Below are 230,936 nucleotides of genomic sequence, written 5' to 3' on the forward strand. Positions count from 1 at the left end.
TTCAAAGGAATCCTAAATAATACTGACTAATATGTGATTAAACTTAAGAATTCAACTATCTAAATTAAAACAATACTTCAGTACTTCAAAACCATTATTATGCACATCTAGTGAAACAAAAAGCTGGTTAGACGTTGACATAGTGTGACAATAATGTAATAAATAAAACTGAAATGTTCTGTACATTATTCCTGAAAATACAACAAATAAATATGTTTATAGACAATTAATTAAAAAGAGAAAAAAAAAAAAAAAAGACGAGAACAAAAATGTACATTAAAAAACCTTGAAAAAATTGTGATGGATCTTGTGGCTAAAATAAAATTTAAAAAACAAAACAAAACAAAACAAAACAAAAAAAACAATTTTGTGAAATATTAAAAATGTGAAAGTGTAGTTTTAACGGACAATATTTGATGCTTTTATTGTGAAGTGAAGATCACCACATATCCGGTACTACTCTTTGTTTTTGACTGGATGAGGTCATGAGCAGAGCACAGGGGAGGTAAACCGCTGCTGAAGGGGTTTGATGTTTTCATTGTGCAACATAACCAAAGTTACAGGCTTTATCAAATAATAAAAAACACATTTTAACTTCTTAAGGGGCTTGGATTAAACAAAGGAAATTTCTCCATCAGGCTTTTTAATCAAAATCATATGTGTTGGGATGTGAACAATGTGGGGTTAAAACACCACAGGTTAAAGGTGAAGCACCTCTAACTTATTTAATATTTAATGCAGATTCTGCCAATATTTTTTCTACGTGCATATTGAGAAAGTAAGGAATAGAAATACAAAAAGTTGGCGGTGATGGGAGACATCTAGTGGCTAAAGCAAAACAAGAAACCACACATGAAGTAATGCGATCAATAAATGGTGCCATAAATAAATGTGTTCCCATGTACTTCATTTAGAAACATAAAAAGTATGTTTTCCATAATGAAAAATGTACTTTAAAAACATTATTATGGTAATCTAGAGGCTAAAATCAAAACAACAAACAGTGAAAGTAAAATAATGTGACAATAAAATATATATATGTTCATAGATATTCAACCTATGAACATATATATTTCAATCAAAGTACATATATGTATTCAATCAAAAGAAAATGTAAAGTTTCCACAAAGAAAAATGTATTTTAAAAATCAAACCTGATCAAAAACTAAAATCAAAACAAGAGACCACAAAATTTTGTGATATAGTGTGACAACAATGTAATACGTAAATAAATCTGAAATGTTCTTTCAAAACATTACAATGGACACCTTGGGGCTAATATCGAAAAGAGTCCATAAAATGTTATGAAATAATGTGACAGTAATATGATTAACAAATAAATATGTTTATAGATGATTAATAAACAAAAAGATGAAAAAGTACATTTTCCATATAGAAAAATGTACCTTTACATTATAATGGACATCTAGTATCTTAAATAAAAAAAAAAAAAAAAAAAAATCTAGTGAAATGATGTGGTAATAATGTAATAACTAAGTATGGCCACAGATAATTACTTAAATTTACGTAAATTTCTCACAAAGAATGTATACTTTAAATGTATAATGGAATTTATAAATCAAAATAATATATTGATGTGTTGCCTACTCACCATTTTTATTTGTATATATATATTACCACGTCATTCAGCTATAAAACTAAATAGTTAGAGCTAGAGTTAAGAGTAAAGAAAAAACCAAAGACAATATGTAGGCGTACTGTTTTACTTTGTCTGCATTAAATTCAAGCAGAAACGCTTGCTATTTCACCAAATGAAAAAGCACATTATAACCACGACCTAGGAATAAAATGTTCATATTTAAATCATGTTAATTTTACTTTGTCAAAGCCAGACAAGGTGACAGTAACTGAGATTCTTACAAGCATGTTGACAGGATTTATCCTAAAATCTTCATAATTTAGTCAATGATCTCATTTCAAGAACCATCTTCTTCACATGCTCAGGTTTTAAAATCATCCATCCTGACTTAGTTCCCTCTTCCCTACATTTGCTTTTGGTGTTTAGGACATGAAGTCTCTTCTTTGGCAACTCTCAGTGGTAGGTTTTAAAAGAACAACACACACAAACATCCTCAAAAGTTTTATTTCTGTAGTCTGATGCATTTAAAACAAAAGCATGACTCAAAAAAAAAGACATTTTCTAACCATATTAAATTACTAACAGTATAACTTATTGGCCTAACCCAAATAACATAACACAGAATATAAAACTAAAAACAAATGATTATTGTAGTTACTGATTTGTTTTATGAAGCATAAGCAGTTACAGGTCAAACACTTAAAAACACTAATTAAATGTTTCATTAGTAAAGATAACCACTTAATATAACATAATAAATGATAACAGATTTTTACTTCAGTGTCAGATGAAATGATTTGTTAGCTGTCACTCCCAACCTCTACAATGACAAATTTATTCAACCTACACTTTAGTTAAATTGTTTTTAATTGGTTTGTGTAATCCTACATATTGTAGGAGTTTAGATTAATCTCACAAAGCTTGAGCAGTATAAGTTTTCTTCACATGACAAATATTGACTGAATATATACTGCAGTGACAATATTGTGAGGAAAAGTATGAGATGAAAGGAATTTTAACTCAAAGTGCTCACAATAAGAAATCAAAACTTAATATTGGAAATATATCGTTAAATAATGGCCACTTAGAAATGTAATAATAATCATATTAAACATAAAGCGAGTTTACAGCTCCTTAGCACCAAGGTTTCCTAATCTCAATTGTGTTTTTTTTTTTTGTATTAACAAAAGAGCAGCATGTTTGTGCAGTGATGGAAATGGGAACTATGTCTATCAATATGGATTCAAAAATCAGGGGAATGGAGGAAGAAACTTCAAACGTCACATAAAAATAATTACTGCTAAGTAGCTTTAAATGTACATGCAACGTTCCCTGACAACCTTCCTCCGATGACCATCACAGACATTTGCAAAAGATGTTAAACATGGAACATGAAACACGGAACGCAGTAGCCACTAGAATATCACTCAGAATTACAGTATATTCTGCCAAATGGTGTTGAGGCTCAGTTATTACAAACACGAACAAGGAGAACTCACTTCTTATGTCTGTGATAGTATTACTGTCCTGAAATGAGAATTTTAGACTTTTCAGTTTTTCTTTGACTTTAAACAGAAGCAGTGCTCTCTATGGAATCCCAAATGTGACTGTTGACTTAATATAGCATTAAGTTATGGAGAAGTTGTAAAATGTGTTTATTTTGGTGTCGTAGGTTACAGTCTCCATCTCTTGAAGCCCATCACCATACTGCAACCATAACAGAGTGTCACCACAAATGCAAATATCTGAAAGACAAGTCAAGAGAAGAAAAAATATTAGATTTCAGATCCATGCAAATACTTACAATGACACTTGATCAGCAACAAACAGTGGAAGTTGGAACATCTACATGTTGGCCAAGTTTATATTTTGGTTCAGCACAGGGACTTGGATACTCAGCAGTGTTTCCGCTACCTAAAAGAAAACTGTTACCTTCTATTTTTATCAGGCTTTTTATTGCCAGAGTTGTAGCTGATAGCAGAACAATACATTCACACACACACACTTCTGTTTAAAGTGGCAGCAAGGACACATTTTTACATGTTATCCATGAGCAAAGGTTTAACCCTTAAAGGCCTAGATCTACAGGGTGTCCCATAAGTCTCCATACATAGGAGACATAATACATATGGTTCTAACATGTATTTCTTTATATTTCTTCTTTATAGTTCTTCAGCTGTGGAGGACATGCATTGAAATGTGTTCCCGACAAAATGGCAGTCATATAGAGCATATTATATAAATACAAATGGTTTATGTCAAGAAACGTTTATTTTTCCTATGTATGGAGACTTAATGGGACACCCTGTACTTTTGTGGAGCCTTCTAAATATTTTTTTGGGGGTATTTTCCTACATTTCATTTACTGACCATGTAGATGTTTATAAAACCTAAGTTAATTCAAATGTTATCAGAGAGAAACTGAGGAAAAAGTGACTTTTTAAGCAAATATATCGTAAGTGAACAAAAAAAGTGTCTATAACCATGAGTTTCATTGATGAATCAATATAACAGAAGGTGTCACTGTTTCCACATTAGTGATTCAAAAGCTGTTAGAACACAAGATCAGTAAATGTTTTCCGTTGCCGGTGGCTGTTCAGTCTTCCAGAAGGAAGGTTACTTTGTTCATGCAAATACGTGACTGAGCTTCTACTATGACAGGGATGAAAACTGACTTGGAGTAGTGAAGTTATACCTCGTATTAGATGGGCACGATGTGTGTGTAGGTTCTCATTTGCCCAGGTCGTCATTATTCTTGGTAGTTCTCAGTTCAACTAAACCAGTCCAGTTAAACCAAGAAGAATTACCAAGAATTAGATGGGCACCTTTAAGTCTAATAATTCACTATATGGACAAAAATATTGGGACTTATCACACCTACAACTTGTAGGATTTGCCATTCCTGTTTATTTGAAATACTGTAATGATTCCTTCACTCTGGATAATGTGTGCTGTGTACAAAGTGATTAACTACATTGTGGAACTCTTTAATTTTTTTTGTTTCTTTCTTTTTGTTGTTTTGTAGCGTCTTATACCTTTGTTTTATGTCTCAGTGTTTGTCTTACTTTTTCTGTATGTTTGAAAGACTTAATAAAAAAAAATACATTGATTAAAAAAATTATATATATTGTAATGATAAAAAGTTGTTGTCAGTACAGGACAAATCACTATTTTTAATGTTTGACAGCTAATTTTTCTTGCTGAGTGAGAACTGATGAAACCAAAAGGTCTGTGAGTTAAAATGGTTATTTATCATCAGAACATGAACATTTCAGAGATGTGTCAGCGTTGAGTAAAATTATGTAATAACAAGCTGATGCATTTTGTCACTTATTTTAGATAACAATGTAAACAACAAAACTAACCCTTAAAATGAAATAAAATGATTAAGACATTGATATTTTTTTGCAATTTAAAGTCATATGATAACATTTGGTTTTTACTCCTCGACCAACTTTTGGCCGGAAGGGTATTGTAATCATTTTGTCGTCTGTCTGTCTGTCTGTCTGTCTGTCTGTCTGTCCATTCAATGACATAATAACATTATCTGAAGAATGCATTGAGATATCTGCACCAAATTTATACTGTGGATACATCTTGGCATGGAGCAGAAGCCTACTGAAAATTGGTCACCATGACCTACTTTTTCCAGGTCCAATGGCCTTGTGCCTTGTGCAGTTACAGTATCTGAGTATAATCACATATAAATATGTAGCCTATGTAATAAATTTTACACAAAGACAATCGAATCTAAATTACAGGGCAGTGACTTTCAACAGAATCTTACACTATATTTGGTATTAAAAGTGTGGAGCACATTATGTTATTATTTTGTAACCCATTCCTGTTAGCCATGGAACACTTTGAATTCAGTGCATCCCAATGCTTTTGTCCTTAGAGTGTCTAAACTCTACTGAAGATGACTGTCCCTACCTTTGATTTTGACTTATTATAGTCATAAGATTAACTGTTATTTTACATGAAAAGGCTGAGGACCCCTTTAACCAGACAGAATTGTGCTATGTGGTATTATTTACATCCATCTATCCATTTTCTGAAGAGCTTAGTCCTTGTGAATGCTGGGGTATCGGAGCCTATCCCAGCTACCTATGAGTAAAAGTGTGGGTACAACCTGGATGTGTCGCCAGTTCATTGCAGGGCTGACATATACAGACAAACAACCACTCACATCTACAGGCCATTTAGATTGACCAAAACCATATTTTATGCATGCAAATATGAAAAATTACCAATTATAAGTGACATATTCAATACTCACCGTAGCTGCCACATTAATACTGTATTGATTTCCACTCAGGACAGTGAAAATGTTGCCCCGAGGATGCGTAATACACAACATAGTGTCAGTGCTGTTCGGCAGCGGCTTGAACATGGCGTGAGCTCCTCCATTCGCTGCTGTAGTTGCTGCCTCTAACACAAAGGCACCAAAGTAGAAGAGCAAAGCTACGAAATGGTAAACCACATCCTGAGAGAAAGAACAGACAATGCATTGGAAATTAATTTGCAGAAGAGTTTCACATTTCAGGTGAATTACAAACAAAAGCAATGTGAAAGTTTTCTGGTGACAATGACTGATCAGCATGAGTTTCATTCTGCATCCACTGCAGCACTTTACACAATACAAACAATTGTGTTTTTGCATTTAAACAAAGCATTTTAGCAGCTTGGCCAGCGAAGAATTACCCTTTTTAAAAATCATTGTGCAGTATAACATGATAGATATCAAGATAGCAAATTAAAGAACAAAAGAGATTTTTGTGAGATGGTGAAGAAAACAGCAGGCTAGAGAAGAAGGCCGAAAATACAGAGAAACAGAAGACAGAAGGCGTGTCAGAGAGTAAAGAAGGTTAATGAGAGTTTGTATTGTTGACTCTGTGAGCTAGGCGGGACTACAGGCAGGCCTTTGTTGTGTTTCGGTGTGAGCTCATCATCCATGTCACTCATTGTTCAGCCGATAACAAACAACCCCACATGCCTGACTACTCCTGGGAGCAGAACATGGAGCCTGGGGAAAGGCTGTCTCTGTCTGAGAGCCCAGACCTGACACAGTACCCTCTACAATGACATAACACAAGGACATGGCATCACTTTAAAAGCCCTTTAAGGATGATTTCACAGAGTGGTATATAGGTACTGTTAAACACATATGTCATAGTAGCAACTTATTACAACACGTAGATATAAATGCTTATCCTCAAATGGGCCAACTAACTCTTTTTGATATACCATTTTCCCAAAAAAAAAGTATGCAGTGATCCAACATTTATAGTTCTTATTTGAAGTGTATTCAGGTCATAACACAACTTGTACTGCAATCCCAGTACTGCTACAAGACCAATCTGCAGTTTTGCCACACAACTAGATCTCTGACCTTAACACACCCAACAACATTAGCTGCCATGACGATTCCCAAACACTCATGGCTGTTTTAGATTTATGTCTGTTTGAACAGTGTGGTTTTTTCCTGCATATAAAAATCTCTTGTTTCACAGTCCCATATAACACAATATTACAGTCACATCTTCCTTATATTCAAGAGTTTCATTTCATTTCTTTTCCTTATTCTAAAAGCTGTCTTCCAGTTTAATTATGTATATATTTTACATCACTTTGCCTTTTTCTTTCCACTCTTGTCATCTCCTATTGCATTTAATATTATATCCTCCTGAGACCCAGCAATGCATTTTTGTCAGTTTCACAGATTTTCTTGAACAAAAAAAACAAAAATCCTGTACACTGCAAAAGAAATTCCATTAAAAAAATTGTAAAAACTGTAGCATCATGCTAATTCCAATCAAGGCAATTATTTAATACAAAAACCAAAACTTTTACTTTCATGGGTCTGAGGAGGATATTATATATTCTGTATTAAATCCACAATGCCTTAATAATTCCATGTCACGTTTAATCTCAAATTGACTTTCCAAGTAAATATTACAAGTGAGTGAAACTAAAACAAGTGGTGCCAGGCACAACAAACCCCACCCCTTGCATGTATTTCTCCCATTATAAGTAAATGGGAAGATTAAAAAAAAAAATGTAATGAGATCTAGTCTGGGTCACTGGCAATACACTACTACAGACATTTGAAATTTCGTCCATTATAAGTAAATGGGGGAAAATGTTGTTGATTTTTTTTCAATTTATAAAGAATTGCAACTTTGACCTACTTTTCCCAAAATGTAATCAGATCAGTTTTGCTGCTAAAATGTTAACAAACAACCAAACAAACCAAACCGAACCAAAAATAATACGCCTTGCCTCCCCTTCGGAGAGCAGGGTAATAACTTGTATAATGTTGCCTCCAGAGTTAGATGGATAAAATGCGGCATAGATTAGGAAAAATGACAAAAAGATGGAGGCGTTGAGTAATTTATCATGACATTTATCTGGGGCTTACCAAGGCGTTCCAGTCGGTGTTGATACGATCAGCCAGGCCAGTGATGAGGAGCGTGAGGTAGGCAGAGGACAGAAAGAAGGTGGTGAGGGAGACAAACATCACCCAGCCCTGCAGCAAAGGCACTGGCACGTTGGAGGAAGCCACCAGGATCCATACTAAACCACCAAATATCTGAGGAAACAAACAAACAAACACTCAGGTCACCTTGAATTCACCTGTTAGGATCCATTTACCCACTAATTACTTTTCAAGTGTGTACATTTGTGCAGTTACAAATCCTAAATCACAGTCGGTATACTCCCACACATGAAACTCATCTGGTATGATAATGTAAGCAAACACTAGACTGGGTATTAGCGTGGTATTAAAAACCAGTTACTAGTCTGACTTGACTGCATTTCTTTAGATGTCAACAAAACAAATCTGATCAGTTACATCTGGCTAATTCTCTACTCACTTAGAACCGAAATATCAACCCCTACATTGGTTAGTTTTAGAAGATTTGTGCATCCTTACACGCACAATAAATGCATTTTTGCATTATTTTAAAATGCCACTTAAAGTATACCCTTAACCTTTTCGATTCCTTTTCGACCATGCAAAATTCAGAGTTGCACGTACTTGAAGACAGATTCAGTTCATTTAAATGTTATTTTGTTTTTGTCTTATTTTGCTTTAGTTTTATTTGTTTCTTTGCATGTTCAAAATAAATAAATAAACCTGTTGCTTTTTATCCTCATAGCTAAGCTGGACACTATGAGGTTAGACTTTACAAGATAACAGAGTGTTCGGTTACATTATGCAAAGTCAGAGTAACAAATGATTTACTGATAGCATCTCGGCTTGTTTTGGAAAAATTTAGAACTTTTCATGAAAATGCACTATTCTCTTTTTAATTTTTTCAAAACTCAACACTACACCTAATATACTAGTCAACATTTGCTAGGGATCAGTTTTATATTTGCACAATAATTGATGTTGTATAATATTTTGGGTGACTTCATATATTATGTGTGTACTTTGGCTAGTCATGTAAAGAAAAATGGACCAAAAGGTAAAAAAAAACCTAAATTTTTTATTGCACTTTCAGGCAAAAGGGTGATACAACCCTAGAAATTAGAGTTCACAACAATTACTCTTCCAATTTTGTTTTCACTGAAACCACTCAGAATGTTCTGAAACACATACAGTGTGATGTCAATAATGTGTGTGGCCACCATCCGCATCCGCAGGCTGTACTTCACTGGGAAAATAAACTGTCAAGTTTCCAGAATTACACCCCCAAATATAGCAAAGTTATAGTCCTGATCCCTAGCAAATGTTGACTAGTGTATAAGACAAGTCCTGTATATGCTGGTAATAAATAAACAAACATCTAACCTTTAATTTCAGGCCTGTAGATAAATAATAAAACACAAACAGACTTTAACACATATGGCAGGTGGATTAACTGTATTGTAGAGGTCACCTTGTAGGGCTAAAGGTTACAGAAAATAAGAGTATAAAGGTGGAATGCAACAGCTCAAACCAAAATGACATTAAATGGTAGTGAAAATGTCCCTTGAGGCCACATTTCCAAGCTTTGGCTGTCAAACACAGAGTCTATGGTAACCAATGAGTCTGTGAGTGGGTTGGTAATGTTTAGCACAGATCCCACAGCTGTGTTTTTGCATAAGCTGTAAAATAAAGAGTAACTGGACTGGACTGGGCAAATCAGTTATTAACACAGAAATAGACACTCCGAAACAGGCAACGTAAGGCATTTTCACATAAACGAGGTCAAGAAGGAGAAAAATATATGAGACAGCCTTGTAACCCCCATAATAACCATCTGTAAATACTTACTATCTCTAAACAGACCAGGGCTCCTGAGTAAGTCCGTAATACTTCGAGTCCCAAAGGTAAAGAAATAGTTGGAGCTGGGAACGAGGTGGCAGCGGGATTAGTGGCTGGTTCCGACATCTCTCTGTCTCCCTCTGTCTTCTGTCTTTCTCCCCCCTCTCCTCTGACTCTCTCCCTCTGTCCTCCGCCGACAAGACTCCCGTTAAACAAAGGACGACAGGAGAAGGCGAAATTCCTACGGAGTCATGTGTCCCCCAAACAGGTCGGACAGGTGCACCGGCCACTCCCTGGAAGCCGATGAGACGTTCACGGACCACCGCTCAGCTCAGATATCCAAAAACACAGGAATTGTTTTGGAAATAAAGAAAGAGAAGAAAAAGAGAGGAAAGATAGAGAAATGACAGTCTTAAAAAGCACAAGATAAAATAGTTTAGACTGGTTATAATAAAATATGTTAGTGCGTGTAATGCAGTTCCATGTAATTTTAACCCTTTCATGCATGAATTATAAGAACCTTAATCAAGATTTTTTTTACCTGAGTATTTTTATTCCTCTTTAGGCATGAAAAAAACAATGTGATTGACAATTTTTTATGAACCTATTTTTCATGGAGTTACAAAAATATCCACTCAGCTGGATATCATGCATTTAATTTTTGAAGCAAAAAACCAAAACAAAACAAAACAAAACAAAACAAAAAACAAAAAACATGCATTTACTGGCGTACGGTGTGAAAACTTTGACATAAAACATTTTTAATGTGTTTTTTCACATTTTAACATACTATAATACTAGTTATTTGTCAGATAGTATGAAAAAAACGTTCTTGTAAAAACAACAACAACAACAACAACAAACTGTTAATTACAGTGTAATAACAATTAGCATTTGATTTACACTCAAATATGTTAGTGCAGATCAGACTTATCAAGAGCAGTAAAGTTACAGTAATGGTATGAATGTCAGTGTATGAATGATGCACCTCACTGCAAAATCTAAATCTTACCAAGTGTATTTTTTCTCATTTCTAGTCAAAATATCTTATCACACTTAAAATAAGATATAATCACCTAAAGAGTAACTTTTCAGTGAGATATAAGAACTTATTTTTAGACAACAGATCTTGAAAATGTTATTTCAAGAACTCTTACCAGGATAATTTTCACTTGTTCCATTGGCAGATTTTTTTTGTCTGAACTAAGCAAAAAAAATCTTGAATTAAGTAAAAAAAATAAATAAATAAAAATAAAAAAAAAATTTGCCAATGGAACAAGTGAAACAGATTTGAATAATTGTAGTGACCACTATGCACGAAAAGGTTAAATATTGTAATGTTTTAGTATTGTTATCTTTGCCGTGCAGTAAGCAAACCGACTCCAGACAAACAGATTAAATACAACTCATAATCTAACATCAATCACTTTTTAAAAAAAAATTTTTTTTGGAATTCTTAAAAAAAAAAATACAAATCACAATATTTGTTGAAGAGTAAAATACACGAGTCATGTTGTTGACCTTGCGATGAATTTATTGGGTAAAAGTTACAGAGTACAACAGATAAGCCTAAAGCTATTTACCATAAATAACAAGTGAGTGCATTTATTCATGTGAGCCCAGGCAAACCATGCACATGATCAATGGTCATGGCAGGCTAATAAATACAGTTTTCCAAGGCTAAGTCTACTTTTATGGCTTGATATTAGTCAGGTAGTATAAAGTATGTAATAAATAGTTTGACAGATTGTGTGTGCATTGATGAAATGGGACACTGCTTACTACTTATGGTTGTTATTGTGCCTTACATAGTCCCCACACCTTGCCTGTTATATTTCCAGTTGCAACAGCAGCTAAAGGCAATGCATTTACAAGCAATCTTTTGAAGCGTTTGATGAATTGTGTCGATAGCAAACAGCTCAACCCACTGCTCAGTGACAGTAGTGCTGGGAGAATTAAACATCAGATATCACTGATTTCTTACACAGTTATCAAAGAAACGAGGTTGAAGAAACAATGGTGCGTACTGACTAACCTTCACTGTGTAGGAGCAAAGACACTAGATAAATATTTGTTTAAACCTGTGAACAGAGGCACTGATTTCCCATCTGATTTCAAACTATGTACAGCAGTACGTAGGTAGTAAAACATGGGACAGAAGCGTTAGCATTTAAGGGTATTTTTGTAAAACAACTGTGCAAGAAGTAATTTATTTTACTGTCAGTTTAGAGCAGCAGTGTCCTGTGTCACCACTGGCACAGTTAATATTTAGCTGGTTTTGGGTTAAGTGAACCAATGTTTACTTGACCTCAGTTTAGTGTGGCCAGTTGTTAAAATCAATAAAAGGCTCATAAAAACTGGAGTCCTATCATTATGCCATTGTTCATAAGACTAGCTGCTGAAATGTAAATCATTCCTCACTGGTGATGTTCAGTCATTAAGAAAATGGTCGATAAAGGCATATGTAAAACGTATATATTTGACTTTGCTCATTGCATCTAGAGAGACCTTTAACCTAGTTTGCCTCTGGAGATTTCATTTCTATCCAAAGTGTACAGAATCGAGCAGATGAGAAACCCTTCTTTAGAGCAAACTGCATTCTTGAACTTTATAATTTAGTAAAGTTCTAAATTCAGGATTTAAATCTTGAAAGTGCGAAATAAACAAATCACTTAGTTGCTGACTCTTCTATATTTATTGTCTTTTTTAGAAAAACAGGACACACAAACTTTAACAATGCTGGCTGTAGTTTATTTGGGTATCAAATACATTTTGACTAATGTAACTCCATAAAAGAAGGGACACAATGTAGTTTGTGTTAAATTACATTGGACACAAAGATGTTTATATGTAATTATGAGACCTTTTCAAATATAAATCAGACAAAACTTGCATGTTATTTTGTTCCAACAGCTTGCAACCAAATATCAACATTGATTAAGTAGCTGAAAATTTGAAAGATGCTATCTGGAAATTAAGTCTGACAAACATATGACAAAGCCAGGGTACAGTCATTGTCATTCCAACCTGCTGGATCATTGCCTGATTTATGTGTGTGTGCACAGTCTTCTTTATTACCAGCATTATTAGGTTCTCCCTTCGTCCAAAATCCATTACCTTGCAGGTCAGTCCCATCCACCCACTTCCATCTGCCCTCTCGCACACTGTCAGACAAACCGATCCATCTATTTACATTAAAATTGGATATAAAGTCCAGTACTTGTTTTGTGGTCACAATTGCCAGGTGACCTCCTCTTCCTATACAGTCTTGCTTGCTGTTTTGCCAGGATTTCTCCTCTCCTTTAGCAGAGAAGTAGTAGCATTTGCTGTCGAATCGTACCCATTGCTGTTTGCAGAGTTGAAGCTGAAGTTGAACTAAAGAAAGTACAGAGAGTATTTTAGTTAATATGATCCTGAAAACATTAAGTTATTACTATCACGTGAGTGTCAACTAATTTAAAAGACCAGCTTTTGGCTTGGCCAGCAGATATACAGAATAATAAAATGTTTGGAGTAAATCTTTCATGAACCAAGCAACAAGTCGGCTAAGGGATATGCTATTTTGAATATAAAATTTTTTGATGTCTGTTTATTAGAAGTTCTGTGTAATACTAAACAGAAGGTAAAACAGTACAAGATTTAACAGAGCAGTGCATCAATAACTGTAAGTTGTACACGAACCTTCGACATCACACCTCCCATAACAAATAAGTAAAATAAAATGAAAAACAAGAGTTGAAATTATATTAAACCCTTATTAAAATGTATTTTATGATCAATTCTCTTTGAAGATGAGCATTTAACTTGACACGGGTTATTCAGTTTCAATATGAATGCTTCTATGAAACTGGGTTCATTCTAGTACCTGGCACTTTGCCAGCCTTTTTAGATCCAATAATGAAAGAGAAATTTAGACATATTTCCCCCCAAGATGTACCTAATGATGATCTCAGATAAATGCAAAAAAAAATTTTTACTCTTGCTCTGAGCCATCCCAAAATTAATGACTTTTTGATAAAAATATTGGGGCCAAAAATAGGACCAAAATTGGGACATAAAAAAACTACCGAGGTGTCAGTGCATTTGATCTGGAAAACAAGGCTTGAAATGGTCTTATATACCGCTATAAATAAAGACACTGTTAAATTTGATGATCCTAGTGGTTTTTCTAATACAGATGTGGGTTTTTCATGAATTGACAGTCTCATTCCAGGTTTTGTGCGTAACCCATTGTGTCCACTTGTGTTACATGCAGAACCTGCCCATTTAAACACATATAAATCGTGAGTCATTTTGCAACAGTGGTCATTTTTATGAAACACTGCCTTGCATAAATTAGTTCGATTCCCAAAATGTACCTATGAGAGAATAAAAAGATATTTAAAAAAAAATAGTAGCATGTAATTTTTGTGTCCTTTTTACTGTGTTACATGCAGATTTTTGTATACAAAATAACATAAAAAAAAAAAAAAAAAAAAAATATATATATATATATATATATATATAAAATGTATTTTATCTGAAAAATTGTTTCTCTTTTATCTCAGTAAATATTTCTTTTTAAATAGACCCAAAGTGCTTCCAAACTTGCTTCATAACATTAGTCTACATCTGGTTTGAATTTTTAGCCCCCATGTCCTGTTTTTAGGGACTAGTTTCATAGAAGCACCCATATATAATTCTGCACAAATACAAATGTAAGTAAATGTCTTACCACTTCTCTTGAGTTCAGTGACTTCACTCTGTAATGCATCGCGAGCTGCAGCCACACTGTCGTACTGGCTCTGCAGCAGCTTCATTTCTTCAGACACGTTGCCAGCAGTGATTTTCAGTTGCTCTGTCTCATTTCTAAGAGCATCTCTTTGTTCGGTCATAAAGTTTAACTCTGTCTCTAACTGGCCTCTGCTTTCTGACATGTTGTCAGCAGTAATCTTTAGTTGCATGGTCTGATTTCTGAGGGCATCTCTTTCTTTAGTCAAAGAGCTGTAATTGGTCTGTAACTGGTCTCTGGATTCTGAAAGGTTATTGACATTAATCTTAAGTTGCTCTGTTTGATTTCTAAGGGCATCTCTTTCTTTACTCAAAGAGTTGAAGTTGGTCTGTAAGTGGTCTCTGGTTTCTGTGAGGTTGGTGACATTAATTTGAAGTTGCTCTGTTTGATTTCTAAGGGTGTCTCTTTCTTTAGTCAGGAAGTTGAACTTGTTCTCTAACTGGTTTCTGCTTTCTAACAGGTTGTTGAAGTTTGTCTGTAACTGGATCCATTGAGAGGACAGGTTTTCACTATTGAGCCGACTCATATGCAGTTGGTCCCAATAACTCCTGGCACGGAGACCTACAACCACACCATTACAATCCATTAAAAGACCTTGACATCATCAAAACTACACCAGACTTAATTAGATTATTTACATATTTAGTAATGATTACTTATAGTTACTGTTGGATATGTACTTAAAAACTCTGATTAGGATGACATATGCAGTATAAAAAGTAATCCCAGTACTCTTATCCTATACTGTACATAGCACTGCACTCACTCTGGGCAATCAAAGTAAAGGTCAGAACCAGTAGAAGACACAGCATCCCAAGAAACACAGCCCCAGCTTTAGTCCTCCACGCTGAAATCACACATTACCACAAGACATTAAAGACAAACTGACATTATCAAGTTAAAGCTGGGTTTGAATCTGGCCCTTCTGCACCTCTTCTCCTCAGTGTGAGAGAAAAAAAAAAAGCCTAAATGCTGAAAAATGAAGTCAGTACAGATGTTAAATTGTTGTCAGATGATGTAGTTTTTTGTAGTACTTTGCATTTCTTTTTAAATGTCAAACTGTTTATAATAACTGCAAGGTTTGTTATTAAAAATGATTATGTAGTTGTGTGGATATGGTTTTGCATGCATTCTTACCAGAAGTTTGAAATGTCCCACCGCATTTTGGTTTATCGTCAGCGTGGATCAGATCTAAAGTACTTCCCTTAACCTCTTCTGACTTGCTGTTGAATGTCACTGACATGTCTCAGATTAGTGATCAGAGTTCCTGTTCTCTGTCGTCTTGAGCTATCCAGGAACTGAATCTCCACATGGTGTTAAGACCTTTCTTATAAAGGCTCGATGACTTGCTGACACAGCACAAACATTGGCTGTGAAATGAATCTGAAACTTTTAGAATTTCCTAGTTTTCTGGTCATTTGGTCTGGTCATAATCAAGTTACAAATAAATACAGTGCTATTGATACAACCTCGTAGAACATAGGTAAGATATAACTTTATGTGCTTGTATACTGTGGGTATTTGGTAATTTTTTTGTTTTATATAGAGTTTATTTTGCAGTTTTCAATTACAAAAACACAAAAACAAAGGCTCAGATGTGTATAACCACTTATTACTTGGTTAACTAGCCAGTCCTTACTTAAAGAAAGAGGGGCAGAGGTGGAGGACAGTCACTGGTTGTATTTGATTACTGAACCTGGTTTTCAGCATTAACAGGTCATCAAATATGACATTGATTAAATTCACAAACATGTACACAATGTTCTTTAACTGATAACACATGAACTATTCTAACCTTTCAAATCTTCACTGAACACAGCCATTTTACCATGTCTGAAAAATGACGTATATGAACCTTTGGCGCCTGAAATTCCTTTTGTAGAAATAAGGAAGGAACCACAACATTCAGGATGAACTTTATTTACTTTATTGACAGAATCACTTTGGCTCAGCAATAACCTTGAGATGCCTGGTGTAAATGGGTGACTTGAGATCATTCCACAGTTTCTTTCTTAAAAGTAAAAGAGTCGGAAATTATTGGTTCGATCGAGTAGTGAAGTTCCAGACTACAACTACAACCTGGGAATCACCTTTAAATGCATGAGGCATAACACCTGGAGTCCTGTCATTATGCCATTGTCCATAAGACTAGCTGCTGAAATGTAAATCATTCCTCACTGGTGATGTTCAGTCATTAAGAAAATGGTCGATAAAGGCATATGTAAAACGGATATATTTGACTTTGCTCATTGTATCTAGAGAGACCTTTAACCTAGTTTGCCTCTGGAGATTTCATTTCTGTCCAAAGTGTACAGAATAGAGCAGATGAGAAACCCTTCTTTAGAGCAAACTGGATTCCTGAACTTTATAACTTTTTAAAGTTCTAAATTCAGGATTTAAATCTTGAAAGTGTGAAATAAACAAATCACTTAGTTACTGACTTCTATATTTATTGTCTTTTTCAGAAAAACAGGACACACAAACTTTAACAGTGCTGGCTGTAGTTTATTTGGGTATCAAATACATTTTGACTAATGTAACTCTCCATCAAAAAGGGACACAATGCAGTTTTTGTTAAATTACATTGGACACAAAGATGTTTATATGTAATTATGACACCTTATCAAATATAAATCAGAAAAAGCATGCATGTAATTTTGTTCCAACAGCTTGCAACCAAATATCAACATTGATTAAGTTGCTGAAAATTTGAAAGATGCTATCTGGAAATTAAGTCTGACAAACATATGACAAAGCCAGGTTACAGTTATTGTCATTCCAACCTGCTGGACCATTGCCTGATTTATGTGTGTGTGCACAGTCTTCTTGATTACCAGCATTATTAGGTTCTCCCTCCATCCAAAATCCATTACCTTGCAAGTCAGTCCCATCCACCCACTTCCATCTGCCCTCTCGCACACTGTCAGACAGACCGATCCATCTATTTACATTAAAATTGGATATAAAGTCCAGTACTTGTTTTGTGGTCACAATTGCCAGGTGACCTCCTCTTCCTATACAGTCTTGCTTGCTGTTTTGCCAGGATTTCTCCTCTCCTTTAGCAGAGAAATAGTAGCATTTGTTGTTGAATCCTATCCATCGCTGTTTGCACACTGTAAAATAAGTTTGTAAAATTTACAGCAGAATGTTGTAAAATCATGACATTAAAAACCTGTAAATTAAAAAACAATGAAGCAATGTTCACTCAACAGCAATATTTGGTAAAATCCAAAACCAAATACAACTGTTATTTTAAATGTAGAAATATGTAAAAATAATCCTATTTCTTTGTTGGATTCACAGATTACTGCCGTTTAATCAGATAAATCATAAAAAAACAGTACAATACTGTTAAAATTTAAATAGGACAGTATTAAAATAACAGGCATCTTTTGTCAGTTCGGTCATTTTAACTTAACAGCACTCACACTGTGCACAAATAATTAATAATTAGTGATCCTTTGTATAAGAGCATTTTACCCAAATGAAACTGCATACACTATTATCTCACTTTTTATAAATTGTTTGAAAAATTGATCAGTATATCAGCCCTAGTTCAAAATAAACAGGTGGTACATCTGTTTTGAAAAGAGTAAGAAGTAAAATTGTAGTAAATTTAAAAAATCATGAACTACACTCTCCATATTAAAATAACTCTTAATAGCTAGTGGTTGAAAACACTGGAGTGTTACATTAAAATGTTCCTGATCTGTGTATTTCTTTTCATTCCCCATAAATAAACGCCTGTATTTGAATTTCAAACTACATGAGCTCAGCCTCATCCAATCAGTGAACAGCAGAGTTTGCTGCAGCTGTTTCATTGGATCACGGACTTAACGCGAGAGAGCGGAAGCGGCTCTGCGAAGCTCACGTGACATGTCCGCGCGCTCTCTCATGTGTGCGAAGTCTGCTACTGTTAGGAAGTGTTGACAACGCTGTTCTGTGGAGGAATATGAGTGGGGTAGTGCTGGTAAGCTAACAGTTTCCTACAAAGTTTGAAATGCATGACAGTGTGTCTCTGCTGTACATGTTATGTTTTTTTTCCGTTCGGTTTTGCTAGCTTTGTTCGCTAAAACCTGTCACCTGCCACCTGTGCAGTCAAACATGCTAGCGACACTGAGGGTTTTTTCAGGTGACTGCAGCAGCATTTTGTTGAGCTTCTGAGTTTGTCAGTGCTGTGAATGGGGTGGTTATTTGAGAAAAAAATGAGAAAGAAACTTTTAACACGTTGGTGTTTGTTGAAGTTGCTGCCTTTCTGCAGCAAAAGCTAGAGAAGTTGAGTTTTTTTCTACCTAAATGTGTTGGCGCCACTTCAAGCAGTCATTTTTCCAGGTACCATAAGTCCAGGTGGTTTGATAGCTTAGTCTGCTAAAAATGATTACCTGCCGCTTTTGCAACAAAATACTAGATCGGCTAAAATATGCTTAGAGGTCTTATTTATGTCTTTGTGCAAAAGAAATCAATATAAGTGAATCTCCAAAGGAACTTTGTGTTGGTAAATGCAAGTTATGCAAATTTACAGGATTTCAGTTCTGTTCAACATGTTGATGGTCATATGAACTATGTTTTCAGGTCAAAAATGTCCAATTTCATCACAATTAATGCTATGTTTTCATGTCACAAATGGCCAAGTTATATTTGAACTGAATTTACCTGAAAAACAAATATTCTATTCTTTTTGATTCCCCAATTTTTCTTACAAGATTATATACCACATATCACATGTTTTATTTTTACAGGTTGCAATATGAAGTATGGTGCTGATCCATCCTGCTTATGTTACACCAATATATACATTAAGAATGTCACACGTCACTTTTTAAATCAACAGTTTTCTAATAATAAGCATTTTTACAAAGAAATAACAATTCTATATTGTTATTTACTCTTTAGTATGATGATAAACTATACAATGAATAATTATGATAGTAGTTTTTGCACAGCGGTCATTTCTGGAAACGGTGACATGGCTGCCGAGCATCAGTATGATGGGATCCGTAACAACCATGTCACATCCATCCACTGCCACATTTTGTGTTTTTGTTAAGCTGTTATTGTTTTAGATCCACAATACTAACTATGAATAAGAGGGTAATTAGCAATAGTAAGTATATAAGTTTATTACTAATAAAGTACTGGTATTGACCAGATCATCATGGGTAATATCACGTCCGTCCACCAGCAAAAGTTTTCACATGCATGTGCTATTCAAAATCCAATATTTCTGAAAATAAGTAATAAATAAAATTAATAAAATTAATAAGATGCGCATGAACCTTCGACATCACACCTCCCATAACAAATAAGTAAAATAAAATGAAAGACCTAAGTTGAAATTATATTAAATCCTTATTAAAATGTATTTTATGATCAGTCCTCTTTGAAGATGAGCATTTAACTTGACATGGCTTATTCAGTCTCAATATAAATGCTTCTATGAAACTGGGTTCATTCTAGTACCTGGCACTTTGCCAGCTTTTTAAGACCCAATAATAAAAGAGAAATTTAGACATATTTCCCCCAAGATGTACCTAATGATGATCTCAGATAAATGCAAAAAAAATATTTTACTCTTGCTCTGAGCCATCCCAAAATTAATGACTTTTTGATAAAATATTGGGGCCAAAAATAGGACCAAAATTGGGACATAAAAAACTACCTAGGTGCATTTGATCTGGAAAACAAGGCTTGAAATGGTCTTATATACCGCTATAAATAAAGACACTGTTAAATTTGATGATCCTAGTGGTTTTTCTAATACAGATGTGGGTTTTTCATGAATTGGCAGTCTCATTCCAGGTTTCGTGTGTAACCCATTGTGTCCACTCATGTTACATGCAGAACCTGCCCATTTTAACACATATAAATCGTGAGTCATTTTGCAACAGTGGTCATTTTTGTGAAACATTCTGCCTTGCATAAATTAGTTCGATTCCCAAAATGTATCTGTGAGAGAATAAAAAGATATTCAAATAATAGTAGCATGTAATTTTTGTGTCCATTTTACCATGTTACATGCAGATTTTTGTATACAAAATAACATAAAAAAAAATATAAAAATGTATTTTATCTGAAAAACAGTTTCTCTTTTATCTCAGTATTTTTTTTTTTTAAATAGACCCAAAGTGCTTCCAAACTTGCTTCATAACTTTAGTCTACATCTGGTTTGAATTTTTAGCCCCCATGTCCTGTTTTTAGGGACTAGTTTCATAGAAGCACCCATGTATAATTCTGCACAAATACAAATGTAAGTAAATGTCTTACCGCTTCTCTTGAGTTCAGTGACTTCACTCTGTAATGCATCGCGAGCTGCAGCCACACTGTTGTACTGGCTCTGCAGCAGCTTCATTTCTTCAGACACATTGCCAGCAGTGATTTTCAGTTGCTCTGTCTCATTTCTAAGAGCATCTCTTTGTTCGGTCATAGAGTTTAACTCTGTCTCTAACTGGCCTCTGCTTTCTGACATGTTGTCAGCAGTAATCTTTAGTTGCATGGTCTGATTTCTGAGGGCATCTCTTTCTTTGGTCAAAGAGCTGTAATTGGTCTGTAACTGGTCTCTGGATTCTGAAAGGTTATTGACATTAATCTTAAGTTGCTCTGTTTGATTTCTAAGGGCATCTCTTTCTTTACTCAAAGAGTTGAAGTTGGTCTGTAACTGGTCTCTGCTGTCTAACAGGCTGTTGGCATTGATCTTCATTTGCTTTGTCTCATTTCTGAGGGCATCTCTTTCTTCAGTCAGGGACTTAAACTTAGTCTCTAAGTGGTTTCTGCTTTCTAACAGGTTGTTGAAGTTCGTCTGTAACTGGATCCATTGAGAGGACAGGTTTTCACTATTGAGCCGACTCATATGCAGTTGGTCCCAATAGCTCCTGGCACGGAGACCTACAACCACACCATTAAAATCCATTAAAAGACCTTGACATCATCAAAACTACACCAGACTTAATTAGATTATTTACATATTCAGTAATGATTACTTATAGTTACTGTTGGATATGTACTTAAAAACTCTGATTAGGATGACATATGCAGTATAAAAAGTAATCCCAGTACTCTTATCCTATACTGTACATAGCACTGCACTCACTCTGGGCAATCAAAGTAAAGGTCAGAACCAGTAGAAGACACAGCATCCCAAGAAACACAGCCCCAGCTTTAGTCCTCCACGCTGAAATCACACATTACCACAAGATGTTAAAGACAAATTGGCGTTATATTTCAAGTTAAAGCTGGGTTTGAATCTGGCCCTTCTGCACTTCTTCTCCTCAGTGTGAGAGAAAAAAAACCCTAAATGCTGAAAAAAGAAGTCAGTACAGATTAGGGCTGTGCAATTAATCGAAATTCAATTATGATTTCGATTATTACACACAACGATTACAAAAATTATGTAATCGAGAAAAAAGATTATTAATTTTGAGTTGTTTTAATTCACGCGCACGCAAGCTACCATGAGCTGCTCTGCCCCGCCCTCCTCTAAGCTACAGCTGCCTGCTAGCCGGCAGGTCCACCCCAAGAGGAAAGTTGTACCTAGTGGTCTGGAAAAATGGCAGGAGAATCACAGCAGAAGTGCTTGGTAAACAAAAAAGGCAAGTCAAATTCAATTGTATGGAATCACTTGGGGTTTGATGAAGAGCAAAAACCCATTATGTGCAAAAAGTGTTTCGTAGTTGTGTCCGCACCGACTGGTAACACAGCAAACCTTTTTAACCATCTAAAGTTTAACCACCGCGACCTTTATCATAATCTTATGAAAAACTAAAACACATAAAAAAAACTCTGTCTACAACTTCGTCCGCAATGCAATCTTCAGTCTCCGAATCTCTTTACGCTGCAACTTCCATATTAACCTAACTGAAACCTCATGGCACGCCACTGAATTTACTGTGTTTCATACTACATTGAACATACTTGAATTTATAATTTGCACTTTACGTGAGTTTTTTTTTATTGCTCCAGTTCTATGGCAAGTCTAGAGCAGTTTAATTCCAGTGCACTATTTGTTTACAAAAGGAAACATACTTGAATTTACAGTATACTTATTTGCATTCAAAGATTTTTTTGTTTCGTACAAAAGTGAACATACTTTGTTTTAATGGTTAAAAGCTTTATTTATATTTAAAGAGTATATCTTACATTGTTTTGCAAGAAAAAAATAAACAACTTTAAGGTTAACAAATAATCGTTTTTAATAATCGTGATTTCAATTATTGCTAAAATAATCGTGATTATTTTTTTTTCTATAATGGAGCAGCCCTAGTACAGATGTTAAATTGTTGTCAGATGATGTAGTTTTTTGTAGTACTTTGCATTTCTTTTTAAATGTCAAACTGTTTATAATAACTGCAAGGTTTGTTATTAAAAATGGTTATGTAGTTGTGTGGATATGGTTTTGCATGCATTCTTACCAGAAGTTTGAAATGTCCCACCGCATTTTGGTTTATCGTCAGCGTGGATCAGATCTAAAGTACTTCCCTTAACCTCTTCTGACTTGCTGTTGAATGTCACTGACATGTCTCAGATTAGTGATCAGAGTTCCTGTTCTCTGTGGTCTTGAGCTATCCAGGAACTGAATCTCCACATGGTGTTAAGACCTTTCTTATAAAGGCTCGATGACTTGCTGATACAGCACATACATTGGCTGTGAAATGAATCTGAAACTTTTAGAATTTCCTGGTTTTCTGGTCATTTGGTCTGGTCATATTCAGGTTACAAATAAATACAGTGCTACTGATACAACCTCTTAGAACAGGGGTCACCAATCCTGGTCCTCGAGGGCCGGTATCCTGCATGTTTTAGATGTTTCCCTCTTCCAGCACACCTGACGGTCATTATCAGGCTTCTGCAGAGCTTGATGATAGGCTTATCATTTGAATCAGGTGTGTTGGAAGAGGGATACATCTAAAACATGCAGGATTCCAGCCCTCGAGGACCAGGATTGGTGACCCCTGTCTTAGAACATAGGTAAGATATAACTTTATACGCTTGTATACTATGTGTATTTGGTCATTTTTTGTTTTATATATTGTTTATTTTGCAGTTTTCAATAACAAAAACACAAAAACAAAGGCTCAGATGTGTATAACCACTTATTACTTGGTTAACTAGCCAGTCCTTACTTAAAGAAAGAGGGGCAGAGGTGGAGGACAGTCACTGGTTGTATTTGATTACCAAACCTGGTTTTCAGCATTAACAGGTCATCAAATATGACATTGATTAAAGTCACAAACATGTACACAATGTTCTTTAACTGATAACACATGAACTATTCTAACCTTTCAGATCTTCACTGAACACAGCCATTTTACCATGTCTGAAAAATGACGTATATGAACCTTTGGCGCCTGAAATTCCTTTTGTAGAAATAAGGAAGGAACCACAACATTCAGGATGAACTTTATTTACTTTATTGACAGAATCACTTTGGCTCAGCAATAACCTTGAGATGCCTGGTGTAAATGAGTCACTTGAGATCATTCCACAGTTTCTTTCTTAAAAGTAAAAGAGTCGGAAATTATTGGTTCGATCGAGCAGTGAAGTTCCAGACTACAACTACAACCTGGGAATCACCTTCAATCACCTTTGCCAGTCTTCTTAAGTATGTGTGAGCTTGTGGGTTTGCATATATATGTGTGTGTGTATGTGTGTGTGCGGGTGAGTGGGTGGGTGTGGGTAGGGGGCGGTACTGATTTTTAAACTGATATGTAAAGCACTTTGTGCTACAGTTTTTAATGTATGAAAAGTGCTATATAAATAAAGATTATTATTATTATTATTATTATTATTATTATTAAATGCATGAGGCATAACAACTGGAGTCCTATCATCGTGCCATTGTTCATAAGACTAGCTGCTGAAATGTAAATCATTCCTCACTGGTGATGTTCAGTCATTAAGAAAATGGTCGATAAAGGCATATGTAAAACGCATATATTTGACTTTGCTCATTGTATCTAGAGAGACCTTTAACCTAGTTTGCCTCTGGAGATTTCATTTCTGTCCAAAGTGTACAGAATAGAGCAGATGAGAAACCCTTCTTTAGAGCAAACTGGATTCCTGAACTTTATAACTTTTTAAAGTTCTAAATTCAGGATTTAAATCTTGAAAGTGTGAAATAAACAAATCACTTAGTTACTGACTCTTCTATATTTATTGTCTTTTTCAGAAAAACAGGACACACAAACTTTAACAATGGTGGCTGTAGTTTATTTGGGTATCAAATACATTTTGACTAATGTAACTCTCCATAAAAAAGGGACACAATGCAGTTTTTGTTAAATTACATTGGACACAAAGATGTTTATATGTAATTATGACACCTTATCAAATATAAATCAGAAAAAGCATGCATGTAATTTTGTTCCAACAGCTTGCAACCAAATATCAACATTGATTAAGTAGCTGAAAATTTGAAAGATGCTATCTGGAAATTAAGTCTGACAAACATATGACAAAGCCAGGTTACAGTTATTGTCATTCCAACCTGCTGGACCATTGCCTGATTTATGTGTGTGTGCACAGTCTTCTTGATTACCAAAATTATTAGGTTCTCCCTCCATCCAAAATCCATTACCTTGCAGGTCAGTCCCATCCACCCACTTCCATCTGCCCTCTCGCACACTGTCAGACAGACCGATCCAACTATTTTCATTAAAATTGGATATAAAGTCCAGTACTTATTTTGTGGTCACAATTGCCAGGTGACCTCCTCTTCCTATACAGTCTTGCTTGCTGTTTTGCCAGGATTTCTCCTCTCCTTTAGCAGAGAAATAGTAGCATTTGTTGTTGAATCCTATCCATCGCTGTTTGCACACTGTAAAATAAGTTTGTAAAATTTACAGCAGAATGTTGTAAAATCATGACATTAAAAACCTGTAAATTAAAAAACAATGAAGCAATGTTCACTTAACAGCAATATTTGGTAAAATCCAAAACCAAATACAACTGTTATTTTAAATGTAGAAATATGTAAAAAATAATCCTATTTCTTTGTTGGATTCACAGATTACTGCCGTTTAATCAGATAAATCATAAAAAAACAGTACAATACTGTTAAAATTTAAATAGGACAGTGTTAAAATAACAGGCATCTTTTGTCAGTTCGGTCATTTTAACTTAACAGCACTCACACTGTGCACAAATAATTAATAATTAGTAATCCTTTGTATAAGAGCATTTTACCCAAATGAAACTGCATACACTATTATCTCACTTTTTACAAACTGTTTGAAAAATTGATCAGTATATCAGCCCTAGTTCAAAATAAACAGGTGGTACATCTGTTTTGAAAAGAGTAAAAAGTAAAATTGTAGTAAATTTAAAAAATCATGAACTACACTCTCCATATTAAAATAACTCTTAATAGCTAGTGGTTGAAAACACTGGAGTGTTACATTAAAATGTTCCTGATCTGTGTATTTCTTTTCATTCCCCCATAAATAAACGCCTGTATTTGAATTTCAAACTACATGAGCTCAGCCTCATCCAATCAGTGAACAGCAGAGTTTGCTGCAGCTGTTTCATTGGATCACGGACTTAACGCGAGAGAGCGGAAGCAGTTCTGCGAAGCTCACGTGACATGTCTGCGCGCTCTCTCATGTGTGCGAAGTCTGCTACTGTTAGGAAGTGTTGACAACGCTGTTCTGTGGAGGAATATGAGTGGGGTAGTGCTGGTAAGCTAACAGTTTCCTTCAAAGTTTGAAATGCATGACAGTGTGTCTCTGCTGTACATGTTATGTTTTTTTTCCGTTCGGTTTTGCTAGCTTTGTTCGCGAAAACCTGTCACCTGCCACCTGTGCAGTCAAACATGCTAGCGACACTGAGGGTTTTTTCAGGTGACTGCAACAGCATTTTGTTGAGCTTCTGAGTTTGTCAGTGCTGTGAATGGGGTGGTTATTTGAGAAAAAAATGAGAAAGAAACTTTTAACACGTTGGTGTTTGTTGAAGTTGCTGCCTTTCTGCAGCAAAAACTAGAGAAGTTGAGTTTTTTTCTTCCTAAATGTGTTGGCGCCACTTCAAGTAGTCATTTTTCCAGGTACCATAAGTCCAGGTGGTTTGATAGCTTAGTCTGCTAAAAATGATTACCTGCCGCTTTTGCAACAAAATACTAGATCGGCTAAAACTTGCTAAGAGGTCTTATTTATGTCTTTGTGCAAAAGAAATCAATATCAATGAATCCCCAAAGGAACTTTGTGTTGGTAAATGCAAGTTATGCAAATTTACAGGATTTCAGTTTTTTTGCAACATGTTGATGGTCATATGAACTATGTTTTCAGGTCAAAAATGTCCAATTTCATCACAATTAATGCTATATTTTTATGTCACAAATGGCCAAGTTATATTTTAACTGAATTTACCTGAAAAACAAAAGAAATATTCTATTCTTTTAGATTCCCCAATTTTTCTAACAAGGTTATATACCACATATCACGTTTTATTTTAACAGGTTGCAATATGGAGTATTGTGCTGATCCATCCTGTTTATGTTACGCAAATACATACATTAAGAATGTCACACGTCACTTTTTAAATCAACAGTTTTCTAATAATAAGCGTTTTTATAAAGAAATAACAATTTTATATTGTTATTTACTCTTTAGTATGATGATAAACTATACAATAAATAATTCTGATACTAGTTTTTGCACGGGGATCATTTGTGGAAACGGTGACATGGCTGCGAAGCATTAGTATGATGGGATCCGTAACAACCATGTCACATCCATCCACTGCCACATTTTGTGTTTTTTGTTAAGCTGTTATTGTTTTAGATCCACAATACTAACATTTATGAATAAGAGGATAATTAGCAATAGTAAGTACATAAGTTTGTTACTAATAAAGTACTGGTATTGACCAGATCATCATGGGTAATGTCACGTCCGTCCACCAGTAAAAGTTTTCACATACACGTACTATTCAAAATCCCATATTTCTGAAAATAAGTAATAAATAATAAATAAAATAAAATTAGTAAGTTGTACACGAACCTTCGACATCACACCTCCCATAACAAATAAGGAGAATAAAATGAAAAACAAGAGTTAAAATTATATTAAATCCTTATTAAAATGTATTTTATGATCAATCCTCTTTGAAGATGGGCATTTAACTTGACATGGCTTATTCAGTTTCAATATGAATGCTTCTATGAAACTGGGTTCATTTTGGTACCTGGCACTTTGCCAGCTTTTTTAGATCCAATAATGAAAGAGAAATTTAGACATATTTCCCTAAAGATGTACCTAATGATGATCTCAGATAAATGCAAAAAAAAAAATTTTTACTCTTGCTCTGAGCCATCCCAAAATTAATGACTTTTTGATAAAAATATTGGGGCCAAAAATAGGACCAAAATTGGGACATAAAAACTACCAAGGTGTCAGTGCATTTGATCTGGAAAACAAGGCTTGAAATGGTCTTATATACCGCTATAAATAAAGACACTGTTAAATTTGATGATCCTAGTGGTTTTTCTTATCCAGACGTAGGTTTTTCATGAATTGGTAGTCTCATTCCAGGTTTCATGCGTAACCCATTGTGTCCACTCATGTTACATGCAGAACCTGCCCATTTAAACACATATAAATCTTGAGTCATTTTGCAACAGTGGTCATTTTTGTGAAATACTCTGCCTTGCATATATTAGTTCGATTCCCAACATGTACCTGTGGGAGAATGAAGAGATATTCAAAAAATAGTAGCATGTAATTTTTGTGTCCTTTTTACTGTTACATGCAGATTTTTGTATACAAAATAACATTAAAAAATATATAAAAATGTATTTTATCTGAAAAATTGTTTCTCTTTTATCTCAGTAAATTATTATTATTATTATTATTATTATTATTATTATTATTACCTCCGCCAAGGAGGTTATGTTTTTGCCAGGGTTTGTTTTTTTTGTTTGTCTGTCTGTTTGTTTGTCTGTTCGTTAGTGTGCAACATAACTCAAAAAGTTGTGGACAGATTTGGATGAAATTTTCAGGGTTTGTTGGAAATGGGATAAGGAAGAAATGATTAAATTTTGGTGGTGATCGGGGGGGGGGGGGGGGGGGGGTGCACTGATCGTTACTGTGCAACATAACTCAAAAAGTTATGGACAGATTTGGATGAAATTTTCAGGGTTTGTTGGAAATGGGATAAGGAAGAAATGATTAAATTTTGGTGGTGATCGGGGGTGGGGGGGCCCATGGGGGGGGGGCATTGATCGTTAGTGTGCAACATAACTCAAAAAGTTATGGACAGATTTGGGTGAAATTTTCAGGGTTTGTTGGAAATGGGATAAGGAAGAAATGATTAAATTTTGGTGGTGATCGGGGGGGGCACTGATCAGCCTTGGCGGAGGTCTGCGCTCTCCGAGTGCTTCTAGTTATTATTATTATTATTATTTTTTTTAAATAGACCCAACGTGCTTCCAAACTTGTTTCATAACATTAGTCTACATCTGGTTTGAATTTTTAGCCCCCATGTCCTGTTTTTAGGGACTAGTTTCATAGAAGCACCCATATATAATTCTGCACAAATACAGATGTAAGTAAATGTCTTACCACTTCTCTTGAGTTCAGTGACTTCACTCTGTAATGCATCACGAGCTGCAGCCACACTGTTGTACTTGCTCTGCAGCAACTTCATTTCTTCAGACACACTGCCGGCAGTGATTTTCAGTTGCTCTATCTCATTTCTAAGAGCATCTCTTTCTTTGGTCATAGAGTTTAACTCTGTCTCTAACTGGCCTCTGCTTTCTGACATGTTGTCAGCAGTAATCTTTAGTTGCATGGTCTGATTTCTGAGGGCATCTCTTTCTTTAGTTAAAGAGCTGTAATTGGTCTGTAACTGGTCTCTGGATTCTGAAAGGTTATTGACATTAATCTTAAGTTGCTCTGTTTGATTTCTAAGGGTATCTCTTTCTTTACTCAAAGAGTTGAAGTTGGTCTGTAACTGGTCTCTGGTTTCTGTGAGGTTGTTGACATTAATTTTAAGTTGCTCTGTTTGATTTCTAAGGGTATCTCTTTCTTTACTCAAAGAGTTGAAGTTGGTCTGTAACTGGTCTCTGGTTCCTGTGAGGTTGTTGACATTAATTTTAAGTTGCTCTGTTTGATTTCTAAGGGTATCTCTTTCTTTACTCAAAGAGTTGAAGTTGGTCTGTAACCGGTCTCTGCTGTCTAACATGTTGTTGGCATTAATCTTCATTTGCTTTGTCTCATTTCTGAGGGCATCTCTTTCTTCAGTCAGAGACTTAAACTCTTTCTCTAACTGGTTTCTGCTTTCTGACAGGTTGTTGAAGTTCATCTGTAACTGGATCCATTGAGAGGACAGGTTTTCACTATTGAGCCGACTCATATGCAGTTGGTCCCAATAACTGCTGGCATGGAGACCTGCAACCACACCATTACAATCCATTAAAAGACCTTGACATCATCAAAACTACACCAGACTTAATTAAATTATTTACATATTTGGAGATTATTACTTATAGTTACTGTTGGATATGAACTATAAACTCTGATTAGGGTGACATATGCAGTATAAAAAGTAATCCCAGTACTCTTATCCTCTGCTGTACATAGCACTGCACTCACTCTGGGCAATCAAGGTAAAGGTCAGAACCAGTAGAAGACACAGCATCCCAAGAAACACAGCCCCAGCTTTAGTCCTCCACGCTGAAATCACACATTACCACAAGACATTAAAGACAAACTGACATTATCAAGTTAAAGCTGGGTTTGAATCTGGCCCTTCTGCACCTCTTCTCCTCAGTGTGGGAGAAAAAAAAAGCCAAATGCTGAAAAATGAAGTCAGTACAGATGTTAAATTGCTGCCAGATTATTTAGTTTTTTGTAGTACTTTGCATTTCTTTTTAAATGTCAAACTGTTTATAATAACTGCAAGGTTTGTTATTAAAATGGTTATATAGTTGAGTGGATATGGTTTTGCATGCATTCTTACCAGAAGTTTGAAATGTCCCACCGCATTTTGGTTTATCATCATCGTTGATCAGATCTAAAGTACTTCCCCAAACCTCTTCTGACTTGCAGTTGAATGTCACTGGCATGTCTCAGATTGGTAATCAGTGTTCCCGTTCTCTGTGGTCTTGAGCTATCCAGCAACTGAATTTCCACATAGTGTTAAGACCTTTCTTATAAAGGCTCGATGACTTGCTGACACAGCACATACATGGGCTGTGAAATTAATCTGAAACGTTTAGAATTTCCTGGTTTTCTGGTCATGTGGTCTGGTCATAATCAAGTTACAAATAAATACAGTACTACTGATACAACCTCTTAGGGTGTATTCACACCTGCCTTGTTTGGTTCGTTTAAAGCGAACCCGAGTTCGTTTGTTTGGTTCGGACCTTTTGGGCTGGTGTGAATAAAAACCACCAATCTCTGTTCTGGACCAAACAAGCGAACCGAGACCCAGCTGAGGAGGTGGTCTCGGCGCGGTACCATACAAACCCTGGTGTGATTTGTTTGAGGTGTGAAAGCAGCCCGGACCCGATCCGACACAGTTGGTTTTTTTTTATGATTCTGGAAAAAAAAAAAGTACAGCTAGCTAGGTTCGATTAGTCACTGCTAACTTCTGTTTAGCTTAGCTGCAAAAGTGTATATAGGACAAGTGCTAAGCTCTGCGTTGCTTCAAGCTAGAGAGGTTGCAAAAAAATAAAATAAATATGTGGAAATATGAAGTGGACCCGCTGGATTTCAGAGCATCGTGCTGAGAGAAGCCCTTCTTCAGTGATGTAAAGATTGAACTCCTGCCACTTTTCTCCAGTGAGAGCAGTGAGAGTTTCTCCTGTTGGTCGTGACAATATGATGTGGCTGTGAGGGTGATGGTGGCAGGGACCAGTGGTGACTGTGTGATTATGTCTAAGGCCTTCCTGCTGTTGGACTTTCTGCCAGCTACTGTACAGGCAGATTACTCTGCAGTAAAGGAGAAAACTGCTAGATGCTTTTAGACAAAGACATTATTTACACTGTTTCAGAGCTAACCTTGCTGCTCACCGTAGTGCCCCAGGTGAAAGCCTTCATGTCTATGTAGCTGATGTAAGAAAGGTAGTACGAGGGGCTTTCCCCAGCTATGGTGAAGCAGCTCAGAGTGAAGAAAAATTTCACAGATTCCTAGCTGGACTTGATCCCTGCCTCAGAGCCAAATGTTAGGAACAGGGGTGACTGATTTGGAAGAAGCCCTAGTTATTGCAGGCTGCTGTGACATGGCTCATGAGACCCTAAGAAGTGACTATACCTACCCTGTCAGCTCTGGTCAAATAAGTCAAACCACCCATGTGCACTCTATCTCGGAGGATGCTGGCTGGCAATGTGTGATGGACAGGCTGTCAGAGGAATAAAGGAAATGACTATTCTTCTACTCTTACACTGCCCTCACTGAGTGAGGTGCTGGTACTGGTGGGTGTTTCCCCCTCCGGGCCTGCAGACCATCTCCCCGAGTTTGCTGGTTACCTGGAGCCCAACCCTCAAAGTAAGAGTGAGTGTGTGGTACCTCACACGCTCACATCAGTGAAGAATTGTATGACAACAGTTAGGCTTCTTAACCCTCCCTGGTGACTGAGCTCCTCACTCTTTCTCTAAGGGTGCGCCCAGCCACCCTATGGAGGAAACTCATTTTGACCGCTTGTATCTGAGATCTTGTATTTTCGGTCATGACCCAAAGCTCATAACCAAAGGTGAGAGTAGGAATGTAGATTCACCGGTAAATGGAGAGCTTCACCTTTCGACTCAGCTCCTTCTTCACCACGACAGACCGACACAACAACCACATCACTGCAGACGCTGCACCGATCCGCCTGTCAATCTCACGTTCCATCCTTCCTTCACTCGTGAACAAGACCCCGAGATACTTGAACTCCTCCAATTGGGGCGAGGACTCCCCACAGACCTAGAGAGGACAGGCCACCTTTTTTCGGTCGAGAATCATGGACTCGGATTTAGGAGTGCTGATCCTCCTCCCACTCGCTTCACACTTGGCAGCAAATGACCCCAGTGCATGGTGAAGGTCCAGGTTTGATAAGGCCAACAAGACAACATCATCTGCGAAAAGCAGAGATGAAATCCTGTGGTCCCCAAACTGGACCCCCTCCAGCCCCTGGCTGCGCCTAGAAATTCTCTCCATAAAGATTATGAACAGAACTGGTGACAAAGGGCAGCTACTTAATTTTATTTGACTATTATTTATGTTTTATTGATTATGTTGTAATTGTAATTGTGTGTTTTTAACTTGACTCTTTTCCATTTTTGTAAAGCACTGTGAATTGCCCTGTGCATGAATTGTGCTATACAAATAAATTTGCCTGGACTTGCCTTGCCAGCTCAGGAATGGGAACTGACATTACATGACATTATTACAGGGCAGTCAGCAAAATTGGTTCCTTCTTTTGCAGAATAATCGAATGCCAAGACGTGTTTATTACGAAACATGTTAAGAAACTCTTTTCGGGAAGCTGCCATGTCATTCACCACACAGCTGCTTACATTACAGACTTTTGGGTGCAACTGTAGCAGGGTATAATAACCATATACAATAGCAATAGCATTAATATCCTGATATCCTTTAACCTTAACAGATTTTTTTCCACTCTGGCATCCATTTGAGTTCATTTGAGTCACTCAGTAACAATTGGTTGCCATCGTGTGGCAGAGGGACATAGATCAGTACATCCACAGGTAATGGTGAATCAGAACATCTGCTGATGTACTCACCTGCCTGGAGTATTCCTTAGGTATTTTTCTGACCAGAGCCAGGGCCTGTTTATATACTCATCTGTAAGCAGATCTATCTGAGTTCTGGTTCAGTGTTGGTTCTTTACCACAAAATGTTTGAAACACTCAGTTTGTTCAGAGGCAATTCACCATTATAGTTTTTGTCATTTGCAAGAAAATATTCTTTCATTTCAAATTTACACCTTCAAAACAGTTCACACATATGATTGACAAAAGTCTTTGTTTGCAAAATGCTCCATTGACACGGTTCAACTCTTATTTGTGCTATCTGTCTGTTCCCTTTGTTATTGTTATTGATTGTGCCAAAAATGGCAACAAATCACATCACAGTATGAACTGGATTCTACTTTTACAGGCACTGTAAAATGAGTCTTGTATTGCTGTGCTCAGATTGTTTCATGTTGTTCTTTTTGTCTGGTCCTAGTCTTATTTGTTTCAATACAAGCCCCTTAAATCCATATTTATGAATAATTAAGACAGTGGTGTTATGTTTTATGAATGGATAAGGACTGATGTCTGATTACAGAGCTGTTTAAAGGAATGCCTCACAGGCACTTAATGGATTCATAAAAATTATGCAAAAAAGATGCAAAAAATTCTCTGCTGAGAAGGTGATGATGATCAAGTGGTTTCCTTGTTTCTTGTTTTCTTGTTAACTATTCCTGTTATAAGGATGTGGATGTGTAGAATGTTATAACATTGTACAATAGTAGAATGATAACTGCATAGATTTGGGTTGCTTCATTTCTTTGCATCAGGATTGCTTGGATTGGCTTTTAAAAATGACAGGCAGTCAGCAAAACTGGGAAAAGGGAAGCAAAGCAAAAGTTTGTACATGGTAAGACATGTATTGTGCTGCAGTTTGGAGAAAGTTAATCTGAGATCAATTTGTATAAGTATCTTATATTTAATATGAAAAATTTACCTTAAAAAAATGCACTGTTTTGCAGTCTTAATGTCTAAGTGCCACGAAGTGTTGACCTTCTTATGATGTTAGTATTGACGTGATTGCCCCATAGACCCTCACTCAGAATAAATGTCCTTAGCAGCCACTTGTCATCATGTCTTTAGTGCCACCCTTAAAAAGAAAGGAAAACTGTTTTCTGTCACTATGTTCCTACTCACTGGATAGATGATTTTCGTTTTGTTTCATTTTGTGTTTTTGTGTGAGTGTGTGTTCTCTACATTTTGCCCATCCTAGTACACTAGAGCAGTGGGCTGCCATTAAAAACATCCAGGGACCAGGAGATCTAAACCAGTACCTTGACATGGCTGATGAACCTACATGTTTTTAATGACAGGAGAAACAAGAGGACCCGCAGGAAGCCTATGAACAAGGGATTATATCCTCCTGCCATATAACTTTCATTTTATGTTTTGTTATTGTTATAGAAATAATGACAATTTTCCTAATTTAACCAGTAATTATTTTCATATTTTTTATACAGTGGCAGATGTAACACTCATAAGCATGATGCAGGGCTGTTGTTTAACACTTAAGAAAGACAGCATCGTCTTATGTGCACACAATTTATTGTTTCATGTCAGTTATATTTCACCTTGCAAATGAGCCACATGCAAAATGTTACATAACAAAAATTGTCAAAACCATACTAAAAATGTGTAAATATGGTGTAAATAGAGTCTAAATACTGTTGCATACATGTGTCATTGACTCATGATACCATAGATGATGACCCTCTTGCTCCTCCTCCACTCTTTGGGAACTCACAGATAAAAAACATCGTGGCCTCGCAGTCTACTTGACCCCATGTTCCTGAGCTGAGCAGCTCCACGCAGCTTGAGTTTGTGGAGGGAGAATTTAGCGCCTCCTCTTGACTCCAAGCTGCAAACCCCTGTAAAGGGCTGGAGTCTGCATAAATATACCCGCTTGTTCCATCCTAAGAACAAACAAAATAATGAGAAAATTATGAGCATTTTTCTGAAAATAAACACCTCAACAGTTAAACAGATGATCATTTTTACAACAGACCACTTACTGTGTCCATGCTTTGAGCCTTCACCCCTATGTAGACTCTAGTTAGACCTGCCTGGCTGATGTAGTCTGACATGACACGGTTGGTGTCAGTGGTCTTCGGCATGGCCAGGGTACCCCCTCTTAGCTTGCAGTTCATTGACGCTTCTCTGAACATCTTAGGCTCTTTTACAAGAAGATAATACCTCTCCTCTGTTTCTCTGAGGCCCAAGATAACTGGATAAGACAGGGTAAGAATGTAAAGGTCAGGATCCTTGAGATTAAAAAAAAAAAAAAAGAAGAAGAAGAAGAAGAAGGAAAACAACACAACTAAATCAACCTTCTTGCATACAATGAAAGAAGAATCAATTCTAAAAATGAGTCTTAACTTTTTGTAACAACAGTGTATTTTTTTTACAGATACTTTAACACAATCTAGGACTCACTGTTTTTCAAGAACTTGACAGCATTCCTCAGTTTGCCGACATTTATATCCAGTTGTCCAACCACTTTCCTGTACCGGCCACAGTCACATGTTGTGCCTGATAGAGTTAAAATTAAGATTTAACAGCACATTCAAGATTCAAGAGTCTTTATTGTCATTGTATAAACATATAACAAGATTCAGATGTACTGTGCTCAATACATATAATTTAAAAAGTAGACAAATGTATCAAAGTAGAATTATATTAAAAGAAGCAGCAAAAAATAATACACATTCATACCCACATACTCTCACACAGATACATTACACTGCCATCGTGTGCATCAGGGTCAGTATGTTAATGTGCAAAAGTACATAATAATGTACAGTATGTTATTGCATGTGAGTGTGTTGTGTTTGGTGTGTTTTGAGAACACCGCTCAGGATGGTGATGGCTTGAGTGTAAAAACTGTTCATTGAATATCTCCTCTGTTTCAGTAAAGCTAGACCAAACCATTTGGTTCAGATTGTAAAATGGCCTGGTGTATTCCGTAAACTGTCTCACCTGGTTTTCCTTTTAAACCAGAGGGGCCGCCCATGCCTGCATCACCTTTATCACCTGCAGAACAATAGAAACCACATATTAGCTCTTAATTTTGACATCTATGTGACTGGAAAATTTCTTTGTATGACTTACTTTGTTGATTTAGGAATAAGAACAGCTCTGTACCTTTTTTTGTCTCAACTTTATTTACACAATGCCGTATACAAAATAGATCCACAGCAGTCAACAACAGGTAATGCATAACGCTCGAGGCAAGGCAGGGAGAAAGTAATATAAATACATAAATAAGTAAATTAAGTAAATAACATAAGTTAAAGAATAAACAAGAAAAGAAGAGGTAAACTAATAGAAAAATTACAGTTCAAATTCATTACATGAGGCGTTAGTTTTCACAGCTTTAGAGTTTGTGCAAAATTTAAGACTGTCCAAGTAGGAATTTAAGTAGGATTTAAAGACCACAAGGTTGGGTTTCTGATTGGCAAATTTACTAGCATGTATATGAAATTTTGCCAGTAATGAGATGGGATTAATAATAAACAATTTCTTAACAGGCAAATCATTAACACAGAAATCAAATAAAATATATTCAATTTTGAAGTTTAGAGTAATATGCAGTTTTTTATTTAAAAAAAGACTGTCACACCAAAAATTTAGAACAGCTCTGCACTTATTTCTATCAATAAGTACTTTTTGACGACATACAATATGTTTTGTATTTACTAAAACATTCCACTAGATGGCAGTACTATTTAAATATATAAAACATGTCAAACTACAATAGTGACTGAGGTTGTGGGTTTTCAGACCCTCCTCCAGAATCATTTCAGTCTCTTCATTAGTCAGGTCATCAGTCAGTTCATCATCATATCTCTGCAATTTTCTGATTATTTTTTTTTATAGTCCTTTGGTCATTTATGTGGAAATGCTGATGTTCTCAGAAAAAAAAATATCATCAATGCTGTATTTAGTTTCACTGTGGAAATTAGCTCAACTGTCAGTTGCACATTTTGGGGAAGTGCGCTTCAGGACAAACATCACAATAACGTGGATTCATATGAGGAACCAGAATAGATACAATGGTAAATATCATAGTCTGACCCAGTTGTTTCTGAGTTTAAAGCAGTGACCTTTAACTGAGACTTTAACCTCAGTGACAAAAAGAGAATACATTTATGTGCATATCAGAGTCAGTCTCACCATCCAAATAAGTGAAACTTCTTGATTTCAGATTTACAGCAGCTTGTTGTTCAGGATAATAGCTCAGAGGGCTATTAAATAAGGCACTGGCAGATAAACAACATCCAGGAGAGCATACTTTACATTACCCGCAAACAGTCCTGCTGCAGTTTGTTGGTTGTTTTTCCACATGACATCATTTGTTACACATAGTTTTACCATTTAAAGCTTCAGATAGTTTCCCTTTAGCACCAACCAAATCAAAACTGTATCTTGACGTATGCATAGATGTCACGTGACCCACAACTTGAAGAGAAACCTTATACAGACTTACTTTTTCCTAAATTTGACAATGCCCTAGAAGTGCTATCCTCCCCCCTTTTTTCAGGTGCGTTATGAGCTGTGAGCTGAAGGATCAAGGAAAATCCAAATGAGTTACATCATCAGACTGCTTTGCCTGAGATGGCAGATACACAGCTACTTTCCTGTAAGCGCATTAAACATAATGAATACTGTGAATGTTTCATGTTAACAGAGACAGGGAACATGGCTGCTCATAAAAATAAAAAAAAGATACAAATACTTTCAGCCACCTTGGGCAAAACATGGCATGATATCAGAGGATTATATTTTATTATTTCTTTAGATCCACTACATTAAGACGCAGAATAAATGAGAGAATGTGAATCTTTATTTGGCTTAAAACCTCTTAATGGCAAGTTTTAAAGCAATTTCTTCTTTAATGTTTCAGTCGTGGGACTGATTAAGTGTGGTGATTTGTGTAGCAATGTCCATTCTACTTATTTTAATGTTTTGGATTTACGGTCACGGAATAACTGTCCCAGCTTAGTAGGGGTTCAGGAAACTATATTTCTCTTTAGTCAATTAAAAGTAGAAACCTTCCAGCTATTTTTTGCCATTTTTGTTCAATGTTATTGACAGCTGTTTGCGATTTTCTGCATGTTTAAAAAGATTCTTGGTACAGGAACAAGGACACATTTGTACATGAGACTGGAAAGTTCATCATTGACATAAAAATAAAGGAGAAAAAGGAAAAGATTCAAAGGGGTTTTTTGTTTTACCTTTGTCTCCAGGAGGCCCCATCTTTCCTGTGTGGCCAATGTCTCCATTAAGCCCTGGTTCTCCTGGTGCTCCTAAGAGGAAGAGAAAGAAAGGCCAAGGACAAATAAAAGTGGAAAGAAATATCACCATCTCATTTCCAATTACATGCAATGTGTCAGTGTAAAAGGAAAGACGGCATAATATTATACATGCATAGGCTCCATATTTTAACGACTATAAATGGTTAAAAAAAAGCAAATCCAATAAAATGCAACCAGAATTGATTATACAAATGTTTATGTGTGTGTGCTTTTGTGGTGTATAGTCAGGCACCATTGCAAAATTGAACAAAATCCTCTTCCAATTAGATGTCCAGTATCAAATGTGTATATAAGGGTAAACTTTCCTCCAATAGAGCATTAAAGTACTGTAACTAACTAACGAACGAACGAATGAACGAACATAGATAGATAGATAGATAGATAGATAGATAGATAGATAGATAATGTACTTTATTTATCCCAAACTGGGAAATTACAATGTAGCAGCAGCATGACACACGTTCAGCAACAATATAGTACCACAGCAAAGATGAGTAAAAAGAAATATAACACAAAAACAAACACTGTACACTATGAGTAAAAAACAATCTGGGTAGAATCTGGATAATAACTGTAATGTGTGGAAAAATAACTAATGTGCTGAAATGGAACTGTAAGGTGCAAAACAAGTTGAACTAGAAGCACTCGGAGAGCGCAGACCTCCACCAAGGCAGATCAGTGCCCTGGATTTGGATGAAAATTTCAGGAAATGTTGATACTGGCAAAAGGAACAAATTATTAAATTTTGGTGGTGATCGGGGGTGGGGGGGCCACTGATCTGCCTTGGCGGAGGTCTGCGCTCTACAAGTGCTTTTCTAGAAAAGACAGCGCAGACCTCCGCCAAGGGAAATCAGTAGCCCCCCCCACCCCTGATCACCATCAAAATGTAATCATTTGTTTCTTGTGCCAGTATCAACATTTCCTGAAATTTTCATCCAAATCCTTGCATAAATTTTTGAGTTATCTTGCACACAGACAGACAGACAGACAGACAGACAGACAGACGCAGACAAAAACATAACCTCCTTGGCAGAGGTAAATATTCCAACCAGGAATGTGCAAAAAGACATTTAAATGCAAATGGATTTATGAGTAGAGACCTCAGACAGAGGTGAGTTTATTGTACAGTGTAACAGTGCTTCCAAAAGAGCAATCTCCATAAGGTGCAATGAAGATATGTTTGATAGGTGCAATATTTTATCTTTGCATTAGCTGAAATGAGATAAACCAAAAATGATAAGGCCAAAGTCATCCAATAATTTCGAGTCAATAGTGTCACCTTTATGACTCACAACAGACAGCAGCCTCTTAACCTGATCTTAACCTTTTAATCCATGGCAAATTGTCCCAGATTAACCAATTTACATGGATCACAACCCTTAACCTTGAACCTGCCGCATATTCTTAATAGAATATCGATGAGTCCAATAAGGACTCTCCAGCACCAAAAGGCTTTGTGTTTTAGCTAACTGTCTTGAAGGTAGACCCAAGACAATCTAAAGACAGACTGGCGATCAGTTTGTTTCACTTGTGCAACATGAAGTGAACACACAAACATCTTCACTGTGAATTCATAATGCAGCTCTACGGTCTCCATGACCAGTATGTCAAGTTCTGTTTAGCATCAATCATTTAGTCAGAGATCCAAAGGCTTCTAGTTGACATTTGTGTTCATTTTCCTCTCCTCTGATATCTTCCACTTGGAACCACACCCAAGATTGTTGTGATTTGTTCATGACATAACACAACACACATTGGTAAAACCCAAGGTAGAAATGGCAGTTTAACCATCTCCCTCAAGATAGCCATCTACTAAGTCCTCTCCACTCTTTGGTATAATAAAATTAGTGGTGCCTCTCAGTCTGGTTTCCAAGTGCCAGTGGCCCTGGTCAGAGGAGTCGAGTTCAGAGCTGACTGATGGAGTCATTCAGGTCAGATGGGGTTCAGGTGAAGTTTGAATATTAAAAATGTTTAAGGGTACAAAATATTTTACAAAGTTTAGTTTTTGCTACATTCATGATTTTGGTGGCATTTCACATTACAGGTTGGTAATAGCATGGGGTAATAGCTTGGTAATAACTTGGTAAGCATATAGTAATAGTATGTATAAAACGTGTGTGTGCAATAACTGTCCTCTCTCTTGGTGTTTAATTTAGTTTAATATTACAATAAAAAATACAAAAAAAAAAAACCCATCAGATTTTGCATTTTGCTGCCCTGATTTATGGTTATGCACAGAAACTAAAGCTAACATTTCCAGTTCAAGTCACACCATTAAACATGTTACATCTACAGCTTTACCTGTAAACAAAATGGAATGTTTGTAATACAAGGGAAGATTAATTTCAGGATTGTATAATGGAATCTGCCATGTTTTACTTCCAAAAAATTCCCTTTGGCAAGTTTGCATTTCTTCATTATTAATTATGTACTACCAAACTAACTTCCCTCTACTACCATGTTATTACTGAGCTATAATGTATACTGCCAGTAAGGTGTTTAAGAAAATCCAAAACATACCAAATGATGAATGTTGTGCTCTGTAAAGTTTTATGAGTGATGTTAATATTGGCCACTGTTTTAGGAAAATGTTTCATTTCTCCTCGGAGGCTAATAACATAAAGTGTGCATATTATCTCTGCAAGCCCTAGGTTGTTTTTCTCTCAACCATTTTCTACATACTATTGTAGAAATGCAAGTGTCAAAGAATTAAGTGCCACACAAGCCTAAGACCATGTTTTATGTGGGTAATTACAGTATTCTCTGGCAACTTTTAAATGCAGAAACAGTGTGTATATAAATAATTATACATGTTTTTCTAAATCTTACTAAGGCTATCAGTTTAGCTTATACATGAGAACTGAGGAGGCGAACGGTAAGTATTACAGTGAAAGTATAGGACAGGGAATATCACACTGAAAAAAGTGAGATTGTGTGTATGTCTTTGTGTGTGTGTGGGAAACTGCAGGGTAAAGAAACTGAGGCTTACTGCCAGGACTCGAATGAGTATTTCCTCAGGAAACTATTCAACTTGAAATTGATGGCATTTAAAATACTAAGTGACGCATTGGAGAGGCCTATTGCTATTAGAGGGATTTGACACACATACACATACACCTACACACACACATGCAGCTATTCCCTGCTATTTCCCATTTCCCACTTTCTCATGTTGATTTTTGACTTGATGATTTGTGAGAAGCTTTGGCGAAAGGTTTGGGTCTTATGGATTGTGTGAGGTCTGGTATACTGTACTCTGTAAGCCTCTGCCTTTCAGAAATGTCATTATTTCAATCTAATTTGTCTGTAATTTTTTGCATAGTTCTGTGTGCCTGAGACCACAATTACAAAGTAAACATTTTGACTTCACTGACCTGAGAAATGATGGCGAGAAATGATTAAATTTGTTTGTTTTTAGCTAAATGAACCAATTTAATCTGTTGGCCTCTTGTTATTCCTTCTGTGTCTATAAAAGCTGATTAATGTTGTTTTTGCAGTGCTAAGGCTTGCCAGTTAAACCGTCTATCTAGACTTTCAGATAACAGTCCTTCCTATCATTGCAGTAACTCTTTATAATGGCCAACCCCTCCAACTGGTCTAACGTCTGGATTCTCCAGCTGCCAGAGTGTAAAGGCGGTGAAGGACACATTTTTCATTCTAATCATAGAGTGTGAGACACATTTACACAAACTTAAGCTTGTTAAAAAGCTCACACTGGCTGAATGTGAATACATGTTATTTAAGGCTTAATATAAAAATGATAGATTTAAAAGCTTTAGGGCATTGATTTCACATTGTTTAATCATACAAGCAAAGGTAATTACAAGTATTTCTGCTTCCTTGAGCTTAGTGGACGGAGGAAGTCCTGGATCAAATAAACAAAGGCCTTGAGCCTTATTTTCCATTTGTTGTACATATGTTTCATCGTCGACTGTCCCAACAGGTTCTTCATAAGGATTAATATTGTTATATCAAAGTCTGCTGTACGCAACAATGAAATTTCCACCTCAGATATTACAGCTGTTTTCAGTAAGACATAACGAACATATGTAAGAAGTCCAACCCAGCTGTTTGTTGACATTTATGAACTTGGAGTACCGTATTGTATTATCGCCCCCTCATAGACATGTACTCGTTTTTGTTCTAAGATTCCAAAATTAAGCAACTGCTTCCTGTAAAATGTCCTAAATTGAGAGGGGGAATACATGCGTCATCTCCTGAGCTGCTGACATACTGCAGCTACAAGTCATCAAACCTGAACTCATTCATACAGTAATCATAAAAAACCATAATGATCGGGTTTGCCATACTGTTGAAAAATCCAGAGTTGAAAAGTTGAACAGAGATCATGTACGGTATAGTATGCATATATTTTTTTGTTCTTTCTACTATTTTGGAAGTGACTCAAGTGGTCCTGGCATTTGTCTTTTGCACAGACTGAGAAGTGTGTCTGATGTGTGTCTTTGTGATTTTATATGTACTGTATGAAGACCTCAGTGTGAAATTATTGTATAAAACAAACATCCGCAGAGAGCAAAAGGGCAGTCAGGACCAGTGGGTTTTGGAAACTGTGTGCCTGTCCATACAATTATACATTGTGTGTTTGCAGTATCTATAACCTAGTATGTCTCTGGCTGCACAATGTAGCCTTTACTGTAAGTATGCCTCAGTGGAAGTGTATATGCAAACATCTATGTATATTATATGCATGGTTGGTTGGCGTGCTAATCCACCAGCCCAGTTGGAGCACATATGGCTAAGCGGGACGCCACCGCTTTCCTCAGTAGCAATTAACACGTCTGCTTCCTCCACAGAAACATAGCAATGCATCACTGTCTGTGTGCCTGTCAAAGAGTAAAGCAGGGCTCAGTATGTACGACACAGCAAAGGGAAGCGAGCTGTCCAAAGTTAAAAAATATAAAAGTAGCTGTCAGGGCAAAGCGAGCCAGGCTTATTATGATGAAATGCTTACGAGACAAAAAGTAACACGATTGTTTGTTCATGTCATTTTACACCTGCAGTGTAAATAATATTTTTGAACACGAGAACCATGAAGTCAGACTTTACATTTCTGTGTAAATATACAGTAAAAGACAGGTATGGCCTCCCAGTCCTTCATCCACTTGATTAATACACAGTATGAAGGCTAGGATTTTTTTTTTTTTTTTTTTAGCAAAAATAATAAAAAGTTTAAATGGTTTCCAAACTGAGAACGGAGAAGGATATAATATGCTGCACTGACATTTTAAAGTCTGAAAATGACTAGGCTTGTGTACTTATATTATTATCTTATTCTGAGAAATCCATATATTCATTAAATACAACAGTCTTTTTTAACCCTTTCATACATAGTGGTCACTGCTGTGGACAGTTGTTCAAAACTTGTATATTCATGGGTTTTGTTGTTTTAGTTCTATATCAGCCAACACAGTGGACACTTATGCACCATTTCATACACTGCAATGCATACCATTACTATAACTTTGCTGTTCTTGATAAACCTGATTTACTCTAACATGTTTAAGTGAGAATCAATTGTTAATTGTTAAACTTTTTTTTTTGCATATTATCTCCATGATGTGAGTAATAACTAACATTAGAATATGTTAAAATGTGAGAAAACATCAGATTAGCTGCATTAAAAATGTTTTTATTTAATTCTTTTCGTATCACTTTCTGATATTGGTATTTAAACATGTTTCTTTACTTCAAAAATGTATTGCACAGACATTTTCGTAACTCAATGAAAAAAAAAAAATTGATTGCATTGGTTTTTTCATGCCCAAGGAGGAATAAAAACACTCAAAAAAGCATTTCTGACTAAGGTCCTTATAATCCATGCATGAAAGGGTTAATAATGGTTTCCTCTCAATAGCCTCGTATCCCAGTTACAAACTTGCACACTTAGTTGCAGCTGTTTCTTTAGAATGAGATTAAATAAAAGGAACTGAATTATAACTAACAAAACTTAATATGTTATTTAATCTTTAAATACCATGTCTGCCTGAGATTTATAACAGTAAAGGTGGTAAAAACGACAATTCCCATGATCCCACCTACTTAACCACATTATTAAACTATGTCTTTTTAATTGTTTAGAGGAGGCATCTGTGGCCTCGAAGGTTGAAGAACAGTCACCAGTTCAATTCCCCAGACCAGCAGTGAGTTGGCTGAGGCATTTAACCCCTTATGTACGTCTAAGGTACCTGACATGGCAGCCCACCGCTCCTAGTCTGCAGTGTGTGGTGTGTTCATGAGTTCAGTGCAGAGGTTCAGCTTTCAGTGTTGCACATATAATATACTGACAATTAAACCTTCTTCTTCTTCTAGTGTGAATAAAACTTGGATATATCACTTCCTCTTTACATATAATTTTTGTTACACAAGAAATTTTAAACAGTAAAGCTGATGAAAACAACAACTCCCATGATCCCACACTACATCACCATGTCATCAAATTGTCTTTTTTTATTACTTAGACAGAAAGACTCCTTGAAACTCTCTCGACTTTTAATCAAAGCTATGAGATCTTTTGTACTGTGCAGCTTTTACTACATCTAATATTTGCAAAAAAAATTCTAGTAAGTACTCATTATTTTGTTGTGAATATTATATATTGCTGTTAATTCTTATTAACAGCAGATGGCTTTAAACTGAGGATAAATATTTGGTACTGCAACAATTTTAACAAACTTTGATTTACTGAGATTAGACAAATTCATTTCATTTAGCTACAGCCACAGTCTGAAAATACACCGCAAGTACATTTACATATACATTTATGCTTTTGGCAGATGCTTTTTTCCAAAGCGACTTACTGGGGAAAAACCAAAAATAAAAGAAAAATACCAGAATAGATTAAAGACACAAAACAGCTGTACAATTAAAACAGTGTTGTACAGAAGAATAAAACAGCAAAATGATAGAATAAAATACAAGAATAGATTACAAAGACATAAAAACAGCTGTACAATTAATGAAGTGAAATAAAAATACCAAGTAAAACAACAATAAACATAATAATACATTTAAAATGGAATGTTTGGAAGTGCTCGAACAGGAGGTGCTCTCTGAAGAGCAGGGTCTTCAAGAGCTTCTTGAAGATAGGCAGGGTATGTCTTGTTTTCATGAGAATTGCTATCTATCCTGATAAAATATTGAAGAAACTTCTTTTTCACCAGATGGATGCAGTACATACCTGGAAGTCCAGGTGGTCCATTCTTCCCCACTCTTCCTTCATCTCCCTCATCTCCAACCACACCTTGATCTCCTTCACATACAAAAACACAAATTCTTCAGCGAAATGACCTTTGTTCAATACTTGCCAATTATAAATATAGTCAGACTTGCCGTATTAATATGTTTATAGCAGCCACAGCCTCATTGCCAATAACCAAAATCTCTATAAAAAAGTATTAATGACATGGAGCTGAAAGCACAAATGAGGTGTAAGAGAAATGTCTGTGGTTGGTTCACTACTCAAAGAGCACTTGGAAACAAATAGTGAGAGGTTTCTGAATGTCTTGAGCTGTAATTTCGTCCCAGTTGTTGATGCCAAGAGCACTTTATATCTTGTTAAGTGCTAGACTTTGAAATGAAGGTTTGCAACAATCCCCATCCATTGCTCTGGAGGAGTACTTAGGAAAACTGATTATTCCATTATTCAGCCTGTTTAGACATATTCATGAAACTCAGATCGTTGCCACATGAAAACGTTCTTTTTAGACCCCTGAATTAAAATGATTTAAAGTAAAACAAAAATTACGACGTCAAATTATGTATGAGATCATGCCACACATTGATAAGAAATAAAACCGCTTTTAAAAATATATGTGAAATAAAAGTGCAAATTCATCTTGTAGTCTCACAAGTCTCAATAAAAAAATGTCAGTAAATCTACAATAAATACTGGTGTCAAAGTACCAGTAAATGTTAAAAAAAAAAAAAAAAAACTGTTCGTTGAATGATTTTTGGGGATTTTAAAGCGTAGAAAAATACACGTCCAACACCCACTCAAATATGCAGACGTGAATATGTACACAATCAGAGGTTGGCTCTGTGGTCACTACTATCTTGGATGAGTCTTGTATAAATAATCAGTTCAGTTTAGAGGCAGCTGTCTAAATATACACGGTCACAATGGGACTTTCTTACTAGTACATAAAATTCAGTAGAACGCTGACAAAATCTCCAGAGCGGTTCACACACACACACACACACACACACACACACACACACACACACACACACACACACACACACACACACACACACACACACACACACACACACATATATTCCCTTCTTACTCTTGACTCATTCCAAAATATCTATACCCACACTTCTGGGCTTCATTGTTGACTAACGGGTATTGTAAAACGGTTTTCTGTCCGTACGAATGTTTCAGAACTGTAAAATTCAGATTAGAGGCCTTATTTATGCTGCGTGATTTTGCTTTGGAAAATGTTTGCATTTTTATTTAACAGGCCTCCAGAGCTCCTGTATGATGTAACTCCCTAAGGAACATCCTTCTGGATTTGTTGTGAGCCAAAACTAAAAGCCGTGTTTTTCAGTAATGCTTAGTTTACTGTGTATTTTATAAGGTCTGTCTGTCTGAATCAGCAGGGGAAACAAGCTACTGGATGTCATAAAACAGTAAACACGCTGCTTTGGAGGCATTCCCTCCAAAGACGGTGGGGTAGCAGACTCATTGCTAGTAAACTCCAGGACATTACATGCTTGGTACGTCCATCATTAGCTCTATAAACCCAAACTATTATATAGGTGTTTCCTCAGAATTTTCCATTCAGGCTGTGCATTCTGTATATGTTCACTATACATGGACATTCATTTAAAACAGAGACACATGCATTTACCTTTAGCTCCAGGTACAAAGGAATTGGTGCATACTTCAATGGAAGCAGAGAGGCGGATGCACACAAATGCACAAATGCAGATCCCCAGGAGTCCCATACTTTGTCTTCTTGCCATCATCGACCAGTCATCACTAACCACAGAGGATCGCTCTGTAGTGTTGATAAAAACTAAAACTTTTTCTATGACAATTAACAAATGTTCTTCACTTATAATAGCACAAATATAGCTGTAAAACCTGTGGATCAGTGCAGGACTAATGAGCACACATCCCACAGAGGGTCAGAACAAAAACATACAACACATCCACATGTTTACAGAGGCTTATCAGTGACTTGTCATAATGTTAAACAACACTTACCAGAGGACTGCATTCCTCTGTATCTCTTACCCCCTTTTAGAGTGTTACTGCGTCTAATTAAAGTATGTGTTGAGACAGACTAATCAGTAGCAAAATAAAAATGGATTTAAATATGTGATATTTTTGTAATATTTTATTGCAAGATGTAAAATATTGTTCTTATGAAATTCCTAAAAGGTATTTCCAATCACAGCTGTTGCGCTGGAAATATCCTCCTAATGTTTTCTGTGTAAATTCTCATATGTCCAGGTCATTGTTCATTCTTAGGTTGTTTTCAGAGTTTGGACTTAAAGTCGCATAGATTTCAAGAACATTTTAAGAACAAAATACAGTCCAGTTAAACTTCAACCTTAGGATCTCAGAGTGTTATGTGGTATTTACTGTATGCAGTGTGTTGCAAAATCACCTAAATCACTTAATCACCTGATTTTAACATAACATGAGCATTATGTAATTTCCCAGTTTGGGATAAATAAAGTCCATCCATCCATCCATCCATCCATCCATCCATCCATCCATCCATCCATCCATCCATCCATCCATCCATCCATCCATCCATCCATCCATCCATCCATCCATCCATCCCTCCCTCTACTATAAATAGTAGTCATAACAATTTTCTGAAGACTTTGTTTTCCCTGTGACAGTGTGGGTTCTCTTCGGGTCATCCAGCTTCCTCCCACCATTTAATGGTGCAGTGGTGTGGTTCTGGGTTCAATTCGAACGATTCTGACCACGGTCCTGATGAGGATCTGGAGTCGGTCCTTGAAGGTCTTCAATTGCGGATGAGTGTTCCTAAAATGTGCTAATGCTAAAGCTAGGTACTATGTGATTATTATGAGTAAAATGTAGAGACCAAAGTTTTCTAAAGGGACTGTAACCTTTAACCTAGTTTCATTTGTCAATTTAAATTGTCCAAAGGTTGTGAATGTGAGTGAATGATTGTATGTACATACCAGCTCTGTGATGACCTGCCGATACATCCAGGGAAGGTTCCAGGGATAGGCTCCAGCATTTATGCAGTTTGGAAAATGAATGAATGAATAAATGAATGAATGAGTGGTTAGTGATGGGACACCACAGTAAGACTGGAAATGTATTTTTCTGGTGCTTTAATCAGGTGGCATCATTATCCTGTGATTTTTTTCAGTCTGAGATTTTGCTAGAGCCGTACTGACGAACATTTGTTTAGTTGCGGTACCATTCAAACCAACATGATTTTCATTTTATGCACCATGGCTTGTTATCCTGATGAGGTTAAAGCATGTAGTGCCAGATCCCTGAAAAATGGAGCTGTTTTCTAATCAAGAACAAGGGAGTAGTACATCTCATCATCATATCCTGCTTTGCTCATGTTTTACACTTCCTCCCACCCTTTTGGACCACAAAACCATTGAGGAAATATGGAGACGTGCACATGCTCGTATATGCATTCAAACACACACACATACGCTACGGATTCTTGCATAATTGCATCTTCTGGTTTGTCACTATGTGATGAAAACATACAGGGTTTAGAGAGTTTGGAGGCCTCGGAGGGACTGAGAAAAAGTCGGGAGGGTGGGTGGCAGTAAAGTAGAAAAGACACAGAAAGACACAGAGAGAGATAAAGAGAAAGAATGAGACATAATTACTGAAGAAGACAAATTAAGACAAGAGACAGAGCAAAGACCAAACAGGAATGGAAGTACAGAGGAGAATGCGGTCAGAGCCACATGTCTTGGCTCTAGGAGGGCTTTCCTTTAGAGTTATGCTTCCTGGGATGTCTTAAGTCCTCCATCAGAAAGACAAGTCATCAGGGGCGTTAATGTGCTTTGCTCTTTGAAGTACAGGGAGGGGCTAATGTTAGCGAGAAACTATTAATTGGAAAAACAGATTCATCTTAATCAGACTCGAGCTGTTCCCTGAGGGAGAAAGCTGGCTTGTCATCACTTTGAAAATCAGCCATATTAGAGGAGATAAATGTTTTGTTGCATTTATTGTGGTTGGCCTGTCCTAATGTTATTGGTATACATAGAAAAAAAGTCTTCCAGTTCTCTTATTGTCATCTGGGAAATAATGCCACATTTTTCTACTTACAGTAAAGTTACAACTTACTTTAACTGTTATTGTTTTGGCCTTTGTTGGTGAGTTGCAGTCATTAATCACCCCCTTCTTGCCGACTGTAGTGTTTGTTTTGTGAGTATCTAACATCCCATGCCTTGTACATTGACTTGAAATCATTCAAAGTCTGATAAAAGTTTCTTTTGGCTGCGAACACTGTTTGCACCAAGCTTCAAAGTTTATATCATTCCTGCTCAGGAATTTGTAGATGTTGAGAGTTGTGTGTTTTGTTACAAGAGATTTTTTATGGTTCTGGCTTTTAAGGTTATTGACAATAACTGGCTAGAACTAGTGTGGCTTGAAACAATTACTGTAACTCATGACAATAGCGCTCTGCTTGTCTATTACCCCTCATGATAAGAGGTTGTAGTTTTGATGTATGCTGATAAAAACAGCTCTGATGAACTTGTTGAACTTGTTTGACTGATGACCATTTTTTCCATTAAAGATGCATAAATATTACCAGAGATTTACTGTCTATGTGAGACAAAATAACAGATTTGCTTTTAAACACATTATACCGTATATGTGGGAAAATAGTTCCCAAAAGGATGTGAAAAGTCTGTGATTAAATGGTTTGCAAAAATAATTAATCTATGCCTCAATGGAGCTTTAATTAGCTTGATATTGATGTAATATTGGCTTGATATAAAAGCTAGTGAGCACAAAGGTTCTTCCACTTGACAGGGGCTAGTTTATTGTTTTCTCATGTTAAATTGAAATAGTAACTCATAGAAATTGTAGAAAAATGACTGTAATGGTATTTGGCATTAGAGACAGGCTGCACCCTCATACATTTTGACATGCCTCCTGAGAAACTGAGAGCTTTAACTACACAGAAGCTACACTGCCTGCAAAAGACATCCCCACCTGGATTTAACTAGGTAAACCTTTTATTGGATAATTACTGCAATGATTGATATGTTTCAGTAGGAAACCTGTTATTTAACCCTTTCATTGATACAGTCTCATTTCTGAAACAGCCAAGTCAATTTCATAGAGAGTATAAAGAATGTGTTACAATGGAAAAAGGTTTGGACTGACCCTATTTCAGAGGTGGATGAAGTGATTACCCACCATCTTTAGTTATTATAGTACAAGCCTGTGGGGGCAGTGTTTGATCTGGGGTTGATTCAGTTGGTCAGGTCTCGGTTCAGCAACATAATGTGCCCATAAAATAAGGTCAGCTGAACAATGACGTACATTGGAATAACAGTGGATTTTCTCTCCTCTGATGCTACAAACATATTCCAAGATGAGATTACTAGGATTCATCAAGATCAAATTGTAAAAGAGTGGTTCAGAAAGCATAAAGTATAAGTTTCACACATAGATTGACCACTAGAGTCCAGACCTCTACCCTATTGATAATCTTTGGGACGTGTCAGAGAAGCCTTCCTTTTCTCTCATCATCAATACAAGATCTTGACAAAAATTAACATAACTCTGGAGTGAAATAGATTACAAAAACATTGCATGGCAGTCCAGCAAAATATTATGTTTGACTTTTTTTTTTTTTTTTTTCTGGCTGGGCAGTATGTAGACAATGCAGGTTATGCGGATGAGGGCAGCAGCAAAAATGTATTTTAGCCACTCAAAAAGGCCTGACAGCGTAGTCTATATTTAGAAGAATTATCATCATTTGACCCTCAGTCGGCCTTTCTTAATGGGGAAATGAAACTGTGAAGTGCTCATTATAAAACTCTTGTGTCATTCGTTAATTCAGTTTCTGAACCTGCTTTATCCTCACTAGGGTCACAGAGGTCATTGGAGCCTATTCCCGCTACTTATGGGTGAAGGCGGGGTACACCCTGGACATGTCACCAGTTCATCGCAGGGCTGATATATGGAGACAAACAATCACTCTATGGGCAATTTAGACTGACCGATTAACCCAGGGGTGTCAAACTTATTATAGTTCAGGGGCCACATTCAGCTAAATCTGATCTGCAGTGGGCCGGACCAGTAAAATAGTTACATAATAATATATAAATAATGTCAACTCCAAACTTTTCTCTGTTTTAGAGTGAAAAGAGTAAATTTACATTATGAGATGGTTTACATCTACTAACTATCCTTTCAAACAATGTGAATAATATGAACAAACTGAAAAAATAGGTGTAATTTTAACAATATTCTGCCTCAGTTTATCATTTACACATGTACATTGTAACTTAAAGATCACAGTGGATCTACAAACACACAAAACATTTAGTAACAGGCAGAATCTTGTTAAAATTGTACTTAATTCTCCTAAGACATTTCAGGTTGTTCATATTTGTTCAGGTTATTCACATTTTTTGCAAAATTAAACTTTGTTTTAGTGTAAATACATTAAAATATTTACGTTTACAAAGAGAAAAATTTGGAGTTGTCATTATTTATATGTTATTATGATAGTATTTGACTGGTCCTGCCAACTTGAGACTTGCCTGCCAACTTGAATTGGTCTGAATGTGGAACCTGAAATGAAAGGATTGTTAATATCTTCGTGTAATTTTTGCATTTCACAAATTCATCCCAAAGGCCGGACTGGACCCTTTGGTGGGCCGGATTTGGCCACTGGGCTGCATGTTTGACACCTGTGGATTAACCTATCAGTGCATGTCTTTGGCTGGTGGGAGGAAGCCAGAGTACCCGGAGAGAACCCACACAGACACGGGGAGAACATGCAAACTCCACACAGAAAGGTCCCACCCCCATCCACCAGTGTTGGAATCAAACCTACGACCTTCTTGCTGTGAGATATGAGTGCTATCCACTGCACCACCCGTTATGATTAAAGTGAAGGTATATTAGATTTAGGACTAAATTATTAAACTGGACACATTCAAAACAGATAAGAGACAGGGCTACATACCAGTAGATAAACAGGGTGTGTACTGTGTGTCTGTGTGTAAGTGTTAACATGTGTGTATACTGTCAGTTTTTAATCATTCTTTCAATTTGCGTGGACTCCTCTGACACACTTTTTGGCTAAGGTCTGGGAAAGTGCAGCATTCCTACGCTGACTGCGCACTACACACACACATACACATATGTATACACACAGCCGTGCTATCCTGAAGGCTAATTGTTTACATGTGGTTTAGATTGTATTCTCTAATTAAAAATGTGATTCACACTCCTGGATTGAGGGTTGACTCCATAGCGGTAACCACACTACAAAACAGCCCTGTTTTCTGTGCTGCTTAAAAGCTCATTTACAACACTGGAAGTACCACTTGGATTTGAAAACCCCAAAAGTAGTGTAAAGTGCCCACATGTGTGTCAGTGACAAATCTGTCTGGAGTAATTTCAGCATATAACATATTTACCTAACCTCTGCTCTCAACCACACTAATTTACTGCTGAGCATGCGTGTCATGATTGGCCCAGTAACTGCTGTGAAAGTGAGTGCATGGCCTGTATTTCCTGGTTTTTACTGGGAATTTGGGCACGAAGGCATAATTCAGCAGCGAAGCACGCAACAATCTGTGATGACAGTCATACACTGTGTGATGTGTCCCTTTGTTTTTTATGATTTCACTTTCTGAGGAAGTGAGTCAGATCATTTTCGCCATCGCTGAATAATCATCACCAGGAATCAATTACAATCGTGTTTCAGTTCCCTTCAGCTCTTTGTCTTCTGTGTGCCCTGTGGGCATCCAGACAAGTTCCCAGGAAAACACTGGTGGTCATGGTGTTCAGAAATGATGTGACTGAAGACAATTTAGATGGCAAAGACTGAGTTGTTGGGCAGCCAAAGCTCAGATCAATTCCTGGATTTGACTCCTGATCAGTTCCTCCACAGTAGATATCAAGGTTAGGTTGAACTTACTGATAACAGAGGGAACTAGAAAAGCACTCGGAGAGCGCAGACCTCCGCCAAGGCAGATCAGTGGGCCCCTGTGGCCCCCCAACCCTCGATCACCACCAAAATTTAATCATTTGTTCCTTGTGCCAGTATCATTTCCTGAAATTTTCGTCCAAATCCATCCATAACTTTTTGAGTTATCTTGCACACACACACACGCACGCACGCACGCACGCACGCACACACACACACACACACACACACACACACACACAGACAGACAAACCAATGCTGGCAAAAACATAACCTCCTTGGTGGAGGTAATAAATATACAACAAGTGGTGCCAGGCACAACAAACCCTGCCCCTTGCATGTATTGTAGCTCACTTTGTTATCGATCCAGCTGATGTCATCATGTCTATGTGTGTACTGATGTCAGCATAGACATAGAAAGCGTAGATACATTTTGCCCATTATAAGTAAATGGAAAGGAAAAAATAAGATTTAAAAAAAATCTTTAAAAATTTGAACTTTGACCTACTTTTCCCAAAATGTAATCACATCTATTCTGGGTCACTTGCAATCTATAAACCCAATTTGGTATGAATTCAACCAATAGTTTTGCTTCTACAGATGTGTGAAATTTTGGCCAATTTAAGTGAAGGGAGGAAAAAAAAGATTTGGTGGTGTAATAATCTTAAAATAAAAATGGTTGTCCTGTGCCGTTTTAAAAGTAAATAATCTCATAATTGATGTTAAAAATGTACAGTATTATTAATGAGGATATAGACAGATAAAGTCCCGCCCCATGAAACCTCTTCACAAAAAAATTAGGAATCGTGATTAAATCCAATAAACAGAACAAATACTTTTTGAATTATGCCTTTAAAATATAATTTCATATGTCACGAAAGTCACATTTTATTGTAAAGATAGTAAACTAACATCTAGTTTTGCGTGAAACAGCTCAGAGGACAGCATCACCAACATTAAACTGACTGTTAAATCAACATATTTCATCAACATATTTTACCTCATTATTCTAGAGAGATATGAGACATGATGAAAAGAAATGAAAATCAGAACATGCTGAAACATCTTCACTGACTCTGAACTGATCACAGAGAGACAGGTTTGGGTGCATCACCTCCACAACTTTGAAGTGTAGTCTTTATGCATTTTCAAAGTCTTACAGTTCAAGTTTGACAACAAACTGCAACTTTCTTCATTTGTAAATGTATCTTTTAAACTGGCATATATTATGACCCATTTGGACGTTCAAAGGCTCTGTAGTGAACATGGAAACACTGTCATCTTCTACAACATTGATTCACCAGTAAAACCCATGGAGTTTGATTAATGACAACAGATGGACACACTTGGTTTTACATTCAGTTATTGATATCTTTACCGTAAAAGTCACTTTTTTGTCAGTTTTCTCTGTTTCTGATAACCCTTAACTTTAATCTGAGCTTTTAATGAAAATATACATGATCAGTACATTCAATATGGGAAAATACATGGTTTTCACTGAAAAAACACAAAATACAGACAATAATATTATATTAAATGATGATAAATTAATTAAGAAGAGGTAAAAAGAGAAAAAAAATTCATTTAGGGACTATCACAAAATGAACACCGGGTCTTTATGGGTTAATCTCTCAGTGTATACCTGTATCAACTGCATTTAACATGTCCACAATAAAACCCCATCCTATTCATATTTGTACTCCTTTTATTCCTAAATTTCTTCCAATGTGTCTAAACTTTCATATCTCAGTCACCAGTGGAAAGACCCTCTTTTGTCAAGACATCACATCCACTTCCCATCATAAACTGTTACACATCATCTCTGCCCATGACATGGCATAGAACACTTTTCCCACAGGATGATTCCCACTTTTTCCTCATTGTCATTCCTCTAGAAGACAAAAGAAATCCCTCTCAGACAAGCCACAGATTACATGAGGCTACACACACAGATGATTCAATTTCTCTGGTCATGTTTTGAGAAAATAGGGTGAGCTTATATATTGTCTATGGAAAAAATAAAGTTCTGGTGGGGGGGTGAACATATTCCAGAGGATAACAGAATAAACTGAGCTGCGAGGAAACAAATGGATCCAGTATCACATATATATTGACTTTTTTATGTATGTGAGTATACTTCTAGTAGTGTGCAACCTTACCCAAATGCAAATAAATATGGAAAAAGTGTTCAAGAGATCTTCCAAGATGTTTTTTTCCCACGTTTTGAATTTCTTGAAAAAGAATCATGATCAGTTACAGAATTTGAAAATAATCTCTGCGACTACTCCCTGACAAATCCATACCACCCACAAAGTAACTCCATCCCGGGGCTTAATTGTACATTACTGCAAATGCCTGTCAGAAAAACATGTAAGTCGACTGAAAAGGAGGACTTCCACATGGCATGGTGTGTGCTTACAGCTCATCAGATTATTTGCTGTTCTTCCCGGTCTACAAAGATGTTTGGACTCAAATGCTTCAGACAAAAGCCAGAAGTCTTCTGCATAAATGAAACAAATGTTGTGATAGATTTACCACAAGGACAATTATAGAGACCTATGAACAAGATCCAAGACTGTGTTTCACAGGTACAGAGGTACTTGTCTGCTCCAGACCCCCATACGTTATGCAAATGAATTGTTTTGATTCCACACTTAAAAGACAGGAGAGTGTATTAACCTATAAAGACCCAGTGCTAATTTTGTGGTAGTTCCCAAATGTTTTTTTTTTCTCTATTTTACCTTTTTTAACTGTATTTTGCAATTATCACTGTAAATCATGTATTTTCTTATATTTAATTTCCTTGTGCGGAATTTAGATGCTCATGGAAACTCAGAGTAAATTCAAAGGTTATTACATCAAACAGAGAAAACTGAAGCAAAAGGACTTTTTCAACAAATATATCAATAACAGAACATAAAACAAGTCTGTCCATCCACTGTCATTAATCAAACTCCATGGGTTTTACTGGTGAATTAATGTTGTAGAAGATGATGGTATTTCCGCGTTTACTACAGAGTCTGTGAACGTCCAAATGGGTCATATCTGATGACCATGAAATGATAACAAACTGCATTTTACACCAATTATTTACATGTATTGATAGGATTAGTTGAGGTATTAAACAGTTTACATCAGTAGATGCTTTTGGTCCCCAGTGGATGTTTGGGTCTTTATGGGTTAAATGCTAAAATAAGCTTGACATTCAGGTCTACAACCTCTTTATGTTGAAGTTCCAGGAGCTGTTTTACATCCAAAATCTTGCAAGATCAGAAAAAAAGAACTTTGTTTTTCCTCAGAAGATTTGATCATAGGCTTTGTGAAGGCAGGTCGCCAAAGTCAATACTTAGAGAACATGATATCTAAAACATAAAAACAATTAACTGTTACCAAAAACAAATTTTAGTTTGATTTCACTTTGGCTTTATGTTGACCGCTTTTTGACATACAGAATGTTGGTCCAGGCTCCCATTTCATTGATTCAGCATCAGTGCAGACGAGCTTGGACGTCTGAAATCTTCAGATACAAAGTCTGCGAAAGCAAGCGGGTCATACCTGCATGGATGCTGAGAGGCCCATTTCTCCTCCACATGAACAGATCATGTTTTCTCAACAAAATCAGCCATTTGTTTGACATGGAAGCAGTAAGATGGAATGTAATGGTGTTGTGGTTGGGGTGATGGATGGGTGTTTACATCTGCCTTCAACTCTGCTGACTTTGGTTCAATATCCAGCTCTTCCACAAATAACTTCACTGAGTTAAGATTTCATTTTTAGGCAAAAGTTTGTCGTTTTTAACCATGACCAATGGCTTTCCTCAATCTTAAACAAACTGTTTGGTTGATAATCCTCAGCAAAAACTTTATTGCTTTAACCTACTTCAACCTTTTCCAAAGTTGGCTTTGTTTTTTCATTATTTTATCACTTGATTTTCACCTATTTGTCAAATAGATGACAGATGAAAATTGAGTAGTGTGTTGAGCGCAATGGAAAAATGATAAATTGTGTGAAGATTTCTTTGTGGACTCACAGACAGACACAGACTCACTTCAGTATATTAAATGTCACTTTTGCCATAATAGTAAAATTTTAACCTGCTATTCAAATTAAGGGACAAAAAAAACAGTGGCTGTTTGCTTTAATGTGAAATCTAAAAATAGGGCACTTACACCACACTGCATAAACCTTTCCACAGACCTTTTCATTAACCTTACCAGTGGATATAAAATATTGTGGCTATTTTGTTGTAATTGCAAAACAAGCTTTGTTTTCTTAACAAGATGTTTATATCCATCTTGCTGTCTGCATTTCTCTGCTGTATTTTACTCCATGGCATTCGATCAAACCAAGTATCTGGAGCAAATTTTACCCTCTGGACAAAACATTTACACTGAAGGAAAATTATAAACAGCAGCAGCAGCAGCAGCAGCAGCAGTATTTACGCTTTGTCAGAGAATATTCAGGTTGTTTTTGTTTAATCTTATGTTCACTTCCCTTCATATGCTACTTATTTCTTTACCAAACATAGAAATAGAAAGTAAACACTCTAATTACTGATATTTTGTCACATCTAATATTAAGAGCTGTACATGTTCACGCTTGTAAATTTGTATTATTTTTATAATTTAACTCATGAAAGTGATTCTTATGCTGCTCCCAACAGCAACTCTAAGTTTAGATCAAAGTTCAGGCAGTATCAGCAAATGTCACATGTGTGCATGTTTGCATCTGCTTTTGCATCGACTATCCATGCAGGTATGTAAGGGTGATGTTAAAATCATTGGTGCATGCCAGCTGATGTGAGGTTTGGCTGTCGTTTGCATAGCTTCATCCACAGGGGACTCCACATCCACTTCCCTCTGAAATTATTGCAGGTAAAGCTCTATTTGCACAGGAATAGTATTTACAGGTGACCTCTGGTGATTATACAGGGTGTCCCATAAGTCTCCATACATAGGAGACATAATACATTCCATACATATATGGTTCTAACATGTATTTTTTTTATATTTCAGATAACCCAAAGAATGCATTTGAATAAAGAGCAACGAATTGAAATCATCCTGATGGCCGGTTCAGCAAGCAGTCATATGGTTGCAAGCGCATTTAACAGAAAACATGGGACGAGTATCACACACGACACTGTGGCAAAACTTATTGTCAAGTTCAAAAAAACAGGAAGTGTTTTGGATCAATTTGTTCCCGACAAAATGGCAGTCATATAGAGCATATTAAATAAATAAAAATGGTTTATGTCAAGAAACGTTTATTTTTCCTATGTATGGAAACTTATGGGACACCCTGTAGTTGTAATAATTGGAGAGTTCATCTGTGATCTTAGTCATATGTGAATGTGCCATGTTTGCATTTTGTAAATTAACATTTTCAGTAAATTACTACGTCCTGGGATAATATTAGTCTTTATATTTATGCTGCGATTTAGTGGGAGTTTTTGTTTCCTATTTGTATTTATTCAATGTACTCCCTGGTCAAGAACTATGGAGGCTGCGCTGGTGATGATAAATTAAAGTTTGAAAAGCAAATTCAGGAGGCTTGTGTCACAACATGGCATTGATATTCACTGAAAAAGGAAACTTCAGTCCTTCAAAAGAGCCACATCTGAAATGAAGAGTTTTATTTTTATTTATTTACTTAATTAATTTTCACATAGTAAAAAACATACACATAAATACATGTTGGTTAAAAATTATAATTGATGGTTACCAAAAACCCTCAAGGGGATTAACAAGTGGCACCCTCCAGATTTCAAATGTTATTTACAACCGCAATTAAAAATATAGAAAAATACTTGCAAGCTGCACAAAAGTACATTTTCAACAAATAAAATTCCATATATAATATACCAAGCTGCATGTGTTCCATGTGTGTTTTCTGTCTGAGGTAAACCTTCAGATATCATCAGAAATTATGTCACTGAATTTGGGTAAAAATGGATTGTGCTTATCTCCAGAGGTCCACAGGTTCTACTTGTGCTAGGTCTACAGTCCATGTTTAGATAAGAGTTGGTAAGAAAGCAGGAATGAAGAGAAATGTTAGTTCAAGCATGTGAAAGAGTGCAGACGTTAGATCATTTACACCACAATGAATTACTCCAATGTGTTCTGAGTAAATTAAAAGAAATATACAATGTATGTTATAAATCAAGTCCTTGATCCTTAAATCATGCTCCCAGGAACTAGATTCATGTTTCTATAATCAAGTATTTCTGCTTTGGGTGGAGTGGATACAATTTCTGGGTTAGTGTGTAGTATGAACAAGTTTAACCCATAAGGACCCACTGTGACTTTTGTGGCAGTTCCCAAATGATTTTTTCTCTTTATTTAACCTTTCCTTAGTGATTTATCACTATTTATTATAATATTATCCTCTGAATTTTACATTTTTTACAGTGAAAATAATCTTTTTTCCTGTTTAGTTGACTGATTATATAGATGTTCATAAAAGCTCAGAGTAAAGTCAAAGGTTATTGTATCAAAACAGAAAAAATTGAAGACAAGGCGACTTTTTCAGTCCAATATAGCATTAACTGAACATAAACCAAGTGTCTCCACCCACTGTCATTGATAAACTCCATGGGTTTTACTGGGGAATCAATGTTGTAGAAGATGATGGTATTTCCACATTTACTACAGAGCCTGTTAATGTCCAAATGGGTCATATCTGATGACCATGAAATGATGACAAACTGCATTTTACACCAGTTATTTACATGGGTTGACAGGATTAGTGGATCAGAAGTTTAGATCAGTACATGCTTTTGGTCGACGGTGGATGTTTGGGTCTTTATGGGTTAATATGAAAACGAATGAATGAAAAACAAGCAAAAAAACCCCCCAAAAACCAAAAAATAAATCTGAACTTACAACATTCAAAGCATTTTCAGGAAAACCAATCAAATATGGCAGATTTAGAAAATGAAATGTAAACATACTCTCAGCTCTGGATCATCTCCTGGATCTGCAAAAAATGGATCATATCCGCAGATATTATCATGTAGTATATATACGTGTGTGTGTGTGTTTTTCCAGAGCAATACGTACTTTTATTTCTGAAAAAATAACCAAATGTTCCAAAAGTGCATAACTTGTATAGAATTTTTAAGATGGGAAGTGTTGTAGGCTTTGAGTTAAAGTTAGAGACAGACAAACAGACCACAAAACAAACAGACATTCAGATGCAGACAGACAGACAGACAGACATACTGGGGGCAGACATTCAAAAGATAAACACTGTTTCTGTCTAGAGGTGCCAGAGCACGTGCGGCGCTGAATGATGTACTTAAACCATCATCATTATTAAATCTGAGCTAGTAGACCTGGCACTGAAATCCCTGGCCCTGTTTACACTGGCCTTGCTGCAGTTGTTCTAAAACTGTTTTTATAATAAGTCTTTAACAATAATCGTAATCCAGCATCATCAGTGTGTGCTAATTCTCTGTAGATTCTTAATGTTAAAACTGTTCAATAATACAAACTGTCCAATATGATTTGGATAAAAATTCATTTTGAAGGCACAGTGAGAACGTTGCCAACATAAGAACCTATTCCAGTAACAAATCAAACATATCTAATAATTTTATCCTGTGTGTGGCAATGCTGTCTAATACTATAAACACACAGAGACACGAACTACTACACATATCCTTGTAAGAAATGTGGAAATCTTTTAATCAAATACTGATCTCACTGAGATTAAACCCCTCCTGTAATGGATTTAAGGCACTATTTAGAATGAGCATGAATTGTGCAAGGGTCTTTATCTCACTCTCGATGAAATGCTGGATTAGATAGGGAGCTGTGAACCACGAATTGTTAAATGCAAGTAGCCGACAATATTAAATAATGTGAGTCAGATGGGTGTTGAGAAAACCACCTCTAGTCCTCAGCGTTTCTCACGACTCCACCTTACAGCTTTGGATGTCACAGTATTTTTATAGTATACCTCATCCAGACCTGTGGTTGTACTTTAATATTAAAAATCCTTCCTGTTCTCTGTGACTGACTTAAGCCTAAATTCTTCTGTGTGTCTGAACTACACCTAAAAGTTTGGAAATAACCTCTGCATAAGCCCGAGTAACAACACGGACATCGACAAAAAAACACATATTATATCCTCAGGGAAATTAAGGTTCCAGTATCTTATCTTATCTTATCTTATCTTATCTTATCTTATCTTATCTTATCTTATCTTATCTTATCTTATCTTATCAGAAAGACATTAAATTACAACATTACATGCATTTTACATATAAAAATGTGTGTGAATGAGAATGGAAATCATGGAAGTTTACAAACATGCAACAAAAATACAATTGATAAAACTCTCTACTTTTAAAAGGAGAAGGGTTTCAGTTGTTTTTTTATTTTTCTCTTCCCGTTGATGTAATCCTAGGTGGATATATATATATATATATATATATATATATACACACACACACACACACACACACACACACACACACACACACACACACACACACACATATATATATATATATATGATTGTAAATAATAACTGTAATATGTAGGTCTAAATGTGGACAATGTAGGAGTATGTATGATAGGAATGTACATTTATACATTTATCTTTACACCGTAATCCTGAGGAATGTACATTTATACAAATGGAAGATGTACACATGAAAGGCTGCATTTTGTTTTGGTTGTTTCTGTTTTTTTCCTCTTATTATTGTATGATAAAATCTCATACATACATTTATGTAAGGTATGTAAGGTGAAAGCTACTCTCAAGGCAATCTTCTTATGTACTGTTAATTACCTGTCTTTTGTTGATAATGGCATTAAAGTTAAAAAAAAAAAAATAGAAATGTTGTTCAAGGTCAACACAAGGTCAGATTTAGTTTTCTTTAGTTTACAGTGAGTAGGTCAAAAACAAATGTCACTCATGGTATTGTCATATCTGAGCCATATTTGTACATAATGCATAACAACGTACTTATATAACATCTTTCTTTTGTTTTTGCTGCACCATAGTGTCTTCTGTTGAGCTGTTTTTACCTATTCATTTAAATGTTTTTTGTGGTTTGCTTAATTAGTCACTCTGGTCATTTTAACAGTCTGTGAAACACCACCCATATGTATATATAGAGTTTTAAGGAATAAACACGAAATACGTTGATGGAAAACCTTAGACGGTGCTTTCATGTGACTATGTACAAATTAGTCTTTTGGAGAATTCCCCTCGCTGCCTTGAAGACATTGTGAAAGTGGTTTGGTCGCTGTTTTAAAGCTTCCCGGTCTTCTACATCAGTCTCTTGGCAGCCTGGGCTGTTTGTCTCACACTGAGTCTTTGGAGGGTGACTGAATGACTGATTTCAACATCAGGCTCGAACACACATACACACATGCACAGTATGAACTATTCTGCCAGATGACCTCAGCTCACCTTTGCATTAATCTCCTCTGTGAACTAGAGTGAAGAAGAGAAAAGAAGAAAAACAGCGAGCATATCCAATACAGTGAATTTTCTTTGCAGAGATTTAAGTTATACAAGCTGTTTTTGAAAAATGCACCTGCCTTAAGAGACTATATGGCAAATTAATTTGTTATATTTCATGAAAACATAGTGCATGTGCGATCCATTGAGGTTTAAATGAAATGCTGTGCTTCTTGAGGCACACCACAATACTACAGTTTGTCTTTGCCAGAGTTAGCTGTAAAAGTGGATTTTTACCCTCACTTTTATGTTTTACTCCTTTTGCTGCATGATGAATGAGGTTTTAACTCACCATCCCAGCTGGATTCAGCTTTAAGGTTATGTCACAGCTGTAACAAACTATAACAATAAGACCCAACTTCTAAAAGGTCTTTAAACTGTTTTTTTTCTCCATATATATAAGACAGATGAAATAAAAACACTTCTGAATGTTCAGTGACTCTGATTTCTCAGAATTACAAAAGAAGTTTTAGTAAATACTACTAGAAGTCCTTGGACTTAAACAGAGATCTTTATTTTTACGGCTTTTTCTTCACGGCATAAATCACTGACACAGAAAATTTAATTTGTGGTGGATGACTTATGGAATGACAACAGACGGCTGGAGCGGCGTTTGAAGACTGTGGTTGGAGCCACTAGTGTTGCTTTAGGCACGGCTCGTCCTGCGTGTGTTGAAGTGTGTGTAGGTGTGTGTTCCCCAGCGTGGATTTGATATCCTCTGTCTGGATTCAGACTCAAGTTACAATCACAGTTGTAATCTGTCGCTTTAGGTTATGCAGTACTGATTTGTTCTGCTCACTCCTGTGTAAATACTCCTGTAGACATGGCATGGAGTTAACTGTACCAAAATGTGCTATATGTCGGCTGACGGAACAGGCAGCAGACTGTGTTACAGTTAAAGTTTGTGTCATGATGTGTGGGCTGAGATCACGATGTGTGGTTTAAAGGCTGCTTGAAATATGGGTCCATGTTGGCGACAGTTTGAGAGAGAGACCTGTTCTGCTCAGTGCTCTCCCACTCACCCCATAAATCTCACCAATGGGTGAACTGTTAAACTGCGACAGGAGGAAGGGTGGAGGGACACATATTTGCTAGTGTGTAGCCGAGAAGCATTGATTCCAATCATGAATTGTTCTTAAAAAATGAGGAAGTTTCTGAGGCACATCAGTCATACAGATATGAGAATGTGTATGGATAAAAATAGTGATAGTGTAGAACAGGGGATGGCAACCTTTATAATCTCAAGACCCATTTAACCCTTTCATGCATGAATTATGAGAACCTTGGTTGAGTTTTTTTCCTGAGTGTTTTTTTCCTGTTTAGGCATGAAAAAAACAATGCGATTAAAATTTTTTTATGAACCTATTTTTCATGGAGTTACAAAAATGTCCACTCAGCTGGACACCATGCATTTGATTTTTGAAGCAAAAAAACATGTACTGTAGTTAAAACCCATCATCAGAAAGTGATATAATGTGTGAAAACTATGAAATATAAACATTTTTCATGCAGCTAATCTGATGTTTTCTCACATTTTAACATACTCTAGTACTAGTTATTACTAACTTCATGCAAATAATATGCAAAAAAAAACAAACAACTTTTTTGATAAAGAAAACTGTTAATTACAGTCTAATACCAATTAGCAATTGATTTAACACATGTTCCTGCAGATCAGGTTTATTAAGGACAGCAAAGTTACAGTAATGGTATGAATTGCGGTGTTTGGGATGATGCGTAAGTGTCCACTGTGTTGGCTGATTTGGAACTAAAACAACAAAATCCATGAATCTACAAGAGAACAGCTGTAGAATAACTGTCCACTGTAGTGACCAGAATGCATGAAAGGGTTAAAGCAGTGTTTTTCAACCTTGGGGTTGGGACCCCACATGGGGTCGCCTGGAATTCAAATGGGGCCGCCTGAAGTTATCTTTCAAATGTTCATTGTGGTCAGTTTCAGATGCTGCAGCTCTTTCATAATTCATAGTTTGAGTTATTGTTTGTTCAGTGTTAATTGTCAGCCTTGTAAATACAAACTGAACTGACTGTACATATCTTGACCAAGGAAAATAAAATTCTCACTTTGTGCAGTAATCTACACCTGGCTTTTCTGCCTCCTTCCATAATAGTATACATTATTTAGCCTAAATGTCATCTAAAATGAACGTTTATTTGCAACATAGTGTAGCAAACTATTACATGATCAAAAACCAAAATGTCTCCGTTTTGAATGTCTGGGGTCACCAGAAATTTGTGATGTTAAAAATGGGGTCACGAACCAAAAAAAGTTGGGAACCACTGGGTTAAAGACATGAAAAAAAGACAGGTATGAAAAAATATGTAACCCCTCTATGTTTTCCAAGTGAATAATCTGTGGTAACCTATTTTGAATTATTTGATATTTCAACTTTGTGTGGTGCATTTGGGAAATTACAATGAGATTTGAATTATTTTATAGATTATTCAGTAATAATAAAAGACCCCAATGTAGCGTGTGATGCACATGTGGTTGAAAATAAATCTGTTTTTCTGTTTTTGACGATAAACAAGAAAAGAATGAATGGCTTTAGGCCAATAGCAATGATGGCAAAAAGTTGAAATTCTCCAAAATATTATGTTTTATGTCATTTGTTTCAGAAAATTCCTTATATTTTTTGAGAAAGCACAGGAACACACTGGAGACAGGCTAAAGAGCCAAATCTGGGTCAGGAGTCATGGGTTCCGCTGGAATGAATGTTTTTATGTAGCTGCACGTTCTTTATACATGATGTAATTTTAAGATTTCATCCATTCTTCTGCTCTGTCTTCCTCTTTGATACTCATCATCCATAACACAAGTTTCTCCAGAAATAATCTTAGTTAGCATTATAGTTGTAGGCTAATGCTAAAATACGTAGAGAAAGGAGGTAAAAGCAGAAATAAGTCTGTCATTGTGTGTGGATATGGGTTTGTTTTCAATCATGATTAAAAAGTTCTTTAAGAATAATTTTCCTAGAGCAGAAATACAGTTTTTTTTTGTCAGCAACACTGCTTTAAATGACATTACTTTCAAAATGGACAAAGAATTACATTAATAAGAGTACAACTATTCATATTGTCAGTACAGGCCCATATTGGATTTATGAATTTAATTTGTAAAACCAAAAATTCTCAAAGTGAAGAATTGTCTCCGACTCACCTGTCAGACAAAAACATTTATTGTGTTTTCCTTCTGTGTGAAAGATTTCCTGTAGCTGAAAAAAAAAAAAGAAGTCATTTTAAAGCCTTGGTTCTGGTCTGCTTCATTTCCTGACAGAAGAAAGATGTTTGGATTAAATAAAATCCTTTTTTGTATTAGATAACACAAATATAGTTTCACATCCTCCTTCTGCTATTGATCCAAATATTAGTTTTTCCTTTACCTAATATGGCTTTCTCTCTGTTTTTCCCTTGCTCTTCTCTTCCTTGTTCACCCTTCATTGAGGTGGGGAGGCTCTCTCTTGGCTTTTGAGAGAAAAATAGCATAAATCAGCAGTAAGTTGTCCCATGTGGCAGAAAAGCCTTGGGCGATTATGTATGAGAACATATAAGGACAGATTTGTAAGAGCTTTATGTATGTGTGGATCAGGAGAGAGCGGAATGAAGTTAATGGGTACTTTAAGGTTATTTTTACCTCAATATAAATGACATTACTGGCGATTTATTCAGGTGCTTCAAACTTTTCTAGAAGTTATTTATATTACCGTTAAAACAGCAATAGCTCAGTTAAACTAAAGTAGGTACTTTAAAGACATAACAGTCACCATCCATAGACATATAATGAATGTCTTCTAATTCATCTTGTTTTTTTTTTTTCCTTTTTCTTCTCTTTTCCTTAAGTATCTTTCCTGTTTCTTGTCTCCTGAAATTTCATGAAATCAATTTAATGACCAAAATTTCAAATAGAGGCTTCATTCATGTGAAGTGAGAAACACAACATTCCCAACCACTTAAGGATTATGTGAAGCAGGCACAAGTAGAAACAGCTGCAGTTTGACACTGAAATGGTGCGATGGAAATTATAAGTGTGTGCGTATAAATTCATCTTCATCTCTGACGTGGATTTACTGCCAAAGTCACGCTATGGAGTTCCTCACTGCTGCGGATAAATGTTTACTTTTTAATTGAAGTGCTTCTCATCTAATCATGACCAAAGCCTTTCCCAGCCTCAATCAAAGATGTTTTCATTTTGCTAACCTTTTCATATGAGAAGAGAGAAAATTGCACGTCCAGTTTTTCTGTTAAGGGTGATGGGGGAATTATTATTCACCTCATTTAGGCTCTTTTTGTAACAGTTTTCTGATCAGTTTTTCAATCTTGTCATGAGAATTCTTTCTTTCTTTCTTTCTTTCTTTCTTTCTTTCTTTCTTTCTTTCTTTCTTTCTTTCTTTCTTTCTTTCTTCTTCCTTTCTTCCTTCCTTCCTTCCTTCCTTTCAGGGTGTGCACAGAGGTCCCTTGTCCCTGGCTGAGGGATGTGCTGATGAATCAACATTTCTCCAGAGATTTTCTTCTTAGGTCACATTCATCTTGGATAATTATACTGATGTGCTCATCTCATCTGTGCTCTTCTCTGTCTTCTTCCCATCATCCTCGTGGTTTAAATTTCCACTCCAGCACTCTTGCCTGTGATCATCTTTGCCTTCAGTGTTAGTGTCAAAGTGTTTGACCCCAACACAGGAAGGCCAGTTCTTTCCAGATCCTGTTGTATCCACTCACATTCACCTTAAATCAGAGAGTAACTACAATTACAGAATGTCTCAGAAGCAGTTATTCGAAATCCTGGAATACACTGTGCAATTACGATGAGAAAATGTAGTGAAATTTTTGGTTGTGACGAAAAATGAGAGTGATTTAGCAATGACTGTTTTTTTTTTTTTAGAGAAGTGGGGAGAATCATATCCAACAAAGGGTTGGGGTCAGGAAGTGAACCCAAGTTCCTGCAGTAATTCCTTGGGTCATGTGGGATATACTATACTATACTATACTATACTATACTATACTAGGTCAGCACCCCTCAAACTATGGCAGAGATTTAGGTACAACTGTTTCGCGATGAGACCTGCATTATTTACCCTTTCATGCATGAATTATTAGCACATTCGTCAACATTTTTTTCTTGAGTGTTTTTATTCCTCTTTAGGCATGAAAAAAACAATGCAATTTAAATTTTTTAATGACACTGTTTTTTATGGAGTTACAAAAATGTCCACTCAGCTGGACACTGTTATTATTATTATTATTATTATTATTATTATTAAAGGCGTCATATTTTGCTAAACCCACTTTTTATTAGTCTTTGGTTCACTTATTTCTGTATTTGGACCCTAATAGTTCAAAAAGTTTGAATTTGAACCCTCCAGGTGCTTCAAAGCTATGTTTATATTCATTTTAGCAAAAAATTGAGTGGATTTCTACAACCTGTTTTAATTCCTGCTTAATTTCACTGCAAAAATCAAAATCTTACCAAGTGTATTTTTCTCATTTTTAGTCAAAATATCTCATCACACTTAAAATAAGACATAATCACCTAAAAGTGAGATATAAGAACTTGAAAGATCTTGAAAATCTTATTTCAAGAAATCTTTTTTATTTTTTTTAATTATTATTTTTTTAAATTATACATTTACATAAACTTGTACTTAGACATAAGGAACCAAACAGACACAATACAAAAAACCCCCAAAAAAACAAAAAAAACCAAAACTATGCAACAAACCTACAGACCTATTAAACACAAAAAAAGAGAAAAAAACAACAAAAAAACCCCAACAACAACAAAATAAATAATATTATCAACTCCTCTTTACAATGCTCAGGGCTGATTAAGAGTTTAATTTTTGAAGCAAAGAAACCTTTAAAACCCATCATCAGAAAGTGATATATTGTGTGAAAACTATGACATAAAAACATTTTTAGTGCTGCTAATGCTCACATTTTAACATACTCTAATACTAGTTATTGCTCACTTCACGGAGATATATGAAAAAAAAAACCTTTTTGTTTAAGAAAACTCTTAATTACAGTAATAACATTTAGCAATTGATTTACACTGAAACAGGTTACTGCAGATCACGTTTATCAAGAACAGCAAAGATACAGTAATGGTATGAATGTCAGTGTATGGGATGATGCATAAGCGTCCACTGTGTTGGCTGATATGGAACTAAAACAACAAAACACATGAATATACAAGAGAACAGCTGTAGAATAACTGTCCACTGGAGTGACCAGTATGCATGAAAGGGTGAACAAATAAGGAAATCTAGCTCCCGCAGTTTCAGGCCCCGTCTTACGTCTAGAACTGGTTTCTAGTGTTGGTTCTAAATCTGGATAAATGGAGAGGGTTCTGGCAGGAAGAGCATCCGATGTCAACCTTCCTATAAACTAAACATGGAAATCACAAACATGACTTCCATAGCAGGTGTCTTCTGTACCGCCGCTGGTGCTGTTGATGAACAGGGTGCCGGCAGAAAATGTTGGTCGAGGAAAGAGAGGAGGTAGAAGAAGATGACAGGGTCAGATGGAATCAGATGATTTGCTGTGGGCAGACAAAAGTAGTAGAGGTAGTAACAGGAAGACATCAGGTATGTTTCTCATATGGGATGGTTAGCACTTCTGCCTCACAGGAGTTTACCTGTTCTTCTCCAGGTTCTCTGATTTCTCCTGCCATTAAAATCAGGTACATATAGGTTAATTCTCCTGTTGGTGTTCCTGACCATGGTGCTGATGACACCAGATGGCAGCTCACTACTGCTAATGTGTGCTAATGCTAATGTAAGGTGCTGTTTGTATAATCAAATGGAGAAAATACGGAGGCTGAATTTACCTACAGGGATTCTGTGGTAAGTTAACAACCGTTAACCTTTTACTTGTTTGCTAAAGATACTAACCCAGTGGTTCCCAACCTTTTTTTGGCTCGTGACCCAATTTTGACATCACAAATTTCCCAGACATTCAAAACAGAGACTTTTTTTGGGCTAAAATGAATTTGTTTTTGATCATGTAATAGTTTGCTATACTATGTTGCAAATAAATGTTAATTTTAGTCAATATTTTGTCTATATAATGTATATTATTATGGACGGAGGCAGAAAAGCCAGTTGTAGATTACTGCACAAAGTGAGAATTTTATTTTCCTTGGTCAGGATATGTACAGTCAGTCCAGCTTGTATTTACAAGGCTGACAATTAATACTGAACAAACAATAACTCAAACTATGAATTATGAAAGAGCTGCAGCATCTGAAACCGACCACAATGAACATTTGAAAGATAAACAGAACCACAGTGCTTCAGTTTCAGCTTCAGTTTGTCATGTCTTTTATGGATTGGGATTGTCTCTCTCAACTCACCATACATTTTTTTTTTATTAGTAAGTTAGTAGTAAGTTAAGTACTTACTACTACTTAAGTTAAGTAGTAGAAAGTTAGTAGTAAGTTAATTTTATTAGTAAGTTTTATTTTTACCTTGCCTCACAGCAAGAAGGTCCTGGGTTCGATTCCAACACCAGTTGATGGGGGGTGGGACCTTTCTGTGTGGAGTTTGCATGTTCTCCCTGTGTCTGTGTGGGTTCTCTCCGGGTACTCCGGCTTCCTCCCACTATCCAAAGACATACACTGATAAGTTAATTGGTTAATCTAAATTGCCCATAGGTGTGAATATGAGAGTGATTGTTTGTCTCTATATGTCAGCCCTGCGATGAACTGGCGACTTGTCCAGGGTGTACCCCGCCTTCGCCCCTACGTAGCTGGGATAGGCTCCAAGCGACCCCCAGGACCCTAGTGAGGATAAAGCGGGTTCAGAAAATGAATGAATGAATGAAAGAATGAATGAAGTTTTATTTTTATCAATTACTAGAAATTTCAGGCAACCCCATTTGAATTCCAGGCGACCCCACATGGGGTCCCGACCTCAAGGCTGAAAAACACTGATCTAACCTCCAGCTTTCTTTGGTTTGGTTCCTCTTGCTCTTCACAGCCACACTCCCTTTTTTCCCCATGACTTGGATTTTTTTCCCCCATTGGCATATATACAGTATAATACCCCAATTATTATTTTTAGCTTAGTAGACAATGACAGTGCACTGATGAAATGTAATTCTTGTATCATGTGTCATTCAGTAGATTTTATCATCAAACTGTCTGCATATGTGTTTTACTAATGTTTAGCCCTCACAGACCTAAACAGTTGCTGGTGACCAAAAATATCTACTGATCTGAAATGTTCAATATCTTCTGAATCACTAGTCCTATCAATGCATGGAAATAATTCAGGTAAAATGCAGTTTTGTCAGCTTTTCATGGTCATCAGATATGACCCATTTGGACATTCAGAGGCTCAGTAGTGAAAATCATCATCTGCAACACTGATTCACTAGTAAAACCCATGTAGTTTGACAAATAACAGTATTATAGACATTTGTTTTTATGTTCACTTAATCATATATTTAGCTGAAAAAGTCACTTTCTCATAATTTTGTCAGTTTTGTATCTTTAAATTTATCTGAGTTTCTGTGAATGTCTACATGGTCTGTAAATTTAATGTAAAAAAAAATACATAAGATAATATTATAACAAATAGTGATAAATCCCTTTGATGTGGAGAAGAATTCATTTGGAAATCACCACAAAAATAGTGCTTGATCTTTAAAGGTTAATACAGAGCTTCTGGTCTGGAGAAGCTGCTGGAACACACCTGTCACGAGTGATGATTTGTACCTTTAAAAAGAACAAACTGTGAATTTTACCCACACCAAAACATTCTCATCTGTGCGTCTGGTCTTTTTTTTCCCACCCAGAGGTGACATCTCCGACCACAGTTCATTTCAACACTTTACTGTCTCTATCTTTCTATCTTTCCTCCTCCTTCTTCTCCCTCCACCCAAACAGTGATGACAGCCTGTCATGTGCAGATGAAAGTTTACGTATATCCTCAGCCCCTAGGGCATATGGTGGAACATATGATACAGCAAATGGCAGGAAGGGAGGAGCAGGAAAGACGAAAACGGGATTGGGATGGATGATTGATCGCCAGGAACATTGGAGGAGTCATATAAACGTTCATTCGTGCTGTCGTCTCTGGATTTGGGATTATACTGCTGTCCATTAGCATCCTGGATGGGATTTACCACCGCAGAAAAAAAAAAAAGAAAAAAAAAAAGAACAACCTGTCTCGGTCAAAATGATGATTAAAATCCACATATTGGTCAGTAGGTTGGATTACAAATTGGATAACTATTTTAAGTAGAAATCAAGACCTGGGAGGGAGAGTCAGGATGTGTAATCTGACTAAAAAGAGTGTTTCTTTGAGGAAATATGGTCAAAAACTATAAATAACTGTGGTGAGGATACAGTGTAACAGTTAAAGATTTTCATATTCTCAGATGTCACATTTTACACATAGGCGTGTGATGTTTGACGCAGAAACATCTTGAGGTACTTTTCACCACAACATGTGGTAATGCGATTGCTGCATATAAATCTTTGTCACATGCTGTGCTGAAAGTTCTCACCACCTGAACAGACTCGGTCCAGTATGAATAGCTGAGCCAAGTCCGACTTTGGCTGTGTCTTTGAAAATGTTCCACACGATTGATCTTTGTTGAGATTAAATTTACATTATAATATGTTAGACTGTTTCCCAGCGAGCTTCTCTTTGTCCACTGAAGGTAACTTATGGATGTGTTGAAATCTTGATGAATATTTGGGTGAAAGGCAGTGATGGAGGTCAGAGTGTTAACTGCTTGCAGTAGCCAAGCTTTTAAGGTCTTTTAAGTCCATTTGATTGACTGTATTTTTCACCATAATGCCGGTGTTTTCCCAAAATCCTATATTAGATCAATTAATTTTGCTTTAATTTTTTTTCACTTCTTTTTGACTTTTCTTACAGTTGTCACCACTTGCTATAAAAAAACATAGAAATCTGTCGCAATTTTTAGTTATTTTGCACTTCTAACCCCAAAAACTATTGCTCATCTTAATTTGTTTGGGCTCTGACTGGGATCCAGTGACTTCATCTCCACAGCCTTAACAACACACACACACACACACACACACACACACACACACACACACACACACACACACACACACACACACACACACACAGTGGTTGTTCAGCCCATTTGCAGTGACAAAAGACTGTTTAGTTTCTCTGAAAGTGGCCAAATTAGAGCTGCAGGAGCTATACCAACTTTCTGCTTCCATCCATTTGAAGCTTTTTTATCGCTTTACCATTTTTCCACTCTGTCAGTGTCACATATGGGCTTATTTTCATTTCTCTTGTCTTTCATTCCGTCTGTCTCCTTGTCTGATGGGCTAAATCTGTCACTGTCCTGTTAGAGAAATAAACAGACAGCCAAACTAAAAGCAGGAGTACAGAGAGCGACTGTGTTCTGGTCTCACTGGTTCTGATGAGAGGAGCAGACAGAGAGCTGGCAGCGCTACAGTTAGGTCGTCTGGGAGAAAGGGACCGTTAGGAAGAAAACATTACGTAGTTAAAGTCGACCAGAAAGGTCACTCAAGATGCACCCGGGATGCTCAGGGACAAATAGAGCCTGGCTCAAATAAAAAGACAAAAACAGAGGGTTTAAACATTGCTTCAAATAATACCAAAACATGAAAGTTGTCCATCTGAGGAAAGTTTAATCCTGTCCTCTTTAGCTCTGTTCCTCCTCTTGACATCTGACATTTATTTTGTTCAGCTCTGCTTCATCAAGTCATACTTTGTGGAGTCTTTTTCTGTGGCAGTATTCATTAAAGCAGTACAAACAAACACTAAAATAAAGTTCGATTTAAAATAAACCTTTGACCATTTCCAGTATTTAGGGAATAACTGTTTCTGCATGACCCTCCAAATATAAAGGACATGGCTCAGTGACCACTTTCATGTGCAGTAAATTAATGAAGTCTATCTGGCTATAGTTCTGGAATAAATTAAGTCCTGCAGCATAACAAGTGAACCTGGTTTTGGTCACTGGTGCAAGGATCAAAGTCTGCCCTCAAACAGATTCATGGTCTTCATTTAGAATGGGGATCATCGCCTCGGGATAGAATTCACTGTGGTATTATTTAGCCCCGATACATCATATTTGACTGGGGTTTAAGGGTTTCTGCCTGTCTTAGCTTGTTAATATTGGTAGCCACAGTAGCTTGGAGCCCCGTTGATATTTAGTCATGGTCGCGTGTCTGGAGGCTGAGTGTATTGCCACTTGCCGGGCGGTGTGAGTCACCAAATGGCCCGGTGGTGATGTGCTGGGTCAGAAATGATCCATGGCATGACAGGAGCAGCGACGTCTGGCAGGTGAAATAACAAGAACCAGTGAATCACACAGTTCACAAGAAATGAGTGTGGGTTCTATACTGGTACAACTTCCAGCATGGATCATGTTGTACGTGTGTGTTTTGGTGTTTGCTGATGTGGATGCTGCAGTGACGAGAGAAAGGATCAGTATTTTGTGGGGGAGAATATTTTGCATTGATGAGAAAACGAGTGTGCAAATGTTACAGTTGACCACATTCACACACATACACACACACACACGGACACACAGTGACCCATTCATAAGGATCTGTGGAGTCTGGAAACTCCCTTGTCACAGCCAAACACACACACATACGCTTGCAGAGTATAAACTGAAACACTGAGAAACACATAAACAGCTGGCTTGGAGAATCTGTCAGTCACATTTTATACTTAAAGAAATCTGCAACTTCAATAAATCCGCTATGTTTTCCTTGTTTGACATGCAAAGCTTCATATAATATTATGAGTCTGTTTCCACGCCATCTAAATCACTGTAGCCTGGGATTGCTTTTGGCTAATTGTCATGGTGTATGTTTTTGTATTTTTGGCTGAAATGGACTTATTCATGGGTGTGGCAGACTTTTCACTTTGCAAAAACTATTAAAGGGAAAAAGTTATTAAAAAAAGGGCCTAAGTCAGAAACTGGTGGAAGCAAGAATCCATCGCCGCTAACGGACTGAAAACAGATTTTGTTTTTGTTTTTAATAGTTTCAAGTAGTCTCATGACAGCACGACAGGAAAAAAAAGTTATTTATGTAAGTGTCCTATAAATATACATAAAACTGGAATGTAATTTTGATGCTAAAGTAGTGCAGCCACGGTTTCAGTTTTTGGAAGTTGGAAGCATGACATCCTAGTAGCGAGGAATAAAGAAACGTGACATAACTTAAATAAATCTTAAAAACTTGGAGCTGCATTGATGTGCGGATTTTTCTTCAAGTCCAGTCCTGGAAGTGAGAACATCCAGCCTCTGTGCATGTTTCTATTAAGGCCAAAGCCGCAACAATAATCTGAATAGAACACAACATAATGATAATATAAACACAAATGGAAATCATTGTAAAAAGAATAAATTGCATTTGCCTTTAAGGTGTGGATATAGCTTTTATACTGTGCTACAAGCTGTTTTGTTTTGCAAACCGCAGAAATAAAGAAGAAAATGGAGAACAATCATTATCATCATCATGCAGTATCATCATCATCATTGTATTATTATCATAATCATGGGAACTCAAGCGTGTTGTAGACATTTTTCCTCCCTCTCAAAGCAATTTGTAGCCACTGAATGAGACAAGAAATATTATCCCAGTGTCCTAGGTTTACTTAAGCAATGACTCGCCAATAAGGACACCTTTATACGCTTTTAGATGTTAATGTGAAGGTCATTCATAGAACAGCATGGACTGGAATTTTCTCTAAAAAAAAAAAAAAAACAACAAAAAACTATAACTGTCTTCAGAAAAACAACTGCACTGTATTTCCGAAACTGACCAAATGAAACCGGGCCGGTGGTATGATTAGAGCTCCGACTTTAGACGTCTAATTTGGCGGCTCCTTGAAGTGATGGCAGAATGAAGGAGAGGAGAAAAGAGGAGAAAAGATGAGAGGAGAGGAGGACAAGAAGTGAAGAGGAGGAAATTGGAACAGTGTGTGACCACAGAAAGGCCATAGACGGTTTTAATATGCCCCACTAAAAAGAAGGGGAAAGCCAGAAAAACAAAAGGGGGTTTTGGCAGCACCTCTTTCGCAAGCGACCTGGCCAGCTGCTCAGGCAGGGTGCAGGGTGGGTGGGGTGTGTCACACACATGGAGGCTCCAGGAATGTAATTTCCCGCTCACTTTCTGGTTTCATGCACTTAATCGACTTTCAGAGTCTGTCTCTCGTTCTGTTGTTATCTTATCCTAGAGTCTCTTCTTTTGGAATTTTAAGAATGCCTTTCACTTATTGTACATTTTTTTTCGGTAAAAGCTCTCGGCTGTTAGCTCGCAGGTCCGGCGCATACAGTATAAACTACAAAAGCTTAAATATCGCAATGCCTTGAGGGAAGTTGTTCATGCAATTTGTCACACAGTGAGAGTTTCTTACTAATATGACCATGCTACTGGACGGTAAACCCACATCAACTGTCTTAACTTCCGAGAATACCCACACAGGCCAGAGTAAATTAAGAAAATAGTCCCGTCTTTCTAGTTATTTCAATCACATTACATCGCCTCAGAGGAATAGGCCTACACTCTATTACTAAAACAGAAAGAGCTGGAAAGAAATTACCCAGTGGCAAGAATCAGGGACATCTAAACCACAATTTTAGGAGGGACAGGGATCTAGTGCAAAGCAGATACACAAATGTACAGCACAGATAGACACATATAGAGACAGACAAGCAGAAACGCATATGCAGACCATAAACCCTGAAAAAACTCTCAGTGTCTGCATGTCATGCATATGGGCCATATCCACATGTATGTCCACATGGGCATTGGTTTCACATGTTCCAGGATGTGTGTGTTTGACATTTACCAGAAACTGCATTAACAATAAGATCGCTAACAAGATGATTATATGATTATTACTGTCTTGACCAGAGGGAGAGGATTTAAATTAAAGAAAGGGCAGTGGCGGTCAGGAGGAAAATGACTCGAAAAAATCAGGGAGGAGAACTGGCCGAACTTGAAGGGTTTTTAAATATTTCTTTGTACTTTAAGGATTTTCAGTTCTTTAAAGAGAGTCCTGACCTTAAATGTGACACACGCACATGGTTCTACGACGTACTACAAAGCTCTCCAGGAAAAAAAAAAAAAAAAAAAGCAAATATGTTTACAACTGAAAAAGTGGCTCATAAGAAAACACTAGCCCTTTTAACCAAACCGCTCAGTTCTATAGAACAACCATATGACTGTTGTTTATCAGTATTATTCTTTTGCATCTACATATAAGCTTTGATTTAATCCCAGAGAAGGTTGTGTTACATAAAGGCAATTGATAGAAGCTTAAATAAATCATTTGGGCCACAAGGGTATGACTTTCCTTTTATTATGTTTCCACAATAAAACAGTGCTTTCTTTTTTTGTTTGCTTAACATATCCATAATGTGCGCTTTTAGTGACCATATTTTGAATACACTTAACAATTTTCATCACAATACAATAAACATCTTTTTAGGCCTTTCATCCTGCACCATCCTCCATCGACCAAAACATGGAAGCTGCAAAGTTTGCTTAGTGTTCTTTAGGGAACAATCTCACCCTGTTGCGAAATTCTGGCAGATCTTTACCATTCCGACTTTTATTTAGCTCAAAAGCGAAATAAAAAGCACTTTTCTGTTTAAATTTCACTAAACTCTACCTCTGAACAATAGGATTCACAGATGATTTAAGAGCATCGTTGACCATTTGAACCTACATCCACACGTCGACCTGTTTTCCAGATGTTCATTGATAAACTATGGACCCTTTTTTGGCCAATCCACTCATGTTGGACCACAATACTCAACCATCTGAATGGGAGCATGACAGAGTGGCCTTCTCCGTAAACCTCACCGCTGCTTTGAACCTCCAGAAGGTTTAGAGTGAGACTTAGGAGCTCAGCTCATAATATGGTTACTGGTTAGCCACTAGCGACCACACTCCCCTCTCTGATGTTGCCTTCAGAGGCTCAGTGCAGCTGGCTGATGGTGGAGGCTTGGCTGAGCAAGGCTCTTTGTAGTGTGGCAGGTTGCAAAAGCTGAGTGGTACAAAAGCAGGGAATGCCCCGGTGTAACTGGATTCCTACTCTCCAAAAGCTTGTTTCTAATCAATAAATGAAAGACAGTGAAATATACAGATGAAACAAGATCCTGTAAATTAAACATTAAATTATCATTATAGGGTAGTATTGCATGGAAAAAGATTCATGAAACACAGGTGTTACCGTGTGTTTATTTACATTGGGATAAACTGAAAAACTATACTGACTGATATCCAGGCCTTTTCCACTTCAATGCATTTTCCCACTCCACTCTGACCTAAACTGACAAATGAAACTCAGTGAACCAACTCAGGGGGAAAAGTTCAATATTTCGAAAAATACGCCTCCTCAGATATTCACTGTAAAACGAGTTGCCAAATATGTATTAAAATGTGCTCTTCGGTGAATTTCTGATTTTTGGATACAGTTGCTTCCCCCCCGCCTCTTTTGCTAGCTAAGATAACCGCCCTGTGGTTTATGCTAGAAGCCACAGACGAAAGAACTCAGAGATATAAAGATGGATGATGAAGCTCCATTTTGGGTTGCTATGGAGGGGCGATGCCAAAATAACATGGGTAGGTGAGCTGCCACGTTGCTTCTGTGGGAGCACAAGAATCATGTGTCTGATGGTTCTTGACAGTGATTGGTCATTACAGTCGTCAGTCATATTCATAGGCCTGAGAAGAAAGGCTAAAATTTGTAAAAATAGAACAAAGAGAAGCTTACGGCCCAGCAACGGCAAAATGAGAGTCATGACAGTAGAGAATGGTGACAATATTCTCAAATAAACGCTTAGAAGAAACGACATTTTTGTCTAAGTGGAAAGTTTATATACACCTTTTATGAATTCAGTTTAAGCTGATCTGCAGCTCAGCAGGTTTATCCACAATAGCATCTGTAAAATATAACAGGAACAGGCATAAGGCCATATTACAGCATGAAAAAGTTAAACCACTGACAAGCCCCTGATTCACCCAATAAATACACCGTTTTTCGATCCACTCATACAGTAAGGATATCCTGCCTGGGTTTCTACATGTACACAAAAGCTGGGACACAGTTTCTGTCAGTGAATCATTTCTTGGTCAGTTTGTACTTTTGTATTTTTTGTGTATTTTTTGGGCTTTCACACCCTGCAGGAACCACACCCTAACACACACACACACACACACTGCTGGCTAAGCTGTATCATGTTGGTGAAGACTGACACTCCCTTTCACTTCGTAATCTTCATTAAATATTTCACTGGTGACTCGTGTCTTTGTCACAGCAGTGATGGTCTTGTTAAAGTGTGGTGAATTAAAAATAACCTTCACATGCTTGTGTTCCCTTTGGGGTTGCCGAAAAATGACAGATATCCTCCCTTAGTGAAAGCTTAGATGAAAGTTGAAAACCTTATTAATCTTTTGTCACTGTTTTAGCTTTCTATTACACGGTACATTTAAATTACATACAGGCTCTTCCCTAAAATGTGAGCTGGTCCCTGGTTGAATAAAGACTGCATGAGAAAAGAAAAACTATCAAAACATGTTGTCATCTGTATCGTTGTCACTTCTGATCAAATTTAGCATTTCACTGCCTCGCCACACTGCCAATATTAACTAATACCACCATTCATTTTGTTCAATGTTTAAACTTTGCTAAAAATACTCATGGTTTCTCCCATTTGCCTCACACTTTTAATTCTGTTGGTTACTGCCGGAGGCTCTGGCGTCCTGTCGTAAATGCTTCTTTAGGGAGCCAAAGCAGTATTAATTCAACTTTCCCACCTAGATTTTCATACTTTAGGCTGAGATTAGATCTGTTGGCTTTGCTGTCAGTTTAGAGGTTTAGCTACCCTAAACTCTCTTCTCCAAGCCATCTGTCTACCATTAATATAATTATGCAAAGTCAAACCTCAGTTTTATCAAACCAAAGTCTGCAGACTTCTTGAGAAAAAGAAAGCTGCAGAAAACAGTTCAAACCCTCAGGCAGCCACTGTTTGAGAAAGCCTGGGTACAAACGAACGCTCTGTGGTGTCATTTTATTGGTTCGTACTGGATAATGAACGCACCATCTATTATATGATTCAGGCCACACAGCTCTACCACCTTTTTAGTAGCCTGTTTAACCACCTATTACTCAAGCTTTCTCTGCTACTGTTAACAGAGGTTATGAGCTACTGTTACTGTGATAGCCAGTGCCCACACTGTGCTTTACTGGCCCACTCTGAACTACCTATGAGGCATGATTACTTTTTTCTGTGTGCATCAGCAAGACATGCAACTTATTTTGCATCTAATAATAATCTGCTAATGCTTATAACAAGTGTCTATTTGCACCCAGACGAGGATAACACATAGTGTCTATCTGGTTATTTAAACCCACAAACCCACAAACACAAAGATACAGATATATTTTTAGATTTTTTCCAATTTTCTGTCTGCGTTCAGCTAGGTTTAGTCACAAAACGCTTTGGTTATGATTAGGAAAAGTTGTGGTTTGTGCTAAAAATCTACCCTTTCACAAAGTTGAATAATTCCACTGCAGTGAATACACTTAGACATAAATAGATCAGCTCCTAGACCTTTAAAACATTCTCAGAGGATGTGGATTTTGGAGTTATTTGGGTGGAGTGGATGTGATTTCATTGTCAATAGTATTATCAAATGGCAAAGAACAGATCTAATAGAAAAAGGAAATGAATGAGTTAGTGTAAATATCAAATCTGAAGCTACTATGTTCAAAGAAGGAAAATCCATTAAATATGGTGGATTTAGAAATGAAATGAAAAATGCTCTGTAAGTTCGGGATTGTTTTCTGGATCAGTGAGAAACTGACGTTGATAGATCTTGTTGTGCAGCAACTATGTTTTTGTTCAAGAAAATAACTGCCTTCATTTCAGAGAACAATATTAAAATGTCAAATTGTGTTCTCTCTCTCCCAATGGTGAATAATTCTGGCAGAATTCAATAATATTTACTTGTTGGAAAGCTTTTCTGCCAGAGGACTTTGCACTCATAATCAAATATCATTCAGCTGTACACAACAGCCAGGTGTAAATAACATGGTTGGCAACGGAAACATGGGTTAAAATTTTTTCTTCCATTACACACAAAATGTAAATACCTACACGGGATGTTCCACTGTGGGCGTAAATAGAACAGTTGGCTTTGGACATCTGTGTGTGAATAGCATCTGCCTAAAAACAGATACAGACGGACACATTTAGTTGAGCGTTCGGAGCAATTTGGCTGAAAATAATAAGAAAATAGCACTATTCGTTGGCTTTGGTGTCACATGAATCCGCTAATAAAGGTGATTGTATGTGTGAGAATGTCTGCCAACCATTACAGCGGCAGACCTCACTGTTTATTCACCCCTGACACATAAGTGCTCTCCTCCACTCTACCACCCATTGCTTACCATTACCAGCAGAGGCACTGGCTGGCCCACACACCAATTCATGACCAGTCTGCTCTCCTGGCTGGCCCACACTGCCTTCCCAGCACTGAGCCACTGTGTGATTCCACTAGGGAACATTCATTTATGTTTCCTCTTGCCTTTGAATGTGGAAATAAATAGTTTCCGACCAGACAGGGATCGCTAAACTGTTTTTAGAGGCATCACCAGAGCGTTGCTGATTATGGCTTCCAAGGCTGCATTTACAAAGGAGCAAAAAATTACATTTTTAACTGTTTATAATACTGATGCCTTTTACTGTATGGCTTAATATAATAAATCTTGAAAAAAATACTAATTTTCTTGTCTCACTCCGGTCTGGACATCACCTCTGGGCAACAGAGAGAAAAACAAAATAGTTAATCCATCCACAAACCCTAAGCTCAAACAGTAAAATGATGACAAATGCAAAGAGGAACTTTATTACTGGCTCATATTACATATATACATAATAAAATGTATTTTCCCAGAGTCATTCGTATTCTGTTTGTGGTTTAAGGAGATGACAGGATAGATTGCAAAACAATAAGATTATACTGATTCTCCACCAAAGGAATGCTAGTGTAACTTTTGAGCAAACAATTGTGAGACAAGTTTTGGGAAATACCCCCCAAAATGGTGACTCAAAACTTTGATATTAATCTAAAGTTGTTACGTGGATGTAGGAAATGATTTATTTAGGTTTTTATCTTGATTTAACCAGCATATTAAATTAAAATGAATATGAAGTTCAACAAAAAAATATACTGAGGACTGTATGTTTAAGACTTGTGGTTGCCAATATGACCTCTGCCAGTAACTATCAATAAGTAAGGAAGTATGAATTATCTGATATTGAATACATATTCTTTAACTGTTATTTGGAATAGATATTGAGGTGAAGGCCTCATTCAAGACAAATACAACATGAACAATAAAATAGAAAAAAAAAACCCTGTATCAACTAAAACAGAAACAACTACAAAAAAAAGAAGAGTTTAGTATTTCAGTGACCAAAACTTGACTTTTCAGTCTCAATAAAAAAGCCAGTACCTGCAATATAACCCATATTAACCTCCTGAGACCCAGGAAATGTCAGCAAAGTACCAGCTTTTTTGTTTTTTTTATTAAATAAGTGCCTATATTGGAAACATCATGATGCAACAGTTTTTTCAGATGCAATTTTTAAAATTTTTTATGGAATGTCCTTTGTGGTGGACAGTTGTCTTTTCTTTTTTTTTTGTATAAAGTTGTGAAACTCTTGTCCACAAATGTGGACAGAAAACCCATAGCTGGCTCTTAGGAGGTTAACAGTCAGGGCTGAAGTCATACAACAAGACAAGACATTAAATAAATAAAACATTATCACACTTTGGTGTGCCACAGAGCTTTAACATTCAACTGACAATGTTAAATATTATAATTTTTTATCGGTAATAAATTTCAGTGCAGTGTTAAACAGTGTCCAAGGATATGAGAGCAAATGAAGCATGTAAGTATAAGATATATTTCAAAATGACTGGGAATGTTGCCTTGAAAATCATCTTACACTAACAATCATCGTACACTTTTTCTCCGGTTCTGATATAATAACCCTCAACTTTACACTAAGCTTATATGAACATCTATATGATCAGGGAATTAAATATTTGAAAAAATATGATTCACACCAAAAAATAGAAAGTACAGGTGATAATATTATAATAAATGGGGATAAATCACTTAAGAAAGGTTAAATAGAGAGAGAAATTCATTTGGGAACTTCCACAAAAGTAACACTGGGTCTTTACGGGTTAAGATGGTAGTTTAGTAGTTTTTAGTTTTTTGTTTGGTTTTTTTTGCAAGACAAGATCATTTAGAGATAGGTTTATAATCGCTGAGGTCATTCGTTCCAATGCCATTATATCAAGTGGTTACATAAGCAGTTCTCCAAGTCTTTGGAACTGTTCCACTTAAAATTAAAAGGTTAAAATGAATGTCATGTAGCTAACTACAATTGCAGCGGCAAGCTTTAAAAGCTGGATAAAGTTTATCTTTGCCAAGCAAGTTCTGTAAATCTACAGCTAGTAATGCATTGGTCACATCACTAAAGCAGTACAGCTGTAATTTAAAAGGAGTCTTTGGCATAACTTGGACATTGGGATCCATTAGTTTTGTCAAACAGATTAACAGCAGAAGCAAAATCTTCATTTAATGCCTCACAAATCTATGGTGTGATTTTCTAAACTCACCAAAGGAAGAGAGGAGGAAATGAAAGGGAAGGTTTCCAAACTTTTTCTGGGTTTGAATACAGTTCAGGAAATAGAAGTAAATAATTAGATTTTGCCTTTTGTATTGAAGATGGATATTTGTTTCTGTTACTATCAAATATTACATTTCGTAGAAACACCAGGGGCGGCCATGGCTCAGGAGGTAGAGCGGGTAGTCCAATAACTGAAGGGTTGGCAGTTCAAATCCCACTATGTCCCAGTCATGTGCTGTTGTGTCCTTGGGCAAGACACTTCACCCAACTTTCCTCCAGTGTCACTCACACTGATGTATAAATGTTTGGTGGTGGTCGGAGGGGGCCATTAAATGTGAATTGGCAGCCCCGCCTCCATCAGCCTGTCCCAGGGCAGCTGTGGCCACAAATGTAGTTTATCACCACCAGAGAATGAATAGTGGATCTATAATGTGACGTGCTTTGGGTGCCTTAAAATGCGCTATAGAAATCTTATCTATTATTAAATTAAAATGTTGGTCAAGACTGAATTTCTGCAATATACTGAATACGATCATTAAGAAGTGTGTTAAAGAAGGCTTCCTTAACAGTAGGGTTGGTCATAAGACACCATATAGGAACACAACTGCTTCACACTGGGGAGATATTGGATAATGGTTACCAGAGCCAAGCTCAAATACTGCAGAGTTAGACTTTTTTTGTTATTGTTGAAATGAATTTCATCATTGATGACTTAGAGGGTTCTTTTAATAATTCTGGGTCAGCAGGGTCAGTAGTATTGCTGTATTGACTTCTATATTGACTTCTGAAAAATTAGTCAGGTATTCAATTTCAGCACTTATTTTCAATCAAAACAAGTGGTGCCAGGCACAACAAACCCCACCCCCTTGCACATATTGTAGCTCATTTTGGCATTGATCCAGCTGATGTCATCATATCAGTTGCCTCTATATATGTGCAAAGATTGAAGTAAATTGAAACGAAATTGCTGTTTTTATAGACATTTGAAATTTCACCCATTATAAGTAAATTGGAGAAAAAAAAACAAACAAACATAAAAAATGTGAACTTTGACCTACTTTTCCCAAAATGTAATCACATCTATTCTGGGTCAGTGGCAATCTATAAGCTCAATTTGGTATGAATTCTACCAATAGTTTTGCTGCTACAGACATTTGAAGTTTTGCCCATTATAAGTAAATGGGGGAAAAAAAAAAGATTTAAAAAATTCGTCAAAAATTTTTAACTTTGACCTACTTTTCCAAAAATGTAATTAAATCTATTCTGGGTCACTGGTAATCTATAGACCAATTTGGTATGAATTTAGCCTATAGTTTTGCTGCTAGAATGTTAACAAACAAAAAAAAATACCCCTATCTCCCCTTTGGTGGGTGGGGTAATAAGAAATCATGTCACTGCATGTGTGTGGGTGGAAATATCAGTAATACCACATTCATTGATAAAATGACATAAGGGATGGAAAGGGGGGATGGCAGTTATAGAAGGGGGATGATTTTGACTGTTTATATGTCCATAGGGATGTCATCCCCCTCAACTTGAGCACTGAATATATAACATTATATCTCTTCATTTTAAATGCTCTAGTTATAACTTAAAGTATTTTTTTTATACTTGAAAGTAGAAAAGTGACATAACCCCTTTAAATCACATCACAAACATCAAACATATCTCCTGTACCAGACAAATGTTACCTTAGCAGACAAAATTTCATCAAAGTGTTTCATGTAGAAAGTGTTGTTCGACTTCTGTTCTTCTCGCCCTCAAGTTTGGCGTGAGTGGCTTTTTTTCCCCACTATTTCCTCACTGATATCTGAATAAAAACAGGTGGTGTCTACATCTGCTCTCAATTAAAACAATTAGCAATAGCACTCGCATTAATTAAAACACTTTGCGTGACAAGTGAGATGCATGATGGTGTGCATTCCGTTCTCTCAGCCTGTGTCTCTTTCACACTTTGCAGACACGGTGTGATCCTATTCCTGGCAGACAGCTGTTCTGGTGATGAATTCCATCCCGATTCTTATTTGCTGGAGTAAGAGGTCATTTCTCTTCTGAGGATATGTGTGAGTGTCTGTAAATGTTTCCTGCCTGTCTGCCCTGCTGACATGCTCACAGGTCCTCCTCTTCTTTTAACAGAACAATTTGGTATTCCCTCTTTCCTTTCTTTCATGTGGTCACCATGCCGCTTCCAAGAAAGTCGAGCAGCCCGAGAGCTTGGCCGCGGTGTGACCGTCAGTGGACCACTGCTGTGGTCAAAGAGGGAGACCTTGAAGAAAACCTCCCATGGATGGACTGGGCACAGCTTAACATAATTCTCCTCCTGACAACCTCTGTTAAACAAACACAGCATGGTGTGGTGAAGACCCAGAGGAATGCATACAGCGATATTTATTTATCCCCCGTCTCCAACAATCTCTTTTTCCTTATTTGTCATCTTTGAGTTTAGATCTACATATCAGATTAGCTTCTGTGTTATTTATTTTCCTCCGATTTCTTCTCTGTCTCTTCCTCTTCTCCCATTTTTGTGGCATTTTTCCATTGGTGCACCTATCAATTTCTCTCTCCTGAAGGATTCAAGGGTTTCCTCTGTGCCGTTTCCAGTCAGTCAGACCCCAGCTCAGACAAATATAGTTTTCAACGCCCTTTTACTGGCAGTGAACCCATCAGTGGATTTAGCTCACACTCTTTGCTGGCAGATAGTTTTAGCAGGTTAAAAAAAAAAAAGAAATCTGTATGTTAAGTCTGTCCGTACTGTACAGTGTAGTAGTGTTCTTTCTTCATACTGCAGCAGGTCATGATCTATATAAAATGAGTCCGGCCAAGTAAATCTCATTAGAAAACTAAATATAATTGGCTGTAAATGAAGTAGTCCTGTGAGATCCTGGGCCCCATAATTATACTGAGCAGGAATAAGTAAAAGAAATCAGGACGGCACTGTTTTTTATTTTTTTAGAGTTGACTTTTATTTATCAGTTACGATAATCTTTTACTCACCAAATTATACAGATTATGCAATTAGCTGAAGGTGATGACATTGCAAGAAGAGTCCAATGATACACGCAACAGAAGAAGTCCGACACTTAAACAGGCTGTAAAAAACCCCTGTTGTTACTTGTTTTGGAGAGAAAACATAGCTAAATGTTTCCCCTGGTTGCCTACTGTGGTTAAATTATGTCATTAGGAACTACACAAATATAAATCCCAGACATAAAACTGTTTTCATTTATAATATAGCCTTCCTGAGTTAGTCTTCGTGTAAACTAATGTCCATCTCAACTAAATAAGAAGTTTAGCATCAGGACGTTTAAATGCAACAGTTGAACATCAACCATTAAAAAAGGAAATGTTTAAGATGAACGCTTTTGTTTTTACAAATCTTTAAAACGCTTATTAATATTGTTGGTCACTGTACAAAAAAACATACTCTCTTCACTATACCTATTAAAACAAACTTTAAAAACATCTTTAATAACCAAGATAAACATTTTGGCCAGTTTGGGGCGCTAATAAGAGTCTGCTGATTTCGTGTGAGGTCAACAGGATGACTAAAAGTCATTATGTTTTTATTAGGGGGGTGAGTCAGTTAAATGAAACTGTGCATGTATTGTTTTGCCCCTGTTGGAATTACTGTTGCAATATCTGCCACTTCATTTTTCCATTAAATATCTCATGTTGTCAGCGTAGAAATGACTGGCTGCATTGTCTGTCCATTGTTAGGATAAATTTACCAGGTAACTGTTCCATAACATCATATTTGTAAATACTTATTTGTCATGCATTTATATTTATACCTTACTTTATACAGTAAAACAGATCTCTTTGGAGTTTTTGGATGGAAAATAAAAATCCCTTATATTGAATCTGCCAACATGAAATTGAAGTATGGATACCATTTCCATCTCATCCGCTGACATAACCCTAATCATATAATCATATGATATTAGTCCTGACAGTGTATGGCACATTGCCATTATATGGTATTTTTCATTCAGGGATCATATGGCTCTTGATTCCAGAAATATAGCCCATCTCAGTGACCCGTGGCTTATATTATTCTGCATTTATGGGTTTTATTTTTCGAAGGAAGTGAAGGGAACAAACAAACAAAAAACAAGTTGTGTAGTGAAGCTGTCATCTGTTATGGATCAGCAATGAGGAGACAGGATATAAGTATCAAAAAGGCGTGTTTTAATTAACCCAACAATGCAAAGCCAAAATCTAATAACTAGGCCTATTAAAGAGGTCGACACAATAAAGCAGTTCTCAAAATAACAGCAACAAAACAAGAAAGTATTAATGGAACTAACGTAATGACATAAGAGGGAGCCTATTATGTAGTGGCTTGTCCAAACAATTTGACACACAAGGAGGAAACAAGATAGATGGTACATATACTTAAAAATACAAAGCAACTCCCCCATTATGTTACAGTCAAGTTGGTGCCAGGCTTTAACAGTCTTCATCCCTCATCTTCATCTTTTGTTGGGTCAAGAGGGCACCTCCCTTTAACCACACAAAGAAGACAAAGAAACTGAAGATTAATGTAACCGATTATTCATAACTTACTCTGCAGTATTAAGTGTGATAATTCTAACTCTACACAGCAGTGGGAAACCCCCAGAACACATGTACAGTTACCAAAGCCACCAACAACTCAATGCTATGTATCCACAGACTGTATCAGTTACTGAATAAAATATAAAGCTCACTGTTTTAACACATCTGTATTATGGTATCATCATGTTGTCTTCTTTAAACAGTAACTCACAGCTGGTTATTTTGATGGTCGATCAAACTAAAACTGTATCTAATAATCATCACTTGCAACATCAGCTGATAGTTTACATCATAGCTCTGTTATCTTAGCTCTGTTTTAAGACTGAAAACATATCAGCCACAGTAAAACCACAAATCACCTCTGTTTTGTGTTGTGTAAATGACAACAGTTAAGTCTGAACCATGGATCAACAAACAGCAGACTTAGCAAACATAATAATATCACATAAATTTATACATTTAGAAGTGTCAAATTTGCTGTTATTTTAGCATCCAACTCCATTCTTTTCATTTCAAGTTGCATGCACTGGTGAAAACAGCAGTGCTTCTAGCCTTTATCACTTGGTCACTGTGCAGTTTTAAGGCCATGTCCTCACAAAACGGCATCTTTTCCTATCTGATCTTTTTCTTTGTTGCTTTCAAAAATATCTGCGTCCACACAAAACCACTGAAAACCACTGAAAACGATGCAGTATAAATGCCAGGCCTGTATGTGGCGTTGTAATGCTCTTGCAAAAACACAGAAGAAGACATGGAGCATGCACATAAAGCTTACGTGGTTCTACCTGGTCTGATCCAATATTTCCTTCTGGTTGCCCCTCTTTGTTAGCTATGGTTGTTTGTTGCTAACTGTAAAGAAAGAGTAGCCGAAGATTTTGATTCAATATTTCCAACCAGTTCAATAGCTGCTGTAGCACGAGTACTACTCTGTAGTCTGCCAATGTTGTTGCTGTTGTGAAGTGGTGTCTAGCTTCTGGGATGAAAGGTTATAGAGGTGGGGCTATGACATCATTGTTTTACACAAATTGCACTTTGGTCGTACAGACAAAGACATGAAACCAGCGTTTTCAAATGTATCCACTCTGGGTTTCAAAAAGTTGTGGTTTCAGTGACTGAAAACATCGGATGAAAGGCCTGTACGATACAAAACTTTTGTGGATACGACCAAAGCCGTCTTCATATGGACAGGGCCTGAAAGTTGTCTCTCAGTGGGTCAAAGGTCCCAGTATTGATACTTTTAGGTAATTTTTTCATATTAGGAGGCAAAAATTCAACATACAGCCTCATTAAAATAAATAAATAAATAAATACCAATTCAAGTTGTCTCACTAATATAAAATGTTCAGTTGCGGTTTGCTGGAGCTGAATGTGAAAAAACTAAGTGACTGCACAGGAAATAACCCTTTTGCTTTAACAAACTAATAACTAATAATAGGAGGGCATGCATCATCGTCACCATGTCATCTCTCTGAATATCATCACATACACAAAAAGTGAGCAGTAGAACTCCTCACACATGCATGCACACTTCTTTTATAACTGTCTTTTATCACACACATGGATATCCCCATTAGTAACCAACTGTATGTACAACGCACACACCCTCCGTCCCACCCACACACTCCCTCCACATGCATCCACACAGGCAGGCCTTTCCTCAGAGCAGAGCCCAGTGCTGGGAAAGCCTGGTGGCCTGCATGCCAGTGGCATCCTGTTGAGAGAGCAGGAAAACATGCTGCTGTTTCAGAGGCTCCTGGCCTGTTTGTCATCTTTTCCAAGGTAACTAGAGACTGCAAGAGATTAAGCCCAGTGGAAAATACTCACAGAGATAATGATGGAAAAAGACAACAAAGCGAAAATGTACTACTGAAGTGGAAACCCCGTTGTCAAGTCTTGATTATGGCATTTTTCAATAAGTATACTTAACATTAATTTTAAAATAATGGGCTGACAGTTGGTCTGAGATAGCAAGAAAAAGAAAGCACAGCAAAAATGTAGAGTTGGAGGAGTGGAAACCTAGTGTAGAAATGATTTTTAGAAAGCACTGGCTGGAGATTTTATTTATAGAGACAGAGGACAGTAACTTTAAAGCATGGAGAGTGAAAAGAGATGAATAGTATTGAAATTATTATTGAATAATTTAAAATGACTGGCAAATATCTCAGGGCAGCAATAATTTTATAGCAGTGATATACAGCAACCGTGGTTCTTTTAAAGTTCTTACAGTACAGCACACTAAACATCCATTCGTCTGTTTTTTTATTCAAACTGGTAACTTAGAGGATTCATTTATGAGCCACTGTGGACGCCAGGCAAGTTAAAATCTTCAAAAACTCTTTATGTTTGGTAATTTTTCAAACCTTTGGGTGTTGAAACAGAAATATCCCAAAATTACGTATCAGTCAAGAGATCTGAAGCCAAAATCTACTTCCTCTTTTTTCATGTGATGTGTTTTATTTTTGCTCTGGTTATTTTATGGAGGTGTAAGTGAGGTCGCCAGGGGTGAGGGCTTGTAGCGTACAGTGTAAGTACAGTAGTTTCAGTGAGGCCATCTTTACTTTGGGTCTGCGCCACTGTAGATTGTGGCTAGTGAGTAAGAACTTCTTTGCTACACGCTCATTTTGGACAGTAAACATCAGGCACAAACACGCACATTCAGCACTTTCCTTATGAAATGAATTAGACAAACAAGAGCGCAGGCTGCTGCCTCTTGTCTGTTGACTTTCCCTGGCCGTCACTTTTCCCATGTTTGTGACAAAATAATTAAAACGCTGTCAAACACATCCTTGTAATTCAAGTGTGAATCTATTTTTACTTTTCACAGGATCCGGCGGTTTCCCAGCAAAGAAGTTGTAATTGCAAAATGGCTCATTCATTCCTATAAATAAATAAACTGTTGTCCTCTCTCATACTGTCCGGGTCTTGTAATACAGTGCACCTGCTTTCATGGACCTCGTACAGTAAATATGACTAGTGAGTTGGATTTGGTTTTAAGATAAATTCCTATTGCTGCATAGTTCATGGTCTAGTTCACAGCAAAGTTTATCATGGCCATGAGATGAAATATCACATTTCCTATTCAAAACAATATGTGGGTTGTTGCAGCAACATTAGCTTTAATTACGCAATCTCTAACTGTCTGTCTCTGTGCCTCTTTTGTCTGATAAGACTCAAGCCTGAAACCCATTGCTATCACTCAAATTGGATAATGCATCGCACTACACTGCCAGGAAGATCACATTAACCCATCAACTAGTGTCAGGAATGTGAAATATTTCTTATGTGTATTACTTAAGTAGGGCAGTTCATGCCAGGGAATGTCAAGGTCAAGTGGAAACAGGAGGAACTAAAGTCCATTCATTTGACTATACAGTACACATGGAGCTTTTAGTGGGAAGCCACTGTGAAAGAGTAGGTGTGCTGAAAATAGAAAAAAGAGGTAGTTAACACACGTGTGGGAGTTTTCCTTGTAGCAGATGTATCCTAAAACAGACATGTTGTAATGTGTTGTAACTTGCAAATCAGGTGCTTTTTGAATGTATTCCTTTATTTTGGTGTCAAGAAGTGTTGCATGTATACTCTTAATTTTTGCCCTTTTTTTAATGTGTGTGTGTATATATATATATATATATATCTTTTAAAGTAGCCCAGAAAAATGCCGTTTTAGAAACAGTTTTACAAACATAGGATAACATTAGCCTTTCATAATGTTAGCCTACTCACATAGTAGAACTATTGGCAACATCTCGTCTCTAAATGTGCAGTCATATGACCAGTAGTTTAAAACAGTGACTCATTCTGAAACCACCTTAAAACTTACTTCAGAATTATGTATTCCATGAAAGTAGGTTCTCTCGATATGTGTCACTCATTTGAAAGACATTTATTCTGCCTTTCTTGTTCGCATTTCAAATAATCGCACACCTTTCAACAAGACATGCAGTGACCTGTCAATCAACTGGGGTGGCACTGGCACCTGAGGTGGCCAATCAGGTTCTAGAGGTGGCCAGCACAAAGCAGAGCCCTGGTTCCATTTTGCTCTACATTACCCACCCTACTCTCCCTCTGATTGGCTCATCAGTCGTCATGTGTAAAATTAACCAATCTAATCAGTAAAGGTACCAAGTACTAGCCAATTAGAGGCCGAGTAGGGCGGGTCATGGCTTCACCATCCTGGGGGAAAACATGGGCAATTTGGCTCAGATACTATTGAATGGTGCACATTAGGGGGGTTTAGAAGTGGGTATACGCAATGCTGACTGAAAAATAAGTAGGTATACTCTGTATACTGCCATATACCCTGGACTACACCACTGCTACCTTCCTCAAGTAACACATCATAGGGGCTCGGAACCATGTTACTGTGGAAATAACACATACAGTATAATGCATGTGTTTACTGTCTGAAGTAGCTAGCGGCTTTGGCTTCATGTCATGCCTGCCGGCAGACATTAGTCTGGTTTTGTCTGTCTTGTGTGTTTGTCTGTCATTTCCTGTTTTATTTTGTTAAGTTCTCCTCTTGTGTCATGTCTGGTGTCTGTGCTTCCTCTCCCTAATCTGTGTCACCTGTGTGATTACCTGTCCCCGCCCTGATTTGTTCCACCTGTGTCTCATTGTCTTCCCTCCCTTTTGTGTATTTAAGCCCTGTGTTTTCCCCTGTTCGTTGCCAGTTCGTATTTTCCCTGTGAGATACTTACCAGTGTTTTTTGGATCCTGTCTGCCTGTGTATGACCCGGTTTGCCATCTCTGTTTTTCGCCTGTTTGCCTTATCCCTGTCTGTGCTTCTGCCTCCAACTGACTACGTGTGTTCGACCTTATCGCCTGTTTTACGGTACGTGAGCTAGCCTGATCCTTATGTCCTGTTGCCTTTCCGTCTGCCTGCCCGTGTATGACCTGGTTCTGCCACTGACCTCCCTCTGCTTTTCCCTAATTGGATTCCCGACGTGCTCTATCGATCCGGACTGTGGGTTTTCGTCTCCGGTCCGGTTTACTAACCCAGAGAAGAACCCGGAACTCATTGTTCTCAAGATTTTGTTCATATTCATTATCAGTGAACTGTCAGTGAGCTTGGTGTTTAATAAACACTGTGAACTTTTACATCTGTCTCTGGGTCGTGCATGTGGGTTCAGGTTACGTACTCATTACTGTGCATTACACTTCATGAAGGCTACTTACAATAAAAAGACAAGAAATCCACAAAGTCTCACCTACAAGACTAAATAACACCTAAAAAGTTCAATATATACAATTTGTGTATATGTGAAGTTTGTGTTGGAGTCTGTTTTAGGAGCCAATCTCCATTTTTAAGCTAAAGACTTAGGGCCACTTACATTCATGATAACAGCATGTTCACTGTTTTTTATGTAGAGATATAAATGCAACACTTGCTCCTGGTTTCTTCAGTACCTCTATTCACCTCTAAAGAATCAACAATATTAGGTGACATTAACTTCAACGTCAACAAACTGCCTCCCACTAAAGCACAGATTCCAACACAAACTTTACATTAGCACATGCAAGTCTTGCACATTGAAAGATTAGACTGCACTTGTATGACTCAAAATCAAGCAGTAATCTCACCTTGAGTAGTGTTTATCTGTGTAATGAACACATGCACGCCGTCACTGCTTTATCATTTTTGACTTTAGAGATCCAGAAGTGTTAAAACAGACGCTTCTTAATCGAACATCTCCTGAGAAGGAGCCTTGTTGCATGCGTCACTCTCAACACCACGCAGTTCATAAGCTTAGCAGAGTTTCCCCTAAATCATTTTCAGAAACCTCACAAGAGAAAACAAGGTGACCACATGAGCTACTGTGGAAGTCCTGGGATCCCTCTGCTGTTATTTCTTCTCTCAAGGTCACATGTGACTCACTGCTTTGACTGGCAAGACTTCCAACACTGGGCACAAGGTCTGCTGGAACCCTCATCCTTCTTTCATGCCTGTCTCTCTCTGCTGCTGCTTTGCTTCTTTCACACTCCTTCAGTATCTGGCTCCTAGGCCTTCATCAAATAAACAGCTTCACTACTCTCAATCTTCTCTCCGCCTTCCGCCTTCCCTCCACACTTCTGGATTTTCTCTGTATTATCTGTGCCCCATATTGATAATTTCAGTATCCTGTTGAGGCTTATTCATCAGTTAGTAAAATAAAGACTTGTCCACTGTGATTTCCATCTGAGGGGCCTGGGCAATGAGAGATATAAAGTATACTGAAACAAGAACTCTGAGGTGGACCGCAGGAAGGCGGAGAGGAGAATATGAGAAGGTCAAGAACCTCAACAAGGCAACATGGTTGTTCTCTGTCAGTACAACAACACAGATTAAACGGTGTGGCCTGGGCTTTCTGAAAACCTTTTGCTCTAAGGTCACCCTACCTCATTGACTTAACGGGGAAATAAACTGACCTTAAGTGAGGAAGTGCATGAAGCAGAGAGTTATTTCTGTTGACGTCTGTTCCACGTCTGAACACCCCCAGTTCAAAGTTGCCACAGACGTCACTTTAACCAACGTTCACCTTCAATTAGCAGCCCTGACTGTCACTTTGTGAGTTCAGTATAACTGAATAATTGCTGTATTTCAGAATGCAGTGATTATTTCTACATGTGTTATATGTGCAGGACTGCTGCTTCCATTACACATATCACACACTATGCATAGGGCACCGAAATAACGAATGATCATCATAATTATGATATTATGTAACTTTAAGATGATGGGCAACTGCAATAGGCATGATATAGGGAGTATATGAGACACAGAGACACATGATGTAGAATACAGTAGTGCAGAAAAGTCTTATCTATGTTGTTTTTACCGTTAATAGCATTATTAACATGCTAATACACAGTGCTAATACATGGCTACACTACACACTTATGGCGCATGACTGGGACAAAGCAAGATTCCAACCACCAACCTTTTGGTTACCGGATGACCCGCCCTACCTTCTGAGCCACGGTCGCTAAATTAGATACAGATAAAGCATAACTAACTATGTAATAACCATTTTTTATCTTGTACATGTGTATTTATTTTTAACATGAATTATGGCAAATGAATTAGCACTTATTTATAACAAAATTATATTATTATTATTATTATTATTATTATTATTATTATTATTGTTATTATTTTATTTATTATTATTATTACATTTGAAGCCTTTTTTAACCAAACAGATATTCCATTTTACTGAGGACAGAACGTTTTTGGTCAATAAAAATTTGGAAAATAAAGCTAATAAGAAAATAAATACATTCTGGCATAAGTTTGAAAAACAATGTGATAGGAACAAAAGACAAAAAGAAGAACTAAAAAGATTAAACAGTGATTGTGTCATATGCAAATCAGTATCACTAACATGCTGCTACATTAAACACTCACGGTACATGACTGGGACAGAGCAGGATTCCAACCACCTATCGATTACTGAACAAGCCGCCCTACCTTCTGAGCCACGGTCAAATGATATTAAAACCAAATACATCCTGGAGTCAGTTTGAAAAATAAACAATGTGATAGGAAGGAAAGATGCTGACAGATGTGACATCTAACAAGAGAAAGATGAAGGAACTAGAAGACAACCTTCTCTACCAACTGACCAGCACACAGGTAAAGAAACAACATGTCAGGCTGTGATATAGAAGAAAAGTGTTACATGGTCTGTAAGTAAGTCAGAGATTTGTGTATGTTTTTGATAACTGTCAGTGATGGGAGAATACCGTATTGTATTTGTTGACAGATCTCTGCAGTTTTATAAATTATTTGATGAGCGAATTCTGGTGTTTCCCTTTATTGGAATTTACTGAAAAAGCACAAAAAATATTCAATGCCTTTCATTTTAAAATATTCATATACTTTGCAATACCAGGTATTGGGTTTGTTTCATAAATAGAAAATCAGGACCAAGAATCATAACAACTTCATTACCATTTTTTTTTTTTGCATGTTTATTTTTGTATTTTCGTATTTTGTAGGGATCGCTAGTGGATGATGAGAGCCTGATTACAGTCCTTGGCAACACTAAACGCACAGCTGATGAGGTCACACACAAACTACAGATCGCCGCTGAAACCGAGGTCCAGATAAATGCTGCCAGAGAGGAGTACTGACCAGGTGGGTCATTGTGATTTTCCCTCCAGATGTAAGTAATGACAAACATACTGCAATTAGTTCATAATAAAATACCCAGGATTCCTTTGGTACTGCATAATTTTTAGAGTTTGCAGACATTTTTTTATCACTTTGGGGTGAAGGAGTGATGTTACAGGGTTTCTGCAGATCATTAAAAAGCACTAAAAGTCATTAAATAGGTTTTGTGAAAATTAAATGACATTAAAAAGCATTAAATTTGATGTCCAGAGGAATTAAAAAATTAAATACATGATCGAAAAAAAAGCATTGTTATTCACGATTTATTTTGATTATATAAACATTTATTAAGTTTGATCGGAAGTATAGTGCGATGATTGACAGGCAGAACTCTTTAATTGGCTATTGTTTATGGCAGATACATGAAGTCACAACACCGGATGCTTGGAATGCAATGTGCTGTGAGCGTGTTCATGCCGTGGCAAAAGAGCAGCGGGAATATAAGCAAATGTTGGAAAAATGGGAAAATGCAAGTTTCAGCAGAAGTGATTGGAGGAGGAACTTTTCAGAACCTGGTTAAAGCCTGTCGACGTCATAAAAGTATATATAAAACTGTATCTGCAGTTGGACATGGGCATTAAATTAGTTTAAAGTGGCATTAAAAAGCATTAAATTAGATTTGCTGATACCTGCGTTAGGATTTATAAACCATTCAATTTAAGGAACTGTTAGTGTCAGATTTGCATTGCACAGTAAAACTTTTCAACAGATGTCGTGGTGAAATCGTTTAGTGCCTTATCCAGAGCTTCAAATAAAATGAAAATATAAAGCAGTTACAACATGTAGCTATGATCGATGACCTGCCAAGACCCACTTACTACACACACAGCTTTTACAGCTTTGTTTTATGCACAACGTTGTTCACAGTTCAATAACAAATATAGAAGTGATAGAAATATTCAGCTGTTTTAACCCTTTCATGCATACTGGTCACCACAGTGGACAGTTATTTTACATCTGTTTTCTTGTATATTCATGGGTTTTGTTGTTTTAGTTCCATATCAGCCGACACAGTGGACGCTTATGCACCATCCCATCCACTGTAATTCATACCATTAATGTGTGTGACGGACCGCAGTGGGATGAATAAGAGTGAATGGTTGGATGTGATTGAATATTTTATATAGATGGAGTTATAGAAATGCTTTTTTTTTTTTTTTTTTTACTGTTTTTTTAATGTTTTAGTTTTTATTAATGTCTGTTTTTTTAATGAACATCAGCCTGTTCAGGGACTACAGGTGGAAATGAGCACTAGTGCTATAACCTGGCGCACTACAGCTCTCCTTTTTAAGGTTAATGTGTATTGTGCATTGTCCTTGTCTGAATAAATAAATGAAATGGGAAAAAATAACTTTGCTGTTCTTGATAAACCTGCAGTAATATGTTTTAGTGTAAATCAATTGCAAATTGTCATTAGACTGTTATTAACAGTTTTCTTAATCAAAAGTTGATTTTTTTTTTGCATATTATCTCCATGAATTGAGTAACAACTAGTATTAGAGTATGATTAAATGTGATAAAACGGCATTAGTGGCTTTAAAAATGTTTTTATTTCATGGTTTTCACACCGTTTATCACTTTCTGAAAATGTGTTTTAAATACATGTTTCTTTGCTTCAAAAATCAAATGCATGGTGTCCAGCTGAGTGGGCATTTTTGTAACTTCATGAAAAATAGGGTCATAAAAAATTTCAGTTGCATTGTTTTTTTCATGCTGAAAGAGGAATAAAAACACTCAAGAAAAAAATATTGACTAAGGTTCTCATAATTCATGCATGAAAGGGTTAAGATGTCAAGGATAAATGGATCAGCAAATCCTTCCTGTTTGTTTCCAGTGGCCACCAGAGGCAGCATCCTGTACTTCCTCATCACAGAGATGAGTATGGTGAACATGTCTGAGACAGTTCCTGGGACTGTTTGATCTTTCTTTGGCTAGGTAAGAATATTTTGGGACTAATGGTTTTATTCTCTATTAAAGAACAGCTTCTACACATGCACCGGCTCATCTAAAAATTTCATTTTTTGTTGAAACTTTAGGGATTTTTAAATTTTATTACAGCCTTTAATTATACTGTAGAAAAACCAATACACACATTTTCCTTTGTGATTCGTATAAGATTCATGATTCGGATTCAAAGGGAGTAATGGGATTATAGGTTATAGCCTTTATAGTCAACTGATTTAAATAAGCACGGAAAAATATTTGCAGCTTTTTCACAAAAATAATCGTTAAAAAGTTGCACATAACTTATATATTGCAATTTAACTGTTTTAATTGAAACAGTCTGGTGTCAGAAATCCAGTATCTACTTAATCTTTTGTCCATTTTCTTCTTTCTTGTGTCTTTTCACATAGCTCTGTTCAGTTTACTATTGAATTAAACCAGCATTATTTTTCCGTGTAAATAATTGATGTAAGATGCAGTTTGTCATATTTTCATCGTTATCAGATATGACACATATAGACCTTTCAGATGCTCCATAGTGAACATGGAAACACTGTCATCTTCTACAACACTGATTCACCAATAAAACCCATAGAGTTGGATCAATGGCAGTGGATGGAGACACTTAGTTTATGTTCAGTTAATGATAGATTATACTGAAAAAGTCACTTTTTTTTTTTTTTTACAATAACCCTCAACTTTACTCTGGTACTTTAATGAACATATACATGACCAGTGAATTAAATATATGAATTTTCATGATTTTCACTGAAAAAAAATGCAAAATATAGAGGTTAATATTATAATAAATGGTGATAAATCATTTAAGAAAGGTTAAATCCAGAGAAAAAAAAAATCTATCAGGAACTGCCACTAAATTACCACTGGGTCTTTATGGGTTAAAGGGTTGTGATGATAATTTAGATGTATTTCTCAGTGTATTTATTAAGATACAAGAAGATACAGGAAATAAGTACACAGTGTTAAAAACACATGAAAAAAATTACTCTTAAAAGGCGTCTACAGGCAAAAGTCTTTAAAGAATTTAGTGTACCGTCTGTTCCCTTGTCAAAAAGCAGCCAAAACAAAAGGAAACATTTGACATGTGTTGAATGAAACCTGCTGTAAAGCACCAGAAGATTAATGTAGTGAATCTCATATCGTCTGAACACAAGAGTTCAAGACAAGTGCAGAAGGAGGCCACACTAAATACTCTACACTTCAGTCCATGGAAATTGTTTTTCTCTGCGTTTTTGTTTTAGTGCTATTTAAATATTTCCTGTGTATTCCCAGCTGTGTCTTGATACAAAGATGGAGAAATCTAGATGGATGACCATCATAACTTGGCTACAACAATAAACCTAATGGAGACTTGATACTTCTGTACAGAACTTGTTTAATTTCATATATAATGTGAATCTCTGTGCCCTCAGCAGAGTTGTAGTGGACATACTGTGGGATCTTTGTGTGAAAGACCATTTCCTACACTGTAAAAAATGACTGTAGAATTAACACCAAAAAGTTGTAAAATTGCAACATAAAAAAAACTGTAAGTGACAATACAATGCAAAGTCGTTTATCTGAAACGATTTTTGTGTTAACGATTCAATCAAATACAGCTGTAGTTTTTACAGGAAGAGTATGTGAAAAAAAACAGACTTGTATTTAGAAATGATGTATTTGTATTGTTTTTAGAAAATAAAACCGTAAATTGAAAAACAATGTGGTACCGTTTAAATTGCAAGACCATAATGTTGAAATAACGGCCTATTTGCTTTTATTTTTAATAAAAAAAAAAAGTTATAAAAAAGTAAACATTTACAATTTAACATTTTAAGTTAGTAAATTAATGGGTTGGTAGAGTTGGTAGAGCGGCTCATCCAATAACCAAAGGGTTGGTGGTTCAAATCCTGGCTCCGACTGTCCGTATGTCCATGGAAGACACTGAACCTTAAATTGCTCCCAGTTGGACCTGGTGGATTTGGAAAGTGCTTTGGACACCATGAAGGTGGATAAAACAAATAAATGCAGTCCACTTACCCTTTAAATCCAAATCTAGATGTTTAAAATGTTAAATCTACTGTACATGTTACTCCGTAAATATGTTTACAGATGGATGTGTTTTTTACAGTATTGTTCTGGTAACCACAGCTGCCAGTTTTTTCCATAAAAACAACAGGATTATTATTATTATTATTATTATTATTATTATTATTTTTTTTTTTTTTTTTTTTTTTTTTTTTTTTTACTGTGTATCAGTACTGTGTTGTCATAGTTTTCTCCTATCCTATCATTAGTATATTGGATAATATAGTATATTCCTGCTTTTCTCATTTGTGTTATTCATAATGAAAATACATTTCTTTGGTTTAAGGAACACTGTGCTTCCAAATGGAGTTTGTTTTTTAAGGCGCCACAAAACATTTTTTTCCTCAGGCACCAAAATGGCCAACCGCCCTGAGTGTGTGTGAATAAAATGGTTCAAACTGCATGTTCACAAAATTCTAAAGGAGGAAAATATAATGACTAATATACTTTAAGCTACATATTTTTTGGATACAAACTCTACTGACATCTCTACAGTTAAACTTAAATATACATACTGTGTTTTTGCATAATCAGACTTTATTAAAAAAAAAAAAAAAAAAAGGTAAAAGGAAAAAAGTACAACATATAAATGTGGTGATATATGTAAAAACATTTAAAAACCTTAATCACTCTGAATCTGCATAAATTAAATTTACTTCTATCATTAAATTATTCCACCTTTCCATTTTTATCAATTTTAACAGTTTCACCTCTGCACACTAAAAGAGATGCTGATCCACACCTGTATCTACTTGGAATATCTAACTCAGTTTCCTTATATGTGAGGTTTTTTTTTCTCATTTTACTGTGTAAAATACGACAAATAATATATATTTATATTCATAATAACTGAATAACATGAGATTTACATGTGCATTCTGAATCATTACAGGCAGAGTGTCTGCATAGTAGACTGTAGTGGGATTTAAACATTCTGAGCTTTGACCTTTTGACCCCAACATTTATGGCCGTCAGGGGCAGGTTCTGATGAAAATCACTGCTGAGTTTGATCATCTTAACTGTGTTTGTTTTCCAGTTACAAGTGCAAATATAATCACAAACCAACACACAGACAGACATTAATAGTTGCCTTAACCACCGGCCAACAGCATGAAAAGTGCTGAAAATTGTGACATTTACAACAGTGACACACGGAGACCTAACAGCGGCTGTAAAAATGACAATGTAGTTTTATATTTTAATGGAAAAAGTATCTCTTTTCAGTTTGGATGCTCATATTGTCTTTACAGTTCATTCCTTTGGCAAACCTGTCAAAAAGATATTTTGATGTGTTTGTTTTCTGTCTATCTGTAATCCAAATACAAATGCTCTTTATTTGCATGAATGTGCTACACCCGTTGTTGCAAAAGTTGTGCACTGTCTTTCACCTTTTTGTGTCCCCATCACCATAACAGCATTTATCAGTTCCCTTTTCCATTTATTCGTTATTGTGATCTGTTAGGAAAATCAGTAACACTTGGCTGGCTGCAGTCCAGGCCGACACACAGATAAAAGTGAATATTCTACTCTGAACAATAACAGACTATAATAGTGTGGCATGCACTAGCACTATCTGCTTAGTATGCAAACAAGATAACAAGAGCCCTACAACCAACTAATCTGAAGATCTATGTCGAATTTAGATCAGGAATTAATAATCACATGGTTACACACATAAAGTCCCTTATGAGCCATTTATCTGACCTGTTTTTTTTGTTTGTTTGTGTTTCAAATGGATACATTGTCGTTATTGTTGTAAAATTTGTTGCTACAGCGTGTGCATTTGTTTAACCTCACCAAAAAATCTCATGTGCATACTCATGTTTAAATCCACATAATTTCATGGCCTATTGTGTTCTTCTGCTACAGCAAAGGAAAAGCGGAGAAGATATTTTAAAGCAATCAAAACGTTGCATTATTGTTAGAAGGCCAAAACCAGGCAATAATTTATGGACACATGGTAAGTCAGCAATTTGCTTATGTTGATATATTTGCCAGCCTGTGTGCATGTGTGTGTGTTTGCCCACGTGTGTGGAGAAGGGTCATTGCAGCATCTGGTTCACCTCACGTCGCCCACGTTTACCCAGTTCGTACGCTAGAGACCTCATCGCCAACTCACAGTAGAACTTGTCGTTTATGCGTGTGAGTGTGTGTGCGTGCATGTGCAGTACATGTGTATGAAAGGATAAATGTCCAGTTTCCGTTCTACCATTGTTGTGGTAAACCTTGACCTTGATGCTGAAAGATGTGTGCTTTTCTGTTCTGGTATTTGTTTCAGTGTGTGTTCAGTCATCCTGTGGTGAGCTGTGACCTCACCACTGCGATCTCCCTTGCATGCTTCATAGACTCGTACGTGGGTGAATGTGTATTTTCTCTGATGACGTTGTCGTCTTGTGCTTTCGTCTGCTCACGTCAGCTGTCGGTGACATTTTATCACATCTCATCATTGCATGGGCTGCATTGTAAGTATTAACAGAAAGACAAATAGAAAAGCAGATTTTTGTTGGTGCCTTTGACATCAGCTGCCTTTTACAAACATCATGTATTTAGATCATTGTGTGGGCTGTGCCCTTTATGGTTTTCTTTTGTCTGCGATAAATCTGGCATTCACGGGGTCATTCATCTGCAAGTTCTTAAGGCTTAAAAACTTAGACAAAGTGGAAAGCTGAAGTGTGAACATGTGTGAACTGGATTTGCCTGTAGATACTACATGTATTAAATCTTTTTGTAATCTTTTGATTATACCTGACTTCAGTAATACGTCATATAACTGATAACTGCGTACAGAACAAAGCCATTTGATAAGACGTGATTATCTATTGAGTAAAGTCATTAAGCTATTAAGTTTAATTGGAGGTTATTATTTATTTATTTATTTTGTTGAGGTGGCATAACCTTCTTTCTCTTCATTTTCTCAAAGTAGTGATAGAAAGCTAAAATGCACTTTTTTTTTTTTTTTTTTTTTTGCATATATTAGTTATATCAAAAGTACAAGCAGTGCTCAGATGACACTATAGTGTAGTGTTTTTCAATCTTGGGGTCGGGACCCCACGTAGGGTCGCCTGGAATTCAAATGGGGTCACCTGAAATTTCTAGTAATTGATAAAAATAAAACTTACTAATAAAAAAATGTATGGTGAGTTGAGAGAGACAATCCCAATCCATAAAAGACATGGCAAACTGAAGCTGAAACTGAAGCACTGTGGTTCTGTTTATCTTTCAAATGTTCATTGTGGTCAGTTTCAGATGCTGCAGCTCTTTCATAATTCATAGTTTGTGTGTTTGTTTGTTCAGTATTAATTATCAGCCTTGTAAATCCAAGCTGGACTGACTGTACATATTCTGACCAAGGAAAATAAAATTCTCACTTTGTGCAGTAATCTACACCTGGCTTTTCTACCTCTGTCCATAATAATATACATTATATAGACTAAAATTTGTCTAAAATGAACGTTTATTATCAAAATGTTTGCACACACACACAAAAAAAGTCTCTCTTTTGATTGTCTGGGGTCGCCAGAAATGTGTGATGTTAAAAGGGGGTCACGAGCCAAAAAAGGTTGGGTACTACTGCTATGGTCACTGCAGTCACATAAGATATCGCTTACATTTGGTTACAGAGGATGATTTATATCCAAGCCTGAGATGCATGTCACAGGAATATAACAGAAAAATGACAAACACAGTCCTACGGCAGAATAAACTGCAGTCATAGCTTCACCGTGCAGCTTCACTAGAGCAGTGAGCGGTGATGGCTCACAGTTCTTTGCTCTGTATGTGCACTCTATTGTCTATCCACTCTGAAACAACATTACTAAGGTCCTTCAGCTCAAATAAGCAGAACCAGGTTCTCTAAATGAGTTCTGGCTCATTCAAATAAGCAGACGTCAGTGCAGGCTGTCAAACTGGGACCAGTGGGTCAGACAGAAACATTTATCCTGGCAAATGTTTCTTCATTTACACTGATTACAGCTACAGTCTGACACACAGTGTGTTACAGATGATTCCTAAACGCACTAGGAGAGACATGTTCAACACTTTAAAATAAGCATATGGAGATAGTTACTCTGGAGTATTACTTCATCACTTTATTAGTCAGCCATAATGCTTCAGTAGTTAGAAAATTTTAAGCAAAAATAAGTTATGTGATTTATTATTAACCCTTTCATGCATGAATTATGAGAACCTTAATCAAGATTTTTTTTTTCCTGAGTGTTTTTATTCCTCTTTAGGCATGAAAAAAAAGTGACTGAAATATTTTTATGAACCTGTTTTTCATGGAGTTACAAAAATATCCACTTAGCTGGACACCATTCGCTTAATTTTTGAAGCAAAGAAACATGTATTTACTGTCATACTGTGTGAAAACTATGAAATATATATATATTTTAATGCTCCTAATCTGATGTTTTCTCACATTTTAACAAACAGTAATACTAGCTACTACTCAGATAATATGCAAAAAAAAAAAACAACTTTTTGTTTTAAAAGAAACTGTTCTTTACAGTCTAATAACAATTAGCAACTGATTTACACTCAGATATGTCACTGCAGATCAGGTTTATCAAGAAGAATAATGTAAAGTTACAGAGATGGTATGAATTGCAGTGTATGGGATGATACATAAGCGTCCACTGTGTTGGTTGATATGGAAGTTAAACAACAAAATCCATGAATATACAAGAGAACAGCTGTAGAATAGCTGTCCACTGGAGTGACCAGTATTCATGAAAGGGTTAATGGATAAAGTGTAACTAATTCATACTTTATCATTTTCCCTGTTCATAGGTGATTATGATTTAGTGATTTATTCCGAACATGCAATGAAATTTAACATATATGCCCTTGCAAAACATACATAATAATACAAATATCAAGAATCATAACAATCTTAGTCAGAAGAAAAGCACAATAATTCCATTTACGTGCCCGAAAAGGGGTGGGAAGAAGTATAACTTATTTAATTCCACCCCCTCTCCCTACAATATTATTAATAATATATGTCCTTCTTCCTTTTACATTACTCTTCTATATTTATATATCTATTCACACACAAGCACACACACACATTCATCCATACACACATATATACGTTTATACATATACACACATAAGAATACACATATAATCTTTTACCAATGCCTTTCTTAGTTGTGCTAGCGAATAAATAAACAAATAATAACAAACTCAAGGAAGGAAATATATACATAAACAACAGTGAACATATGGTGACAATTAATAACCCTCTTCCCTATATCTTGTGAAAAACATGTTCTTATAAGTGTTTCTGAATTGTCTTATGTTTGAACATTCCTTGTGCTCCTCCCTCAGTCTATTCCATACTTTAACACCACACACACACACATATGCTCAAACATTTCCTAGTAGTGCGCACCCTCTGAATTTTGAAATTAAATCTACCCCTTAAATTATAACTCCCTTCCCTTTCAGTAAATCATTTCTGTATGTTTCCTGGTAGTAGATTATTTTTGGCGTTGAATATGATTTGTGTTGTTTGTAGTTCTATGATGTCTTTAAGTTTTAGTAACTTTGACTGTAAAAATAATGCATTTGTGTGATCTGTGTAACCTGCGTTGGTTGTAGGTGATTATGATGTGTATAAATGGGAATAAAAAGAGGAATGTATCTGAAAACAAAATTATTCAAACAGCAGGGAGAACTAAAAAAAAAAAAAAAAAGACTCATGTTACCATCACACTTTCCCATATATCAGAGATCACTGTCATGGTAGTGGATTTATATTTTGTTTGCAAAAATCATGCCTCCAAAAAAAAATAAAAATAAAAATCCATGTACGTTTTCATTATTTTTAAGCGTGTTATCTGGGTTATGACCTCCCAGGTTTCTTTTGTCGACGTCTGGATGCTTCCTTCAGTCCTCACTTTGTGTCCTCACATGTATCCTATGACCTTCACTACTGTGCGTAATCGTAACGCAACTCGTGAGGATGCGAAGGATTATTTTTAGGAGCGAGGGAAGAGAGTGACACAGACAGACAGATAGAAAGGGAGGCTGTGCTTTGGAAGGATTGCGTGGTGGGTGGGCACATACTCCCTCTCTCTCTCTCCCTCTCTCTCCCTGTGCTGTATAAGTACTGATCTGTGATGGAGACCCAATCACAGTTCACTTTTACGCAGTGGAGATGAGCGCTCGGATAGCGAAATCCAACCCGGCCATGAAATTGATTGTGGTGAGTAACCAGCGTTTGTGCAGCGAGTCTCTTCAGATCCTTTTCTCTGCAGCTGAGGGATATTTTTTTTTTTTTTTTTTTTTTTTTTAAACCAATGGAGTGTTGTTGTTTTTTTTTTTCTTTTATCTAATTTATTACAGAGGGACTGGGATGGAATTGTTGGAATACGCGGTTCAAGATATTTTACAGTGGATTTCACTTTTACTTTTGTCTCTGTCCAGATGTAGAGAAATAGGGCCAGAGAATGCGTAGTTGGCGACGCGTAAATCTCAGTTTACGCACCCGCTGCACAGCACGGGTTCATGCAGGTATCACAGGGGCCAAATGATCATGTGGGCTTCAGGTTCACGATGAAAGATTACACTTTGATATTGACTGATATTAATATTTGTCATGTGTATATCATCATTTTTATGATAGGCACAGATAGGCAAACATTTATATTTATCCTCTCATATTCAATATAACTTGTACCTACATGTGTCATATGTTTAATATACAGTAAAATACAACAAAACAAAACAAAAAAAAACCTCACAGCATCAGGTAAAAGGATTTCTGCTTCTGGTTTTCTGCTGTGAAATACCAGCTGGCGATGAAGGTGAAAAACACCTAAATCCAGTTTCCAGTTACAGTGAACAGGGTGTGTACAAAATAACAGTAACACCTGGCAATAGAATTCATCCCATACAGCCCTACATAATAAAACTGTATTGCTGTATTAATACTACAGTGTTATTTAGGCTGTTTCTGAGAGATGTACAGTCAATATTTAGCTGCTGAGTCTATAATTTTGTAATGCTTCTGTATTGTAGAATGCTTATTTTAAAGTGTTGTTTCTGTGGATTTGGACTGTAGTAAACAATGTTTAGTGAGGGAGTTGTGATGACAAGATATTTCAAAGGGGAAGAGAAAGACTTGTTTCAACTATGAACAGTTGAAATCAGTGGAACTTTACACACTCAAAATAGAATACGGCATGCAGCCAGCAGATGGTATCTAACATGGGACTGTCATTGCACTAATTTGTACAATGCCATTCAATGCATGTCCCTGAGTGACCAGCAGTTGTTTTCCTTGGTGTATTTTGCATGCTGTGATGCGTGGGACTTTTGCAGTTTTTGCATATGTTCGGGTACAGATGCATATCTGGGCAGAGACACGTCACCGTAGATACAAAACACTGGACCTTCTATCTGTTCTCATGGCCAATGTGAGTATTTGTATGCGTGTGTCAGAGAACGGCTGTGATAGATCCTGCTTTATGCTTTATGCAGCTGGAAAATTTTGTGTGTAAGATGAGTTGCATCTTTGTGTGTAAAGCAGGTTTGCAGACAGTGGAATAGAATGTCGAGTGCATCTGTTTGTCTACTTTAAAATACCATTTAATATGAGATCATCAGTGCAAAATAGTTCCTTCAACTCAGTAGTACTTGCCTTAAATAGTCATATGTTATTTCTTTCTTTCTTTTTTTTTTTCTTCTTTAATAGCAAGTTTGACATAGTATTCTCTGGTTTATTCATCATTAAGCTCTGCTAGTCATTTACAAACATTAAGCCAACTAATGACTCAGTCGTCAAACCACTGTCAGTCTGGCCTGTCAGTATCCAGCCACTAAGTCAATCTGCCTTCCTCTGAATCACGTTTGTGCCTCTGTTTATCCACTAATCATTCCGTCGGTCTGTCAGTGAGACAACTTTACATCAAAGGGGATTAGTGCAGTTTATGTGAATCATTGTTTTGGCCCAGATCTCCAACAGACTACACCTGTGGCGTTTCCTGTTCCTCTGCATGCTTCTGACACATGTGGTTGCAGTCAATTGTCTGAAAAGACACAATTTTTCTTTGGGATCTTGCCCGGGATGATGTCAGTGGAACAAACATTAGACATATAGTTGTGAGGCTTTTTGTTTTTGTCGAGGCATAAGTGTTTCCAAATATAAACAGCAATCTTTGGTGGAAAGTTGAGGTTTTGTCATATCTGCTGTTCTTATCTGTACATAATCAGACTGCAACCTTGCCTGGTATCCATCCATTCATCCATTCATCCATGCAACTATTAAGCCAGCCACTAATCCCCTACTGTACTACAACCTTTCAGTTATTATCTACTATCTGCGATCTCTTTATCTTTACGCCTCCTCTCCGTTACTCTCTGCTGTAGCCGTTGGGATTCGCATCACCAACTTCCCTAAACCTTGCTGTAGCTTCACACGCAGACAGGAGGAAACAAAGGTGGTCACTGGGGCAGAGAGACTCCACATGTTTTTTTTGTTTTTTTTTTCTGGGCAAACACTGGAGTAAAGGTGAGGAAGTGTGCGGCAGGGGGAGGGAAACATAAAGAGGGTGTGTGAGGGGACGGGATCAACATGTTTTAAACAAACAAGTACAAACGTTTATTCAGAAAAACACGATTACCTCTGGAAGCTGCTTCCGCACACTTACTTCCCTTTTTCCATCAACAGTAGCACTGATAGCAGAAGTGTGTGTGAGGGGGTGTTCATGTGGACTCATTGATCCTGTGTATGTACAGAGATTAAGACACACAAAGCAGAAAGAAAGTCTGCAAAAAAAACAAACTGTGCACCTTTGTTCCATGTTGTTGTTGAACGAGTCACATTAAAACCACATGCAAATTTTATCTTGCAAGTTTATTTTTATGCTTTTTTGAGAAAAGAACTCAGACATATTCAGCTACTGTTTTTCCCCATGCCCTTTTCAGTTTTAAGATATTTTCATAGAGCACATGCTGCAAAATCTAGCTAGTGTTGTTTCATTTCTGTATCGTTAGGTCATGAGAACATAGCTAACAAGTCTTTTCCCCTTTTAAAACTTGGCATGACATAAACATGGGGCGAAAATATAATTGAAAACTGTCAACAAATTCTGCTTGGTTTATAGTTCATGTGCAGACTGTCTGGGCTCAGTTAATTGACCATAAAGCATTAAAATCTTACCAGGGGTTTGTATGTTAAACACATGCTCACACACACACACACACACACACAAATAGGTTGGTTGTTAAATTTTATCTTAAATTTTTAATATTGAATATTAATCTTGAATATAATTAGGCCTGTTGCATTTCTGGAGATGCTTTTAAATCCGATTATGAAGCTTTCAGGGATGCACGTTCATAACCTTTTGCTCTGTCTTTGCATAGGACAAAAAACAAAGACAAATTTCATATTACAGGAACACACACACATACACACATATACACACATGCACACATATTTCCAGGAGCTGGAATCCCCCCGCAGACCACCTGCGTTCTACAGTTAACTGAAGCCATGTGCCTGGTGGATAAGCCATGGTGTAGTGTGGTTTGGTCCCTTTGTGTCATGGCTCTTCTCCTCATGCCATGAATTTAAAGCTGACCTCAGGCAACCCAAACGCTGACTCTCCTCTTTCTTTGCATTTTAAGATACACCACAGTCAGTGTATCCAATATTGGGAGTTATTTAAATACAGGCACTAATTTGTTCTGGTAGGATTTTTTCTAGTAACACTACAAGAAAGGTCTGCTACTACAAATTTTACTAGTGCTGTGTGTTTAGAGAGCCTGGTTTTGGGCCTAGCTGCTGTTTATTTATTTAATTTAATATATAGTAGTAGTATTGCATGAAAATAAATGTGTACTTGTGAACAGTAGGAGGGTCATGTGATCAAACTGCCTGATTTTATGCTGCATCCTTTAATAAAAGCTCTAATTTATTTATTTATTTATTTTTATTAATTTGCTCAATATGCTTGGATCTGCATTAATATATCTAACAAACCCATTACCCGCTCACTAGTCTGTGGATGTTGCTCTTAATACAAGCTCATATAGAAAGCATGTCTAAGTTTTAAGGCTATTTCTGTCAGGTGTGTGAACTCTGTAGTTATGCTATTACAGCCCATCTGTCAGTGCAGTTCATTCTGTTCAACCAAAGCTCCCTGTCATCATTTCATATTACTCTGGATATTATTTTGACAAAAGGCACGTCCTTGGGGGGAAAAGAGCAAGGTTTGTGAGTCTTAAAATCCATTTGAGCCAGAGGAGAGGCCCTACTGTACTTCATAAAATATCAAAGATGATGAATGTGTGCCAAGTCCTAGCGTATTAAAGGAGTGATAAGTGGGCTGATATTCTGGGAGCAAAGATCAAGAAAAAGCCTGAACAACTGCAACTGCACTTCCTAAATATCACCATCACCAGTAAACATCTGGATTTTTCACTTTGTCTTTCTTGTGTTGCTGGTTGAGGCCAATGTGGTCTGTTTTCCTGAACCAGCAGCTTGTGTATCACTACTCTTACTGATGGGCATGTGTTTGCGCTGCTGTTTATTTCAGTGATGATGATAACATCTGTTAAATAACACATGTTTTCTGTTATAAAATTGGTAAAGATCATCTGTGTTCCACATAAGTACAAGTTCTTCTCTCAGCTTGCTTCAGATGGGATTTACTGGCATAGATTACATAAGCAAATGCTATCAGATGAGCTTGCTTTAACCAGTATAAATATATGGTGCTTTTATCTAAACCATTATGTTTTTACTGAGAGGTGAAGTTTAGGGAAGCTTCAGTGCTGTCAGTGATTTAGTCCGTTTGATCTCAAAATGGGTAACTTCTCTATTTTATGAATTGGCACATTGCATTCGTTTCTCTACACACCCATCTCTTTCTCCTCCAGTACCTTGCCTACTCATACCTTCATCAGTCCTTCTCTTTTTTTCTGGCTTAGCTCCAAGTAGGATATGCCTCTCACTGCGCGTTTCTCTGATGATGCTAACAGTGTAATTATGGCTGTCAGTGGCCCCTAGCTGCTGTATAATTTGGGTTTCCAGTGGTCATCCATGATGTCGTCAGATGGTAGCTTCTAAGGCAAGACGAAGGGTGAAAAGTTCACTATCTCTTTTAACTGCTGATAGATGGATTAGACACACCACAGGGAGTTAATTTTCTTAAAAACTTGACAGTTTTTCTCTTGTTCAGCACCAGAGAGCTACTGTTGGCTGGTTTTGGAACGTGTGGTTCTGTCACAAGTGTTAGATGTGTCAATATTTCACTTGAGTGCTACATTTGCTTTTTATGCAAGTTTAATGACACATGAAATTAAAGATGAATAAGATGCAGCAGAGGTTGTGTACTGGACATATTGTGTGATGTGTGAACAATAAAAAACAGCATATACTGGTATGCATGGGCTGTCATTTTATTTAGCTTCTATGTTGTTACATTTATTCCTTAAATGTTGTGTCATATACTGTATGTTGTTGATGGATTGTATCAAAGCTACTGTACTCCACCGCATTTGAAAATAATATCCACTTCTACATGCGGTCGGGATCGTCAACTGATGATAGTCCTATCGTGCCAGTAAACTTGACCAAAGATTAAAGTCAAAGCAACAAGTGTAACTGTACCCAGATTTGTCAAACCAGGTGACCCTCGGTCAGTCCCTCAGTGTGCTCCACCCTTCTGATGTCTTAAAATTGATTGGATGTGGTCTCATGGCTTAATAGTGTGTATATACACTTCTTAATTTGAAGACCTAGACTATGATTATGGGTTTGATTCCCACTGGGGCCACCCAAGCTACAAACAAACACATGCAGTCATGGTACTGCTCAATCTGGATGAAAGCCTTCTACCAAATGTTGTGCTCAGAAGTCGATAGGTTTTGCCGGGAAAACCGCTGCACTCGCCAGGCGTTTGAAGCTTAGGTTTCTATTATGGTGTGTAAGAAACCCATTCATCTATTTTTACTATCTTTTTCAGTGACCTTCATCATTAAAGGAAAGGAAGTAGAAGAATGCAAAATAAAACTACATTCCTTTTTTTCATTTCTATGAAGTGCATCATATTATGTTGACAAATCTAGAAAACTGAGGAGGGCATATGCCAAATATAATCAAATATTAATGAGGACACAAATATGGCAGATGAGAAAGACACAGCTGTGCTGCACACACCCTAAATTAAACACACATACATCTTTGATAATATGATTTCTGTGGCTAAATATTTTGCAGCACAATAGGGAAAGGGAGATGATTAGGCACACATGCACATGAACACACACTGAAAACAATACCCTTTATCTCCTTTTCTTTGTGTTGCACACATGCATTGTACAGACTGGGCTTTGTAGTGGCCAGTTATGTATTTTAAGGTAAATGGGATAAGTACAAATACACACACTCAGGAAGGAGATCAATGGTGTTGGTGGGTAAACTGTAAAGTAGAGTGGGTGAGTGTTTTGTATTCTGGTGGCGATGGGGAAAGCCCAGTAACCTCCAACAGTTCTCTTTGTGAACAGCAGCCAGGAGAAGAGACCGCAGTGCACACAGAGCAACACTGAGGGTACAGTAATTGGACATGAACACTGGCAAAAATGCACACATGCAGCTACACACATTCCTGCCTGTGTGCACTCCTGCACGCACATGAATGAATGTTTTGTAGTTGGTTATGGTATAAATCCATTCAGCTCTAAAGATGCACACAAAAACACGGTGGAAGGCAGAAAACCACATACAGTCACACACACACACACACACAATGCAAAGACAGCCTATTGTTAGTTTGTCCAAGCAGTGAGGATGAATCCAGGCCAACGGGAAAGTCCACAGAGCCAATGGCTGAGGGCCTTCAGGGTGGAAGGAGCCTGTTGTGTGACATCTGGTCTGCATGTGGCCTCCACCAGCTGCATGGCTGCATGTCAAACATGCTCTGCAACTGATATCTTAGATTTTAGGTTTGGCCAAAGTATTTCAGTTCCTGCTTTGCAATGATACATGGGCTTGTTTTTGAGGCAATAGCTACATATGTCCGTCAGAGATGATCGCTAACGGCCACCCACTTCACACTGTGTCCATATGGACTGGTTGCTTTTAGGGGGGACAAAGATATATGGGTGTGGTGCGCTGTTACTTCAGGGCGGTAATGCTGTAGATCACCCAGCATCACGTCAGATGCTTTTCAGCCGCAGGGCAGCCTATCTTAGAGAACCGTTAACATGGTCCAGAGTAAACAGGGCTGCACAAATTACTGTCTATAATGGGTCATCCACTTTATTTTAATGTAATATCTGCAGAATACGGTCATGACTGGAGCATCTACATCTAATTTAATGTTTAGACTTCACGGAAAATGCTTAATATTTTGAGGAATACATGGTAAAAATGAAATAAAATACATCTGATTCTCTGTCATGATGAAATCTTTATCATAGCTTTTATAAAAAAAAAAAAATCACATAATTTGAGGCCATATTGTGAAATACATGTGCATTGTCTCATTGCGTCCATTGGTTTGAATTTAACAAGTATACAGGGATGAAAAATGCAGTTGTGTACCATTATTACAGTCCGTGAATGACGTCCATGTGTATTAATGTCCATGAAATTGGTGTTGAATTTTCACCACACAATAAAACAAAGGAAATCACTTTAAGACTGTATGTTCCTCCAGGAGCTTCAACTTTACAGCTCTGACCTTTCTTTCAACTCTTTCTTTACTGGAAAGGTTCGGTTGGCGAGTGCACCCAAAAACTATTCGACCATCTTGCCAAAAAGGAGCCGTTCTCCTGATGGGTTTCATTACACTAGATTTGTCACTGCTGTTGACCAAAACGTTAACCTACTTTCTCTCTCTCTTGCAGCTCTTCACAGCTTCTCTTTCCTGGGCCTTCCAGCAGCAGGCTGTGCCGCCAAAGTACCAGTACCGTGACCCCGTTACATCTGATCTCCTACTGTGTGACCAGTGTCCTCCTGGAACGGCCGTAAAGCAACACTGCACTGCCGACAAACCCACAGAGTGCCATCCCTGCCCTGAGAGGCATTTTGCTGAGAACTGGCACTGGGGCGATACGTGCCAATACTGCACATCAGTATGTATTGGGCCAAAACATTTAGTCTTCTGTTTTATCTTACTTGTCATTTTTTCTTCCTAGATGTTGCATGTTTGCTTCAGGCATGTCTTCCTCCTTTGTTTTTCTGCAAAAATCCATGCAACCTATAATTCTAGTGAAGTTCTGTGTTGTTGCACTGTTTTTAACCTCTTCAGCGTGCCATAATATTCCTTTTATGTGGTTTCTTTAGCGGTGATATCTTTCCCGTAGATGTAACAGTGTGTATTACAATCCTATTTGTTTACATTTTGACATCTGTCATCTTTGGAATCCACTGTTTCCACTTTGTATCCCATCTTCCTCTGATGTTTAGACATTTTCCTCTTTTTCAGTGTAGATAGATTATGTAAAATCAGCATACATACATATTGTTAACATATCCTTCTTTCATTGTCTTTTGAAGCTTGTAAAGCAACAGCATGAAAATCACTGTGAATCTGTTTTGTATTAAAATCAGGACTTTTCATAATGTTTTACATGAATATAAATCCTACCCTTTTCTGTGCAGTGGCACTACTCAGAGTTCCAGTAGCCCTGTGCTTGACTGTGCTCTTTTGTGTTTGTTGTGTTTAGGTGTGTAAAGAGCGACAACTAGTGAAGCAGCGGTGTAATAGCACACACGACCAGTTGTGTGAATGTGCTCCAGGATTCCACCTAGTGGTAGAGTTCTGCATCACACACAGTACCTGTCAACCTGGCAATGGAGTAGCAGCTTTAGGTAAGAACATGACTAATAGTTCAAAGACTGCTAAAAATAAAGACTGTTATTTTCACTCTATTTGTTTAGCCGCTTTGATTTGTTTAGAATAGAAGAATAAATTGTATTGATCTTCTTTATGTTACTGCATGCACATATGGTCGCAAATCAATAATGACAAACACAAAGAAAAAACACTCAGTCACACAGTCAGTCCGTTGTTGCAGTGTGAAAATAAAAGGACACAAGTTGTTATAAGATCAGATGTGTTATGTAATCAACCCCTGAATAAAAGCAGTGAGAATAAAAATAAAAATAAGAATAATACTAGAAAAGCACTCGGAGAGCGCAGACCTCTGCTAAAATTTTAGAATTTGTTCCTTGTTCCTTGTGCCAGTATTTTTTTTTTTCCAACCTTTGTTTATTTGGAGTTTTATAGAAATTGGGCAATACAAACATTGCATCATACGTGACATCAGTTAAAAATAAATTGTTGCACAATTTCCTTTTTTTTTTTGTTTGCATGCAAACAAACCCAAGAACAAGAACAAGTACACCAACCTTCTCCATTAACGAAAACAAACAAACACAACAAACAAAAAAACAAAAACAAAAAAATCCCCCCCCAAAAACTAAACAAACCAAAAAAAGGTCTTGAAAGGTTCACATTTAGAATATCTATGCGGTATGTGTTACACAAGGTGCATTACTGAATAGAAACAACAAAAAAGAGGACCAGGCAGAAAAATTATCATAAAGGTCAATCTGGAACAAAGGGGAAATTTGTTTTCCTGACTAGCTGAAAAAAAAGGATTCCAGATTTTTGTAAATTTATCAGCAGAGGCATAAAGTGTCATTCAAATTTTTTTCCAATTTGAGCCAATGAATAAAGGAAGGGGGCTGTGGTGATTTCCTTGTGCCAGTATGAACATTTCGTGAAAATTTAATCAAAATCCGTCCATAACTTTTTGAGTTATCTTGCTAACAGACAAACAAACAGACAAATCCTGATGAAAATATAACCTCCGCCATCCTTGGTGGAGGTAATAATCAATAATACATGAACTGTAGAAACGAGTAAACAAACATAAGAATAATGACTACATAAAAAAAAAAGTTAAAATAGTAAGAAATATGGTGGTTACACTTTAGCAAACAAAGAAAAGTTAAAAACTTTAGAATAAGGGTCTACTGGACCCAGTTTAAGTTTGTCTGAGGTGAACTTTGGAAATGATTTTCGTTGGTTAAGAAAGGGTTTTCTTGGAAAAAAAAAAAAAAAAAACACCTAATGAGAGTTTTAGATAAAGCCTAAAGTAGCTAAATTATAGTGTCAGTCCACAGATGTTGCAAACTGTTTTTGTTTTTACCTCAAATGTGGTATAAACAAAAAACTTGAGATGCAAGATTCCTTCTGGATATGGTCTGGATGTATATCAAACTTAAATCAGAGGACCAATGAATAATAGTAGGCATCCGAAATAAATCAAATTTAAATCAGAGGACCAATTCATAACAGTAGGTATCCATATCAAAACCAGAGAAAATTAGAAATTCACTTTGTGCAAAACCAAAAGTAAACACTGTCTGGGTCCAGAAAATAAAGTTCCCATTGTCTAAAACACAGAACATGTTTGTGTTTATGTTGATGGAGATGTGAAGTCAGTGCAAAGGTGTGTGTGTGTGTGTGATTTAGTGGCCATGTGCTGTCAGCTTTAACCTTTTCATCTGTTCATCATGTTTTACTATTCAGCTGTCTGGCTTTATGCCAAATCATTTTATATTAAATGTCCTTTCAGATGTGCTGTCCAGGCATATCAGGGAGGAACCTTTATGCTGCCAAAGCAGAAAAGCACATCAGTTACAGATAAACATTTTCACATTGAGAACTTCTCTTTCTTTTATCACTGGAAGCCTTTCTGTCTTTTCTTTCTTCTTGTCTTCTGTGAATCAGATCCGTTCCAGATGCCTCTTTTCGTAGAACTCATTGTATATGAGCTCTCTTTCTTGGTAACTATCTTGATGAGGCTCCACAGTTATTTTCAGAGTTAAGATGCTCGAATGTGGCCTGTGTTCTACGTTGCATGTCGTTCCTCTTCTCTCTTGCCCTGGTTTCTTTCATTTCTTTGACTATCAAGATCCAACTAAGATAAGAACATAAATATTGTCTGAAAAATGTTACAAGAAGACTATACTTTAAAGATAAACAGGTACTTAGATATACAGAGCAGACACTGTGCTGTAGATTGTGCTCAAATATTTCATTTGTATGTGTCTTTTCTGTGTTCGTTTGAGGTCTTTGATGAACATTCGTCATCTGTGACTCCAGATACATGTTCATCCAAGTGTTTTTCTGTTGCACTTCCATGCCTGGCCTGCACTGATTTCTCTGCCATGCCATCTGCGGCTATTGTTCATACTTCTCACACATTAGACATTACGAATAAAAGCCACAGATTATTAAAAACAGATTGTAGTTCTGGCATTTTTAATTCAATCAACTAAAGACTGTTTCTACTAATCATCTATAGCTCTGTGTCTTTTTCCCCACACACAGTCTCACCAAGCAGAAGAGGTTGAACTGGTTTTTCTATCAATTTAACACTTACTGCCATCTGAACTGGTACTGGAAATGACTCAGAGATGGGTGAATTCAGTTGAAATGATTCAAGGATTCAATGAGCTCTTACTGGTGTAATGTTACACTAGGTTTCTTAAAGACTCATGCTGATGTAGTCTCATTTCTAGTGTGTATTTTTTGAGAAGTAGGGTGTGATGAAGCTGTTTTGGAAATTGCTCTGTTCATATTTTTGGTGAGTTTCCATGAGCTTCATAACTTGGAAAACTCTAGTTCATTTACCAACATCACATGGGGAACATGTATGAACAAAGCATCATCTAATTCCGTTGAGGTATGACTTCTTTTAAGTGTAATCGCAGTGTGATGATTATTTGCCTCAACAAGTGGCCCAGCCACTTGTTTTATATTCCATGTTGTCATGGTTTCACTTTTTTCATCTGTGTGCAATGTGTGTTACATGAACAGAGGGAATTCTTTTGGTTTGTTGCTACATTTATGACTGTAACATAATTAGAAGCTGCACTTCCTGTGAGTACATTGTTTCATCATTCAGCTTTATGTTGATGAAGTTGTCTAGTGCTTATTTTAGGGGATTTCGTTCATTACAGGAGCTGTAAATCATGTTTAAATCATCACACACACACACACACACACACACACACATATATATATATATATATATATATATATATATATATATATATATATATATATATATATATATATATATATATATATATATATATATATACAGCCACAGAATAAATTATTAGACCATCAAAAGTCATCAAAAGCAATGGTCATGCAATCACGTATCATGTGACTAAGACAGACAGAAAAGAAAACATGGAATGTCTAAAACAGTGGTTCTTAACCTGGGTTCGATCGAACCCTAGGGGTTCGATGACTCAGTCTCAGGGGTTCGGCGGCGGTCAAGACACACGCTCGACTCATCAGTCGGGTGTGTGTGTCGGGCTAGGTCCGTGTATGTAAACAAACGGCTTTGGAGACTCTTTCTCTGATTGACATCCAATATACGTGGTGTATTGTTGTTGCTTATAGCACTACAACACATCCGGAAGTGTTTATAATCTCTTCCACTCGTCTGACGATGAATTATTTTCCACATCGTTGTTATGACTTTTGCTACTTCCTGTTAACCACGGAGGCAGACATGTGTAGCGTTTGTTTACATTTTCAGTCACCGCACTGGTCAGTTACAATCATGTGACAACCGACGCACCGTTGCCAAGGTGAAGCCACGCATTTCTGAACTGGTCTCTCAAAGACAACAGCAGAAGTCCCACTGATTTGCAGTAAATATTCCTTATTATTGTAGCCTGATGGAAATTAGGTGATGGGTGTGTGTTAAAATGTTAAAAATGATAAATAGCATAAATACAATAAGTTCATTATTGGAATACATAAGGTTAAAAATTAAAACCATTTCAGTGTGGTAGTACTAAAAAAGGTCATGTCTTTGTGAAAAGGTATGTAATTTGTTGTGAGTTCATGCACTGTATTGGTTTTGTTCTTTGAACACAGTGATGTTAATGCACGGTTCATTTTGTGCACCAGTAAAACATATACCTGTGTCTTGAATTTGAAAAAAATCATATTTTATTTTTTAATAAAGAAGGGTTCGGTGAATGCGCATATGAAACTGGTGGGGTTCTGTACCTCCAACAAGGTTAAGAACCACTGGTCTAAAAGCACTGTTTTTGGCAGTACAATGCTATAGATGTTGATGTAAGAACTTTTTGATTTTGGTTATTATCAAGAAAAGCATGGAAAATGTCTAGATATCAGCTCTGAAATTAAACTCTTATGAGCTATTTTTGTTGTTATCATTATATTTGTCCAAACAAATGTACCTTTAATTGTAAGAAATTGTTGAAAACAAGGGTGGTCTAAAAATTTTTCCTGTGACTATATATATATATATATATATATATATATATATATATATATATATATATATATATATATATATATATATATATATATATATACACACACACACACACACACACACACACACATATGTGTATATATATATATATATATATATATATATATATATATATATATATATATATATATATATATATATATATATATATATATATATGTATATATATATATGTATATACACAAACTGCCCTTAGGAATTTTCTGTTACACAACAATTAATTCTAATTTTCTGTTAAATATGATAACTTGTTCCGCTTCGTACGTATTTCTGCTGTTCTTACAACATAATTACAGAGGAAACATTCAATAACTACATCTGTTTGTTTTGTCTCAATAAATGTCATGACCTTTCCCCTGCTTTCCTGGAGCTTTGCTTCCTCTTAACATTCAATGGAGGCACAGTTTCAGACACACACAGTGTGCCATAAAGGTTTGCATGTTAATACATCAACAGTTAACCTCCATAAATGCCCCAGACAAGGGCTGAACTGTTTTTTGTTTTTTTTTTAAATATGAGTCTGGAAGCTGTCTGTAATTGCATGTGGTGCATTTCCATTAGTTATGTCTCACAGAAATTACATTCATATGCATCTAAACTTCAATTTCATTTTGTAATAAATATAACAAAGACTGTTCAACACTGTAGTTAAAGGCATATGTATACTTCTAATCACCTTGAAACTAATTATGTTCCAAAGTAATTAACCCTCGAAGACCTAGAACTATTTGTGATGACTCCCAAATGAACATTTCTGTACATTTAACATTCCCTGGGGTATCAATTGCAGTTTATTCATTCATTCATTCATTCATTCATTCATTCATTCATTCAGTATCTGAACCCACTTTATCCTCACTAGGGTTGCTGGAGTCCACATTCACTGCAGAGCCTCTGAACATCCAAATGGGTCATATCGATACTTCCAAAAACCAGAGACACTGCATTTTACCTGAATTATATAAATGTATTGATATTTTAGATTAGTAGATGCTTTTGGTCACCAGTGGCTGCTTAGGTCTTTAAAGGCAAAATATTTATTTTATTTTATTTTATTTTATTTTATTTTATATTGAGACATTGTCATAAATGTAATGCGAGTCATTTGCAGACAAGACACTTTCGTCACATTCTGCTCTTTATTACATGCATTCTCGACAAATTATTCAGCCACGTCTGAGTTTATCTGTTCGACCTGATACTGTGAATGCGTCAACACAGATTATGGGAACAATTCCGTGAACGGTAACTGATATTACTACTACAAAAGTGCCAACTGGTGTGACACATTTCCTGACTTCATCTTTATTCTGAGACCACACAACAGTTACTGCAGGGATGAGGTAACATTTTCCACAGATCCCTTGTGCACTCTGGGTTATTATGAGACCCCTGCAGAGCTGACACTGCTTTAAGACGAGACGTTTTCCATAAATTCCTTGTAGATGGATGGTTCCCTGTACTTAAAAGGCTAATGAAGCTCTGCAGACATGAGACAGCATTTCAGGGGATTCCCCTCCCTGAAGCTGAAGGACTTTGTTATGTAATGCCTCAAACTTGGGGTTGGATTTCTAAACCACAAGATGCTAGAAAGCCAGTTGAGTCTCCCAACAACACATGCCTTTTATGGCATATTTTATTTGTCCACCCTTGATCTCCTGATTTGTCTGTTTCTACTCTACCTCTTTCAGAATCAGAGGGGTTGTGTTTCTAGTTGCTTTTACAGTTAAAAAAGGAACACATTTATGAATTAACCCTTAAAGACAAAGAACTAGTTTTGTAGTGACTCTACATTTAACTTTTCCTTAGAGATTTATCACTATTTATTATAATTTTGTCCTCTGCATTTTTCATTTTTCAGTCAAAATCAAATATTTTCCTATGTTTAATTCACTGATCATGTAGATGTTCAGAGTAAATTCATAAGTTATTCAATAAGAACACAGAAAACTGAAAACAAAATGACTTTTTCAGCAAAATATATCATTAACTGAATGTTAAACCAACCCCTGTCTGTTGTCAGACTACATGAGTTTTATTGGTAAGTCAATGTTGCAGAAAATGAAGGTGTTCTATGTTCACTACGGAGCCTCTGAACGTCCAAACGGCTCAAATCTGATGACCATGAAAAGATGAGAAACTGTATTCTACCCGAATTATTAAAATGTGTTGATCAAAAGTTAGATTAGTAGATGTTTTTGTTCACTGGCGGCTGTTTAGGACATGAAAGGTTAAACGATGGATGTACTATCCTCTTTTATATTCAGGCATTAATCTGGTGATTACTTTGGATTCTTTTATTAACAATGTTTGGTTTGTTCTGAGAAATTCTACGTAATTGTAAAAACACAAATTGCTTGCACTTGATTTATTTTAATTTTATTCTACACTTTACTAAATTTAGATTTTTATTGTACTACTTCTTTGTTCCTTTTGTGATTACAATTACTCCTTCCTATCTTCCTTCCTTCCTTTCCTCCTTTCTCCGTTACTTCCTTCCTTCATTATGCAAACATTATGATCTTCTTTGGATTAAACTACAACCTATACATAAAGTAGTTCAGTAGAGTTACTAGTTTAACAGTAAAATTTAACATAAATATTAAAACAGCAGTGAAATGAATCCAAAACATCATATCATTTACTTTTCATACCACAAGTGTATTTCATTGATAATATCTATGTACATTTACGTAAGTAACGGCTTGAGGTTAACTTACTTAATAGTGAAAACAAAAGTCTGATGTGAACCACATTCAGAGCTTTTTCTCTGAAACGTATGTGCAAACATGCTCATTTTGCAGAGACTGTGAATCTGAATAAATTCTGAGAAAAAAAAATCCTGTCATCATATGAAACCATTTTACATTTACAGTTACTCTGACATGTTCTGGAGCACGTACTAAGTATATGTGCTTTGTCATCAGTGTTGCAGGAAATATCTGCACTCGCTGTCAGATCACGGTTTCATGTTTGAAGACTGAATTCATTGTCAAGACATATTTTAACATGACAGTGGGAAACTGATGAAAGGTTAAGACTGATATAAAGACGGCGCTGCCTCCCACATACTTCCACTTCTGTGCTCTTGTAAAAAAAGAAATGAGGATGTGATCACTGCACTGGCTCATGTCACTGTCATATATGCTGCAGCTCGTAAATCGTAAGGTGTTTACTGTAATGTTGACATGGAAACTGCTAAATAATGGTCTGAACATACAATATGGAAAAAACCATGTTAGAAATTGTGATTAATAACAGGATTAAATTAAACTAAACTTTTCACATTAAACAGGCTAATTATTTTGAAGGGAAGAAAAATAATACAACGCGAGGCTTAGAATGGTTTTATTATATTAGCAGCTCATATGATGTCTTGTTCATGCTAATTTGAGACATAAACATCAATATTAATAATCAATGTGATATTTATCACAATATAAAACTATATAACGACATTTGTCATATTATTTTGTAGGCCAGACCCCTGTTAGAAAAGAAACACCTGAATTCAACATATTGTCCATATTGTGTATGATTTAGGCAATTCTGCTATGAGGCTAACGAGATTATTAATCCAATTAGGTTATTAATATAATAGTATTGTAACTGAGTTATTCCTTTTAACAGCCTATATTAATGTTTATTTGCTATATCATGTAGGACATCAGTTGAAAATCAGTGTCATGTAACAATCAGAGGGTTTCACTGATCTAAGTCCTAGATGTAGTATTTTCCTCGTCATCATTTTACTTATATTGTGTTTTGTGGTAATTCCCATGCAAGAAACTAAGAATGAGATGTAATGACTAAGACGGATGTGAGTCATTTGCAAACCGACAGTCATCTGTCACTCTGGTGAACTGTCACATGTCACTGAGGTTTGAATTCTTGGAACATATTCACTGTCTTTTGTGTTTGATCAGCTACTTACATGATTCGAGTGCGGTGTAGATGGTCTTGATAAATAATGAAACGTGAGTTTAAAGGAAAAAAATGTGTTTTTCACATTTTTTTTCACTTTGAGGCCTAAAGGAAAAAAATCCCCAGGACCCAGATTAATACATAATGAGCTGCTCAAACAGCATTATTTTTACTGACTTCGCAAAGTTGAATAACTGCTTTTTGCTGCCTAATCCATATTAGAACACGTGTGATTTTGGGGCAAAATGTCATGGGTAACAAGATAATGTCAGCAATTGCTTCCAACACTTATTGACTTTAAAAAAAAACCAAAACCAAAAAACAGTTACCATCTAGTTTTTTTTTTAATTTAACCTTTATTTAACCAGGAAAACCTCATCGAGATTAAAAATCTCTTTTCTAAGGGTGTCCTGGCCAAGACGGGCAGCAGTACATTAAATAGTTACAGACACAAATTTTCATACATAAAACGAAAACAAGTTTTCAATACTTAAAAACACATAGTCAAGTCAAACCTTTCAAAGTCAACTTTGCAAAAAGTGCCCATGAGATGAAGACAAAGAGCGTCAGGCAAAACATCTGCAGCCAGATGGCTCCCTCTCTAAGTCGTACAACATCCTCTAAAAAGTGTCCAACGAAACCAGATCCTTAAGTTTCAGGTCTTTTTGTAGTTCATTCCAGGTGAATGGGGCCGCAAACCTGAAGGCCTTTTTCCCCTGTTCAGTTCTAACTTTAGGAACAGACAACAAGAAAAGATCCTGAGAATGAAGATTATAAGTGTCTGTGGTTCTCCGACTGATGTAGGTCAGAAGGTAGGATGGGAGCAGACCTAGAATAGACTTATAAATTAAAATACACCAGTGACTAAGTCTGCAAGCTAATAGACACAAAACAAACAATTCACACACTGACCTACATTTGGGCAGTGACATAAATTGTGTAATTTCACCACTGTACAACACCACAATAGATTTAACTTGAAACAGTCAATATGTCATTGAACTGTGGACTTCCAACTTTAATTCAATAGATTAACACACATATTGCATTCATCTCTTCATTAGAGCCTTGAATTTGGATGACAAGCAGCTTGGAGAATGTATATTAACCTCCACAAATATATGATTGACTTACTTTTGTGCCATCAGAAGTTTTTTTCTTTGAACAGTAAAGATTCTGTCGATACAGAGAATAAAATATAGATAATAGAGTAGATGTAGCTTCATTTGGATATTTCCATTCAGTTTGTTCATTTTGATGCTTTCATTACTGAGCATTAGGACATAAAACAAACTAAAAATCAAAACACTAAAAAACATTGTATTTTAATTAAGAAAATCAATTCACAATCCACATTATAATGACATAGTTTGCCTTTTAAAAAATGGGTTCATGCTGTATAAATTACTGTCTTACACTGCTATGAAGACAATATGTAGTTCATATTTTTGAATATTTGTGTCTTCCAGGTACACCGGTCAGTGACACCGTGTGTGAGCGTTGTCCCCCCGGTCATTTCTCTGCTGAAAGCTCGTCCACAGAACCCTGTCAACCCCACAGAAACTGCTCCGACTTGGGGCTGAAGACACTGAGATGGGGAACGTCCACTTCAGACAGCCTCTGTGGAAATCAGGACAAGACGGCAACGCTGGACTGCTCTCACCAGCACACTTTGTGCCACACTGGTGAGATCATTTACACTGAATAAGTCGCTGCAGTGGTGTTTGGTGTAAATATACATCCTTCCATCCATTGAATTCCTCTGAAAGGAACTGAATGGAAGGATTTAATGGAGTGGGATCTGTGTCGAGATCAGTTGTACAGTATAAACACAGCTTACACACATATGTGATGGTGTTTTTTATGCAAACCTCAATTGTCAACAACTTAAAATCAGCTAAAACCAAATTATTTTAGACATGTGGTCATTTTCATTCCTCCAGGCAGGGGATTTCCTCGGTCAGGTTCGTTGTCCAGATTCCTTTCTTTTCCACATTCTTGCGTGTCTTAAAACCAAAACGAGAGAGAATCACAGAGTAAACGGTTGAATGGGATGTTTATGGCACTGCTTTCATAATGACCCATGATGGATCAATTACTCTTTTAACTGTCACATCCTCGATCTACAATAACAGAGGAAACTGAGTCAAGAAAACACAAGATGAGATGAGATGGTTGGTCTTTGTTACTCAGACTTTGACTATGGCAGATGCTGACAATTAATCTGAGAGGAGAAGCCTGAGAAGCTGAGAAGCCTCAAATATGACATTGAATTCCAAGAGTCTGAGAAACCGCAGGCACTGGAGAACACACACATGTTGTAGAGACCCTGGCAGTTTGTGTTTGTGTCCCTCAGGGAGCATGATGCTCCCCTCAAACATTCATTCACAAATTGTCTTCCTGTGAACTACACGACCGCAGATGTCTGCAGCAAATTCTGCAACCATTTAGTCATTTTTTTAAACAAAATATGCAAAATTAAAACCAGTTGGGAATCCCATAGCTTTAACGTCATTTGGAGAAACCAGAGTCAGGGTCAATTATACACCAAACCTAATATCCTCTTCACATTAAACCCTGTCATCCTACACTGACATTTGTTTTACTAAACTTGTAAATGTCTCTCACTTAGAGCCACAGCTCCGCAAGTTGTTTAGGAAACAGAACCGTATATAAACATGAAAAACATGAGTCAATATTACATGGCTTTCATATTTAATTCAGTTCCGCTTCGTCTCTAGCTCTGAATGTTTTGGGTAATTTGCATTCTTAGTGAGAACAGGTTTTCTCAGGCTTTTCACAAACACTCACCTTTTTCCTTAATAAGGAGGCTCAGGGTATTCCACAGAAATCTTAGATCTGCATAAATATAAAATGTGAATGATAATGTGACAGTACAAATGGAAATAGTGTGGGTGTGGGTGTGGGTGGGTGTGCATGGGTGTGCATGCTGTGCACTGCACTGTACAGTGACTCAGCAGAGATGTGCAATGTAACTTAACTTCGGATCACAGTGCATCTTAGTTTATTCAGTTCAGTTTCTCTGAACTGACAGAGAGGAAGGGAAACAAAGAGAAAATCCCTGTGTTTGCTGTGGTCAAATCACACGGTAACACTCTAGATACATACAGTAAACTCAGGTATACACTGACGTAGAAACTTAACTTCCAGTCTGAGAACAGAACATTTGTTACTGGATCTAGTCTACATGTCATATGTACTGTAAACAAAGCCTTTTGATCAGATCCACTTACTCTGTATGTATGTATGTAATAATAGACTGTGCACAGTGTTCTGCTCTGGTGGGTTTGCTGCAGCTCTGTGGTTTCTCGATTTATGAATGCAGAAGAGTAAATCTACATTTAAATACTAAGCTCAACAAACTTTACCAAATCGTCATTTGAGAATCAGCTGGTTCTTTGTCCACTTTTCCTCATTTTGAGAAAACAGAGTTTGAAAATTTCACCTGTCTGATCTCTGATATTTGGAGAGTTATCGATCATCTTTTGTGTGGAATAGTGTTGACTGTGGAAGGTACCTAAACATATTGTTAACATGTTCTAAATCTCCATAGGCTTAGAGATATAAGAAGTTAAAAATGGACATAGAACTTTCTGATTCCAAGGTATGGAAGTTGCCTGGTACCTTTACAGGTGTCACCTGTGATCGAAATCAGGAAGTTCTATGTCCACCAGAGTTGTTTTTAAAAAGGTTATGAACAAACTAAGAACGTTTTAGTCAGTGATTACATGTATGTTATACTGATGTCACAAAATGCAACAATAAAAACCATCCTTTGCTAGTGTTTTCCAATCCACATTTATTTAAGGTTGACCACTAAAATGAGCACATCTATCCTTTTTCATTAAAGGTAGAATGGTGAATAAACGTGTTAGGACACCTGGAGTACCTGAGTAAATTGTGTTCACTCAGTTTTCATGGCAAACAACCATTTTCCAGCCATACTTCAATCCTCAAAGGCAGGAGAATTAGTTGTGAAATGTAGGCAAATGATGTGTAACACCATGAACGACCTTTTTAAGACTGAGGATTGATGAGTATTGAACATTCTTCGTACACTCATAGATAAAAGTCGATGAAGGAACTGCATTCTCCATTGAACCTGACACCGGACAACATTGCCCACTTGACCAGAATCTATAACATAAAAAATTTAAATTAGAAAAAAAGTGTATAAAATGCAAAAATTGCATCAAAATTAAATATACATTCACAGATAAAACGATTATATCAAATCAATGACAAATCTGTAAATGAGCTAAATTCTCATTTGAACCTGAGGCCGGGACAATATTGGCCCCTTGACCAAAATCTAGCATGAAAGAATGAAAGTATGAAAAGAAAAGGTATCCAGAAATGCCAAATTTTGCATCAAAATGCCTCATACACTCAAATATAAAATGACTATCAAATACACAAGTTTATCTATGAGCCACCTTCTCAGACCTGACTCTGGGACAGCCTTGCCCATCTAAAAATGCCAAATTTGAACACTGAACTAATTTGAACAAACATTAAACAAAACTATTTATATGATAGCCCTGTTCAGACCAATCATTTAAAACTTTTACCAGTATCAGGAGTTCTCATTTCGTGCTTTACATGTACTCCATGGCTATTTTGAGTGAAGGTCACATGATCCAGGTATGGCCCCTGATTGGGTCCTCCTTGGACATAGAACTACCTGATTTGAAATGAGCACCACTCAGGACATAGAACTAAATGCTTCTAAGTGTGAGTGTGTGTAGATGTTTAGCTTGGAGCTAAGCACTTTGAGACATAAATGATTTTAGACTGTCCTGATATGCTTAACTCCATGTCTGCAAAAAGTGGACATAGAAGCAACTGATTCTCAAGGGACGAAATGTACTAATGACACTACCTTATTTGCATTTTCAAAGCAGAATAGTTAATGGATTTGTTGGCTGAGGCCATTTCATCAAACTACGTGACAATTTATTAACAGCAAAAACAAAAGGTCAGGTGGTTAATTGGAATGAGCAGATGTGTCACAACTACTGTGTAAAATTGTGCAAAATTGTGAATCATAGTGTCAGTAACGAAGACTCACTGCTTTAGTCAATACAGTAATGTCCTCAAAGTCATCAGAATGTGTTCTACATAATTGCATTCATTTTTATTTGATATATTTGATATTTTTTTCCTCCTTCTCATAATGTCTGATGAACAGTATGTATAAGTGTATGATCTGTTTGATGGTAGATGTGACCCTGTGTGAGGAGGCGGTCTTCCAGTCTCTGGCCTCTCTGCGACTGTCCTCTGTGCCTTTGGAGCGGCTACTGGAGAGTCTTCCAGGACGGAGGGTGGACCGGAAGAGTCTGGAAAGGCTGAAGAAGGCCTGTTCTCCACAGCAGCAGGTCCTACAGCTGCTGCGACTGTGGAGGGAACAGAACAAAGACCAGGACAAGTTGTCTGGAATCATACAAGGTAAAAATACAGAAGGGATCCACGCTTTACAGGGAGTTATTAATTCAGCAAGAGAGTCTCAGAATTAATGATCACTAAATGAGTCTAAGTCTGTGATCCACTTTGTGAACAGTGAACACACATTGCCACCATTAAAGAGGACTTACAGTGGTGGAAATAAGTTTTTGGACATGTCGTCGTTTGTTTCACAAAGACAAGGTGAAACCAGTGGATCGTCTCAAAGAAGAGGAATTTATTTGGCACATACATGGTAAACAGGCATACTGACAGCATATCGGCATCCGAATACAAGTTGCATTTAGTAACCGGTGTTTTTCAAGGTTTCCTCCGAGTTGTTACACGTATGTGTTTATGTAAATTGTAGATAAGTCCATGACTCAGCTGGCGCCACAGTATCCTTGGAAGGCCCTGGCACACTAAGATTGTTTCTAACAGCTTGTATGAACTTTATACAGAGTAAAAGTGTCCGAAGTTCACATATAGTATAATATGACTGAATAATGACATAATAAAAGTAAAAGTAAAGATCCACAGACACCCCATGCATTTGTGATATATCTCATTAAGAATGACTATTATGTCATTGAACTCTGCACAATATTATTCCATTCTCCAAACCCACATCCTCCCTTCTGCATGTGCTCTGTTCCATCGCGATCAAAATAGATGTTTCAGCAAAATATTGAAACACAGCTAGGGTATGACATGATGAAACTGTCAAGAATTTGGTTTTGTTATTTTATCTTGTTAACAATAAATAAAGAAAAAATATTCATTTGTGTCTGCCTGATGCAGCCACAGCTGTTGAAACACAAAAAAACAGTTTTTGGCAAATATTTCACAATAATACTTGAGATTGTGATGATCAATTATCAGATGATCATCTTAATGATCTTAGAATGTAGTATTGGTAAATGCTAATGCTAAAGTTAAATGATGAAGACTACAATTATATATGGAAATTAATGCATCCAATTTCGGATGGATGGATGGATAGATAGATAGATAGATAGATAGATAGATAGATAGATAGATAGATAGATAGATAGATAGATAGATAGATAGATAGATAGATAGATAGATAGATAGATAGATAGATAGATAGATAGATAGATAGACAGACAGACAGACAGACAGACAGACAGACAGACAGACAGACAGACAGATAATCAATACCAATATGACAATGCTGTGTTATATATTTAATTTTCTTTCTAAATTCAGCTTCTTTAAAATCTAACAGATGTATTTGTGCATTAATGTGATCATCCTGTCCTTCCAGGTGTGAACCACTGTGAGAGGAAAGTGTCCCGCTGCAACGGCCTCAAGAACCTGACCCTGGATGACCTCCTGCAGGTCACAGACAGCCTGCCAGGGGTCAAAGTTCGACAGGAGGACGTCCGAGCCGTGGCCTCCACCTGTCTGCCCAGGCAGTACATCCTACAGCTTCTTCACCTGTGGAAAACGGCTAACTACGATCTGGATCTGGCCAAAGGTCTGTCCCACAGTCTGAGGGTGCTGCGAAGTCAGGGGGCGCCGCGCTACCTACTGAAAGGCTTGAAGAAAATCAGCCGCATCATAGGAACGACCTCTGCACATAAGATGTACGAGAAGATGTTTGTCAGTATGCTTCAGGATGAGTCATGTTTTAAGCCTCATAAGCCTTTAAATGAATAAGAAATATGGATTACAACAGGAATATATGCAGTTTTAAGCATAAGCAGACACTAATGTGTTGTCCAAAAGTGAACACACATATGTAATGAGAAGGGGGTAAGTTAATGTCAAAGAGTAACAGACATGGGTCACATGATAAGGTCAGGTCATTGATTAACATATCACCAACGGATATAAAGCTATAGATTTGAGTACATAAAGTACCTAAAAGTGTTTTTATCTGTAACACTGAGGCAGAATGTCTCTGATTACATTCAAACCCTTTTGAAAAATATAAGTTTGTTTTGATTATTTATGGTGCCAATAATTTCGTACCCACCCTCAGTCTGGACTTTGTTTGCTGAAATGATTTTTTTTTTAACAAAATCTAAAAAGGAAGAAAAAAACTACTACATTTCTGTGTATTTCAGACAGACCTAAACAAAAAGTTATGAAAATGTTTTCTGGGAACATTTGACCAGAGTCTGTGAAAAACGAAAAACTATTTAAGATGTAAATAGCACACTATTTTATGGAAGACTGGCTGGCAGGTGTTGTGTTTTTATTATTGCTTTCTCACTGTTCTAAGAGAAAGGATTTGGTTTCATAATGAAATACATGTATTTTCCACATTTTCGCTTTGTTTGTTGGTTTGTTCTGGACTGCTGGCAAGTAAAGCTCATCTATTTTTTTTTTTAAATTGTCAGCTTTATGAATGTACAAAGGAGTGCAATTGTTTTCTATTTAAAATAATTTTACTTTCTGAATATGTAAAGGCTTGTTTTTAATACTTTATCAGAAATACTGGATTCCAAATGCTGCAAGTTCATGAAGTGATATTTGTTTTAGATTTTGTTTTATCACTTTTTATATAATTAAATGTATGACCTTTATTGTATATATGCCTTACTGGTCTTCTCTAAGCTTTTGTAACTTGTGAACACTAATGTCAAATGATTGGATTAAAATTACTTTGTAAAAATGTTTTGTTCCTTCATAAATTACCAAAAAATATATCTTTTATTAAGTATCAGGTGGATTACCACAAACTACTGGTTAAAATACACTGAAAAAAGTCACACATGCAATATTTGACTGCACCACCTTTGGTTTTGATTACAGGAGACATTCACTGTTACTTCTTTTTTTGCCACATAATGCTTATGAGATGTCACAACAAGGTTCATAGTATTTTTTATATCCATAGTTGCATTAATTTTTGATTATTGATGATGGAGAATCAGACCGGTGCATCAAGTCCTCATCACATCCCAAATTAGAGTCTGGACTTTATGGAGGCTAATCCATGTGTCAAAATGATGCCCCATTCTATCTGATCCATTCTGTCACAGTTCAGTTACAGTTAAATAACCTGTTCCAGCTGAAACATTATTCACCACTGCAGTACTTACTCATGGAAGGATCTGAACTCTTTGCTTAGTTAAATCCAGTGAATGTCTCCTGTAATCAAAACCAAAGGTGGTGCAGTCAAATATTGCATGTGCAACGTTTTTTTCAGCCGGGCAGTGTATCTGCCAAAGAGGTATGTTTTTGCTACCGTTTGTTAGTAACTTGGTGGAAAAGTTGGGTGATGGGTCATGATTCTAAATTTTAGAAAAAATTCTTCAAAAGCAGGAGATCCTGGAAATTTTTTCACTTTTTCTAACACCATGAGATTCGGTCTTTGAATTGAAGGATTCTTACAAGATGTAATTCATACCGATCACATGAAATGTGATCTTGGTTCATTTTTATCTACTTTACTAAATGGAAAACTACATCTTCAGTTTTAACGCACATGTTGGTTGTTCAGGTGTGGTTTGAAACAGGTGGTGGTTCAGTTAATATTGCTAGTTGTAGTGTTCTGTGGAAAAACACATACGTATTTGACTCATTTCAGCCCTACACATTGGCTCAATCAGCAGATTGTGATACTGTATGTACCACTCGGTGACTCAATGACACTTTTTTTTTTTTTTAAGGAAAACGCTGACATATTTTAGATATTTTCATAACCAGTGAGTGGAAGATTATTTCTGTTTTTTTTTTTTTTTGTATGAAATATCATCTATGACATAAGCAACACAGAAAAGGAAATTTTAGAATTACTGCTGCTGTGGGTTGTGCAAAAGCAGAAGTTTTTAATGAAGCACATTAAATAGATATGCAGTTGGTATGGAAACTGTAAAATGTATTTTATTTCAGTGCACAATATTTAACTTTTTTTTTTTGCAATTTTTATTCTTTCATAAAGCACAACCTGGACACAACACAAAACTGCACACATTTGTAGCTGTTGTATTTTGAATTAATTTACCTCCACAGAGCTTCACTTCACCTTTCAGCATTATATAACTAAAATATTGAATGAGGTACACTGTATTACATTTCATGAGCAGAAGGAAACATATGAAGTGAAATATGAGAAAATTTGTTACAGACTTTATTTTGTACCGATTTTGGTTTCCCTAGCCCTCCAAGCTGACATTTAGGAAGGAAAATATTCATGTCTTAGTATCAGAAACTGTCAGTCTGACTTAACTGCTGTAATATCATCCTAATACTTCCTTTGTTTTTTTTTGTTTTTTTTTTAAACCATTTAATCATTGTGTTTACTTATCACGTCAAAACAGACTTCTCTGTGGAAGTTTGATTGACCTTTTACTATTCATCATCAGCCAACCACGAGAAACGCCTACGCAAACAGTTGTTCCTTACTTTAGAGTATAAAATGGACCTGATTCTACAGTGAAATCAACCGTGAAAGAGAAGACAACATCCACACCACTATGGTAAGTAATCTGTAACTGAATTTAAACTCTGTGCAGGTTTAGAATCACAAAATGCAGCACAAATAGAGGACATTATAGGATCAGTATCAAGTGTGGTAAAGATAATCAAAATGATTTTATTAAGACAACGTAATGTCATAGTTTTATTTTATTTTATTTTATTTTATCAGTTTTCACAAAAGAGTTGGGAAAAGTTTTGCTTCAATGTCAGTGATGTAATAATTGTGGCTTTTGATTAAATTAAACTTAATGAACAATCTAAAATCTCACCAGAAAGTTCTTTTAAGGTATCCTATATTTGCCTCAAGTGATGCCAACATTTAACTTAGAAGCAATTCATTTTACATTAACAGTATATATTTGAACATGTATTAAAGAGAAAATTGAGCTGCAAATGACTACAAACATGTGATAACAGGTGATACTAAAAATGTAGTGTTCTGGTATGTGGATAGTGTGTTTAGTGAATCACAAGGAAGCTGAATGCACTCACTGAAGAGCATCTGCACAGTTTGTAAAGTTGTGCAGTAGCAACATCAGATGGAACAAATGGAGCTACTGATGCTCCAGAGGCATCACAGTCAAATGTAAACATGAAAATACTTACATCAAATATTCATTCCTTGTCAGTTTAGCACATAAATAAAAAACATAATGACCCTAAAATGACTAAATGTTAATTTAATTCTGACTCTGCTTATCCTGATCTGCTCCACAGCTGTCTGTGTCGGTTCTGTTCCTACTCTCTGCTGCTCTCCTCCACGCTGCCTTGGCGGAGGAACCCGTGCCCACATATAAACACCGTGACCCCGTAACAGGGCGGACTCTCAACTGCACCATGTGTCCACCGGGGACGCACATGACCGCGCATTGCACCGCGTCCACGACCACTCAGTGCGAGGCGTGCAGCGATGACCACTACACCGAGCTGTGGAACTACCTGCCCAGGTGTCTCTACTGTGGTAACTTCTGCTTTGGGAACCTGGAGGTGGAGACAGAGTGTACAAACAAAAGCAACAGGGTCTGTCGGTGCAAACAGGGCTTCTATTTGACCAGTGACTACTGTGCCAGACACTCTGAGTGTGGCCCAGGGTACGGAGTCCAAAGCATAGGTAAGATTTTATTAAATGGATTTTCTTTACGCAAACATTACAGATATTACTCATAATCATATAACAACAACAACAACAACAACAACAACAACAACAACAACAATAATAATAATAATAATAATAATAATAATAATAATAATAATAATAATAATAAACACTGCACCAGTCAACGCAGAAATCCACGAAGCGCGCGAGAACTCAACAGAACTACGCACTCCATCTTCAGAATATACAAATAACTTCAAATATTTCATTTTCTTTTTTTAGGTACACCACTCACCAACACAGTGTGTGAAGAGTGCTCCGATGGCTACTTCTCCAGCTCGTCTTCAGCCTTGGATTCGTGCGTAAAACACCAAGAATGCGCAAATGGGAAGGCTGCGCTCCTCCCCGGCTCCATTTACCAAGACACAGTGTGTGGCTCCTGTGAGGATCTTACCAGTGGAAGTGAGTGTATTTGACTGTACTCAGGTTCATACAAACTCCACTCCATCACTCATTTTACACTTTCTTTCATCATTTTTTTAAAATGTATTTATTTATTTACAAAAACTACTGTGTGTATAATCTTTGAGGGAAATAACTGGATACTTTAATGATTTCCCCAAGAAAAATAATGTGCCTTTTCACCGTTCCTCCTTAGGTGAGACGTATAAGGCATTCCTTTCAGGACTGTTGAGTGTGCACAAGACACGCATGGGAAAGATGAGGAAATTTGCAGCCAGGTGAGCCTAAATATGTTCTATATCCTGTAAACTGTCATCGTCAATGCGCATTTAATTCCCAGGTTCTCGTTTTGCTCTCACTAACAGGCACGTGCATAACTAGGGCCCAAAGGGGGCTTGAGCCCCTGCCCTTTTTACTTTTAAAAGAAAACGGCTGTATGAAAACGCCACGGTTATCTACCGTACACATTTCCTTGTAATAGTGCGTCATGGTATTGGACGTGTGTTGAGTCTGATGTCACTTCTCTGTCCGCTGTCTCTGACTGAGGGGCGGGGCTTCCCTATGCTGCACGCTCATGCATGTACGGAGAGAGAGAGAGAGAGAGAGAGAGAGAGAGAGAGAGAGAGAGAGAGAGAGAGAGAGAGAGAGAGAGAGAGTAGTACAAGCCTTGGTCACATCTCCACTGTGTAGTTCCTGCACAGATGAGAAGGGACAGTGGACTGACTTCAACCTTTGTGGCTTATCAAGCCCCCCCCTAAAATGACTTGAATGTATTGAATCACAGCAGAAACAGGAGGAATCATTCACTCCACTTGATTTTACTGACAATTTACATTTGTTTCCAGATATTGAGTTTCTTGTGCCTTTGCTGCTGTGAATGTTTCTCCAGTAGGAACAGAAAACTCCAACAGCAGTCACAGTAGGACTGGTTTATGTGCAGCCTGTACTATTTTTTTTTAGGTGAAAGCTGCATTAATGTGGACCTTGGGAAAAATATCATATTAGCCTTAGCTTACCAGTTTGGAAGTTATGACTCGGTTTTGGGGAGTCGGGCATTTGTTGTAGTTTATTGTGTAGCTCATCTCAGGTTTCAGACTATGTTAGCTATGCTACATCAACAACAAATCATGTAGATCAACATGTTGACTACAGTCCTTTAGGTATGCAGGCTGAACTACCGACTAAACAGGACTGTTTTTCTAGTATTTATTTCTATATTTTTGTCAGTGTTCAATGTTTCATAGTTGAATGTTCATTTGTTACAATCTTTATCTTCAACAATATATAGCCTGATAGTAAGCCAATGTTTTATTGGTTTTTAGAATTGCAGCTGAATCGCATCTCCTCCAAACCTCAGTATTATGATACATTTTGACAATACTTTGATGACACAAGAGAAACAGCAATTGCATCACTCACAGCTACACAATATACACAGCTATGTTGTTGTTGTTATCTATGGCTACTTTATTAATTTTACATTAAGCCACATATTGTGTTATTAAGGCCTGAAAAAAATTTGGTGCACACATACTGCCCTTTTGTGACTTTGAGCCCCTGCCCCTCTATAATCCCATGCACATCCCTGCTCACTAAACTTGTATCATCATTAAAAGCAGGACACATATGAACTCTTTTTTCCTCCCATTAGGTACATCACGAAGTCTGGGACTGAGAGGCGCGTAAGCCGGATGGCTCTTCCCAGCCAGAGAGGTCCTCTCCTGGATCAGATCATAGAAGGTCTGGCCAAGACTCCGGAGTGGCTCCCACAACTACCGGAGATGCTGAGGAGTTCACAGCTCAACTCTCTGGCAGACAAGGTGGAGACCAGACTCAAGGAGATCAAGGAACAATCTCCAAGTTGTAACTTCACACAATGATACCATCGAAATACTTTTAAATCCATAGTATACGTAGGAAAACAATATTCTACCTCTGGATTTATGTAGATGTTTTATTATCTGGGAGAAAATAAACAGACCTCAGGTTGTATTTCATTAAAAAACATCCACAGTTATGTTTAGTCGCTTCTTTATTGTGTATAAAACTGAGCAGGACGTGTTGAACAAATGTTTTTGTCGATGCTTAGTTGTACAAAGTATTTACCTCAGGGATGTAAAGTTTATGTAGTCTTTTGATCAGACTGTTATAAAGAAAATGCATATGTGAAATATCATAGTTCCGACAGTGAAATGTATTAACTTATAAAATGGTGTGTTAAATTTAAATCCGTTATTTCTGGGTGCAACTAAGGTACATTTTGTAATTTAATAGGCTGTAAAATGTCTGTAAAATATCCATCACAAATAAAAGATAGTGGCTGCAATGTGACAAAATGACCACAAGATGTCCCTCTCGTTCTTTTAAGACAAAAACTCATCGACATCATTTAAAACGGTCTGCGATTCTATTCTATTCTATTCTATTCTATTCTATTCTATTCTATTCTATTCTATTCTATTCTATTCGATTCTAAAGGAAGCTTTTTTCCTTCCCTTTCTTGCCTTAGGTTTATAAAGTACTTTGAGATAATCATGTAGGCCTGTTATATTTGGTACTGTACAAAAAAATGAAGTTGAATTCTATTCTATTCTATTCTATTCTATTCTATTCTATTCTAGTCTAGTCTATTCTAGTCTAGTCTAAAGGAAGCTTTTTTCCTCCCCATTGTTGCCATAGGTTTATAAAATACATTGAGATAATCATGTAGGCCTGTTATGTTTGACACTACATAAAAAATGAACTTGAATTCTATTCTATTCTATTCTATTCTATTCTATTCTATTCTATTCTATTCTATTCTACACTGGCTATACTGTTAACGTCTTTCAGAATCACAGACTTTAGAGAAGATAAAGTGCAAAACAATAGCCATATGTATCATAATATAATATAATACAATACACAGAGCAATAACTTCACAGAATAAATAACTGTTAATAAAGAGGAGGCAGATTGGGAAATCGTTACCATGTTATTATTTGTTCTCTGGAGTCCAGAAATGTGAGAGAACATTTTAATTTATCTTAAATTTTACAATGTTTTGAAGTTTGTTTTTGGTTTTTTTCATTTACAAACAGATATCTTTATTTCCCAGTCTTTCCCAGTGCACATCCAAATTCCCTGTAGCCTTTGTGCATTACATATATTATGTCTTTTTACTGTATTTATGTATATTCATTTATTAGTTATGATTTTATAGACTACATTAATGTTATGGGGAATGTTTTGGGAATAGTGACTGTAATAAATTTCAGTTCCCCTCCAGGCTTTTCCTCTGGTTACTGTCTACAATATAAATGGTGGAGTGTGGAAATGACCCCTGTGGAGTCCCCCCAGAGCCACTAGAGGGCCCCTGTTCCTTTTGCTTGGGAACCTCTATGTTGGAGCCTGCTCATTAATATCAGTCTGACACCAGCAGCCCCACCACCTCCTCCTCCCCTCCCCTCCCCTCCCCTCCCCTCCCTGCCACGCCACACCGCCCCGGCATCGCATCGGCTCCCCGGCTGTCGCATCACGGAGCGGGGAGGGGCCCTGGTCTCCACTATTGGCTGGCACTGGATTACCGACAGCTTTACGCGAGGGCCAGGGCCAGGGGAGGATGTTCCAGAGCGGTGGTCTTTTCATGCGTTCTGGAGCTCCGTGCGTACTGGCTTTCAAGATGATTTTAAGGAGGCACTAGGGTTTATTTTCTTCCTCCTTTCTTTTTAAAAAAAAATCCAACTGGAACCTTCCGACACCTCTGCGTTTACTTGGATTGAAAAGAGATGCGCACACGTTCACGAGGCTACATTGTCCGGACACCGCGAGAGGAGGAGAGGAGCATGTAACCGGGAGAGAGACGCACCGGCGGCGGCACCACCACCACCACCACCACCTGACACTTTCCTCACCCTCTCATTATCTGAGCCTCCTCGGTGTGTTGACTCGACCCAATCCTGTTGTTTTTTTTGGATTTAACCTGCAGCAAAAATGACCGAGGAAGTGTCAGAGGTCCCAAAAGAGCTCCTTGGTAAGAACAAGACGCGGAGGTTTTTGTGGCCATGTGTCCACACTGCAACAATCATGCGCTTTCTCATAGTCTTTCTATGAACTCAGAGTGTGCATGTGCTCCTATACTCATCCTGCTGCACTCTCATACAAAGAAATACATTCCATTCATAAAATCCAGCCATGCGCAATGTGCCTGACAAGTAATAGTAATGCATTGTATCCAGGCGTGTGCAGGATTTGTATGTGTGAATGCAACCTTCCTATAATAGTATCATTTTCCAAGATATGCCTCATGAGAAGGAATAAAAAAAAAAAAAAACAAGCAGAACTGTATAGCCTAGAGCATAAACAAAACAGGCTGTACATTTCACCATTACTTGTACTGTAAATGTTGGAGCAGTAATGTTGAAGGTGTTTACACATGCAGTACTGATGTTCTGGATCTAAGTGCCTGCACTGTAAATGTAACACAGACTGGAGTCTATATTAGGAAGAAAAGCCAAATAGTTTAGAGCAGAGTGGTCAGTCTGTCATACCCCTTGTGCACATAACTCAGAGGATTATTGGCCCACAGTAACCATGATCCACTCTCACATCTCCAGCCTGGACTTTTAACTCTTCTCATAGCCCAGGAGTCCAGGGGTGTCAAACTCATTTTAGTTCAGGGGCCACATTCACCCTGATATGATCTCCAGTGGGCCAGACCAGTAAAATCATAATGGTGAAAAAAGTAAAATTATGTTATGATAATGTTTACATCTACAAAGTTTCCTTAGAAATCTGAATAACATGAACAACTTGAAATGTATTCAGAGTAACAAGTGCGATTTTAACAATACTCTGCCTCAGTTTGTGAAACGTTACAATTACACAAAACATTTAGTAACAGGCATAATATTGGTAAAACTGCACTTACTTCTCTTAAGACATTTCAGATTGTTCGTATTTGTTCAGGTTATTCAATTTTTTTGTCAAAGGATAGTTTGTTAATGTAAACATTTTCATGTAATTTTACAAAGAAAATTTGCAGTTGTCATTATTTCTAGATTCTGATCCACTTGAAATCTAATTGATCTGTATGTGGAACCTGAATTAAAATGGTTTTGAGATAATTGATTGTTAATATCTTCAGTGTAATTTTTTTCATTTTCAATTCATCCCACGGGCCAAATTTGACCCTTTGGCGGGCTGGATTTGGCCCCCGGCCCGCATGTTTGACACCTGTGTCATAGTCTGTCAGGTCTTATTTGTACTCATTGTGGACATACCTGTAGCCTGTTTGGCTCAAATTCAGGGTCTCTTTGTTTGGCAAAGTAGCTCAGTTTTTGACACCTGAGTGCAATATTGGACAAACTTTTTCTGTCCGTCCTGTTTCTTTGCCCTGTTCAGCAGAGACTGTGTCTTAACGGTTATTCATTCAGACACTGAAACATGAGGTCATTTGTTCAAGTATGCGTTTACCAGCTGAGTCACAGAATATTTCAGTCTGCCAGCCACGTATGTTAGTTACTCTGTTAGTGCGTCTACGGTATCGCCCTTGTTCTCACATGCCCTTATGTTCTTTCAGACCACTCATGTTCTGGTTGGTGACCTGCTGTTGCTTGTAACAGGAAGCAAATAAGACAAAGCAGGACAGAAGTATATTCGTCTGGTCAGTTTGATGTGGGAATTCTTCCTCCTTATGACAGGGTAGCATAGGATTATCTTTCATGTGGTCAGCCCTCCTCTGTCACAGACTAAAATACATTCTTTTTTCCCCCCAATATTGTACTTTTCATTAATAATGCTTCCAGATGCTTTATCACACTTTCATAACGGATGGTTTCTAATTTGCTTGAGATGAAACATGTTGTGTTTTTTTTCTCCCCTAAAACACATCAACACATTTGTCTGTTTTCCTATAGATTCTAGTCGACTAAATGACTCAACGGTGAACATATACCTTAAGTAATGTCATATGATGTTGTCTGGATGAGCATAACTAACCATTGTTTTAAATGTTCCCCAGTGCCGGTGATTCAGCGTCATGCATCATGCTCTTACACGTGGAAATTCGGCATAATCATTAAGACTGAACCACCTGTGAAAATACTTCCAAGTAGTTTAAAAATGATTAGTTTTGGAGTGGCTGACTATGCTGAAAACATAAGTTACTGAAACTTTATGTAATGTTTCTCCATCCGGCTTCAGCTCGGGGCAGTCAGTGGTGTCATGCTGTGTCAAAGCAGAGAAAACAGGGTTGCAGTCTTGTAGAGTCTGAATAGAAATATTGTTCTGTGTGTGTGCTAACAATGTTCCCAGCACATGCTCTGCAAAGTGTAGGTGTTTATTACTGCCTGTAAACTGGGTTCTGTCTGTAAAAGAGATCTGCTTAGAAAAGCTAGGAGAACATTTAGAAAAAGATTGATATAATATTATATTAAATAATTTTTTTTAAAAAAGTACTGCAAAAATCAAAACCTTACCAAGTGTATTTTTATCATTTCTGGGCAAAATATCTCATCACACTTAAAATAAGACATAATTGCCTAAAGAGTAACTTTTCAGTGAGATATAAGAACTTATTTTCAGACAATAGATCTTGAAAATCTTATTTCAAAAAATCTTACCAAGATAATTTTCACTTGTTCCATTGGCAGATTTTTTTTTTTGCCTGAATTAAGCAGAAAAAAAAAAAAAAAAAAAAAATCTAGAATTAAGCAAAAAAAAAAAAAATCTGCCAGTGGAACACGTGAAAATTCTTAGTAAGACTTCTTGAAATACGATTTTCAAGATCTATTGTCTGAAAATAAGTTCTTATATCTCACTTGCAAGTTACTCTTTAGGTGATTATGTCTTATTTTAGTTGTGATGAGATATTTTGACTAGAAATGAAAAAAATACACTTGGTAAGATTTTGAGTTTTGCAGTGAGACAAAGGAAAGCAGTGCTGACAAAGGGGAACAACTTGGGGTTCTTCTCCCTCATTTTGTGATTGCTTATCAGTAGAGTTTATCAGGAGCTGTTAAATGAGTTCTTGAAGGCAAAGTATGCATCATTTTCCTTAAAAAACACTACATAAGCTCATGTATTTCCTTTATTTTATGGATGCATAACGTTGCTAAATCTAGTGCGGATCAACTGAGGCGACCCCAGACCATAAAACTGCCCCCACAGGCCTGTATTGTAGGCACTAGGCATGATGGGTAATCAGTTCATCTGCCTCTTCTATCACCCTGATGTGCCTATCCCTATGGAACAAGGTCAATCTGGACTCATCAAACCACATGACCTTTGTCCATTGAAACTCAGTCCAGTCTTTATGCTCTCTATCAAACTGATGGTTATAGAATTGAGAAGCTACTCTCTGTATCATTTAAGGTTAAATAACTTGTTTCAGTTGAAACATCACTGCAGTAATAAACCACTGGCTTTGTTTGGCCAGGTAGTGTGTAATAGTACACTGCCCTGTACTTGTATTTTCTATTTTTGTGTATTTATTTATTTATTGCGAATTTGCATTAAAACCAAACAACAAAAGGATTATATAAAGGAAAGTCCAGTATTTGAAAAGGAGTGGGAGGAAGTTTAATTTATAATCTCCTACCCCCTTACCCCATCCTTCAACCTACCGTAAATTCCTACACAAAACACAAAATTGCTATATATATATCAAGGATAGATTGTCCATTTTGCAGCAGCATTTCATATTAAAGTAAACTCTGTCCTTTTCGTAGCAGTGATAGTGCACATATAAATTTTTTCCATATTTTTCTCTTGTTTTGCTGTTTTGTGACCATTGACAGCATCATACACAGTGTTCCTGTGAGGTTTTGAAAACTCTTTAAAGTCTTGAATTTCCAAATCTGCATTTAATACCTTAAAAAAGTCTTTAAAATGTATTAAGTTTGAGATGGTAGGTCTTAAGTTATGTTGCCATAAACTTGTCGGCTGTGTTGTGTTTAAATGTGTCCAAGCTGCCAAGAAAGTAACATTAGTTTACTCAGTTCCACCTGTTCCAACCTGACAATTTATATTGAAATTAGGAACTAATTATTGTGAACTTTGCAGCCCCTGGTGAGAAATGACCTGGAACTGTGGGAATCAAGGCGTTGGTGTAAAATAAATGTTCCTAAATTCTAGGAGTCACAAATTTTTGCCATTATGGCCATGACATAGGCATTAAGTTTTGTTCTAAGTAGTCTTAAAGAAGGTCTGAAAAAGTCTTAAATTTAACTTGTAGAAACCTGCAGGAACCCTCCATACAGCATGCACAGACAGAGTGTGTAAAGAAAGTGACTCAGGTTTTATTGCTCTCTTCTCTGTGTGCTGTTTTTATTTACTGCACAGTTCTGCCTGAGAAACAAATCTCAAAGCACATAAACACACAAACCTTTTAGATGACTAACAGTAGAAATGAGGAAACGTGTGCTTTTGGCTGTGTATTTCCTCTACAACTTTCCCACAGAGTCCTATGAAGGTGTGGGAGTGTTTATTTGTGTTTTTAGAATTTAACCCCTCTGACAGAATCAGGAAGTTAAGTTTGATTTTTGTATTTCATAGCTTGTTTTCTTGCTATGTCACTCACTCTCTCCATTCAGTCTATTGCTCGCTTGACCACTGTTCTCGTTCCCTTGTTTGCTGAATGGATAGGAGACCACTGTCTACAAACAAAAACAGTAATGTTACATACTTTGCCTTTAAATTACTTTCTGGATTATGAGAGGAAAATCATGAGACCTTATTGGGATGGGCTAAACTGGAAACTGAGAGTTTGTAACACATCTCAACTGGCTTAGAGGTCAGTAAATGTAAAACTCACTTTATGGGGCTGTTAATTTTAATTGTTTGTTTGAGTTTTACAAGGTCACAAGTCTTCCATTTCACCCCACTGTGTGAATCCCAGCTGAAATTCAACCTAGTGAGACCCATAGTGCAGATTCCACAGGGTAGATGGTCAGTAAAAGCACCACCACTGCCTCAGTTTTAATGAAACACCACCTAATTACTGCAGCACTGGGGAGGAGTATAAATGATATATGAAGAAAGATTCTGCCAAAAGCATTTAGTGTCCAGCACAAGAGGTGCCCAGCCATATTAGTTCTCATGTTTTAGGAATGCTTTTTGGACCTTTCTGTGATATTTTGGTTGTGTAAGATATAGTTACCTCCGCCAAGAACAGAGGTTTTCATCGGGGTTTGTTTGTCTGTCTGTCTGTCTGCTAGCAAGATAACTCCATAAAAAGTTATGGACAAATTTTGATGAAATTTTCAGAAAATGTGATACTGGCACAAGGCACAAATGATTACATTTTGGTGGTAATCGAGGCGGGGGGGGATTTACCTCTGCCAAGGAGGTTATGTTTTTGTCAGCGTTGGTCTGTCTGTCTGTCTGTCTGTCTGTCTGTCTGTGTGCAAGATAACTCAAAAAGTTACGGACGGATTTGGATGAAAATTTCAGGAAATGTTGATACTGGCACAAGGAACAAATGATTACATTTTGGTGGTGATTGGGGGTGGTGGGGCCACTGATCTGCCTTGGCGGAGGTCTGCATTGTCTTTTCTAGAAAAGCACTCGAAGAGCGCAGACCTCCGCCAAGGCAGATCAGTGGCCTCCCCACCTCTGTTCACCACCAAAATTTAATCATTTGTTCCTTGTGCCAGTATCAACATTTCCTGAAATTTTCATCCAAATCCGGGGCACTGATCTGCCTTGGCGGAGGTCTAGGCTCTCCGAGTGCTTCTAGTTTTGTTTGTTTGTCTGTCTGTTAGCAAGATAACTCAAAAAGTTATGGAAGGATTTTGATGAAATTTTCAGGAAATGTTGATACTGGCACAAGGAACAGATGATTCAGTTTTGGTGGGGATCGGGGGAGGGGGGGCACACGACACACTGATCTGCCTTGGCGGAGGTCTGCGCTCTCCATATGCTTTTCTAGTTTTAGAAATGCAACAGTTGATGTTCTGCACATTCGCAGTGTTTTTCTTTTTTTTTCTCAATCAGTTCAAGTCTGGCAAATAAGTAATGTTACACTCTGCCCTGTTATTTGTTTCACTTTGATCTAATGATGACTTGAGGAAGCCTGTGGGCAATGGTACATGCATGCTGGCAGAGATGCACAACCACACACACACAATCTGTCTCCGTCTCAGGCACATGTGCACTCAGAGTATCAGCTGCTGTGTAGAGAGTGAATGAGGAGCGTGGAGAGGCGGCTGACCCAGTTCTGCTCTGTAAGCCAGTTCTCTGTCTATGGAGGTTTCTACTAGGTGTGAACAATCAATCTGAACAGCAGAACGCTCAGCGTGTGGCTATATATGTGTGTTAGTGTTTAAATCTATTTGTGGCTACAACTATTTATGGATCTGGGTTGTAAATATGTAACGTCATTGCACTGAAATGTGCTGGAGCCAGAAAATTTTTTCATATGTGAATACAATAAATTTCAAAATCTAATGAAATAAAGTGAACAATGCTTAATTGATTGTAACTTTTTAGTGTCAGTGCACATTTGTTGGTGATAGTCACCTTTCTACACTCATTCTGGTGTACAGGATACATTTTTCATCAAATATATACGCCTTTCTGTATTTTTAATCTTCTAATAAGATGATATGAGAATTATTTTCCCTCTGGTAGAACTGGATTTGAAAATGTAATTCTGACTCAACTCGAGCTTTTCATTTAGATGAGCTCCAAGGGGAAATGGAGACAAAGTAAAGGAATATCTTCTGTGATACCTGACAAACCAGTGCTTTCTTATCTTTCCTACTTCAGGGTTTTGTTTATTTTTTATTATCCTGCTTTGAAAGAAGAGTCTAAACCCCTCCTTTTGCCTTTTCCTCCTCATTTCTGAGCAGAGAGTGTGCGGGATGCAGTGGGGAGGAAGGTGAAGCTGTCGCTGAGGAGGAGAGTCAAACTGGAGATAAAAGGAGACAAGACGGAGAACAGAGTCCTGGTGAGTCAAGTACTGCTGCTTCTAACCCACTTCATTAAAGATAATCATGAGACTGTACAGTTTTCACTTGGCAACTTCCAGATCTTCCTTCTGTCTTTGGCATGTGAAGGGTTTTCTTTTATTCTTTTCCCAAATGTCATCACCCTGTTGTGTTGTCAGACTGCTTTTTAAGCTCAGATAGATTACTTCAGGAATCAGTTGTTGAAAATCCAAGTTCTGCAGGTTGTACAAAACATCTTTTGTCTTACTGAGTTTCAGGAGGATTTGGGTCAACTGTGGTTTGGAGTTTCATGGGAAGCAGCAATAACTTGACACTGAAATAGGGCAGTACATCTTTCTTTCTTTCTTTCTTTCTTTCTTTCTTTCTTTCTTTCTTTCTTTCTTTCTTTCTTTCTTTCTTTCTTTCTTTCTTTCTGCCATTAAAGTAAAACATACAAGAGACAATGACACGATATACATATAAGACAAAAAACTAAAAAAGACTTGTAATGGCACCAACACTCCCTTACTCATAAAAAAAAAAATTAGTGCTTACATCTTTCCTAGTGTTAAAAAAAATCCAGTCTTCTTTGCTGGAGAATACTTTTCTCCCCTCCTGACTCCACCAAACTACCTTCCACTGGATGGTACCATTTCCAAAAAGTTTTGAAAAAAAAATATTTGAAAATTCAGAATGTCTAGCCTTGGAAATAAAACTGTCCTTCAGTGGACTAATTATATTAAATAGAGAATTATGTTCTTATGCAACAAAACCCAGAAAACTCAACTCATAATACAATTTCCTTGTAACTAACAAAAGCTGCAACAATATGGCAACACCAAAATAAATGATTAATAAATTATCAATATATAGTACTTTTATGGAAGTCTTCGACCAATACAAATGTAGCTCAAACTTCAGTACTGGAAAATATATTGCCATTTTATAAAAATGTCCTGGAAGAAGCACCACAGGGTATTCCCCAACAGCAGAATAGTGACAAATTTATTGCAGGCTGATAAACAGATTTATTTGTTGCCGAAAACATGTAAGCATTAACAGCAGTAGAAAAAAAGTTTTCATACATCTCATGTATTTGTGGTATATTGCATTAAGAATCACTAAGTCACTGAACTCTGCCAAGTATTGTTCCATTTATTAAACCCACATGCTTACTTCTGCACATGCAGCATTCCATCAAGGTCAAAACTGGATGTTTCATTAAGATAATGCCCCTTGAAAGACATCCAGAACATGACATGCTGAAACTGTCGAAAATGTAATTTTGTTAAATTTATCCCTGCCCCCCCCGAAGGGGAGGCAAGGGGTATTGTTTTCTGTTTGTTTGATAACACTCTAGCAGCAAAACTATAGATTGAATTCATACCAAATTGGGTTCATAGATTGCCAGTGACCCAGAATAGATCAGATTACATTTTGGGAAAAGTAGGTCAAAGTTAAAATTTTTTATGATTTTTTAAAATCTTTTTTTCCCCATTTACTTATAATGGGCAAAATTTCAAATGTCTATAGCAGCAAAACTATTGATTGAATTCATACCAAATTGGGTTTATAGACTTCCAGTGACCCAGAAAAGATCTGATTACATTTTGGGAAAAGTAGGTCAGAGTGAAAACTTTTTATGAATTTTTAAAATATTTTTTTCCCCCATTTACTTGTAATGGGCGAAATTTCAAATGTCTATAAAAACATCAAATTTGTTTCAATTTACTTCAATCTTGCCACATATATAGAGACAATTGATATGCTGACATCAGCACATGCATACACATGATGACATCAGCTGGATTGATGCCAAAATAAGCTACAGTACGTGTGAGGGGCGGGGTTTGTTGTGCCTGGCATCACTTGTATTTTTTTTTTGCTTGTTAACGATAAACAAAAAAATAATTTTCATTTGTTTGTGTCGGTCTGATGCAGTCACATCTTTTAAAACGCACAAAAAAAACATTTTTCCTCAAATATTTCATGGTAATATTTGAGATTATGTAAAATGTTAAGGGTGTCCGAAAACTTTTTTCCACTACTGTAGTTGTTTCACAGGTCTTTATTTAGTCTGAGTATATGCCAGAAGCTGTACAGAAATGAAATCACTGTGACCCCAGACTGAGGTTATTGATACATTTATCAAATCCCACCTCTGACTAGTTTCATCAGCAGAAATAGCAGCTCAGACTATTAACGGTAAATCCACTGAATGTTAAATAATTCATACCTGTCGAGTCATTAAAAATGCACATCGACTTTTTCAAGGCTGAGAGGCTAAAGATAGTTAAGACGGAACAGCACCTGTAGTAAATCACTGTCTGAACAGAGTAAGTAAAATTTAATGGTTAAATCACAAACCTTTGATTGGCTGTGAATGTGTCTGCAGAATGTTTGAGATGTGTGACTGGGTGGAAAATGCAGATGCCTGTTAGTTATGCAGTTCTCAGTGGAGCGAGAAGCTTTTAGTGTCACAGCTCAGGGTGGAAATTAGGATGAAGAGGAAGTTTTAAAGGCTTTGTGAACAGGCCTGTGTAGTCATGTTATCCCCTTCAGGGTGTAATAGCGTCACTTATTAACAGAACTATCAACCTGGCCCTGACTAAAATGACAACTTTCTTTGAAGTTTTGATGTGTGCACATTTATAACTATATTACAGGGCTTTAAATAAAGTCATTTAAGGACACATGGCAGAGACGTGGTAAGCTGGTGAATGGTCTGGGAGCAGGTGGAGGTGGGAAGTGACAGGATGAGCAAGAAAATTGCCCATGCCACTTTGTCTTATGTAATCATTAGTTGGAGACGCATCATTACTGCTGAATCTAAAGCTGTCAGCGAGAAATATAGACATAGAGTAATGAGGTTCATTTGAAGCTCTGTGTAACGAGTCTTTTTTTTTTTTTGCACAGACTATACTTTATACTTTCTGTGACTTCTAATGTGTTTACATCTTTAATAAAATTTTAATTAGGGATGGGCATATAAAAAAATACTAATTGTTTTTTTTTTTTCTCTTATGCATTTTTTAAATTATGTGTGTGTGGTATGTTTTAGATAGTACATTTATAAATGGTACACTATATGGTATGGGTTATTCTAGTATTCACGTCACTATTGATCTTTTATTTTTATTTACACATGCTTTTAAGCAATGTAAGTGTAGTGTTTAATCTTTTACTTCTGTTTTTAGGGTGACACAGAACAATCTGTTCAGGGACAGATTGGAAGACGTAAAAAAAAAAGTCTTTTGGCTCATTCTGGCACATTTACAAGAATGATGATGAACGCGAAGTATCCCTGTCAAATAAACCGATAAAAATAGAAAAGTAAAATTGGTTGCAGCTGCTTGAATATTGGGGAGTAATTTCCATTGGCTAATTTATCAGCTGACATCGCAGTTATATAATAAAGATTTTTGACAGCTAAATTGCTAACTGATAATTGGTAAGCTGTGCGAAAACACAGATAAGGAGTCAGTGAAGTCATTTGTAGTAGGTAGTATAGAGCACATCTTGGGTGCTGATAAGGGGGGGGTAAACATGATAAATTCATGGGGCCCAGCATTTGTGGGGGGACCCATAGAGCAGTGGAGGGGGTCCAGTGGATACAGGCTAGAACTTGTGAAAATTTTATGAAAGATCCATTTTTAGAGGCACAGAAGTCGGGAATCGGACGTTGAAAGTATGTAAAGTTTCAGTTTCATTTTCACTCTAGTGTAAGTGATGCTGTGTATGGACCACACCCCCACATTCATACATAACCCCCCCGACAGATCGATAAGACACTGAATTTTATGAAAGGGTCCACAACGTTTACCTTTCATGGTGCTCACAGTTGGAAGTGGAGCACATACAGGAGTGGATAGGGCAGAGGTGGAACAGGCTGAAAATAGTGGACAGTGACTGAGTGTTTACCTCCCTGACTACAGCCTGTGTGACTGACAGAGACTAGCACGACTAATCTTTACCTGTGATGGTGCAGATTCTTCTTCCCCTTTACATTAAATCTGCAGGACTAAAAACTGCTTTTCTGGCTGAAAACAAAGCTGGAAACTGCAAAAACTGATGCATTTATTTATTTATTTAGAACATGCAAAGAAACAAAATAAAACAAAGGAAGCAAATTAAGACAAAAACAAAATACCATTTAAATGAACAGAATCTATCTTCAAGTACGTGCAAGTCTGAATTTTGCATGGTCGAAAAGGAGTAGGAAGAAGTATAAACTTATTTAATCCTACCCCTCAAGTGCTTTTACACCTTTATCACTAACTTAATGTAACAATCAAACAATACATTTTTCCTAATTTTAGCATTCAACCACAACTAATACATAATAAGGTAATTGAATTATATACAACAATATGTTCATGGCAGTACGGTCATACAAACAGACTCATATTTATCAATACAACATCATCCATAAACAAACAGCCCTCACTGTCATTATTAAATACTGTACCTCTCAAGAATAAATTTTTTATATATTTTTTTAAACTGAATTATGTTTGATATGTGTTTTATCTCCACATGCTACTTTTTTTACATAACCATGCACAGTACAGGAAGAACATGCATCTGTGTGGTGTTTACATGTTCTCCCTGTACCCTGCTAGTTTCCTCTGGGTCCTCTAAGTTGCCCAGCTATCAGAAACATCTATGCTAGGTTAATTCTCCTATCAGTCCCCTTGACCAAGCCATAAATCTGGAGTTGTTCCCCTGGCTCTTTCGGCGGTATGCCACTGTACCTTGTATGTACTAAGATGGGTCAAATACAGAGGTTGAATTTACTTCAGGGACAATAACAGTGGACTTTAATCAACTTCATTTTTGTCCGGCAGTGAGTCTAGTCCTGAGTCATGTAAACGTTACATTCTTGCCTTATGACAAACACACAGGACCTCACAAAGATGTCTTCACTATGCCTGATGGACCTGATTTTTCACTGTACACAGACACACAGCACTATACAAAAAATGATATAACACAAACCCATACAACAAAATAGGGAGGGAAAAGGATAAAAAGGGAAAAATAAATTAAACTAGAAGCACTCGGAGAGCGCAGACCTCCGCCAAGGCTGATCAGTGGGCCCCCCCGTGGGCCCCCCCGCCCCCGAATACCACCAAAATTTAATCATTTCTTCCTTATCCCATTTCCAACAAACCCTGAAAATTTCATCCAAATCTGTCCATAACTTTTTGAGTTATGTTGCACACTAACGATCAGTGGCCCCCCCTGTGGGCCCCCCCACCCCCGATCACCACCAAAATTTAATCATTTCTTCCTTATCCCATTTCCAACAAACCCTGAAAATTTCATCCAAATCTGTCCATAACTTTTTGAGTTATGTTGCACACTAACGGACAGACAAACAAACAGACAGACAGACAAACAAACAAACAAACAAACAAACAAACAAACCCTGGCAAAAACATAACCTCCTTGGCGGAGGTAATAATTCCCTAAACATCAGCACAATGAGCATAATCTTTTATCTAATGTTACACAGTATGATGAAGTTTCTCATATGTGTACCATACAGTTCTGCCACATCTCACTTGTTTTATTCTAGACAATGTTCACCCATGCATTGAGCTTTTCATAAGAACCAGTCTCTGTCATAAGTTTAAGCCACTCTGTCATCTGTGGTCTGTGTGGACTCTGATTGCATAGAATAAGTCTGGCTGCTACAATAAAACCAGTCACTGCCATCCCAAACTCTGCTTTAGAAAATCCTGGTGGTTTCAGAGATTTATCACCCAGCAGACACAGTTGAGGAGACTCTGGTCGGAGTTGTTTTATCCAATCCCTCAGCTTTTTAATCATATCCTTCCAAAAAGGCAACAGCACAGGACAACCCCATAGATCACAGGTGGCTTGTGGGCCCAAACCAGTCATGCCAAAGGGTCCAATCTGGCCTGTGGGATGAAATTGTGAAATGCAAAATTACACAGGAGATTTTAACAATCATTTTAGTTTAGGGGCTACATTCAGACCAATATGGTCTAAAGTGGGTCGGACCAGTAAAATACTACCATAATAACGTATAAATAATGACAACTCCATATTTTTCTCTTTGTTTTAATGTAAAAAAGTAAAATTTCATGAAAATGTTTACATTTACAAACTATTCTCTCACAAAAAATTGGGAATTACCTGAACAAATATGACCAACCTGAAATGTTTTAAGAGAAAGTGCAATTATAACAATATTCTGCCTGTTATTAAATGTGTTGTGTATTTGTAGATCCACTGTGGTCTGTAAGCGTGTCAATGAGAAGCCAAGGCAAAGTATTGCAAACTAGAAAAGCACTCGGACGGCACAGACCTCCGCCAAGGCAGATCAGCCCCCCCCCAATCACCACCAAAATGTAATAATTTGTTCCTTGTGCCAGTATCAACATTGCCTGAAAATTTCATCAAAATCTGTCTGTAACTTTTTGAGTTATCTTGCTAACAGTCAGACAAACAAACCCCAATGAAAACATAAAAATGGCAATTTTATATTAAGACATTTCAGGTTGTTTATTTTTTCCACATTTTTAAGAAAGCCTTGTAGATTGTAAACATTTTCACAATGTAATTTGACTTTTCATTGTAATTATTTTTTTGATCCGGCCCACTTCAGATTATATTAGGCTGTATGTGGCCCCTGAACTAAAATAGTTTGACCCCCCTGTCATAGATCATGTCCATAGGTGACCGCTTCCCCATTACACTTCTACCATGTAGTGTTCCTACCATGGGTTAGAAAATAGAAAACCATCCCATTTACAGTCTAGTCTTATACAGACTTTGGTTCGGGGGTAACTCTTTGACGCGACTGTGATAAAACTATGTCATCATGTGGGAGATGGGAACGGAGGCTAGTAGTGTGCACACACAAACACACACATACATAGTAAAACAATGCAAAGATGTGGGAGTCAGTACTGGGAAGTGAGGAATTCCAGTAGAGTGGCTCTGGTATTTCATCCAGTCGCAGAGAATGAGAATGACATGGTGAGTTTGTATCAACGCACTCCTTGACCGCATTGAACAAATAAACCACTGTTAGCTGTTGTGCAGAAAACAGCATTTGAGAAACTGATTACGGAGGAAATGGCTGAGTGAAAAAACAAACATGTCATGGAACAATATCTACAGTTGGATGCAATGAAATACTCTATTTTATGAGGATGTTGTGAAATCAGAAATTGTGATGCAATGCCAGTTTTTTTTTTTTTTTTAATGTTCTGGTCTGCAGTGATGATGGTTTGAGATCTTTCATTGTAGCCAAACAAAGGCGATCAAATAAGAATATAAGACTAGAAATGCTGAGAAGAAATAGGCCAGCAGCCATAGAAGCATAAAGGGAATTAAAATAAAGCAGCTCAGAAATATCAGTATAAAAGAAATAGAAGACATGAACCCAATATAAAAATGGTAGCACATGTCTGAGGGGAGAAAGAGACAGTTCTGCCTTTTTTCTCAACATAAAGACAAAATGAACTGTATTCAAGCTCCAGTTTGTCATTTTTTTTGTATTCTCCATGAGAATATTAAAGATTTCACCTAACTGCAGAAGAAACAGTGAGCATCAGTTCACAAACATGCCTGATATGTAAGCTATACTCAGTATTTCCACGTATAAATCACCTGAAACGTCAAACACACAGTCAATCTGTCTCCCACTCAGACACATCCCACAGATTTCATGTTTTTCATTGACATTTATTGAACGTCTCCTGCCACTTTACTGCACCCACATACTAGGAGACGCTTGATTTACTTCAGAGAGGCCAGAGCATCTATCAACAGTGTAAACTATAGGAGGAATATTGTTATTTTCAGTTGTTTTGATTGTTTGTCTCACACACTCACTCACATAAGGCTTTCCCCTTTTTCCCACCATGCCTTTCTCAGACTGGGAGTGGAAGACTACAGTGCCCTAGGCGTCTCTTAAGCATACTAAAGCTTGATAGATACAGTCATCTCCGTGCTTTGAAGACAGAGGGATGAAGGAGGTTGAGATAATAACATCAGTCCATCAAACACACCCCAGGGAAGAGGGGAGGAGAGAGCGTTGGATGGGAGAAGGAGGGGGATGAAAATAAGCAGAGTGAGGAAGGAAAAGGAGTAGAATCATAATTAAAAATGTGTGTATACTTTAAAACTCCTGCTGTGTGACAGACATAAATTAACAGGAACAAAGTGGGAAGCTGGACAGGGATCACAGCAAACATTTTGTAATAGGGAGGAAAAAAAAGATGATGTAAATATTGTCACAATATAGATGTGACAGCAGCAGTTCAGTATCTATACAAAGTACGCCAGCAATTACTTTAGCTCAACTTTTAACCCTTTAACAACAGCAATCTCTCCAGTGCTGCATTTTGGACTTTACAGCATTCAAATTACTGTAACTCCTCAACCATTTGTGCTATCCATAAAATTCTAATGGCATTGGAAAGCTGAGACCATGAGCTTTCCAGCACTATACAACACTTTATGGCAGCAATGTGGGACTCTGTTACAAGTATAAAAGAACTCTTTCAGAGACTTCCACACAGAAAAAAAAAAAAAACTGGAAATAATTAAAAGTATGAAGCCAAAATATGGATACTGAATATTCAAGACCAAGAAGCATGTTTGAGCAGATGTAAAATAGTTTATAAAGTTTATTTCTGCAATCTCAAAACATTTCGTTCTGGACATTTACAGGTATTTCTGATAATAAATATGCTAAAAAATTCAAGTTAGTTTCTTTTTTTACTAAAACTCACTGTTTTAAGCATTTATAATAATAATTGATTACATTTTTATAGCGCTTTTCACCCAAAGCACTTTACATTATTAATTCATTATTCATTCGCTCTCACACTCTGGTGGTGGTACACTACATGGCTGCCAATTTGCGTGAAATGGCCCCTCTGACCACCACCCAACATTCATACATAGGAGTGTAAGAAAATATCAGTTCTGCATTATATTGCGATATTTCATTTCACAATACTGTATTGATATTAAAAAGTACTGTATCAATATTTTTAGGTATTTATTCAAATGCAGATATTGTCGAGGTTCATTTTTTTTGTTTTGTTTTTGTTTTTTGTTTATATTTTATTTATTATTATTTAACACTCTTTTATTAAATAATGTTTGTTCCTCTTTTGGGATTGAACTAAAATAATGTTCTGATGTTAGTTTTGAACAAATAGAATATGAACATTTGAACAGGATCTTAAACTGTAATGTCTGTAAAATATAATTTAAGTTTGAACACAGGAACATTTTGTGAGATAGCATTAGATCCTGTTGTGATCAAATAAAAATGTGTTTAGCATTTGTGCATATTTCTGGTGTAATTCAATTCTTCAAGGAACAATCTTTTAAAAAAAGAAACAAAAAATTGCCTTTTTAACAGTATCATGATATATCGTGATATATCGTATCATGATCCTAGTATTGTGATTTGTATCGTATCGCCACATTCTTGCCAATACACACCCCTATTCATACACCAGTGTGAGTGGCACTGGAGGCAAGATGGGTGAGGTGTCTAGGGCGATTCGAACCGCCAGCCCTTCGGTTGTTGGATGACCCACTCTACCTCCTGATCCACGGCTGCCCCACAAGATAAGAATAATAACAATAATTAATGGCCAGATCTTGTAAGTTAAGTTCTTCCTGAAAATGAAGATGCAAAAGAATTGGCAAAAATGATGTTTTCTAACACTTTTATTGCAAAGAAAACATGAGTCAGGGCAGAAATTTGTCCTCTTACTAGCAGTAACTGTTATCTTCCTTAGACGTTAAGTGTCCAGTTGCCCACCTCGGCTATAAAATAGTTGCCATAAAGTTATACAAGATTATAAAAATGATTGAACTCTGTATTGCGTGTGAGTGTATCCTGAGTTTAATGAGGCATTGCACACTTCGGCTGTAAAATGGACATTATGACTGTACTCTGATGCTGCTGGTGATGGTGTTAATATTGACATTTTTACTATATCCTAAAAACAGGATTTTATGGGTGGAATGTGTTTCAACATCTACTGTTTTAATTAATATTTGTGGTTGGAGAGGCCAGGATATAGGGAGTGTGTTATTGTCACCTCCTCTGGCTGCCAATACAGACTGAATTGCTGGAGTTTAGTTATTTTTTTATTTCTGATTTCAGTTGGAATCCTCATCAGCTCTCATCGTTTGCCTTTGTCAAGTAGAGTCTAGGCTCAGGGCACCTCAGTAGAACAGGCACTAAAGAGGGAATATGCTATCCAGAATAAAAATAGTGATTTTGTATAACATTTACTAACATTGCGGTTAAGTTGATTCACTAAAATGTTGATTTAAAGGGATTTAGCCAGTTGCTAAACCCACTTTTATTAGTCTCTGGTACATTTATTTGAGTATTTGGACCCTAATAGTTCAAAAAGTTTGAATTTGAACCCTCCAGGTGCTGCAAAGCTACCTTTATATTCATTTAGGCAAAAACTGAGTGGATTTCTACAACCTGTTTTAGTTCCTGTCTGTTTTGTTACATCTATAACTAGTTACGCCACGACATTTGCACATATAAGGTCAAGACTTCCGACGAACATTTCTTCGAGTATGCCATAATTGTTTGCCAGCAGTAGCGGTTGTAGTCCATACTGAAAATATGTCCAAACTTCGAGTCGATTACCTAAAATGTTCATTTGTTGGTTGAACAGGACAGAGCAGCACAGCCAACAACCTGAAGGAGGTGGGGCATGAAGCGGCTCATATGCATTTAAAGGGCCAGCTCTCAAAATGACCTTTCTGGTGTCATTACTCAGAAATAGGGTTGAAGATGGACCTGTGGAGTTGAATTAATGAAGAATTCAGACCCAAGCATAGCATTTACAGTTTATGTAGACCACAGGGAAATGTTTTAAAAGGCATAATACCATTTTTAAAAAGCAAACTATCATACCTTTAAACACTTTTACTGGTGATTATGTTGAATAAATGCAAATGAGAAGATTTCAGTATTCAGAAAAATGTTGTTTTTCCACTGAAATTACAAAAAAAATTGTTAGTTTTTGTTTTTAAATGGGGTTGTATAATGTATCCAAAGTCAGGCGAAATTATTTTGGCGAACTGTCCATCAGTTACCATCTTGTTTATTCGTTTGGTCTGGAGCTCCGTCTCCTCTTTACGTCAAGTGTTAACTCAGCAGTGCATGCTTAGGAATGAGGCAGCAGGATTTGTACTCTGCCTGCTCTTCCCAGCAGCTTGGCTTTCATGACTGTCTGACCTAATGATTATAACAGTTTGTACTATCCATTAGTCATGTACTACATACACTGGAGCGTTGGCTGTTGTTGAAAGTTATGATAGCAGAGGTTTGGCGTAGTTCCTCTTGAACTCCTGTCGTAAATAATGGAAAGTGTAATAGTGTGTGTCTGTGTGTTTGTCCCAGCCAGAGACTGTCACCAATAGTTAACAGCTTTATTGCATCTCATTGTTTGCTTTGTACGTAGGAGTGGCACGGCGTGAAACAAAGCTGCTACACAGTAATACAATTAAATATCCAGTAACACAGATTGAACCTTTTAAACAAAAACAGCGCTGTGCCGTACCATGACACAGCAGTTGCATCTCAAGCCTCTGATGAGAGAAGATGGGCTAATTGTACACTTTAAAGTTGATGCAGAGAGTTGTTTCACATACTGTCACGCTGACACCAGGATGTTGGAACTCCTGAAATTACTGGTTGTAAATCTGAATGGCTCCAACAAGTACCCTTAAATGACGATGACAAAATAAACACTAAAATGTTGTGGCTTGTTTAAACTTTACCAGCATAATAAAACAGTTAAACAGAGCTTCATCATTAGCAGAGTTTAGTGCTGTCTGTATTTCTGTGGTTTTATCAGAAAGCCCCTCATCTTTAGAGTTACACAATATTCTGGCGTGTGGTTTTAACTTTTTAACCACAGGAAGTTGGGCTTAGATTCAGTCCCTCCACAAGCTACGAGCACCACTTTTTCTCGCCTCATTCCTCTCGCTAGTTTTCTCTAGATTTTGACTTTAGTTATTGATGTGTTTGGATAAATTTAAGACTTCAGTCACCACACATTTCCTGTAGTTTTATGTCTCATCATTTCACATATTTATCTCTGTAACCAACAGTCTACCACATGAGTTGGTAAAAGAAAGATGACTAGCCTGCTACTGTTGTGATGTTATGATGTTTCTGCATTAGATTCTTTGACTTATAGGAGCTTCTTTCCAGCTTGTCCTAACATGACTCTGCTGATTACAACCCAGAGGCTCCTTAGTGAAATGGGGTCTTCATGTTCCAGCTTAATAAGACAGCACAAAGGGCTCTGAGGCTGACAGGATGACAGCAACAAAGCTCTGGAAAATGACACAGACTACATCTTATTAACTCATATCATCACAGTCATAACACCCCCCCCACCCCAAAAAAAAAAAAAAATCCTGAGAGAACATCCTAAATTGTTAGAGAACCCAAAGCTAAGACTCTTGTCATTCCCTGCCACCTCTCTGTCCTGTTTAACTTCAGGGTCTGTGATTAGGGACAGTGAGAAAATGGTTGTGACCCAGTTCTTTAGTCCCATGTGATCACCTGTAATGGGAACCTGCAGGCCACCAGTAGCTTTTGTTGGTACCACTAAAGCCTGTGCTGCAAGGCTGCACAGCAAGGAACCTCCACTATTTATATGTATCTGAAAATGCATCATGGACAGGAGACATGACAACATTTTCTCTGAGTACACTGTCTTTCTTGGTTATGTAGGAGACATATTTTTGTTGTTTCTGAGATCACAAAACAGCAACTGATGTATATTTAAAATTCACACTAGTAATGAAATCTATAGAAATTGTGTGTTGAATAGAGACAATGCTGTACTATATGTAAACCCATTCTTGGAATGGTGATTAAGTTGCTAAACATTTTTAGTGTATATTCATTAAAGTGGTTATATGTTGATCTGACATTCCAAACTCTCACATACAAGGGGAAGCCACATACCAGGACACACCCACAGCTAGGGCTGGGCAATATGGAGAAAAAATTACACCATGATAATTTTTTTCATATCAGACAATATGGATATGCATCACGATATAAATCAAATCACTATTTTTTGTCAAGTTTAAATTTTCCGTTAGTTGTGAAGACATTAGTCCCTCCCTCCGCTGTTATGTATTATTCTCCCTGTTTCATTCATCTCCCCCACCCCCCCATCTTAACATTTATTGACCCCCGTCTCATAAGTGTCTTAAATTTCATTTTCAGTCTTACGGCCATATGGTTTGCGTGTATTATTGTGGTAAGCACGGACTGCAACCCCCCCCCCCCGAATTCTATCAAAATTGTATCAGGCACATCTTATATCTCTATCAAGGCAAAGTTATTCCGCGATATATATCATTATCATTTTATTGCCCAGCCCTACCCACAGCTACCAAAAACACCAGTGAATCAATTCAGTATGTCCACAGACTGTATCACACTGAATAAATTATAAAGCTCACTGTTTACACACATCTATATTATGGTATCATCAAGTTTTGTTCTTCAAACTAAAACTCATAGCTGACTATTTTGACAGTCAGTCAAAAATAACAGTGTCTTAAAATCATCATGTGCTGCATTAGGTGATAGTTTACATTATAGCTCTGTTAGCTTAGCTCTGATTTTAGACAGACAGTGTTTTTGGATAGTACAACCATAAATCACCTCCGATTTCTCAACAGTTTGTGTTGTCAATAGCTGCACTAAAGATCTATTTGTAATCATCCAAACAAGGTCAGAACTGTCACAGTTCAGTTTGGACCGTGGATCAACAAACAGCGAAATTAGCAAAAATAACAGCATCATCATCTATATTATACATACCAAGTGGCTTCTGTGTGCGTGCATGTGTGTGTGTCTGAGGATTCACACAAAACCTGGAAAGAGCTGACTGCTGCAGTTTGGTATACTTCTGTATTTTTGGTCAAGGAAGACAGTAGTGAAAACGACAAGTTGATAGGACCAATATTTTGGAAGATATTAGTAATTTTGGAATACAATAGCCTTACGATCATGTTGCTGTAGCTAGAATGCTTTGGCGGTGACTGCTGGACAAATGCGGTACAGCATGCACAAATACACAGCAGCATAAAAACTACCACATCTAGAATTCATGGATCCTCACAGGTCAACGCTCTAGTATAACTTCATAAGCCTCATAGTAAAACTCACCCATGTAGAAGAAACTTGGCCATTTCAGCATCAAACTCCATTGTTTTCATTTAGAGCCATGTCCAACATTAACGGTGCTTCAGCTTTTACCACTGTGTGATTTTCTTTGACACTAGAAGTTGTTTCTCAGTGGTTCTCATCCCATCTCATTACTTTCTGATGCTTTGGTCAAAGGCCCAGAGGCATTAGTTTTCAACTCCCTGAAAGACCAGCAGATTTATGAGTACTCACTCCAGTGGTCACATAAATTAATCGGACTGCAGGTATGAGTATAGTCAGTTCATATCTCTACAATCCGACACACTGGCATCTTTGGCTTAACTTCAAGACTCTTCATTCTCAACACTCTAATGATACTTATAAGTCATATTTCAATATTTTCAAATAGAAATCCTGCATATAGCTCCTTTTAAATGTGGTTTTTATTGTTTGTTCTCCCACCCTACCATAAATGTATGTAATATTGTAATGAGCCTAAATCTGATTTCTTACTGGGGTTCATTATCATTTCCTCTTTCAGTCAAAACCAGATGTACTGTAGTAACTTTACAGACAACTTCACATGTGATCTCATGATGAAATGGGCTTTTTTCAGTCCTTATTCTGTGGGTGTTTTGTATTTTAAGATCTGTGGTTAGAATGGAGACGTGACAGAAACCACGGTGACTTTACTGGGGTCTTCCCCACTTAAATAAATCTATTTTTAGCTTTGCTTTCATTTTTGCGGTCAGGGATCATTTTGTAAACAGTCTCGGTGATGTATGAACCATTGCTTGGTTGACTGGCCATAGACACAGAAATACTGTTCCTTGTATTTTTTTTGTTTTTAACCAAGATTGAGCTTGAGTTCAGACATTGATGTGATCAGGCACTTAATATTTTTTGTCTGTTACACAGTTAATTCTGCTGCACGGTCCTCTGTGTTTCCTATAATAATGTTACGCTGATTATTACCATAATTGGGGTGACATTCAGAGCTAACCAGGCAGAACAAATATGTCAAACAGGTCACTGTGTCCCTGCTGAGTTTACAGTATATTGCAGTGACTATATAGACCGTTACCGTTTATTCAATTAATGATTCATGCTTAGTCAAATGGAAAAAGAAATCTGCATTTACAGTCAACTGCTTTCAAAATAAAAAATGCAGTCCACATGCTGTCTTGGAAATATCTAATATATATTTTGCAGTATGGCATGAAAAAGGAGTTCATATCAGTCAGTATTGATGATCATAAATACGTCAGGTTATTATTTTTCCCTATTACCAATATAAAAACAAATGTCACTCTATGTCCTAGACCTTTCAGTTGCAGCTTTTTGTAATTACATGCTTGCACAGACTCACGATTCAGTGAATTGTATAGCCCTATTTTTTCTAAACTCACCTTTATGTTCAAGTTATGTACCAAGGAGCAGAACATTTTACTTTGTTGAACATTCAAAGCAACAATCTTTTTTTTAGTGTCTAAATGTACAGGAGTAAACATAAGAAAAACAGCAAAAATTTGACGTAACTGTTAAAGATACAAAAATGGCATTACTTTAGCAGTAGTTACAGCAATAATCATAGTGTTTAAGGTCAATAGAAAGTTATCATAATATATGTTATTTTCTGATATTGTCTGATATTATAATAATTATTGGTTCAACAGTATGCTGCAACAAATTCCTATTTTTGTTATTGAAGCAGATACTCCAGTTGAAATAGGAATCATCAAATGATTTTGTTGTTAATAGTTATTTCATTGTAATAAAATCTCATAAAGAGGATGAGAGGTTTACTGGGGGGTGTACCAAACAGTGTGTTGATTTATGTCTGCAAAATGTGATTTGTGAGCCAGGGGGTCTGTAGTACCACAGTGCTTTGTATTTAATAGTAGATTGTCACATATTTTACCTCTATCAAACAAATGGCAGGATATTGAACTCAGAGATATTGTGGTTTGATAGTATTTGATTGAACAGATTTACAGTAGTTCCCTGCAGGGTATATGTTTATGCATTATTCTTATATATATTTTTATTTAATGTGTGCAGCTTTTTGAAAAATGTGTTTTTCCATTGTAACCATTCCGTATAAGTGGAGAAGCTGAACATTCTTTTGTGTCTTTAGTCCTCTCACTTTTCACTTAATTCATTGGATAAAAATACACAGTAACAAATTTCTGCAATTTCTACAGTAAAAAAAATACAGTAGCTTCTTGTTCTAACAGTTTACAAGGTGTAACTGTATATTGCTGTGCATTATGGGTAAAAAATATTGACAGTAACTTCAGCATTCGTTCACAGTATCACATTGTAAAATTTCTGTAAATGACACAAATTAGAATTACACACTGTTAGTATTAGAAGGCAGGAAAGAAGATATGAAGTCAGACATGGGGGAGCGAACCCCACATCCATCTACTTGATAAAGTGTAAGTAAGACATTATTAGTCCAAAAAATTTAAATGTGATTCAAATAGTAACTTCATGCTGTGTAATTTGACCGTGTAGACATCTATTTTAACTTGGCGTGTAATGTAGGTGTGTCAAAACCAGCATTTTAGTAAAAATTATGTTTCTTTATTTGTGTGACTGTATTTCACATTATTTTATTTATCTTAGTTGTGTTTCGTACGGAATATATGAGGTGTAGGACTCAGAGTGCACTGTTTTTGCAAATGTTAGCAAGCGAAAAACTGTTTAAGTTAAGCTAACGCTAGCTTAATTTAAACAGCATTAGCCTTAGCATTAGCCCAGTTTGAAAATGCCTTTGATAGTTCAGGCTCTGTTAGCGCCGTTAGCATGTCTACAGTTGAACTGGAGCAGTCAAAACTAAAAAAAAACTATTAATGGTTGTTTCCAACATAAAACAACAATACATTGCTGTAATTTATATACAGCAAAAACCTGTAAAAAGTATCCAGTGATATAATATTTTTACAGTAATTAGCAAACATTTATACAGCACTTTATTGGCAACTTTTTAGCCTGGTATTTACTGTGAATTCTAAAGGAAATTTGTTCCAGTGTATGCCTGTTATTACTCTCCAAGCTGAATAAGGATTTTGTGATAGCACGTTTCAAACCCCCAGTGTCCTACCAAACCTCCCTGGAGATAGATTAACCAGCCACAGGGCCTGGCCCCACACAGACCCCACCCCTGGTCATTCATCTTCATTATCTTATAGGTCAGGGTCATTGTCACCAGACACTCGTAGTAATATAATTGTTTTGTGGATAGGTGTGGTTTCTATAATCCCACAATATGAGTCTATGTTGGACCAAATGAAGTCCTGTTATATGTAGGACATTACGCTGCACATTCTAACTCCATATGACTGAACTGGTTTCACTGAGTCGGTCTCCAGCTTGACCACACTGTGGGCAGAGCTGTTGTTGGATGTAATAATGGTATGTCCTGCTTGGCACTCGGTCAGTCTGCTCTCATTGTGCGTAATTGAAAGAGGTTTGTAGGTCACAGCAACAGTCCGCATTGATTGGCTGATAATGACATTTGTGCTTCATGTCATGTTAAACAGACACAAAACAATCAAACCGAATCAATGCGATGTTCGATGTCAAAACACTCGAGTCCGAGCGACGAAAAGAAGTCAACCTGCATAATAGGTCTCTTTTTTTTTGTCATTTTGTCTGCATGTATGAGGGCAATTCATTTGTAAACCTATTTTATGATAATATTCAGGCCATGAAACTCACAGCAGAGAGGACTGGAAACACGTGTGCTGGACAGCCTGTACTTTCTGCCTTCAAGGATACTATCACAGACATTCGCTGGCACACAAATGGCTATTCCTCAGCAAAATGACTGCAGTGGCATCTCGAGTGTGGCTGTCATATGCTTTTGCTGCATGGCTGGTTTTTATGTTGTCCTTGCAGTTGATGGTGCATTACTGCTGTTCATCATTACCTTAGACAAAACGCTAACCTTCTTACATTTTGATGCTGTTTGCGTGTTTGATGCTCATGGTTGCATTTTTTTTTTTTTTCTGCCGTTGCTATGTATTACACAGGCTGTGGATCCTTATATCTGTTATGTATTTGCTATTTATTAGACTAGATGAAGTGGGGGTTTTCATTTGCATGTCTGCTTTTGGGTCTTATTCACAGTGCACTGAGGATACTGGTGTCAGATCCCACGTTGTAGACAGTGTAGAGGAAATACCCACCCCTGTGTTCGCCCTGGTCACTTTGTTGTGGTTTCTGTGTGCAGTCATGTGTGTCTGTGTTTCTGCGGTGGCTGTGCTTATCAGATCATGATTTTGACAGATCAGCAGTACTGTATGTTTCACTGGATATTGATGTTTTACACTCTGAACTCTGCAATATTACAGTTATTTAATACCACCTTGGTCAGCTATTTTTTTCTTTTCAAACTAAGACGATGTCCTCTTTTAATGTTTATTGTAAAATTACTTTACCCTATTTTTTTTTCTTTTTTCCCTTTCAAACCTATGTAGTTCCATTAGCACATTTTCTGGAAACTTCAACTAAATCTTACATCATCTACATCTTTTCATCATTTTTGGTGTGATTCTATAAATCTTATTAGGTCAAATGTTACCATAATCCCAACCACACAAACTGTGCTTTTATCATTCACATTAATGTTGAGCAGTGCATTTGTGTTATTAGTACAGACTGATAATATCTGCCTGTTTCAGAGGGAAGCCGTGGGTAATGCCAACACCAGCCCAGAACAAAATTCCCCTCCCTCCCTCCGTTCCTCCCTCCCTCCTCCCCTCCTTGTCCTGCTCTGCCTTTGTCTCTGTCATTCCTTTCTTCTCCCTCTCTTTCCCACTGTCATACCTGTGAATGTCTCTCTCTGTCTCTTTGACAAATCAATAAACTCCAGTTTGAGGAGGTCCCACTTTGGTTTTCTTTGTTATTTGAGTAATTTCCACAGCTCCTTTCTCCATCTCTCTCTTTCTTTTTGGTTTTCCCTCCATATTTTTTTTGCTCTCTGTGGTCTGCAGTGATATCCTATTTACCCAGAAACCTTGGCTCACCATCACATAACTACACACACACACACACACACACACACACACACACACACACACACACACACACACACACACACCTCCTCACCATTGTGTCTGGCTGGCATGCTGATGAATGAATGAACCCCATTCCTTATCCATGCGAGATAAACACATGGGGTTTTTAGAGGACACCCTTCAGGCTGACGCTGTTTTAAGAGGAACCCCCTCCATCAGCCCTGACGGTGCACAGAACCTAAATTCCTGATACGTATCCAGTGTTAGAGGGGGGGTCTTGCCAACATGGGCTATAATCTTAATCTGAAAGCACCATCATTTAATCCTTCTGCCCTTTCTTTCAGCCCTTTGAAGCCAACCTCAGTTGTGCAGTTGTAAAACAGGTTTGGAGGTTGACTACTGAATATTTTATGACTCTTGGTAAGTGATGTAAAGGCAGTGATATACAGGCAGCACATAGAAATAATGTATGTGGAAACATGCCTTGAGTTATTGTTTTTGTCTCCAGTTTAGTTTCTTCGTCATTATTCCCATATGTTCTCATTTCTCCAGTTTTCCTTGTTTTTGACTAATTTATTATTCAGAACATTGACTACATTTTGACATAAACACTGACGGTTTGCCTTCTGACTAAAAAACAAACCAACAGGAATTAAAACTAAATGATGAAATGTAGCATAATTACCCACCACATTCATTCGTGCCACCCCTCGCTGCAGCTGTGGTCTGATGAGACCAACCAATCAAATCTGTTCAGGAAGTACCACTGTCAGCTGCCTTTGTTCTTCACCATGCTCATCTCCTCAGCAGTAAAACACATAATGATGAGCATGGCAGTGATAAAAGAAAATTGATGTCTCTCTGTTAATGCTCTCCTTGGTGGCTGGCACAGTGTAGGGAGGAGACTCACAGCAGAAAATGGTTTTAGTCCTAAATGAGATATTTCTAATGGGAAAGAAGTCGATTGTATCTTTACAAAGTGTTCAATGGTTTATCTATCAGAAGATGCTTCATTAGAAATATTTTGAAGCACATTTTTATTTATTTGTGTTTATAACTAGTGTTCTTGGTGATTCCAGGGCATGTAATGTGTTTAATATGTGGACTGCACTGTTGTTGGATGTTGCACTTTAGATTTATTGCATCCTGTTAGCTGGTCCCTCACTGAACCAGGCTCTACCATGTAGTACTACATGCTCACATTGTGCTGCGGTTTTTGCGCAGTGTGTGTCTGCAGACATCACAGAACTAGACCTCAGCTGCACTGTCAGCAGCTTGTCTTGGCAGTGGAGAATCAATTTATTGTAAAACAAATTATTTCCTTGCCTGGGTGTAGTACAGCGGTTAGGGGGCTCTTTTAGGGAAACAGATTAAGTTCAAGTCAGTGTCAGAGTGGATCCACCACGGTCATCTTTTTGTGTCAGCTATGCTTAGCATTCCTGCGTTGTATTCACATTCTATGAGATAAGTGTTTATCTTTGGCTTCAGAGGTAATTCCCACTGTAGACGTTTGGCAAAGACATACGTGTGTCTGTAAGAATCAGACGTGCTGACCAATAATTCTTATTTTCATCATTATCATGATATGAACATATGTAATTGATTGCATATGTTCACTGCAAAAGGCTGCCTGAATTATGATTAATTAGAAAAATAATTTTATTTATAAATTCCATGCATTCACACATATCAGATGGCGCACTGGATATATATGAACCAACCATTTGGCCAGTCAGATGAAGCCTCAGATTAATTAGTGTCAATGTAGTGGCAACTGTGAGGTTCAGTGGTATCACCATCTCAGTATTTAACAGTGTTATCTAATATTTCCTTTTGTTCCCTCATATTGTGCAGGCCTAATCGGGGGAATTTAACCAGATTTAGGTGATGTACTCTGGGATATTGTGACAAATCTGTCTGTTAGGTACAAAGCAGTGAGGTTCAAGGTTTATTATTCCTGCAGGGAAACTTGACTGGGGTAATAATGCTACATCTGTTTGCTATAGCATGAATGCAAACATCATAAATATTATATGAAGCAACCAGACAGTAGAGAAAAAAGGCATACCCCCGAGAAACACGCATACACATGCATGGGGATGAGAAATAAAAACCTGTAGAACTAAACATCCCCCAGGTCAGACTCAAGTTGGTCATTGAGTAGTGCCATAGAAGTAGGAAGAAAAGAAAACTTAGACTAGTTATCTTTGCATTTCATATCCAGATATTTTACATCACAAACACCCTAAACTTTAATAGCTCAATAACGACTTCTAAAAGGACTAAAGGACTGTCAGTGCCTTTTAAATAAAGCTTTCCAGTGCTTTTGCAGTGTGTCATTAGTACTCTATGTCAGCACATTGAACAGCAGCCTGGGGAGTCTTACTCTTCTCTTGCGCCGAGTTACACCATCCATGATTATTCAAAGATAAAAGCCGAGTGGTGTGGGTTTGAGTATTGTCTGTGCACGCTCACCCACACACCATACATGCACACATAGCACATGCAACTTGTAAATGTTCATAAGGGAGTACAGAGTAATACTTATACTAATACTAATACGGAGAGTAATATTTTTTCATCTGTTTGTGTGTTTTCTGTGCTGTGAAATATGCATTATTTTCTTTTCCACCTGATGTCCAATTTAAGATTAGAAATACAGAGAGAGCAAAGATCCAAGAGGGAAAATAAACATTGCGCATTAATTCTGTCTAGCGAAATTATGCACAAATCACGTTCCATAATGTAGTTTATTTTTCATTGTATGAAACCTTCCCAGTGATAAAGTAATAAACTGTCAGGGTGTGTTAGCAGCTGTATAAAATGCAGGTAAAGGCGAGAGCTAAAGGATGAGGACGAGGACATTAAGAGATTAAGGAGGAGAAAAAAAAAAGCTGGAGGAAAAAGCAAAGAAATGTGAGATAATAGGAGGGAAAAAGGCGATTCTAGGTTGAGGAAGCCCTGATTAATTCACTGTATTAAAAGCAAAGATAGGGTCATCTTAGCTGTGCTGGTTTAGACAAAGATGAAACGCCTTTTAAACACTTCCCTTCATTAAATATCTTCCCCTCTGATTGAATTTAAACCCCGGCCTCTTATCAGCAAAACAGCACTTAGAATCTATTAAGTCATTTCACTTGGCTTTCCCTTCCGCCTCCACTGCGTCACTCACATCTCTCTAGCGTCCACTCTCTGTGTCCCGTTGACCGCTACCTCTTTCTCTTTATCCTTCACTTTGTCTTTTTCAGTCTCTCCAGATCTCTCTCAATTTAGATATAATTTTTTTTCTTCATACCCTAAAAATAATCTCATTTGCACTGTGCTGCGTTTGCCACTTTGCCGCCAGTGCATCATGACTCATTAATGTTACGAACAGAAACCCATGCATGTGCAGTTTAGGCTGACACTACTTATGCAATAAAGACTCAGTGTCAGCAATGTAATGGGCAAATGAATGTAGAGCGGAGCCCTTTGCTTAATTGATTAGTCGATCAACTGTTTGCATTATAAATAAGCACTTCTAAAGCAATAAAATGCAAGACATTTAGGAGAATTTGTGACTTGTTTGTGTCACACATAATTATAAACTATCAGACTGTTACAGATTTATATGTGAGGAATTTATTTTTCAAGAGTTTTCATAATTAGTCAAACTAGCAATCTGACAGAAAACACAGCAGATGTTAACATTTTGGGTTGACAGAACCAGAGACTGATTTTTACTTTTTATTATTACATTTCCAGCAATCATCTTCTGTGGTTATTTTCTATTTGCTCTTACTCTCTAAGGCACACTGAAAGACTGAAGCAGATGCAAACTAATGTGAGTGATGGATACCATAGAGGGGTGAATGCACCCCAACGGGCAGTTGAATAAAGTAGTTTTGGGGGTTTAGATTTCCTGTGGCTGGTGCTGTCACAGTTGAATGACTTGAGATGAAACAGCGCTTTGTACTGTAGAAATCCAGAATAACTGTAGACCATCATGAGTGTTGTTTAGGGGATGAAAACTCATTGACATTCTCAGACAAGGCTTGGCGCTGCAGTGTGCTACTTTCATGTGAGAGTGAATGTCTATCTGTGTATGCGCGTGTGTTGGCAAATGTGTATGTGCAGCGTGGACTCTCTGTTGCCATGGTAACACCTTGAGTGTGTGTGAATTTGGGCGCACATGTGGTTAGGGTAAAAAGGAGGGAAAGGGGGTAGATGGGGTTTGACAGTTTGACAGGGAAAATATAATCTTCAGATGGTGATGCTGTGAGTAGACTGCACTCACACACACCTCACAGATCTTTGTATCTATTACTGACCCTTTAATGGAGTTGAAGACCTTGTCAACTTACTCTCATTGTGTGTTTGTGTCTGGATCAGAATGTACGGGCAGCATTAGTACATTCAGTTAGATATGAAACGGAATGCATCAAAGAAGTCGGTATTAAATAAAGATAGACCAATATTTCACAAGCCTTCAGTTTCAGTAGAACTCATTAATATCAGCATTCTCAACTGGAATTTCTGGGTTTGAACAGAAATAATAGCCACAAAAAATCACACCCACACAAGAAATTTGTGAGTAAAATTTACTCAAATTGAAGAAAATGTTACTTTATTCAGATAACATTTGGTCCCTCTCTCAAAAAAGTAATAGTTACTCTTTGGGTAGAGCTCTCCAAACTCAATATAGAGCCAAATTTACTCAATACAGAGCCAAATTTACTCAATATAGAGCCAAATTTACTCTTTTTGAGGAAAATACTTTTGATTCAGGAAAAAATGCTCAGTATTTTTTTCCTGTGCTCTAGCTTTAATTATGTTTTTATGTTCAGTGATTCAGATTTATTCCTCTGGGTCAAAGGTAGTTTATCTGTAACATGGTTACATGGGTTATCGGCTATCAATTCATTAGCTTTGGCTTTGTCCTGCTCCAAACCACTGCTGTTATTGGCATTAAATAAACAACAATCAGCCAACTTCTTGCATAAAAATTTGTAATAAAAAGATTTCCATAAGAAAACCATATTTATGTATGTACTCATGTATTTTATGTATTAAGGATATAAATCTTGGTACACCGTGGACACAAAATGTAGCTCTCCATAACGTAAATCATGGAATTCAAGGTGTGTGTGTGTGTGTGTGTGTGTGGCTTGTGTTGAAAGCCAGGAAAATAATGCTTCACTGCTGCTGCCATCTGGTTGGCTGAGTACCGCTGAGGGCGGGATAGTGATCGGTGTGAAATCATTGGCTGACGGGAAAGCTGCAGGCTTGAAGTCCACTTAAGACAGAGGGCAGGGAGAGGAAGGCAGCGGGGCAGTTACAGAAAGGAGGGGCGCAGGTCATGAAGGGTAGTGGTGGTGGGGGGTGTTATGGCTTTGTCCACTCAAAAAGGCAGATGGAGAGGGCACCAGAGCAGTCATGCATTTACAGGAGGAAAACCTAAAGGAAAATCCAAGAGGCGGTGGTGCTGGTGCTGGTCGTAGAGTTACTGTTGTTTGTCAGAGTTTGTCCAAAACTGCTTAAATAACTCAAAAAAAGGTTCCAGAGTCAGCTGTTCCAGTATCCGGCTACTTATCAGTGTGCATTCAGATAAGCTATAGATATTCTTCTGCCTCTCTGTTAAGATGATGAAAAAACAATGAAACCTCATTGGCCATGTATACATTATCATGCTTTATTTTCTCTCCTTGACTAAACAACAGAAGTCATTATATAAGAATATTTTTGCCATGTATTACTGCAATATATAGTGCAGTGGATAAGCCTTAGGCCACTACAAATTGTTGGATTTGCAGGGTTGTAATGAACATGAATATATTTGTCAGTCTCTTTATTAAACTGTAACAAGATACTGCAAGAAATGTGCTAATAGTAGGTAGACACTAAATAAATCAGGACTAAATGGCCTCTACAGGTAAAAGTCACTATTTAAAATCGCCTGCAGTTTTGGATTTAGTACATCTTAACTCTTTTGAATTGACCCTGGGAGTTTTCTTTAAAAAAATTTATATTAAACCAAGCTTCATGCAGAACATCATAGACTTATTCTTTACACTGTTGTTTATAATTTTCTCTATATAGCTTCCATAATGTTTTTTGTAACGCTGTTTAAGAATTGTATTTCTTCCTGTTGATATATAGACTGAAAAATCCTTAAGTGTGGTTATTATACCTTTTGCTAAAAGAATAAATCTAATGGCAGCCTAAGACCTGTACTTACTGGCACAGCACTGTAGAAGATGACCTCCATGCATTTTTAATGTTCAGTTTTTCATAAACACAGTGATCATAGTAAACTGAAGTTCTCCAGTGTAATTGCTGGATGTTAATGTTCGTCAATAAAACTGTACTGTATATATGTCTGATCTCGTAATGTCTCATTATGTTGTAATTCTAGCTCCCTAGCTGGAAAATATGGTTTGGGCGTCACTGCTTGGGCCTATTGCTTTATTTTGACAGTATTTTGTCATCTTTTTAACAAATTTGTGCACTTTATATATTGCACAGTGTATTTGCGTGTATTTGTATCCGTTAAACTTAATACCCATAACACCTGAGATTATTAAATGAATAAAAATTCTTATCTGTAATTGATAGTTTTGTTTTGTTTTTTTTTAACTCAAGTGTTTTATGTGAGGCAGTTGTTTGTGGAGATTCCAGGAAAAAAAGCAGAAAACGATTTAATGTGATGAGAATATGATGTAAAGTAAGGTATGGCTATTTACTGTATCATGATTATTCTACTTTAATATAAATACATATACCATGATAGAAGATTATGGTCATATTGCCTTTAAGATGTTTCTAACTAAAATTAAGTAATAATACCTTCTTTTTACTACACTGGAAAAAATCTAAATCTTACCAAGTGTATTTTTCTCATTTCTTGTCAGAATATCTCATCACACTTAAATAAAATATAATCACCTAAAGAGTAACTTTTCGGTGAGATAGAAGAACTTATTTTTAGACAATAGGTCTTGAAAATCTTATTTCAAGGAATCTTATGAAGATAATTTTCACTTGTGCCATTGGGACATTTTTTTTTGCGTAATTCAAGCAAAAAATATCTTGTATAAAAAATTTTTAAACTTGTTTTTAGAGGGGCCTTTTTTCCAGTGTAGTTTTCTTTGTTTATAATCTTTGTCTGTCAGTTTATCGGTGGAGGCAATAACTCAAGCAGCCAATTTCACTTCCCACCGTACATTTTACTTTGGTCGATGCTTTGCTCTCAACATGTTGTTACAGTCTGGACTAATGCCCATCGGCTGCCACGTAGCATGTAGCACTGTCCTTTGTGCGTGGTCATACCGAACAAATAAGACTAAATTACTCACTTTTTCTGATCTAATGTAGACAACAACATACCTGCACACCCCCTGTTAATACGAATTTTATTTTGAATCTCCCTTATAGAAGACAGAACGAGACAAACAGCGGGGGGGAGCTGCATGTATCCGTGGTGGTTGGTGCTCTTTAGTAGAGGTTATCTTTGGCCACCCAGGTCTGCCTGTCTGTCTCCATCACATCACACCACATAGACCCTGCCTGTGGAGCCGAGCCACATACAGCTGGGAGATACTGTCATCCTTTTCCCCTTCGTCTCTCATCCCTCTGTTCCTCTTTTCCATGTCTTTCAAAGAAGACGGTGACAGTTTTAGACTTTCCTTATCTGGTTCTCTCCTTTCACCTCCTGTCCTGCTTTCCCTGCTTTCTACCCTGGATGCCAGCAGTTGTTTATCTGGGTCTTGTTAGTATGCTGGACTCTTTCCCTTCTTGTCTGTCTTTATTTGTCCTCAGTTACACAGTTTTCAAATTTCCCCTTCTCCAATTTGTTTTCTCGTTCCCCTCCTCTGCTAAATTTAAGACGGATTTAAGCTACAATGATAAGGGCAGTCTTTGTCTGTGGTGACCACTGTACATAGCACTGTTTCTTAATGATTTTAAAGGTCAGCTTTGTGTGTGTTAGTGTTGACAGATATCCAGTGGCACATGTAGGCAGACGAGGACACATGATCCTTCATCATTCACACCATACACTCTTTTATATAAGAGATTGGACTAGTTTTAAAGCTACACTACACTACATCTCATCTATGTTTTAAGTAAAGAGAATTAGAAATAAGACGAGCTATGCGATTCCACTTTGAACAAGTCAAAGCAGAATGTCATGGTTAAGGGAGCTGCCGTGTTGCTTCTTTGATGAGCCAAATAGTTTGTGAAGTTGAGATGAAGTTGGTGGATTATTGATAGCAATCAGTCAATCAGATCAGTCAGATAACAATTTTACTGTCCTCCCTCACTAAAAAGACCTTATATTGGCCACAGTTGTCCATCATGGACAAGGTGTTCTGACAAAAGAGCCAAGAGGAGTTGCAGAAGTTTAGTTTCCTCTCAATGATCTTGAATTACAATATACTGAACATTATTATGGCAAAGAAGACTGCCTACTGCAGCTTTACAGTAACATATTTCAGTATTGACCTTTGAATTTTTAATTAAAGTTCCAGCTGTTAAACACACTCGGCTTCAAAATGTTCTCTACAAATAAAGGTTTGTTCATGATTATTTTTTTCTGTGTCACATTACTTGTGCAAATCTCTCTAACAGTATTACATTCTGTGTGAGCCCTCTTGGTAAACTAACCAAATGACCTTTCGGGGCCGCTCGTCTAGATAGGAATGTCAAGTTTTTGCATTCCACTAATGCCTCCTCGATCCTTGATTTTTCTCTGAGCAACAACAAAAGTGGTGAATGTACGTCGGCACCATGTGCTCTAATAAACAGTGGCAGTAGGTGTTCAGAGTGCTGAGCAAGCAAAATAATACTAATGGGAAATCACAGACGCACGATGTTACAACTACAACAAAGGCCTCATGGCTGCAGACAGAGACCTCAGAGGCTATGTCGCAGCAAACAGTTTATGTACTTAATACTTGCAAAAAATGATTAGATACAGGGGTTGGACAAAATAATGGAAACACCTTCACCTCAAGATGATAATGCCCCAATCCATACAGCTAGAACTGTTAAAGAATGGCATGAGGAACATTCTAATGAAGTTGAGCATCTTGTATGGTCGGCACAGTCCCCAGACCTCAACATTATTGAGCATTTAGGGTCAGTTTTAGAGATTCAAGTAAGACGTCGATTTCCACCGCCATCGTCTCTAAAAGAGTTGGAGGGTATTCTAACTGAAGAATGGCTTAAAATTCCTTTGGAAACAATTCACAAGTTGTATGAATCAATACCTCGGAGAATTGAGGCTGTAATTACCACAAAAGGCGGACCTACACCATATTAAATTATATTTTGTTGATTTTTTAAGGTGTTTCCATTATTTTGTCCAACCCCTGTAGAGATATATATACATATATATATATATATATATAGATATAGATATATATAGATATAGATATAGATATATAGATATAGATATAGATAGATAGATAGATAGATAGAGTCATGGAAAAATTATTAGACCACCCCTTGTTTTCTTCAATATCTTGTTCATTTTAATGCCTGGTGCAACTAAAGGTACATTTGTTTGGACAAATATAATGATAACAACAAAAACAGCTCATAAGAGTTTAATTTCAGAGCTGATATCTATCCATTTTCCATTGTTTTCTTGATAATAACCAAAATCACTTCAGTTCTTACATCAGTATCTATGGCATTGTACTGCCAAAAACAGTACTTTTAGGCATTCCATGTTTTCTTTTCTGTCTGTTTTAGTCACATGATACACACAGGAGTTAGTACTTGATTGCATCATCATTGTTTTTGATGACTTTTGATGGTCTAATTTTGATGGATGGATGGATAGATAGATTCTAGCCCCTCTGTTAAAGATTCGATGTACATTTTCCTGTTTCTTCTCAAACAGACAGGTTTTTTTTTCCCTCGTCATGTTTCTTTTTTGTTCTTTTTTTATTTTCTGAGGTGTTTCAGAGTCACAAGCCTTTTTATGTTGATGAGTCAGCAGGAAAGCGCTCTGTGTCCTTTGTTATTTCCTTGTTCTTTTTTGTTCGCAGTGTATATTTACTGCTGCAAAGTGTATATTTACGGCTACATGCTCATTATTCTCTCCGTTCTTCTCAGGCGCTTGCTTCGCATCGAGCATACCTTTTGACAGCGCGCATTCCAGCCAAGGTAAGAACTGTAACTTCATGTATAGTCGTTTTTTTCAGTTTTCTGCTATCATCTTCTGCTTCTTCTCCAAATGAGTGTGTATAACATGTGTAGAAGTTATGTTTGGTCTATTTCTGTGATGAATGGACAATATAAGAGTCAATGTAGACCTATAAAGTAGCAGCTTTGTGTTCCTGGTTACAGTAAAATTATACAGCATATCTACAGCTGTTTTTTTCCTTAACATGAAACACCAGTGTCATAATGTAGTACAGATGGCAACTGTTAGCACCATCACCAGCAATGAAACATCTGTCATCAGCTTTACCAGCACTATTGTCACTATAGCCACATAAAAACCAGCAGAGCAGTAACACAGTACAGATGTGCACTAAAACGACCAGCCCACGAACTATTGCTATCACTAATGCTATCATTAAACTTCACATAAAAAGTGATAGAAGTGCTTACACTGAGTACATCAACAAGTACTGACTGGTGATTGGTGTAAAATGAATCGCAAAGTTTTCAGCAAGACAAGAAGTTTGCAGGATGTTCAGAAGATCAATAATAAGTGGCTATGGGTGATGTGTTTTGCAGCTATGGGCATTTCTTGCATAAAAATGATGCAAAAATTGGCCCTTTTTCACACTATAACAGGGTATGGAAATAATTTATCTGGACTCATGGCATCTCTTCGTCTTAGGGAAGAGCACTGAACAGAATTTTCCTCTAGTCCTGAGTGAACATAGCATCATGTTTTGTCGTCAGTCCAGGAAATAAACAGTTGCCCTTCAAAGAGCCATATATTTCCAGTCAATAAGGTGTCTCTAGGGAAGGTTTAGGTGATTGATTGGTATGCTCAAAAAGTGATTTATGGATTTATTGGAGGGTAGAAGAGGCCATAAAGAGGATCCAGCTGACCCTGTTTCAAGTGATGTCATATGTTCCCAGTGTTTTGATCCAGAGGCTGAGGATTTGTTTATTTAGCTGGCTTTGGATGGACGTGTTCTTTTTTTTTAAAAGCTTGATGCTTCCTGACCTGCAGAGATTAGACACCTGCGCTATGAACCACAACTCCCAACAACCTGCATCTGTACTGCTTTAGGTTTTAGATCCTTCATCTCTTTGAAGTTGTCTTTCTCTGTTTTGTCTGTCTTTTTTTTTTTTTCCTCCAAGTGTTTTTTTGGAATTTTCCCATATTTATACAGAGGATGTTGTAAGTTATACAACTGTAAATGCTGTAAGTTTGTGATTTGAGATGCAGCAAGGCTGACTTGGTTGATTTAAAATCAGAATAATCTTTACTTGCCAAGTACATAAACACAGAAAAGGAATTCTTTGCGGATATATTGGGGCAGCTGTGGCTCAGTTGGTGGAGCGGATCGTCCAATGACCGAAGGGTCGGTGGTTCGAATCCTGGCTCCAACTGTCCACATGTCGAAGTGTCCTTGGGCAAGACACTGAACCCTAAATTGCTCCCAGTAGGGCCAGGCAGCGCCTTGCATGGCAGCAGTCGCCTGCTGGTGTATGAATGTGTGTGTGAATGGGTGAATATGAGGAATTGTAAAGCACTTTGGGCACCGTGAAGGTGTAGAAAATGTGCTATATAAGTTCAGTCCATCTACCATATATGTTGTCTTTCTAATACATTATGAATACAAGATATAACAAGAAATGTAAGGAAAGTAAAATAAGAAAAAAGAAACTCTATATACATAGACACACTATCAGTAGATGACAAGTAGTAACAATAGATTAGAAAAGAAAACCATTAGCAGATCAATCGGCCAATATCAAGTCACCTCCCTCCATCCTGAAAAACATTCAACACTGCCAGAAGTAGGGCTAAGTTGTCTTAAAGACTCAGTAACTGTTGCACTGAATGCCAAATTGCCATAAAAAATTAAGAAGGGGCTGATTTTTTTTAAAATTTATTTTTGAGATACTGTTTTTTGATAATTTGCATATATAGATAAGCCTCTATGGGAACCAAATACTACTGATGCCACTAGTTTTTACAGTATAATCATTGATTTATTGGCAAAATCAATGAATCATCTCTAATTTGACCACATATTATAACTATCCCTCCCCGTTTACCTCCGTTTACACTCTTGCTTGTTTTTGTGTTTCACTCTTCTGATCAGTTCATGAACAGTTCATGGAACCTTCTAAAATTGCTGTAAATGAGTTTTGGTGAAAACCAGATGCTGCTGTGAAGTCTTAAATCATACATGATAAGTGTCTGTCTGTCCGTCTGTCCAAGTGTTTGTCTGTCTCAGCCATGATTTTTCCACACAGCAGAATCTTTCCTCTGTCATAGGAAATAAATTTCTATCTCCTTCTCCTGTGTCTGTACTGAGCCAGATTACAACCACAAAGCACCCTTGCTCTCTTCTTCTTCTTACCTTTAAGCCATTCGTTCAGCTTTCACACTCTCATCCACTTTTTCCTGCAATCCAGATTACCTCACACTTAACCTCCTTTTTCCTTTCCTTAAATTCCTCCCCTTCTCCTCTGTGTCTCTGCTTCCATCCCTCACTAATGTGCCATAATCTAAAAATTATCCCAAAAAATGGTTAAAGTACCCGTCAACATTAAGGTAAACATCTTAAAGAAAAAGTGTTCAATTCACAATTTTCTTAAGTGAAACAAAACAGAAAAGCAGAGAAGTTGGGAATAAATTAATCATTTTTTCTTAATTAAAAATGCAAGTGATTAATCTTATGTTGCTGCTAATTACATTTTTATCAGTTGACTGGTCAGGAGGATTAAATTTATAACTAATTACTATAGTAATGTACAAAAAAATAGGTTTCTGGCCTACCTGACCCATGTTCATTATGAGTTATTATTTGCTCATTTATTGACAGTAGTTGCCTTTCCATTGACCCTCAAATTGTGCAAATATAACTTGCCCATAAAAATTTACCTAATGGAAAAGCCTCAATTTCACCAAAACTGTCTTGATGAACTTTTCTCGATGAAAAGTTTTTGTGCTAGCAAGAGGTCATTTTTCGGGCGTAGCATAATTGGTGTATCACGCAAATCCGCAATGGAAAAACCTTTATCCGCAACTAGAGTCACGTGAATGAAAAAAAAAAGGATGTTGACAGATGTTACAAGTGAAGAAGAGTTATAAAAGAAACATGGCGCGGTATGTATGGACGCACCAGGAAACTGAAGCATTTTTTAATTTAGAACGAGATAGAGGGGTAATATATAATAATAATGTATATATCTGTAAGTCAACATGATATTTACGATTGTCGCCATGTCTGTGGAATGACGTCTCATGTCATCTTGCGATGATAAATAAACAAATCAATGCATTTGTGATTTAACGAAAAAAATGACATTATGCACTTCTGTTTTTTTTGACATTTAGCAAATATCTGTAAAGTTTTGCACTGATGTCCAATGGAAAAGCCACTTATGACAATAATAACTATAATGGTTTAATTAATTGCTTATTGTCCATATTAGTAAATGATTGATGTTGTTCAAGAGTGCACGTGCAACTGCATTGAATACTAAAATATGAAACCTTACAACATCCGTCTACAATGAGCTGTTATCATCATTCCTCTTTGTATTGATTTTTTGGATGTTAAATCTATATTACAGAAGAGATGAGTCAACAGCAAATGAGGATTAGCTTCTGTTCACTGTTCCAACATAAGAACTATTGACTGCATTGTGCAAGTTTACTGGAGAAAGTATGTTTTTTTAATCAAAGGTCAGATGGTTGTGTTTCTGCTTTTGGAGATAAGATAAGGTAAGATTTTATTGATCCCACCATGGGATAATTTCACAGATTTAGGCCTATCATACATGTGTGAGAGACATGCAGTGCTCTGTAGGTGAGGATAATGTCTTTATAGCCCAAGGTTTTAATATTGAAGTATTATATTGCAGTAGTAGTAAACCTTGAGTTAAACACTCACTCTTCTCTTTTCTCAGCTGTGTTAGAAATCCCCCTCCAGCTCTTACACTCACCTCTCAGTGGGTTTCTTTCTGTGTTTCTTACCAATTGATGCTTTGGCTCCTTTTGAGAAGCTGCAGCCTGTCCATAATACACATATTTTCATTCATCTCGCTCCTTTTTGTTTTGTTTGTAGCCTCCTCTCGCAATACATTTCACATTTTTTTAAACTTTCCTCATTAAAAGTCGGCAGATTTATTTAACAAAATCTGACACATATTTCAATTTATACATCTATATGCTGCTTATTACATTCCATGAATCAAATAATCTGAGCTGCATGACCCTTCAAAATAAGGTAGAATACGGGATGGCAGCAGTCAAAGTGACAGACGGACACTGAATGACTGAGTGAACGAAGCAGTCATTCAGACATTTGGTTCGTCCTCACACCTCCCAGCGTGATGCTTTCACATTGGCTAGAGTTCATGTTTGTCAGCTTACTCCTCTGTGGCTGGTGCTCAGTTCGGTTACCATGCCATGTACTTGCTGTGTCAATGCATAATGCACTGACTGACCTCATTAAAGTAAAATACACATTTACAGTGCACAGATTAAGACTATCTGCTCGCACATAGGTAGTAGAAGTAACTGCACACTCTAAACACTACTGATATTAATGCGTCAACATAAAAATAAAGTGTCAAACCTTTGTATATAAATAGAGAAATAATTAATGTGCATTCACTTTAAGCTTGTAGACTGAACTAAAGTGTGCTGCCGCAGACAGTGCTAAAACACACATATAAACACACACACACCCTGCATACTCTAGTCAGACAGTAGACAGACAGTCTGCTTATCCTCTCCCTCCTCTCATCTCCGAGCCAAGCCTCAGGAACACAGCGCCCACCTGGAATAGTCTGGCCTCGCTCCCTGGCCTGCCCCGAGGCGCTCTGCAGTGTGTGAGCAGGAAGACTCCGCTCACTGTACAGTAGTAAGCATTTGTATGCACAGATCCCCCCCTCTCCCATAAAGGAATCTCTTTCTCTATCCTTTTTAGGTATGGAAAGGCAGACCACTGCTTTTCTTTGTTTTCTTTGTCCTGGAATATCCTCTTGAAACCAAAATAGAAAATGTGGATGCAGGCAGTTCGGGTTGTTTTTCTCACTCAGTAGTTTGAAAAGCCTGCCTCGAGTGAATACACTAGATAAATGAGGATGAGGTCTTTTTCAGTGTATATTCCATCTTCTTTCAAATCTGTACTTGACCACCTCGTATTAACTCAAACAACTCAGAAAGCAGTAATTTGAGTCTTTATTTACATCTTATGCTTTCTTTAGGAGAAGATGCATGAGAAATGCGTCACCGGTTCAGTGACTAAATTATGGGTTACATGAGATTATTAGATTAATCAGGTTCAGTGGTTGAGTTAATGCATCTCATCGCCTCAGTTTTTAATTATAACCATGCACATACTGTACTTATCTAACACTATCCTGAATAAACATGAAAACAAGGATGAGTCAGTGAAATTGTCTGCACAGAAAGAGACAAGAAATCACTACATCCCAGCCTATTAATTATAAAACAGACATATTTTACACAGCATTGCTCAGATAGTCACAACATTACACCACTTTGTTTTAAATCTCATTCAGCACATTAATTTCCAATTTTATATTATATTAATATAAATTTTATATTAGATTAATCAGGTTCAGTGGTTAAATTAATGCATCTTATTGCGTCAGTTTTTAATAATTTGCATGCACATACTGTACTTATCTAACACTATCCTGAATAAACATGAAAACAAGAGATGAGTCAGTGAAATTGTGTGCACAGAAAGAGACAAGAAATCACTACATCCCAACCTATTAATTATAAAACAGACATATTTTTTACACAGAATTGCTCAGATAGTCACAACATTACACCACTTTGTTTTAAAAGCTTATTCGGCACATTAATTTCCAATTTTATGGTATGATTTCTATCACTTGTATGCAGGGTGCTTCTAGTTATAAACAGCAGGTTAAGTAATCACAGAATATTATTTTATCTTTCTTCTTTTAATCCTTTAGGATACGCCTTTATATGAAGCACACTTTTAATGCTGCTTTCTTTTTCAGGTGGAACACTCCTTGAATTATCTGGAGATCCAGGGGATTGCTTGCAACAAGCCGACACAGGTACAGAACAACATGCAACAATATTTCCCTTTTGTGCATTTTAAGAACAAGAAGATTAAACACTTTATCAAGCTTGTCTGGACACGCAGTATCTTATAGGTGTAAAGTCGTACAGTCGCGGAAAAAATTATTAGACCATCAAAAGTCGTCAAAAACAATGGTTATGCAATCAAATACTAGCTCCTTTGTGTATCATGTGGCTGAGACAGACAGAAAAGAAGACATGGAATGCCTAAAAGCACTGTTTTTGGCAGTACAATACCATAGCTATTAATGTAAGAACTGAAGTGATTTTGGTTATTATCAAGAAAACATGAAAAATGGTTAGATATCAGCTCTGAAATTAAACTCTTATGAGCTATTTTTGTTGTTATCATTATATCTGTCCAAACAAATGTACCTTTAGTTGTAGTCGGTGTTAAAATGAACCAGATATTGAAGAAAACAAGGGTGGTCTAATAATTTTTTCCACAACTGTATAAAGATATGTTCTTTTAATGACACTATAGAATGCAGTTCCTGTATAAACACTTACTGTACTAAGTAGGAGACAAATCAAAATGACAAGATGGCAGGCAACATTTCTCTTATGATATTTAGAGCCTTAAATGAATAATCCCTACTTTCCCATCTGGACACTGCATCAATTTGGCTTTTTGACCAGCGCTGGGGAGCTGCCATTCACCATGATGTAACTGTAAAATATGATAATCCGTCACTAACTACACTGTTCCTGCAGCTGAACCTCTCTCCCACTCATCTCAAGAGATGTCAGTCCACTTAATATCATGACTGATAGTCTCCAGTCTTTAATAAGTAGCAGCTGGGATTATGTTAATTTTGGCCTATAGAGATGGCACATATCTCATTACATCAGCATTTGCATAATTGTGTTCGATGCTGATACATTTAGCCTCGCCTTTGTAAATGCCATTAAATCTTTACATTTACTTAAAGGCAAAGACGGGATTGGTGTGAGTTTGTAGATTTCCTGGATGATTTTAGAATTACGTATGTTGTGTGAGCAGTAAAAAAAAATAGGCAGAAAAGATATAGACATTTGATAACTTTCTCTGGTATCCTTTCATTATGCAGTAGGAATTCTGAACTAACATTGGTGTTTAACATTACAATTCGACCTGTAGCTGTTTCCAGTGTTAATGTTTATTGAGTTATTTATTCTAAAGTAAGTGAAATGTTTTAAAGTCTTCCAGCCCTGCGTTACATAATACTTATAGAACAACCTTTAATTTAACACACCACATCCCTTTGTGTGCACAGCTTCTTATTTAGTCAGACTAAATCAGTTGATGAATGAAAAGAGAAATACATGGATGGCCTTGGATAGATGAGTTAAAATACTATATTTCTCCTTCATTGAGCTGTATTTAATTCCTTACCTCTATAGATTCTGTTTTGGTTTTTTTTGTCTCTATACTGTCATCTGTCTTAAAAGGAATGAATGAATTTATTTTTGGTTTGTACATTAATCATTGCACCCAGCACAATGATCACACCAAACACAAAAAACAAAAAAGGAATAATCTAAAAGCAAAAGCTCATTCTTTTGCTTATCCTTTTCACCTGATACACTGCTTATATTAAATTAAATGTGTACAGCATCGAGCATTCACACCATGAAAAAAAAAAAAAAATCAACAACAAAAACATATCTACCATCTCATTTCAATATGCCTAAATGATTTTAAACTTAAGGCATGTTTTTTTTTTAACTTTGTCAAAGGAGTGAATAACTGGAATTCATCAACAGGTCCATTTCATAATTTCACACCTGCAGCCCCAGTCCATCTAGACTTCACATTTGTTCTTACTTTAGTCCATTCCCAAATATAAAGATCTCTTAATTCAAAGAAATCACGAAACCCTCATCTTCCATATACCTATTTAGAAATAATTTTTTATACCTCTTTTATATTTATGTTTGTTCTTTCCTTTATCTCATGCTCCAGACTGTTCCACAAAGTCACCCCACAGCTTGTTATGCACATACTTTAACCTCCTAAGACCCAGCTATGGGTTTTCTGTCCACATTCGTGGACAAGAGTTTCACAAATTTATACAAAAAAAAGAAAAGAAAACTGTCCACCACAAAGGACATTCCATAAAAATTTTAAAAACTGCATCTGAAAAAACTGTTGCATCATGATGTTTCCAATATAGGCACTTATTTACTAAAAAACAAAAAAAAGCTTGTACTTTGCTGACATTTCCTGGGTCTCAGGAGGTTAAAATCACAACAGAACCAGGAGTGTTTCTTCCTGAAGCAGCTAAATAATTAACAAATGTCTTCTTTTAGCTGTCCATAGAGTATGAGCGCGGCTCCTTTTCTCTAAAGCTGCTCTCCACAGACGAGGTCAATGAGGTGGTCGCTCACGTCGGAAACTGTCTGCAGAGGATATGTCCGGGTCTACCACCTGGGTAAATTCAACGAAACAGACTCACAAACAATCCTGTCTTGATCTTTGGTGTCCAGATATGAGTCAGTCTTTCTAAAACGTGGCCTAGAGGTTAAAATACTAACCTACTGAAACTTCAGTGGTTTGTATCTGACCTTTACTTCATGTCATTTCTCATGTCTTTTGCCTCCATGTCATAGCTTTTTCACTTTTTTCCTGTTTACTTATTCCTATATTGATTTTATTGTTTAAGTGTTATATAATTAAACTTTAGTTACTTACTTGTTAAATCCACATGTATGTATTTTATATGCACTGACAGAAATATTTTCACAAAAATTCTCTTATTTTACCTCCGAGTGCCTCTATGCACATACATTTCTTTGGATTAAAATCAAAGCTACATTTTACAGTGTTTTGGTCAATGGTAAATTTACTTCTGACAACGAAGTACACAAACATTTGCACAAACTCAACATTCACACAACAGTCCCTTGAATCAACTTGGGGTTCAATGTCTTGCTCAAGGACAGGGACCAGGGATTGACTTATATTGAAAAACTCTGACACATACTGTGATCAGGATGTGAATCTAATTTAGTATGTTTTGTTGAGAACAGGAAGCATGAATATAAATGCAGAAATGATCACATATGTAAAACCATTAACTGACCCCGTGTTAAGAACAGTCTGACTTGACTGAGGGGTTGACGCTGATGTAATTTGTCGCAGATGATTTTTTATTGTTCCTCTGAAATTCTTTGCAAATTATACAAAAGTATTGGAATTGGAATTGAGGCTGGCATTGACTTTTTGTTTGATCAATGAAAGGTTTTAAATTTCACCAACTGCTGGATTTAAGAATATAAAAATTTACCATCTAACTTCTGTTGTAATCTTTCCTCCTTTTCCAGTAAAGTGATGAAGAAACTCAGCATGGAGCCTCCAGACAGGCTGACTTCTTTACAGGCACTATGGGAGAGCAACAAACCTGCTGAACCTGGACCATGTGGTAGGAGCTGCTGACTTTTAACCTGTTTTTACCCTGTCACAGGTCAAGTTATGTGCATTTTTGACAATCTACTTCCCACATCTTTGGATATATATACAGTAAAATGATCCCGTGATGATCTCCTGAAAAAAACACAAGTGATGATATTTTGAAGTAATGCCTTATAGTCTTATATGTAGAGGACCATAATTATTATTGTTTTCATCATGTTTTGCATACAATATTGACACAATTGTAACAGTTGATTTACATATAATATAAACCAAACAAAAACAGGTTAGTGATGATTAAAATAAATAATTTGTTGCACCTCCACTGTCATTTATTTTCTGTTTATTTCTGTGTTGGTCTGTCTAGGTGGTTTCTCTCAGATGTACAGGTGTGTTTGTGATTGGCTGGGGCTGCCTTACAGAGAGGAGGTTCAGTGGGTCAGTATGGTTTTTGATCTAAATAGTAGTTGCAAATCCTTTTTTTTTACTTTTTTTTTTTTATTGTTTTAGTATAAGGAACAAAACAAACTTAGAAACAAACATAGAAATGGTCACAGGTACATTCAGACATTTACATATTGTTTACTGTCCACAGATTGGATGAAAAAGTCCAATTTTTCCAATACTTTACACCCTTGTGTTGTTGTAGGTGGAGATTGTAGGTCATCATTTCCATTAAATGGATATGATTGACAATTTTTATCACATCAGGAGATTGAGGTAGGATCCTTTTTAGCCAGTATTTGGTGATGGCTTTTTTGCTTGCAGCAGGCGGTATTCTAAACAGATATATGTCACTTTTACATAATTCCTCTGGGGGAATGCTAAAAAACAAAGTAGCCAATGACATATCAAAATGAACACCAAAAACTGAATACATCAATTTGATCATATTTCCCCAAAAGCCAACAATACCAGGACAGGACCAGAATACATGTGCTTGATCTGCCTCTAGTGATCCACACTCCCTCCAGCAAGAAAATTGAACTCCAAAAAAATTTTTTATTTTCGTATGGGTGTTATAAAGAAGCAGACCAGACTTTTCCAACAACAATCCCCCTCAGGATAGTGAGTTTGTTGTATAACATTGAGATTTCCATCCCTCTGACCATATCTCATTTGATATTTCTTCTTGCAGGTCTCTCTCCCATAGATTTTTATGTGAAAATATATCTCATTGTCCTTTGAATTCAAAGCTGTATCAGTTTTGCCAGTGATGTTTTTGTTACTGGAACCTTTATAGGCATCCACCAGTATTTGAATTAGTTGCAGATCCTTTTTGAAGACAAACTTTAGTGGTAAATGACAACAAGACATCAAATAAAATGTCTGCTAATGTATCTGAATGCACACCTTTTATTTGCTTTGCTTTTTTTTTTTTTTTGATGGCAGATGAATTTGCTAACAGCACTTCTTTTACAGGATGTAGACACCATCTATTTAACTCAAGACACCAGAGAGCTAAACCTGCAGGATTTCAGCCATCTGGAGAACAGGTGAGTGGGTTTCATAGCAGATTAATGCAAAAATTAGAAGTACACATGAAACCAATAACTAAAATAAACTTCATGTAGTGAAGGTATGATGTGATTTCTTTAATAGTGTGGAAAAATGTGCCACAACCCAAAGGAGGTTCTGGTTAAGGAAGATCTTTAATTGTGGCTGTGACCTTTGTGTGCTCCTCCTCAGGGATCTGGTTGCCATAATAGCAGTCCTGGAGTTCAACCAGTGGTTTACCAAACTCTCCACCAAGGATTATAAATTGGTCAGTCCCTTTTCTCTTTTTCTATCATCTTTTCATTCAATTCAGTGATCTGATATCCAGATCACAAATGCCATGGTCTTCAGTCATGTCTATGGTATTACATCACTCTAATAATGTTGGGGATTTCTTGCCGTAAAATCATGAAATAATCCAGTTTTAATCCCATCTCATGGTTAAGTAGTGAGGAGAGTCACTACTTAAGATAACACATAGCTGTGATATCTTTCTACCTGCCTGTTTGTTCTCTAATCTTGTCGTTTAGTAAAGGTTTTGCATCTCACTACCTTACTCCGCTGTGATGACAGGTTTGTGCTTTAATAAAACAGGGTTCAGGGCTTGAAGAGTATAGGGTTTGTCTGTCCATTTGTGTCTGATTTTTCTGTAGCACCATCATCAATTTCAGATTTTTGATTTTGACTCAAGTATCTCAACACCTGAGATAACATATTTACCCAGAACATCTTGCCTCATGTGTCACAGTCACAATATTTCCAAAACTCTTAAAGGCTTATCCTACTCTGACCACTATAGGGTTTAAAAACCATGTTCTTAATTCATTTATTCACCTCTGGAGTTGAAATTTACTGGTGATAACGTCAAAAGAAATGGATGCTTTACTGTGTTTCTTCATTAACTAAGTAACTGATGGGAATCTCATTAATTGTACGGGTATTTTGTGTATGTAAATTTGTCCTTACGGTGAACAGAAAAGGTCAAGGGTTCATCAGAGTAATTAGGCCACATCATGTGGGAACCATGAATGTCAGATGGACCAACCTCCATGTTTAAAGAACCACATTGTTCTCATGGCTAAAAATAATACTGATGAGCTAAATAAGAGGGTTATCTTATTACATCGGCCTAGTGCAATTCTTGTAATAGCAGATTAAACTTAATATGTTTAATATTGATACAGTATAATTAAATTGGCATGTTTTCAAGGTTAAAATGTCTAACCTGGTTATTGAAATATGGGTCCAGTTTTTATCATAATTGGAAAGATGCATCCCAGTAGACACTGGTTATGAGGCTACTTACATTTTTATGGGGCAACAAATGCAACATACCCATAGAGCTGCAACAAACAGTGGATACCTTTACTACTGAATTAATCAGTTACTATTTTGATATTTTTGAGTTGTTTGTGAAGTCTGTCTTCTTAAATGTGAATATTTTCTGATTTCCTCTTCTGTCACAGTAAACTAAATATCTTTGGATTATGACCATGCAAGATATTTATGGAACTCACTTCTTTTTTTTAATCATTTTATACAGTAATTAAGAATACTTAATTAATCATAAATGTAATAAACAGATTAACCAAATGTGAAAATAATCATTAGTTGCAGCCCAACTTACTTATACATCTCAGCCTCATCCATCATTTTTCTCGTCATACTTTACTTTTTCTGTTCCCCCTCCTCTCTGTGTTTACTTCTGTTGTACATCTCCAACTCTACCTTCTCCTAATTTTCTGTCTAACCGTATGTATCAGCCTATGCAGAGATGATTTCCCTTTGTTCCTCTCCTGTCTGTTGACTGAGGATCAGTCCAATGTTCTTGTGTGATAAGACTCTTAATCCTATGAAGACAAAGGGGCTCAGTGTCTCAGGCTGTTGCCCCCCTGCAGCACTCCATTACCGATTCTCTGTTGCAAATCTTTGCTCAGTCTCACAAATTACCACACACAGCTTCCTGGGTCCAAACAATTATCTCATGCCTCTGTCACAGGACAGGTCCTTTCGTAGTGAATGTTACAGTCCTGTTCCTCTCTGTTCTTTGTAAATATTTAGGCATAAATGCGTAATCTGGGACAAAAAGTGTATGATTTTTCTTTCTTTCAAAGGTCTTTTTTATTAATAACAGAACATGAATAAGACGTTCACATACAGGAAGGAGATTTTTGATTTTCTAAACAACATCCACCCATGACACAACACATAACCCTTTCCAGACAAGAAGAGATACAAACATCTACTGAAAAAGTATATGGAAAGACAGAATGAAAATTATAGAAAAAATATTACCAACCATGTTTTAACAGCATTAATAAGTGCAGTATAAAAGAACAATATTTAAAAAAAAAAAAAAGGACAATAGAAAAAAGAGCAAGGGAAAAGAAAATAAATAATATATATAAAAAAATTAATACAATAAATTTATTTGTTTATTTATATTTTTTTTTTAAAAAGGAGGGGGGCTACTCAGAGATTATTGTTGTGGTTTTCTCATAAAATACCAAGAAGGGGTGCCATATTTTGTACAATTTATTCTCTGATCCCTGAAAAAGTGTATGATTTTTAACCCATTTTAGTATTTTAATGGATTTTGTACAGTGTTAAATGCTGAATGGTCTGTTTTTAAGAGATCTGCAGCATTGTGGTTTTTTTTTTCTCTTTTTTTGTGCGTGCACACATTTGCAGGCTAACATTTGGAGAAAGTAGAAAAACAAGGGCTGCGTGATGGACTCATGAGCCACATTTGGATTGTTCTTGATTTTGTGCCAGTGGAAACAATAACAAGTTAGAGGAGTAAGAAGAAAGGAGGGTGAAAGAGAGAAAGTGATGACAGTAAACAGAGCAGTGAGACAGAAACATAAAGGCCAGTGTTAGAGGTCAGCGGACAGAGCGAATGGAAAAGTGTGCCCAGTGAAGAAGGAAGTGAGTCAGAAGGTATCAGGAAAGAAAGATCAGGTTTTAGAGAATGAGGCTGAACTGAAGGAGAAACGTGACATTTTCAACTTGAGAACCCAATCTTCACTCTCCACAAGTACATGCTGGATGACGTTCCTGCCAAATCTGTTGACATGTTAAAGTTCAACTGGAGGACAGCGCTGCCTGTCAGCCTGCGGTGCTGGAGCTGTACAGATCCTATTGTTTCCTCAGAAATATTTAGAAAATTACATGCATTTCAAAGAAGGAAAAATAAAAGAAATGGGAAGTTGGAAGGAAATGGGGAAGAAAAGTGCAAAAGCGTCAGTCTTAGATTACAGCCTTATCATGTCTATCAAACATAGATAAGTGCAGTGAAGTGGATAAAATGCACACGTGTGTATAATGGGTAACAGCGTGTTCAGAGGACGTCATATTCATGTCGTTTAGACTTACTTTAACTACAAGATGTCTAACCAGAACATTAAAACAACACTTCAAATTTAATGATTAATGTTGTGGAGACTTGCATTTTGTTTCCTCTTCCTACTGTGGAAACTAATTTACATCCGCATAATACAGTTTGTTTTATTTGTTTATTTATTCAGGGACAGTGCAAATCAGTCAGCAATACTGTACATGTGCCACTGTCGGGCAAATGGATAATTTTCAAGTGTTATTCCTTGGCCAGATGTTAAATCAAATTAAACTACAATAACATTTAAAACTGGCACAGAGAAAACAGATGGAAGAGAATAAAATCCTAGTAATGTAACACAGACATTGTGCAAAATAGGACAACATAACTGGTTAATATGAGACAGTATTATAGAAAGTTTAACCCAAGACTTTAATAGAAAATGAAGTTTTTTCTCTACTAAGTGATTTATTGGCAATATTCTTCTCTGCATTTTGCATTTTTAAATGAAAATAAAGTATTTTTGTTTATTTTATATACTGATTGTGTAGATGTTCACAAAAGGTCAGTGTCATTTCAGAGCTTACTATATCAAAACTGAGAAAAATAATTGATTCGCAGTATATATCATTAACTGAACATAAAAACAAGTGTCTCCAACCACTGCCGTTTGTCAGACCAGATGAGTTTTATTCATGAATCAATGTGTGGAAGATGACAATGCTTTTATGTTCATAATGGAGCCTCTGAACGTCCACATGGGTAATTTCTGACACCACTGAAAAGCCCATAAACTGCATTTTACCTGAATTATGTAAATTAGTTAATTGTAGTACTGTTGGATTATTAAACATTTTAGATCAGTAGATGCTTTTGGTCACCAGTAGCTGTTTAGGTCTTTGAGAGGTACATGAAATTAGTGCAAGAAATTGAAATAATGCACTATTTTACATAGAGGAAGCAATGAATCAGACTATGCAAAATAAGACGATGCAAACAACTGATTAAAACGTGGCTAAGCATTGACACAGGAGGGAATAGATGGTGAAAGAAAGCGAAACTGACAAAAACGTGAGGAAAAATGACTCAAGGAAGGGGACACAACGGTAATAAACACATGGACCACACATACACACTCAGAGGGCTATCACAGCGAGGGATTATTCTGCTCATCTTCAGTTCAATCAGTGTTTGTCTTGTGGCCTAATCAAGACACTGAGCTGAAAATGAGAGAGGAGGATGGTTAGAGGAGACGATTGCAATGATAAGAGACCCACCTCTGCCTCATGATTGCATCGTATTTTCAGTTAAAGTGTGTAATATTTCATCACAACATAGGGTCAGAAAAGCACGGCATGACAAGGCTCTTATTTCTCATGTAATAAACGGTGCCATACGTATGTCCACGGGGCCACTGAGCAGGTTTTATTGTGACTCCTGTGGAAAATACCAGCTTCTTTGTAAGCTTTCTGCCTTTCTGTTGTGCTATGACCGTCTCCTCTTACCCCTCTTTTTCTCCATTTCACCCCTCACTAACCTCATACCTCCTTTTTCTGCATTATCTGTCATCCATCGCTGGCCTCCAACATTCTTATTTGTCTTCTGTAAACATGCGAACAACAGTGTCTCTGTCTTTTTCTTCTTCTTCCTCTCGTTGTGTCTCTCTTTCCATTATCCCCCTCTCCTCCCCTTTTTTCTCTCCATCCATCTCTTCCTCTGTCTCTCCCCTCACTGTAGATAACACTCGGGACAATGTTGCCAGTGTTTTACCACACTGACGCTCCCCTATAGCAGGAATGTCAATTACCAAGAATAACAGCATTACGGTGCAGCAGTAAAGTTCTGTTATTATGAGGGACGGGGTTTGTCTCATGAGTTGGTGCAGATAATTAGACATTTTCTGTCGTAAAACAGACTGAATGTGTGTTTGTCTACATGTTTGGATTTGAGGCAGCACACAGTGAAGTGGGTCAGTGAACATCTAGGTAGGTCATGGACATCAAACTGTTGAATTTTTAATTTCGTCTAAATATGAGTGCTTTTGCTCCTCTGTCTGTGTCTCCTGCGGTGGTGAGATTACAGAAGCGAGACTTCCTCTGTCTGCCGTCCCCAGCCTCCCCTCGTCACGAATAAATGGTCTTGGAGAGAAGTGGTCTGACTTCACATTTCTGCCGCTTTTTACTTTCTCCTGAACAGCTTTAATTAGCATAAATGAACAGCTTTCCACAGTGGTTTAGCTGCCTTTCGTACAAGATCACTTGCGGGAATCATTCGTCCCAAAAGTATAGTTCTGTGCTTTTCTTCTGACCTTGAATGTTTCAGTTCAAGCTTTGCTGTTCTAGATAAAATGGCAGTTTAGGCCTTGGAGCTAGTTCAGCTAATTAGAATAATGTTTATGCCTTTGATAAAAAGAGTGAAAAAAATGGAAGAGTGTGCTAATATCTGCCGAACGGCTATGAGAATGACTCATAACATGTTATATATCATTCAATTTCAGTCACAAAGCAAGAACACTCATGTATTGTATTAAATGCAAAGCTTCTACTGCATTGTTACTTGAAATGCAAGCAACAATGCATCGAGCATTATAAGCAGTGTCCCTGAGACTTCAGAATATGTTGCCACTGGCACTTTAAACTCGATTGAGTTTTTAAAAAAGAAACTGAAGACCTTCTCGTTTAGACTTTTAGTTAGGGGTGGGTTTTATGACCATTTGCTTTCTATTTTTATGCCTGTGTCTGTAGTTTTGTGTTTTTATGTCTGTGTCTGTATATATATCTGTTTTTAGGGTTTTTTTGCCTATGTATTTTACTTGATTTTATTGTAAAGCACTGTCTGAAATCTTCAATCTGAAATCTTCAAAAAGTCCTATATAAATAAACTTCATTATTATTATTATTTTTATTATTGTTATTATTGTTGTTGTTGTTGGTACTGTACACCATAGACATCTTTGTACATATGTTTGTGTTTTCAGTCTGCAGATGTGTGTGAGCAGATCCTTAGGGTGGTGGCCAGATCCAGTCGTCTGGAAGAGTTGGTTCTGGACAACGCAGGACTCAAAACGTGAGATTATTCAAACATTATTCTGTTTCATTGGAGGAAGTGACCCACGCAAAGTCTGATAAGCTTGATTACACAGGCTTATCAGAGAAGGGTATTTCTGTTCTGCCTTTGAAGCCTTAACTTAAAATCATGTGCACACACTGAAGTTTGACATCCACTGAAACTTTATGGATGGATTTTCATAATGCCTGGATGTCTGTTTTCGCTAAATCCATGAGGGAAATCTTTAACTTTGTGACTAGTCACACAGTTCATTCTTGGCCTTTTGACCCCGTTTCAGTGCATTCAGCTGTTTTTGACGATAATACTCTCACAGAATGTTTTTGGCAGCTACTTTTACTGAACTCCGCTCTTTTTTTTACAGTGTTAAAGTAGCATTTCAGTTAATTTTATTTCCACTGTCTCATTTGTTAAAAAAAACATGTTAATAGACTGCTGGTTGAACACACATAATGGTACCTCCTCTGTCACACTCCACAGTGATTTTGCCCAAAAGCTAGCTGCTGCCCTGGCCCATAACCCCAGCTCAGGACTCACCACCATTAATCTCGCCAACAACCCGCTGGAGGACAGAGGTACAGTATCTCCTCTAATCTGGTCTAATGTACTCATCTCTGGGCTCTTACAGTCACTTTACCTCTGAAATTCCTCTATTTCACTGAATTCCATGCTCTAATTTTTACTCATATTGCATGTAGTTTTCTTTGTCAAATGAGAAATTGTTGAGAAGAATGAAGAGATAGATGAACCCTTAAAGATTTTTTGCCAACTTCCATGTGATTTAAAAAAAAAAAAAAAAATCGTCTATATTCAAAGTAATTTGTCATGATCGATCATAATAATACTCTTTGCATTTTGCATTATACAGTGAAAATGTATTGTATTTAATTTACTGATTGCATAGATGTTCATAAAAGCTCAGTGTAAATTCAAAGGTTATTATATAAAAACAGAGAAAACTGAAGAAAAAGGGACCTTTTCAACAAAATATGTCATCAGTTTAACATAGAACAAGCAACTACAACCACTATCAATTGTCAAACTACATAGGTTTTCTGGTGAATCAGTGTTGCAGAAAATGACAGTGTTTCCTTGTTCACTACAGAGACTCTGAACGTCCAAATGGGTCATATCTGATTCTGCTGAAAAGCTTCGAAACCGCATTTTAGCACAATTATTAACATGCACTGATAGGATTAGTGATTCTAAAGTTGTTTAGGTTTTTATTACGTTTTAGATCAGTAGATGTTTTTGGGTGCTGGCGGCTGCTGAGGTGTTTAAGGGTTAATGATTAGGTAGACAGTTTGAGTTTCCTCGTAAAAGTGCAGCAAGTGCACAAACTTTAATATTTCATTACTTCTCTCTAAAGGCGTCTTGGGTCAGGACGCATGAATTAAAGATAGATTTCACCAAATATTCAGGCAGTCACATGTAAACATATAATTGATTCCCAGGGCTCAGTGACCTCTGGATTATTTGTCCTCATGTAAAATTTACCATATGGATCGGTGGAGGGGATTGTCAACATTAAATTCATATAGTTTATACACACACACCAAAAAAATGTCAGTGTTCTTTAAAATAAAGTTTGATGATTTATTGAAGCAAAAAGTCATATTGGTTTATGATGCATGGTGTTTAACCTTTAACAGAAGGATAACCTGTTACATTTTTAATAAAGAAGAACTGATTTTTGAGTAAAACTTAGAAAAAAATACCCCATGAAGATAACTTGCATCGTGTATTTCTGCTTCTCCTGCTGCAGGTATCTCCTCGCTCGGTGCTCAATTTGCCAAACTCCGTATGGGTCTCAAGCATTTAAACTTCTCCAAGACCTCACTATCACCCAAAGGTAGGATCAGCCAAGTGAACATCTGATCATCTGCCTAAATGCTGAATGTTTACACCAATTTATTCACATACAGAAGACACAACTGCTTTGCATAATAAAGACATCTCTGTTGAGTAATATTCCTTAATGTAGTGCAATGAAGGGAATAATTGAAATGGTTGTTTTTGAGGATGGACAAAGCGAAGGCTGTGTAGTTCTTTTCACAACGTCTGGATTAAATGGGGTCAGTGTCAACAATTGCTTAAAGGTAAAATTTCTTGAATCTCATCCAAAGTAAACACTCCAGCATCAGCAGTTGTCTTCAGGGACCCACAGTGGACAGGCTCAGCTCTCAGCCAATCAATAAAAACCTATCATATTCCACAGTGGATGAGAGGCCTGTGCTGCTTAAACTGAGCCCTGCTCATCTCACTAAAGACCCGATCCATAATCTAGACACCAAAAAGCACCGACGCTCAGCAGAATTGAGGACATTTGTGTTTTTTGTTTTTTTAGAGGCATGTTTTTCACTTTCAACACCAGAAAACAAGGGGTGCCAGGTACAACAAACCCCGCCCCTCACATGTATTGCAGTTTATTTTGGCATGGATCCAGCTGATGTCATCATGTCTATGTGTGTGGTGATGTCAGTATATCAATTGCCTCTATATGTGGCAAGTTTGAAGTAATTTGAAACAAAACTGATGTTTTTTATAGACATTAGAAATTTCACCCATTATAAGTAAATGGGAGAAGAAAAAAGATTTTAAAACTTAATAAAAAGATTTGAATTTTGACCTACTTTTCCCAAAATGTAACCAAATCTATTCTGGGTCACTGGCAATCTATAAATCCAATTTGGTATAAATTCAATCAATAGTTTTGCTGCTGGAGTGTTAACAACCAAATCGAACCAAAAACACTACCTCTTGCCTCCCCTTCGGGGGGCAGGGTAATTAGTATTTTGATCAAATCTATATTTTAAAATACTTTAATTTGAGTTTAAAATTGGGTGACATTCTTTGATAACCTGCCCCATCCTTTGTTTTAATTTCCTTTTTCACTCTTATCTCTCTCTTTTTAATCTCTTCTCATCTGTTTATCTTGGTGAAGTCACTCACTTGTCAATCATATTTTCTAAATCTCTCTTTTTTTTTTTTTTTTTTTTTTTTTTTTTACTTTTTCTTGCATCTTTACTTTGAGGCATTCGTAATCAGACTGTGTAACAGAGCATGTGAAAACCATCTGATAGACATGACACACATCTATGTTTTAATGCACAGTTGACTCATATCATGTGCAAACTGTGCTAAATGCATCCATGTGTGCAAAGGCACACATTTTTTCTCTTAAACACACTTGATTATTAGCTACACAACCACGCCTTTATTATGTTTCCATGCTGTATATATAGCATTAAAACTCAGGCAAAAATATAGTGTTACATTTCCACAATCATGAGAAAGCATGCTTTTTTCTTTCTGTGTATTCATTCCACATTCTGATCCTGACCTTTCCTGTCTTCACCCACTGTTCATTTCCTCTGCTATTTCCTTCAATATGCTGTCAAAACATCAAGTAGAGATTTGAGGGTAGTGATAATGCTGACACCGCCTGTGTGTGTGTGTGTGTGTGTGTGTGTGTGTGTACGTGCGTGTGTGCGTGCGTGCGTGCGTGTGCGTGTTTTAGGGGTGAACAGCCTTTGCCAGTCACTGAGTGCCAACCCGTCCATCCCCAGCAGCCTGGTCCATCTGGACCTCTCAGGGAATATCCTCCGAGGAGACGACATGCAGGTACAAACACAACCACAAACAGTTTCTGGGTTGACTCAGAGCTGGTGTGAATGATGTAGTTGATTAAAACTGACAGTGATGATGTAGATGTTCAAGGTTGAGGTCATTGTAATGACTTCATTTGTTGTGGGTTGTTTCATCAACAGCAGTGTGTCATAGTCTCCCGAGACCTGAAGTTTTGGCTACTTTTACATTAACCCATAAAGACCCAGTCCTTCTTTTGTGGCAGTTTCCAAATAATTTTTTTCTGTATATTTAGCCTTTCTTAAGTGATTTATCACCATTTATTATGATATTATCTTCTGTATTTTGCATTTTTAAGTGAAAACCAGGTATTTTTCTTATATTTAATTTACTGATCATGTAGATGTTCATTAAAGCTCAGTGTAAATTCCAAAGATTATTATATCAGACAGAGGAAACTGAAGGCAAGGTGAATTTTCAGGTAAAATATGTCTTTAACTGAGCATAAACCCAGTGTTTCCGTCCACTGTCATTGATCCAACTCTGTGGGTTTCACTGGTGAATTAATGTTGTAGAAGATGATGGTGCTTCCACGTTCACTACAGAGCTTCTGAGCGTGCAAATGGGTCATATCTGATGACCATGAAAAGATGACAAACTGTATTTTACACCAATTATTTCAGCGTGTTGATAGGGTTAGTGGATCAACAGGTATTAAACATTTTAGATCAGTAGATGCTTTTGGTCACCAGTGGATGTTTGGGTCTTTATGGGTTAAATAACTACCTTGATTGGAAATGGCTTGATGCAACGTTTTTTCAGATTTTTTTTTTTTTTCAAGTAAAGCTCTGAAACTCTTGTCCCCTACAGAGGACAAAAAATCATTGCTGAGTCTCTGGAGGATGTTCTGTAAAATTATATGTTTCTAAAGTCATTGTTCTGTGAGAACCACACAACTGATACCTCTGAAAAAACAAACTTTTAATTACCTGAGAAAAACAGCTGTGTTTCATCTTCATGAAACTGCTTTTTCATGCTAATATACTAAGGGTTTTACAAAGTTTATTTAGCTTAAGACATAGGAGATATTCTCAAAGGAACACTTAATCCTTCAGTTTATCACAAACATTTAAAATCAACATTTGGTTTTCACAGCACAGGAAGAGGATGACAACTTTTAATCTGAGAAGTAAATAAAGCTGTCAGACCATATAAATTTACATAAAATAGAAAAACAGTCTAGTACTTGAGTAAAAGTACATGGTTACATTTCACTAATGGGCGTCAGAAAATCAACATCTGTACAGAATGCAAATACAAGGATGTAAAAGCAACTTACTGCAGGTTACTTGTAGTACAATATTACAGAGCTGTTTATATAGGGTCACAAACTGTCAGACTAATATATGTGAATTCATTTTCCTAATTAAGATAAAAGAAGAGTGCATTCTGGAAGTATTTGATAGATGTGAACCTCAACAAAATCATAAGAGGAGAGCTCTTAGTCATAGAAGGAGAGAAGGAAAATAATGTAAAGGACAAAAATCATGTAAAAGACTCAACTAGATGAAATCAACATACAAGACAGTAATTATGTAGAAAATACAACACAATGAAAAACATGTCAGTTTACACATTTCTGTCCTTGTTTATCTTTTGAGTCTTAAGGTAAAAAAGTCAGGGAATCACTACTTTAGGGTTGTAGCTGTAATTTTTTGCCCCAAGAATAATAAAAGGTCCTCACTGGCCTGAAGGAGGTCCGCAGAAATTTAGTCTGAGTATTAGATCAAAAGAAAAATGAATGAAAAATTGTCTCAAACAATGACATTACATCCATGACAATAAAATATCATAGCTGCAAACAGGTAACAGCTTTTAGTATGTACACAGTAGACGCCTGTGAACCACGTATTAAGTTACAAAAAGTCTTCGGTAAAGGAAGGTCACATTCCTCCACAATCACATGGCCTCTCGTGGTTTCCTCTGAATATTTGCTGTTGCTTTGTTTCCAGCATTTCTTCAACTTCCTGGGTCAACCAAACAGCCTGGCAACCCTTGACCTGTCCAACACCGACTGCTCATTGGACCAGGTCAGTCTCCAGACACACTGAAATGATATTCTGTTGGATTTAAAGAGAAAAATATATATTTATAGCCAAATAATTAACTAAACAGGTCACCTTAGATTAAAGAATAGGTCTTTGTAAACATATAATATGCAATTAGCTATTAGCGTTGAACGTTACGCGGCATTGTAAGATGAAGTGCTCGGCTTTAATATCTGTCGCAGCAAATGTAATCCGATTTTATACACCCACTCAATCCATGTTTCTGTCCACTGTGTACAAAGTGGTCTGAATACTGTATGTGATGTATTGATGCAGGTCTGGAGCCAAATACAGCTCATTGATTAGTTTGAGATGTAGCCAGCTGTCTTCCTGTCACTGAATATATTGATTAGCTCCTAAATCATATTCTATTTCTCTCACGTCCAACCCGTGCAATTCAGGTTCTGTTATTGTGACGTTTTTGTTTGTGCATTCCAGGTTTGCTCTGCTCTGCTGCGAGGCTCGGTCCAACATCTGTCTGTTCTCAATGTGTCAAAGAGCGTCTTCCCTCACAGGTACAGAAACGTCTTTTATAATATAAGTATAAAAGGGATCAGGAATGAACATTAAGCATAGTTGATACCCGTCATGAGCAGCCCTGTTTACTCACATTCTAATCATAGGCAGGTTGAGGTGATTTTTTTTTTTTTTTTTTTTTTTTTTTTTTTAATACATTTGTTTCTGTTTAAATGAGTCATGCATTTCACATCTTGCAGCTTTTAATGAATGTGGACAAAAAACTGAGATGATATCTGCACGTTACATGCACCATTCTGATAAATTGGAGCTGGAATAGTCTGTTTAAATATCAGATGTATTTCCAAGCTGTTTTAATATAAATTCGTCTCCTTCTAACAGTTTTTTTTGTACATAGCAATATTTCACCAGCTGTCTTTATTGCACTGCATGCAAATCATTTCTTATCCACCATTTCAGCTTAATACTAGACTGTCATACCCTTAGAAGTTTGTTTTCAGAATTGAGGGGCTTGATATGATTGTTCTCTAAAAATTTTGTGTGTTTGGTTGTTTGTGTGCCACCTGCTGGTGACAAAGTACCTTTACAGACATAAAAAGATGAAGCACTGACTGGATAGTGTGTGTCAAAGGGTAGGCTGAAAAGTTCAAGGATAAATTCCAGGTCAATGAAACTGATCACTAACCTCTGGACAATTAATTTTATTATCTCCATATAAGGTGACTCATAGATGGGAACATTTGTGTGCTGTTTTGCAAAAAAAATCCAGAAGCTGATTGTGATATTATCAATTACTTGCAAAGAAAGGGCTTAGCTCCCAAAGGGGGATTCATGCTGATATGCATTCCACATTAATCTACAGCTGCTTTAGAAAAAAAAGTCTTGATAGAAAGATAGAGTTTTAAGAGGTTTTTTTTTTTTTTTTTTTACTCAATTTTTTCTCTGTGAAAAGGAGCCAAGCACCATTGAAAGACCATTGTTGAAGACATCTTTTACGACAGGAGCATCTAAATCAGTCTATGTGCTTTTCAGTCCAGAGTATATGTGTGAGCTGATGTAAATATGCGCAGAATTGATGTGCAGATGCAAGGATGTTAAAGTTGTACTGTAAAATTGACTATCTTTAGGAGGACATTTGAGCATTGTTCGGACATATAGGCTTAGGATTTGGGGATCAGCATTCACTTTTAAGGTTATGGCTAAAATTTTTTGTTCCAGATCTAATGTACAGATGAGGGAATACACTGTGTCAATAAGATGTCCCGACAAAGATAGAGACATGACTTCACGTGTGTGTGTGTCATGTGTAACAGATGGGTGATGGGTAGAGTGTTCCCATTATTATCTCTCTTTCCAGTGTCTCTCAGGGGAGTTGAATGCTTCATCAGGGGAGCAGAGGATGCTAGCGAGGGGGGGTTAAGAAAAATGAGCAGAGAAAAGGTGTGAAATAAGAGAAAGAGGGACAGCAGTGGAGTAAAACTAAAGGAGTGGATGCACACACCCTTAGTTTCTCTGGAGACTGAGACGGTTTAGGGTTGCTTTTCCAAAACGTAGGGTCAAAGCGGTTTTTATACAGTCACCAACTGTCAGAATAACATACATGTGAATTCATTTTCCTAATTAGCAAAGAATAGTGTCCTTGGGAAGTATTTTATAGATGCAAGCTTCAACAAAATCATGAGAAATTTAGATTAGAGGCCTCAGATATACAAGACGCACCAAGACATAAACACAGCTTTTAATCTGAGAAGTAAATAAAACTGTCAGACCAGTGTATTGGAGTAAAAAGCACTGTGTTCGCCTCTGAGATATAGCAGAGTAGAGCAGAAATACAGTATAAAGTTGCACAGACCACTGCAAGCTGTTTTTATAGGGTCAAAATGATATGAAATGTGAATTCATTTTCCTAATTTAAGAAAGAAGAGAAGAAGAGAAGAAGGAGTCTCCTGGAAGGGTTTAATACATGTAGAGCTCAACAAAATTATGAGAAATGTATAGAAGAGGACTCAGATATAGAATACACACAGAGATGAAAATAATGTAATGGACCAAAATGATGTAAAAGACATAACAAGATGAAAAAAATGTAATTTTATAAAGTTTTGTCCCTGTTCATGTTGTGGAATCACTGCTCTAGGGTTGTACGGGGTCTATAAAAACTACAGTAGTCTCAGTATTAGATGAAAAGAAACAGCAAATGAAAAATTATCTTAAACATGTATGTATTTGTGTCATTATGCTCTTCATTTCTTTCTTGTAGGAAAGGCAAAGAGGTGCCGCCGTCATTTAAGCACTTCTTCAGCAGTGCCATGTCTCTCAGCTCCATCAACGTGTCGGGAACCAAGCTGCCACCAGAGGCCCTCAAGTGAGACAACACTTCATTCACATTTAATGTGTCTGAAGAGCAGCTTCTTCTGTCCCACATTTGGATGTTGTATTTAAACCTGAAAATAACCTTGTAGAAACCATTTTTTTAAAAAAAGATAAAGGAAATGAATCCGACAGTGATTTTCATACCATTTAGGTTATGAAAACATACATCCTTAAAAGTTTCCAATTGATTTCCTTTTTATCATTCTTATTTTAGGATTTATTTTATCTGAAATTATGTAAAATTTTCTGTTTTTTTTTTTTTTTTTTTTTTTAGAGCACTTCTTCTTGGCCTGGCCAGTAACCCCAATCTGAAGGATGTGTCTTTAGACCTGAGCTGCTGTGAGGTAAGAGCGAGAGACAGTACGCTACTTGTGTTTTTGGAATAAATTAATTTCAACTTAACATCTTGATGTGAATATTTATACCTGGCTCATTTCCTTTTTGGCTCTGGAAATGAATCGTATCGTTTGATGTGAATGCAAAGAGTAAAACGGTGCGGGAAGAAAGACATCTCCTTGCTCATTCAAATTCAGATTTTAGCAGTTTTTCAGTGCAGCATTCCATGTTGGATTTTTACGAAAATGCTTTAATTTCCTATGTACAGTTGATGAATTAGGTGCATTTATTAACTAGTCATCCAGGCAATCAAAGATGAATATCAGCTTTATTATCTTTTTACCTTCATCCTTTCTATCTCTAGTTGTAGTAGCTTCTCTCAGCTCAAGTTTTCTGAGTGTGGTTTTTAATAGTTTGGATGTAACGCTCATCCAACACAATCAGCTTTTTTGGATCCACTCCAAAACCATTTGACAGGCCAGTGACACTGTTAAGAGGCTGTATAATGGAATATTTGGCCGCCAGCAGACAGAGGTGGAGGGGGGAGAGATGAACAGAGTGAGAAAAGGGTGAGGGGGGGGCATGAGCTTCCCCCTTTAATTGTTTCATCACAGCTCACCCACATACACAACCTTCATCTCCTCCCCCTGCTCAACCAGAAAAAGACAGCTTGTTGCAAATTCAATGGGATCGCCAAAGATAACATATGAATGCAAATTACACAGGAAATCCAGTTTGAAATTCCCATAGAAATCTTCCCAGATTGAAGATGCGGGTGGAAATGATGTGTTCCGTCCTTTTTGAAGCTTTAATGAACCGTTTTGGTGGAGGCAGCCCAAAAAACTGTGCGCTGAGTAGGCTGTCAGCATGCAAAATAAGGACTGTGTATGGCTCCCTGTTGAGTGTGTTTGTACAAATGTGTGTCTCTGTGACAAGAGCTGCTGGTGAGTGTGTGTTTGTGTGCGAATGCTCCAGTAAAAGTATGATCATTAAGCATCTGTGTGTTTTGTTGTGTGTAATTGTTGGCTTGGCCCTGACTTGCTCTTCTCTCCCCTCTAATGCCTCTGTAAGCTTGGCCATTGTGTAAGTACTGAGCTATTTGCTCTAAATAATTAACATCACATTCCTCCTCTTTTTTATTCATTTCCCCTTTTTTGGCAGACACTTTATTTTCCACAGATCTTATTGTTTGGTTTGTTTTTGTTTTTTAAAGCCATTTTCCCATCATTCCCATCACACAAAATAAAGAAGTGGGCAGTGTTTGGATGCTGTTTTCTGGACCATCTATGTTGTTATTTTAAAGTGTCTCAGTTTCCATTACCATGTTCATTTTTAACACTAGTGGTCCTTTTTAAATATTATATTTGGAAGCTTGTAGCTCATGTACTTGGTGAAATTGTTCATGAGTCTGTTTTGTGTCAGGAACTGGTCATTTTTTATGACATTTGCCAACTCCATTACTAGCTCATAACTGTCACTCTTGCTTATGTCAGTAATCCATATCCACAATACACTGATTTTTATGGAGATTATTCAACTGTCAAAAATCCTTAAATTCACTCTCAAGTTCTTCTCTGTCCATGTACAACTGCAACATTATTTACTGCTCGTTTAGAGATGCCGTCGGCAAATAACAGAACAATAATGATGGTGCATTAAAGCATTAAAACTCAATGACAAACATTTGAGTACAGTATATAAAAGAGAAATAGGAGAAGGAATTTAATATGGAAATTGCAGAAATGAACAAGATGACATGTCTGCGATTCACCACACATTCACCAATTTGCGAATATATTCATCTGATACGTTTCTTCATTACACCAAAGATGAAAAGTCAAGAGTTAAACCAACATCATAAATGTTGGAGAGAGTGTGGATCATATGGAGTTCATGATATGTTTTGAAATTGTTCGAGAATAACTGTGGTTTAGGAAATGATGCATGACGCGTTACAGGAAATACCAGGATATGAGATTCGTATGAGTTGCAAGATTCTTTATATTTGTAGTTTCTTGGATAAAAACAGAAGTGACAGTTATCTTTTCAAAATACTGTTAGTACCAAGTAACAAAGCTTTAAAGAGGAACTAGTGTAAGATTAACAACCACCTACTAGTCAGTCGTGGAAAAAAACTTTGAAAGTGGAAACACTGACATAAACTGAGGGTGTAAGAAACATAGCTGGACAAAAATTGGAAAACTGACAAAATACACAATTCTGGTGATACATGATCAGACAAATTACAAGAAAAATAATACTGTTTGAAGGACAAATTAATATATTTTCCAAGCATTACCTGTTCTGTGTGATCCTATTTTGAGTCATTTTTCTTCAATGAAGATTTTAGCTGAAAAAAAAATTTTGATAAATGACTGAAACCAGCTTGTCAAAAACAAACTAACATGATTTTTAGTCTGTTTTGTTGTCTTTGCATGATATTTAAAAATATTTTTATCCATATATATATTTTTAGGGTAATACTTTATTTCCTTAGATGTTAAATTAGCATAAATATTAGCCCAGTGGAAACTGTTCTGAAATCACCTTTCTCTGGATGAATTCTCATAGGAATGTATAATCAGTTGTATGCGGTTTAGCCTCTTTACACTAGTTCCTTACAGTGAGACTTCTCTTCTTTGTTTCTGATCGATTGTATGTGTTTATATAAAGTTTACCCACTTGTGTTCACAGCTGCGGTCAGGAGGCTCCCAGATCCTTGAAGGGTGTATTGCTGAGATCCCAAACATTTCCAGTCTGGATATCTCTGACAATGGTACAGGCCTTACCTTCATCTTTCTGTTCGCATATTAAAATCAGAATCTCTTTGCTGTCATTGTACAAGTACAACAAAATTGAGGTAGAGCTCTCCAGTTTAGTGCAAGAAATTACAAGGCACAGCAAAAAAACAGTAAGAAGGCACACTTATTTACATTAGGAAAAATAAAAGTATTAAAACTAGGAATGTTTGTAAAAAATATATATACAGGGTGTCCCATAAGTCTCCATACATAGGAGACATAATACATTCCATACATATATGGTTCTAACATGTATTTCTTTATATTTCTTCTTTATAGTTCTTCAGCAGACGCGCATTGAAATGTGTTCCCGACAAAATGGCAGTCATATAGAGCATATTATATAAATAAAAATGGTTTATGTCAAGAAATGTTTATTTTTCCTATGTATGGAGACTTATGGGACACCCTGTATATATAGAATTAAGTAGTGCAAATAGCATGAGAGTAGTGCAAATGACATTGGAAATAGTACAAATATATCAAATTTTGGTTAATATTTGTCAATAATTCTTAACTCCTATTTTTGTATTTCTAGGCCTGGACTCCGACCTGTCTACTCTACTGGTGTGGTTGGCTAAAAACCGGTCCATCAGACACCTGTCTCTGGGCAAGAACTTCAACAATATCAAGTCAAAGTAAGCATGTGAAGCTGAGATAAGGGGGGGGGTGTGTGTGAAATAAATAGACCTGGGTTTGATGCATTTGTGTGCGTCACTGCTCCGTCTAATGTCTGCCATTACATCAAATCAAAAACACATTAAATAAATTGCAGGGTTTAATCCCAAAAAAAATTCACGGTATTAAAATCTTGTGTTGTAATGCATTGCTTTGCGCTGACTTTGTCCCCATGCCTTTCTGTTTACCACTTACTAAACACATTGTAAAAAGAGAGAACGTTGCATAGAAATTAAAGTCTATGTCATGATCTGGTGTAAGTGATTGTCTTTTTGTGTCTGTCTGATGTAGAAACCTCGCTCCAGTGTTGGACAGTCTGGTCCATATGATCCAGGAGGAAGAGTCGGTGAGTTTTTTATTTCCTTCTCCTTTTGCCTTTGTTTGGAGCAGCAGCCAAGTGGTAATTGACACAGATACAGCGAGTATAAAGCATTCATGAGCATATAACTGAATCTGCACCAGCTGCTCCTCTGCTGACCTTTGACCTCTGCACTGGAAGACGGCGTAAAGGGAATTCCCCTAAAGTGTTGAGAGTTGCACTTAAGTAGTCATGTCAAACTTTTTTTTTTCTTTTCAGTTGCATGAAGTTATCTGATTTTAGTTTAGGATCCTTTTATACATCACTTTATTTGCTTTGAAATATATTTAGTATAAAGTAATGGTGGCTTTTGGGTGAATTCTTGCATCTCAAATCCCATTCTTGTTCATAGCTTTTCATTATCGTACACAGTCACAGTTTCGTCCCCACCTGAATATATATATATATATCGCTCTTTATCAGTGATTGTAATAATAATAATAATAAATTTAATTGCAGACACAAATCCATATAACACAAGCCTACAACATACACACAACATATAGAATAAATACAATAAAAAGGAGATACAGAATTTGTGCACATTATAAGATATACAGACTATTGCACCAATGCCGTCTCAGTTTAGAAGTGAAGCACATATAAAAACAGAGTAGGCCTTTCCTAAAACAAAAAAAACTCTCCTGTGAAATAAAAGGATCATCTCCAGCTCTTTCCTGCCTCCTTTCCCTCAATCCGTCTTGTTCATTTTATCTCTGTCGCCATCGTGGGAGCTGTAACAAATTTTGCCCCGGTGTCTGCCCTTCTTTGTCGCCCACAGAACTAGATTTGCTAGATTGAAATACTCTGTGCTGGATTGGTCTCTCGGTGCTCGCAGTTAGTGTGTAGACGTGTGTGTTTTATTATGTGTGTGATGAGCTGGTTATCTGGCTGTGCAGATGCTACAACACAAAGAATGAAAAAAAAGAAGAAAGGGTGACACTTGACAGATGGATAGAGAAAAAGAGATAGTATCAGGTTAAAGGTGGCAGGTCAAAGGATGTACAGATGTTGGATATGAGGTAGTGGCAAAGGGCTGAGATGTGTTTACGCCAGAGGCCTATGGGTAATATTGCTAAAGTGCAAAGTGTGTACTTGTATGTTGTGTGTTTACACTTTGCTTGTGTGTTATTAGAGAGAAGCAAGTGCGTTATCTTTTAGAAAACTCTCAACTAGAACTGACGTTTAGACACAGATAGGTGAAGCTCTGTAGAGATAACAAGGTACAACACACACAAATACACACAACACACACACATAGACATAACTCCAAGCAGCACATTTTCCCTGTTGTGTTCTGTGTTTTAATCGGGGTCCAGGCAATTAGACCTAAGCTATCACCCAGCTGCCTCTGGCTGTCAGAAGACACACATAGTGTATGTAATTGGTGAGAAGGTTTACGTCAGTTCCACTAATGCACCAAGATCATATCTCGCAAAAAGTGTTTCTACGGGACTGAGAAAATTGTGAGAGATGAGGAATATATGGAATAGAAACAACTCATCTCATCATCATTTATACCTAACATGAACAGTATTATAGTGTTTGAGAAAGAGAAGGTGAGTACATTACCTCTAGAAAAACATGCCAAACCATAGTGGAAACATAAGATATTATCCAACTAAACACACAGCAGGACAGAGGTTCATCCCAGCACTAAAGATAATTTATCATTTTGTAGATGGCCATTAAATAGGCTCGTTGTGTCTCATGAACAGCCGCTTTTATTTGCATGTCTTGGACCGCAGTTTTAATTTCTTCGGCTTTATTAAACAGGACATGCATGCAAACCCAGAAAAACGATTTCTTAATTTTAATAATTAATAAGGGCTGAGAAATTAGCTGCTATCACTGATCAAAGTCCATTGCTTCAGCCACAGGGAGGGATGTAGCTGGCAATTACTTTAGCAGGCACAGCGTACAGATGTTGCCATTGTAGATATTACTCCTTCTGCTGTTAATTCCAGAGGTAACTGGTGCACTGATTTCTGTCCTGCTTGTGTAGGACACTTTGTAGTCAAAATTTGTATTCTTGTTCAGCTTACAAACAGTCTGGAAACCAAGCGATAGGAATCTCATTTCTCCTCTCGAGCATCAGAGAGAGAATTAGCTACCGTAGCTAGTGGTGCATAAACGTGTACCTATTTAAATTTGCATGTTAAATGTCTGCTGTGTGCCTCACAACTGCACATGCACGCAGTAAATAATTTCCTCTGCATCCTCAGACTCAACATAAAAAAGTAATTTTATGAGTTTTTTTATAACCATATTGATGCCATGTTTTCACCCACGTCAGCACATATACAGATTTTTACCACTACAGCCAAAATATATCCCATAAATAACATTTTTTAAATTAATCCAGTTCAAAAACAAAAGCTTCAATAAAGAGGGAAACAGTCATGTATTAGTCAGTACTGAACCATTTACAGCGAAAACATGCACAAACACAGACACAGATTATTTCAAAATGTGAATGTTTTTTATGGTACTTTGTTTATTTTCATGTGTGTGCACCACTGCAGTCACGACATCAAATCATGTTAATCCATGTGGAGGCGAGAGGCTCCTACTCAGAAATCAAATTTAGATTTTGTCTTGTTAAATGCCACATATAGGGTTTATTCACTTGTAGATAGATCAGATTTTTATATGTTCTCTTTCTTAAAGTTATACTGTCTTTGCGCATATTGGAGTTTTTTGGGGGTTTTTACAGTTTCTTAGACGAAATCATGAAATCATTCCAATTCATCACTGCTTTGACATACCATAAATGCACCATAAAAATGGACAAAAACATAAAGGGTTATGGTTAATGTTAATGTAGTTCTTCGGGGTGTAACTCAATGTGATCTTCCTTAAAATGAGTAAAACATCACTGTGTGTGTGCATTTTTACTAGAAGTGTCCCAGTGTCAATGACTGGCCCATTGAAGGCAGATCACAGACCAGGGGTCTCTAGCTGTGTAAATGGCATGCATCATAGAGCAGCTCAAAGCTGGTGAGCAGATGGGCTCGGTTGGGGGTTTGTAAACCCTGGTATCATTCCCACATCATAAAAAAATCCACTTGATCCATAATTGAATGTTATGTTTTGCCTGTTGGAGCTTTTGATGGTAATATCGCTGACATTTTAGCAACGTGCTCTTGCACATTTTCTTGCATTAAAGTCCATTTGATCTGCTGATAAAGATTTTATTGGGATTTCCCTGTTGGGTTTCCACTTAAGGGATGCACAGTTTTACAAAACACAGAAAAGAAAACAAGTGTTTACAGTTTAACATGATACATTTAGTTGTGATTTACAAGAGCAGCCAAGACAAGACCATCTGCATACATGATGTATATTATTCAATTTTCTAAAGCTCAACATAATTACACATGGAGAGCAGCTCATCACTTCTGCTTCTTAATGGCCTGTATGTGACTGATAAGCAGAGGGCTTTTGTGTTTGTGTAACAATGTCAGACAAACTGAATATAATAGTCAGGTGTAATTACACTGTATATCATTGTGTATTGTTGTCAGAATATGAATCCTCTTGTTGCACTTTTCCCTGTCTTTCTCATCAATCCTCCCCCCCACAGCCCCTCACCTCCCTATCCCTAGCCGACTCCAGACTAAAGAGCGACCTGACCATCGTTCTGAACGCCCTCGGCAGCAACACGTCGCTTACGAGGCTCGACATCAGTGGAAATGCCATGGGAGACATGGGAGCCAAAATGCTGGCCAAGGCTCTGCAGATCAACTCCAAACTCAGGTGAGTGTATATGTAAGAAACTGTGCCCCAGTAAAATATGACTCACCTCATAACACTCACTGACAGTTATGGGATGACAGACATGCAGTTAGTGCGTCAACATGTGGCCTCAGACTTGTATCATATCCTCATTTAATAACATCTATGCAAACTTCAGTTGGATTAGCTGCATAGGGGAGCAATGAAGAAAGAAAATATGCTTCTATGACTCACTGTCTTTAGAAAAAAAAACTAATTTTGTGGAGCCAAAGGCAGATATCAGGTTCCTTGGTTGTTTAACTTCCTATTTCATGTTCTCAGGACTGTGATCTGGGATAGGAACAACGCTAGCCCCCAGGGTCTACAGGATGTAGCAGCCGCTCTGGAAAAGTAAGTATTACAGTCTGTATCTGTTTATAATTGGACACATTGATTTACATGTACCATGAGCTGCTGTTTGCTGGTTTGTTGGACTTTTACATCAAGTGACAAAAGGGAGGGCGCACTTTATTCCCCATATTCTAACAGCACAGATTCATTGCAGTTTCTCTTGTATATTACACACAAACTACACAAGACACAAATGCATGGTTAGATATTTTAGTTTACCGGAGATGTAACTCCACATAGCTAAGCAGAAGGAAACCTCGAGGTGTGTTTAGACATGAAGAGGAAAGAAGATGAGAGGAAGGAACCCCAAGAGAGGAAAGAGTGACAAACACAGACAATATAACAACAAAGAGAAAACAGCAGGAGGAGAAATGCTGACAAAGGGGAAGGAGTAGAACTGAACACAAGGACAGACAGACAGAAAGTACATATGGATGTTTTTATCTGTTGTTTCTCCTGTCTGTGGGTGTGAATGCTCTGTGTCCAAAACAGAAATGACATGTGCATAAAATAAATTTGCTTCTGGGACACATCTGTACATCTACCTCTTTCTCATCTTCTCACCCTGTTTATCATATTCTCCCGGCAGCACATCTTCCCTTTTCCCCTCCGAGTCTCTGTATTTCATTATTGAAATAACAATTTTCTTTTTTTTTTTTTCTTGCCGCTGTGCTTGAATAGAATAAAGAACACCAGCAGTGGACAGACTGAATGTGTGCTTTTGTTCCATTCAGTCAATTTCCTTATTTGTCATGTATTTGTTGTTGTTGTTTTGGTCACAAAATCTTTAATAATGCTTAACATTAGAATCTTCATGTGCATTACTGTTCAATAGTAAAACTGATGGTTTTAAGAAAAGTGTCAGCAGAAATTCTATGGTCCAGAAATCTTGATATTGTTATATCTGTTGCTACATAAATATTAACAGAGCAGTGACCTCTATTACAACACGACTAACCTTTGTAATACATTCATGATGCACAATTTAACTCAATTTCATTACCACATTCATACAAAAGGGTTCTTTGATGAATTCATCATTTCATCTTTCAATCATCATATAGAAAATCTTATAATATGCAAATACAGACTTTCAAAATTGCAAATGGACTTTTGTGCTCTTTTGTTCTTCAGAGGATTATGATGTCTTGTTTCTGTTATGTCTTTTTTTCCTCTATTTTTTTAAGTACTTGCCACTGTGTTCGACTTAATTATGTGTTTTTTCTATCCACTAAAATCTGAACTAAATGTGTCCTTTTGTCCTCTGGCTTGTGTGCATCAGGAACTTCACCATTCGTTTTATGCCGATCCCAATCATCGATGCCTCCCAGGCTCTGAAAGCAAACCCCGAGAAAACAGAAGACGCCTTACTAAAGGTATCGCCTTGCGTTTTCTTGGAATGGGCTGTCATTGGAAAATAGACAATGTAGGAAACAAAAATCAATGACTTTATAACATCTTTTTCACTTTGTGGTTTTGTGTTTCTTTCCTCAGATTGAGAATTATCTATACAGGAATCATGAAACCAGAAAATACTTACAGGAACAGGCCTATCGACTACAACAAGGCATCGTAACCACAACCACACAACAGGTGTGAAAACAAACACAAATACAGATATTAACGACTTAATATGTAGTGTGAATATTAGGGTTTGACCAAACATAGATGATGCAGACAAATTCAGTACAGTTACAGTCTTGTTTTCTGTATTATACTGTTGCTCACTGTTGTTTTTCTTTGTTTTTATGTTTTTTGAGGGATTGTTTAAGCTTTTAAATACTTTATGCATTTCTTACTATAATATTTCTGTGTAATTTCCTCTAGATCCAACATGAATATGAATGAAACCAAAACCTTAATACTGATGCTAGTGTTAGTAAAGAAATACACTGGATGGACTAATCCTCTAATGTCTTACACACAAACATTAATACTATGTTTTTGTTTTGTAGATGATTGACCGGATATGTGTCAAGGTTCAGGACCACTTGAACTCTCTGAGAAACTCGGAGGCAGACAACATTTTGGAGGATGTCAAAGCAGCTGAAAACCTCATCAAAGATGCGAGGAATTCCAAGACTGTGAGCAATAAAATATTATGCTGGGTTTTTTTGTCAGGTCTTTTCTCATATTCTTTCTATAATTCCTACATACTCATGCATATGTATGATCAGTTAAATTTCTACTCCTAAGCAATAACTGACTCATTATCCTCCTGTGTGTTTTTCCAGCTGCTCCCTAACCTCTATCATCTCGGATCGGCTTCCAGAGAGGAGGTGAACAGCTCCTCCATGGGGCCCATTCAGGAGAAACTGGAGTCTATGGCGGGGGAGGTGACGACCGTCATGGACCAACAACTGCAGGTACATATATATGAAAAAAAAAAAAAAAGAATCCAACTAAAGCCACTGGCAGACACATGAGTTTACCCCTGACCTCTATTCTACAGACTCTACTGGAGTCTATGGTGGATGCAGCAGAGGCTCTGTGTCCCCATGTGATGAAGAGGAGTAATCTCCGTCAAGACCTAGTGAAGTCCAGCTCGTCCAAGATGGTTGTACCGAAGAGTTTTGTAACCAAAACCCTCCTGGAGCAGTCAGGGGTGGATATTATCAACAAGATCAGGTGTGTATGGGGGTGTAATGCGTATATCTGAGGTGGTCAGAGGAACTCATTTTAGTTCAGGGGCCACATACAACCCAATGTGATCTGAAGTGGGTCAGACCAGTGCAATACTGAAAATTAAAAAGTTAAATCATGTTATGAAAATCATCAAACATCTACAAGCTAGCCTTTTAAACAAATATTGGATCTACAAATGCACAGAACATTTAGTAACAGGTACAATGTTGTTAAATTTGCACTTATTTGTCTTAAAACATTTCATGTTGTTCATATTTGTTTGGGTTATTCACATTTTTTGTGAACAAATGTTATTTTTTTACACTAAAATGGGGGCGTAAGCACAGGATGGGAGGGGAAAAAAATCTTGAAAAAACATGGACTCACTGGCTATTAGCACAAAGCAGATGCCGCAGATTCCCCCCCATGTCAAAATGCAAGCACTTGGACTAGTACAGTGTTTGTCAACATGGGTGGTACCCCCGCATTAAGACCCTGTGTAAGCGTGTAAGACATATAACAGAGATACATACTCCACACTGTCGCATTACTTGTACAATAACAAAATTTCACATTTCACAAATTCACCCCATGAACCAAATCGGACCCTTTGGCAGGCCAGTTTTGGCCAGCAGGCCATATTTTTGACACCCTTGGTGTAGCCTATATATTCTCAGTCTTTGTTAAATCTCTAACATTCTTTTTTTTATCAGTGAGGTGAAGCTGAGTTTAGCGTCCTTCTTGTCTGATCGCATTGTTGACGAGATTTTGGAAGCTCTCTCTTCTTCACAACATACACTGGTAAGAATATAAACAAAGTGGACTCAAGTTGTTCAGTGATTTGTCAAATCTGACCACTCTTTTCAAATTTTACTTTTTCTCTGTCTATTCTTAATTTCTTCAATGTTTTTTTCTTCTCACATCACATCACTTCTGTCCCATTTCTCTTCCTGTAAATGAAAAGTGTAAATAAGACACACAAACAAAAATTTGATTATGCTTCTTCTTTTGTACTCCTTTTTGTTTACTTCTTCTTAGTCCAACATGGATATTTATTTATTTAATATCTCGAGAATTAGTTTCATATAATCCTGGTAACTCTTGTTTTGTTGATTAATTTTTTATCTGTTCAAAGTGAAAAAATGTAAATCTAAAACCTAAATCTCTCTTTCCTCCTTTCAGGCAGATCATCTGGTGAGACGAGGTCGTCCCTTGATGCAGCAGGAGTCTGTGGATCTGGATGTCCCCGAGGAGAAGATTCCAAAACGGGCATCGACAGAGATACTGGAGGGTGAGCGGCTGGAAGACCTGGAGACGGGCTTTATGGTAGGTTTTATCAAAGTGGGATGTGTAACGAATATTTATGTGTATGTATAGTAAATTGGACATTGACCTTGCACAAACTTTTATTTGTGAAAAATCAACACTAGTTAAGTTAAAAGTAGAAACCAGTATAAAGAGTATTTGTCTTATAATTCTTAAATAAAGACACCTAACTAACTGAAGTATGACGAATTCATAAATAGTCAACATGTTTTATTTTTCTTGCTAGCCAAGTAAGTACCTAAAACAGATGGAAATTAGCTTCTCTGCTACACCTGGTGCATGCATCTTGTTCTTTGCAACTAAGCCAATACACACTACCCTGTAACAAACTAAATAAATAAAAAATAATAATGATATTGAAGTAATTTCATCAGGCTTAATGTTGGCCTGCTCTAGAAAAAATGTATTCTGGTATTAAGAATGCAAGGAAATTGAATTATGTGAAAATATCTGTGATTACACAAAAATAAAATGAGAAACTAATATCCACTGAGTTCTGTTTGTTCATATTTATTAGGTATGTGCTGATTTAAAAAAAAAAAAAGCATTCTGGGCCACCACTTATATCTAAAATGACAATTTGCATGCTGATACCGATGTTATTTTCTGTTTGTTTGTTTTGTTATTATTTGTCCCCCTTTTGTGCCTGGGAAATATTCATTATATGTGTAAAAAGTAGGTTAACATAACTGTGTCAACCCTTCATTGCAATATCTTTAAATGAACCTGTATTCATAGAATAGAATAGAATAGAATAGAATAGAATAGAATAGAATAGAATAGAATAGAATAGCCTTCATTGTCATTGTGTGTACAATTAAATAAGGAGTGCTATTCCAGTCAGTGCAGCAATATTAACAAAACACCAGTGCTACAGAAATAAGAATAGAGTGAATATAAAATTACAAAACTAAAAATAAGATAAGAATATCATATATATATATATATATATATATATATATATATATATTTTTTTTTTTTTTAATTTTTTTTTTTTTTTAATTTAACAAGGTCACATAAGAATAGAGCTTAGTAGAGTAAAAATAAAACTGGACAAAATATGAACAGATACATTTTATGCAATTTACAGTATTAACAGTTATACAAGTTATAGAAATCACTCTGAAAAAAAAAACCAAACAACTTCTATATAACACGTAATATAGGTAACCTGTGAAATGACATCTTATATGTTGATACCTATACCTGCTGATACAAATATATTAGTGAATTCCTAATCTTTTTTAATAGTTTTTGACCTGACAGATGATGAATGTCTGTTTTAGTTTTGTTTTTTTTGTTTTTTTTATAGGCAGCAGATGGTACTAGTTTTTTTTTGTTAAAAAGTTGGTAAATGCAGGTTGCATGCTCTTCTGTCTGTGTCTTCTTACCTCTTTTTTGACTGGTGTTTCCTCTTTTCATCCGATATCCTCTGTTTTGTATCTCTCATTTCTCATTTCTGTAATGTAAAAACCTTAGCGCCTGTGCTGTTGCTGTCCCAGCTGTGTCTTTTTTTTTTCCACTTTGTGTTCATTATATCTTATTGCGTGTTGTTTTTCTTGCGCCTCAATCTCGGTTTCCTTTGTACCTACTTCTCTTTCTGTCTTTGCTCCATGGAGAGTCTGTGCTGCACCAGTGTAAGTAACTCTGGACTGTCCCTCTGTGCCCGGCTCTCCTTTCCATCTCTTTTCTTTTATCTTACTGCTCTTTTTCTTTTCGGTTTCTCTTCACTGCTTCTGCCTGCTACACTGTCTGTGCTGTGCTTTTTCTACAACATAAGTAAGCTTCTGTATTTGGATATTTAACCCCCTACCAAGATTAAATAAATGATATAAAAAAGCCCAGTGTCAAGAAAATTTTGATATGTTGAGTACTTAATAATTTTCTCACTTAGTCACTGAAAGCTGTGTTACACTGCTGAATGTTTAAGGAAATAGATTGGTTGTGCTATGCTTGGCTCCACTGCACTGCTGTTTTTCATTCAGTGCACTGTCTGTCATCACCACCTTGTAAACACAACATCAGTATGTATCAGAATACTACTGTGCTTAAATTAATAAAAAATTAAAATTAAAATTAATAGGCCAAGATGATTTTATTCTATGAATTTTAATAGTTAATACTTTTTCACATAGAGCTACTTAGAGGAGATGCAACAAATGGCATAGTTTTTCTGTCCTGCATAACCTGCTACAGTTAACTTTGAATTAATTACACAAATACTTTTTTACAACTAGTACAATATGTTATAGATAAAATGTTCAAATTCTCAAACATTTGTTAGACTGCATCAGTTAGAGACAGGGGTGGACTGGGGCAAAAAGCAGCCTGGGAATTTGTACCTGACCAGCCCACTCTCCAGGGGCCATGGATGGGGGGGTAGCAGTCAACTGGAAAAAATGTCATGTCCCATAAAACATTGATATTATTTAAGTTTATGTTACACAAATCAGCCCACAACAAAGTAATTATAGGGTATGTTTGACACACAAACCCTAGGCTATATGCATGTGTAATTCCAACAGATGTGAACAGAACACCAAGTTCCCCCAAAAGCAATAATATTTTACCAAAATACATAATTATGTCTCTGGAAAACCCTTGCATATATGCATGTACACATTATTGAACAGATAATGACACATCTTTGCACCCAAGGTCTTGATTATAACAAATGTTTAACACTTTCAGTGCCATGGGCCGATTAAATCGGCTTTACGAAAACAACCTGTAAAGTGCCACGGGCCGATCAGATCGGCTTTGGAGAACACGCCACATTTGTGTACAAACAAACCATCCACCCCCATTTTTTTCTCACATTTCGATGACGTTCTTTCTGTGTCCCCCTTTTGAGACCAAACAGACGGGAATTTGAGGTCACGCGACCGAATAATATTTTTATATCTTTTTAATGTTTCTTATTCTCCGGTGTTTCATCAGAGGGAGCCCTCCATGCCGGGGGGCGGCTGTGGACTCCGGGGGCTGTGGCGGCGCCTTCTCTCACTGGGGTCCGCTCCTTTCTGGTGGGTGGGGGTCCCAGTTGGCCCTCTCCCACTAGTTGGGATGCGGGGCTGTGTTGCTGGTGCCTGGTCGCCGGGGTCAGCGGCTGCATCCTGGTGCGGATGGCTCCCTGAGACAGCGCCTCCTAAATTGATGTTTTACTTTTACTTGTACATTTTTGTTCTGGTCTACCCGTGCTCAGTCAGTCTTCTTAAGTATGTGTGAGCTTGTGGGTTTGCATGTATATGTGGGTTTGCATGTGTATGTGTGTGTGTGTGTGTGTGCGGGTGAGTGGGTGGGTGTGGGTGGGGGGCGGTACTGATTTTTAAACTGATATGTAAAGCACTTTGTGCTACAGTTTTTAATGTATGAAAAGTGCTATATAAATAAAGATTATTATTATTATTATTATTATTATTATAAATTATGCAAATTACGATCAATAATGAATCGGCTGCGTCCGGTGCGTTTTGGATCTAATCAGCAATCGGTCGGATGTTACCGAGCGGTTTCCTGCAGGATTCTTCAAATATTATAAAAACGACGCGAAATGCTGAAAAACGGCCAAATTCTGTGGCACTTTTAAGGCTTATTAGCCCCTTAACTGTCTGGCACTTAAAGAGTTAATATTTTAATGTTAGTATTTACAAGAAGAATAAGTCACACATTAATAAATAATACACATAATAATAATAATGATAATAATAATAATAATAATAATAATAATAATAATAATAATAATAATAATAATAATACACATAATTCTGAACATACCATCACCTTACAGAGTTAATAATTTTTGCAGCAACTCACTTTTCTCCTCAACGCCATCTATTATTTTGTCATTTTCTAGCATCAGTCTGAGTAGCCATGAGCATGAAAGCTCCAGGTGCTCAGACCATAGCTCTCTGCTGCGATTTAGCCGAGACAGCCCAAACACCAAGTGAAAGGGGGAAAAGGGTGTGACACATCCACATGTACCAAAGTTATCTGACCTGTCACTTGTGAAACTAGCCTATAGAACACTGGAAAACATATTATAGGCCGACCGCTGACCCAACTGCACCAATACACACCCTGTTGTGAGCCACTGGCCACAGCCTTGTGGGCCGTCTAGGAAATGGCAACAGCAGTTATTTTTTTCCCTCTCATTGGCCCACTGACCCAGCAGCCCATCGGGAAAACTCCCAGTACTCCTGAAGGCCAGTCCACCCCTGGTTAGAGATACAGTACTGTGCAAAAGTCCTAGACCAACATTAGGTTTGCTGATTTAGTAAAGTTCTAATGACCGCAGATAAGCATTTCTGGATATATGTGAAGTACAACAATAAAAAGAATAGTTTCAGGTAGTATTTGGTAATATTTAGTGTGACCTCCCTTTACTTAACATGTCTTTAACACTTTTGCTCAGACAGTATTAGATTTATTCCATTAATATTCTGATGATTTATACCAGGTTCCATTTAACACATGTTAGATGTTTCTGTTTGTGCTGCTTCCTGTCATAGGGTCAGGGGTCGCACTAAATAGGCACTTTAACCTTTAGAGTCCATTTAGTTCAGTTTTTTGTGTGTCTTTTAAGACTGTGCACATCTTTCTTATATTTTCTTGTGTCTGAAGAAAAGAGAATGAGAAATAGATATGTATGTAAAAACAGCAAAGCTAAAGATGGTTTAAGACTTTTGCACAGTATACTGTATGTACATTTTATAAGACTGGTAAAATGATAAATAGCTGATATGTGAACAAAAATCTGAGTTTTAATTTCACCTTAAACCTTTCAGTTTCAACTCTCAGTCTCCACCAGCTGTATGAATAGTGTACTGAGGATGCTTTGCCTCACAAGGACAGTTTATTTTTATGAGCAGAAGAACATGCACAGTATAAAAACCTCAAAGCCAATTCAGTCTTTTATTGCTTTAAACTGTACATGACTCTCTGCTCTTCTGTTCAGATGACCCCGAAATCCAAGAGGAAAAGCATTCACAGCAGAATGTTGCGTCCAGTGTCTCGTGCCTTTGGTAAGCAGTTTCTATATTTATGTAATGAGAAGTATTAGAATCAATCAAATGTAATACACATATTCTGTAAAAGAGGCTGGATGATAGTTAAAGCTTCATGTTTTAATCATTCTATTTGAATCATTCTGTTTCATCTTATTTATTCAACCTACAACCTAATGATCTTGGGATCTACAGAAATGGAGTTTGACCTGGATAAGGCCCTGGAGGACGTCCCTGTCCACATTGAAGACACTGCAGGTTCATCTCATACCCCACCTACTCCATCTCAGGGCCTGTCCAAACTGGACCAGCGTCCATCAGGAGGGATGGTGGAACTTCCATCTGAGGAGGAAAAAAAGCTACAGCACTTTACCAAATTACGGCCCAAGAGGAACAAGAAAACACAGTCCAGCAAAGTACCTGTAAGTAACACCAAGCTCACAAAAAAGATTAAAAAATATGTGTTTGCCTTTCTGTTCTAAATGTTATTATTCTATACTGTATTCTATTTTATCTCTATATTAGAACTTGTCTAAACACAGATTGAAATATGCCATGATGCCACAAATATCAGATAAATTATATATCTGATTGTTCAAATATGATGTAGTCTTAAAGTTTTGTTATTTTTTTTCAGCAAATCAACAGTACTCCATCTCAGGATGGGGAGCAGAACGGCCTTATGGGAAGGGTGGATGAAGGTGTGGATGAATTCTTCTCCAAGAAAGTCACCAAGATGGATTCAAAGTAAGAAGAGCACTTGTTTCTCCTTGCAAACAAGGAATATAGCATTTATGTAGAACGGGCACAAGCACATTAGGTACACATTGTAGCCACAAAAACTCATAAATCATAAAATTACATCAAAATGCTATTAAGAAGATAAAATCAAGACCAGCAAAAATTTATCAAAACTCTTTTTTTTTTTTTTAATTTTATTTCAACTTTTGTTTTTAATCAAAATTAAAATAAAAACTAAACAGTATAAATTAAATGAATTATTAATACTTTTTGAAAAAAAGATAATTAGACACGAGTTAAAACTAGTAATAAACAATAAAATGAAAAATAGTTGACTGAAAGTAGACAAATAAAAGATTATAGCAAATGTAAATTCAAACCAAAAAAATCTGTTGAAATAAAGATTAAGACAAAGGAAAGCTCAGATTTAACAAATAAATATACATGTTAAATCTTTTCCTTTTTGTGTGACAATTTTTCCCTAATTTTCCTTAGACGTTCCCTGAAAAGTTCAGAATCTCAGGATGGAGAGAAGAAAAAGAAAGGAGGATTCCTCAACCTTATCAAACGATCCTCCAAATCAGACAAATCAGATAAATCTGATAAATCTGACAAATCTGACAAGTCAGAGAAGAGCCAAGCCACCCCTCCATCCTCCACACCATCCTCAGCTCCAGCTCCCACCATCCCTGAAGAGCCCTCCTCACCAAAGGTGGCAGTAAAGAGCCCAGCACTGGAGCCAAAGTCAAGGTTGAGATCAACGGCTTTTAATGCAAGAATTCAGAACAAGAACCTACAGTAAATCTCAGTTTCATTGCCATTTCTTGTCTTCACTGCAGAGATGCCTCTAGTCGCTCCCAGCCCACAGACTACAGCAGCAGCTCCGACCGGTCAGAAGAGCTGAGGACACCGGACTCCATAGATGAGCCATGGGAGGGTTCAGACGGGAGGGGCAGCCCCCAGGGAGGAAAACGCTACCCGGGTGTACAGATGATGGGCAGCGGCCTCCTGGCAGAGATGAAAGCCAAGCAGGAGAGGAGAGCACACAAGGTAAAGGAAAAATGATACAACATGACTGCAACACAGTGCAAAAGAGAATTTAATGCATGGTCTCATGCATTGATGATGATTGATCATTTATTTTGAGCGTGTGAAGTTAAAAAACAATAAAGAAAAAAAATTTAAAAAGCACACAAAAAGAACTTAATGAATGTATAAAATTTACAAATGTAAATAGAGGAAAATAATAGAAAAAATTGTAAATATATGTGTATAGATATATAACCACATACAGAGATCTGTGTTCATACATACATGGAAATCTGTTTACATATTAGAAGAATCTATCGTATGAACTACATATATTTCCCTGGAAAGGAGTGCGAAGAATTGCAACCTCATGGGGAAAAAGTAGAACGTACCTCATGTTTTAGAAAAGACATATACTACATCGGCATCACATTGTTGCATTTTAATTTCCAAAGCACTCTGTGGTGATGTTTAAAGGATTTATTAATCTTTACAAAGGATGTTCTCAAATTTGATGTTAGCTGCAAAGTTAAATGTGGGCATAATGACATTTTTGATATTAGCAACAAAAAGCTTAGTAAATATTTAACAATGGCATAATAGATCAGTTAATTAAACTGGTGTGTCTCTGTAAGGCTGTTCTAAACAATTATAACTCTTAAAACTTATGTTAGCTTTCTTAGGTTGCATATAATCCCTTTTCAGTTTTTTTTAAATCCAACAATATGTTTATGATGTTCTTACACTTGCCATGTCATAATAACACATAACATTAGATCATGTTATAACTGCTATAAGGGCCTCATCATCTATTAACAGTTATTACAAGCACATTTGCGTTACATATTCCCCACTTTTCCAACACAAAGGATGAAAATGGTCAAATTTTTTTCTATTACTGCCAAAAATGTTAATTGCTTTCCCAAGACAAGGTGAAGATTCATTATAAACGTGTTTCTGGTCTTCTGAGTCACAGTATGGCGGGTTGAGGTGAGCAGTACTTGATGCTTCTTTAAATAACTGGGATAAAACGCTGTAGGAGTTCAATCTCCACTTGTCAGATCTGTTTGGTTCAACACTGTCTAACTGAGGATTCCAGCTGGAAGACACAGAAAATAGCATTCACACATGTACACACACATTCAGCTGAGACTTGTGTATATCTTCAGGCAAGTCATTGGACCTGTCAACATGTTGATATAAAAACACAAGCAACCCTGAATGCACTAGACGACACGGAAAGGAGTGAAGTGGAAAATATAGACACACAAACAATAACTATGTGTACTCTTAGTGTGTGCTCATCCATCTTCAATGGGAGTTGTTTTTGTGTGTTTACTAGATGTACAGTGTAATCGGTCAACTATTCTCTTTTCTGCGAACTGTGTATGTGTACGCGCTGTAAGAGGTTTATGGTGTTTGCAGCATTAGGTATTTTTTTCAGAGGCCCTAAAGCTTCCCCGGCCATCTGCTTGTTCTGGCCGGCATCCAGGTGTGTGTTAGTGTGTGCTTGTGGATATACTGTATGTGAATGTGGATGCAGGTTAAATGAAAAGAGCTATTGAGGAGGCAGGTCGTTAATGTAAAGGTTGGGTGTGTGAGCCCAACTGTACATCTAGGATTTTCTTTAACAAAAGCGCCCCCTTCTGGTAAACAACTGGCCTGCATCACTGAAAACAGGCGTTACAGAACTTCAAATATCCTCTCGAGACCCAGCAATGCATTTTTGTCCTCTGGAGGGGCTAAGAGTTGTACAGCTTTACTTAAAAAAAAAAAAAAAAAAAAAAAAAAAAAAATTTAAATGTATCTGAAAAATCTGTTGTTGTTGTTGTAACGGTTTCCAATCAAGACAATTATTTAATGTGAAAAAGCCAAAACTTCTACTTTCCCTGGTCTCAGGAGGATATAAATATTTTCTAAAATACTCAAGTTTTTGCATGGCATTGTCTGTATCTGTATAAAAGTGTAACTGAATGTCTTGTGCACAAAAGCTATTATTCCCTGTTTTTTGGAGTTATTATAGTACCTGATTTGTTAAAAATAAGGTGTTTTTTTCACTCACCATCAATGGTGACCACAAAGTGAGTTCACCACTCAAAAATTTCTGATTATTTTACTCAGTGTTTACTGTTCTGGAGAGTTTACATTTAACATCCAGGGATCCATGCCAAGCTACCATGTTAAAAGACACAGCTTTCTATTATATTCTTGCATACGACTTAAAAAATTCTCAGACTCACCCCAAAGTCCTTCAATTCCCTTAAGATATAACCTCTGCACTATCAGTAAAATTGAGGTAACAATCTATGTAGGTGCCCAAATATTTACATTTTCAACAAGTTTGAAAATGTTAAAGGTGTTTTAATTAACCCAAAAAAGAAAATTGGTATACAGAAGCCATAATCATGTTCTGGGCCCATAAAAGAGGACAAATAAACAGAACTGAACTCGGGCCAAATCAAAGTAATGTAAGAAACCAACTGACTGAACACAAAGACACTGAAGAGAACTAAAGTGAACAGAGGAGGTTCTATATGCAGGGCCATCAGTCCAGTTAAACACAGAACAGAACGACAGAAACGACTAACACTGACTAACTACTAAATAAATAACAAGATAGTTAGTCATAAGCACACCAAAAAACTTGTTGAGGCCCAAAGAAACATCCAAACAAACTTAAGCATTAACAAACAACAAAAGTAAATCTAAACCAAGTCAGTCCAAATCCCTCTGTCTTTATGGTGTTTTAGTATGGGCTCTTTGGCGTTTCCTCCATTTATACAGACTGCACCCTCGAGCCCATCTTTTACTCACACAGTAACAGGAACAAGAATTAAGATATAACAAATTAACTTAATTAATTTTGCATATATTAAACTGTAATGTTAAATTTATAAAATTTGAATATAAAGTATGAAATTAAGCACTATGTGAATTATATGCCATTGTTTTTGTTTTGTGCAATATGAGCTTAAACTGCTAAATTATAACATAAATTAAAGTTGTGTGGCTACAAGTGCGGTCATCACAGTGATCATACAATTCCATATTTATTTATTCCATTTTTACATTTTTCTTCTGTAGTCTTCCAGCCCTGACAGACCTGACAGCAACGCAACAGGTAAGCCGTCAAGATAATATTTAATGAAAGATGGTAAAATGCATTTGTTTGCTTCAAGTGAACTAATATAATTCATGTGTAATAGCGACAATGGGATATTTATAATATAATTCATGTGCAAACCTTAATCAGTTTTTGCTTGGTGGCTGCCTTGGACCTGTTTTTGTTTATATGTGTGCACTATGTGTTGTTGCTTGTTTCTCTTTTTGTATGTCTGACTTCAGTTATGGTATTATTTTATTTGTAAGTTGTTGTTTTTTTTTGTTTTGTTTTTTTTTACCTGCCATTTGGGACTCGAGATGCAAGTTAGTTTATCTCTTGTATTTACGTGTAAATGCTCATTAATACGAACTGTCCCATTTTAAAAAATAAATAAATAAATCATTCATTCATTCATTCATTCAGTTGTTTGTGGTTGTGTGCTTTATCCACAGCCAAACCCCAGCCCCCCACTCCAGAAAACAGGTCTCCCAGTGGCGCCATCAATAAACCCGACCCTCTTACTGCATCTCCAGAGAAGACCCTGCCTCGTGGCGAGACCAAGCCTGAAACGGTCCCTCGTCTCAGGGGTACCTCCTCTTCCAGCTCCCATGGTGGACCCTTAAGTCCCAAACCCCCAGTGCCCCAGGGAGCGAAGCCCGCCCTGGCTGCCCGACCGACCATCCCTCAGAAACCAAGGACCGGCAGCACCAGCAGGAGCATAGGTACACACACAGCAACAGGAAGAGTGTGTTTCACTGGAAAAATATAATTTGTCTGTGTTAAAGCAAAGACAGCCTGGTCACATGAGGTTTAATTTGGGGCCAAATAAATGTACATTTTGAACAGATTTCATCAAGAAGCATGTTTTTGTTAGTACTGAACATTTATACTCTTCTTTTAATTGTATTTATAACACTAAACATAGCATGGTACTCTACATTCTGTTTATTGTGCTGATGAAAAGGGAAAGTTGTGTTTTATCAAAGTATATATCAAAATAACTGTTCGATTACACACCTCCTCACCTTCAACACAAATTGCACTACTACCGTTATTGTAAATAGATTTGATTTATATCTATTAAATTCTATATTGTAGTTTGTCTTCTTTTTCTATTCTTACCTCTTTTTAATTGGAAGCATTTAAATAGTAAGGTGAGAGAGAAACAGTATCTCAATTCTGTGCATGTTCTGTACATCTAGCAAATTAACAATAAAAAAATCTTTGAGTCTCTTGAAAACTCATAATATAAGGTAAAGTAAAATTGTTAAAGAATGTTCTCTCATGATTTTCAGGTGTGTCAATATATAATTGAGGGACTTTTGAAGTCCATGGGATATATCTTGCATACATCTTTATTAAAAGTAAAAAAAACAAAACAGTTCTTTATGTTCATCATGATCATGTCTTTAAAAATTCCATAATTATTTAATTGCAGAAACAATCACTCATGAATAAATGATTAATAAATAATTAATAAATGACTAGGTATACAAAAATGTCAACTAAATAACCATCTGAATTTAATAACAACCGCCATCTAATTGGCGAAACAATAATAAAATGAGCTTATTCAAAGATGGTTTTGATTGTGTTCTTTTTATTAAGTTAAGATAATCATGACAGATATTTCTTTTTTTGCAATATATCAAATTTTATTTTGAAAATAACAAATTGTATCTGTGTCCGAGAAATGACTTTCAACTAAGTTACCCATTACAAACACACCTCTGAAGGAAGTGTGTTAATTCCAAATCACATGACCTGCTCCACATGATGTCATTTCCTCCTGAAGAAAACACCAGCAAGACTCCAACATATGTTCTGTCTTAGTTATTTAATACAAAGTAGTGTGAGTCAAGTGTGTATTTATTGCACTTTTATGCCAACAGTGTCACTACAATATTTTTTATAAATAAAATTTTCAATTGTATCTATAATATTTAGATGAATCTGTCTGTACAAATGCCATGTGGTGTTATGGTTATGTTGATTTTTAGGTCTGAAAACAGCAAAAATGTCAACTATACCTGTCAACTATGTTACTCTGTAAAGGGAACTCAAAAAGTCCCTCAATTATATATTGACCCAGTTAAAGATGAGGCCTCTCAATCATGAACAGAGCTGGGTTGTAATAGTTTGTTGTCATTAAAAATGGGTTAAAAGAGTAAATCCTGGGTAATACTGCTATAATCATCAGTCTGTATTTTTTTTACCTAAATGTAATGTTTTCTGATAATCTTTCTGTCAGATGAGAGCGCTGATTCCCCCAGCAGTGGCAGTGTATCCCCTAAAGTCACAGTTCTGCCTCCCACACTGAAGAGGGCGACGTCAGAGAAGGACAAAGAGGGTTCGACCGGTCAGCAGCCCGGAGGGTCGGTCAACAAACCCACTCAGGAAGGTGGGTGGACGTCTGTTACCTGTTGATATACTGTGATTTTTTTAGTTGGGAGTAGATTCCTCTATGGTGCGTGTTGGATGTTGCTGTCAGATCTTTTCCCCATTATCTGACATGAATGCGTCGTTCCCATGTGACCAGACTGCTGTCCGTCTAAACGATAAAATGAGAGACTGAGAGATTTGGGTCACAACCATCACTCATTTCCACTGCGTTTCATTTGGGGTGTGTTACAGTATGTGACAGGCTTCCAGGCAGACGACACATATCCACACTGTTTTTTTTGGTGACACACATCTGAATTATGTTCACAGGCAAAATTCATATCACACAATGAGCTGATGACTTCCAGACAGCAGCAGAAAAATATGGTGTTTTTAATTATGGATTTTGTTTGATATGTAAGAGATGAAAAAGCAGGAGCAGACATGTAATGACACATTATGTAAAAACACCATATTTGATCAAATGTAGTCAATTTTCACTTCATTATGTACAACATGCACATTTAAAAGTCAACCTGAAAACTACATAATATAAATGTCCCTGCGTTTTCCAATAAATTATTACATATTGCGTTGATGACTATAACTTGTTTGCACTTCTTTTGGCAAAAATTTGAGTATATTTTTTTAACAATAAAACTAACTTAACTTGACATCAACTTTATTTATACTATATTTACTTTATAAGATAAATATGATATTGGTAATGTTTTCATGTGGCTCTTTAGACATCAGACCAATTCAGTGTTTGAGAAGTTTAATTTAGACAAAAAAAAAAGAAAAGACAGGAGAAAAATCCAGGCACTCAGATAAAAAATGTTGAACAGAAGAAAGGAAATATAAACAGCCTTTATTTACACGGCTATTGTCTTTAACAAAACCTCTAAAACACCAACATGTTTCAACCCACTCCTGAATTATTTATTTATTTGTTTGCTATTATTATTATTATTATTATTATTTTTATTATTATTATTATTTTATTTATTTATTTTTTTTTATTTCAAATATCAAAAAACCAAAAAACAACAAGAAAAAAAGTTACAAAAAAAAACATTTGATGAGGAGTGGGATGAAGTACAAGTTGTATACTCTGGCATCCTTACCCCATCTGATGAATATGGTTAGACATGTAAACAAAGGCTTTTTTATTATTTCCTTCTTTGTTTTAAACATTTTTGACCATTTAGTGCCTGGATTTTTCTTCACCTTGTCCAAATGCACCTGAAAAACAGTGACTCTGCGACTCAGAAAAGAGCAGCTATTCAGTCTTTGCTTTTTTTTGATTTAGCTCTATTGATTAAAAAAAATTTTTTATCAATTGAGCTCTCATTGGCTGCCGTTCTGTGACACTGTGCTCCCATTGGCTGACGTCCTGTGATTCTGCGCTCTCATTGGCGCTGCGCTCTCATTGGCTGTCGTCCTGTGACGCTGCGCTCTCATTGGCTGACGTCCTGTGACGCTGCGCTCTCATTGGTGCTGCGCTCTCATTGGCTGACGTCCTGTGATGCTGCGCTCTCATTGGCTGACGTTCATTGACGCTGCGCTCTCATTGGCTGACATTCTGGGTAGCTCTCTCTCTCTCCCACTCTCTTTCTCTTTCTCTTTCTCTCTCTCTCTCTCTCTCTCTCTGTCAGGTGACATGTTTAATGCAGGTTGTATGTTTGATGTTTACATGTTAAAATTTGAATGTTTCTGCCAACAGAAAGTACATTGTGCCTATTATTTTTTATTCATGTATTTTCAAAAGACAACTTTGTTAAATTATTTCAGTTAGTGTGTAAGTACTTTTTGAACATTTTGAGGACAATTTCAACAATATCGCGATAATAATGATAACTGTGATAATTTTGGTCACAATAATCGTGATATTAAATTTTGATATTGTTACATCCCTTATACATATATATATATATATATATATATATATATATATATATATATATATACACACACACACACACACAAACAGCATGTTCAAAGAATAGAAACACTGTGGTTAGTTTTTTATATACTCATTCTTTATACTGTTTAACATTTTCGTTATAAAAAGTCTTCCTGCAATGGGTAATATCCACAACTAGCATGTTGACCTGTGGGGATCCACAGTTCTAGATATGGTAGTTTTTATGCTGTTGTGTATTCCTGCATGCTGTACCTCATTTGTCCAGCAGTCACCGCCAAAGTGTTCTGGCCCTAGTAACATGATTGTAAAGCTATTGTATTCCAAAATTACTAATGTCTTCTAAAATACTGGTCCTATCAACTTGCCGTTTTTGCTACTGTCTTCCTTGACCAAAAATACATAAGTATGCCAACCTGCAGCAGTCAGCTTTTTCTGGATTTTTTGTGAATCCCCAGACACACACACATGCACACACATTGAGGCCACTTTGGCTTTTATAATATAGATATGTTATAATTTACTAAGAAATGGGGGGAAATTATTACATATTCTATCTATTTGTCACTGAATGTGGTAGATTATTACACAAGGTGGCTGTGAACATTCATCAGATGTTTTTCAGTCATTACATAAAGCTGTGTTTTTACTAAATGTGTTCACTGCAGGACCTAAGACAGTAGCATTCATCCTTTTTTTGTTAATTGAAAAGCTATATCTGCTACCTCAGTATTTTAACTCTTATTTTCCTCTCTGTTTCAGTGAAGACGGCGTCAGACTCTGTTCAGAGACCCAGCCCTCTACGCACTAACTCTGAGGACCACGGCCCCTTCAAGAACAAGGACCAGTCCATGAAACCTGACAAAGACAAGGGAGCAAAGAAGTCCTCGGAATCCGGAGAGGAGGCAGATAATGAGATCATTTTAATATAACTAGGGCAAATTTAAAGCAAAAACCTGCTGGCAAGCCTCACCTTCTCCTTCAGAAAAGCAAATAATGGGAAATTTAACAGTTTTTCATCTTTGCAAGAAGTTTCACTTGATGTCAAGTATGTACGAGATCCTCTAGTGTCAGGTAATTGTAAGTTTCAGAATAAATCAAATTTGATAATGATGTTAATTGACCGTTTTTGGAGACTCATAGCAAACAAACTGCTTAATTTCCTAAGAGCTTCCTTCCTGTTCAGCGTTTCCAGTATCAACTTCAACACATCTCTGAAAAATTCATGCCTCAAAAAAAAAAAAAAAAAAAAAAAAAGAAAGCATTCTCTGAAGTTAAAACAGTGCATTTCAGCAGATGTTTGTAAACCAATGAGACGTGACGCTTCAGGACCCAGTTGACTATCAGTGTAGATCTAAAACCACAGTCATGTACTAATAATCTGTCTTGTCGCTATTTGTCACAGTAGCTTATCTCCCAGGGACCAAACACTCAACAACCACACCTGTATCACAGTACTGTACTTCAAACCTAAAATACATACATACATTTTTCTCAACATATTTGTATAGATTTTTCTCTCCACTATTTTTAGGACGTGTAAGTTAACCTTTATTTTCACCGGACTTCAGAGGTTACTGAATCCATTATGCAATTCATCTTTTTTACTGGAATATACAGGTTCCGCTGAGAATCTCAGCACCAACAAATGTCAGAAATCCGTATGTAGTGTGTTCTTGCAGGACAGTGAGTTATACAGAGGGGATTAACTGGACTCTTTACTGAGAAACAAAAGACAAATCCCCCCCCCCCATTCCCCCCCGGTCCTCAAACATGCCCACCGGACTCAAGTTTCCCTGTGTGAGGGAGTTGGAGTGACCATATGAAGTGTTTGTGCTTTGAGAGGACTGTGGTGCACTTTAACGTCAGTAATACTTAATCATTAAGGCTTCAGCACTGTTAACTAACACTACATGTGTCCAGACACTGTGGAAAAGGATCTGTCTGTCTTTTAAGTTCAAGATAGATCCACTGTAAATATTTCAGCTCAGATTTTCTTGTCGTTTCCGTCACCTGAAGTTCTGGGTGAATTTACCAAGAGGAAACAAGTATTAAGATAAGGTTTTAGCATGCAGTGTTTGTCCAATATATAGTTTGTGGCTTGCTCTTAAAAGCAGATGGGTCCTCACTTCTAATAAATACTAACATCTTGCATTTCTGAAAAGCCCTCTGATGCGCTAGTAGTTCGATGAAAGCAAGGAACATACTCAAAAAAAAAAACAAAAACATCAAATATTCACAGTGACACGTGAGTTCCTATCGCGTGGATCTGTCACTGTGTTTCCCGTTTTAGGAGCTTGTACGGGAGTGAGTTTGTTCTTTGTGTGAAAGCAGGACACTGAGGTAACTCCAGCCTTCAAACTACTTTTCCACCTCAGAATCTCCTAAAAAAAAAAAAAAAAAAAAGAAAAAGAAAAAAAGAAAAATCTCCTTCAGGGCTTTCAAATCCAGTTTACTTTCACTTCTTTCAATTCAGGACATTTATTCTTTATTCCAACCAGAAGAAACTCACAGCAACAGTCAGCAATCTACCTACGTCTGTTAAAAATAATAATAATAGTGGTTAAAAATAATAGAGAATACAGTGCCTGAAGTGAAAGTGAACTAATGGTTACTGTTTTCTGACCGAATGGACCTCTGGGCTTTTCTGTATACTCTGTTTTTAAGACCTGAATACTTTACCAAAACAACACAGGTCCCATAGATTCCTTTT

General features: G+C 36.9%; 6 protein-coding genes across 11 annotated transcripts; 3 read left to right on the plus strand and 3 right to left on the minus strand.

The window, feature by feature from the left end:
- Positions 1–2,776: 2,776 nt before the first annotated feature.
- Positions 2,777–10,267, minus strand: mal2 (mal, T cell differentiation protein 2). Its single transcript, XM_030159036.1, has 4 exons — positions 9,867–10,267; positions 8,022–8,192; positions 5,880–6,086; positions 2,777–3,345 (listed from the first exon to the last, which is right to left on the minus strand). The coding sequence occupies exons 1-4, from the start codon at positions 9,981–9,983 to the stop codon at positions 3,274–3,276; spliced, it is 567 nt and encodes a 188-aa protein (XP_030014896.1). The 5' UTR covers positions 9,984–10,267; the 3' UTR covers positions 2,777–3,273.
- An 879-nt stretch (positions 10,268–11,146) lies between these two features.
- LOC115436448 (CD209 antigen-like) lies at positions 11,147–30,723 on the minus strand. 2 transcript variants are annotated; one of them, XM_030159333.1, is made up of 5 exons: positions 30,574–30,723; positions 30,207–30,287; positions 29,452–30,002; positions 20,893–21,421; positions 11,147–13,232 (listed from the first exon to the last, which is right to left on the minus strand). In XM_030159333.1, the coding sequence occupies exons 1-5, from the start codon at positions 30,677–30,679 to the stop codon at positions 12,832–12,834; spliced, it is 1,668 nt and encodes a 555-aa protein (XP_030015193.1). In that variant the 5' UTR covers positions 30,680–30,723; the 3' UTR covers positions 11,147–12,831. The 2 variants fall into 2 exon arrangements, with proteins under 2 accessions (XP_030015193.1, XP_030015194.1); XM_030159334.1 differs by lacking the exons at positions 11,147–13,232; positions 20,893–21,421 and adding an exon at positions 24,967–25,438 and having other exon boundaries at positions 29,175–30,002.
- A 4,315-nt stretch (positions 30,724–35,038) lies between these two features.
- colec10 (collectin sub-family member 10 (C-type lectin)) lies at positions 35,039–47,656 on the minus strand. Its single transcript, XM_030158388.1, has 7 exons — positions 47,542–47,656; positions 45,864–45,935; positions 38,585–38,656; positions 36,327–36,380; positions 35,784–35,879; positions 35,363–35,574; positions 35,039–35,263 (listed from the first exon to the last, which is right to left on the minus strand). The coding sequence occupies exons 1-7, from the start codon at positions 47,654–47,656 to the stop codon at positions 35,039–35,041; spliced, it is 846 nt and encodes a 281-aa protein (XP_030014248.1).
- A 59,179-nt stretch (positions 47,657–106,835) lies between these two features.
- Positions 106,836–132,126, plus strand: LOC115434933 (tumor necrosis factor receptor superfamily member 11B). Of its 2 annotated transcripts, none has more exons than XM_030157070.1 (6): positions 106,836–106,970; positions 114,626–114,853; positions 115,448–115,592; positions 125,515–125,730; positions 129,290–129,514; positions 130,797–132,126. In XM_030157070.1, exons 1-6 carry the CDS (start codon positions 106,923–106,925, stop codon positions 131,189–131,191), a joined length of 1,257 nt encoding a protein of 418 aa, XP_030012930.1. In that variant the 5' UTR covers positions 106,836–106,922; the 3' UTR covers positions 131,192–132,126. The 2 variants fall into 2 exon arrangements, with proteins under 2 accessions (XP_030012930.1, XP_030012929.1); XM_030157069.1 differs by lacking the exon at positions 106,836–106,970 and adding an exon at positions 108,112–108,183.
- A 1,736-nt stretch (positions 132,127–133,862) lies between these two features.
- Positions 133,863–137,864, plus strand: tnfrsf11b (tumor necrosis factor receptor superfamily, member 11b). The gene is made up of 5 exons (XM_030157141.1): positions 133,863–133,962; positions 134,681–135,074; positions 135,342–135,521; positions 135,718–135,799; positions 137,173–137,864. The coding sequence occupies exons 1-5, from the start codon at positions 133,960–133,962 to the stop codon at positions 137,399–137,401; spliced, it is 888 nt and encodes a 295-aa protein (XP_030013001.1). The 5' UTR covers positions 133,863–133,959; the 3' UTR covers positions 137,402–137,864.
- A 1,247-nt stretch (positions 137,865–139,111) lies between these two features.
- On the plus strand, positions 139,112–230,669 carry LOC115435362 (F-actin-uncapping protein LRRC16A-like). 4 transcript variants are annotated; one of them, XM_030157715.1, is made up of 40 exons: positions 139,112–139,533; positions 146,354–146,451; positions 175,772–175,822; positions 181,865–181,924; positions 184,242–184,363; positions 185,256–185,353; positions 185,711–185,781; positions 186,766–186,839; positions 187,033–187,108; positions 193,155–193,243; positions 193,724–193,818; positions 195,009–195,095; positions 196,764–196,867; positions 198,844–198,921; positions 199,378–199,454; positions 201,677–201,781; positions 202,064–202,133; positions 203,197–203,208; positions 204,820–204,901; positions 205,465–205,564; positions 205,896–205,950; positions 209,549–209,721; positions 210,022–210,090; positions 211,373–211,466; positions 211,585–211,683; positions 212,046–212,174; positions 212,325–212,456; positions 212,543–212,718; positions 213,429–213,516; positions 213,898–214,041; positions 215,661–215,678; positions 218,996–219,062; positions 219,240–219,466; positions 219,682–219,791; positions 220,281–220,535; positions 220,625–220,835; positions 223,899–223,935; positions 224,370–224,639; positions 226,169–226,318; positions 228,986–230,669. In XM_030157715.1, exons 1-40 carry the CDS (start codon positions 139,494–139,496, stop codon positions 229,153–229,155), a joined length of 4,263 nt encoding a protein of 1,420 aa, XP_030013575.1. In that variant the 5' UTR covers positions 139,112–139,493; the 3' UTR covers positions 229,156–230,669. The 4 variants fall into 4 exon arrangements, with proteins under 4 accessions (XP_030013575.1, XP_030013577.1, XP_030013576.1 ...); XM_030157717.1 differs by lacking the exon at positions 215,661–215,678; XM_030157716.1 differs by lacking the exon at positions 203,197–203,208.
- The last annotated feature ends 267 nt before the right edge of the window (positions 230,670–230,936 follow it).

Source organism: Sphaeramia orbicularis, chromosome 16, assembly GCF_902148855.1.
Source record: "Sphaeramia orbicularis chromosome 16, fSphaOr1.1, whole genome shotgun sequence".
In the NCBI taxonomy this organism is placed as follows: domain Eukaryota; kingdom Metazoa; phylum Chordata; class Actinopteri; order Kurtiformes; family Apogonidae; genus Sphaeramia; species Sphaeramia orbicularis.

Excerpts from the sequence above, each read along its gene's own strand:
- mal2 (XM_030159036.1), bottom strand. The coding sequence starts at position 9,983 with ATGTCGGAACCAGCCACTAATCCCGCTGCCACCTCGTTCCCAGCTCCA. Across the intron at positions 6,087-8,021 it reads ACACCGACTGGAACGCCTTG|GATGTGGTTTACCATTTCGT; the intron begins GTAAGCCCCAGA and ends TCTTTCTCTCAG. Across the intron at positions 3,346-5,879 it reads GTATTAATGTGGCAGCTACG|ATATTTGCATTTGTGGTGAC; the intron begins GTGAGTATTGAA and ends CTTGTCTTTCAG.
- LOC115436448 (XM_030159333.1), bottom strand. The coding sequence starts at position 30,679 with ATGCCAGTGACATTCAACTGCAAGTCAGAAGAGGTTTGGGGAAGTACT. Across the intron at positions 30,003-30,206 it reads CTTTACCTTGATTGCCCAGA|GTCTCCATGCCAGCAGTTAT; the intron begins GTGAGTGCAGTG and ends GTGTGGTTGCAG. Across the intron at positions 21,422-29,451 it reads CCAGAGACCAGTTACAGACC|AACTTCAACAACCTGTTAGA; the intron begins AATTACAGCTCT and ends CAGTTACAGACG.
- colec10 (XM_030158388.1), bottom strand. The coding sequence starts at position 47,656 with ATGGCAAGAAGACAAAGTATGGGACTCCTGGGGATCTGCATTTGTGCA. Across the intron at positions 35,880-36,326 it reads TGGTTTAAAAGGAAAACCAG|GCACAACATGTGACTGTGGC; the intron begins GTGAGACAGTTT and ends TAACTCTATCAG. Across the intron at positions 35,575-35,783 it reads TGTCAAGTTCTTGAAAAACA|TTATCTTGGGCCTCAGAGAA; the intron begins GTGAGTCCTAGA and ends TGTCTTATCCAG.
- LOC115434933 (XM_030157069.1), top strand. The coding sequence starts at position 108,112 with ATGCATATCTGGGCAGAGACACGTCACCGTAGATACAAAACACTGGAC. Across the intron at positions 108,184-114,625 it reads TATCTGTTCTCATGGCCAAT|CTCTTCACAGCTTCTCTTTC; the intron begins GTGAGTATTTGT and ends TCTCTCTTGCAG. Across the intron at positions 114,854-115,447 it reads CGTGCCAATACTGCACATCA|GTGTGTAAAGAGCGACAACT; the intron begins GTATGTATTGGG and ends TGTTGTGTTTAG.
- tnfrsf11b (XM_030157141.1), top strand. Across the intron at positions 135,075-135,341 it reads GTACGGAGTCCAAAGCATAG|GTACACCACTCACCAACACA; the intron begins GTAAGATTTTAT and ends TTCTTTTTTTAG. Across the intron at positions 135,800-137,172 it reads ATGAGGAAATTTGCAGCCAG|GTACATCACGAAGTCTGGGA; the intron begins GTGAGCCTAAAT and ends TCCTCCCATTAG.
- LOC115435362 (XM_030157715.1), top strand. The coding sequence starts at position 139,494 with ATGACCGAGGAAGTGTCAGAGGTCCCAAAAGAGCTCCTTG. Across the intron at positions 193,819-195,008 it reads CAACCCGCTGGAGGACAGAG|GTATCTCCTCGCTCGGTGCT; the intron begins GTACAGTATCTC and ends CTCCTGCTGCAG. Across the intron at positions 220,536-220,624 it reads GCACTGGAGCCAAAGTCAAG|AGATGCCTCTAGTCGCTCCC; the intron begins GTTGAGATCAAC and ends TCTTCACTGCAG.